The sequence below is a fragment of the Aotus nancymaae genome, unplaced genomic scaffold (genome assembly GCF_030222135.1).
Source record: "Aotus nancymaae isolate 86718 unplaced genomic scaffold, 86718_ANA_hifiasm-v0.15.2.pri h1tg000019l, whole genome shotgun sequence".
Classification (NCBI taxonomy): Eukaryota; Metazoa; Chordata; class Mammalia; order Primates; family Aotidae; genus Aotus; species Aotus nancymaae.
In genome coordinates, this window is record NW_026988431.1 from 57874881 (window position 1) to 58118673 (window position 243793).

The following is a 243793-nucleotide window of genomic DNA, read 5'->3' on the forward strand; positions in this document are numbered from 1 at the left end:
GTTCACTACTTCCTAACATGATGCCTAACAAATAGTAAATACTCAGTAATGACTTTGAGTTGAATAAATACATAAATGTCACAGAAGAGTGAGGTTATCTTTGTTGGCTCTACAAAGAAAGAAGAAGGACAAGGTTATATGAATTAAAACCACAAAATACTACATGGAAAAGTTGGAACACTCAATTTTAAAGGCAGACAGTCTTTGTGTAGGTACAAAAAGGCAAAATCCATTTCAAGGGAAAAGTACTTCAGAATCCTGGGAGATGGAGATCTTGCTTATATCAGTCAATAAAGTTTTACCCCACCCCAAAAAAAGGTGAAGATCCATTGAATATTTTATGAAAAGCAATTATGCATTATAAAGACTAAGAATAGTGACTGATTTAAAAGATTTTGAGCAATGCTTAGCTTATCATGAGAATAAGAATCTTGTTTTTTGGGACTTTATTCTTTTCATAGAGAAAGAAGGAGAGAAGGAAAAGAGGAAGAAAAAGTTATTCTTAAAGTTTATGAAATCTTGTTTCTAGTGATCTTAATCACAAGTGTGGCATCAGAATGGGAAAAGGAAATTATATTTAGAGATGTTTTAGAGCTGTCAAAAAAAGATATAAGCTACATTGTGAAGCAGATGTTATAATTCTGTATTTTATGATGGTGATGAAATCACTCTTTTCCCTTCAAAACAGAACATTTCAAAAAATGTTTACTGGGGGAATTTCTGTGAAGTACTAGCTTGTATAGAAATCAACATAGTTGAGTAGAAGTTTCTGTGCCTACATTCCCTCTACTGACCAGCTGACCCGCAAGCTTCTTTTTTTTTTTCAAATAAACATTGTGCCTATATCTAAGATACAGAATTGTTTCCTCAAGTTTTTTCTAAAATGACCCATATGACATTTTGGTACAAAACGAATGATATAACCCATAGAGAGCCAGTCAGAGCCACAAAGGAGAGTCATGTGTTCTGTTATATGCTCCCTTTTTGGAAGTGGGAAGTATAATTGGCATCATATGCTATGATCCAGATGACACATATTCCTCTAGAGACATGTTCAACAATAGTTAGAAAGTAAATATGTAAAGAAAACTATGCAAAAATGCCTTAATTGGTCCTTTTCTCAATGTAAACACAAAAGTATTGCTGCTAAAAAAGAAGCAATTTTGTGTTCTGTAAAGTTGGTACCATCCGAGAGTAAAATACAGTGTCCATAAAAACTCAGTAATTATCTTTATCTCAATTTCCTCCAGCAGTTGTGAAAAATAATATTGCTTGTGGTACTCCATGTCCCAATCACAGCAGGATATCTAAATGCTCACTTTTCACTGTTTCTGTCATAGCAGATCATTAATAATACAAGATAAATAATTCTTAAATGTTGATACACCTCTAATGTAAGTCAGGTATAGATGAAACTTACTCTCTTCTCATTCACAATGAAAGCACTTTAAATCTCCCATGAAGAAAAAAATTACAGATAATTTATGTAGCTATTTCATCCTTAAGTAGAGGACACAGCTCCCTACTCTAAGTCTGGACTGTGCATAGTGACTTTCATCCAGAAAGGACAGTATTGAGAAGGAAAAAGATGTAGTAACTTTACAGTAGAGAAACTGGCAACTTATATTTGCCAGGTAACTAAAGTTTTAATCAACAGTACCCTAGATATGATGAACTCAGAGTGGTACTTTCCCTCTGTGGTCTTTCTCTCCAAAACATATACTCTATGAGAAAAAACATTAGAAAATTCCCGACTGAGGGACAGTCTACAAAATACCTGACTAGTAACCCTCAAAACTGTCAACATCTTTAAAAACAAAGAACCCCTGGCAAACTGTCACAACCAAAATGAGCCTAAGGGGACATGACTAATGAATGTAATGTGATATCCTGGATTGGATCCTGATATAGAAAAAGGGCATTTGTGAAAAACTTAATAAGTCTTAATATAGTATAGAGTTCAGTTAATAATTTTACATCAATATTTGTTCATTACTTGTGATAGATATACCATAGTACTAAGATATTAATAATAGGGGAAACTGAGTGTGTGGTATATTAGAATTCTCATACTCCCTTCGCAATAATTTTGTATGCCTACCTAAAATTGTTCTAAAATTAAAAGTTTATTTTAAAATTAGGTGTAGTTTATCTTAAGCCCAGACTACTTATGACAAAAGACCTGGAGACAGGCCTATGAGGGATGTGTTCTTAGAATATCCAAAGATTAGGTTACTTGGGAATATATTCTGCTTAAGGAATCATCAGTATGGTCAAATGAAAATTTCAGGGTAAGATTCATATTTTGGGAGTAATAATTAAATCAGAAGTAAAGATTAGAGTTATAGAATTTGAAATAAATTAATAATAGAGAAGAATTAGAGATAAATAAGTTAACAAAGAAGTTCAAGGAGCAGAGAAAAGACAAGGAATGAGTAGCCTGGGAATTGCATTCACTGGGCCAGTGAAAGGAAGAAGAGAGACCGAAGAATTTCAGAAAAGAAGGAAAGAAAAGCATACTAGAATACACAGGCACAGAAGTAAAGAGAGAAAAGTGTTTTAAGGCAAGAAGAATGCTAATCAGGATCATGAGCTGAGAGATAAAGGAGTTATGATAAGGATCATAAAAAGCTGGTAACGTGAAGGTCATTGCTATGTTCAAAACACTGGTAGAGAGGACATTTAATGCAAAGAACTGAAAAGTGAAGAGAAAATGGGAACGATTAGGCAGCGATTTAGTGAAGTGGTGTCATAGTCAGGACCACTATTAAAAAAAAAATGACTAAATCCTGGGGTGGTGGAAGAGGGAAGCAGGCAGGCTTAAACAAGAAACATGTATTTCTTACGGTTCTTGAAGCTAGGAGGTCTAAGTTCAAGGTGCTAGTTGATTCCATGTAAGGTGAAGGCCCTCTTCCTGGTTTATAGGCCCTTTCTTGCTGTATTCTCACACAAAGAAGAAGAGAGATCTATCTCATGTTTCTTTTTCTCTTTATAAAAGCATTAATTCCATCCTGAGGGTCCCACCTTCATAACCTAACCTAACCCTAATTACCCCCAAAGGTCTCACTTCCAAATCCCATTACAGTATAGGGTATTAAATCTTCAAATTTTGAATTTTATAGATATGCATTCAGTCCATAGTACATCGTGAGAGTTTTGTTAATCATAACTTGAATTTTCCTACACGCACTATACCACAAACCAGCTGTATCAACATCACCTGGAAACCTGATAAATATGTGAAAATTCAGACCCATCTTAGACATATGTAGTCAGAATCCGCATTTTAGCAAGATCACCTGCAGATCCAAATGCACTTCAAAGTTTGAGAAACATTGGATTATATTATTATTTCAAGAATTTGGCAATATCAAAATGGGGGAAAAATAATAGTTTAAGAAACACATTTTAAGATTTTTTTTTTTAACTGAAAGAACAAGCACATGGGTATATATGTAGCTGAGAAGAAGGAGAAACAAGTGAGGAAGCAGAGATATAAGAAAGAAATACTGGGCATAAAATAAGGCTCTTGATATTACTCATCATAACTGCCCTTTTCCATCTTTATTCACCATATCATGACTCTTTCTTTCACCTGTGGCTTTGCCGTTTACAGTAACTGAAAGTTGGGGTTCTGAAAGGGGGATTTCCTTGGGGAAGTCTTTTGACATAGGTCATCCAGGATCTGTCAATTTTCTGAAACTTTGATTTCCCCTCCACTTTCCTAAAAATGAGAACACTGAACAAGAATCTGTATAAGGAATTAAAGTTCAATAAAAAAGTTTTCCAACTTTGATGGCCCTTAGTTAGCATTAACTAAAGAAGCATAAAAAAGACAGCTATTCTGTTTGAACTCTCCTTATAGAATGTACTTTATGGACTGACTTTCCCAATTAATTGTAATCTTTTATGAGTCTCCCAAGAGACACACAGAGCTGTCCTAACCTGCTAATTAGGAGGCCAGCAATGTACTGCTAGGCTTCTTGGAGTACCTTCCCTGAGGAAGTGTTAGTACCAAGTGTTTCCCTTGGGATGGTCTGTAAATAATTTTTAATGAACAAGATATTATTCTTAATGATCTTCTGGAGACTTAACAAGAACTAAGATCCTTTAAGAAAAAGTGCATTTCCATCAATAGCCATTGATATGCCACTGGCTTGACTTAGAAAAAGAAACAGGGATCGTTGCATCAAGAATTGAGAAGCCCAAGTCATCAGCTTAATTCTATGGCAGTGGCCTTTTATTTTCTTTAAGATACAATGTTCTCATCTGTAAAATGAGGAAATGGAACTAACATGAACTATCAAATTGGAAACTCTGGAATTAGATGTGACCCACATGGGTATTTGCTATTGTTTGTATGTTTATGTCTAGCATAGTACACAGACCAGTTTATCTGGCCATATAAGATTTGCTTTGTACGCTCTATAGCACTGTTTAAATATAAGGCCTTATTATTAGCACCGTTGCTAATTTGCTCAAAATAAACTAATAAGCATCAGCTCCAGGAAATTTATTCTAGAAGCAAATTCATTGTGTGGAATCAGTAATATTGTCCCTATATTTTCAACAGAATATAAAAAGAAATATTTGAGCCAAAAAAAGAGTCAGAAGCTCCCTCTGTAATATAACTTATAGACACTGTAATTTTGAGTATTTAAAATTGAATATATATATACACATATATATGTATATATGAATAAGGAAATAAGATTAGATAGTGCTAGCCCCAAAGCAATGTTCATCACCAGAATAATGCAAAAGGTAAAATGACCCAAATCTTTAGCATAAGGGAATCAGTTTGGTAAATTATGTCCCTCCTGCAAAATGAACTGTTATATAGCCCTTGAAGTTATATTTACGAAGAAAACTTCATGACATGAGCAAAGAAAAAATAAGATTAAATAAATGTAATTTGTGCTACGTGATTTCAACTTGTTAAAATAATAATTCAGAAGAAGCTGGAACAAAATATAGCAAGCTTTTAAAACCTCTGTACCCTTACCTTTAAAGTGTTATAATAACATATTTCACAGGGCTGCAAGAGAACTGAATGAGCTGGGAAGCCAATACAGCACAGAGGATGTATCCTCAGAGCCCTAACAGGAAACAGATGGCACACTCAAATTAGGCAATCAGAGATAATTTGATAAAGGAACTATTTACCAAAGTATGGCAAGGGTGTAGAAAAACATAAGAGAAAGAGTAGTGCAGGACTAATAAAAATTGGGGTATGATTATCTACCCTGGATATGAAGGGGCAGTTAGCTAATCCCAGAAGCAGAGAGCTCTGTGTGGAAAGGATTGGTACACAGAAAGCTCTGATCTTCTGTCCAGAATGGAAGTCAGGCTATAGCAACCCAGCAGAAAGCCAGTCAGGAGAGTAAAGACCCCCCAAATACTTTTTCCCTTCTTTCTATATAGATCTGCCTTCCAAAGTAGAAAGCAGGATGGAGAAAGGTGGAAAGTGGCCTGGGGGATCAATGAAAGTTATTTTACACAGTTGATCCCCTTTACCCTTTTGCTTCCACTCTTGTCCTTCAACCAGAAAACATGTGTTCCCAACACAGGGATCATACGAAGTTCTATCAGGTCATTTATCTGTGTGAGGTTTTGTTGGTTGAGGCCCAAACTGAAAGTTAAGGCATCTGAAGGCTCATAAATGGTTATATTGGAAAAAAAAGTGTAAGCCAAAAAGGCGATTTTATATTTGAAATATGTGTCCATCACTGGAATAAAAGAATGGTTCCAATATAATCAATGTGCAACCAGTTGTTTTAGGGAGATAAAAAAGCTTAACAAACAAGTGATAATGAGATTTGAGGGAGGGAAAATAGTGAAATACCTTGACTCTCCCAACAGAGTTGGCACGACACGGCTGAGTCCCTTGCTAAGGCCTCAGATTCTGTTAGATAGCTCTATCTACTCGGCATTCCCAGTTTTCATATTCCAATAATCATTCTTTTTTTTCTTATTTCTTCAGCACCAATGATGGCATGAACTATCTCTTGTGAGTTTCCAAATGCCCTGTGCAGATGACATTGAATAGACTTTTTATCAAACTCTCCTCAAATTACCCAATTAGATTTTAATATCTGATTATCCTTTGCAGTGCTAACTGATAGAATAATCGGAACCATCACTGGCCTCAGGAAAGAATGTCAAAATGCAATTCTGGGACTGGGTTGCTTGTATGTTTGAGGAGTGCAGGGATAATCTTTCTGGCAGAAGAAAATGAGGAATGAATAATCCATGGCAGGTGGTAGTATGTCAGTAATTCAAATGACCACTAGTGGTAGCTTTATGTCTCAGTCTGCTTAGGCTGCCATAACAAAATACCATAAGCTGGGAGCTTTAAAAAGCAGAAATTAATTTTCTTGCAGTTCTTGAGGCTTGGAAGTCCAAGACTAAGGTGGCAGCATGGTCAGTTTCTGGTGAAGCTCTCTTCCTGGCTTGCAGATGGCCACCTTCTCACTGTGTGCTCACATGATCTTTTCTTGGTGGTATGCACAGAAAGAGAGAGAACTCTGGTTTCTCTTCCTTTTTTTATAAGGACATTAGATCTATGGATTAGGGCCTTTATAATCTCATTTAACCTTAATCCCTGGCTCACGGGATCTATCTCCAAACACAGTCACAGGTCCTATCCCCAAATACAATTAGGACTTCAATATATGAAACAGGGGTGGTGGGGGAGCACATTCAATCCATAACTTTTAGAATAAAGTGCAGAGTGAATGCAAGAAGTTATGAGATCAAATAGCTGTGGGAGTGAGTTGCTATTGCAACAATAATAACCTAAATACTGATTACAAAAACATCAATGTGAAGTCATGATCTAACTTTTGAAGTCTTGGAAAATGTCTGAGGTAACAGAGAACTTGAGATGTCTGACTGTCCATCAGAGAATGAAAGTGGGCAACTGGAAAGCTTCTTCAGGAGCTTTGAAGAGCCCTTTATTTCCTACAGTTGGGAAGCTGACATGGCTGAAAACCAAGCCCAAGGCCTGATTGTAATGGTTAGAGTTACAATGTCAAATTAAATGTTCAATCCAGCCAGCTAAGGGCACTGGCAGGAAACAAATGAGAGGCTAAGACATGAATACAAACATGTGGGCAGACGTAGATAAGACTGAAAAGTTTGAAATTTTAAATCATCTTGAAGCTCCCTTGTGAACAGAGGTACAACTACCCTCACTTTGTGATGAAGTCAGCATTTTCTGAAATAAGTATCATTCAGTGTTTGCATTTAAGATGATTTACCTGAAGCCTCCAAACCCACAATGGAAATCAGATTCCTAACTAGTCCAGATACAAAAGTACAAAGCTTGACCCAGGAAGAGAAAACCTATGTTAAGAAAAAAATGTGGGACTTCATGAGTCTGTATAGGCAGGAGTGTACAGCTTGTGTGTGTGATTGGATGCTAAAAGCAATTGCTCCCCAAAGCAAGAAAAAACAAAAAGCTTGATAACAGTGGGATTACCTAAGAGTCAGGATTTAATGTGTTAAAAGTCTACAAGGTTAGCTAATTGAAGCCTAGGCTGAACGGTGGCCTATAGTTTGAGATTGAAATGTCAGAACTTTGGTGCATACTATAGTCTTTCAATTTAAAGTTTTGTCCACAGCCAGTAGGATCACCTGAGAGCTTCTTGAAAAGGCAGAATCCTTGGCCCCAAATTCAATCTATTGTCAGAATTGGCATTCAAACACGATCCCCATTTGATTCGTGTGAAACTTTAAATTCAAAAAGCACTGCAGGTAAATAAAATAATCCAAAATTTCTACCTGAGCAAACTGTTCAGCTAACCATGACCCTATTAAGATACCATTTTTCATTTTTCTCTTGCATTTCTGTAGAGAAATGTTTTGTGAGTAGAGGTACTTACTGTCTTTTTTTTCTGGACTATATTTTTACTTTTCCACAAATATTTGTATAGTGAACACCCTCAGAAAATAGACATAGTATTTCCTCTGGAGCAAAAGTCAGAGATACTCACTATCCAGCATAATAATGTTAATGTCTCTTATGGAGCAAAAGGCAGCCAGGTTTGCTGTCGTAAATGATTTTGGTTTCTGAAGTTCAAAGATGATTTGGATTCCCTAAGCTCTTACACCTCAAACCGCAGCATAAGCAGATATCATGTATTCCTCTTAATATCACCAGGGGATTGGAACAAGAAAATGCTGATATGTTGACTATTACTCTTGAGAGAAATAAAGACTTTTGTGTCTGACACAGGTGTTTCATGTTTTCTGCCAGCATCCATGGATAGACTAACGTATCTTGAAAGTACAGTAAAATCTCAGATCCTTTACAGTTCTTGGTAGTTATATTAAAAAGGATGTGAAGCTGACAAAGACATGGCTATCTGGAATAGAAAAAGTAAGGGACTTTCAAGACAATAAACGGGATTTGAGGCAAGCCCATGGGAACTGGTAATGAATATGTTGATCAAACCGTATGACCAACCAGGCCAAATATAATCTTCCAATTTATTTATTGCTAAATAGAAAGAATTGGAGACACAATTGTAGGTCAAGTACAAGTAAATGGGTTCAAAGAAAGATAGCTGCCAAATTGGAGTCCTAAATGTGTTAACTCTCTTTCAAGTGACAGTGCTTCCTCACCAATAGGGTAGTGGGCCTCAAGCTTTGTAACTGCATGGCAGAAGTTCCTAACCCTGGTTAGTTACAGTTACAGAAAAATCACACCTACACTTAGTATGCAAGGAGGCAAACCTATGACTATTATTGGTTGAAACCAGGTGAATTATGAGAACTGTCATTGATTTTCTGGGAAGATGAGAGTGGAGAATGTAATTTCTAAATAAAGAAGACAACAGCTAGGCCATTTTAAGGTTCAGCAGCTCATGCAGTCTATCATGCTAACTTCAATCCATTTGAAGAAGACAGTAAAAGTTTTTGGAGACTTTTGCAAATTGATATTTGCATAATATCAATAACAGGATATTGACAGTTCTAAGGAAGGTTTTGCTCTCAGATTTATTAAGAGAAAAACCCCCACAGTAAACCATAGATTTGGCATTGAATAGTATCTGAGCCTTTACTGCCCTGGATTGGCTTAACTAGGGATGAAAATAAGTCACTAGAGAATGAGAAACCAACTCAAAGAAATCTAGAGAAAAGTTTGCGGTCAGCCCCTCTGACCTGGAAAACTTACCTCGCCCTTATGCTAAGACCAGGATAATCTAAGAGATATTCTCAAAACAACAGAAAAGAAAATTCCCCAGTATAAAGTAGATTGCTTAAAAAAAAACAACAAAAAAACAAAAACAACAACAACCAAAAAAAACACTGTGCAAGTGAAGTCCAAGTCAGCCAAAAGGTTCAAGCCCTGAAGTCCTAGTTATGAAGCAGTGTGGCTCTGGCTGCTGAGTCAAAGGGTCCTCAAAGCTTAGTTAAATGTTTTCCAAAGTTACAGTGACCTTGCTGCATTATATATGGAGGTAAAAATGATAAAAAATATTTGCAGTTTGTTTGGTTGAGACATGAGCAGCCACAACAAAACTTGAATGAAAATGGGCCTTGCTTCCTAGCAAGAGCTCCCCAACCCACTTTCCTGCTCCATCCCAAGCTTAGTTAAGAAGAAAAATGATTAAAAGGGAGAGGCTGAAGTCTTTCTCTCTCAAGAGGAACTAGAGGCTATAAGCACTCATTACTATATGCTTGAAGACTTTGGTAAAGGGAAAAATTCATACTTAGCTTTCTGTCACATTATAGTTTAGAAGTGCCCAGATTTTCATGAAATTTATCATAATCTTGACATTTTGGCTTTGAACTCATTCAGATCTTTAATAAGTTGTTTGACCTTGCATAACATGTTAAACTTTTCTTGTATGTTGAAAACATTAACAGTACGTATTTTATTATATTACTGTGAATATTAAATGTGGTAATATGTGTGAAGATTGTATACTTTGATACAATATACTTTGATATTTCTATTGTTTTAAAAATATATATATATATAACCCATCAAAATTTTTGTAATACAAAGGACAAGCTTTGATCCCTGTTTAATAATAAAAAATGATTCAGAAATATTTAGATTGCAAAATCTTTATTTAATCTTCAAAACACATCATAGCCATTTGGTTGGCTCTTTTCAACAATTTTTCAGAGTTCTGGGTAAATAGAATAATAATATTGACTAACAGAAAGATCTTTCTTCATGAAATATTCTTTAAAGGATGGCTCTGGCTTAGAGTCCCTTATAGTCAATAAAACTAGAATCTATAGATATACAAAGCTTAGCCCCACAGACAATGTTACATAAGCTATGGCATAAAATGGAGATAACTAAAAATCTCCTGCTGTATGAGGGCATAAATAATCTCTCATTTGAAGACACATCAACCCTTAGCCAGGGAGAGAGCATGTCCTCTGCAGGAGGAAGAACTTAGGGAACTGCCTTCAATGTCTCAGAGAACTGCCTATTTTCCTTTAGCCAACTAATTGCCTTTAAGTTTAACAGGGAAGAATTTTGATTCATGTGAGCCAGATTTAAGGATACAATTTTTGTATTAGTTCAAAAACAAAATTACATGCTTCTTAATACATTTCTCCAAATAATAGTTTGATTTTTAAACGCAAAGGGAAATGAATATTTATGTAGAACTTACCACGTGCCAGGTGATATTCCTATGTTATTTCTCTCTATTACTACCATGTGAGGTATATAGAATCATTCTCATCTTCATATAAAATTAATAAGACACAAAGAGTTATTTTTTTTTTTTATGTGCACTTACCCAGCTACTAAGTCAGGGATCTGGCATTTTAACCTAGATCCATCTCCTCATCAACTACTACTACATATGAGGAAGCTAAGTCTTTGAACACTCTTTCCATGGGTTGGGTTCAAGAACCAGTTCTCTACTTTATCACCTGATGTGAAATTCCAGGTGTATTAGAAAGCATTACTTTCTAGGTTTTGCAGCCCGGTACACATCCCCCTCTAAGCCTTATATATCCAACAAATAACTTAATTATCTTTGGTTAGATGTACAGGACTAGGGTCTGAGACTCAGATGAAATGATTCTCCATCTAATAAAAGTTTCTTTGAATGGCACTCAGCACCCACTCTTGAGAAGTCACTTGTAATTACACTTTGACATTTGTTTTGCTTTACACCAAAGAAATAATAAAACAAACCCCATGACTTTTAATAAAGTGGATATGGGTTTTGCCCTGGTAGTAGGTCAAAATTGAAAGAAGTCATCTATAAAGCTTTTGAAAGAGTTTGAATGGAATTACTTCATTTTTTTCATCTAAAAATAAAGTGATACTTCTGTGCTCCATAGGCAAAAATAGTTCTTCTTTTTTGACATATGATCCAGGGATTTTTAATACTTCTGTAGAAAAAATGAATTCTAGAGAGGCTAAGATGATGAATAATTACAAGTAACAGAGTTCTCATCTTTTGATGTTATTCCCATTTCCTTCTAATTTTGAATAAATAAATGCTCTTGAGAGAAAAAAGGGCAGTGAGGAGTAGGTGCAGGTAAGAGTGTGTCATGTTATACAACCCTAGGATTCATTAGCAGGTGGGCATCATCTCATGAAACCAAACTCACTGGTGAGCAGATGGCATCCATCCATAAGCAAGGTCACTTGGGCCACACCTTTATAATTACACTCACCATATATAATTGACATAAGAAAAAAGATAATTCTCTTGTTGCTCCATGATTTTCACTATTTTTCAGCATTCTCAGAGTCCCTTGGTAAAAGTAAAAGAAAAAAATGTCAAAATATCACAGATGACAGATAACAAAAGCAGAGGTGATAAAAATATATAAACTCTAGATAAGCTAGTTAGACTGTTTTACAAGAACTATTTCTATGACGAAAGTAATTGTTTTTGCTGAAGTTGTTGTTTTTACATGAATTAACTGTGTTAATAGTGCCAGTCATTTCATTCAGAACAAGCTAATTTGATTATTGATATGGTTGGTTCTTTTAGTGAAAAGTGGTAAGAGAAAACGTTTCTGGTTTCATAGCTTCCTACCCCAAGGGTATGATGGAATGCATTCACATGCTGTAAATTATTTTAGAAAGATCAAAGTAATTGACTCAATTAGTTATGATAGCATTATGACTTGCTTTTATAAATTGAGGAAGAAAGTGTCTCTGCAGTTCAGAAGCTGAGCAGAGCACTATTGGGGTAGATACACAAGTGTCTTTCCTTTAATAATCTACCTTCTATAGTCTTTTACTTTGTATAGCTCCTTAAAGTGTGGTATTTTCTCCAAATTGTTTTTCTCACAATCCGTTCTAAATTTATGGCAAATTGAAAAATGATGAAGAAATACACATTGCTTGTATTTGTCAAATTAATATAAGTAAAGTTATATAGATGTGAAGTTCTATGTGTGTATGCACACACATATATGCAGAACGAGAGAGAGAAAGAGAATAACTGAATTTTGTTCAGTGCTTCTCTTGGTAAATCAACGAAAATTCAAGCCACAACTAAATGGTGTTTTCTCTGAGGCAATGTGGTCAATCTCTCAACATGTCTTTTTCTGTATTCCCAATTTTCCTGCTGCCACTGTTCCTATTTGGGAATAAAATTAGCTACTATTGAACGTAAATATCAGCAACCAGATAATCAGGTCTTCCTACTGCTTTTCTGAGGACCCATCTCAGACCAGAAACTTTTTGTTCTAAGAAAATACATGATACATATGCTGAAATAAAGTTTCTGTCTGAGTTGTCTGGTTTAAAGAGAGCAAGTGAAGAGACCAGGGAGATTGAGGATAAAGGGAGAAAATAATAGAAGAGTATTTTATTATAAAAAGTCTGAATAATGCTATTTATTTTTTATGATAATAAAACAAGAAGCCTTCGTGTTTGTAATATATTAGTCAAATCAGACTCTCCCCTCTCTTTCAACATCACTCCTTTCTCCCTAAGTACCTTTTGTTGAAATTCAGCTAGTCTAAAACTGATTTATTTTTCTCCCATAGTCTATTTCTTCGTCAGTTATCACAACCCAGTGAAGGATATAACCATTGACTCAGACAACCAAAGGATCTAGAAATTTCTAATCATCCTTTGATTCTTCTTTCTTCCTCACATGTAACATTCAGTCAAGAACTAAGTCTTGTGCTTCTAATTCCTGGATGGCTCTTCATATTTCTCCTTTCAGTCCCCACTGCATTAGCTGTCTTTCAGCCCTTACCACTTCTCACTTGGACTAAAACAAGAGCCCCTGAACGGGTATCTCTGTATCTCTGCAATCTCTCCTTTCCTTGGTTGCAAGAATAATTTTTCTAAAATCACATTCTGTTACTCTTTTTAAAATAATGTTGAAGTATTATAGCACTCTCTCCCTAAAGTACAGATGTCTTACATGGTATGAATTATCTTCTGGACTGGCTATCCTCACAGGCTCCATTGCTTGTGGAAAAATATTACTGTAAATTGGGTTATCTTTATAGCAAACATACACTGTAAAGAAAAGTTGATTCTATATATGTGAATCTTAGCCCTCTTTCATAGGTCATATGAAACAGATTTTGAGACTACAAGATTTTCATACTAGGCACAAGGCATGAAAAAAACAACATATATGAAGGATGAACTTAGCAGAAGGAGAGGTTGAATTATGATGCTGTTGCAATAGAGCCTTGGCCAGTCCTAGAGAGAGTTTTGTCCTTTAAAGATTTCCATAATAAAGGTGAGAGATCAAGTTTAGGTCTCCTATATGCACTGGTAGAGTTATGGCCTGGGTGAAGCAGTTTTCTTCCAACGAAGGCAATTCCTGGAAAATAATTTAACTTTAAGTCATCAGCTGTCAATACTCCCAACAGCTAAAAACAATGAGTGCCTAGGTCCCAAAGGGGCACATGGGTGGGGCATCCCAGTAATTACAACTTTCTACCAGAATGTCTTTATCTCAGCAGTCATTGTGATTTAAACTTATTCCTGACATGACATTAATGAGAGCCAAATTCTAAATTTAAAAAATGATGACACATAATAAAGATGAGTATCCTAAAGCTTTATATAGCTTGGCAATGATTTCCAAAACAAACATTGAGAAAATACAAGTGTAAATTGAAGTAACAATATATTCATGTTCAGCTGTGTTGACCTCTGGTTGTAGCTTGTTAAATACGTAAATTATTTCCTGATTTCCTCTTTTCTTAGGATTTCTATAAATGTAGAATAAAAACTTGGACTCTCAAAAGGCAGTTGAGAAATTGAAACATCTTCATTCTTTGGTTGATCTCATTACTATCACATAACCCTGTTATTGCACTTCATAAGATATTTTCTGAATTAGTTAATGTTATATTTAAATTACAGAAATTAGCCTAGGCAATATAGTGAGACCTCGTCTCTACAAAAAATAAACAAAAATCAGCCGAGTGTCATGACATGCGCCTGTGGTCCTAGCTACTCGGGAATTTGAAGTGGGAGAATCACTTGAACCCAGGGTGTCAAGGATGCAGTAAGCTGTAATTGTGCCACCACACTCCAGCCTGGGCAACAGAGGACTCTATCCAATAATAATAATAATTAAAATAAATAAATTACAGAAATTGATCAATATTTTAAAGGTAGTTTTTATTTTCTACGCTGAAGTATTGGCTGAACATTTACAAATAAGTATGATATATTGGTAGTTATTAACTTATAATAATTAATATTATATTATTATACCCCATCGAACTAAATACAATTATAATTTAGGTAGATGTACTTACCACTCATATAACTTAAGCCAGACAGACTTACAAAGAATGCAGAGAATTTTCCCTAGATGATTGTGCAAAAGACAGTGTGATTGAGGGAAGCCCCCTCACACACACACCACACTCTTTTACAAAGAGAAATTGAATATAGTTCCCAATACTATAAAAGATATAGGAAGTAAAGACTCTGCTTAGAGTCTCTATATAAAGGAAGTTACTAATGAAAATGAGTGCTGTAAAACTGCAGCAAAGGAATTTCAGAAAGCAGAATTTGTACAGCTTTTCTAAAGTTCTGTCATCAGAGCTGACATGATATTCCCTAATTTTTTAATAAGGGCAAAAAAATACCTTCAAAAATTTTACAACCTATTCCAACACTCACAGTCAAACATACATTTTACCACAATATATAACTTGTATCTGTTCATCCCTCGTTAGCCTAGATTTCCATCCTTTTATTCTCTGCTGACTTGTTCCTCACAGTGTATAAATACCGTGAAATCCTTTCCAGATAAAGAAGCCTTCCTTATTCTTGTCTCTATGTGTCCTTCTTAACCAAGGTCTTCAAAAAAGCAGTCCACAATTGATAGACTCACTTGTTTTCTTCCTGTTCACTCATTACATTATTAAAATCAGGATCTCATTCCATGTACTTACTAAAGCCATTCAGACAAAAGTCACCAGTGACAACCTAACTTGTGAATCCAATGAGTTTTTCCACATGTTCATCTTATTTTACCTCTCTATGGAATTCAACACTGTGAATGTATGTATAAACACACTTATTCACATACATGCATGCAAAAATATATATGTTTTGGAAAAATATATATAACAATGAAGCTTTTAAATTCAATTTAATATTTGAGTAATGAGCATGTTTTACTTTTGTAATTAAAAAAAATTTAAAAGCAACCCAAACAGTTTTTAAACCCTGGGGAAAATGTTATAACCTCATGTTCTGCTGTGAGGCCTGAGCTGTTTTATTACTCTATTTAGTTTGAGCTTGACCTCCACATCTTTCACAATCAGATCAAACTTTCAAAGAAGCCCACACCACAGTCAGTGATGAAAAAAGAGAAAGGCACTCGATTTGATGTTCTATACCCAGAACTTCTTATTCACTCTATGGATCACTGACCAAAGGCCACAAAATTTCCAATTTGAAACCATGAATGAGAAGAAAAGTTAGCCGCTGACTGGAGCACCTTCGTCCTGATTCACAGCAGCCCTTGCCTCTCGGGTTTGATGTGCCTCAGCAATGTTATTTTGGGTTAGTTACTAGGCAACTACATCTGTGAGTCATAGGAGAGCACTCGGCAGCACCATCATCTGTGTCATCTTTCAATAGATTTCACACAATAGCTAAACACCAGTCACCTTTTCCTCACAAAGGCCCGTGTCAGAAATCAGGACGGGAACCTGGGCTGCGTAGGATGGTATAAACTGCAGGACTCATAATCAGCTTTCATGTAATTTTGGAAATAAACACCATTACATTTTTTTAAATAAATGGCTTACTAAGAGGGAGTCAACAATGAGGAGTATAAAGTAAAAATAAATAAAATTCTCTAAGGTGGGATGGTCCATAAATAAGGCACCGCTGGAAGATTTATTATCTGCCTCAAGTCTCCAGGTTACAGCTCGAGCAATCCATTCCTGTTTTCAGTGTCCTAAAATAGACAGCTAGATTCTTCTCTTCTCAGTGTTCAGGACAACATACCCTATAATCTGGTGGAGACAAAAGCATTCTCTCTATTACTTTTAAGCAAACTCAATTATTCTTTTGGCTTAAAATTTTGTTCCATCCTAAAATATAAAAGTTACTAGACACTAGGGTGTGTGCCTGAGATGAAGCAGGTGAATAATGCAGGAAATAAATACAGATTCTTCACAGGCAAATATTCAGCCCCGCCACTGAACACTTCTGATCAATATTCCACATATACCTGAATATGAACATTTGAGAGTTTACCTAACTCTGCTCCTCTTTCCAGATCACTTTTTGGTTCACTAAGTGTATCTGCCACCATCTAACCACTCATGCTGAAAATAACCCTCATCTCCTTCCTCTCCCTTCATTAGGGCCAGCTTCATGGGTGTGTAAATTATGCACTCACACAAGACTCCATTCACTGAAGGACCTCATACTTCATTGAGTGCTTAATAATTTACTAACAATGTTCTGTGTTTTCATTTTGCAATGGACCCCAAAATTACGTAGCCTGCTCTGCCTTGCATTTTTCATATCAAATTAGCCACTAATCCTGTCCATTCTACCTATTAACCTAACCTAAAAACCTATCGATACTGTATCTCATTTTCATGGTTTAGGCCTTCAGCCTTCTAATGATGAAACCTGATTTTGGAAAGGATTTTAAGGAACATGTCTCATTGGTAGTAAACAGGATCATGAGTAGGAGTTACTAGAGAAGAGTGGGGAAAGAATATTCCAGGCACCAGGAACAGCGGTGGACCATTCAGATGTGGGAAAGAGGATAGTAGGTGGATAGAGCGGGGTGTGGAAATCCTGGCTGCCTTCCCTTTATTCTTGCTCCTCTCTTCTCAGCCTGCGCCTGCATGTTATCCAGGCCTAGGACTTCTGGTTATTTTTCCTCATTCCTTGCCCCATGCACATTTGGATCTAACATGAGATTTTATTACTGTTGTTTTGAATCTATTGCACTGTCTCTTACAAACAGTTGATCACGTATCCTCAGGATCTCTCTGTCTAAACACTTTACTGTTAGGTCTACCCCTACCCTATCCTCTATAGTAGAGGCAGGAAGATGAACACAGTCTCATTTCTTAGCACTTTTATACACATTCTCTGTAATATGACCCAACCACAACAACTTACGTGTCTCTGTACCTTTGTACAGGGTGCTCTCTTGGCCTGTAACTCCTAACCTACTCAATTATTCAGAAGTATAACCAGCACATTTCCAGCAATCTTTTCAGATAAATTTTATCACTATTTCTTAGAAAGTTTGAAGTTCTGGATAGCATCATCCCCATCTCCTCTTCATGTAGCTGCTTTGTTTCTTTCTACTATAGAACCAACCACATGTGTTGGATGTTTAGGGGGAGGAAAGAAAAGAGAGAAGGATGAAACAAGAGTTCTGGACTCCTCAGGAGAAAATCTGCAAATTAGCAAGTAAAGGCATTTGAAATAACGACACTATAGTCACCAAAGACAGCTCACCTACTTCTTAATTTCTCTACATTTCCCCCCTCTGGAAATCACCAGGGTTTCCCTAAATGGGTTTGTGCCAATCTGAACTGTGCCAGCTTTCTCAAGAGAACGGCCTGAATGCTTTCCTTTCAGCCCTATGAGATGTAATAAACCAGAAGTCAGTGAGCTCAGCCACCCTAGCCTCCTGCATTCCTATCTGCTCTCTGCATGCATAAAGGAAGCCTCAGCATTATCCCTTCCTTTCCCACTGGAAGCAGTGCATTGGCATTTATGCCGGTTCACAGATTCTAAAGGGTCAAGATGAGAAAGCCATGACTTCCTCCAATTACCCAGAATAGCTGAACTCAACAGACACTGGAAGACTCCCTCCCCAAACTCGTTTTCAAGCAGCTGCTGTAATCTAGCCATCTATTTATGTACAAAAGACTAAGTTATTTTCAGAAAAACGAAAACAAAACAGGTTACACATGAAAGATCTCTCTATTCCTTACCCCTTCCAAGTAAAGTAATTCCAACTAAATAAGCTGTTCTGTAATTAAGAATTCAGATGTACGATCAAAGAACATCAAAATAATATATTATAAATTTACTCAATAAAAGTCAATACATGAATACGTTTATTTCTAATCATATTAAAATGCAAACAAAAAATAATTTTACATTATTTTTGTATTTATTTCATAATTTAATATATATGAGAATGTTGATAAAATTCCAAAAAATAATTTTGGAAAGAAAAGACAGGGCAATTACTTCTCTCTACTTAATTTTTACTCTGAATTTATAAATATAAAATGTGAGTACATCTGGCATATTAACATTCAGTGTCAGTAACAACATTATCAGAATTCTGTTATGTTTGTTTTCTTTTAATTTCTACTTCACCTTCAATTAATTTTTATTTTATTATCTCTACTCAGTTTACATTTTTGATTTTCATTTCCTGTCAATTTGTTTCTCTTGCCAAATTTTATTTTTATAAAATTTGTAAACCATGGCATTCTGTGGCAGATAAGTACAGCCAGCAGCCAGTTTTATTTTTCAAAAATGAAGTAATATGCTTACTACAAAAAACAAAAAAAAGACCTTGATCATACTTTCCTTTTTTTCTATGGTCATACCACCTTTGACAATGCAAAGTGTGTTAAAATTCAACTTCACTATGATATACCATTAATGATTTAATATTAGAAATGTATTCAAAAAAAAAAAAAAACAGAAATAACTTCATCAAGTTTAACCACTTTTAAAATTTCCTTGACATTTAACACGTGCTAGTGCTAAATCTTTGGGGTATCACCTTTCTGGCCAGAAACCTCTGGCTGATGGTGCCTTTGCTCAAGTTTTGTTCAGAACCACTGGGCTTATCCTGCCCACCAGGCCTGGCAGGCTCTGCTCAGCTCACCTTACCCGCCTGGATCCCAAGCCTCCAAGAGAGACTTCGAGTCAGGCTTTGAGCGGCAAGGGGTGTGTGAGCGAGCATGGGGTCAGGCCACCCACCGTGCAGTCGGACAAGCTGGCTGCTGCTATGAGGCAGGCAACTCCAGGTGCTAGCATGGGCACTGGCTCTCTGCAAGGCTGCTGCTAGACCAGGTGCCACATAAGCAGCTTCCCTGGCTGGCATCAGGGAATGTGGTGAAACCTGGTAACTTGGAGATGCCAGGGACTGCAGGGACCCAAAGAGGGAGTCACAACCCTAGCTGGTGGAGCTCCCAGGTCCAGGGCTTCCTAAAGGGCCACGGCTCTTCTCTCTGTCTCTTCAACCTGTAACATGGTGAGCCAGGGGCTTGTGTCAGCCCTGTTTGTGTTTCAGCTCTTAGCCTGGTGGCGGGTCTCAAGTTCTTTTCCTGCAACCAGGAAGAATGAGGTACACAGACAAGTGGAGGAAGAGCAAGATGAAGAGGAGCTTTATTGAGTGGTAGAACAGCTCAGAGGAAACCTGCAGGGGGTAGCTCCTTTCTGCAGCCAGGGTGTCCTGGTGTGTGCTCAGCTCCTACCAGAGAGGGTAGCTCCTCTCTGCTAGGCAGATTGTCCTGACAAAAGTTCAGCTATCAGCAGAGGGCGGCTCCTCTCTGCAGCTAACATCTTCAGCTGGCAGCAGAGAAGGCAGCTCCTCTCTATAGCTTGTCATTGGTTGTCTGTTCTGCTCTGGCTGAGCCTGGGACTTTCATGGGTCTCATAAGGGAGGAAGTGCCTGTCGATTGGTCCATGGGTAGCCATGGGTAGTGGAAATGGCACCATGTTTCCACTTGGTCTGTGTGACTGCCAGCACAGAGCCCTGCCTTCAGGCCCTCCCTGGTCTGAAAATGAGGACTCACTAGGGATGGCCCCTTTCCACCCGAGAGCCTGCCATCTTTCATGGCACTCAGGCTGCTTGCATGAAGGGTCATCTGCAGGTCAGCAAGAGCTGCTCTCAAAACCCCCATTGGCTTCCCGCCCCATGCTTATTAGAGCCCAAAGTCCAGAGGGGGCTGAGGTGGCAGGGGGCTGGTGTGTCAGCACTCCTCGGAGTGTGCACACAACCCGCCAGGCTGTATCAGCCCTGGGCACAGCCCTAACCCTGTTCAGAGATTGGAATGGTCATGAGGAGCAGGTAGAGGCCAGGTAATGGGAGCAGACATCCCTGAGCCTGTGGGAGAAGAGGGGACCTTCTCAGGCTCCCAAGAGTAAAGAGTGCAGAGACCTCTGGGAGTCCAGGCTATGCTTCCTCACAGCCTGGGGTGGGGGCTCTGGGGCAGGAGCAAAGTCACTGCAAGCTCCCTCAGTGGCCTCCATGCTCAGGGGCAGCCCAGGGCTCCCCTTTGCCCAGCTCGTGGTCCTGCCAGTAGTGAGGGCACCTCTGGGAGTGGATGGTGAGTCCTGGACCGGCTGTCTGGAGTGTCAGACTCAGCAATCAGCCTGATGCAGTGTGAACCCCAGGTACGTGGTCCTAGGTGCCCTGGGCAGAGCCTCCTCCCAAGGCACAGGAACCCAGTGCCCTTGATGGGGTGAATGCAGTGGCCCCCACCACTGGCCAGGTCCCCCAATGGGCACTACTCCCACTTCCTGCCCTGGGCCCTCAAAGCTTAGACCCAGCTCTGCGCCCTGGGCCTCTCTTTGACCACACTCCCTGGCTGCTGGGCAGCTCTGCCTAGCCCTATGGCAGTGGCCCCCAGGGCGGCGGGCTCCGGGGGGCTCCCGCTTGTGCCTGGCTCCTGCCAGCTCCATGGAGTGCAGCACTGCCCCTGGCTCAGCTGTGCCTCCTCCCCCCACCCTCCCTGTAGCGTTGGTGGGCATAGTGGTGACGTGGTGCCAGGGGTCAGAGCTGCGAAGGCTCCAACCAGCTGCAGGAGGATGGAAGTGACACAGCTGGCCACCTCAGGGATGTGACGCACAGGGGACCCACCACTGCCACTGCCACTCTCACAGCCCCTCCTGCCACCACCGGCCATGCCTCTCCGCCACTGCCATCACTAGTAACATCTGAAGACAATGTGCCTACTGCTTTTAATGGCATCATTTATTCAGGATGATTGAAATAAGCCCCCACCATGCTCAGCATCTAATAGTGTATGACTTGTACTAACTCCTATCCTCATCCATGTAGGGCAGCATAATGTCTATATTATCTAAATTCTCCTGAAATTAATAACTCAGTGAATGATAGCTTAAATTTTTTATAGAAAAGCTAACTCTCATATAGATAATTTGGAAAGTTAGATTTAAAGAACTGAGATGTAAAATATATATTCTTTTTTCTACTTTGTACTTTCATGTAGAAAAGTGACTTCAGTACCACTGTTCTACACTAATTTCATTATTACTAGTGTACTTTAAAGCCCATCCATAGTGCCCAAAACTCCAAAGTATATTCATTTTGTCTTTTTTTTTTTTACAAACAGAATGCTTAACTAAATTCTAAAGTATATAGAAATTAAGTGATGGTAGCACTAAAAAATATAACAATAACAATGTTAATAAGATAGCAACTAATATTTATACAGAATTAACTATGTGCCAGACATTGATCTAATCCTTTTACAGGTATTAATACATTCACTTGGCACAATAGATCCGTATAGAGTTTCCAGTTCAAATTTCACTCTTTGAGAAACAATTAAAAACTCACTACATAAGGTCTGCTATTTCTTCCATAATCTCACTACAAAAATCAATGCCTTCAGTCAAGATTTCAAATGGCTCTGCAGTTCTACAAGTATGGCTTATCACCTTACATCTGTTAAAATGGCCATTCTCAAAAAGCCGAAAGATAACAAGTATTGATGAGGATGAGGAAAAGGGAAACCCTTGCACTGTTATTGGGAATATAAATTAGTACAACCATTATAGAAAGCACTATGGAGGTTTGCAAAAAAATTTAAAGTAGAACTAACATATGACTCAGCAATCCAACTGCTGGTTAGGCATCCAAAGAAATGAAATCAGTATATAGAGAGAGATAGGCACTCCCATGGTCATTGTCACATTATTCACAATAGACAAATATGAAAGCAATCTGAGTGTCTATCAACAGACTAGTGGATAGCAGTGCATATACACACAATGAAATACTGTTCCATCAAAATAAATGAAGAAAATCTTGTCATTTGCGACCACATAAATGAACCTGGAGGACATCATGTTAAGTGAAATAAGCCAGGCACAGAAAGACAAATACCATATGATTTCACTTCTATGTGGAATCTAAAGAAGTTGATCTCTTAGAAGTAAAGAGTAGAATGACAATTATCAAGGGCTGGAAATTGTTGGGAGGGTGGGAGTGTTGGGAAGAAAATTGGTCAAAGAATATAAAATTTCAGTTAGATAGAAGGAATGAGTTCAATACATCTCTTATACAACATAGTGACTCTAGTTAACGATACATTGTATTCTTGAAAAATGCTTAGAGAATAAAGTATTCTCACCACAGAAATGATAAATGTGTGAGGTAATATATATGTTAATTAGCTACATCTTATCATTACAAAATGTGTATATACTTCAAGACATCATACTGTACATGGTAAATACATATAACTTTATCTGTCCATTTTTTAAAATGAAAAGGTATCTCTCTGTCACCAAAAGAGAGCTATTTTCCATTAGATATGGCTAATTCTACTCGGTATTACCCTTACCCCCACTATGCACCACATACCATGCAGACATAGTTTTCCTGAGACCATTTACTTTCACTAGGATGGTTGCCTCTCTCAAGTACCTCTGCCTCTGTGTTGGTACTGCTGGCTCCTAACATTAGCAGTAAAATGTTACATGAGACTACATAAACTGACTGAATTTGTATGTTGAATGTGTGTCAAATTATATCTACACATCTCTAATTCTGGAGATAGGGTTCATTTTACAAAAGTTTAAGAAATATTGCACAGTATAGTGGCAAAATAGGTAAAATTCTCTTCTCCTGTCTTCATTATACTTTCTTAGCAGAAACCCAAAGTGCTGTAGCTCGTGCCCAAATATTTTACAGGATATTGATACAAAAAAAAGCCTTTTATAGTTTCTGCACGTATTTTCCCTCCTTCCTGCAAATCATAAATATTAGCTTAGGCAGCTCTTAGATGGCAGTCAAATCTGAGGAGCAAACCCCTTGCTCTTCTTCTAGAAGCTCTTCCTTCCAAAGTTGAAGATTTTTTTATTTGGCCTGATTTGTGGTTTTATTCTCTCTCTCCCCTTAGGGTAAATTACTTCTCAGAAGTTTCCAGGTCCTTTGGAAAACATGATCCCAGAGGATGTATCTCATCAGTTCAGAGTATATGATCAGCCATCTTCAGCCAAGAGGTAACCATAAATTAAGTCTCAGTTAATTTCATTGTACTCAAATAATTATGACTCATTATTAGAAGAATAGTTTTCTCAAAGCCAGTTAGAATCTATGACTACAAACTAAGGATAATTTGATGTATAACCACTCTCCCTGGATTAAGCTATGGTGCTCACCAAACATGCCTTCTGCTCCCCATTATTTCCCAGTTCTCTTGCATTTAAGCTCAGCCATTCAATTAGTTCTGGGCAATGCCTATGAGTCAAGGCATAGAGGAGTCATGCACAACCTTCTAGATTCTCTTTACCTGCCATTATTGAAGTACCATGGTAGAGGTAAAAGATAGTAGAATTTCCATCAGAATAGAAACCTGATTTGTGGCATTTGCTGATTTCCATGGTGTAAATACTCCCAACATGTACAATGTCAAGCTATTCATGTGGAATTACTAAATGGAGAAGTGGGATGACCCATGCAGAATTGACTCTCATCAACCACTATACACTATCTCTAGCATACCACCATAAGCTCCAAAAGAAGAGGATATACCTATAATTTGCAGACAGAGGCAGAAACTATTTCCCTGTGCAGTTGAAGTACACAATATTCGATATATATACACTTGGTTGAGCTTAGAAATATACATATGTAACACTGTCTGATGAATTAAGATGGTATGAAAATGTGTTGCATTTAGATAGGGAATCTATCAAGGAGAAGTTTCATAAATTCATTTAAGGATGACAGGCAATCCCACATCCTGCCAAAGTAATCAGTATAAACTCAGATTCAGCCAACATTTAACTGAATGAACATTATGTGCCAAGAGAAATGTTAGTTATTTTTACATATGTTGCCCCATTTCACCGCAAACCCCTTTATCTTGGTTCTATTTTGCAGATGAGAAAAATGAAGCATATGCATTTAGTAAGAAATGAAAGGAGGATTTGAATCTAAGCACTCTGACTTCAAGCTCAACATGATGATTCTGGATCACATGGCACAGTCTCCAAGATAAATAAAGGTAACTAGAAGAAATAAAGCTTTATTCTGCTCAAGAATCTCATAATTTTCTGAAGATAAACATGGCCAAAGAGGTGAGGTGAGAAGTGAGAAAAATGTAATTAAATATTTGAGGTATTTCATTTCTTTCTCTAAATTCAGTGAAGTCGGTAAACATTTCAGAAGCTCCTACATGATGCATCAGGGAGTTAACTCTCAAGAACCTATATTCATTATTAATTATAGATATCTCTAGCACGAAGAATGATTTATCCAGTCATTGCAGTTTAATAGAAGCATCTCTTTTAAAAATATCAATTTGTTCCATGTTCATTCTAAAACTCATGAGATGCTAATTATTCTGCCCAACAGAAAGGAAATTTTCTTAGCAAATGTCCAATATAGGTAATCTTGCAAGATGTATGTCCCACAATCTAATAATCTGACAATCTAGTTATACAACATCTTACCTCTTTAAGATGTTTCTGTTATATAAGTAATCCAAAAAGTGATGCTATGTAGAATACTTTAATAAAATAGATTTTCTGATGTTGGAAAATTTTGAAGTCAGTTCCTAGACTTACTGTGTTCCACCAAAGGTCTCTGACTTTCTTCCTGTACATACCATTAGCAGTAACTAAAGTTTAACCATAGTTAACTATAAAGACATGCTAAAAGTTAATTTAAATTTAATTAAGTTAATTTATTTTTAAGTTAAACATAGCCAATTCACAGAATTAAATTGGCAACTTAATTAAATTTTCTGGAAGGATAGTTGATTTCATTCACCCCCAGTATTAGAGACATTTTCACAATGTCTACCAAGAGCATCATTTTACAATTTGCAGAAGTGTCCTGAATTAGTTTCATTTTCAAATGCAAACAGACGAAGTTTTCCTATTCCCCAAACTCTTTTTAACTTCAGCACACCAAATAGAAAATAAGTCTCACCTATAGATAAGAAGACAGAATGAGCAGTGGAAAGTTCATTAAATTGTTCTTTTTGAAGTCCTTCAAGGTAAAGATTATATAAGACTGCCTGAAAATAGGATGACTTGATATTAAGTTGAAACTGAATTTAACAAAAGAGTGTAAAAATCCATTTGCCATCTATTCAGAGTTTCTATCAGATGTTGTGCTTCTGAATTCTCTCTTCTAAAATTTTTCAGCCTTTACACAATCCAGCCTACAATCCCTTTCAAAGGTTACTGTCCTAACCAAATATTTCATTTTTGAATGGTCACTTACTTTCTGTCTATACATTTCTGTTAGGGACTTCCTCAGGTTGATAAACAACTCATCTGATATTCAACCCCTTAGATTCCTGATCAAATACATCTTAACATCTCTCTATCTTGAGCAGAAGGTTTTACTCATTAAATAACTTTTAATAATAGCTAAGGCCATCCAAGCAACAATTCTGCTATTGTCAAGCTACCCTAGGATCGTATATATGAATGAGAACATAATATATTTTCCAAATAGAGTTGAAGCCCTGAGATTATTTTAAAAATATGAGGATTAACAATCAGGAGTTCTTTATTTTTAGTCTCAATTTTGGTATCATTTATTCCCTGAGCTTATGTAATTTATTCATCTCTCTAAGACTCAGTTCCCTGACATGTAAAATAAGAAGGTTGAACTGAAATTCCTTTTATATATGAAATGCTAGTAGTTTAAAAATGATAAAGGGAAACAAATGATCTGTCTAGGAGTAAATTAGACCAAATAATTCCAATCCATTTAATAACTGAGAAAGAATGCCAGCTACCAATCATGCGCTCCTCAACCGTGCACTCTTCATGAACATATTTCATTCACTCTTACCAAACCCATAGTAAGCCTCACATTCAGCAGAAAGGACCAATAGGTGGACAAATCATCACACTGTACAGGAAAATTTCATATATACTAATCAAACTAGTTCAACATAATCATAAATATAATAAAAAATACAGATCACTAGATATTTGAAGAGACTCAGTATCATGTTAGAAAAAGATCTAGATGAGCAAACAAAATTCATGACACTGAAGCAAATAATGCTAATTTAGGAAGCAGAAGGAAATTTTTTATAAATTCTAGTTTAATAATTTTAAAGATGTTAGAGAAAATAGTCTATTCATGAAAGCATAATTTTTCTAAAAAATTATATAACAGAAACAATGAAAACAGAAAGAAAAGTATTTTCTCTTTCTCTTTTACCTCCTTGTCCCACCCAATAATTCCTTTCTTCCTAGATATTTGATAAATGTGTCTTAAATCCCTTACTGGATGGCAATCTCCTGTTGGGATGCTTTGTTAAACATCCTTTTAACTCATCTGTAATCTCCAATTCCAGCAATGGGAAAAAGTTTAATCTATAACAGGAAATACTTATTGAATAATAATTAAATAATTTAAGGAAAAATTTTAGAGCCAAAAAGACACAAGCGTTCAGACTTATTAAGCCTACCCAGTACCAAACATAGTAAGTGAGGGGTTAAAATAAATTACACAAGGAAATATTTTGGTAAAATTTCATAATTTATAGTTCAAAATATAAAAGGTGTTTTAATAATGAACAAATTGTTGGCTATATCGTCAACAACATTCAGAATGATAAATAAAATCAGTTTGTCACTAAGAACTTATTTCAAAAAAATTATCAGGCATATGTGGGGGCATTTTCAGACATGCAAAATAATTATAAAATTTCCTATAAAAATAAATTGCTCAACTATATGTTCTAGAATAAAGAACAAGAAACCTAAATATAGCATGACATGAGATACAATATAAGTGGCAATATGACACCAAAGATATTTATAAAGTTTTATTTCTTTGATACTTTTTCTGATCAGCAGGTTCTGTTGGAACAGTACTTAGACTATTATTTTAAAGAAAAATAATAACACAAGAATATTTAATCCATCTAGGGTCCTACTAGGGTGAATCCTATTTATATAATTATAACATTACAAGTGATATGTTGGAGTTTTGTATTTTCAGAATTTCTTTACACATGAAAGACAGAATAATTCATTCAAATTACAGAACAGAATGTAATATCTACAGCTTTGACCAACTAAAAAATAATAACAAAAATTAGAATAGGAAGCAGAAGAGGTAAAAAGGAGGATAGATGTGTTCATTTCTTTATGTTTCAAAGTAGGAGTTAATAAAGACTATCTAAATTAGACAAATCAAGAAATAAAGATTTAGAAAAGTTTGGGTAAACAACCTCAAAAAAACTAAAACTGAAAATACATGCATTAAGAATCATGTACTCAAGAGGAGTATGGTATGTAATAGAAAGATACCAAATTTATCATATTTCATGCTGAAGAGTCAATAGATTTGATCAAAGTTGATCAATCAAAGTCTATGTATATTATCAAGTTAATGAAAATCACTAGAAGCACTCAGTTCAGAAATTCTTAAAAATAGTTGCCTCTGAAAAGTTGGGAGAGGAAGTATGAGTGGGAAAATGGGGAGTATGACTCTTATTTACCCACTTTTAAACTGTTTGGTATTTCTTTAACATACTTTATTTCATAGTAAATTTTGAGTAAATGAATATCCATGATAGGAGAAGTCTAACATGATTTTAATAATATGAATAGCTTACATTAGCAAATTACTTAGCATTTATAAAAATACTTTCGATGAATTATTTTATTCGTGCATAACAATTTTAAGAAAGTTTTTATTATCCTTACTATGTACAATCGCAGAAGAAATGATTGATTAGAGGGAAAAAATAGACTTGCTCAAAGTCACACAGCTGTTAAGTACCGTGCTGAAACACGAACCCAGGTCTCTCCTATCGTCAACATTTTTTTCCATTTTAGGTTGAATCAGACTAAGCACCGTTTACATGAAATGTTTTGTTTTAGTTGTTTGCTTTTGTTTTCAAATTTACAATGTAATTTATAATAACTTTTTCTTATTTGTTAATAATTTATAATAACTCTTATTTGTCCCAGAATCAAATTCTGAGACAGTGACTCAAGTACAAGTTGTTTCTTAGAAAGGAGATTCCAAAAAGCAGCAGTACTGGTAGGGAACTAAGACAGAGAAGGAAAATAAGAAAATAAAGCATGTGTAATCAAGCAAGTTACTACTATGGAAAACTAGAGAGGATGCCTTGAGAGGCCTGGGAAAGAGTGTGAAACACCCACCTCAGAGTTTCTCCACCTCGGGGGCAAATGAGTTTGGGTATTTCTATACTAACTTTCTTCATTCTTTGGGTTGATGGCCCTAGTGAGGGAGTTTAGGTTGGAGACAGAACTTGGCTATTTTCTTTAGACTCTGCTTGCAGAAGAGGCTTCAGTGACTTTAGGTGGAAGTTGGGGTTGCATGCACAGAAGTGGTAGTGACAAGGACATGTTGGTGGGACATTGACAGGATTGGCTACGATCCTCAACTAAACTGTAACATTCCTTATAAGCAGAATTCATACTGTGTTCTTTATTTTTACCACCTATTATGGAGCTGACATTGAGTAAATACATCAATTTCATTAGGTTTAGAATACCCAAGCATTGTGAACACGATTGGTTTAGCACGCAGTCTCATTTTAGCAAAAGTGAAGTTTTTTACATATTCTGCCACCAAATGAAAAAATTTTTCTTGGCATTGATTCCACAGGTGCTGGTTTACAGACCAGTGCTGACACAGAAAGAATTGTTTACCAATATATGGCAAATAACATGATAAATTTCATAATTCTGTGAGATGTGTAATGTTTGGATTAAAGAACTGTGATTCGAAATCATCTTTAGTCTGTATTTTTATATTAAAATATTATTTTTATATAAGTAATAAATTATAGTGTGAATGAATGATACTCCATTTTCCCTTTTCTATGCCTACATGTCCCTTTTTTTTTTTTTTTGAGACGGAGTTTCGCTCTTGTTACCCAGGCTGGAGTGCAATGGCGCTATCTCAGCTCACCACAACCTCTGCCTCCTGGGTTCAGGCAATTCTCCTGCCTCAGCCTCCTGAGTAGCTGGGATTACAGGCACGCGCCACCGTGCCCAGCTAATTTTTTGTATTTTTAGTAGAGACGGGGTTTCACCATGTTGACCAGGATGGTCTCGATCTCCTGACCTCGTGATCCACCCGCCTCAGCCTCCCAAAGTGCTGGGAGTGTTCCCTTTTTTTTCACTTTATATCCTTGGCAATTTTGTGCCTGTGATCACATGTTGTGATCAATTACTAATTAAAATCACACTACTTTACAATATAAAAAATGTCAAATCACTAATATAAGCTACTTCTTAATAACATTTGGTGGACTCATGAGTGATTTTCCAAACTTAAAATAGCCTTAAAATAATGGATATGATTTAACAAGGCAAATAAGTTTGCCAGCACCTTTAAAAATGATAAATATGATACTTGTTTACTCAAAGAAATGAAAAAAAATGAACATCTGCTTAGCTATTTTAAGATTACATGGTTAACAAAGTAATTCCATTTACTGTGTGATTAATTATCTTTACTTCCATACCATGTAAATAAAATATTTCATTTTAAACATGTTACATATTTATTGAGGGAATGTTTTACAAAATAAGGCATACATTTCTTTGAGGAAAAATGATTTTTATTATGTAGTCTTATTTGAAACATTCATATATTCAATATAAGATTAAAATAGCCTTGGTTTTTTTTTTTTTTTTTCTGAGATAGAGTCTCATCACCCCCTGGGCTGGAGTGCAATGGCCCAATCTCGGCTCACTGTGACCTCCGCCTCCTGGGTTCAAGCAATTCTCCTGCTTCAGCCACCCAAGTAGCTGGGATTACAAGCACCTGCCACCATGCTTGGCTAATTTTTTGTATTTTAGGTAGAGACATATTTCACCATGTTGGCCAGGTTGGTCTCAAACTCCTGACCTCATGATCCACCCACCTCAGCCTCCCGAAGTGCTTTAATTACAGGCATGAGCCACCATACCCAAAATAGCCATATTTTCTAAGAAGACCATTAATGACTGTAGTTTTGTCAACATCTATCAATCTTCCTGTATATAGTTAAATTATTACTTTATTTTCATTAATTAAATGATTAATAATATTTAAATAATTTGGCTGAACAATTTGGAAAAATCATTAGTAACAATTTGTGTAATATTTGGGAAACTGGCAGAGCCACTTCTAGGTAGGTGATGAAGCCAGGACCATTCACAGATATAGGTAGGTCACACTGTGAGGCCTCTGGCCAAACACATGCAGGTAGATTTAGATTAAAGTAATAACAAGAAATTTTGAAAGAAGAAGAAAGTCACTACAGGGTAGTAAGGGGCTGGAAAAAGGAAGCCCAATTTTGTGTTTGTAAAGGGACATGCTTAAACATCTCCTTTTCATTTATGGTTAATATTCTTTATTTACTACTAAATATTCATTCCAGGTTTTGTCATCTTTTAGCAACTGTTTCATAACTTGTCTGATGTGCCTGCATTCCATATTTTCTATGTCTCTATAACTTAACTCAACCACAAGGCAGTGAGCAGAGATTTTTTTCAGGCAGAGTTTTAAGGGCATATGATGATTTGGCATCACCTCTATTTGTCTTTCAAATATCTGACAGATATCCTTCTCTTTATACCTAGTATTTTCTATGAACTCACTGGATAACAGCAATGACTGAGAATAGCCTATCTAATAATGTTAACATATAAATTGATGTGTGGCCTTAATTGTATGGGGGTGTAGAGTCTACTATTATTATTATTCTTACAGTAATTGGCAAAGTCATCTAAAAGATTTAATTATCTTTCTAATACATACTTTATTGCAAAGATTAAAAATTTAGAGCCGATTTAGTTTTAAAATAATGGATTTTTAAACCCACAAAAAAGTACTTGAATAAATAGCATATTTCTTATGAATATTCTAATAAGAAATTATGCTAATAACTATTGCTAAAGCTAAAAATGGTTGAGAAGATTAATTACTTATATGCCATGAGCAACATGAGACAAAAATAGATGATTCTTCAATCTTTAATTGTCAACTATCTTATTGATATATCCTTGATGAGAAAGGAAATAAAGATTAACCTTCTAAAGTTTAGAAAATTGTTTTAAGAAGAAGCAATTAAATAATTTTTAATATGTCCATAAATGTATGGTTTATCTTTAACAAGTGCTATATGATCTATGAGATGCTTTGGTAGAAAATAATGACTTGATTGTAAGCCATTAACATTAAGAAGAAACAGGGGACTTTACTAGATATCAAGATTAATTATAAAGCTAAAGTAATATATAAGATATTGTTGCAAAGATAGATAAATAGACCAATGGAACAGAAAAAATGATCCAGAAACACAATCACACTTGATACTCAGTTGATGATAAAGGCAACACTTGATTGACTAGGCAATAACAAAGAATGGCATTTTCAAAAGATGGCATTGGACCAAATGTATATACATATATAATAAAAAATAAATTTGACTCCTGCTTTTGAACACACATAAAAATTGATTTCAGGTGGATTGCCATTCTAAATGTAATAGCTGAAACATTAAATCTTCCTTAAGGTAGCATATAAAAATATTTTCATGAAATGAACTGGGAGCAGGCATGATTCTCTTTCTTTATTGTCATCATAATGGAAAAAATTGAGATTACATTATATTAAATCAGAACTTTTCATGCAAAAACCCCGTCAAAGAAAATGCAAGCCACTGAGTGGAAGAAAATATTTGCAACACATGAAATCAACAAAGGGCTTGTGTCTAGCACATATATTGAAAAAGAACTTCTGTAAGTCAATTAGAAAAGACAGATAATAAAATGGACAAGAGACTTGAACAGGCATTTTACAAAAGAAGATATTCAAATGACAATCAGCATTTGAAAATCTGACTGACATCACCACTCATCGTGAATATGCAAATTAAAATCACAACTACATATACACCAGACTACATGTACATCAAAATGGCTAAATTTTAAAGCAGACAGTGATATTCAAAGGTTGGTGTTGCTATCCCTGTCATATACTGCTTGTGAGAGGAGGAAGAGAAAAGTGCATTCTTAGAACCACTATATGAAATTGCTTGGTAATATTTACTAAAATTTAACATACACAAACCCAGGGACCAAGAATTCCATTCCAAACTAAATATCCAAAATTGTGTGTGTGTGTGTGTGTGTGTGTGTGTGTGTGTTCATGTGTGTAACAATCCAGGTGTTCTTCAACTGAAAAATAAATTATGCCATATTCATACAGTAAAATACAATAGTGAAAATACATGAACTACTATATATAACTACATGGATAAATATTATAGCCATAATGCTGAATGAAAAATCTAGACATAAGATGCATACCTAAAGATTTTGTTTATATAAAGTTATACGAATTTATAGTATTATAATTGAGAGTATTTTTGGTTTTGCCTCATTTTGCTTTGTTTTGTACAGGGAGGAGGAGAGAAAACGAAAGTTGTTAGGTATCAGTAATGTTCTTTATTTTGACTTGATTAGTGGTTACATGTATGTTATTATATTATAACTCATTGAACTGTACACTTAACATTTTATGTTTTTTTCTGATTGCATTTTGTATTTCAACAGTAAAATTTATTTTAAAAAATAAAGCCCTTGGTTTTTCTGTCTCTGGTCAAAAAAATATGGCAGCAGGGACAGTATTTACCCTTCCATTTGAAATGAATAAAAACAGACGAAGTAAGTGAAACAACAATTTTCAAGGCACCACACATCAGGCAATGAAGTACCATGATCCCTGAAAGAGAGCAAATAAGGTAAGACCTGCAATTGCCACAACTTACTGACTAAACAGAGCTTCCAAAAAGGGAGAATGCAGCAGATGCCCTGAGTTGAAAGTGTGGGGAAACCAGAATGGCTATTACTGGTATCCAGAGTACCAGAGAGGAGAGATCAACAGCAAAACAGAACCACAGATATCTGCAAAGGATTACACTAGAGTATTCAACAGAGCATGGAATAGAACATGTTTGCAAAGAAACTAAGACCAGAAACAGAATCACCTGTAAAGATTGGAGTTTGGCTAGGCATGGTGGTTCATGCCTGTAATACCAGAACTTTGGGAGGCCAAAACAGGAAGATCACTTGAGGTCAGAATTTTGAGACAAGCCTGGCCCACATGGCAAAACCCGACTCTACTAAAATTACAAAAAAATTATCCAGGTGTGGTGACACACACCTGTAATCCCAGCTCCTGAGGAGGCCACAGCAGGAAAATCACTTGAACCCAGGAGGCAGAGCTTGTGGTGAGTGGAGATTCCGCCACTGCAATCCAAAGTTGTGGTGAGCTGAGAGTCTGCCACTGCACTCTAGCCTGGGCAACAAAATGAGACTGTCTCAAAAAAAAAAAAAAAAAAAAAATGAAGAAGAAAAAGAACGAAGATTGGGGTTAACAAGATGCTCAAGAAGCTCCTGGGAATAGTGGCTGTTGTTTCCACCAGTCAGAATTGAAACTCTCATGTTTCATGGGATATTGCAGTGATGTTCAAGAGTCTTGCCTCAGTAGTGGGAATAGCTATCCCTCAAGTTAGTGCAATTTTGGTTCTGCCTAATGAGTATTAAAAGTAAGATTCAAAATGATCAAACTGTTTCTAAGTAACTTAACATAATTCAAGAACAAATCTCAAAAAAATTAGGAATATAATAATACAATACCCAGGAATGAACAAGGTAAAATTTAAAAAGTTTGGCATCCAATTAAAGTTTCCAGGCATGCCAAGAAGTATTAATGCAACCCATAATGGGGAGAACTGAATTTAATCAACTGAAATCATTCAGAACTTATCCACACGTGAGAATTAGCACACAAGGACACTAATTAAAACAGTTATTACCATAAAATATGTTTTAACAGTTGAGTGGAGCTATAAAATATATAGAAAAGACTCAAATTGTACTAAAATAGATGAGAATGACAATATCTAAGATGGAAAATATACTGAGCTGGATGGGATTAAGATATATTAGACATGGGATAAGAAAGTAATAAGGAACTTGAAGACATTGCAATAGAAACTATCCAAAATGAATGGCAAAAATAAAGAGCATCAATGGCCTATAGGAGACAACTTCAAGATTCATAAAATATGTGTAATTGGAGTAGCCAAAAAGGGCAAGAATAGAGAAACAAAATATGAAAAGAAATAAAGACTGACATTTTTCCAACTTTGACAAAACCTATAAACTCACAGATGCAAGAAGCTCAATGATCCCCTAGTGCAAGAAATATGGAGAAAACTGCAAGGCATATTAGACTCAAATTGTTCAAAACCAGTGATAAAAAGAATAGGATCTAAAAAGTGGTCATAAAAATAAGACACATAATTTAGGCATCTTGCTGCTGAGTATTTAGCCAAAAGATTTGAAATCAGTAATGTCAAAGAGATGTCAGCACTCCTATGTTGGCTGTAGTACTGTTCACAATAGCTAAGATGTGGAATCAACCTAAGTATCCATCAAAAGATGAATGAATAAAGAAAATGTGATATATATACACAACAGAACGCTACTCGGCCTTAAAGAAATTTTATCATTTCTGAAAACACAGATGAAATTGGAGAACATTAAAATAAACACTGTTGCATTGGTATCAATATAGATGTTTTACCTCTAATAGATCAAGGAAACAAAATAGAATGTCTAAAAATAGACCCACACAATCAGAACAATTGATTTCTGAAAAAAAAAAGTCAAAAAAATAAAAATTTAGTGGAGAAATAATAGTTTTTTTCAGTAATCATGAATTAGATATACACATGCCAAAAATTAAATTTAATCCATACATTACACCATATAAAAATTAACAAATTGACCAAATCTCTAAACATGAAAATAAAACCATAAAATTCTAAAACAAAAGAAAGAAAATCATGGTGAACTTGGATTAAATATCACAAGCGTAAAATATAAAAGAATAATTGATACATTTTATTTCAACAAAATTAAAACCTGCTCTTCAAAAGATACTTTTAAGAGATGGAAATTACAATCCATAGAGAGAGAAACAATAATTTCAAAACGACTTTTTAAAGGTGTATTAATAACTTTAAAAACTCAAGAAAATACAACCTTTTTTAAAAAAAATAAAAAAATTAAATGAACACCTCAGTAAAGAAGACGTATTATTGGCAAATAAGCATTTGAAAAGATGCTCAAGATCATTAATAGTTTGAGAACTGCAAATTCAAATTATAATGAAATGTCACTACAAATGTATTAACATTAGAAAAACTGGCAAATATATGGAGAAAATGAAATTCTCCTACACTGCTCATGAGAATGCTAGTCACCACACCTGTTTTGGAAAACAGTTTGGCTCTTTCTCAAAAAGTTAAACCTGTACCTACTTCATGAGCCAGCCATTCTTTTTCTTGGCATTTATTTACCCAAGAGAAATAATGTTAGGTGTCTATGAAAACTATACAAAAACATACACAAACGTTCATAGCAGCTTCACTTGTAAAAACTCAAACTTTAAAAAAAAAGTCCATAACAGGTAAAAGGATAAACAAACTCTAGTATATTCACATCATGAAACATAACTCAGTGACGAAAAGTAATGACTACTAATACATATTACAAGATAGAGTTGCTAAGTGGAAAAAATACAAACAGAAATAATGTATACTCTAGTATGCCATTTATGTGATATCCTAGAATATGCAAACATTTATAATAACAGAAAACAGACAAGCAACTGCCTAGTTGGGGAGGGAGGAGAAGAAAGGGATTATAAGGAGCATAATGAAACCTTTAGTGGTGATCAATATGTTTATTCTCTGTTGTAGTGGTGATGGTTTTATGAATGTGTACCTATGTCAGAACATTAAATTGTATAATTTAAACATAAACAGTATAATGTATGTCAATTATGCCTCAATTTTAAAAAGACTCTCTTAGTTATATTTATGTAAATCTGCATCTATGTTCTCTAGCATTGATTTATCTAGGCTTCTTTATATGACCATATGTTCTGAGACTATATAATCATTTGCCAATAATAATGTTCCTATTTGTAGTTGCACTCTTCTTCAACCAGCTACGAGTAGCTTCCTTCCTCAATCAGAGCTACTACTCAATCAAAATATTGTGCTCCTATTCAATATATGTACCTTAAATATTTGAATTGAGAATGTTATTGGACTCTTCATTTTCTTTTCTCAACTTTCATACCATCTACTCTTGCCCATCAATGGGAATAAATTATTCATTCTGAGAGACAGTCTAAGTAACAGAAAGAATATCACGTCAGGCAGCCAAAATTCCGTATTTCCTCAACTCAGTTTATTAAGTGACCATGGACAACCCTTTAACTTTTCTGATATTCAGTTGCCTATTGAAAAAATCTGGACATCAATTCCTGTTAGAACTATTGCAGATGCAGATAATTTGTTAGGAATACTTTCAGTTTAAACAGTCACAACACTGTATATCACCAAAATTTAAAATTGAACTTTTTAATAAGTCAAAATCATACAAACTATTTTAGGAATAACTTAAAATAGATGTCATAATTATGTGAAGGTCGATGAAAAACGCTTTCTATTTAGAAAACTTCTTTCTTTTCTTAAAAGACTTCATAATTTCTCTTAATGCTTATTTTTGTGCTTCTTTCAGTGAAATTATGAAAGAGACATATGCATTTTAATTTTTGTGGAAAATATATGAATTTAAAAAATATTGACTAAGAATTTTTCTTTGGCAACATTTTAAAAATCACTATTCTGCCAAAACACACACACACACACACACACACACACACACACACAGCAAACAATTCCAGTTGATAGCCATAGATTTTACAGCATTTTGGACAGCACAGGACCTTAGAGATCATGCTGTTTTAGCCTTCTCATTTTAATGTAGAGAAAAAGTCTGAATCCCAGAGGGCTTCAATGACAAATCAGAGGCACTCTGCTGTATGACAGAATTTGGTGTGATGTCCTAATCTAGAGAGAATTCATAGAGCAATGAAAACCCCTATTTGTCCTGAAGACGTGTTCAGATAAAGATATTCAATTCTCCTCACCTCTAAAATAAAAAACTGCCTTACAGAAATGATAAAATTAGACTTGTTTCTGTGGCCATATTTGACCATTCAATAGAGATTCACACTAGAAATATATGATTTATTGTTATATCTGACCAAAAAACGTCCTTAAGGCATCTTTTCACTGTTGTCTTTGTAGTTTAAGTCCCATGCATTGGTATCTATGAGAACAGAGAGATATCACCCACATCGATCCAATACAGGCAGATAATCTTTTAAACTAATACCATACCATTGCATCCAATACCTTTTCATGTATTTCCTGGAAGCTATTAGTAATTACAGTATTTAATTCTGTCATATTGAAAAAAAAGCATTTAATACAAACACTAAATGTGTTAATGTGCTGTAAGATACTAGGAATGATAGCTAGTTCGACTTTTCCAAGAATATACTCATATTTCTGATTAATGACTCTAACCTATAGTATTTAGTGTCTTATGGGATGACTTGAGATAAAGTAATCATGTATAACCATTAATTTCTCTGTTGCTTTCAAGAAATAGAAAAAAACCAAGTTACTTGGATCACTGCTTCTCATAAATTTTGTTGAGCCAAAATAATATTGCATAAATTCAGTACCTAATGCATAGTCATTTTTTAAAAACACAAATGGCACTTATTTCTTAATCCCTTAGATATACTTTTATCTGTCAAATATTGGGTAATACAACAGACATTGTGTCTTTTTACTTTTCTGTGCAAATGTAAATGCTACAAAGATCTCAATATTTGCCTGAAAAGCAGAGCCTTGTCTGTTTCTACCAAGTTCAACAACAGAAAATCTTTCGATATAGTGGAAAAGGGGAAATAGTCTCCTCCTAAACTGCTTTCAAGATACCTGCTCTATTATGCCTGATATAATTTGTCATATTCACTGTGAGATCCACTCCAATGAAATAGCAACATTGTCAAATTAGTAAGCAAACATGCCATATGACAACTGTATTCTGAGCCTACAAAAAGCTTGGATTGCAAAATCATCTCAAACTTAAAAATAACTTAATCTTTTCAAAAGAGTAAATAAATTTTATTTGTTTTACTTTATTTTTTAAGTCCTGGGGTCCATATGCAGCTTTGTTACATAGTTAAACTTGCACCATGGGGGCTTGTTGTACATATTTCACGACCCAGATATTAAGCCTAGTATCCATTAGTTATTTTTCCTGATCCTCTCTATCCTCCAACCCTCCTCTGATAGTCCCCAGTATGTGTTGTTTCTTTCTATGTATCAATGTGTTATTATCATTTAGCTCCCCATTTATAAGTGAGAACATGTGGTATTTGGTTTTCCGTTTCTTGTTAGTTTGCTAAGGATAATGCCCTCTAGCTCTATCAAAGTTCTTGCAAAGGACATGATCTCATTCTTTGCAATGACTACAGAGTATTCCGTGGTGTATATGTACTACAATTTTTTTAGACTATCATTGATAAGCATGCAGGTTGATTTCATGTTATTGCTCTTGTGAATAGTGCTGCAATGAACAATACATGCATGTATCTTAATAATAGAATAATGTATATTCCTTTGGGTGTATACCCAGTAATGCAATTGCTGTCAAATGGTGTTTCTGTCTTTAGGTCTTTGAGAAATCACCACATTGTCATCCACAATAGTTGAACTAATTTACACTCCCACCAATAGTGTATAAGTGTTCCTTTCTTTCCACAACCTCGCCAGCACCGTTTTTTTTTTTTTTTTACTTTTTAATGACATTCATTCTTTTTTTTTTTTTTTTTGAGGGAAAAGGAAAAGAAAGAGGGAGAGAGAATGGGAGTATTGCTTTCTTGCCCAGGCTAGAATGCAATTTAGTAATGGGTATTGAAAAGCTCTTTTATACTGATAATTATACTTAATGATGTAGTCAGGAAGGTATAAGGGAAGAAGATAACAAACAAACAGTCAACCAATATTTAATTTAAACCTATGAAATGCTATGCGATTACTGAGGAGTGATTTACTTCCAATTATATAGTCACCTTTGGAATAGGTGTGAGGTGGTAATGTATGTTTTATGTATTTGAAGTGGAGAGTTCTATAAATGTTTATTAAGTTTACTTGTTCCGGGTCTGAGTTCAAGTTCTGAATATCCTTGTTAATTTTCTATCTCGTTGATCTATAGAATCGTTAGCTCTTCTTGTTGCATTGATCCTTTTGCCATTATGTAATGTCATTCCTCGCCTCTTTTGATCTTTGTTGCTTTAAAGTCTAGTTTATCAGAGGCGAGAATTGCATCTCCTGCTTTTTGTTTATTAGTTTATTTTTACTCTCTGTTTGATTGGTAAATCTTCCTCCTTCTCTCTGAGTCTTTGTGTATTGTTGCATGTAAGATGGGCCCGGGTGCAGCATACCAATGGGTTTTGGCTTTTTATCCAATTAAAATATATATAGGTTTAATACCGGCGTTTGATGCTAGCTGGCTGTTTTGCCCATTAGTTGATGTAAATTTTTTATTGTGTTAAAGTTCTTTGCTTTTTGATATATTTTTGGAAAGGCTGATATTGGTTGTTCCTTTATATGTATAGTGCTTCTTTCAGAAGCTCTTGTAAAGCAGGCCTGGTGGTGGTGAACTCTCTAAGTACTTGTTTGTTCGCAAAGGATTTAGTTTTTCCTTCGATTATAAAGCTTAGTTTGGCTGGATAGGAAATTCTGGGTTGAAAGTTCTTTTCTTTAAGGATGTTAAATATTGGTCCCCACTCTTTTCTGGCTTGTAGGGTTTCTGCTGAGAGATCTGCTGTAAGTCTGATAGGTTTCCCTTTATGGGTAACCTGACCTTTCTCTCTGGCTGCCCTTAGTATTTTCTCCTTCATTTCAACCCTAATAAATCTGGCGATTATGTGCCTTGGGGTTGGTCTTCTTGAAGAATATCTTTGTGGTGTTCTCTGTATTACCTGGAGTTGAATATTACCCTGCCTTGCCAGGTTGGGAAAATTTTCCTGAATGATATCCTGAAGAGTATTTTCCAACTTGGATTCATTCTCTTCATCACATTCAGGTACACCTATCAAACGTAAATTAGGTCTTTTCACATAGTCCCATATTTCCTGGAGACTTTGCTCATTCCTTTTCATCCTTTTTTCTGCATTCTTGTCTTCTCGTTTCATTTCACTGAGCTGGTCCTCGACTTCTGATATCCTTCCTTCTGCTTGATCAATTCGACTGTTTAAACTTGTGCATGCTTCGCGAAGTTCTCGTGTTGTGTTTTTCAGCTCCATCAATTCACTTATATTCTTCTCTAAATTGTCCATTCTCGTTAGCATTTTGTCAAACCTTTTTTCAAGGTTCTTAGTTTCTTTGCATTGGGTTAGAACAAGTTCTTTTAATTCACAGAAGTTTCTTATCACCCACGTTTTGAAACCTGCTTCTGTTATTGGAACACACTCGTAATCTATTAAGCCTTGTTCCGTTACTGATGAGGAATTGCAATCCCCTGTAGAGGGAGAGGCATTCTGATTTTGAGTATTCTCTACCTTTTTACGCTGGTTTCTTCCCTTCATTATATATTTGTCCGTCTGTCGTCTTTATAATTACCGGCTTTCTAACTGGGTCTCTGACGACCAACTTGTTGATTCCCTGCGCCGAGATCTGAGCAATCCACTGAGCCGGCCAAAACAGTGGTGTTAAGATTGATGGTGCTTTTCTGCCCGGGAATCTCCGGACTCTGCACCAAGAACTGGCATGCTAAGGCACCAGCAAAACCACCACGCCGGCCACAAGAGTCGCCCTGGCGACCCGTGGGGCTCCTCCACTGGGAATCTACTGGTCTGTGAGCAACTAATATTCGTCTGAAAGTGTGGCGTCCTCTCGTTCTTTGCGCTTTCACTGGGAGGTACGTGCCCGAGCTGCTAATCATCAGCCATCTTGGATCTCTCTCTCCGACATTCATTCTGACTGGTGTGTGATGGTATCACATTTTGGTTTTGATTTGCATTTCTCTAATGATCAGCGATGTCGAGCTTTTTCTCATATGATTGTTGGCCACACATATATCTTCTTCAGAAAGTTTCTTTTTAATGTAAAACTTTTATTGTTTTTTTCCTTGAAATTTGGTTGAGTTCCTTGTAAATGCTGGATATTAGCCCTTTGTCAAATGCATAGTTTGCAAACATTTTCTCCCATTCTATAGTTTGTCTTTACAATATTAAATATATTTTAGATTGACATAGTTTAACCAGTGTACAAAAAAAATTTCTCCTTTTAAAAAGCAATTATACCAATTTCCCAACTCAATTCCCACCCCCAATTCTCTAACATAATATTCTATTTTTCCTCTGCCACAGCAGAAAGACCTTTTTTCATGTCTTTTCTATTTAAAAGCTAAGATCAGTGAACGCAGATATGTCCAGCTTAGTCAATTATGAATAAGCAAGAAGACAAATGAATCCATGGAGCATGGCTAAATTGATGTACTAGTAATGTTCATATTATTACAAAGCTAACCTATACATAAGTGAGTAGGCATGTGTGTGTATTTAATTATAAATCACATGTCCACTTTGTAGATGAGGAAATTAAAGTACAAAAGTTAATTAAAATACAAAAGTTAATTCTAGTTCCTTCTGGTGAATATGGTTGCCTTCTCAGTACTATTTCCATTAAGGATCTATTATGCAATCGCCTCCCTAATCATTACTAAGAACCTCAGAAAGGAATGAACTTGGTTCATTTTGCAGATTCAGAAACAGAGAAAGTAGTAACGTATGAAGGGAACATAATCAATAAACAACAGAGAAATAAAGAACACATTTTACAGTGATCAAATGCTATTCATTCTCCAAACACTAGCATCATTCCTACTAATTCATGGAAACTTTTTGCAAAGGTCCAACACTGCATGAAATCCTATCATATTTGCGTTCTGTAGAACCAATATGACAATCATACACTTTGTGCCATATATTGTTACTTATTTCTTCACAAATAAACTGTAAGCTGCTTCAGGGAGAAGCAATGAATTTTACTTACTGAAATGTTTCTCTCTCTCAACCTACTAGAGTTTAAAACAATGCTAAGTTTGTAGCTAGCTTTGAAGAACCTTTTTTTAATAAATTAATTAATAAATGGATTGCGCTGGGTTGAGCTAGGCCAAAATTAAATATCAAAAAATCAGAACAGATTGAGTGAAAGAAGAGCTATTAAAAATGAGAAAAAGCTATATTTCCTTGCTGTTATTATTCAAACAAACTAAGCTAATTAATTATAATTAGGCAGAAAAGTCTATATCTACTCCAAACTCTATTTTACTTTCTATTTTAATTTTTCTTTATCAATACTATATAAATAAAAGCTCTGCTTCTTGACTGCAGCAAATTTATGGGTATATTAATTTAATCCTCTACATATTTCTAAAATTCACACTAGCACTATTTCCATAGAAAGTACTTTTCTACAAAGTTTCTTAAGAGCCCATTTGGTTTATTTTAAGTTAAATGACAACCCCTAATATTAGACATAAAGTAAACCCCATCTGTGTAAAAGAGCCGGACATGTTGATTTCTGCATTTCTTTGCACAGCAGAGTAATCTTAAATCAAAATATATGCAGGACCAAGGAGAATTTTTTCATTAGCCCCCATAAGTTATTGAATCTTATTGTAAGTCACAGGCCTTGTTTTGTTGTATTCATAAGTCCCTTAAAAAATCTATTGAAAATTAGAGATTTTCTTCATAGCAAAATGTACCTACATACCAAAGTTTTGATACAGTTTAGAAGCACATTCTGATATCTCTGAAGCTCTAGTTAAATTTCTTCCTTACTCCTTTGGAAAGCCATTCATTTGTAATTATTAAATATGTGTGGCTCAACACGTTTCTGTCTGAGGCTGACTTGGTCTTATTTGGAAAATGTTCTTTGTTTTCCTTTCTTGTTCCTGCCTGGAAAGCCTGGTTTTAGCATTGCTTCAAGGCTGTATGTCTCTGTTCTCACTCATCAATATCCTTTCTTCCTTCCATCTTTACTCATGATACCACATGATCCAGGTGCATAACTTTTTATTAATATAACAAATAAATAATTTACCTTTGAAATGTCAATTTCTTATTAACCTTCATATCCAGAACTAAGATTATGTGATAGTTACTGTGAATGGACAAATGCCAACTATCCAAGTTCCTGGATGCAGAGTCCTAACATATCCCATGTAGCATGGCCAGAGTGCATTTCTACTTCATCTGAGGAAATTGTTTTTATTTACCACCCTTAATATTCTGAAAGGAATATATATATTGAATAACAAAGGCCACAACTATAGTAGAAAAAAATAGAAATGGGAGAAAGAATCAGCATTAGATTCTCATTTCAGAACTTTTTTTTCAAAATGGCAAGGTTTCCTTAAAGTCACTAAGAAAAACATTCATGCCTTAAATTACTGCTTTTTCCCTGCCAGAAAAATGAATCATGAAAGAAAATTAATTGCTCACCATCAATGTCTAATCCCATCTGTTTTATTGCACTTATTTTACTATTGGGAAACTCATATTTTAAAGAGCTTATATTAGAACATAATGAAGATCTCCTAGTGTTTAAGTATTCCTGAATTTGCTATCAAATAGTTTGTAGTTACTCTAAGATTAATTTGCTTATTTTACCCAAAACTCTGTCTCTCACATTAAAGAAAAATTATAGATTTAAGCTTTTAAAATATTATATTTCAATTTTCCTCTCTGTTAACTTAATTGATAAATAGACATGGGAATTTTCCTGATGGGAAAAGAATTTTAATTCACTTATACAAAGAAGTGAAACTGGAACTGATTTCAAGCATAGGAAAATTGGCATCATCTATCTCTTTATGTAAACTTCATAGAAAAATACATGTCCATTTTTGTTTGAGGACATTTAACTTCTGTATTGATTAAATAGCAACTGGAAAAAGTACACCTGTTTGGCACGCTAGGGTTCAGCGTCTTCATCTGCATGGTGGAAATATTCTAGGGTCTTTCTACTTAGAGTATTGGGCAGATTAGCACCGTAGGCATACCCTGAGTACAGGGGTTTCAGTCCAGACCCTTCCAAGACTTGCAGATTCAGAACAGACCTTGATACAAGATCCACAGGTAATTTAAATGTACATTCAAGTTTGACAAACACTAGTCAAGATGGTTTCACCAAGACTTAAGGAAATTTATACTGGGAAAAAAAAAGAAAAGAAAACTATTCCTCTTCATTTTTAAATCTCCCACCTAATTTTCTGAAGTAATTACAAACTTTCCAGTCTGCTTACAGGAAAACACATGTGGTCACTCATGAATTCCATTAAAAAATCAAAGACAGTTTTACAAACAACATTTTATGTAAAAAAGTAAAGAGGGAAAAAAGACTAGACTAGCCAAAGTAAGGTTCTTTAAAATTTTGTCCATTTGTTTTTTTGTGACAGGAGAAGATACAAATAGATTGACTTCTCCAGAAAGACAATAGGAAAAATTTGCCTAAGAGCACAATATTGAGAATAAGATACAGAAGCAAGGAAGACCATTGACAAGTAACAAGAACAAGCACAGTATAGGAAGAATGTTGATTGTGATGCCTGGGAATACGCAGCACTGGCGAGAATCTCAAAATTGATTTTCCTTTCTTCGAGGCAATAGTGATTTGAGAAAATAAACAAACAAATAAAAAGGAAGAAAATATCCGCAGTCTAAGTTGGACTAAGTAGCAAAAACAGCAGTACTTGGCAATTGTGTTTCAAGCATAATAATATAGGGACAATGTCCTTTGAATGAAGAAATATTTTCCTTCCACTTGCTGACTCTCTGAAAGGTCTATAGGATTATAAAAGATGTTGATAATAATAGAGTAGGTGCATCATCTGAATTTATCAGAGAAAATGTCCCACTGCATGTAGCTTGGAAAATTACAGCTCTTTTTGTCAAACATTACAAATAGAAAAATGTAGTTGAGTGCTGTGATTTGTTTAGTAATTCTTTAATATACGTACTTTTTTCTTAATTCTTTAGATATGTGCAGCCTATAGGCCTCTAAAAATATTATTTCCAGAAGCAACCAAATAAAGTGAGAGGAAAAAATCATCGTTGCCAAAGCAAAGGAACTGGGTGCTCTCTATAGGCAGTATTAATTTTCTCTGTCAACAAATGTGTTTGTGGTAGATGGATACAAAATACCTTGTCCCAGGATTGCAGGCAGATTTTTGCTTCCTTTGTCTAAGAAGTTTGGTATATGTGTTTGTTTGTTTGTTTCATATCAGCAATCTGAGCAAATAAAAACCCTTGGAGAAAGTTCTGATAAAAGGAAAGTACAAAAGACTAGCTCTGCTACATGTAGGTCAGGCTTTTCCCAAGTAGAGACATAAGCAGCACCTCAAAAATAGCAATGAAAATGTTTAAACTACATAAGAGATGTTTTGGGAATATAGACTGTGATTGTCTAACAAGCCTCTAACATCCCCAGGGCAATTGCTTAAAAAAATCAATGTTTCATTTTCTTATAAGTTCAGTAACTTTTTGGAAGTCTTTTTAAGAACTAGTACAGACCATTTGCATCAGTAGAGGATTCTAAGCATTACATCTAACAGAATGAGCACCAGCGTTCTATAAGGAGGTCATTCTGAAGAGTGTTTAAAGGGCATAATGGTGAAAACTGCATATTATAGCCTCTTGGAAGAATGAAATTGGAACCATTTTACTCAAGTCATTGGTACAGACCCTGGAAACCAATTATTGAAAATATAAACATGAAACAACAATGCTTTCTTGTAAACAGCAAGTCTTCATTAAGTCTTTTGGCATGGATTACATTCACATGATTCATTTTGAACTCTTCTTAGTAATGTGAATTTAATGCATAATTTCTGTGTAATGACTTTTTTTAATTACCACATAATCATGGCTGAAAAAAAGTGTCTTCCATTTGGTCCATTTTATGAGGCTAAGCAAATAAATCTATAAAATAATTTATTCTGCTAGTTGCTTGGAAACTGTATTGTTGATATGACAACCTAGGCATAATAAATCAAATCGCTACTTTCTTTTATTTGCATGTAAAAGTCATATATTTTCAAAAGGAAAGAAGTCTTCTTTCTTTTCCCTATGCTACAGTGACATCTACAGAAAGGAATGAAGAAAAATTGAGGGGAAAAATATTTCTTGCTTTCTTTTTTAAGAATACTCTAAAATAAAATGCACTGCAACTCCTAGCTTTCAGAAAGAGGTTCAATGTTTCCTATATACAATCTTTCATAAATATATTTAAAATCTCAGAAGACCTAATTTATAGAAGCTTATGACTTCTGCTTCCTGGAAATCTAGGTAATAACAACTTTGCAAATACATTTGGTCACAATAATTACAAGAAGAAGTAATTATTGCCTTCATGAAGTTCAGTGAATACTTGCAGTTAGGGGATCAGCACTTGCAGTTATCTGTAAATAATCATTTATCTTTCTAGCTTCTTTTAAAATGCTTCATCATACATTTTGCCATCTACTACTGCATATTACAATAGGTGTTAAATTTTTTTTATTATTATACTTTAAGTCCTGGGGTACATGTGCAGAATATGAAGGTTTGTTACATAGGTATACACTTGCCATGGTAGTTTACTGCATCCTTCCCCCTGTCATCTACATTACGTATTTCTCCTAATGTTAGGCCTCCCCAATCTCCCCACTCCCTGCTATCCCTCCTCTAGCTCCCCTTACCCCCCGATAGTCCCTGGTGTGTGATGTTCCCCTCCCTGTGTCCATGTGTTCTCATTGTTCAACACCCAGTTACGAGTGAGAACATACGGTGGTTGGTTTTCTGTTCTTGTGTCAGTTTCCTGAGGATGATGGTTTCTAGCTTCATCCATGTCCCTGCAAATGACATGAACTCATCCTTTTATATGGCTGCATAGTACTCCATGGTGTGTATGTGACACATTTTCTTTATCCAGTCTATCATCAAGGGGCATTTGGGTTGATTCAAAGTCTTTACTATTGTAAACAGTACCACAATAAACATATGTGTGCATGTGTCTTTATAACTGAATGTTTTATAATCCTTTGGGTATATACCCAGCAATAGGATTGCTGTATCAAATGGTATTTCTATTTCTAGATCCTTGAGGAATTGTCACATTGTCTTCCACAATGGTTGAACTAATTTACACTCCCACCAACAGTGTAAAAGTGTTCCTATTTCTCCACATCTTTTCCAGTATCTGTTGTCTCCTGATTTTTTAACGATCGCCATTCTAACTGGCGTGAGATGGTATCTCAATGTGGTTTTGGTTTGCATTTCTCTGATGACCAGTGATGGTGAGCTCTTTTTCATATATTTGTTGGCTGCAGGCGTTTTAAAATTTTATACCAATAATATAATTTGAACAAGTGAGTCTTTGTTCTTGGAAGTGGAAGATAATATGAGTTCCACACTAAGCAGGCCGATAGTTGCATCAGAAAAATAATAAATGCAACCTTTAATTTCTAATTCACCAAATATCCATCTCTTCTCTGACAACAGATTGATTTGAAAATGAAAAAAAGATCTTAATTCCCATCTTCTAGTGTCCATAAGTTATTCCACCTTCACCTCATTAAAAGAAAAAAAACTAGAATAGAAGGAATCCTCCTTTTTTTGTCACAATCACAATCACAATGGAGACTTTTAAGATAAAATGTCATTTTTAGTAGAAACTATTGACACATCTCCCTTCCCCACAGGGCTTCAACATGTTCGACAATGACAGATCTCAACAGGACTTCTGAAAGGTAAAGTTATGCAAAACAATATGACAGAGTCTTTATATGCATGGAAAGGAATTATTCAAAGACGATGCCAGGGATACTTTCTCATTGACTGTATTTCATTTAAAAACCAGATCAAGGGGCAAGGGGCTGATAACATTATCATCAGCATCATCAGCAGCAGCATCATGTTATATATGGCAGGAAATGTAACTGCACGTATAGTAATGAATATTACTCTAAAAACAGAATAGGTTAGTGAGGAGGCTGGCAACTTTGGGATAATCAATTGAAAAAGAAAAAAATGTAGTTTAAAAAAATTATATTATTTCAACTGACACTTATAAATCAAATACTATGTACTGAACCCTGGGTTCACTGGCAGAGGTACAAAAGAAAAATAAAATGTGACATTAAACATTAAAAGACATGAAAATTATTCTAAGACATGGTGGTGTCCTAGAGGACTCAGTGCAGATTTGTCCTAGGGAGAGAGAGAATATTTTTCCTCCACAATAAAAGCATTTTGTATGTGCTTTGTATTTTGTATTTAGCTTTACAGAAACACGTGTAATTATTAGGAACAGGTATGCTTCATACTGTTTTATTATTTTAAATGCATAGAACTGGTATTTCTTAGAAAGGATATTGCTTCACCAAAGCAACACCCTTGGGTGTCTGCACCTGGCATCATACATTTTAAAAGGGCAAGATTCGATATGTCAGAGGCTTTTTCTCTTGAAGAAAATCCCTTAATTCTGCCTTCATCTCTAAGAGTCAATGTGCTCATTTCAGTAAAGCTTTCTGGAGTATTCTGAACAATATAGAAAGAAGTCCCACTTTGACACGGCCTCACCACTGCACATTTAGCATTGGTCACAGCAAACATCCCAATGTTTGAAAGGCAGTGCTAATGAAACTATAAAGCAAAGCAAGAATGACAGAATGTGGATAAGTATTGAAGCTGAGGATGAATACGTGAGGGATCCATTAAACTATGACATACATCATACACTCAACATTTCTAGAGGAACGTCAACGTCACGAAAACGAAGAAGATTCTGATTCTCTGATAATTGATCTACACTATTCACTACAAAATTTAAAACATGTTTATAATTATAACTCACGCCATTTCTTTTTCTAAGATCACTAGATAATAAGTCCAAACTGTAATTCTATATCCAGTTCGTGCCTGAAAAAAAGGAGCTGGTAAATTGTGTAGAAGTTAGGAAATATCTGTGTGATTGAACTTCTTTTTCAGTTACTATCTAACATACCATAGAAAATGGGCTTTATTACATGGCTGGGAGCATGGGTGTGAGGAAGGTCTAGAACAAGGATAATTTGATAGATATGACCCACAGGAAATAAACAAAATCAAAATTTTAAACTTAAAAATGTTCCAAAACCTGCCTATACCTGTCTTTTCCCTATTGGCCTTATATAGACCCGTTATTTCTTCCCTTCTATCTCTTCTTGACTGACCTGCCAATTTGACACCATGGTTGATCAATTCTCCTGACTATTGAACTTGCTATTCCGTTTCTAGTTTTTTATCTTAACCTGAATCTCTGCTTCATGTTTAGGTTTGCACTTCCATATTGGGAGCCCCTGTGGCCTCCTTCTCTGAACTGCCTCCTCTTTCATTTCTCTGATGTAAGACCCTACATTCTGGACTTGCCCCAGTCCTGGCCAAGAACACAGTGGTAGGGCTCTGACAAGTGGTCTTCCCTTTTCTGAGCACTGCATAAATCAGAAATGTGAACTAATACTGGAGATCTGAGTTGTCTTCCTACCTCTGTCCCTGCACCTTGTTAATTTATCTGGCAAGGTCAACAAACCTCTCTGAATATCAGACCTTCACTTGTAACCCCCCAAAATCAATTTTACTATATTTCATACATATTCTAAGAATAAGAGAAGAGCTTTGAAAAAACACAAAAGTAAATATGAGTTACCAACAATAGACATCACGTAGAAAGCCACTGTGGAACGCCTACAGAGTTCCTATTAGGTTTGTAAAACAGTCACGGCCTTTGACTTCACTTAGCTATTCTTCAGTTAGACATTTAAAATACATAAGTACAATGTGATCAAGTGCAGTTGTAAGAAAACAATAGCATATTAAGGCATTTTGATACCATAGCTTGGATTCTGAAATATATTCATACAGTTATCCAACAGACACTTACTCAGTGCCGATGATCTGCCAGGAACTGTATGCTAGGCATCTGCGATAAGCAGGTGAGCCTGACAGGGTCCCTGCCTTCCTGGAGCTTGCTTTCTCTCACTGAGGAGCAGAAAATTGGCTGTGATAAAATGAACATCAGATGAATAACTTAAAGATATAATCACTATGAAGGAAAATTAGAAGGAGTTATAAGCCTAGAATAAGTGGACCTGAACTTGTCTGAGGTAACCTCAAAAGGCTCTCTAAGACACTTTTGCTAAGATTTGAAAGATGAGCAAGATTTAATTAGGAAGGGAGAATAACTGTGGACAAGTGATTTTCCTGGGAGGGGATATTAGCCCATACAAAGGCGTTGAAGGAACAATAGGCCTTTGAGGAACTTAAGAAGACCTCTGTGGCTCAAACACCAAAGGCAAAGAGCATGTCTCATGGTAACTACGTATTCCCAGTTGAGATGGCTGTAACAATGATTGAGTGATCAAAGAATGACTGTTTGTGTATAACGTGTGATTATCTGTATATAGTTACTAAATGTTTTTCATATCACTCCTATTCTATATATAGGTTAATTTATATCAGCTAAAAACATGTCTATGAGAAAAATATTTTTTTCTCATTGTATTACTGATTTTTAAAATCACCTTGAAGTGATGAAGAATGTTTCACCTTGTTTATTACTTTATAATATGTTACATGTTCTCTAGTTGTCAGTACTCAACACTGTCCACTTATTTCCTACAGCCTTCTTGATTTATTGAAAATACTCACAGCATTTTAATTAGTGAAGTAAAATTCATCATTTTGCAGACAAGTAACCCAATTATAATAGCAATGGTAATTCACTGCTTACTTTGTGTTCAGAACAGTGATAAGTATGTTATCTGAGTACTTTCTCAACCCAAAACTATAATTCATGTTTTCCAAGAGCCTATTTGGTATTCTTACAAACATACCATGCTTCTCTCTCCACCATTAACCATCATGAAATGTTCACTTAGTTATTAGTAGAGATGGTATACATAGGAATTTATTTGGTGCCTACTTGTATGAATTTCAAGTACTAAGTAGAGGCCCACAAGTATGGAGCTTATTCATTAGGGACATTTCTTGGGGCAGGGCAGCTGGCTATTTTGTTCTGCAGTTGCCACCAACAAACAGAGATGTTCTAAGACCAATAAAATGCATCCTCTGAAAAATAAAATTGAACTGCATTATGGCTTTCAGGATCCCAGAAGTCTTTCTAAGAAATATATTCTTATTGCAAATACCAAAAAAAATCATTATCCAGGACTGAATATTTATTCAGCAAATCTAACATTTATGCGTATTTCAGACTAGATTGGCCACAAGAATTTAGGAGGACATAAGTCAAAGTAAATGATTCCTCCAAACAACTCCTCTTTCTCTAAGGAAAACAGAACTCTGGTTACAACTGGTGACCTCATTTTTAATTTTAGTTTTAGTTTTAGCTGACAAGTACTAATTGTATGTAACTGCTATGGTTTGAATGTCCCCTCCAAAACTCATTTTGAAATTTAATTGCCATTGTATTGAAAGGTGAGAACTTTAAGAAGTGATTTAGTCTTGGGGACATTGCCCTCATAAATGGATTAAGCTCATTACCGTGGGAGTGAATTAGGTATTGCAGTTGAGTTAGTTATAAAAAGGATAAGTTTAGTGCAAATTTTGTCTGTGTTTCACACACTCTCACCCTCTCTTCCCCTTCCTCATCATGTGATGTTTTCCATATTGTGATGTTATGGTTGTTATGATGCAGGAAATAAAGACCCTGACCAGATGTACTCCATAGATCTTGAACTTCCCATCCTCCAGAATCATGTGTCAAATAAAACTCTTTGCTTTATAAATTATTCAGTCTGTTGTGTTCTCTTATGACAAAAACCAAGAGAATATTTTTGGGGTATAGTGTGATGTTTTGAAGTGTGTATACATTGTTAAAAGATGAAATCAAGCTAATTAATATATTCATCACCTACCAAATTATCATTTTTTTATAGTGAGATTATTTTCAGATTTTTTTTTGTTTTTCTTTTTTTTTTGTTTTTGTTTTTGTTTTTTTTGAGGCAGAGTCTCACTCTGTCGCCAGGCACCAGGCTGAAGTGCAGGGGCGCAATCTCGGCTCACTGCAACCTCTGCCTCCTGGGTTCAAGCAATTCTTCTACCTCAGCCTCCAGAGTAGCTGGGACTACAGGTGTGCACCACTATGCCCAGCTATTTTTTGTATTTTAGTAGAGACGGGGTTTTACTATGTTGGTCAGGATGGTCTCGATCTCTTGACCTCATGATCTGTCCACCTCAGCCTCCCAAAGTGCTGGGATTGCAGGCCTGAGCCACCGTGCCCGGCAGAGATTATTTTTGTTTTATGATATAAGGCAAAGATAAGAAGAAAATCGCTGCCTCTGGTTTCTGTAAAAAAAGAAAAGAGTATCCCACTTGACCTAGACAGGGAGGGGTGTATTTATTCAAAAAATACTTATCATTGAGAAAAATGTATCTTATACGTATTACACAATGGTATGTCTGAACTGTCATTTGTGCTTTAGATGTAGTCATATAATCAGAAATACAATTTCCACAAGACAGAACAAAAAACATGAGGAATTTTCTGTTTCAACTATATGTCACACTATGGAGAGAAGATGAAAATGGACTGTAAAATTGTCATTACACCTACATGAAGCATTTGAAGAGAGAGAAGGTTTAGGTTTTTTTTTCTTTCTTTCTTAAAACAGGTGAGGTGCCCTACCACTGTATATTTAACTGATAAGTAAGCAGTTTACTTTTGTCTTCTGTGCTATCTAATTATCTACACATCAACTGAAAACTAGTTATTTTTTATTTTTTGACAGAGTTTCGCTCTTGTTACCCAGGCTGGAGTGCAATGGCGCGATCTCGGCTCACCGCAACCTCTGCCTCCTGGGTTCACGCAATTCTCCTGCCTTAGCCTCCTGAGTAGCTGGGATTACAGGCACGCGCCACCATGCCCAGCTAATTTTTTGTATTTTTAATAGAGATGAGGTTTCACCACGTTGACCAGGATGGTCTCAATCTCTTGACCTCATGATACACCCACTTCGGCCTCCCGAAAACTAGTTATTTTAATGAGGTTCTCCCTAAACCTCACGCTTACTGAAACACCTATATAATGATTATTCTATCATCCCATTTGCATTTTTTCAGACATACCATACTACATATAGTTCTATTCATTCATTCATTTTTCAACCAGTCTATTAGGATAGCATTCAGTACGTAGTAGAGACACAGTTCTCATAGAGCTTAGAATCTAGAGGAGGAATCCAAAGAGAATTTAATCTAGAGAATTAAGTAATCATGTAAATGATTTAAGTAATCATGTAAATGAATTAAATAATGAATTAAGTAATCATGTAAATAAATGCCAAATTACATCTATGACAAGCATTTCTGAGCATTAAAATGAAAGATTTTGAAAAAAGAGATTGACTTTCTCAATGAGGCAAGAAGAAGTCTTCAGCTTGTACTATGGCAGAGGATGAAACCTTTCTGGCAAAAGAAAACATCCAGTACAGACACCCTGAGAAAGGAAAGCTAAGGGAAATTATGAAAGATGGAGAAGTCAGAACGGTTAAAAAGGAAAGAGGCTAGGTGGGTCTAGTCACAGATGAGAATGGAGAAGATAGCAGGAGACCAAACAGTTCTGTAAGCCATGTTAACAGAATGAATTTACCCTATGGGAAGCAGGGAAATGATCAGATTTTCACTTTCAAAACTTATCTCCATGTTGACTACAAATTTTATGTAGGACAGAATAGATGCAAGATGAACAGCTGTGGCTTGGCGTAGACTGGTTCTTCCCATGATGGAAAAATGGAAACTTTAATGAAATTATGTTCTACTGACTTAAAAATTTCTGTATCATATTACTCTCAACTACTAAACTGTGAAAGTTTAAGAATTCTTGAAAATCTTCTGAGCTACCACCAGCTTCCCATCTCCATATCTGCATACATTGGAACTCTCAGCTCCAATGGGTGGCTGCTTTGAGCAGAAAATTTTCTCCTGCTGTTCCCTTTAGACAATCTCAGCTAGAATTTGTGTAATTCAAACTGTGGGTTCTATAGCTGTTTTGTCCATTTTGTATTTTTACTGTCAGACCTTTCCCACTAAGTGGTCTTAATTCTTCACATGAACTGAAATTAAATCATTCTTACATTAAAAAGTGTGGAAATGTGCCTTAAACAATCACGAAATCTGCTTATTACTAATTTCCAAATACTGCTATTCATGCTACTATACATAGCATACATTCATTTTAAAGTTCTAAAGAAAGATGAGAAAAATAAGCGTAATAAATAATGTGAAAAAGCAAAGTGATAAAAGTAGCAGTTGGTTTGCTGTGGGACACTTTGAAATATTCTTCTATAGTAAAATAAAACATAGTCAACTCTTTGTCAGTCCCTATTACGGTATTTTAATGTTTTTTTCTAAAGTTTAAATGTCAAAAAGTCCCTGTTCTAGCCCAACTAGTTGTCTCATAAGGTTAATTGGTAGTTTAAAAATGCACAACCTTAAAAATGTGTCTCAACCCAAATTTTCTTCATAAGAAGAAAATATAAAAAAGAAAGAAATAGTTGCATTATTTGTTATATTTACTGGAAAATATAAAAAAGAAAGAAATAGTTGCATTATTTGTTAAAACTAGCAAAACTTCATTTGTAGAGTTTCTTGGCCCTGAAATAACTGCAAGATTCCAAACTTAGTCCTCACTCTGCATCCCTATCTGGTTCTGTGGCCTTAGACAGACAGAGATCCATGGTCTCGCCAGGGGAATGCTGGCCCTTCTGTATCAAAGGAGCATCATACAGAATAAAAGGTCCTTCAATGTGCCACTCAGAAAATTTGCATGTTTGTTGACTCAGACAAAAAACCATCTTGTAATGCATGTGATTTGAATTTCCAGTGTCACCAATTATTTTTCGCTACTTCCATTTACTTGGCATTCCAATGTTTGTGGTATAGGTATGAAAAAAATAAGAATAATTCATTTTTACTGTCTTATACTTATAATAGATGTTTCTACCTGGGAACTGTGTTTGTTCTTCTCATCTGTGTGATATATAAGTGCAAAATTATCTTAAAGGGGTGTCATGGAAAATAATAGGTTACCCTTTTCTATGAGTTTTATTTAATTATTTTCCTTATTAGAAAACATATTTTTAAAATAATTTATAGCACATAATTTATTAAGTATTTAAGTATCATTATATATTTATGTATATATGTATATTTATATTAACATATGCCAGATATACCCACAAAGTCAGATTCTAGCAGTACAAAATCACCCCCATCTTCTCCTCACGAAAAGTGAATGTTAAACAATGTTCGTGTCACTAGGGAGTCCGACAAAAAAAAATTTATATTTCTGAGTTACAATTGTCATTAAGATCAAACCATTAGCATATAGAATTGACAAGCTGTATATGTGTTTATGTGGGACAAAACTGTCTACCAGAACATTTCAAATGCATACACTCTTGAATAATGTTTTGTAATTCATTTACTTAGGAAAGCGCAGCTCAGATGCAGCATCTGGTTTTCAGTGAGTTCTGGCTTTTTCCCCATTTTTCCATCTGGATTGACTGAGGTACAAGTCAATCAAGTGTGGAGCCAAAGGTCTCACAGCAAGATAAAATCTGGTCCAGGAACAAAGTCCAAGTCCTTGCAAGCACTGTAGACATAAGCCTTCTTTTTATAGAAATATTATTTTATTAATTCTATTTTTAAGGCATAGATGACTGCAATCCTGCTACTGTTAAAGTTGTACATTTTACTAAAGATTGCAGTCATAATAGCCATCATTTTAGAGCATCTGTTACACCACACGGCCAAGTTAGCAGTTTTAATATTCAGTGGCATGGCTTTCTTTGGTAAGCATACATACTGTTTGGAAGAACTTGCTATGTAATCTAACACTAAAAAAGAGTGACCAGCAAAATATAGCCTGCGCAAATTAAAAAGCACAGTATTTTGAGAAGGATGGCCTAAATTTAAGACCCAGCTTTGCCACTACCTTGCTCTGTGATCTGAGCAAGATCTTGAACCCCTCCAGGTTTGTTCAACATTGACAAAATCAGTAAAAATAATACTACATAAATTATGTAGTGGAATGGAAGGATAAAATTTAGATGGTAGTGTGTTAATAGGAAAATATTTTAAATATCATATGCAGATAAGGACAGTCATTAGACTGGATTAACTTCATGATGTTACTGAAAATAGAGGAGATAAAACATTACTGGCCAGTGATGGTATCAAGTTGTTACCTGGATGGTTAAATTCAGTTAGTATTAGGCCCAGAATATACTCATTAAAAATTCGGTGTGAATGGTGTTTTTTTTAATGCATCTGTGGCAGAGAAAACACTGCATACCAGACATTTTACAGGCTTTCCTGCATGTCTTAGTCTTCTTGCATTTAGATGGGTATTTGAGACCAGTTCTGCAAAGAGGGCTTTCAGTAGACATAGCCTTTGACATTTCCAGATGGAAGAATTTAAGACGTGGAACTTAATGTTCCAGAAATGTTTCCCCTTTCTATACTGGTTACCTATTGTTACATTAAAAATCACCCAATATTTAGCAACTTAAAACAACAAAGATTATCTCCCAATTTCTGTAGGTCTTTTATCCCCCTGAAACTGGGTCCTCTACTTCAGAGTCTTTCAGAAGGCTGCAATAAAGGTGTCAGATGGGGCTGGCATCTCATCTCTTCAACTGGTAATGGATTTACTTCTTATACACTTGCATGGTTGTTGGCTAGGTTCAGTTTCTTCAGGGTTGTTGCATAGAGAGTCTCAGATCCTTGCTGGCCATTAGATAGAGGCCATCTTTAGTTTCTTGTTGCATCGATCTTTCAATATAGTGGCTTTCTTCATCGAAGCCAGTAAGGGAGGAAGTCAGGCAATAAAACTGAAGCCACAATATTTTGTAAACCCAAGAACAAACATGGCCTTCAATATTTTAGTCTATTGGTTAGAGGCAAGTTAATTGAGGGAAGGGAATTACATAAGGCCAGGAGTACCAGACAAGGAATTTTCTAGTGGACTACCTTAGAACTTGTCTGCAACATCCACCAAAATGTTTGTCTAAAAGATGAAATAACCACTGTCAGCTTGACTCCTGAATGACTATGTCGAGCAGAGCCTCCACTCACCTGTGCTGGATATATAGCACAAAGATGTTGGAGTTATATTGTCATCATGACTAATATAACATGTATTCAATTTGAACCTTACAGCAAGGATCTTTAAATTAGGCAGAAAGCTATTCCAAAATACAGCTAAGAGACTAAATTCATAGAGATGAGATAGTTTATTCCAAGGTAATAAATTAAGTTATAGAAAAATGCATATTCAGGACATGTGAGCTTAAAATTAGTGTCATTTTCCTTTTTACTTTTCTCTAATAATATGTTTATTAGAATTCCTCTCTCCCCACTATACTGTCACTATGGTTATTTTATTTTTCTAATTTTTTTTTTTTTTAATTTTTGAGACAGAGTCTCACTGTCACCCAGGCTGGAGTCAGTGATGCGATCTCAGCTCACTGCAACCTCACCTCCTGGGTTCAAGTGATTCTCCTGCCTCAGCTTCCTGAATTGCCGGAATGACAGACTCTCACCACCATGCCTGGCTAATTTTTGTATTTTTAGTAGAGACAGGGTTTCACCATATTGGCCAGGCTGGTCTCGCACTATTGACCTCATGATCTACCTGCCTCGGGTTCCCAAAATGTTGGGATTACAGGCGTGAGCCATCACACTTGGCCTTAAATATTTTTAAAAAGACATATAGCATTTTTGTTATTGTTCAGAAAACTCCTCTCTTGGCTGTGCTTGCCTAAATAATAAAATGCAAATTTATAGTACAAAGTAATTATTCTAGAATTCTGTTTCTGACTTGCCCAAGAAAAGTTAGTTGGCATATCCTCTCCGTAGGCCAGAAATTCATAGCCCGTACCTCTTAGCATCTAATACACTGAGGTAGATCTTTGTTTATATCTGCCTCTCATCTGGATAGTAAACCCCTCTTAATCAGAGGGCTTAACTTTTCTTTGTATTCCCAGAAAAAAATATAATGCGTAAAATTCTGTTTATCTAATCAATATAATATATGGAATACTACAACTTGAATATTTTGGGAATTACATGTCAACTTCAAACATCAGAATGCACTTTTAACTAAATTTGAAAATAGTAACATGTGTTGTTAGATAAATCCATGGAGAAAGTAAAAGCTACATGAGAAACTAGGAAAGCTCAAAATAATCTTTGTTCACTGAAATTTCCTATCGAAGTGCCCCAGTAGTTAGTAGATTTCATATAAAGTGTTCAGATTTATTTTCCTCTCAGATGAATCCCCCAATGAAATGGTGTTGCTCCTGTAGGATTTAAAAATTTTGTCTCGCTGATAGTAGTAGTGATAATGACATCACAACCTGAAATTTATTTGGCACTTACCGTGTGCCAGGCATTGTTCTAAGACTGTGAAATGTGTTATTTCTTTTAATCCCTACTAAATATATAAAGTAACATTGTTTACTCCCCTTTGTCCCGGGCTTAGAAAAATGAAGAACATCGCTCAAGGTCAGACTGCTGATAAAGACTGAGCAGCACCATGAGCTGCGTGTGTTTGACAGAAAAACCAACGTTCTTAACCCCATTCTGTATGGTCACCACTGCAGCATGCAGACCCAAATATCGCCTCCACCCATGCATGCTCCTTCTTTCTGACCCAACCACTGCATTGAATCAGCAATTCTACTTAACCTAAATACATATTCAAACTTAAATTTAAGCCACATATTCTAAAACAATGTAGTGAAGTATATAAAATTATGATTCTCCAGAATAGTTCAAGATAAAAGTTTTCATGCCTGATCTTTCTCTCAAGCCTCTAACCTAAGCAAGCCCATGTCTCTGTCTGTCTGTGCTACTATAACATCATAAACCACAAATTATATAATTTATAGAGAACAGAAATTTATTTCTCATAGTTCTGAAGGCTGAGAAATCTAAGATCAAGGTTCTGGCATCTGCTGAGGACTGCTCTCTGTTTCCAAGATGGTGCTTTGAAACTCTTTGTCTTCACATGGCAGAAAGTAGAATCTCCCAGAGCCTTGATCTTGGAGTTCCCAGCCTCCAGAGCTGTGAGAAATAAATTTCTGTTATTTATAAGCTACCCAGTTTTTGGTATTTTGTTATAGCAGCCCAAATGAATTAAGACAGCTGTGTTAATAAATACAAATGCATTCCCTTCTTAACAATATGTTTTTTTCTCATGTATTCCGGTTGTGGCTAGGCAGAGTGCTAAATGAGTAAAGCTGACCTTCTGTGGCACTTGACTCACATTATTATTCACCCTCAGTGAGAAAGGAAAATTGTCTTGTAGGGCTAATCTGGTATGTTAGTCTATTTTCAAGCAGAATCAGAGCAGTAAGAATATTAAATGGCCACCAGCTGACATGTAAAAATTTATCCTGTCCTTAAAACTTACAACTAAAGACATCATTTATGTCCTTCAATATCCTTTCAGGTAAAAATACTACTTACATAACTGGCTAAATTTTGAAACCATGACCTCCTTTTCAATGATTAGCATTTTAGCAAAAGTGTAATATTATGCTCACAATCCCAATGTAACATTCTTTTAGAAATGATATAAAAATGTAATAATAAAAGCAATGAGCAATAATAATGGCCAATATTTAATGAGTGTTTATTGTTTGCCAGGAACCATACAAAGGACTTTACATGTACTATGTCATTTAGTCTTCATAGCATATTCTTAAGATAGGCAACCTTACTAGCCCAGTTTTTCAGAGGACTCCAGGCTGAGGGAAGTTAGATAACTTTCCCAAAACAAAACAAATACAGCTCATAACTGGAATTATAATCCAATCACTGGCTTTCGGATTCCAGTCCCTAGAACTAAGTTGCTGTACCTCTTTTCAAATAAAATGTACACTTAAATGTCATGACATTTCCAAAAATATTAGAGCCAGACTAATTTTGTGAACTCAGAGATAACATGTTAGAAACAGAGAACAGAGATCTCCTAATTGACCTTCTTGCCTTCTCTATTGCACATCAATAGTTATTGGCAACCAGCAGCCAGAATGATCTCTTCATACGTAAGCCTGATCATGTCACTCCTTTGGTTCAAATACTCTCGTTTCTTCTTCAGAGTAAAAGCCAAAGTCCTTACAATGTCCTGCAAGCTTTGTACAGGCTGCTCCCCACCTCCTACACTCTTTTTTTATCTCATCTTCAACCTCCTCCCTCCTTCATTCCACAGAGGCATATTGGCCTCTTTGTTGTCCAGAGAACACATTGTCCCTCCTCAGGTTGAATTTGCTGTTCCCTCCTTGTGATCACATGATTTGATATTTCAACTTTTTGAGGCTTTTGCTCAAATATGACTTTCACAATGAGACCTTCTCTGATCCTCTGTTTAAATTATAATCCACGTATGACTTTTTTTGGCACTCACTGTACCCTTTCCAAAGCTCTTAAAATTATCTGACATATAGGATTTCACTTACTCTCTTTTTCTCCATAATGACTAAGATCAATGAGAGAAACGGTTGTGTATTTTGTTTGCTGTTAAATCCCAAGTACCTTGAACAGTGGCACATAGTAGGTGTTACAAAAATACTTGAAAACAGAGGAGAAAAAGTGAGCTACTAGTGCTAATAAGGCTAAAATGCACACCATAATACCACCATTGACCATATTCTATTAGCAAACTGAGAAACAGATATACATTTGAACTACAAATTGGAAATTTGATCTATGCAAATCTATGCAAAAAAAAACAGAGACTAAGTTCAAAGTAATTTTAAATAAAAAGGGCAGGAATATCTCACAAATCCACTTATTTAATTACTAACAGGACAAATTGAAAGTTTACAGAAAAATAAAGATATAAGATGAGCCACGCAGATACCTCAAATATGAAGTGCTGCAAATACAGTAACTAATAAAGTTACTAACACAAAATGTCATGTTCAGAAAAAAATCAAGATTACAATGTCATGGATTCATTGTTCCTGTCAATTGAGAAGTGTAGGAAATGAAGTAAAATGTAACCAGTGACACCAATGAACAGAGTGACAAGAAGACAGAGGAATAATAGCTCCACAGTAATGACTCATGCACGTTTTAATTCATCCTTGCTTTTTACCAGTTTCACATTAAAACCTGAAGGAGAAAGATGAGGCAGTAAAGTGAAGCCACACAAGACCTTTGTGAGCTTTTAACATGAACATCAGAGAAATCAAGTCAGAAAGAAGAGAGTGATCCTTAAAGAATTTTGAACAGTCATTAATTCCTCACAATGCCAGAACTAGAAAAGAAGGCAAACATAAAAAGTGACCTGGGGTTGAGAAAAGATTTTTGAAGAAGCTTCATTTTCCCAAACACTCACAGATTTGCTTTTGAACTATCTTTCCTTGGCATCCAAACTAGCCAAATTTTGTGAACTCAGCTCTCTCACCAGGTGTAGTATTCTCAAGTTCCTCTCTAATACTGTCTTCTCCAAGTGTAGCTGAAAAAGGCAAAAAAAAAAAAAAAAAAAACGCAAAAGCTCGGCAGAGGGAACCGTTCTTTTTATTTTGGCAGTGATATGCAGCTCCTTGGCAGGCGGCACTGTTAGTTAACATTGTTAGCACTTTGGAATTGTCTGACTTTTGTCATGTGTTTAAGCTGATTAGCCCCCTGGGTGACTCTGGCTTCCAAGGCAGCATTTCTTTTGACAGCTTGCTGAGGGTACAGATGTCTGGACAACAGATAAAGTTCTTAACCCTTATTTCTCATTTGGTTTCCGCTCAACTATTTTAATAGTGCCTGCAGACTTACAAACAGAAGGCGATGGTTTATAAGGTTTTAAGATGTTCACTTAGGGGCTAACCACTACTGGCTGTGGCAAATTTGCATCAGGAGCAGCATTTGTGACCCTCTCTTCATTCTAACTCCTTTCACATGTTGAACTTTGTAGATTCTATCTTTGCAATCTTAAATTAGTTCAAGTCACTTCATTTTCATTGCTACTATCCTTTCCCCAGTTCTATTATTAATGTCTGGTATGAAACTAGCTTTCTACCTCATTCCTCATGATAGGATCTCATCTTCAGCTTTGTATTCCATTATTTCCTTCTACATGGCCAGTGTTCCACACAAACTAAAATACTTTTTATTTCCCGGTTATGCCCATGAGTTCCAGGCTCTGTGCCTTTGTTAATGATCTATCCACCTAATATATTTTTACCTGTTGTTCTAAATCTATTGTTCAAAATCAAAGTTCTAGCCACTGCTTTTTTTTTTTGAGAGATCCCAGATAATTTGGGGTTCTAGTACCAGAGCAGCTAGCAATCCAAAATGAAGGGGAGCTGGATGTGGGTGTTTTTGATGTGCCTATCACTGGATACTCCATTCAGTTGGCAGATAGCCTAATGCCTAATTAGTTGTCTTGCCCTTGATCCAGGGCCCCTCACACAGAAAACTTGTTTATGCTGTCAGATGCCCTTGTAGCTCCTATCTGACCTATGTCCAGTTTACACCTGCCTGACCATTGCTCTGGCATTGCAAGCCCCACCTGCTGTTCTCTTTGGCATCCTGAGTGAAAATCTTGGCCTGGGGCAGCCCCTAGTTCCTGAGATGGAAGGCACAGATCCCCCATATTACTGCAATGGTAAACAAGTTCAAAGATTTTTACCTATAGATCTGGGCAGGAAGGGTGAAATGAATGCAGTTCTGCATCCCCAGGTCACGTGAGGTAAGAAGGAATCGTCAGAAGAGAAAGAGAGAAGAGCACGTGGCAACTAGTAGTACAAATAAGGAAATACAGAGTGGGTCGCTTCAAGTTCACAGGCGAATGCCTGAATGGTCCACTGAAAGGAAGCAGTGAGAAGGCCAGAGGCCTAGTCTGCCAGTCGGGAGACATGCGAGAGATGCCCCTGAGGTTTTATCTCTGACCACTCGCATGAGCTATTTGGTTGTGGTATAGAACTAGAAGCCATATCAGGGGTGACTGAGCCTTAGGAGAAAGGTGAACTCATCTTCAAAATGGATGCTGAGGTAACATAAAATGATAAGAATTCACTAAGTACTACTAGCCATTGTGATGTAGCTGGTTAATCCTAATTACTCTACTATTTTTTTTTTTTTTTTTTTTTTTTTTTTTTTTTTTTTTGAGACGGAGTTTCGCTCTTGATACCCAGGCTGGAGCGCAATGGCGCGATCTCGGCTCACCGCAATCTCCGCCTCCTGTGTTCAGGCAATTCTCCTGCCTCAGCCTCCTGAGTAGCTGGGATTACAGGCACGCGCCACCGTGCCCAGCTAATTTTTTGTATTAGTAGAGACGGGGTTTCACCATGTTGACCAGGATGGTCTCGATCTCTTGACCTCGTGATCCACCCGCCTCGGCCTCCCAAAGTGCTGGGATTACAACTCTACTATTTTTAACAAATAACTCCTAGGTGTTTTTTTTCAGACACCTTACATTATTTCCAGTATATAGTCTCCATAAAATCAACCTTATATTCTGCTAACAAAATTCATCTTGAAAGACAAATCCTGATGGTCTATAAAATAATTCACATAGGCTATATTAAACTCCTTATTTCCATAATGCTTGTGGTGGTTTTGTTTTCCTGATTGAGCTACGGCTGATACAGTATGCAAATTTAAAAGCACACCTTTTTTTGTACTTTTCTTCTTGTATTTCTGGTATCTATTATAAACAGTATTAATTCACATGCATGAAGAAAATTAATAGCATTGATCAATGTTTCACTGTAATAGGAAAAACAAGATAACATTTAAATATCCATCAATAATGAGGTAATTAATATGAAACAGTTTTAAGTCATGAAATAATATTCAACAACAAAAGAAGTTATCAGTAATATTGAAAATCTATAGATCTACATCAGTCATTGATATTGAAAGTTTGTCAATATATGATGTAAGTGAGAAATACCAGATTTCCAAAAATACATACAGTGTGTGAAACAACACATGATAGAAACAAATGCATTGAAAATAGTCTAGAAGAATTTTCTACAAATTGTTACGTCTTGAGAAGGATGTGTGTTTGAATGATGGGATGAAATAACTCTTTTGTTTTACTTACTTTACCAATGTATTGTTTGATATTTTTCGGAGAGAATGCATTCACATGCTATGCACTTATTTTAAACAACAACATACAGAATGGCAAATACTGATCTCATAGTGGATTGTATAATGGTGACCTGATGTGTTACAGTTTATGTTTGTTTATCTTTAGCATCAAAACCACATCAGAGCAAACGGCTTGAGGAGTCTGCTTGAATGCTAATGTAATTTTTTTAAAGCACTGTCAAAAATAGATTCCCTCAAGCAGTGCTGGTCAGAGTCCTGGACAGGGTATAATCTTCAATTTAGGGTATCATATTTCATGAGAAAAATTAAAAATGACCGTGGCTCTGAAGTATAATCAGGGTATAGAATCCATGTGATATTAAGCACTTTAAACACTGAGAATATTCACAATGAACCAGAAAAGAATATGTCATTTAGGAAGATGTTAGCTTGAAAACAGCAGGCTGCTTGCTTTCAAAAAAAAAAAAAAAAAACCATCTAATATAACAAGATAGCCCGTGGTAAGCACTTTCAGGGTAACTCAACAAGCTCTCTATAATTATCTTATATTTTCCTCTCATAATTGCAAAACGACCTAGAGAATCATATGCTTTCATGAAAATACTAAAGGCTGAGATGAAGGGTGGCAAAGATCATTTATCCTGCATCACTGGTTAGATGTCATCAAGCATAACTTCCACCTGTCCACTTGTCAGTCACTGTGGAGACAAAATGGCCACACATCAACACCATATGAGCTAATAACCTCTAAAAGCCATCCAAACTCTAAGAGTATCTCCACAAATGAGCCTAATCTATACAAGAAACAACCATCCGGCACTGTTAGAGAAGTAGAGTACAACCAAATTAAAAAAAAAAAAATCAAAGTCCAAAACTTAAAGTCAAGTTATCTACCTGGAAAAAAAAAAGCAGATTGTGTACAGTCATAGAATCAAAATATTACACCCATTTACTAAGCCACCTATAATACCAGTGTTGTTTTATTCAAGGCAGAGAAAACATTAATTGTTCCATATGGTTGTAAACGTCACTTGGAAAAAGAAAATTGCTAAAGACTTTTCTTGTAAATTTTTTCATATGCTAATCTAAAGTACTATTATTATAACCTGAGGTATAAAACATATCCTCTTAGGAAAAAAAATTTGTGTGTGTTATGTAAGAACACTTATCCTAAAAAAAATGTAAATGTATAATGAAGTATTGATAACCTATTGTTACAATGTTGTATAGCAGATTGCCAGAACAAATTCATCTTGCTATTATTTTAAATTCTAATCTTTAACATTCAGTACCATATTCTCAGATTCTGATGTTTCTCTATGTGCTCAGTCAATTCCTTTTGTCATCATTATCTACTAAGCCACCTCACTATATGGAGCACTTCATTATTTTCAATTCATATCCACTGAGAAGAAGGATTTAGGAGCCAGATAGTGATCATACCAGAGTAATTTATAAAAGTCTTCTTAGAATTTGTTCATTTTGCATGTGCTAGTGACCAGCCCACTGATTTTTACGTTACTCACTATTATTAAACCTGCAGAGATGCTTCACAGGGCTTCAGCCTTAATAACAATAAAAAGGCAGATGGAGGCACCTATTTATTACACATCAAAATCTAGTTTATTTACTAAGCAATAAGTATTGGCCATTACATTGATTCACTATCCTTCACTTTACCAGACTCCCAAGACTATCTAATCATTTCTTCATTATTTGCTTATTAATTTTAAATCCAATCATTAGATTTATGCTGCACTATTACCACTTCTTAAATCTAAAATGCTGTGCTTATTTCTTTTCATTCTTTCTATTGACATATGCATTATCTATCACCTGTAAATTGACATGCACTTTCTAAGACATACTTTATGAGGTGACCAGCTTTCTGATTAAAAAAAAAAAAAAAATCTGTTCCTCAGACATTAACAGTCATCAACAGCTAGCCTATGACAATTGGTTTGACTTAAATGAAGTTTCTGAATGATGTATGGAGGAGAATATATTGGGATGAAAACTATTTCTTCTATATCTAAAGCCTGCTAACAAACTATGCTTCATATCATGATTTCAATTTTTTTTAATTAAATGAATTTTATTCAGTTTTATATAGACTTTATCCAAAACTCTATATTGTTGAATATATCTTTATTCTTGAGTTTTCATTATGAAGTGAAGATTGGGTTCATGGCGTGCAGTAATTTCTGATACCAACCACCCAGAATTAGGTCAAACTCTACAGGTTAAGAGCACAATTCTCCACATTGCCCTTACTTCAGACACCAGATGCAAGTTTGAGGGTCTCCAAGCCATTTTCACTTGTAACCTGCCAGCTACAAATTCAGGGGTTTCCACTAACCATTTAGTTTTAATAATTCACTAGAACAACACACAGCACTCAATAAAACACTATACTTAATGATTAAAGTTATGCTATTGCAAAAAGTTAGAAATCAGAGCAAAGGACAGGGAGACATGCCTAGAGTGAGGTCTTAGAGGGTTTTAAACATGAAGCTTTTATTGTCTCCAGAGATGCATTACCCATTTGGCACATGGAAGTGTAACAACATGCAGAGTATTGCCATCCAAGGAAGTTCACCTGAGCTTAGTGTCCAGATTTTTATTGAGATTTTATTATGTAGGCATAATTGATTGAATCATTGGTCACCTGGTTAAACTCAACTCCTACTACCCCTTCTCTCCCCAGATGTTAGGCTGGTAGCATGTGGCTTGAAGTCTCAACTCTAATCATGTGGTTGGGCTTTCTAGTATGGACAGTTCTTATCCAACTTCATCTCAATGGCATAAACTATCTAGGAGTCCACCCTGAATAATCTAATTACCTAAACTATGAGGTGTGGTACAGAAAACACACCATGAATAACAAAGACACTCTTATCACTAAGGAAATTCTAAGAATCTAGAAATTACTACTCAAGAACTGGAAACGAAATTTAGCAAAAAGTTTTTTTTCAAGGGTTTGGAGGTTACTTCTCAGAAACCAGAAACAAAGTCCAGCCAAATTCTTGGTAAGAAAGGTCAGAAAATTAAATACATATATTTGAGATTTTGTTATGCACATATTTCTCTATTTTATATGAAATTCAATATTTCTTAGGCTCATAAAGTGTCCTCCTAGTGCACTAAATGTAGTAAAAGAGACTTGATGTTCAACACTCATGAGTTTTTCTTATATCACCCATTTCCCAATAGTCAATAGCTCAGTTTGAAGTCATCCTCAAGGGGTTAACAAAAATTCTGGACAAAAATATAGTTATACTTAACCATCATCAGGCTGCATTTTAACCCACTTCCTTGTTGCTGAAAGTCACACAAAACCAGATGCTGATCATTTATGTTACCATTGTTCCTATAGATAGTATTTCTGATGTTAGGGTCATAAGAATTTTGTTTAAGAATTGATTTGCATACCCATTGTTCCTATACATAGGTTATCTAACATTTGAATATTAAGACTTTTGTTTAAGAATTGCTTAAGACATTTTTTAGATCCCAAATGTCAGCAAAACAGCTGACACCAGAAGAACCAATTCAGCGTGAGAAAACAGTTTCTTTATTTCCCTGTCTCATGACTTCACTCTGTACTGTTTAGCCAATCAGTAACTTTATACTTTGACCCAATCCAAAACCCTTAAAAACCCTAGCCTCAAAGTCTTCAGGGAGATGGATTTGAAATTTCTTCTTGTCTCTTTGCTCAGCAGCTTTATGATTAAACCTCTTTTTCTGCTGCAACTTTGTGTCTCAGTGTATTGACTTGTTGCACATATCAGGCAACTTATCTATTATGTTTGTAAGTTGGAAGAGGAGGGAAAAATAAGGGAGGCTTGTGTACAACATGCATTCATTAGCTCAAAAAGCAGCCAAGCAGGGCAAACCAAAATATTAGCCCAGCATACATACACCTACAAAGACTTTCCTTCTACTGACTTAGTCAAACTTAGCTCTTCTCAGGACTTATGCTTTGATAAACTATGAAGGTTTTTCTTACTGTAACAATAGACTATGTTTTAATCCTGATTATGGAACAGACTTCTTCCTTTTTTTTCACTCTTGTTTTTTATTCAATGTATTTTCTTCTGGCAACATTTAAGACATGCCTATCCTAGACATAATAGCTCCTTTCTCCTGATAAAATAGTACCCCCAAAATATCATCAAATAACTACAGAAAATTGATCAAATACAAAATATATAGTTTAAATATATATATATATGTAAAAATCTTTATTCAGAAACATTATAGAGCTATGGTTTTGCATGCAATGTATTGTTCCCTAAAAGTACAGCCTATAACTTGGAAAGAGCTGTCAATAATTTTATGATCTATACAATAAAAACCGTGTAGTTTAGCTTATTTAGACAAATGTTCTTGATAGCTTAGTTCGGTGAACTAGCAAGAGTGTTACTCTCTATAATTCCAGAGATAGAAAAAGCAAAGAGCCATCAAATAATTTATTTGCTGTATCATTGAATATTCATACTTTGAAATCAACCAAAGTACTGTAAGGTTTATATAACTCTAATGTGAGACCACCTATAAAAAGTATTGAGTGAAATAAAGTATGTTAAACTGACTTCTTTTTTTTAATTTCATTTATTATACTTTAAGTTATGGGGTATATATGCCGATCGTGCAGGTTTGTTACATAGGTATACATGTGCCCTGGTGGTGGTTTGCTACAACTATCACCCCATCATCTATATTAGATATTTCTCTAATGCTATCCCTCCCCAATCCCCCCACCTGCCAGGCCCCAGTGTGTGATATTCCCCTCCCTGTGATCGTGTGTTCTCATTGTTCAACACCCACTTATGAGTGAGAACATGCGGTGTTTGGTTTTCTGTTCTTGTGTCATAAACTGACTTTTCTATTGAAATATAGTCACTTTAAGAGAAATAACTCACCAATCTGCATAATTTTTCTTGAAAACTGAAACCCAACTTTTGAAAAAGTCAGCAAGATAAAGACTCTTATCAGAGTGACTGTGAGACACAGGCTTGTCACACAGGTGCATGCATGCACACACACACGCACACACACACACCTTTGTCAGGCAAATGGAAATGCATTAATGTAGGTCATTAAGTTATTAATGTAGGTCCCAAGCTGAAGTGATCCTCCATACTCTCCTTTGAGGGTGATTACTTTTATCTACTATAAAGATTTTTTGGTGGCATATAATGAGAATAAGAATATATTAAATTCATTCTTTTTTTTGTGAACTCTCTATTTTAAACTTTTTTTTTTTGCTTTCTCATCTGAAAGTGAATCTTATGACAATTTGTACCTACAAATTAATAGAATTCTGTGATTCCTTAATAAATAACAGAATTTGGGTAAAGGAGGAAAATTATGTATATATGGTCAACATAACTAAAATTATAGAAACAAATATCTTCCAAGAGGGGAAAACCCATCATTCAAAGTACACAGTGGTTATGACTTTCCAAAGAGACACATTTCAGTTAGCATATAAAATTTAAGTTGGTGATTCTTATCTAACACAGGAGAATTTTAATCCAAATTCAAAAATGAATTTCACTTGCAAACACTATTGTATATTCAACTATTGCAAATTATAACTGTCTTTTAACTGGTAAGAAATATACTTCTTAAGAATTACCTTATATAATATACAACAATTACCTTTATATTAGGTTTAATTAGTTTATAGCATTTTCTTCTAAATTATCAGTCCTAAAGAAAAGGCTTCAACAAAGATTAAACCTAAAAATAGTTGCATTCACATTTACTCAGAAATATGGAAAAATAGTTCATTTGTTTTTCATTCATCTATATCCAGATGGTTTTCTTGACTTCATTTCCTATAGTGTCTCTAAAGCAATATATCTGAATATTTATCGATGTTTTACTTAATTTTTACAACACAAAGCTTTCAGTAGTGAACAAAGATAGGTAATTTTCTGAAAGATATCTTTGCATTTGCTTGCCAAAGTCATTTTTCAGAAGTGCTTTGTCGTTACAAATTATAGCCCATTGGAATACTATTTCCTTTTAATTAAAGAGCAGTCTGATTTCTGTGAGACTTCATAATAGGCATAAGTTAAATAAGACCATTATTTCAAAACTTTCACAGCTAAACTGGCAGAAAATATCTAAAATTTTAGAAGTTTAAAAATTGTGCCCAGGGTGAAGGAACCAGTTTTGTGGACCCTAAAATTTATACAATTTGTGGGAGGTGGAGTTCTAAGAAAATACAATATAAGAAATACATAATTAGGCCAAGGAAGGGGTCACTGAGGGTCCCTAAAACTATCTTCTTTAGCTTTTTAGTAAACTTACTCTGGCTACCCATTAAAAACATACCTAAAGTGTTTGTTTTAAAACAGGTAAAATCACCAGATCTATTAATATATTAAATCTTCTATCATATTTCAATAGATAGAAAATTAAAAATTACAACCATTTCTAAGATAAAAAATATGCTATGTGCTGACAGAGGCCATGTTGAAAAATAAAACTTTATTACAAACCAAAAATTTCCAACCATCATCTCCTCCTTTCAAATCCTTAGGTAAGGAAAGACCAAATGGCAGTTTTTCATTTTTGTTGTTGTTTTGTTTTAAATCTAGCCATGCAAATTAAAATCCACTGGTCCTTCCAAGTGTCAGTAAGTCTATAATCATACAGCAAAATCTGAGGCTATACAGATTTTGAAGCTGTAAATGAAAAAAGGGCTTGTCTTGGTTAATTAAACTGAGAGCCAAATTATGATTCTGATTTTTACTACCTCTGTTACCTGGGATATAATTTAATCTTTCTTGAATTGAGTTGTCTCATTTGTAGAGGGTAGAACCATAACCGCTACTTGAAAGTAGTGTTGTAAAAATTATAGATAAGTATGTACAATTCTTGTCATGAGACAGATTATGTCTCATATTAGTTTTGAGTATGATAACTATCTTTTGTAGTATCCTTTAACACTAACTGCCTACAGATAGTTTTACTTTAACCGTATATTTATGCACAAATGATCAAAGCAACTTCAAACACTATATATGACTTGCTCTTATGAGTATTTTAGGAATATGGATAGGTTGTGTGTGGCTATGATTTTGTTCACGATTCAAATCAGTTTGGCTAAATGGGCTAATCCAAAAATCACATTCAAGTGAAAGTTAAAATTGTCCTCACATTTTTTTCATATTCTAGAAGAAACCAGAGAGACTAGTGACTTCTGCTTAAGACGCAGAAGGCTTAAAAACCATTACTTCTACAACAAGAGCAAATTAACCACTTTTCTTGGACCCATCAGAAAGTTCACATCAGGGAAAAAAAAAACTAATCTGAAAATCTAAAGAGACAAATCCAAAGAGAAGAACGATATGAAGAGAATTACCTGAAGCCAAAGAATATGGAGAGAAGAATTCAGTTACAATTAGTAACCTATATCTGAAGTCCAGATATGGGCAGGAATGAGAATATAGAATTTCTGGAAGCTACAGATACTAGATGAATTCACACCGACACAAATACTCTCCTCCAAAGACCTAAATGATGCTCACAAGAAACACTAGGTAGGGATCTCTCATAGTCTGAAAAAACTTCCCCTATAGTGTCAGTGCTAAGAAGGAAAACAGCAAAGTAGAAAAGGTATAAAGTTCTGCCTGAACTCCTGTGGGATACTTAGGGTAAGACAGTGTTTAGTATCTGGGGTTAGGGCAACAAAATCTTGTTGCCTTTAGGGTACTGATGAATAACCACTGAAGATGAGGAGAGGAGAATAAAAAAAATAATTCTCTATTTCTAGGGCTATGTCATTGGGCCATACATCAGATATCTCAATAGGCTTTTTTCTTGTGGAAATTAACAAGATGGTTTTACAATTTATGTTTAAAGACAAATGAACTCAATTAGTCAAAAACAATTTTGAAGAAGGAAAAGTTTGAGGAATCATGAGAACTGATTCTTAGACTTATTTTTAATCTACAGTAAAGACAATTCTGTGTTGTAAAAAGGATACATCTATAGACCAATGAAAATGAATGACCAATTCAGAAATAGACCTACACAAATATGTTTAATTGATTATCAATAAATATGTGAAGAAATTCAGTGGAAAAGAGATTGTCTTTTCAACAAATGGTACTAAAAACAAATTGAATACACATAGGAGAAACATAAATAAATTCCATTTATGTATATGTAAAAAGAAGATAAAGTTTCAGAATTTTCCAAATTTATTATGACAAGTGAAAAAGTTAGGCTTTGAAAACTGATTCACATAACATGGTTGTTTTCCTTTTGTGCATGACTGTCACTTCTTGACCTTTGTGTTGAGATGCTATGCGCTAGCCAGGCTCCCTATTCTTTATTTAAACATAGGCCAAATGATGGAGATAGAGACCCTTGTGATTGTTAACTCTTTACAATAGAAAGTTAAGCAATTCCTTGGTGTGTAAGCAATAGTAGCCAATCAAATCTTATGTATATATGTTAGCCTTTGTATGGGATATGTAATTCTGATTAGCACTTCATTTTTGACCATGCAAATTATCCTCTATTGCCCTCTGGGCACTTTGCTCACTGCAGCCTCCACGTCCCAGGTTCAAGCAATTCTCCTGCCTCAGCCTCCTAAGTAGTTGGAATTATAGGTGGCCACCACCATGCCCAGCTAATTTTTGTATTTTTAGTAGAGACAGGGTTCTAACATGTTTGCAAGGCTGATGTCAAACTCCTAACCTCAAGTGTCCACCCATTTTGTCCTCTAAAAGTGTTGGGATTACAAGCGTGAGCCACCACACCAAGTCTTGCCGTTCTTTATATATGCCTTATTATATAAGCCAGAAATCTTACTCCTTGGTATTTACCCAAGTGAAATGAAACCTATTTTCACATAAAAACCTATATATCATGGATGGGCTGAAGGAATAGTCAACAGAAAACCAGTTATGTCAAGCAGCTAGGTCCAGGAGTCCTCATAATTTTCAAAGGCCTGAGATCCTTCTCTGCTACCCAGAGACACTCAGTGTTCTGGCCTGGGAAGACCCTTCCACCTCCAAAAGCAGTACCAGCAGGAACCAGTGGGATCCACAGTGGCAACACGTAAACCAAGCAGAACAAACTAACAAGGCAAAGGTTCTAAATTTGATAATACAGCCCATAAAAGTAGGCCAGAACATGCATGCTACACCTAAACAGGCTGACTGCCTGCCAAAATAAAGAATTTATATGAGAACCCAAATTATTGCCAATATTGTCAACATTATTGTCAACAATACTGTTTGTGGTATTATACTATAATTTCATAGAATGTTACAATTAGGGGACACTAGATAAATTGTACACATGATCTTTCTGTATTATTTCTTACAAATGCATGTGAATCTAAATTTATCTCAGTTAAAATGCAAAACAAACACCCTGTACATTAATGTATAAATAGTAACTTGGTTTGTAATTGTTCCAAACTGGAACAAACCCAAATTTTTCTCCACTGTAGAATGGATTAAAACAATGTGGTACATCTATACAATGGAAAGCCAATTAGCAATAAAAAGAAAAAAATTACTAATACATGCAACAGCATTTTAAAATCTCACATCTATTATGCTGGGTGAAAGAAGCTATACCCAAGAAGCTATGTATATAAATTCATTTATATAACATCCTTATAAAAGCAAAACTATTGGTCAATAAAAACAAAGGCTGAGGATGGGGGCAGTGGTTGATTATTAGAGGCATGGTAAAATTTGGAGGAATAGGAATGAAACTTTCGTGATATCTTGTTCTATATCTTGATTGTGGTTCCAGTTACATAAATTTATACTTTTCAATACTTTTATAATTAAAAAATTAAAAATGTGGATTTTCCTTTATGTAAATTTTACCTTAAATAAAGTGGAAAAAATAGAAAAGTTATATCAGTTTGCTTGCTGAATACTTAAGTCCCATTATTACCATAAAAAGTAGGTTACTTTTCACCTATTTGATAGCACATAAAAACATTAAACTGCAATTCTAGCATTCTTTAATATCATTCACAACCTTGCCATTCCAGAATGTTACTTTTTTTCATTTTTCCATGTACTGTCTCTATACACTATAATTCTATAACTGAATTCAACTCATACTGTTTTTCCACCTACAAGTAAGTATTTTTAATAGAAACATATTCATAATGACCATTTTCCATCTGTACATTAATCTAGGTAAAGATATAATTGGCTTAACCCTTCCTCATTGGTGGACATTTGGGCTATATTAATCTTGTTACCATTATAAACAAAACTCAGTTGAATATCTTGATACATAGCGAAATTTTCTTTTTCTCCTCTGGGGGGAAATTTCAATATGCGGCATTATAGCAAAGGGGATAAATACTTTATTTCCTTCATAAATACTACTTATGTTTTTCCAGAAAGATTTTTGCTTATGCTCCTGCCCACAATTTAAATTTTAACAATTTTGTAATATCTCATATTTACAGGTATATAAAATGGTATATATAATATTTTAACTTCATCTACAAATAATATTTTGTTTTAATTTCTATTTTCCTTATATATTACTTATTATTTTATTTCAAAAGGGGGTTTACAATTTTATATCCATTTGAAGCATGGTCTATCCATGCCCTTTAACCATAGACAACTAAATAAAATGAAACTCGGGACCATGTGTTGTTCACAAGCAGCTAACATAGTGGCTACCATAGTGCTATATACTCAATTATGGGAAGGAAGGAAGGAGGGAGGGAGGGAGGGAGGGAGGAAGGAAGGAAGGGAGGGAGGGAGGGAGGGAGGGAGGGAGGAAGGAAGGAAGGAAAGGAAGGAAGGAAGGAAGGAAGGAAAGGAGGGAGGGTGGGAGGGAGGGAGAAAAAATCAATTCCTCATGGGAAAAGCAACTTATAAACAAGGAGTAATAATTTTAAGAGGCAGGTCTGAAACAAGTCTTTCTGAGATAATGCTTAACATTTGTTCTCCTTATTTCATTTTGGATCCCGTTGGTTTTACTCTCATAATACTTCTATTAGGTAGCTGCAACTACATTGCTTAATTCCCTTGCTTCAGAAGGACATTACAAAGAGAAGCATAGATTCAAACTAAACTACAGACCTCAGTAAATTTGCATTATAACAGTCAAATATATACATAAAGGGTTTTTGCAACCAACAAAATCAACAAAATGAACAGAGAAGCTTGAGCTGAGGATTCAAAAAGAAGTACTCATGTTCAAATCTGTTGCTGATACAGATAGAGGAATGAAGTCACATTGAATAGGTTGCCATAGTCACAAAGCTTCCTTTAGTTTGTCATATTTTGCTGATTTTTGTTGCAGGGATATTAAAATAGGTGTCATATTTTTCTCATTTAAAATTTTACCTATTCAACTTTAAAATGTACTTTTATTTCCAAGGCGAGGATGAAGTATCACCTGTAACAGGAATACTATATTTTTATACAACAACCAGTGACAACTCTGAAGTATTGGCTTTAGGGTTTTGACGGCTTATTTTGCAGAGTAAAAACTTCTAAAATAGGGGAGATTTGCTACTATAGACCCAAGCTGCTCAGTTTTATTTTGTTTGGTTTTGTTTAATTCCGCCTCTCCTGTCGTTATACTGTATAATATACCAACCACATTCAAATGAAGAATTCTTGTTTGCCAAGTGAAACGGCAAAAGTTACAAGTGCATATCTAGCAGAATAGTGGTAATAATGAGAAATCCATCTTTGACAAGGAGTAGCTAAATCACAGATTGGTGGTTCTATGTGAGAATTTTACTATGCAAAACCTTCTCCCTTCACTCTACCTCAGAAACAGTAGCTCATGGGATATTGGTGGCCCATCTGGAGTGCTCAGAGCCAATTCTGCTAATGCCAGATAATAGCGTGTGCATCAGAGCAAAGCTGGAATAATCCTGGCAAGTAGAGAAGTGGTAATTGGTGACTGACATTGAAGGTTCTCAGAGAAGCTGGAATCAAACAACATATTTCTTTTTACTAGGAGTGACAGCACCTTCCATTGTCACACTAAATTCCCTTGTGTTGTAGCTTAGTAAAATGAAAGCAAACATTATTTGGAACATTAGCCATAAGCCATGCAAAATTCCGCATCTCCAATTAGCATTTGAATAATAAATTGAAATGAGCCCAACAAATAACATGTCTGAAGCAGACTACTCATAGAAAATACACACTTAAGTATATTACTATCCAAGGTGGCAAGGGATACAAAATGAATGTTGAAATTGAACTTAAAACTGCCCACTGTTTGATTAATCAATATTTATGAAAAATTACAAATGATTTATAATTTTCATTTCCTGAATTGAATCACACAACAGGAATTTACCAGAGAAAACAATTAATATTTACAATGCATCCTATTGTTATAATAATTGGTAGAATGGCTTGAAATAGCAAACTCTGGAATCCTAAAGATTTCCAGAATGACATATTTTCCAAAGTCTACATTAAAGACAAACAGGATAATTTGGTATTGTAACAAAAAAATCAAATAGAGAAAAATCTTACTCAGATTAAAGGCAATGTAATTCAACTCTATGGGGTCAATAGAAATAACATAAAAGCAATTATTTGGTAGGAAAACATATGGAAAGAAACCAAGTAAGTTTTGGGCATAGTATGGGGTGTTCGGGGAAGATAGAGTTTTCTCATTCATTTGTAGTTTCAATTATCAAAACATTCTTTGAGTATCAACTGCTACTAACCCTTTAGTAAAATCTTCAGATAAAAAGATAAATATAAAATATGCATTTTTAAAGAATCTCACCAACAGTGGGAGAAGATGACATTTAGATAGATTGTGTAAAACAATGTGTAAGTCCTGCAATGGAATTATATACAAGGGAAACATTTAGAATACTTTAAGAGGGACACTAAAATTTTCTGGTAAGCTATGATGTCTAAAATAAATCTTAAAGGATAAATAAATATTATAAATGTGATCAGTTTGTGATCAGCATAAGAAAAAATCTACAATGTAATTTAAGGTATTTATCATCATGATACTGAGAGTAAAACACTCATCTAATATTTCTGAAAAGAAGTGTTAAGAACACAAACACACTTATTTCCTTTTCTTATCTTTTTCCTATTCTTTTTCCTACCAATCATTTGTCTGCATAATAACTTTCCTTTGTTCATTTACTGCAGTTGTTTTAGTTAAAATACTTGAATAAACAAGTCTGATTCTTGACCTTGTCCTAGGTGAGAGTGCCCCAGGTAAACAAAGCTGTGGTGGAAAAGGTTAAGGGTGTAGGTTTCTTTTGATCTGGCAAATTACAACAAAGCTGAGGGGAGGGTTGGCAAAAAGCCTTAGAAGAAGTTATCGAGGAACCCCTGAGATTTTGAAAGACCTTTGTAGGGACATGGATGAACCTGGAAACCATTATTCTCAGCAAACTGACACAAGAACACAAAATCAAACATCGCATGTTCTCACTCATAGACGGGTGTTGAACAATGGGAACACATGGACACAGGGAGGGGAGCACTATACACTGGGGTCTGTTGGGGGGAGTGGGGGGGACAGTGGGGGGTGGGGAGTTGGGGAGAGAGAGCATGGGGAGAAATGCCACATATAGGTGAATGGGAGGAAGGCAGCAAATCACACTGCCACATATGCACCTATGCAACAATCTTGCATGTTTTTCACATGTACCCCAAAACCTAAAATGCAATAAAGAAAGAAAGAAAGAAAGAAAGAAAGAAAGAAAGAAAGAAAGAAAGACAGACAGACAATAAGAATCTTCTGGACCAAAGCTACAGGTGATTTTCATACTTTCTCAATCTTCTGAAGGTGAATTGTTGCATTTCGGGATTAAGAGTTATATATACATGGGAGTGAACTTGAAAAATCCCTACAATTTTGAAGATCATATTTGAGAATGCCTCTTTCTCAGAATTAAGTTTGGTGTAGATTATCATCTGAAATGCAAATTATGTTACATTGCCAAAAATTTAACATAACAGGGCAAAGTCCCTTTCCTCTATATCCCTCAGATTACATGACTCTAGAAGGCTGAAAGTCATATAAAACTTTCAGATATTGAAGGAGAAAACAGATTCCTGTTATCTGAACACAATATAAAATTTCTATTCATATTGGCATCTAGACACTCTTTCTTATACTTGCCCCAGTTAATATGAAAATATGTGCCTTCCAAACTGTGAAGGATGTCAGCAAGCCCAGGGCAAGTGCGTGATGCTTCTCAGAAGTTTCAAAAATAATTTTGAAGTATGCTTAAGTGAATGCTAAAGACACACACATTCATGTGTGCACAAACACACACACACACATACACCATATTCGCATGAATTCCACATCTCAGAGTAATAACAATTGTTTTTTTCAGAATATTGTCTACTTCATACAGACATATACATTTTTTAAATAGACTTTGTACTTTAGAACAGATTTATGTTCACAGCCAAATTAAGAAGAACATACAGACTTTCCATATAACCCCATCCCAAGGGAATAGCTTATGCCACAATCAACATCCCACACGAGAGTGATATATTTAAAATGAGCCCCAAAACTGCACTGATATATTATAATAACCCCAAAATCTATGGTTTATATTATGTTCACTCTTAATACTCTACATTCAATGGATTTTTGGATAAATATATAACTACATATCCACCATTACAGCAAATAAACAATTTTAACAGGGTTTTATATTTTACATAGTTATTTGAAACTTCCTTTTTCACTAAATACCTTTCTGTTAGCGTCCAGATAGATGTACCTTACTTTTTGGTAATGTCATAGAATCACATGGATAGAAGTATTTTATTTAGAAATATGTTATTGGTAGACATTTAGTTTTCTATTTTTCTTTTTGTCACAAACAAAGCTAAAATTACATCTTTTTCATAAATATTGTCATATGTACATGCATATGTTCTGGATATTATATGCATAATGTCTAGATAGTACAGAGGAAAGATCATGGTCTTGGAATCATAAAAAAAAGTTTCATTCAACTACAGTTACATAATTTGCAATTTTGAAAACTTTGACAAAGTGAAACCATAATTTCATCATCAATAAAATAATCTCTTCATGGAATTGTGAAGATTAAATAAGACAAAATACATAACATTTCTCTTAAGAATTAAAACTTACATACATGTTTTTATTGCTAGAGGTTTTGCGTGGTCATGAGATTATCAACTCGGTCAGCTGGTATCAGTCTTCTGATGCAGGGCCATTCACTAAAATTCACACTAAAAAGAGTTGTGGTGGAGGCACAGAGTTCTGCCAGGAGGATGCCAGTGAGCTGAGCAGCCTTTGAAGTGAACTTAGAAACATCTTGGTGCAAAAAGGCTGTTGGGACTCCTAAAGCAGGTACAGGAATTAGGGTCCATGCTTCTCTTCATTAAGGCATGGCTCTGTCCTGGCCAGAAAGCTTCAGACAGCTCTCAGCATTGTCCTGGAAGCAGTGACCACCAAGCGGAATATAGACCCTGCTGGTTCCATCATGAAAGGGCAAGACTTGCAGAGACCTACCAACCTTTTTCTATTTCAACCAAGTTACTAAAGTAGAAAGCCCATTCTAGAGATCTAGGAGCATCCATCCTAAAGGTTAAGAATTGGGGAAATCCCAAACAGGTTTTGTCACATCAAGACTCTGAAGATTCAAAAGAAACAGGCTGTCTCTACAGGCAATGTGTGTGGCTAACTGTGGAGGCAACAGCAAATTTATAAATTAAGAGCTTCCATGAGCTTTGCCATTCTGAATAGTATCATCTTTCTTCATTGCCACATTTCTGCATCTTCCACCATCTCAGGAATTGATATGATTTTTCTGTGTCCCCACCCAAATCTCATCTTGAACTGTAACTCCCACAGTTTCCACATGTCCTGGAAGGAACCCAGTGGGAGGTGATTGAATTATGGGGGTGGGTCTTTCCAGTGCTGTTCTCCTGAGAGTGAAAGAATCTCATGAGATCTGATGGTTTTATTTTTATTTTTATTTTTATTTTTTAATTATACATTAAGTTCTACGGTACATGTGCATATCATACGGGATTGTTACATAGGGTATACACATGCCATGGTGGTTTGCTGCATCTATCCCCCTGTCATCTACACTAGGTGTTTCTCCTAATGTTATCCCTCCCCAATTCCCCCACCCTCTGCTATTCCTCCCTAGCTCTCCACCCCCAACAAACCCCAGTATGTAATATTCCCCTCTCTATGTTCATGTGTCCTCATTGTTCAACACCCATTTATGAGTGAGAACATGTGGTGTTTGGTTTTCTGTTCTTGTGTCTGTTTGCTGAGGATGATTTTTTCCAGATTTATCAATGTCCCTGCAAAGGACATGAACTCATCCTTTTTTATGGCTGCATAGTATTCCATGGTATATATGTGCCACATTTTCTTTATCCAGTCTGTCACTGATGGGCATTTGGGTTGGTTCCAAGTCTTTGCTATTGTAAACAGTGCCACAATGAACATACGTGTGCATGTGTCTTTATAATAGAATGATTTATAATCCTTTGGGTATGTACCCGGTAATAGGATTGCTGGGTCAAATGATATTTCTGGTTCTAGATCCTTGAGGAATCACCACACTGTCTTCCACAACAGTTGAATTAATTTACACTCCCCCCAACAGTGTAAAAGAATTCCTATTTCTCCACATCCTCTCAAGTGTCTGTTGTCTCCAGATTTTTGAATGATCACCATTCTTACTGGCTTGAAATAGTATCTCAGTGTGGTTTTGATTTTCATTTCTGTAATGACCAGTGATGATGAGCTTTTATTCATATGTTTGCTGGCAGCATAACTGTCTACTTTTGAAAACTGTCTGTTCATATCCTTCACCCACTTTTTAATGGGGTTGTTTGTTTTTTATTTTGTAAATTTGTTTAAGTTTCTTATAGATTCTGGATATTAGCCCTTTATCGATGGGAAGCTTGTAAAAGATTTTTCCCATTCTGTTGGTTGCTGGTTCACTCTAATGATTGTTTCCTTTGCTTTGCAGAATCTCTTATGTTTAATTAGATCCCACCTGTCTATTTTGGTTCTTGCTGCCATTGCTTTTGGTGTTTTAGTCATAAAGTCCTTGCCTATGCCCATGACCTGAATGGTATTCCTAGGATTTTTCTAGGGTTTCTATGGTGTTAGGTCTTATGTTTAAATCTTTAATCCATCTGGAGTTAATTTTTTTATAAGGTATAAGGAAGGGGTCCAATTTCAGCTTTCTGCATATGGCTAGCCAGTTCTCCCAACACCATTTATTAAATAGTAGGGAATCTTTTCCCCAATGCTTGTTTTTCTCAGATTTGTCAAAGATCAGATGGTTGTAGTTGTGTGGCATTACTTCTGAGGCCTCTGTTCTGTTCCATTGATCTATATATCTGTTTTGGTATTGGTACCATGCTGTTTTGATTACTGTAGCCTTGTAGTATAGATTGAAGTCTGGTAGGATGATGCCTCCAACTTTTTTTTTACTTAGGATTGTCTTGGCTATGCAGGCTCTTTTTTGGTTGCATATGAAGTTTAAGGTGGTTTTTTTCCAGGTCTGTGAAGAAGCTCAATGGTAGCTTGATAGGGATAGCATTAAGTCTATAAATTACTTTGGGCAGTATGGTCATTTTCACGATATTGATTCTTCCTAACCATGAGCATGGAATGTTTTTCCATCTGTTTGTGTCCTCTCTTATTTCATTGAGCAGTGGTTTGTAGTTCTCCTTGAAGAGGTCCCTCATATCCCTTGTTAGTTGTATACCTAGGTATTTTATTCTCTTTGTAGCAATTGTGAATGGGAGTTCGCTCATGATTTGGCTCTCTGTTTATCTGTTATTGGTGTATAGGAATGCTTGTGATTTCTGCACATTGATTTTGTATCCTGAGACTTTGCTGAAGTTGCTTATCAAGAACTTCATGATGCATACTCAAGTTTCAATAGCCAAATCAATCAAGCAGAAGAAAGGATATCAGAGATTAAAGATCAACTGAATGAAATAAAATGAGAAGGCAAATTTAGAGAAATAAGAGTGAAAAGAAATAAACAAAGCCTACAAGAAATATGGGATTATGTGAAAAGACCAAATCTAGGTTTGATTGGTGTACCTGAATGTGACGAGGAGAATAAAACCAAGTAGGAAAACACTCTTCAGGATATTTTTCAGGAGAACTTTCCCAACCTAGAAAGGCAGGCCAACATTCAAATTCAGGAAATAGAGAGACCACCATAAAGATATTCCTCAAGAAGAGCAACTCCAAGGCACATAATCGTCAGATTCTCCAGGGTTAAAATGAAGGAAAAAATGGTAATGGTAGCCAGAGAGAAAGGTTGGGCCACCCACAAAGGAAAGCCCATCAGACTCACAGTGGATCCCTCAGCAGAAACCCTACAAGCTAGAAGAGAGTGGGGCCAATAGTCAACATCCTTAAAGAAAAGAAGTTTCAACACAGAATTTCATATCCGCCAAACTAAGCTTCATAAGTGAAGGAGAAATAAAATCCTTTACGGACAAGCAATTACTGAGAGAGTTCATTGCTACAAGACATCCTTGCCTTCCACCATGATTGTGAGGCCTCCCCAGCTGTGTGGAACTGTGAATCCAATTAAACCTCTTCTTTTGAAAATTGCCCAGTCTCTGGTATGTCTTTATCAGCAGTGTGAAAACAGACTAGTACAGGAGTATTAGTAAGAGATCTTGTGATCTTGTTGTGAAGGCCCTTTTTTCTCTCCTCAAGAGTGATTTTCTCTAGAAGTATGCTTTTCTTTATTCATTTTCATTTTAGTGAATGTATTACTGGTTTTTTGCATTATGGTTATCACAACACTTACAAAAAAAACATTTATTTAACAAGTTATTTTAAATAGATGTCAGCTTATCTTAGATTAAAAAAGAAAAAATAAAAACAAAAAAATAAAAATCTATTTTATCTTGATCTCCCCGTAGTTTGGTTTTATCTTTTATCAACTTACATATTTTTATATTGCTTATCTCTTGACTGGTTAATGTAGGTATTATTGTTTTTGATAGTTTTCTCTTTTGGCCTTTATACTTTTAGTTATGAGCATATTGCACATATTTACAGTACTAGAATATTCTGAGTTTGTGTAACTTAATTTTCCCAATGGGTTTTATATTTTCAAATATCTTATTTTCACATTGTTATTTACTTCTTTCAGATTGAAGAGCCCCGTTAGCATTTCTTGTAAGACATGTCTGGTGGCAGTAAATTCTCTCAACATTTGTTTGTCGGGGAAAGACTTTCTCTTTTTCATGTTTCAATGCGATTTTTGCCGGGTATAGTATTCTTGAATAAAATAATTTTTCTCTTTCACAACTTTGAAAATATCCTTCTAATCCCCCCTGGCCTATATAGTTTCTGTTGAAAATTCTGTATGAATTTGAGCTCCTTTATATGTTGTTTGCTTGTTTTCTCTTGTTCCTTTTTGGATGTTATCTTAGATCTTATCCCTTTTGTGCAGCTCCTTCTTGAACACCAATAATTCTTAAATTTGGACTCTTGAGTCTATTTTCTATATCTTGTAGGTAATATACATTCCTTTTTAATTCTTTTTTCCTTTTTTCTCTGACTACACATTTTCAAATAGCCTGTTTTCAAGCTCACTGATTTTTTTCTCTGCCTGATCTGTTCTGCTTTTAAGAGCCTCTAACAAATTTTTAGTTCAGCAAATGTATTTCTCAGTTTTAAGACTTCTCCTTAATTTTTAAAATTATTTTAATCTCTTTGTTACATTTCATTGGAAAATGTCTGAATTACTTTTCTGTGTCATCTCAGAAATCACAGAGTTTCCATTAAACTGCTTTTTTGGATTCTCGGAAAGAGAATTCACATCACCATTTCTTTAGAGTCGTTTTCTAGTTCCTTGCTCTAACCCTTTAAGGAAGCCATGATTTCCTGTTTGCTGGTTTTTTGTTTTTTGTGGATGTACACTTATACCTTTGCATTGAAGTATTTATTATCTATTCCAGTCTTCTCTGCCTCGCTTGTGTTGGTTTTTATTGGCTAGATTTGCTCAGAGATTCTCTGTAATTTACCTGTTGGTTGTCTTTCTTTTTTCCTCACTAGATTATTGTCTACGTTTTGGCATTAGATGGCATTTTAAACCCAGATTTGCCGCAGTTCTAGCAAGCAATCAATGTATCACAAGTCCTGAATGGGGGATGGTTCCAAAGGGCCTAACTTGGTAGTGTGGGAAGGCCGTCTAGTAGTTCGTGCCCGGTAAATCTGTGAAACAAACATTTCTCCACATTGTGTTGCCGAACAACCACTCTGATTTTTCATTTTTTTGAGAGTTACAGAGCAGAGATTTCAGGCTTGGGGATGATCATCCTGCCGCTTTGTCTCTGGATATTCTCAATGATATTTCTCCATCTATGTACTCTTACTGCTTCTATCAAGATTGAGACAGGAACAATTGTAGTTTCCTACAGTCTTGGGTTCCCTGCAATGCAGGTTTGTTTTTGGTTTTCTGTGGTGAGGAATAGTCAGCTTGCTTCTCCACTGCCATTTTGGTGGCTCTCCCATATTCTCCCATGGGAGAACTCCAAAGTTCTCTCATGTTTATTGCAGCACTATTCACAATAGTCAAAATATGAAATTAACCTAAGTGTTCATCAACAAATGAGTGGATAAAGAAAATGTGACCTATATACTCTGTGGAAAACTATTCAGCCATAAAAATTAACAAAATCCTGTCATTTGCAGCAACATGGGTGACACTGCAGGTTATTATGTTAAATGAAATAAGCCAGACACAGAAACACAAATATTGCATTTTCTCACTCATGTGTGAGAGATAAAATGGTTGATCGCATGTCAATAGAGAGTAGAATAATGGTTACCAGAAGCTAGAAAGCCTGGGGTAAGATGAGAGGTTGGTAATGGATACAAACATAAAGTTAGTTAGGAAAAATAAGTTATAGTATTCAATAACATACATGTTCAATAGGGTAACTATATTTTGTAATAATTTACTGTATATTTCAAAATAGCTACATGAGAAGATTTGAAATGTTCACAACACAAAGAAATGGTGAATGCTTGAGATAATGCCTATCCTGAATACCTAAATTTAATCATTACTATGTTTCAAAATATCATGTCCCATAAATATGTACTCTATGTGTGTATCTATTTTTTTAAACCGATGCATAGAGCACCAAACTGTAAAAGTTCAGTTTACTTGTATCTCCCCTTGTAATTTGGTCCTCCACACTAGAAGTAGCCTATGACAGGTTAGGAGGGAAGATCTGCATTATCTAGCATCTCTGTTTTATGACTAGGTGAATGAGTGAACTCATGGCAGAGGAAGCAGGATGTATTTCAATTTCAAGTCCAAGGTTGATTCCCCCAAACTATTTCACAGAGTAAAAGTGGCATTTTAATCTTGGATTCCTGTGTGTATTTCAGAATTTGGTAGTGAGGACTATATAAAACTGAATAAATATTTTAAAATATGGCAATGATAAGCCAGAGAGCTGTCAATGACAAAATTCTGAGGGCTAACACAGAAAAAAAACAATGACTTTTTTATTAGACTTGTTTGGTTTCCACTGTCACCACTAGTCCTCATTTTCCTCAAGTGAACGCTTTTTACTATCCCAACTGCCAGCTTGGGCTCCTTAGAGCCACCAGGATTTATTCTTATCTTAGGTAGAAAGAATTTAAGGAACCATATTTTGATCTACACAATTAGAGGCTGGTTCACCAGGAAGCTAATGAAGCTCAGGTTTCAGGCCCTTCCCTTGTATAGGAACTTCCCAAGTCTCTTTCTGGAGCACCACGAGGAAGGGATGATCCTTGATGAGCACCAGAAGCATTGAGTTCTCCTGCCTTCCTGGAAATTAGCCTTTCAGGTTTCAGGCCATGAGAAAGCTAAGCAAGCTTCCAGCACTATCTTCTACAGAGTCCCCAGAAACAACCAGTATCATATCTCTCTGAGCAACCAGATTCCATGTTTGACCCCTAGAAGAAAAATTTGTATTAGATGCAACTTTCTCCCTAAAGAATGGTCAAAGGTGGGGAGAAGGTAGTCTTGGGAGGATAATCAGTGACAGCAAAGACCTGGCTGAGATGGAGCAGATGTTGCATCAAAGGTCATCCCAAGGAAGACTAAAGGCCTACAATGCCCTGAGGGCTTTTTTTCTCAGAGTTAATTTATCACTAACTCAGCTTCATCATTCAAATTTACTCTTATCCTGGCAATAAGAAATTAATGTAACTTTTGAGTAACCATAAACAAGAAGGCTTTCTTCCTATCTAGAGTGAAATAACATAAAGAATCCCCAAAATCAACATGAAACATACTTCAAAACCTGGAAACAAAACATATGCCAAACTAACCCTTTTCCAAACTATCTTTTACATAGAAATTCAAGAGGTGTGGCTGTGTTGAGCATACATTTAACCAGCATCAGTCCTTATCAGACTGAAATTAAAGGAAATCATTTTTCTTCCTGGTAGGCACAATAATTCTTATATTGCAGAGTCACACCATCTGCTCCAACATTAACATTTTGGGGATTTCTTTGAGAACAAACATATTTATAAAATCATTGTATATGCTGTTAAAATTGAAGCCAACTGTAGCCTTTGAATGCATCAAATCTGATGTTTATAATGGCCTAAAGAAAGCCCCAAGCCATCTCTACCTGCCAGAATCTATAGCCATGGATACTTGTATAAACTAATCAAAAACTGTCACAAGAGATTACACAGCCTGGCATCAGATAAACCTAAGTCTTCTCTTAACATTGAAGTTTAGCAATTTTAGCTTCTCTGTATTAAGTCATTTTGGGATTTCACAGTGAATCTACTAGTAAAACAATACATACACACAGAAATATTTGGGGTATATATGAAATTAGTGAAGTTATTCCCAGATATCTTCTTACCCCATTAATTATTAAAATTATTATAGCCACTACACATTTTCTGCATGACATTTATCACATAACGATATCACTGACAACTCTAAAGATGAGTTTTGCCTCCCCACAGCCCATTTCATTAGCTATTACAAAGGCCCCTTTGATACTGAATTATCAGTGTCTGTGGAATGATCAAGAGAACAGCCCTTTAGAACAAACTGAGGACTGGTTCACTAAGGGTCTGGATAAGAATACGTATACTAGCACGGGAAAATAATTCTGTTTCATCAAGGTTCAGAAATCACACTGATTGTGAAAGAAATGAATGCAATTTATATAGCAAGAGGAACATTTAACATAAATCTAATCACCTTACAAAAAGTTTTTTACTACTTAAATAGTAAAATATACCAATTACTTTATTGGCATTAGAAACACTGCTTAGACAAGAGTCCATCCTGGCTATATTTAAAAGCATCTATAAAACATTCAATAAAATTAATATGTGGGATTTATATCTCATATGGTTCTTATTTAAGCAGATAATGTTAAAGTAAATACATAACTTAAGTGGATCTTTATCTGTAGCCCAGATTTATCAACAGTTGATAATTACTAAGGTAGAAATATCATGGATGGTAAAATGACTCTCGTTTTTTCAGAAATACTTCAATTTTAGCATCATTCATTTGCTAATACTATTGACAATAGAAGCTCCTAGGTTATTAGGATTTCAGGTATTTGCTAAAATACTTTAATCACTGGCTTAATAAAGGGCAAACTTTTTTTTTTTTTTAATGGACTTCCACCCTTGTTGCCCAGGCTGGAGTGCAATGGCACAATCTCGGCTCACTGCAACCTCTGCCTCCTGGGTTCAAACAATTCTCCCGCCTCAGCCTTCGTAGTAGCTAGGATGACAGCTCCCGCCACCACAGCCAGCTAATTTTTTGTATTTTTAGTAGAGACCAGGTTTCACTATGTTGGCCAGGCTGATCTCAAACTCCTGACCTCAGGTGATCCACCTGCCTCCACCTCCCAAAGTGCTGGGATTACAGGTGTAAGCAACCACGCCCAGCTCTGCAAACTTTTTAAAAACTCATTTAAAGCATAAAGAAGTTGTGTTTGGGTACCTAAGTTTAAAAAAATGTATCACTTTCTTATGATAACACATAGATATTATCAAATTCACGCCACAAAAAAAACTCGAGTGAAATAATACCAAAATGAGAGTTGCCACTCTAAGCATCTTAAAGGTTATACAATTTCTACCATAATTTTCTTTCTTTGAAGACAATAACAGCAAAGGGAGAAAATGCCAAAACATCAAGCAGATACTGACATACAGTATATGAGCAGAAACTGCTGGTGTGTAGAAATGAATGCACTGCACTATTTCTTACCAGTGATGCTTTCCATTTGGTGAAAAGAGGCATTCAACCAAAAGTTGTTCAATGGTGGCACCAGTTGCAAACCACTCAAAAAATGATAATATTCACAGAATAGAACTATACAAAAATCTACTAGAGCTCTTCTCATTAAGGAGTTAAGAATTTAAAATGTAAGTTGTCACTTCAGCATGTTAAATTACATAATTAGCTGCATGAAACTCTAGATTGACAGATTATCTTTGAGAGTATATACAACAAGAAAAATTCCAGTAACTACTGTGCTATTGACATGCTGTAAGAATGATCATATTCCAAAAGTTGATTGTTTTATTTAAAAAATTAAGTTGTTATTAAGTCATTAAATCTTGCCACTTCGTATGCTGTATATAAAATTATATTACTTTCTAATGTTGTTTGCACAAAAACTCGATGAAATAATATTGACATATAAGAACAATAACATGTGTCCAGATATTTGATCCAACAAGTTATATAGTCCCTATCTTAACATAGGAAATAGATAAGAAGGCTTGGTCTTTTTACCCATTTCCTTTGGTAATTTAGGAAGTCCATTATCAAATAAATTTTCTGAGTTTTGTAAATATTCTATAGTTGCATACATGCCACTATTTATAGCATTGTTTTTACTACATTTAAAATAAAGATATTTTTAACATAAGAAATCTCACCTGGCTATTACCATTAAGCCTTATTTGCCAAAGGCAATCTACAAAGGCAAGGCACATTTTGGGGGATAAAATAAGTAATCCAGAATTATCAATTTCTTTTATCTCAACGTGTCCTTATTTGTTTGAGCACTTCAATCAGTCCTACTGAATTAGTAATGAAGTGATTCCTCAGTATTTGTCTCAATAATCTTTACTCAGACTGAGCTGGCTTTGGAAGATATATATTAGATGCTTTTGTCTTTACTTCCTTTTCATAATCATTTTTACCACACAAGTTCATCTTTTCTAGCTCTCTAGGACTATTAGGGCTGAACCAAGGTAAGAATCTGTATCCATGATACAGTTCTTGCTGTCTGAGCTGTAAGTACCCTATAAGTACCACCGTGCTTAAGGGCTATTTTACAAAAATCTATTGATCAACAATGAAAGAATTACTTCCAGAATTCATTTCTTAATAAAAATCAGGTTATTGGTAAGATCTCTTAGAAGATTGACATTGATTTTTTATAGTATAATTTAAGAATTAGCAAGTGTCCAAAACAGACAGAACCATAATAACCCTCCTCCAAGCATCTCCATTATTTGAAGAGGTATGTTCTGACAGTGTTGTATCTAGCATGACAGAAACAGCTTCTCAGAATCATACCTGTGCTTTGCTTTTTGGTTTACAATATTTTTATACACTTAAGTGAGTTTGAGTAGAGTTGTTATACGGCCTTTATTAAACCTAAGGAGGCCTCCTTTTCCTTGACTGTTTTATTGTCACAGACACATGGCTATCCTAATATGATAATGTAAAAATATTTGTAAAATTCTTGAAACAGAGTGTGGCAGAGACAAGAAAATCAACAGTACTTTCACTTATTAGATTTCTGGATGGTACATCTCTTTTAAAAGTCAATAGAAATGTACTAATATAGATACTGTGACTCTTTCAAATAGAAAAAAAAAGTTAAATTTAAGCCATATAATAGTGATTATGAAAGAATCTTGTCTAAACGTTCCCATTTAAAATTGTGCCAGATTTCCAGTCAAAGAAAAGAGAAGAAAATACTTATCAGATATAAATGGAAACAGGAAGCTTTAAAACCACTGAGTAAAAACATAACTGTTTTATGAGTTAGGAATTTTGAGCAACTCATTAGAAGTAAAGCCACTGGATTTGTTAATAACAAATGTATCTTCAAAAGTGCTTTGTAACTACCAGGGATCCAAGGGTTATCTTTGTCACACAGGATTCAGAAGTTAGGATAGGTCTTTAATTCAGCTTGAAATTAAAGGACATTTGGTAAGACTGTATGTGGATTTAATCTTTCTGGAAAGCAATTCAATGACATTTATTTTAAAATATAAAGTTTTAAAAAGTACATTCACTTGGTTTTTGTTTGTGTTCTCCCAAAAGCAACAGGAAATAAAAAAACAAATCACTGACATAAAGTTTTAGACAAAGTTAGGTAGGTGATTTCAGGAAACACATAGGGAATGGGGAAGTGAAATACAGAAGCAGGGGAAGGCGTTAAAGGGTGAGTTGATGAACAAGTCACCTTTGTGGGCAACTGGGACTCAATCCTGTTGGGGACATCTGAGTGGTTGTGAAATATGCCTCATAATTGAATTGTAGCACTGAGAGCTGATGAATCCACTAGGTTGGTTGACGGTCACTGCAAAGGCATGAACTTTCCAGTTCATCTGGCCCTATTTTGACAAGCATATCAGTTGCAGCATCTGGAGAATACTTTAGGCAGAGAGACTCTCAGGCAGGGAATCATCAAGCCATATGGGAATTGTGGGCAGATGACCTCCCTCCTGGGAATTATATGCAGGTCCATAGAAATTCACATACATATGTGGAATTGTATGCACGTGACTCAGGAAATCACACATGAAAACCTATTCTTCCATCATGATTCTCACAGTAAGTAGAGAAATACTAGCAGTGAAATTTTTAAAAGGTCTTGTTACATACACATGGTAATGCAAGAGACCGGTGGATTTTTGTTTAATGTTGAATTCTTGCGAAAACCCATCTCCTCCCACAATCAATTCAAATATCTATTGAGATTATGGTCACAATACATTCTATGACCATTAGATGTCTAGTAATATGGCTAAATAAGTATTTTTAGGAAACTGAAGAGGTCCTCGATAGGGTTTACAGATTTGGCAAATAAAAATATAGGACACCCAACACGTACATTTTCAAGGGTTATCATTAAAAACTACCACAAACTGGGTGCTTAAAATAAGAGAAATTTATTTTCTTATAGTTCTGGAGATGTAAAATTTGAAATCTATATGTCAAGAAGGCTGTAGTCTCTCCGGAATTTCTACAGAAGGATCCCTTTCTTGTTTTACTAGCTTCTAGTGGTTGCAAGCAATCCTTAGTCTACCTTGGTTTACGGATACATCACTTTAATCTCTTAGTGTACATTAGTTTACAGATACATCACTTTAATCTCAGTTCTCTGCTCCTGTACATTATTTAATAAAACATTTATTAAATAAAACTAAATGTTTTATTACATAATGTACAAGAGCAGAGTACTGAGCCATTGTTCTCTTTGCCCCTCTTTGTGTGTCTGTCTGTGTCTCTTCTTCTAAGGACATCAGTTATGAAATGTAAGGCTACTCTTACCCAGCATGACCTCATTTTAACATGATTGCATCTGCAAAGATCCTATTTCCAAATAAGGGTTACATTTTCAGGTTCTGAGTGGCATAAATTTGGCAGAAGAGAGAGAAGCATGATTCAACCTAGTACACCTAGTTAAATTTGAATATCAGATAAAAAATGAATATTGCCCCAAATGTTGCATGAGACATAATTATACTAAATATTTTTATCTGAAATTAAAATTTAACTAGGTGTCAAGTACTTTTATCTGTAAAGCTTACTGCTAGAGGGAATTTAGTCTTCAGCATCATCTCATTTATACTTACCTTTTGAAGAGGCTCAGGTTTTGATACTGGAGCCTGAAATTGAAGAATAGTGTCAGAGACTCCCAGAGTGTCCTGAGGCTTGAATTCTGATCTACTTTCTCTAAGTAATTGCATAAGCACCTAGATCAACCTTCTTTCTTCTTTATCACATTTCCATGTGGAGTCTGAAGTCATTATTTGAATTCCATTTGATAAATATTTATTGAGTTATTCACAATGTATGAGAATATGTGTGAATAACGAGTATAGGCACTTAGGTGGTAAAGAAAGAGAAGTAAATGTGCTCCCTTTCCTCAAAGAGCCTACAGGTTAGTTCTAGTAATGAGGATGACATCTCCCAAATAATTACTGTGAGGTAGACAAAGTATATGCCAGCAACGTGTGCCACAAAAGTGGAAGGAATCTCAACTAATTGATATCCCACCCATTTGGAAGGTTCAGGTCAGATTTCATGGAGAGGTAGCTTTGGAATTGGGCCTTAGAAGATGGATACGATGGAAATATTTTGAGGGTAGAGAATATTCTAAGTAGAGAGACTAACTTGACCAAAGATACACATCATGAGCCTGGATGAATAAATCATCTAATTCAGATGTTCTCCAACTTCTTTATGCTTCAAAACCCCCTCTTTCTTGAATTTCTATAGTTCATCCCAAAGAGTGCTGATTCAATAGGACCAAGATAGTTAATGTTTTGAAAAAGTTTCCCAGGTATTACAAAGTAAAATATAGATCCAAACGTACAGTAGCTCAAACACAGTGAATGTTTGTATTTTGTTCATAAAGCAGTCCAAAGTTAATGTGTTTGACTAGGGAAGGGTTAGGTAGGAGTAGACTGAGAACAGAAATCTTCCTGGTATTTCCACAACATACACTATTTTAAATCTATTCAGTGATCTGAAAATTTTATAGCCAAGAAGTTTTTTTTCCTATTAACATAAGGCCCTTCTATCTTTCTTTCCACAATACTACAATGTTTTTCCTTTTACTTATTCCTCATTAAACAGTTAAAAAGTCAAAGACTAATTCGCTTGTTCAAACTAATAGGTAAATGCCCTATTATGGATGGTTTCCATTAGTCACCTAAAATGAACAAGACTGAACTAATTGGTTACTTATTTTAGGTTATACTGATATAAACAAATCAGAAACCCATGAGGTAAATTGCACTAAAATAGAACTAGCTAACTTTTCATGTAAATCACCAATTTCAAGAAATAACAGTTCAAATAACTAAAAATAACAGGGTGAGTCAAACCCCAGGAAATGCAGATTGCTTCTTGTTATGTCTCTGTATTTTAAATAATCTTAAAAAAAAAAAAAAGCTATTCCTGAAAACAGTGAAAATAGAAATAGAGATACATTGCCTGGCAGGATGGAAAATGATTAAGTTCTTTAAGAAATTTCTTGTTCTCTTTATTTTAGAAAAACCTCACAACACTTTCATGCCATACACCATCTTCATCTAAACAGACCCTCAATGTATGCATTATCTGTTTTAAATGGTCAACATATGTCTCACCTACCCGCTAAGTAGTAATAATTTCTATCACTTTTAGTTTATAAAGTGCATGTGCCTGCTCTGTTTCATTTGGTCCCTAAGAGTTGTGGATGGGTAGAGTAGGGGCCACAGGTAGCATTACATTTACCATGTCAGTAGCCAATCTGAGGCATAATAATGTTACTGGAGCTATCCAAGGTCACACAGACTCTTGGTGAGAGAAGGGCTTGAACCTGAGGTTCTTGATTAAATATCCAGTGGTCTTCATATGATGCCATGAAGTTCCATTGTTTCAGGAAACACTTAGTTTTATTAAATAATGTACAAGAGCAAGTACTGAGCCATTGTTCTCTTTGCCTCATATTTGTGAGAAGCATTATCAGAATGTGTGTTAAATTGCTGAGAAACTGCTATTGTAGATATGCAAACTTTATTAGAGTTTAATATCTCTGTGGTTTGGTTTAAAACAATTTAGTAAACTGAACTAATCAATATGATCAAGTAATGGTCTATGAAATTCTATTTTAGAGCAAAGCTATTAGATTTAAAGAATCTAAAGACAATATCTGAAACTAGTAAGTTCCTGCTAGTAATCTCCTATATTGTTTGAACGAAATGCAAACCCAGTCACAAGCTCAGAAATAAAAGGTTTAAAAAGGAAAACTTGAAAATTGATTCTGCAGTTTTGTTTCAAATCAAGTCTTTATAGCTGTCTTTTAAAACCCTGAAAATGGAAGTTCATAATGGACCTGCCATCATAGCAGTAATGAGGCTCCATGGCAATGAGCAGCATGCTTCAGTGGAAAAGGTGAAACCTGTTTTACCACTCTTGGTGGAAAGAAACTGTCAGCACAATTACACCCCCAGATAATCAGCCCAATAGCTTCCTATTCAGACCATCTGAGGGACCTAATATTTCATTAATTCTCAACTTTGAAGGTTCTTTTGGCAAACAGGAACAAAAGCTGAGTATCTTAAAGTAGGGAATAGTTCATTAAACTATGATGCTTCCTCATAGTGTCATATTATTTCATGAAGAATTATTGACATGGCAAAATGATCATAATCTAACATAAAATGTGGGAAAACCATGATACCAGTTATATTAGTTTACTAGAACTATCATAGCAAAACACCACAAACTAGGTGACTTAACAAAAATTTCTTCTAATTTTGGAGGCCAGAAGTTCAAGATGAAAGGGTTGGCAGGCCTAACTTCTGAGGCCTTTGTCTTTGGTTTGCATGTGGCCACCTTCTCAATGTATTCTTCCATGACCTGTCCTCTGCGTGCATTCACCTTTAGTGTCTCTTCTTTTTATAGCAACACCAGTCATATTAAATTAAGGCCCCATCCTAACATATGCATTTTAATTTTATCACCCTTTTAAAGACTTTATCCTCAAATACACTTACATTTCGAGGTACTGGAGGTTGAGATTTCAACATATGAATTTTGAGGAGACATAACGTAGCCCATAACACCAATTATATGCAGAAAAAAAACATTCTCTGGCTGTATGTGTATATATGTTAAGACAAACTTAAAAGGATATATATGGGAAAGTTAACAAACAAATAAGTAGGTTAAGTGAATTTTTTTTATCCTTATATTCTTCTTAATTTTAAGATAATATATGTTTATTTAAAATTACTAGCCATAAAATATCAGGGCTGCTTAAGGAAGCATATGATGGTGAGCTAAAGAAATTCTACAATAACCTATCTTTATAAACAATTATCTTCCTGTTTTATTTATTTTGTTTCTTTTTTCTTTTATTTTGTTAAAACTAGAAACTATTTCTTTAATAAAAATCTTAGACCATAGCTCAACTGTAATATTGGCAAGAGCAGAACTACTCTAGTTGATGCAAGGTTATTTTCCTTGTAACCCGTAAAGAATTCAGTTGCCCACAATAAATTTCTAAGTAGTCTGAGAACACAGACTAAGTCTTATCATCTTTGAAACCTTTAATCTCTAGCATAATGCTGTCAACTGAACACATAATGAATATGTCAAAAGATAAGACACTAAAATATCTCATAGCTGTTCCTTAAATAAGAAGACAACAGACAATGTACTGAATTTAGTTCAGGCAATACAGTTTAAGTCCTTTTTCTGTTGAATATCACATGAAAAACTTCCAGCCACCACAGAAGTTCTCTTAAGTGCCGTGGTTTACTTGTGAGTTGATAATGCAGAAAGAAAAATCAATTTTCTAAACAGCTGATCCTGATTCAGGGAGAGAATGTCTTTGTTTAGAAAAGGTCTGTGATAAGTACTTGAGATAGAAGATTAGATATTAAGTACAGGAGCTCAGACCAAAGAAAAAGGAAGCCTTAGTTTTCATGCATGAGAAAATGAGATAAATTTGGTTCTTACTATTGATGGAGAGGATAAGAAGAGAAGGGAAAAATAATGAAGAAATAGGAGGAGGCAGAGAGAGAAGACAGCAACATGGTGACAGTATGAGGGCACAACATGAGATAACCCAGGCCTTAGAAATTTATGTGGCAGGGCAGGAGAAAGATCTAAAATACAATTTTAAGTTGTTATGTAGGGTGCAATTTAACCCCTCATCAAAACCTTCAAGTTCTCCATAGAAGTTCTTTTACATTGAAGAGCTTTATAATGATGGTTGATGGTAAATAGTGGGGGATGGAGAGGGAGAAGGGATGACGCTACGAAGAGGGAGAAGGAATTACTCAATGGGAAAGAGCAAGTTCTCAGGAGTGGAGTGAAGTAACTGAGGCCACCATGAGAATATAAACTATGAAGAATTTGGAAAGAAAGAAAAAAAACCTTAAGAAGGGCTTTAGCCTTCCATAATCATCATTTATATGATTGATCATTTATATGATCAATCATATAAAGATCTTAAGTGGTTTTGTGATCTCAAGTGATATCTGGGTCATGTGTTAAATGGGATAATTATGTACTGCTGCTGACTTTATAGAATTACTGAATCAATCAAATGAGATAATAACAGCTAACATTTATGCAGGACTCACTATATGCCAAGCTCTTTTGGAAGCACTTTAGATATTTTTACTCTTTCAGCCCTCACAAGAATGTCATTATGTTTCCATTGCATATTTTGTCTGCATTTTACAGGAGAAGAAATGAAGGCACAGAGAAATAACTTGCCCTTTTTCACAAATCTAATAAGTAATTGGTGGAGCCAGGATTCAAAACCTGTAACAACTACACTATTACATATCAGAATAAAATAGTAATTTCTGTATATTAAACTGTATTGTAAGCATATGTGAAGTATCACTTTCTGGAAGTTAGACAGATTGAGCAGTTAGAGTTAGAAAAAAATGTATAGTAATTGTTCCACCTCCCTCTCTCTTTCTTTTTTTCTATATATATAGCAAAATGAATACTTAACCTATCAATCATCTATATCTTTGTGCTTGTGTGTGTTTTTTAAGAACACCTAAAATCTGCTCTCTTAGGAAATGTCCAGTATATATAGTACAATATTACTAATTCTAGTCCTTATTCTGTTTATCAGATTTTAGATATATTCACCCTGTTTAACTGCAAGTTTGTTCTCGTTAACCTACTTCTCCCCATTTCTTTCCTTTCCCTGCCCCAGTGACCACCAGCTTATTATCCGTTCCTATGTATATGACTTTTTTAGATTTTATATATAAGTTAGATCACGTAGTATTTTTCTTTCTGTGTCTGGATTGTATCACTTAGCAAAATGTCCTCCAGTTTCATCCATATTATCACAAATGGCAGTATCTCCTTTTTAAAGACTGAATGATATGATATATATACACACACATACATACTATGATTTCTTTATTCATTCATCTGTTGATAAATGCTGAGTTTGTTTTCATATTGTGGTTCTCGTGAATAATGCTACAATGAGCATGGATGAACAGATGATATCTCTACAAAATGCTGATTTTATTTCCTAAGAAAATTGAAGAAGACAAAAGTAAACGGGAAGAAATCTGATAATTTGTATTGAAAGAATTAATATTGTTAAAATGTCCACATTACACAAAGCAATATATAGATTAAATGTAATCCTTATCAACATTTTAATGTCATTTTTCACAGAGTTAAAAAAAAAAAAATCTAAAATTTGCATTGAATCGTAAAAGACCCCAAATAGCAAAAACAGTCCAGAGGAAAAAAAATGTTGGAGGCATCATATTTTCTGATTTAATATTATGTCACAATGCTATAGTAAAATAAATGGTACCAGCATAAAATCAAACGCATAGAAAAATGGTACAGAATAGAGAGCTCATAAATAAATCCAAACATATATAGTTAACTAATTTTCAACAAGGTCACCAAGAAGACACAATGGGAAAAGGACAGTCTTTTCAACAAACAGTTTTGAGAAAACCAGACATTCACATACAAAAGAGTGAAATGGACCCATCCTATGCCACATAGAAAAAATGAACTTAAAATGGATTAAAGGCCTAAACATAACACTTAAACCAATAATACTTATAGAAGAAAAATAGGAAAAAAAGCTTCCTGATATTGCATTGGCAGTAATTTTTTGGATATCACACTAAAAGTTAATGCAACAAAAATAGATATAAAGTAGGACTATATCAAAAAGTCTGCATAGCAAAGGAAACAATCACTAAAATGAAAATACAGCCTATGAGCTGAGAAAAAATATTTGCAAATCACATGTCTGATAAGGATCTAATATCCAAAATATGTGAGAAATTTACACACCTCAATAGCAAAGAAACAAATAACCTGATTTAAAAATGTTTCAAGAACCTGAACAGACATTTTCTAACATATACAAATTCATCAATGTGATACATTATATTAACAGAATGAAGGACCAAAATCATATGATCCCTTCAACTGATGCTGTATAAGCATTGGATAAAATTCAACGTATCTTTATAATAAAAACATCGCTCAAAAAGCTGGGCATAGAGGGAACATACCTCAACACAATAAAAGCCATCTATGACAGTCTCACAGCTGGTATCTGTACTGAATGAGGAAAACCTTTTCTGTAAGATTGGGAACATAACAAAGATGCCCACTTTCAGCACTGATAGTAAACATAGTACTAGAAGTCCTAGCTAGAGCAATTAGAAAAAAGAAAGAAAGAAAGGGCATTCAAATTGCAAAGGAAGAATTCAGATTGCCCTTGTTTACATATATCTTACATTTGGAAAAACCTAACGACTACCAAAAAACTATTAGAACTGATAAACACATTTAGAATACAAAGTCAACACACAAAAATCAGTAGCATTTCTGTATGCCAACAATGAACAACCTAAAAAGGAAATCAAGAAAGTAATCCTATTTACAATAGCTACAAATAAAATACCTAGAAATTAATTTAATCAAAAAAGTGAAAGATTTCCACAATCAAAACTATAAATATTGATGAAAGAAATGGAAGAGAACACAAAAAAATGGAAAGATATTCCATGTCCATGTATTAAAATAATCAATATTGTTAATATGTTCATACTACATAAAGCAATCTATAGATTAAATACAATTACTATCAAAATACCAATAACATTCTTCACAGAAATAGAAAAATAATTCTAAAATTGTTAAAAGAACAGAACTGGAGAAATCAGATTACCTGATTTCAAATTACACTACGGAGCTATAGTAACCAAAAACAGCATGATACTGGCATAGAAACAGACACATAGACCAATGGAATGGAAAAGAGAACTCAGAAACAAATCCACACATCTAGTGAACTCATTTTTGGCAAAGGCATCAAGAACATACATTGGAGAAAGGACAGTCTCTTCAATAAATTGTGCTGGGCAAATTGAGTATCCACATGCAGAAGAATGAAATTAGACCCCTATCTCTTGTCAGTTATGAAAATTAAACCAAAATAAATTAAAGACTTAAATCTAAGACCTCAAACTATGAAACTGCCACAATTAGACATTAGGAAAACTCTCTAGGACATTGGAATGGCAAAGATTTCTTGAGTAACACCCCATAAGCACCGGCAATGTAAGGAAAAAAGGACAAATGGGATCACATCAAATTAAAAAGCTTCTGCACAGAAGAGGAAACAATCAATAAAGTAAAAAGACAACCCACAGAATGGGAGAAAATATTTGCAAACTATCCATCTGACAAAGGATTCATAACAAGAATGCACAAGGAAATCGAATGACTTTATGGGAAAAATATCTAATAATCCAAACTAAAAATAAGCAAACGATCTCAATAAACATTTTTCAAAAGAAGACATACCTATGGCCAAAAGGTATATAAAAAGATGTTCAAAATTTCTGATTATCAGAGAAATGCAAATCAAAACTACAGTGAGATAACAACTCACCCCAATTAAAATGATCTTTATCCAAAAGAGAGGCAATAACAAAGGCTGGCAGGGATGTGGAGAAAAGGGAACCTTCATACACTGTTGGTGAGAATGCAAATTAGTACAACCGCTATGGAGAACAGTTTGGAGGTTCCTCAAAAAACTAAAAACAAAGCAACCATATGATTCAGCAATTCCACTGCTAGGTATATAACCTAAAAGAAAGGAAATCCATATAACAAAGAGATAGCTGCACTCCTATGTTAATTACATCACTATTCACAATAGGCAAGACTTGAAAGCAGTCTAAGTGTCCATCAACAGATGAACGGATAAAGAAAATGTGGCACATACACATAATGGAGTATTATTCAGCCAAAAAAAGAAATGAGATTCTGTCATTTACAACAATATCATTGGAACTGGAGGTCATTATGTTAAGTGGAATAAGTCAGGCACAGAAAGGCAAACTTCCTATGTTCACATTTATTTGTGAGATCTAAAAATTAAGAAAATTGAACAGAAGGAGACAGAGGTAGAATGATGGTTATCAGAGGCCAGGAAGGGTAGTGGAGGGGGTTGGGTGGGGGAAGATGGTTAACATGGACAAAAAAATGGTTAGGCACAATATGATGAATAAGATGTAGTATTTGATAGTACAACAGGGTGACTTTGTCAACAATAATTTATTGTACATTTTAAAATACTAAAAGCATATACACATTCTATGTCACAAAATATCATATGTACCCAATAAGTATGTGCAAATATTTGTATCATCAATTAAAAAATCTCATAGCTCAGCTGTAGGTCCTGATTTCTATCTTCCTGACCTGATAGTCACCTACTTATTATTAGAGACTTTGCCCAACTTTCCTGCCCACCCAGCAATCTGGCCTTCCCCTCGGGGTCCTCACCCCATACCAATTTCTGGCCTTTAGCTTGAGTTAATCATTATATTACTAAACCATCTTTTATCTAAGCCCCTTGAAGTGAAGGGCTTACTTCTGCTTATGTCTAAAATTCTCTGTATAGTGCTGCAAATACAGTAGGTCTTCAAGAAAAATGTTTTTGTTTCTTTCAATAAAGGAATAATAAGCCAAACAGACTTTTCTTGGGATCGATATTCTAGAAACTATAAGCCGAACATCCTGGGAAGGAATTTGTGTCAGAGTCTTAAGGGTTGAAATTTAGTTTTAGCTCTGCCTCTAGTTCTGTGACTTTGGGGAAATCACTTAACCCTCCTGGACCTCAAGTTTCCTTTATAAAATCATTGAGTTGGGTTAAATTTATCTTTCAGGTCAATTCTAGCTTTTAACTTTCTATTAACACTCTTTTTCTGCTGTCAGAAGTATGATTCATGAACATGAACCCCTTATAAACGATTAATCAACTTGGAAATTCAGGCGAAATTTCTGTCTTAAAACCATTATTTTATGTTTTTCTTGGTCCAGGTTCAAATTTTTAGTTCTTAAGAATTCTTAACTTATTCGTTGTGCTCTTGCTAAGGGTGTTCTTAGTGAACCCCAAGATTCAATCTTTATGTCCTTATTGCTCCACACATAAACTCTGTGGCATTAAAAGAGAATGATTCATCTATGATAGTTAATTGTTCCAACTTTTCTTTTAGAAGTGTTGAAAATAAATTAGCAGTAGATGAGAGTGAAATGACTGGAGATTTTAATGCCTGAAGCACTTTAACCTTATCCAACAGCTCAGGTCTATCTGCTTAGCAGACATGCCAACAGGAGGGGACATAGCAGGTGGGAAACAAGATATTAACAAGCTCAAATGCATGCCAATTAGCAGTCCATTATTCCCATATCAGGGCTAGATTGGTTTCCCATAAGCCTCTGAATTAATCAGCCATCACATCCTCATACATATCAGTTAAAGACATTTTTCTGTATTATTTCCAGACCTCTCATAAATAAATTTATACTTGCTTGATTTCGTGTATTTTTGATAAACTGGCATACTAAAGGCTTTAATTTTCTATAAATATGATATATATCGTTTCAGAGATGCTGATCAAGGGATACAAAATTGCAGTTAGATAAGAGGAATAAGTTTAGGAAATCTCTTGTTCAACAATGATATATTCTTGAAAAATGCTAAGAAAATGGATGTTAAGTGTTCTCACAACAATATGATAACTATGTGAGGTCATACACAGGTTAATTAGTCAAATTTTGTCATTCTACAAGGTATATTCAATACATTTTATGGTAGATAATAAATACATACAATTTTACCTGTTAATAAATAAGTAAATACATTTGAAAAAAATGCCATAGTTAATAGTAAAATAAGTTAACATCATTATTAAAATGGTGAGAGTGGGTAGTTCTAACTCTGGTAAAAATATATTTGGGAAATAGTATGGCATAAATTAAATATATAAATATGTAATATTTGTTTTGAAGTTTGTCCCTTGTTATAAAAAATTCTTGCAAATGGCAGCACTATCTCCCAATATAACTTAAAACTTGAGTGCCATTTTCCACTGTTCTCTCATCCAGCATATTCAAGCTCTTCCCTGTCCAACCTAACATCTCCTCCTTTTTACCACCAGGGATAATGATGTCCTCCACAACACTCACATTTTACCACCTTCCCACAAAAATAACTTCAACAAAATGGCAGCCCTCATGATGTTTCTTGTTGCAGGAGGACTCACTGTGGTTCTTCCGCAATTGCAACTTAGGAGGAACTGAAGCAGTGTGTGTTAATATGGAATAGACACAAAGAAAGGACAAAGGCAGTAAATTTCAGCAAGTTACATAAACTATGGGATCTCATAAAGGTGAGATTGGAGTTTAAGCCAAGTTTAGCCAAGTATCAGAAAGAAAGAAGGCCCCAGCTCAAAACTGAGTTATGTAATTACTGCTATTGCCATGAGTTCTTCTTTCCCTCTGCACTGCTGTTACCTTACTGCCTAACTTTTTTAATGCCAGCTATGTATTGAGCACTTTGCAAAACACTAAGGAAAGAGTATCTCTTGTCTTCACCATCATCACGAATGGCTGGAATAACAACTAGGTTCCTAAATTACACATAGAATAAATAGTTTAACAGAGAGACGGCTCTAACACATTCCTTACTTCCAGCTCATACCCAGACCCTGAAGCCCCTTTCTTATGGGCTCTCACTTGTTTTTCAATCATTGAAAACACAGTGACTAAGCCCTCATTATGTGCTAAATAGATACAAGAGTAATTTGACTTGGATCATAATCATACCACTAGTCACCAAGAATGATTTGACTATCAGGGGCTCAGATTGTCTTTTTTTTCTCTGTATACTATGCATCTTACTCAAACTACAGCCTCAGTCACGACAATGTTACCAGGGAAGAGGGTACCTGCAAGTCTTAAACACATGCAAATTGAGTCATTTTCTATGCTACCATAGTACTTCATCACCTGGGATCTTCTTCTGATGGTTGAGGATCCAGAGAACACATTGGAGATTTCACGGGACAATAGAGTTTTTCATGTGCTTTATTACTAAATCAGCTGTTCTTTCTATTTCCTGAATTCAGGTGCACAGGGTTCCAGTTATCCACAGGGTACCTTCCCAATATAAAAGGCTATTCAGGTGGATATAGAGCCCTCATGAGGGCATGTAGCTTGTCAGAGTACAGGATGGATTTTAGCCCATACTCATTCTCTCAGTCCAGTACAAACTGCACAACTATAAATAGTAGCCCTGCCAGTGAATGTGATAAAAAACAGCTCAAAGAAGCCAAGCCTTGTTACATAATAATGATAAAAATAATAACATCAACAAAAATAATGAAAGAGTTAGGGCCAGATTTTCAGAATTCCTGAATTTCCAATGTGTGATTCCTTTCTACAAGGCCAGTATGACCGGGCATGTTTGATCTAGACATATAGCTAACAAATATTTATAGGTCTTTTGTGACCCCCATATAAGTACCATCTTATCATATGGGCAAATAAAATGCCATTGTAGCATTTTTCTCGACTCTTGGAAACAAAGGAGCCATGAAATAATGTCCCTTTTCTTATTATTAAGCAAAGAGTAGTTAATCTGCAGAGTTGTGAGAAAGTTCATCTTCAGAGACCCATATAACCCAAGGAAACCTGGAATGGAACATTGTTAAAATTTCTGGTGAAGAATATTGTGGCAGAACTAGCATTTACCACACACATTTTCTATCCAATTATTAGAAAATCCACTGGGAACAGATGTTAGGTGACATCAATCTTCTTATATTCCTAGAAAATTCCAAGCTCAATCTTGGCCATGAATGTTGTTCTCTCTGACTAGATGTGTTTTTATTCACATAGTCTTTTCTCATGCTTCAGATCTCAACTCAAATGCCACATCTTTACAGAAAACTTTCTTTACTCCCTAATGACTACTTTAGTAGCTCCCCAACCATCATTTATCTTTATTTAAGCAAAGAAATATGAATGGAAGTGACATGCAACTTCCTGTCAGAAGTTTAGAGAGAGTGTGTATTTGCCTTATTCTGTTCCCCTGTGCATAATGATCAATAATGTTACAGGTGGAAGAGACTTCATTAGCCTGTATCTTTGTGTGATGCCGACATGGAAGCCCCAGCCAGGTGACAATGAATATATCATATGAGTTGTACCAGTCCACACATTTTAGGGAGTGTCTGCAATTTTAACATAACCCAGTATGTCCTAACTAATGCAATCTCAGAACCAGTTTCTTTCTTTAATATCTCTAACTGCAACCTATAAATACTTATTATCTTCTTTAGAGTCAGAATGTTTTACTAGAATGTATGTTTCATGAGAGCTAGAAACTGCCATATTCCTATACAGAGTCTAGTATATTGTATGTGCTAAACAAGCATTTGGTGACTATAGGAATGGATCCAAGTCCTAGACTATTATAGATGGTGTTTAGTGGAAAGAAAGCATGCAGATTCCCCACTAGTAAGCCTTGGAGTAAAACTTTTTATAAATTTCCCTAATTCTGACTAAGAAGAGAAGGCTTTAGGAAGGACAAGGCATTACATTTTACCCAATTTCCTCTACCTCTTCCCAAAGCAGAAGCTAGCTAACCCTACTGGTAGGCTGACTCCTGCATACATTCTGGGTCACTTTTATCCTTCCTTGGGAATCAAGTCTTCTAATCAGATATCTTAACATCAAGTCCATCTTGGTCTTACTCAACTCTAACCTTTAGTTTCATATGAAAATTTTGAAACATTTTCACACGTGGTCACCTCTAAAACTTTGAAGAAAGGTATGACCTCTTTCCATAGTAAAAATTATGCAAGTTTACAATTTTACAGGATTCATAAACTCCCTGAAATTTATCCAGGAACCCCTTTTCCCATATTCCAAAGACCTTAACCTAAGAAATGGACTTCTACATAATTCTCTGACCAAGCCTACATGTGTCTCATTATTTCTGAGCTCTTTTTTGATGATGAAATACTCCTGATCTTATCTTGCTGTGGTCCTGCCTGGATCTTACTTTATTCACTGTCCTGAATATTAGGAACATAGCAGAGCTCAGCTAACTGCTCCTCAGCATCATTTTCAGTGTGTTGCCTGTAGGGCTAGAACAATTTCCTTGTCTATAGCTGGATAATGGCCCCTTCCCTGAGCCCCAGTGCCAGTCCCACTCAAGGGAATATGTCTTAGGTCTACATTCTGGGCCCTCTTGATCTTTACAGTTTCACCCCAAAAATATCTTCAAACACATTCTCTAAAACTAGAAAGAATCCTCTGATACTGAGTATTTTTAAAAGAAAATGCTTTAAAAGAATTCTTTTATTTGTTCCGCTTCCTATAACTATGAGTGGATAAAAGGAGGTTGTAGAGTCACTTCATATATTAAAGTGTTTCCTCTTAAACTTCTTTTCAGCAGAGGCCAAAGAGTTAAAGTGCTTCTTAAATTGATAAAAGTGCATCATCGGAACAATGACTCAGCTTCTGAGTCAAGCTGAGTTTTTCTACCATAAAGTGCTCTGCAGTCCATTTTCTGCATTTGTGCATTATACTGCACTAAGCATGTGCATGGTACTATTCCACTCAATTAAAATAGCAGTCTCAAGAAAGACTCATTTCTCCTTATACTGGACTTAGAATTAGAACAGTGCTATTTAAACATTTCAGATGAAATATCTTTGGTGGACAAAAACCTTACACAAAAGAATGACAGGGAAAGACATAGGAGTAGTTTCTGTGACCAAAACTTGAATAGTTTTGGTCCCACAATGCGTTCCCTGATGCCCTCCACTCTTAGGGGGCTTCTTGGAACCACTAATTCTTTGTGCGGTTTGAAAAGCATTGACATAAAATATTTCTCTGTGTTGAATTCTAAGCTGCATGTGACAATACAGTAGTTTAATATTTCTGAAAAAGTTTAGATAATCCGTCCTATCTTCCACAAAATCAAAAAGAAAGGCAGCCCGTGACCCCATCATTCATTTTGCTGTGAGCTCCTGGTGATTGTTTTTCCAGGAATTTGAGAGGTGAAGTTCATTGTTTTGCTGAATAAAATACCCCTGATATGTGGGCTGGCTTCAACTTGCTCCCGTCAATCAGTGGAACTCTCTCTTGCTCTTTTTTCCACCTTGTTACCACTGTCTAATGTATGACTTGAAAAACAGACTATGTTGCTTCCTGCTTCTATAGAACAGAATGGCAAATCCCTAGAGATTAGCAGGATCTACTAATCCTTAATGGCAAATCTTAAACTTAGCAGGTGGCATTGTGCATGAATTAAGTATCTTCCATCTTCAGTTTACAGATTGTCTAATTATAAAACTAAATGATCATTAATGAACATTAATGAACTTATTAAAGAGAAGCCCCCAAAGACAATTGATGTCCTTTTCATGTGAGCTATTTTGCTCCATAAGTTTTGTCAGGGGTGATTTTCATTCCCCACTCATCTATCCCAATTGAGATGACAAAATTTAACTCATTTTTAAGCCCCAAATTAAACATCACTTCTGTGAAGCTTTCCTTAATACAAATCTCACAGAGATGAGGTCAATCTGCATTTATTAGTGCAGTTATTTTTGTCTGTATTGTCTCTATCAGACCATAAATTCCTTGAGGCAAGATTCATATTTTATTCATTTATGCCCCAAAGCCTGCTTCAAAGCCTAACACATAATGAATTGTCGAAAATGTTCATTAGGTGAATTACACTGACTATTGATATAAATAAAGTACCTCATAGAATTATTTTGTGGGTTGGCATACTTTGGAAATATGATGACCCAAGTACTACCTGAGCCTACAGTCAAGGAAAGAAAGGCCACATGCTGGCTTTCGCTTTCTCACCGCCACCTCCTATCCATCAACAAAATTACATCTTCTACCTCTGGAAGAAAAATGACCACCATAATAATAAGAGTATAAAAATTACCACATGCTTAGATTTTGCTTTTGATATTTTATTCAACCAAGATGTATTGAATATCTACTAGGTTGGGTGACAATGGAGGAGATGCATTTTAAAAAGTGTTTTTCAAGAAAACATTTTAAAGAATTAAACCATGACTCACCTGTAATAAGGCCATATTCAGAAATTTTACTAAGAAAACCCTAAGTTCAATTCAAGCACTTAAAGTTTATGTCTGTTCTATAAATCAATAGTAAGCTATTTTTTAAACATTCATTGAAGTGAATTATTGTTTATGTTCACAAGTATAGAATCTGGAATTGGAATGCCAATATTTGTAATGCAGAATCTCTAGTTACTGCTTACTAACCTCAGGCACATTGTTTAAGCATTTGGTGCCTCAGTTTTCTCATACGTAAAATGGATACTAATAACAGTATCTACCATATGGAATTATTGTGAGGCACATGAGGAATGCTTACAACATATTGTAGGTGCTCAACATATGAAATGAAGTTACTATAGAAAACCTTTTCTAGCAACTGCCCTCTCTAAATCTTTACAAAGAAAAAAACATTTCTTTATTCAATTGATATTCACTAAATAACTTATCTGTGCCAAACACTTACTAGTAACGTAGTTATGAATGAGACAGCATACGCCATCAGGAAATATATTCTGAGAATGAAAGGCACTAGTAAAAAGGTGAACAAAACTTTCTGTAGTAATACTGTAAAAAACATGTAAGAGGAGAGAGTGAAACAGTGAATGTCTCCTTTATATACACTGGCCAGTAAAGACATCTTTGAGAAATATTTAAGATGAGATAAGAATAATATAAAGGAAAAGTCATGCAAGAATCTAGGGGAAAAGTGCTAAAGAAGGGAGTCAGTATAAAGATCCTGAAACTAGAACCACCTGGAATTTAAACAACAGCAAGCAGGCCGTTGTGCTCAGAGCAGGGTGAGCTCAGGAAAGAGGAGCAGGTTACAAGGCCCTGGAGTTAGGCAGTGACCTGAACAAATGAGCTTTGGTGGTGATTGGGAAAAAGTATGTCTTAGTTTTATAATTCAAGGCCAGTGGAGGAGTTTGCACCAGGGTGGAATATGATCTTATCTTCATTTTTTAAAGATAACCCTGACTGTTTTATGAAGTGGAGATTTTGGATCAGTGTGAGTAGAATGAATCAGGTCAGGTGGGAGTTATAAGAGCCAATATTACACATATATTTTAAAATAGAGTTAACAAGACTAACTGCAAAATGTATATGGGCCTGTGAAGCAAAAGAGGATTCAAAAGGAAACCCCTAGAGTCTTTGGCCTGAGCAATTAGGTAAATAGTGTTGTCGATTATAATATGGAGAAGACCAAAGGAAAAGTCAGTTTGCCAATGAAAATTCATGGTTCTCTTTTGGTGTGTCAGTACCCTAATCTGGAGTTAAGCATTAAGCAGTGATGTTTAAGGCGAAATTATACATTAGGCATTGGACAGGATCACCTAGAGAGATTGTCAGTCTCTAAGAGGACAAAGACTGTGCCCTGAGCATAGCAATAGTCAGAGACTGTGAAAAGGAGAAGAAATTTCAGAAACACTGTAAAGGAGCAGTCAGTGATATAAAAAGGAAATCATGAGAGTGTAGTGTCCTTAAGAGTATGTGAAGCACAATATTAGAGATAAGAGACTGGTCAACCACTTTAAGTAATGCTGAAACCCTGACAAAGATGACCTCTGAGAAATATAAAGGTCGTTGTTGACAAGATCATCACAGTCAAACAGTGGGAATAAGAGCCTAATTTGAATGGGTCAAATAGAACACAACCGGTGCAAAAGAATAAAAGCGTGTATAGACTTTCTTTTGAGAAATTTTACTAATAAGGGGAGGAAAAATAATTGTTAGAGGAAAAGCTAAAAATATGATTCAAAGAAATCTATTTTGCAATGGAAGCCATGACAGCATGCAGTCTCCTCACTAAGAGGGACTTTTTGAATTAAGCAAGTTATAAATAAGTTTTCCCAAATCTGTGATGGATATTTTAAAGGGTATTCTTTCCAAGAAATTAGATGTTTAATCTGAATTTAAACTTTGTACAGTTGGGATTACATAAAGAAAATAGGAATATACTTTCATTCTTCTGAGGTAGCATTTATATTGACTGGTATAGAATGAAGTAGAATAATTTCACTAACTATAATCAGAAACTGAAACATTTTTATTTCTATATTCCAGAGAAGAAAATATGATACAATGAAAAATTGGCCATTTGATATGATTGTAGTCTATCATTCTTGTTTGTAGAGAAAGAAAATAAAATTCCATTTACTCAAAGAAGTCTCAGTGAATAAGATATTTTAATTCATGGAAAGATGGTACATACTTTTTAGAAATATGAAAAATTAAATTGAGACTGCTTTTTTATTAACTTTCTGTCAAAACTGTCTTTTACATAACAGTGCAATGAACTGTGTTTCACTAATACCAAGTAAATGTGTTTTTAATGACATTATAATAAACCTAAAATCTTAAGAGGAGAGCAATGCTGTCAAAGAATAATTGTTTCCAACTTGGAAAATAAACCATTTACTCCCAGTGCAATGTTTATTCGCAGATAAATGGCTCGTTTTCACCTTGGCATGTATCTGATTGCAGGAAGAGGCACATCCTTGGTAAAAGTTCTATTATCATTATCTCTTATTTTAATCACAAGCATCTGTTGGATTTAGTTCCTCCTCCATAAAGAAGAAAATGGGTCCATTTCAAGAGCCAATAAAGGGGAATTTGTATGAGACAGACTTGAGCTCCCATCAGAATCATCTGGCCCTGGATGTCAGACAAGCCGAGAAAAAGCACCTGCCACATCTGTAATGCCACTTTTGGAAGTCTCTTGGGACTCTCATAGAATGCTTTGCTTAGAGGGGAATTAGGTGTAAAATTTCACTTCAGAGCCTGTCAAATAGACAAGTCCTGGGAAATTAAGAAGTGTCTTTGATGACAGCTTAGAGAACAAAGTCAGAATAAAGCTCCAGGCTACTCATGTCCACCAACAGCTCTTTGAGGACAAAATGAGAATTACACCCAAATTACATGTAAAAGAATGACCTTGAAGAGGTCTAGTAAGAACACTACCTATTAAGTTGATGCTGGCTTGGGACTAGAGGTATTACCTGAATGGTTACCATATACCCAGAGTGATCCTGAATTGTCACCTTTTCCCTTTAATAAAATGAAAACCTTTAATACTTTTTTTTCCTTAAGGTACCTTTTCTCACATTCACCCTAACACTTAGAACTAGGCCCTGTAAACCTCCCTTTGAGTCCCTTCTCTGAGAATCTTTCAGAGGAAGCTATGGCATACCAGACCCACTGCACTTTCAAAAAACTGCCTTAAGTCATAACCCTGGGCTTGCTGAGGCCATGTTTTAATAACATAAATTACCCATCCTTCTCTCTTCCCTTCTTTCACCACGGCCTGGCAACAATTATTTGGACTGAACCAACTCTGGGCCCTCCTTAGACTACCATGTTGCCTGTCTCAAAAACATGAACTAGAACAATCCAGCTTCTAGAGTTACAGAATTAAAAAACAAATTCAGGAGACTTAAACATCTGTCAGAGTAAAGCTGAGAAAAAGGCTATGAGTTAGAGTGAGACAACTGAAGGTTCAAATCCAGATGAGTGGCTCAGGAATGAGCAAAAGGTAGAAATGAGCATAAAAAGCCAGGCAGAGAGCCAGTGAGCTAAGAAAAGCACCCATGATCTTCAATGGCCATCCTTGAGGAGAGCTGCCCCAGGTCCCAGAAACCCTTATTTCCCCTCGAGGCCAGCTCTTCCATGGGTCCTCTTCTGAGATTTCTATACAATTTTACTTCTCACTACAATAACCCCCTTTTAAGTATCTTGAGTGGGTATCTGTACTTGAAGAAACAAATATCTAAATAGAAGTCACTTAGAAATATAGGCAGCTGTCTAAATTTGGGTTATTTCTTGGAAAGGTTTCAATGAATTGTGAAGAGGTTATCTTCTCTGTATGACTCTCTGGAGTCTGGTTTTGTAGCAAAAGATGTCGTGTCGTTCATAGGGACATGGATGAATGTGGAAACCATCATTCTCAGCAAACTCACACAAGAATAGAAAATCAAACACTGCATGGTATCACTCATAGGCGGGTGTTGAACAATTAGAACACGTGGACACAGAGAGGGGAGCATCACACTCTGCAGTCAGTTGGGGGCCACTAGGGGAGGGACAGCGGGTGGTGCGGGGGGAGGGATAACATGTAGAGAAATACAGATATAGGTGATGGGGAGAGGAAGGCAGCAAACCACCTTGCCATGTATGTACCTATCCAACAATCCTGCATAATCTGCACATGTACCCCAGAACCTAAAGTACAATAAAAAAAAAAGGATGTATATCCAATCATATATCTCAACAATTCTGTGACAACATAAATTCCAGAATATCAGCCTCAGAATGGGGCCCAGAGACTTTCTAGGGCTTTAGGCCACAAATCTCAAGCTGTTATGGTAGTATTCTTTCTTCTGTCCTACGAAGAATCCCTTTATATAAAATATATCCAAGCATTCATGCTTTTGTTCAGCAATTCAGTCTTCCTTCACACTCCTTTCCCTAATCAGGAAAGCCTAAGTGTCACTAGAATTCAGTTGGAAAGCAATTAATCTCTCAAATTACACATGGAGTTTAAAAGATTTAAATGCTGCTTTATGGGAACAAAATAGTGAGGCTTTATCTCTGAAACCATCTGCAATTCCTGGCTCTACTGTACTCATATTTAACATATTTGAGTTAAAATATAAACTCATACTATAAAAATGTATCATTTTATATTTGTTCTCTATATATTCTTGTGAAAATTTCCATCACAGGTTTCAAAATATCCTAATATTGGAACACTCAATCAAAACAAACATGTTGTATCATAGCATTTTTTTACACATGCATTGAAAGTCTTTGCAAAAGCAGATTGGATTTGGGCATTAGCCCAAAGACTGAACTTTAAAGAGATGTAAAATGTGTTTCAAGAAGTCCTAAGGTGAAAACTTGAAGCTGAATAATGATGAGGTCTCTGTTTGTAAAACTGAAGGATGCCTTTGTAAAGACATAAAAAGACTAAAAAAGAGGAATTGATTATATAAGAAACAGTGATTTAAGCATAATAGTGTCTCTTAAATGTGAATAATTTAAATATCAGAAGAATTGGTTTTACCACGTCTCAAACCACATTAACTGTAAAATTCATGTATACTGGAAACAAGTAGCTATTGATCAGTAAGAAGGATAACAGTAGAGACTGTGACACAAATACCAGTTGCCTTCAGTATCCACCTTCCTCATCTTTTCTAGGACTACAACCCCAAATTTATTCTGAGAACCAATGTGCCCACTTAATCAACCACATTGTCAAATTCCCTTGCATCTTGACATGGCTAAATTCTAGCCAATAAGATGTAAGAAGTGTTGTTTAAAGAAAGCTACCTCATCTAGGAGATACCCATTTTACTTTTCCCACTTCCTCCTTGATGCCTGGAACTCATTGTGATGGCTAAAAAATTACAAACAAATTTACAATTAGTGATCTTGAAGATTGAAATGTAGTTGCCTTAGTAGTCTGTGACTGTCTACTAGTAGACTTAATTTCCTTACCAAACAAATATACATTTTAAATTTCACTGCTATTTATCGTTTCTTGGAATATAAAATTAAAACGTATCCTAACTTATCCAATAGCATAACCTATAAGGTATTCTTATAGGCTGTGACATAGAAGGTCAGAGGATAAAGTAAATGTGATAAATATTTTAAAAATAAAATGTGCATCTGCTCATTTCCTGCCTGCACCTCTAGAAGCTGCTTAAGAACACTCATCATTAGAATGAACAACAGCAAAATGTTATCCTATTAAAATTTGACTGTGTAAAAAAAGTGTGAAATTATATAACAGTTTACCCTAAAAGACTTCTTTCATACTTACATTGAGTATATAAGGTTTAATTAATTATAAAATATGGATGAAGTCTATTTTCCTCTTAGAAATCTTTAAAATCATTTATATCTAGAAAATGTATATCCGTATTTTTTTCTGGATAAAAATATGAATATATATGTATATATTCTTCTGGATAAAAAGCAATACACATATTTATTCCTTCTGGCAGAGATAAGAGCATATAGTCTTTTCAGAACTATTTCCATAACTGTTACTATATACTCCATCAATCAACTAATTCTTTTCATTTTAAACATAACTGTCACCTTATGGAGAACATTAAAAATATCATCTCCTTTTGCTTAACTATAGTAGACATTTGCATTAAAATAGGAGGATCTTTATTTCCTTCTAGTTCATCTATGCCTGCTGGTTATTCCCCAGCTAAAGTCATAATCCTGTTTGCAACATCATAATCATTTACCCAACAAATAATCATTGTGTCACTAACAAAGAATTATGACTTTAGGTAGGGGATAAACTACAGGCACAGATGAACTCTGAGGAAATAAACATTGTTTTCATGCAAATGTGGCTAGTAATAAATAACCAGGGGAGAAAATTATAATGAAACAGAATATCCTATAAAAACATATTTGAGGAGGCATAAATAGCATGTTTTTAAAATCTCTCCTCTCTGAAAGTATGATGCACAAGGTGTTCATAAAATGCTGGTAAATTGTTAATATTTAAAAGAACTTTGCATTTACACAGAATAGAAGAAAGCTGTAAACATATGGGACAATATTTCAGAAAGATTTTTAATAAATTAATTTATATATCTAGCTTTAATGTAAACACCACTTTTTACATCATTCAATCTAATTATCCATCTCACTGCAAGCATTCTCTACTTTTGATACCGAATGATTTTTGTGGATCCCCTATGTCAAACTGCCCCTAAATTCATTTATTTCTCCAACATTAGTTTGTGTGTATATTCAAAGATTATAGCATAAACTCATAAAAAGTGATGATAATAAGCATAGCAAAGCACTTTCCATTTGCAAAAGTGTTTTTGCATTCATTATTTCATTTGATTTTCACAACGTTCCCTTGAGCTAAGGAAAGTCAGTATCTTTTTCTTCATTTTATAAGTAAGAAATACATTCAAATTAGTCATTTGCCAGTTAGTAAGTAGTATAATCTGATAACTTGAATATATACCCTCTGTTGTTCTCATTACATATATCATCCTCCTTTGGGAAAATGTAGGGACTGACAGGGCTTCTAAATGGGATCCTGCACATTCAGTTATTTATTCATTCACCTACTAATGACCTCCCATTCTGAGCAAGGCATCTGCTGGAGGCTAAGTGTTTGGTGGCAAACAAAATGAACATGATCTATACTCTGTTGAAATGTATAGTCTAGTTGAGAGACATACCATCAAAAATCACATTTATATATTAATAATTATAAGTTTTATGAAGCAAAAAATCAGGATGCCATGAAAAAGAATAAAGAAAAAGGGACAAAAGGAATTCATTTGAATACAGATTAGATAAATCCTCTTTGAGAAGATACATTTTGAGACTTAAGGGATGTGAAATAGCATGTGCCAAAACTAGGATAAGATGAGCATTGCTCAAGATCTTTTCAAAAACTGAATAAAGGGACAGAGAGAACTGCTTTTTTTCTGAATCAAGGTATTATTTTAAATAGCTGAAAAGCTATTTCATAACATTTATTTTTTTTCAAGAAATATTTTCTGTGCACCTCACAAATAACACCCAGCATTAAATGATCTTAAAGGTAACAGACACCAATGGCCTGTGTTGTGTGACATACTCAGCGTGCACTAGATACAAATTAGTTCAATGGATATCAAACAAATTAAAACTATTAAATAAAATTTAACGTCAATTTGTCTCAAGCATGTGCATGTCTAGAGCTGTAAAATTATAGAATTTCATATGGCTGTTGCAGCACTAGATAAGTATGTGTGTAAACTACAAATTTCAACAAGCATGTAAAATGATGTGGTCATTATCCAACAGTTGTTAAAGGCACATTATTGGTAATATGGTTGAGGTTCTTGTGGAATATCTGCAACTCTCTCAGTTCCATAGTTAGAACCAGGCCTGTAGCAGCAATTTTAAGTGTGAGCTTTAAAATGAGAGAACACATTGAAGCTGCTTCAGGCAAAGGCTCTAATTTTATTTAGTTTTTATTTCCTCATTAGACTAATGGCAATGGAATTGAACAACTTTCTAAATGTGTGGTTATTGGAAGCAAATAAAGACAGAAGGAGGTCTGGTCCATGCTGCCACAAAGGACCCTCATGTTTCATTTCAATGTCATGTTGGAAGTCAAATAACTATGCTTTGTATCTCAAACTTGGCTAGAGATGTACTGATGACAATTAATTATCAGCTTATTATTTCAAGATTCTTATATTGCAAAAGGTAATGGCATCACATAAAATGATCTTCTGGGTTAGTTCACAAAAGACTCAAGCTATGCCTGAAGACACAAGAGGGAATTGCAGTGGTCCAATCTTTCCCTAACAAGAATAGGACAACACCACTTTCCCCTTTATCTTAGAGAAGCACTGGTACAAATCACAGCCAAAGAAACAATTTGTTTCTTCATCTTCATCTTTTCACTTCTGATGTAGAAACATTTGTTAGAGCATGTCTTAGAGCAAAGGAAGGTAGAAAGTCATGAAACATTAAACCTGAGTAGATATGCTAATATATATATTTTTTCTTTGTTAAAAGATGAACAGTAATCCTCATTTAACTATAGATACTAAAATTCAGAAAGCCAGCAGTGTCAGTACAAGATGCCAAAAAAAGCTTTGGACACAAATGATGAAGATTCATTGGTGACTCACTGTTTTCTGTCTATGCTGTTGTGACAGACGATATGCTAAGAGGGCAGTAAAAATTGCGGAGGAGTCACACTCTTTTAAAAGATATTTCTTTGGCAACATTTTATTCTGATAATATTACTTGTTTTCTTGATTGCCTATTGTCCACTTTTGTTCATCAATTTAAATAGAAGGCATTTTATATTAAAAGATAAGGAAATGGCTATAGGTCTCTTCCTCATAATTTTCCATCCTATCCGTAGATGATGTGTGCAAATTCAGTATAGTTTATTAATGCTATAGAAAAAGTATCAAAGATAAATTCACACTAAACAATTATCAGTCTTGTATAAGAAGTTACTACTCAGAATCACAGAGAAGACAAAAGAATTTGAGTCTCAAGTCATGGCTACATTGTTGTCAGAGCATGACCAACTTTCAGGGATATTTTTCTGATAAGTCAACAAACTCCATAAGGGTAACTGTCCTAAAATGTCACAAAGTGAGGACCACAAAATTATCATCCCATATTTTCTCCTGTTTCTTAAGCCTTGAGTTATAAGATTATAAAATAACCCTGGACTCCCACCAATCCCAAAATCTACAACTACTCAATACTAGCAAAATACTTACCCTTGTCTTCTTTCTTTTGACTATCACAACAATCCTTCAGACTGGTTGTATTAGGATTCTCCAGGAAACAGAACAAATAAGACGTGTGTCTACACATATCTAAATCTATATCTATATCTATATCTATCTGTGTATCTATCTACCTGTCTATCAGTTGATCTGTCTATAGAAAAAGAGAGATTTTCAAGAATTGTTTCATGCAGTTGTGGAACTAGCAAGTCCAAAACTCACAGGGCTGGCCTGCAGGCTGGAGACTCAGGAAAGATATGAAACTGCAGCTCAAGCCTGAAGTCAGTCTGAAGAAAGAATTCCCTCTACCTCAGAGGACTTCAGCTATTTTCTTTTTCTATCTTTTTTTTTTTTCCTTTTACTTTAGGTTCTGGGGTACATGTGCAGGTCATGCAGGGTTATTGCATAGGTGCGTACTATATCCAGTATTTCTCCCCATGTTATCCCTCGCCACCCTTCCCAACTCCCGCTGTCCCTCCCTTACCATCCCCCAACTGCCCCCAGTGTGTGATGCTCCTCTCCCTGAGTCCACATGTTCTCATTGTTCAACACCCACCTGTGAGTGAGAACATGCAGTGTTTGGTTTTCTGTTCTTGTGTCAGTTTGCTGAGAATGATGATTTCCAGATTCATCCAAGTCCCTATAAAGGACACAAACTCATCGTTTTTTATGGCTGCATAGTATTCCACGGTGTATATGTGACACATTTTCTTTGTCCAGTCTATCATTGATGAGCATTTGGGTTGGTTTCAGGTCTTTGCTATTTTATTTTTCTTAAGGCCTTTAAACTGATTGGATAAGGCCCACCTATGTTATGTAAACTAATCTGCTTTACTCAATGTCTACTGATTTAAATGTTAATCTAATCTAAAAAAAGCTTTCATAGAAACATCTAGAATATAATTGACCCTTGAACAACAGGTTTGAACTGTGAGGGCCCACTTCTACGTGGATTTTCTTCTGCCTCTGTCACTTCAAGACACAAAGCTCATATCCTCTTTTTTCTCCCCCTTCTCAGCCTGCTCAATATGAAGACAAGGGTGAAGATTTTATAATGATCTATTTCTACTTAATGAATATTAAATATGTTTTCTCTTCCTTATGATTTTTTTAGTAACATTTTCTTTAACTTTATTGTAAGAATGCAGTATATAATACATATAACATACAAAATATGTGTTAATTGACTATTTATATTGTAGGTAAGGCTTCCAGTCAACCATAGGCTATTAGTTACATTTTGGGGGAGTAAAAAGTAATACACAGATTTTTGACTGGGCAGAGGCATGGTGCCTTCATTATTCATGGATCAATTATCAGGTTTGACAAAGTATCTGGAGTCTTAGTCTGTTCTCATGCTGCTAATAAAGACATATTCAAGACTGGGTAATTTATAAAGGAAAGAGGTTTAATTGACTCATAGTTCAGTATGGCTGGGGAGGAATCAGGAAATCATGGTAGAAGGGGAAGCAAACACATTCTTCTTCACATGGCAGCAGCAAAGAGAAATGCAGAGCAAAAGCAGGGAAAGCCCTTTATAAAACCGTCAGGTCACATGAGAACTCACTATCACCAGAAAAGCAGCATGGGGGTAACTGCCCCTATGATTCAATCACTATCTCCTACTAGGTCCCTGCCAGGACACCTAGAGATTATGGGAGCTACAATTCAAGATGAAATTTGGGTGGGGACACAACCAACCTGTATCATTTGGGTAACTGTAGGCCAGTCATGTTTTCACATAACACTAATCACTACATTGACCTTTTTAAAAAAGATGCTTGGGGGTCTTTACTGTGCTTTGCTAAAGCAGAGTATGAAAGGTTTTACATCCATTTGATTTTTGGTCCTCTTTTTTTCTTCCATTGCAAACTTTTGAAGATGCCAGAACTTCTATAAATATCAAAAACCAGAAAATAAACAGGGTAATTATTGGTTCAGTTGATATTGATTTATGTGACTTGGCTGTCAAATGCAGCAACTCTTGTTGATGACATAACTATCTAAAATATAATTGAACAATGAAATATTACTTTAAGTATAATCCCGTTTTGTCCTATAGTAGGTTTTATAGATAGTTATAACAGTTCTTTCTTCAAATTCACCATATTTCACTAATATAATCTGCAATATAGATTAGTGTTTGACATACAATATATCATTGAGAAAAGCCCTTAAACTTATAATTTTACTTTTATTAGTTTGCAGCCTTGAAACATCAAAGACATTAATAATCAAAATCTCCAGCATTTGGACAGGTAATCACTTGGTTACTTTTCTCAGTTGTTTGCTTCACTGTGGGTACAAAATGGAAAAAGTAATGAACAAATAATCCTTAAGTACTCTTTGACGATGGTAGTGTGATGACATGTTGTTTGTTGAGAAAATCTTCCTCCTCCTCATCTGTACTGCTTTCAGAAAGTGATAGCAAAGACTGAATTTTGGTATCTCTTCCAGAAGAGCTGAAAATACATAACAAGATCAATACACAATATACAGAACCAGGTTTCAACTCTTCGTTTATCTTCTGATCAATACTACATACTTTAGAGTTGCTGGAGGCAGGCAGATGTGAGGGGGCTGTATCAGACTGGGGCCATAATTTTCAGTGTGCCCAATATACCAAGCCTCCTTTTAATGAGAAATTCTCATCATTCTCCCTCTCCCAAGAAATAAAGCCACAGTGGAACCAAGGAGACACTTTATGGTCTCTGATTGTGTCTTTCATTGATGATTCAGAGGCACTTTAGAAACTTGCAGAGCCTCAGGGTCATCATTAAGAACATTCATCATCACACTGGCTGTTTAATAGAATCCCAGTGAATAGACTGCCAGATAAATCACCTCTTCTGTGTACTGTAAATTAGGACTATGTAGATAGCCAGTCAAGATGTGCCAAAGTAAAAATTAATGACAGCATTTATTTGTTATTTTATTTTGTTGCATTTTATTGGTGGCAGTAGGGGCACTGATGGAAGCTCTAACACCTGAGTGTCTAAGGTTTGGGAACAAAGGCAGGATGGGGAGCAGATAAAAGCCTACATAATTCAGGTTTTTTTTTGTCTTAAATAATCTAGAGTCTCAGTCTATATATTCTGCTAAATAATATAAAATACTTTGCTCTGTGATGTATATAGCTGTTCATTGGATTATTATTATTATTATTTTGAGACAGAGTCTTGCTCTGTCATCCAGGCTGGAGTGCAGGGGCGCGATCTCGGCTCACTGCAACCTCTGCCTCCTGTGTTCAAGCGATTCTCGGGCTTATCCGCCCGAGTAGCTGGGACTACAGGCACCCCGCCACCACGCCTGGCTAATTTTTTGTATTTTTAGTAGAGACGGCTTTTTGCCATGTTGCCCAGGCTGGTTTTGAACTACTGAGCTCAGGCAATTGGCCCGCATTGGCCTCCCAAAGTGCTGGCCTTACAGGCGTGAGCCACCTCACCTGGTCTTCTTGGATTTTTTTTTCATGCTTAACACAGGCTAAATGAGCAGCTCATAAACTATGGTCTGTGGAACAATAAAAATCTCATTGTGATTATAATTTTCAATGGTCCAAGAAAAGAAGAGCTAGCGACTGTGTCTTGAGATTTATACTTTTAAAGAAATGTGCTTTATTTTGTTAGTAAGGTCCCCTTATATTTTTAGTATTGAATGTCATTTGTCTTATGAATGATGAGAATATTTGTAGGTTTAGTTTGTTTTAATGATTTTTCTAAGGGAAAATATGTCAATCTTATATAGATACTTTAAAAAAAAAAGTTAAGTGATAATAGAAATTCAAAAATCTAGGCTGAGTGCAGTGGCCTGAGTAGTCCCAGCTACTTAAGTGGCTGAAGCAGGAGGATGACTTGAGCCCAGGAGTCTGACATCTGCCTAAGCAACATGTGGAGACCCTGTCTTAAAATGTTTTTAAAGAAGAGAAAGAAATGCAAAAACCAAGAACAATAGCTCAATGCTTTACTCCTCCAGAAAGAATAAGAAACTCTTGATTCCCTTTTGACTGCAATATTAGATTTCAATTAAATTTCAATCAAAGAAATTTATAATACCAATAACTTATTTTATGCTTATTTTAGTCTTTCTAGAAGGAATCCTGCTCCTTCAAGGAACTGCAGTGTGTCAATAATAAACTGACACAATAGACTACTTTTTTTGAAACTTTTACTAGTATAACCTACATTCTTTATAAACTGATTTAAACATCCCCAAATATATTTTATGCGAGGAAAGAATAATGTGATACAAATTAAAATATGTTATTGTTAATTATCTAGACTTGATTTCAAGAAAGAAACTATTTCAGCCTAAAAACCTTATTCACATTGGGTAGGATTCTATTAATACAAAGTATTGAAATTTATTAGGTTAATTAATTTAAGTAAGGCAATTGTTTTTCAATATAATAAAAAATGCTGAAGGATTATTGCATTCCAAATATCTTTTCATTTTTATAATACATATTGTGCAGTACAGAATGATCTCACATTAAAGTAACAACTTTATAACCCTTTTACTAAATCTTGATAATAGATCAGCAAAGGACCCAAACATTTTATAAAGAATGGTCATATAAAGTACACACATGAGGACAATCTTTCTATATATAATAAAGATAACTAGTTGGAGCTTGTCAAAATTTTACTGCATACTATATTAATATATAAACCACAGGCTTAACTTACCTTAATTCCTCAACTCCACAGGGACCCCTCACATGTGAGGTCTTAAGGAAATCTGTGGAAGTCTGACTTATATTCAATGATTGGCTGCTGAAGGCTGGTAACTCTTCTGAGGGTAAGCTGTAAAGCTTTTCTGAAGTATCTGAAATATTTTATTTCATGCATTGTGAAAACGTCAATTCAAGAAACAAATATACAGCATATGGTGCTGAATGTTTACCCAGAGTAAACTACAGTCAGTACAAAAGGGTTAGCACAGATTTTTAATTATTTCTGAACTTTCTAATGTTTGTTGGGTAAGTTTGATTTGAGATTCCAAATTGGTGCATGAATACCAAGTCATTTTTATCATGATTGTTAGATATACATTATAATATACTTTATATTAAATATACATTATATTTACATGTCAAATGTCCTGAGACCTCATAAAATTATGAAAAAAAAAATCAAGTGACCCCCTTTAAAGCTAGAATAATTTCCAGCTTCTGAACCTGTTGGATACTTTATTATCTTTTTTCTTATAAGAAATAAAAGCTTTACTCCCACACAGTCTAAGGGAAAGGTTAGCTTTGGCAAAGGTGCTCTTTCTTTTTTGACTTCCTTCATTTGTTTGAATAGATAATAACTGTTCATATTTGAAAGCAGAGAAGCCTTAAATTTTTCTTTTCATGAAGCTGGCTTGTGATTTAGCCTAGCTAAGGATAAATAGTGCAAGTTAAATAAAATCTTTAGGCAAATATATCTTCATATAAACTACCAAAAACTCAAGTATGTAATTAAATATCATCATATGTTAGAAAGGCTATAATGCCTTCTTTTTTCATTTATGAAGTTGTAATGGGCCATCTAACTTATACATAAAGTTATACTATGATGACTTTTAAAACTGTCAAAATTACCAGTTGCTATTCTTCCCTTTACTTTTATGAAAGGACCAAATAAACATCCTCCTGGTCAGAAAAACCAAACATCAACATACACATGTTCTACAGTGGACTTTTTTTTTTCCTTTGGTGGTTAGTATCAGCTTGATATATTTCAGCAAATAGAGATTTCCCTACTGAGAGTAAATCAGATTATTTTCACTGAAAGATATAACTCAATAAATTTACACGTGGAAGTGTCCCTAAAATTGTTTAGCCCAGTGACTTTGAAATCATGATGCATGGGTACATTCACTAAGCTTAGGATTTGGTTTCTGCTCCCACCATATCCTCAGCAATCAGCACATTACCTAATCTAGTTTAAATTTAGGGGTTTTATACAAGATTAATTTTGAAAAAGACAAAAGATTTTTGAGTTAAAATTTTTTAAACCTTCGAATTACTTCCATCTTCACTTAGAGATCAGGGAATTGGGGGCCCATGGAGAATAATAACTTGTTGTAAGTCACATGGCCATATAGTGGAAGAGCTGGAACTAAAACTGGTATCTGTTAGCTTACCAACATTGTAAATCACTCTGTTCCAGAATCTAATTCTTTAGCTTTAAGCTATTATCTCCTCTCCTATTTCTCCATAAGGTAAAAGAAGACCCAAGGTGCATTTACACCCCCTAATGAAATGGAATACTCCCACAAGAAAGCAGTAAATTCAGGATTTTGCATTGGTAGAATTATAGTACTAAAACCCAACAGTAATGCTTTGATCTAAAGAATACCACCAGGCGAGGTATCCAAACTCTATTACTCAGTTGAGCTAATTGAATGAGCATAAAGCTAATTCAAATTGTGCAAATAGAATGAGACTATTTTTATAAAACTATTTATTCTCAAAATTATATTTCAGAATACATAAGTTAACAGGAACAAAGGTAATATCACTTGATATGAGGTAGCAGAAAAATCAAGGTGGAGAAAAATAAAACTGCTTATACCAATCTTATTGCAGGTTAGTATTAAACTCAAAAGGTGAACTGTACAAAAATCTGCTCCTGATTTTTCTAATACAGGAACAGGTAATACAGGATTAACATTTATATTAGAAAATTTACAACTGGCAAGTCAGTTATGTGTTGAGAAATGAATAATAATTAAACCTTTTCTATCCCTGGAATAAGAGTATCTTCTCTGATCATTGAGGAATCTCTTAAAAACAATAATAAACAATTAGACTAAAAAGAAAAATAAAATATAGAGTTCTGAAGTACATTTCTAAAACTGAAGTCATTTAAAACACATAATAAAACTATATTCCATAGAGAAATAAGCACTTGTTTAAATAAATGAAAGGAAACATGAAAGAAATATAAAAACTTCAAAGAATGAAAACCAATCGAAGAGGTTATTTCCCAATAAGGAACAACAACAACTCCGAAAGAACTATTTAGAATAGCTACATATCTACATCCTAATATGAAAGACAGTGTGACATCCAAGATACTCACTATGTAACCTGTGAGCCCCACTGCTAACACTTCAGCTTCCTTGTTTTTTATTCTTTCCATCTCCTCTCCCTTCTGTGCTATGTCTTATTTCTTTCTCCTTTTCCCATTCTCTCCTTGTTGTATCCTTTTACCTTCACTCTGCCCACACCCTCCCCTTCTTAAGTGGTGATATGGTTTGGATTTGTGTCCCCACCTAAATCTCATGCCGAATTGTAATCCCCAAGGTTGGAGGAGGAGTCTGATGAAAAGTGACATGATCAAGGGAGCAGATTTCCCCCTTGCAGTTCTCGTGATAGAGAGTTCTCATGATATCTGGCTGCTTAAAAGTGTGTAGCACCTCCCACCCACCACTTCCTCCTCCTCTGGTCATGTGTAGTGTGCCTGCTTCCCCTTCTGCCATGATTATAAGTTTCCTGACGCCTCCCCAGCCATGCTTCCTGTACAGCCTGCAGAACTGAGCCAATTAAATCTCTTTTCTTTATAAATTACCCAATCTCAGGTATTTCTTATAACAGTATGAGAACTAATACAAGTGGTCACAAAATTGATTTGAAGTAAAGGTTTCAAATTATGTATGTGGCATTGTTATGCAGTGGCAAGATAAAGGGGTAGCTTTGCCTGGGGTTGTGCCTTGCCTCTGCTATATACCCAGGGAAGACCATGGGCAGTTACTGCATTGCCCAGAGCCTCAGTTATTGAATATGAAAAAAAGGAAATTAAAAGTACCACCTGCCCCATCTACTTCACCAAATAGCTGTGAAGATCAAATGGAGCAACATCACATATAAAAGCAACCAGTAATTATTATTACTCATTAAATGATGTCATATTCCTTTTATTAACTTTTAAATATCTTTTCACTTATATGTGCACCCAATTTGTTTTCTGCAATTTGAAGACATGCTAAAGCAAAAGATTGTCATTCTATCTCTTTGCAATTTGGCTGCCTTTTCAAGGGTTATCTAGTTAATTTTTGAAATTTAAATTCTGATTAGATTAGCATTTTTCCAGTTTAACACATTACTTAATGGGCAACCTATGAACTGAGGCTCCAGTTACTCAGAAAGCACTGCCTCGCTGTTTTATTTTACTGACAGTGGGGCCTATTGGCTAGTATCTGTTTTATTTTCATTATTTCTTAGATTAAAAGAAAATGCTTACATCTCTTTAATTATTTGGCTGTTCATTACCTGTGAAGTCATACAAACAAAAGATTGTTGTGGGAACTCAAGGACTACAAAGATTCTTAAACTACAAATCAGATTGAGTTTGAAACAAACAAATCATTTTTAACTATTGAAGAAGTAAATGCTTTAAAGTGCATTATTACTAATACTTTTTCATAATGCGTATGTCCCAAATTTCTTCAGGCTATAGCAACATCCAAAAACTGACAAAGTGGCTTTATAAGTAAGTTATACCAATATATTAAGCTCATTAAGGAAGTGGTTATAATGTTATTTATAAAGCTATTTGTGGAAGGAATAATAAATGGCATGAACTATAGCTAACTATAATCTTCAAAGCAGTACAGAAGACAACATAGTTTTAGAATGGAAACAGTTTTTAGAGTTTATTAAAAATGGGGCTTACCGAGAACATCTTACCTTACTGTATATAGGAAGTGATACAAAAAGGGGGCAGGGAAGTGCTGGGTAGAAAAAGGCAGGTCCCTGTCTAGGGCTCCACACCACAGACCTAGGTGAGGACAGGCACTCCTGCTTTTACACACAAATGCTGCATTTTCCAAGACCTCCCTGGCCCACCACACCCCCATCCTGGGCCTATAAAAACCTAAGACACTAGCGGGCAGACACACAGGTGGCCAGATGTCAAGAGGAAACATCAGCAGAAGAAGACACAAGTGGCTGGATGGCAAGAATCGTGCTGGCAGAAGAGCACACTGACAGACATGGGCACCCCAGCAGGCCAACAACCAGTGGGACGAGACAGTTTGGCTGGGACAGTTGGAAGAAACCTGGGGACGCTGAGTGGCCCAACTCTCAACAATTGATTTGAAGTAAAGGTTTCAAATTATGTATGTGACGTTGGAAATTATGTATGTGACAATAGGAAAACCATCTCCCTTCTGGCTCCCCCATCAGCAGAGAGGTACTTCCACTCAACACAACTTTGCACTCATTCTCCAAGACCATGTGTTACCCAATTCTTCTGGTACACCAAAGCAAGAACCTGGGATACAGAAAGTCCTCTGTCCTTGTTGCATTTTCCATTTTCATTCTGGCTCACTGCGCCCCATTCTGGGCCTACAAAAACCCAAGGCCCTAGTGGGCAGACACACAGGCAGCCAGATGTCGAGAGGAGTGCATCGGCAGGAAAAGACACAAGTGGCTGGATGGTGAGAGGACGCTGAGGGAAGCGCACACCAGCAGGCCACTGCCCAGCAGGATTGGGTAGTTTGGCCAGAGCAGTGGAGGAGAGCTGGGGCTGCTGGGCCGCCCAACTCCAGAGGAATACCATCCCTTCTGGCTCCCCCTAGGGCAGAGAGCTACCTCCACTCAACAAAACTTTGCACTTATTCTCCAAGACCTCGTGTGATCCATTTCTTCAGGTACACCAAGGCAAGAACCTGGGATACAGAAAGCCCTCTGTTTTGGGGACAAGGTAGAGGGTCTAATTGAACTGATTAACATAAGCCACCTGGAGATAGCAAACTAAAAGAGCACCCTGTGACACACACCCACGGGGGCCTCAGCGACTTTAAACATTCACCCCTAGACACTGCATTGGAGTCAGAGCCCCACAGCCTACCCATCTGTATGCTCCCTAGCAGTTTGAGCAGTGGGACACTGAAGACATGAGCCACACCCCCATCACATGCCCTGTGAGGGGGACAAGGGGACCTTTCCAGTTTCAGAAGCACTACCTATTGTTTTCTTATATAACTTAACAGTTTTTTGAGGACTTACTATGTGCTAGGCACTGTTGTATGTGTGGAGATAGAGATAAATTTTCATAAATATAATACCTCATCTATATAATTTTAATTAATGATCAAATAATATTATTAGACAGCTTCTATTATTATACCCATCTTTCATATATAGAATCTGATGCAATGAGAGATTATGGAAGTAATTTGCCCAATATTATGAAGCTAGTAAGTGGTGGTATTGTTTCAAAACACATGCCCTGGCAAGGGAACCCGGTTATCAACCACCCTGCTTTCTGTCTGTTGTCTCTTGGTTCATCATGATCTTCTGCCTGCAACCAAAACACACACACACACACACACACACACACACACACACACACACACACACACACACCCCTCTGTCCGTCCTAGGTTCTTCTAGAATGGCACTCTGATATCAGCCACAGCAATCGGAATCCAAGGAGAAACTGTTTGCTTAAACACCTCTGCCCTCCTCAGGTGCTTCTTGCGTGGCAGTCTGATATCAGCCACAGCAATTTGAATCAAAGGAGAAACTGTTTACTTAATGTAATTATTTTCTGTCTTATTCTCCCAGCTTCTTCACATAGTTGTTTTTCATAGAACTTAGGAAGAATAAGTGGATACTTCCTAGAAACAGCAGAAAACAAGTCAGAGAGCTTGCTCTTCACAATAATGCAGCTTTCACAGAGATTTAAATGTATTTACATTTGTATAAGCATCCAGCAGTGTGGAGGTGTATGTCTGAGAGCAAACTTCATGAAGTTTTTCCAGACTGCACCATGAGTAGTGAAATATGAATGGAATTTTTCTGCCCACTGATGCAAAAAACAGGGTACAAAGGCCTTGTGCAGAATCAGTGAATTTTCTATGATGAGGCCTTATGTCACTGTCGCATTTGTCATCTCAGTAACTGTTGGATTGATTTGGCTGATGTGTCATCCCCTTCCTTTCTCAGACTGAGCCTCTTCGTAAGCTGTGCACTCATTCAAAGCCAATCTTCCCAAGAGGAAAAAAAAAAAAAAGCCATGTCTGGGTTAAGTGTGATAGTGGTTCTGCTGCTGGACCATCAGCAAAGCCCTGGCAGTTCCCAGGCTACACAGTGTGTGCTTGCTTTTGTGTGTGAAAAGTTATGTGCTTCAGTGAAAATACTGGTGTTAGCGTGCAAGGAAATAAGTGACCAGGAAAAAACCAAAGCATGTAGGAACAAAAACAATTCTTAAAAATGGAAAAGCTGGAATGGTTGAAGAAAAGACCAGTGTTTGTACACTATTGTATTTCATTTGTAAATAATAAAATGTATCCATTTTTAAAATTACAAAGCTCTTTTTAAATTAAAACTGTATGGTTACCTTTTTAGATCCAGTTTAGACCTCACATACTTTATTTCAGAATTGGCCTATAATGTAAGAATTATCTCTAGGAAGATTTATGTTTGATTTTTAGTAATTCAAGTAAGGTAAATGAATGATGTGTAAATATGGATTATTGACTTTTCTTCCCTAACCCCTATTAAATAAAGAGAAAAAGCAGAATAATAAAATAAAACCATAAAAGGAACTAAACAAAGGGATATAATTGACATAATAACTTTGAGAAGAGTCAACGAAAGAAATAAAACTCACTGAGATGTGGCTGGGTGCTATTCCAATACACAGTGTATGCCCAACACACACAAACAAAAGAACAGACAAGTCTCACCAATGTCATGCTAATAGGGAGAAAAGTAGGTGAAAAGACATAATGAGAAGACATTTGAAACACTTTTTAAAGCCCCTAATCACCTACATCAAAATCTTAGCAGAGACAAGAAAATTGCAATTCTGAAGGATTCCCCACAGAGACAGAACACAGGAAACCATGTAGATAGAAGTTTGGCATTTAGTAAAATCCAAAAAAAAAAAAAAAAAACCAAGCCCAGATCTTAAAACATAGAAAGCTGAGCTCCCTAGTCCTACCCTCCTCCCAACGTAAAAAAAAAATAAGTTTCTCACCAAGAGAAAGCCAAATGGAACAAAAGAACAATTCAAAGACACAAAAACAGAAAATTTCTTTGAAAATAAGGAGTAACATGTTCTACGGAGAAAGAACCCACATTTTAAAAAAATGCTGAATTATTGACACTGAAACAAAATCCTAGACCAGTTACTGACTTTCAAAGATAAAGAGAAATTTCTCCAAACATGTGTCAGAAAGAGAGAGAGAAAGAGAGAAAATCTAGGAGGCTTCAGATTACTTTACAGCAGTCGGAGTCAGAAAATGGCAAATCATTATATTCAAGGTTTAAGACAAAGGTGACCTGACCAAATGATAGTATCCTCAGCCAATCTGCCATTTAAATATAAATGTAGCACACATTCTCAAATATATTTAAAAAAAAAAAAAAACCTCAGGTAATAAAACTACTATAAATTCTACCTGCAGGAAAAAATTATTTGACAATTAAACTGAACTAAACAAAAGTTTAATGAAGAAAACTGTGATAAAGGGCTAACTAGCACCATGTTCAGGGTCAGAAGACAATGGAAAAATATCTACTACAAGCAGAAGAAAGGAAATTGTGACGCACTAAATACATCTAATGTTCCAATCGGCAATAAGACAAATGACAGACATTATCAAGCATGCTATAATAAAACCTTCAAGAAATGAATTAAGATAAAAGGCTAAGGATTTGGAAGTCATAGGAAAAAATACTGGTACTAAACATTTAATCCATATTGATTTTCACTAAGAAAAATATAAAAGGAAAACTTTCAAAGTAAGAAAGTGTAACTATAACAAGGGATGTATTCAATACTATCTAGATTAGCATGTGGTTTTAAAAAATAAACAAATGAGCCCTCATTTTTAATTGTTACTAACTGAAACTAAAGCATATAGATATAAATGGCCTCCATTGCTTACTCTTTCTTTTTACCTTTTCTCTCAATTTTTAAATTTACTTTTAATTTTTGTGGATAGAAAGTAGGTATATATAATTATGGGGTACATGAGATATTTTGGGGCAGGCATGCAACGTGTGATAACTACATCATGAAAAATTGGGAATACATCTCCCAGGTATTACTCCTTTGTGTTCAAACATTCCAGTTGTATTATTGAGTTATTTTTAAATGTACAATTAAATTATAATTGACTATAGTCTCTGGGTTTTTTTTTTTTTTTTTTTTTTTTTTTTTTGAGACGGAGTTTCGCTCGTTACCCAGGCTGGAGTGCAATGGCGCGATCTCGGCTCACCGCAACCTCCGCCTCCTGGGTTCAGGCAATTCTCCTGCCTCAGCCTCCTGAGTAGCTGGGATTACAGGCACGCGCCACCATGCCCAGCTATCTGGGTTGTTTTATCCAATACTAGGTCTCATTCATTCTTTCTATTTTTATACTGATTAACCAATCCCACCACTTCACCCAAACTCCCCACTACACTTCCCAGCCTCTATTAACAATCCTTCTATTTTCTATCTCTGTGAGTTCAATAATATTTTGAGTTTTAAATCCCACAAACAAGTGAGAACATGCGAAGTTCATCTTGCTGTGCCTGGCTTATTTCACTCAACAAAACAATCTCCAGTTCCATCCATGTTGTTGTCAATGACAGAATCTCATTCTTTTTTCTGGCTAAAGAGCACTTCATTGTGTGTATGTACCACATGGTCTTCGTTAATCTGTTAATGAATACTTAGATTACATCCAAATCTTGGCTATTGTGAACAGTGCTGTAACAAACATAAGAGGGCAGGTATCTCTTGCATATACTGATTTCTTTTTTTTTTTTTTTAATGTTTGTGATTATATAGTAGGCGTATATATTTATGGGGTACACGAGATGTTTTGATATAGACATGCAATGTGAAATAAGCACATCATGGAAAATGGAGTAGCCATCTCTTCAAGCATTTATCCTTTGAGTTATAAATAATACAATAACACTCTTATTTTAAGATGTACAATTAAAGTGATTATTGACTGTGGTATCACTGTTGTGCTAGCAAATAGTAGGTCTTATTTATTATTTCTAACTATTTTTTGGACTCATTAACCATCCCACCTCCATCCCACCCCACCCCACTACAATTTCCACCCTCCAGTAATTATCCTTTTATTCTCTATCTCAGTGAGTTCAATCGTTTTGATTTTTAGATACCACAAATAAGCAAGAACATACTATAATTGTCTTTCTGTCCCTGGCTTATTTAACATACTGTAATGATCTCCAGCTCCATCCAAGTTGCCACCAATGACTGGATCTCATTCTCTTTTATGGCTGAATGATACTCCATTGTGTATATGCAGCACATTTCCTTTTTCATTCTTCTGTTGATGGACCCTTAGGTTGCTTCTCAATCTTAGCTATTGTAAATAGACTGCAACAAACATACAAGTGCAGATATCTCTTCAATACACTGACTTCCTTTCTTTTGGGTGTATACCCAGAAGTGGGATAGCTGAGTTGTATTGTAGCTGTATTTTTAGTTTTTTGAGGAACCCCCAAACTGTTCTCCATAGTGGTTGAACTAACTTACATTCCCGCCAACAGTGTGCAAGGGTTCTCTTTTCTCCACATCCTTGCCAGCATGCTTTGCTGCCTGTCTTTTGCAAAAAAGTTTCATTTGTGGCTACGATAAATGAAATTAGTTTTTCATTTCTTTTTCAGATGATTCACTGTTGGCATACAGTAATGTTAGTGATTTTCATATGTTGATTTTGTATCCTGCAACTTTACTGAATTTGTTTATCAGTTCCAATAGTATTTTGGTGGTCTTTAGATTTTCTAAATTTAACATCATATTATCTGCAAAGAAGGATAATTTATTTCTTTCCAATTTGGATGCCTTTTACTTCTTTAGCTGTTCTAATTGCTCTAAGACATACAGTCCTATGTTGATTAACAGTGGTGAAAGCGGGCATCCTTGTCATGTTCCAGATTTAAGAGGACCAGCTTTTAGGTTTTCCCCATTCAGTTCAGTACTAGCTGTGGGTCTGTCATAGACAGCTTTTATTATGTTAAGGCCTTCTACTCCCAGTTTTTTGAAGGTTTTTATCATGAAGGAATGTTTATCAAATGCTTTTCAGCATCAATTGAAATGATTATATGGTTGTTGTCCTTCATTCTGTTGATATGATGTATCACATTGATTGATTTACATATGTTGAATCATCCTTGCATCCATGGGATAAATCCCACTTGATCATGATAAATAATCTTTTTTTTTTTTTCTGAGACAGATTCTCGCTCTGTCACCCAGGCTGGAGTGCAACAGTACAATCCCAGCTCACTGAAACCTCCGCCTCCCGGGACCAAGCGATTCTCCTGCCTCAGCATCCCAAGTAGCTGGGACTACAAGCATGCATCACCATGCCCAGCTAATTTTTGTATTTATACTAGAGACAGGATTTCACCATGTTGACCAAGCTGGTCTTGAAATTCTGACCTCAGGTGATCCACCTGGCTTGGCCTCCCAAAGTGCTGAAATTACAGGCATCAGCTGCCATGCGTGGTCTCTAGTTCTTCAAGATACAGGTTTTATTTATTTGAAGTTTTCTGTTTTTCTTCTGTTTTTTTCATTGTTGTTGTTTCTGTTTTTGATGTAGGTGCTTATTCCCACAACTCTCCTCTTACTGCTTTCACTGTATCCTATAGGTTTCAGTATATGGTGTCTCCATTATCATTTGTTTCAAGAAATTTTCAATTTCCTTCTTAATTTCTGCATTGATACACTGGTCACTTAGGAGCATATAGTTTAATTTACATGTGTTTTCCAAAATTTCTCTTGTTACTGATTTATAGTTTTATTTCTCTGTGATCAGAGAAGAGTCTTGATATTATTTCCAATTTTTTGATGTTTAATGACTTGTTTTGAACCCAACTTCATATGGTCTCTCTTTAAAAATGATCCATGTGCTCAGAAAAAGAATGTGTATTCTGTAGCTATTGGATGAAATGTTCTGTAAATATCTATTAGGTCCAGTTGTTCTGCAGTGCAGATTAAGTCTGATGTTTCTTTGTTGATTTTCAGTCTTGGAGGTCTGTCCAATGCTGAAAGTGGTGTGTTGAAGTCTCCAGCTATTATTGCATCAAGGTCTCTCTCTCTCTTTAGTCCTAATAATATTTGCTTTATATATCTGGTTACTCCAGTGTTGGTATATATATATTTATCACCAGGATATCCACTTGCTGAATTGACCCCTTTATCATTATATAATGACCTTCTTCTTATAGTTTTTGTCTTGAAATGTTGTTAGATATTGTGGTGGGTTTTTATTTCTTTTTTTGTATTATTTTTATTTCTTTAATTTTTCAAAACAAAGATGTATCATTTATAGAAAAATAGCAATGTCAATATTCTAAGGTCAATAAAGGAGGATACCACTAATAGGAAAAACAAGGGAAGGGAAAGTGTGGAATATGTGGTACCAAAGAATTTTCTAGCCTGTCTCCTAGATCTGCAGCTGGCTTCTTTCAAACTGTGTGAATGACTTTATGATGCAAATAAAAGGATTAATTCCCCTGATGTTTTGCTACTGAGCCAGACCTTTGCATGTTCAAGAATATGGTCACTATATTGCTAGACTATGTCCACTGAAGTTGGAAATAAAATGTACAAGTATAATTTCTCAAGATACGGTCTGCCAACTAGCAGCACTGACCTCACCTGGGTACTTGTTAGATATGCAGAATCTCACCTTACCTGACTTAATTTAAAAAATTGCATTGTAACAAGATTCCCTGAAACATCTGTATATACATTTAAGTTTGAAAAGCACTCCTTTAAAGATCTAATGGCTCCATTTTCCAATAAGGATATTGAACAGTGGCTTTCATAAAGCTATAGAGATTAATCCTATTGTGGATTTGCAGAAAGGAGAAAAAAGATTTTTTTCTGTGCACACGAAATCCTTCATTTTAGAATCTAGCTGTGTATTATAGCCTAAGGGGGCCATCCTTGGTGTGGCTGGTCATCCACACATTTTTAAACATATTCAGAGTGACATCAGGGGATTTCCAGGAAAACAGACACAATGGCTGATGGTTAAAGAAGGAAAGGGAAAGCTTTATCATTTGCTTGCTTGTTTTGTTAGAGGAAGATATGAAGAATCAGGCTGAGGGCAGAGTTAATTAGCATTATCTAAAGTGAAAAATACAGCATTACCTGCAAGAGATCTCAGCACTTGTAATTCTTTTTCCAAACTGTCTAAGGTATGTTGATCAGCAATGTCAACTAAGGAAAGCTCCTTCTGGTCAGTAATATCAATACGTTCAATTTCTGAAATTTCAGAAGCAGCTCTAGATAAAGATTGAGCAGCTGCACTTGTGGCTCGAGGATGAGAGGATAAAAGGCAGCTGGAGCTTTCTTTAACAGAGTTAGAAAGTGGAAACTTTGCTGTTGAAGGTCTCCATGATTTCTTACCTAAAATTAAAAGTAAAAACGTTTAAAATCAAATTTTAAAAACTTGAATGAGTACTTAAAGATACAAAATGCCAGGCCCCTGCTCACAGAGAAGTTAAGTTCATGTAACAGTTTATGAAAAATTAACTTTGACTATCACCCTTTCCAGCTAACCAAATTTTATTAATCTCAAATCACTTTTCCAATGTCATAAAGAACACTTCTGCGTTTTTTTTCCTACATTCAGAGAAAAATAATTTTAATATTCACGAAAGAAAATATCTATAAACTAAGTCAACTTCAAACAGAAACAACACACAATTTTATAATGTATTCCTTTTTTTTTTTTTTTTTTTTTTTTTTGAGACAGAGTTTTGCTCTTGTTATCCAGGCTGGAGTGCAATGGCGTGATCTCGGCCCACTGCAACCTCCGCCTCCTGGGTTCAGGCAATTCTCCTGCCTCAGGCTCCTGAGTAGCTGGGATTACAGGCACGCGCCACAATGCCCAGCTAATTTTTTTTGTATTTTTAGTAGAGACGGGGTTTCACCTTGTTGACCAGGATGGTCTCGATCTGTTGACCTTGTGATCCACCCGCCTCGGCCTCCCAAAGTGCTGGGATTACAGGCGTGAGCCACTGCGCCCGGCTAATGTATTCCAAAGCCAAGCACCAAGACATGTGTCTTAAATTCCAAGACAATACCACACTATACTATGTAAGAAAAAAAAAAAACTTAGAATAAACGTGGTGCCACTTCCTAGTGAACCAGTTTTACTTAATGATGTGTAATATATTCTTACATTTAAAAATATGGCAAAAAAGAAACTAATTTACAAAATCTATATGAATTTTTAGAAAAGCGCAAGCTTTAAAGAAATTGAGATCACATCTCTGATTTTGCTAAGGATGAGCTCACTATCTTCTGGAAAAGTTCCAGAAGCACCGATCTAAGTCAGGTTATTACATTGTTCCACTAGGACAGTCGCTACTTTGTTTTGATCTATTTTGAAAGTCAATTTAGTTGGTTTCTTCAACATGTTTGTTTCTTTCAAAGTAAGAAAAAAAAATCTCTTCAAATTTTACAATAACACGGCATAACTAATTTATAATTTGGTATTTCTCACAAAATATTACTTAATAAGGCCAAGAGAATTTTCAAGGTATATATTTAAAAATTCTTAGGGCAGGTGAATGCTTTAATGTACTAAATCATTGTTCTGATTTAGATAAATATATTTATAGTAAACATAAGATAAATTTGCACTTCCTCACCACAAACTGGCTTTGTATAAAACCATTAGGTGAGTCAATGTGCAATTGTCATTATTATTAAAATCCTGATTTGATGGAACCTATGCCATATAACATTATTCTCACTCTAGTGAGTCAATGAAAAATATAAAATTCAAAAAAGTAACTACAGGCGGTCATGATGTTTTAAACATTTAATGACTACTGAGTTTGTCTTTTTTAACTTAAAAAAATCTACTTCAAATGTGTCTAATACCCCAAGAAAACTCTAAATACATTATGTAATTATTTAAGCAATTAAAACTGACCAAGGTAAGTCTCAAAGGGTACCAACTTGAATTAAAATTTCAGAAATCAATTTTTCAAATAATTTTTCTTGAAATAAAATTATTAGTAAGTTAAAGTAACACTGATTTTTGTGTCCATTTGTGCTCAAAGAAAAACAACAGGCTAAAATATTCCTATGTATTAAGAATATATACATATCCCTGAGAATTATTTTGATGACTAGAAGTTAGACATGATTTCCTCTTGTACCTATAATATGTAAATAATCATATTTATAGCAATCAAGAACCACACTTGCCATGTCTACATAAGGAAGCAAGAGCAGGGGTAGTAACAGTAGCTGCACAAGTCAGTGGCTGTAACAATAATTCACAATATAAACCAAAAGTTCTACCCTATGTGGTAAACCACACTTTAGTATCTGTATTATGATATGTCTCGGTCAAGGTAAAATTCAAAGAAATTTAGAACTCTTACTTTCAAAAACAAACCAAAGGAAAATGCTATGAATAAGGACTGGACTTCTGCCAATTCACAGAAATGAAGAAAAAATAATAATATAATGTAGATGCCCTTCAGAAAATCTAGAAGAGTACAAACACTTATAAGAACATTTGATTGCCACAGTATTTAAAGGTAATTGATCCCAATTGAGAAAAAGTACACAAAGGACAGGTCGGTCTTATGCTTAACACACAGCAAAGGAACAGACCATCTTTCTTGCTCAAAGTGTAATTTAAAGTAACCAAAACACAGAAATAGAACAGGCCCCAATTTGGTTCTTGATTTTGTTTATTGTTCTTTTAAGTCAATATATCATTCTTTCTAATGTTTAATGTATAAAGATATTAATGTTACTATTCAGTTTAAGATATAACACAACATTAAGACTGCCCCTAATTAAAAATGCTACAATTGAGAGCATCATTCTACAATTTTTAAAAAAATCCAAGTTTGTAGATTAAAAACATAAGTTACTTTTGGAGTAACATGTGCCATCACTGTCAATGTAATCATAAGAAATTATTGATTAGCACTGATCAGTTATATTCTAAATGTAATAAAATTAATTTTCCTTGGTGGTAACTAAAGAATATATGCCCTATGATTAGTAATAAAACTAAGCCAACTATTGGGAAGGTAAAATTCAATGGTGCTTTAAATTATGTTAATGGGTGCAATAATACTGGTGAGGATATAAAAAATAGGAGTCGCTCACTAAATAATATTTAATATAATAAAATCATTATTGCCAAATATAACATAAGAATTAGATGACATGCAACTGTAGCAACATGATTTTAGGTAGTGTTTTAATAACAGATAATATTCCTATCAAAGAACTCAGTATTTTGATCTTAAATAAAGTTTGCAAAACACTCCTGTCCATTGACGTTGTTGCACTGTTTCAGCTGCTGAGAATTTATACAAACAAAGAATTATTAGAAAAGTATTCTAAGTATTATAAGTTCTGTGTAAAATCAGAAGATTTTATAGAAAGCTGCACAGAACATTCTTCTAAGTTATCATAATTCTGTACAAAAAACTTGTACAGAAATTTTATTTAGTAGCTTGGTTAAGTGGAAAGAATACTAAACTAGGTAGCTAAGAATGTTATTGTGTTATCTCATAGAATTGGAAATCAACTTATGACCTATGAAATATAAAATTCAGGAATTGGAAAGTATAATATCTTAAATTCCTTCCAACTTTGATAACTTGTGAATTAATAATCAAATTCAATTATAAAATTATATATTAACTCCTAAAACTGCCAGGCATTGTGTCAGGATCAGAGTATTCAAAAGTGAATAAGACATTGCCTCTAACCTCACCTTGTGCTCCAAACTAATATATAGTTTTACTAGCCTACTCTACTCATTGGAAAACACTTACTGAGCACTTACAATAGGCCAGGTCCTGTTCTATTACTGAAGATACACCAGTGCACAGGACAAGCTAGTCCTTGATTTCTTTCCAACCAAGGGTGAGAGAGAGCAGGAAAAAAGCTAATAAGATGATGTTAAATAGTGATAGCTTCTACAAGAAAGATAAAAGAAGGTAAATGTGATAGAGGGACTCAAGAGACCAGCACTAGATAGGGTGATGTCAGACGGCCTCTCTAAGGAGGTAGCATCTGGCATGAGACTGAAAAATGAAAAAGAACCAATTATATGAAGAGTGTGAGAATGGAGAGGGAAATTTCAGAGCACCCTGGATAAGAGGTAAGATCTAATTCTAAGGCTAAGAAGTGAGTAAGAGAGTGGCCTAAGAACAGAAAGAAAGCAATTGTGGCTGAAGTGTAGAAGAAGATGCAGTTAGGAGAGATGAATAGCCAACCAAGGTGTTGCTGTGAGATACATGGTAAGGCATACCTTTTTCTATTTTCTATAGGAATCTATGGAATGCTTCAGGCAATAGAATGGCATGATACAATATACGGTTTACATTTATGGAAAGTATGATTCACTCCCTAGAAACTATAAATGTCAATACTGTTAGGAGTATAAACAATTCACTCACTTATTATAAATAGTAGAATATAATGGAAATTAATTATAGCAACATGGTTTGGGGATAGGTAAAAGTGAAAATTGGAGACAAATGAGAGATGACAGACAAATGGCTTAGGATAATCTTGAAGAGGAAGGTAAAAGTGATTAGAGTTGGGCTCTATTTTAGAGCTGAAATCAGCAGAATCTAAAGATAATTAGGATGCACTGAGTGACAGGCAAGATGACTCCCAAATTTCAGACTTAATCAATGTTTGGATAGAGTTGCCATATACAGAAAGAGGAGGATGGCACGGGGAGGATTAAATTATGGCAAGGATGGAAAGAATGAATGAACTTGCTGCTAAACACATATAGCTACAATGTTTTTACCTTCACGACTTTTAAAATTTTATGGAAACAAATTCCTTTATATACTGGCATCAGTGCAGAATACAAGATTTCTATAACTTGTGACAGAGCCAGAAAATTTTTAGTTTATTTTAGGCCACTATCCCTGTTCATAAAGCCATTTCCTAACTTCTGTGGCTGGTAAACATTAAAACTGTTTAAAGACTCAACTGAATGTTACCTAGTTTCTAATATCTTGCCAATCTACACTTTTCAATAGCAAAGTCATTATTTTATCATCCCTATTTCTTAAAAGACTCCGCTTATATATATAATTATTATAGCTAATAGGACATATTATCATTAATTACCTATTGATGTCCAAAAGTAAATTACTCATAGGCTTTTTCATAAAACTTATATGTGGTATAATTTACATATTCACACCTACATTTTATATACATATATATATATATACATATATATATATATATACACACACATATATATATACACACACACACACATTTATAGCACTTTTCTTAAAATATGGTATTTGGACTATCTATATTAGCATAACAGGAAGTTGTTGTTGAAAAAAAAAATGCAATTTCCTAGGCATTACCTCAGCCTTAATTAACCAGAATCCCTAAGAGTTAGATCCAGAAATCTGCATTCCAAGAGATTTCCCAGGTGATTATGCCAACATTGACTTTTAAGAAACTTTACACTGGACTCTAAGCTCTTAAGCAATAGAGAATAAAAGTAAAAATTTAAAAAAATTTTTATATCTGACAGATTCTCAACATAAATGCATATGAAAAGGATCTAAGCTAACCAGAGAGTTTTAATCACAGATTTTAGGGCAAGAGAGACTTGTGTCTTAAATATAGAGACAAAACATATGCAATTAAATTTCTGCCTTGAAGATAGCCTTTAAACCATGGCAAATAGTCCACTTTCTCAAGGATTCTTCCTAAACTGTGAGCTCACTAAGATCAGGGAATATTACTTCTGTATCTCTTTTATCCTCAGAGCCAAGCAAAGTGCTAATATCCTCAAAATATATGCTGAATTACCTGAATTCATTAGTTATCTACTGCAACTTCCTACTTTGGCATAAAGAGAAACCCACTATAGATGGTATAATGGGATAACAGTAATGTCCTAATAATACTAGTGATTTTAATAATGTCATATACTGTGTATACACTCATTAGGAAAATATTACATATTGAAAAATAGATATTCAATATGTCAAAAGAATTATTCTATAGAAAATCTTATAATTACTTTGTTTAGAGGATAGAGCTAATAAACTGAATCAAGATCCCAGGGTCAATACATAAGAATTATATTTAGTGTGTGATGTTCCCCTCCCTGTGTCCATGTGTTCTCATTGTTCAACACCCACTTATGAGTGAGAACATGCAGTGTTTGGTTTTCTGTTCTTGTGTCAGTTTGCTGAGAATGATGGTTTCCAGCCTCATCCATGTCTATGCTATGTAATAATCCTGCATGATCTGCACATGTACCCCAGAAATTAAAGTATAATAATAAAAAAAATCTGATAAATTCAATAAAGTTTCAGGATACAAAATAAAAAAATCAAAATAAATATAAATTAAATAAAAAACAGAATTATATTTAGAACTAAGCTTTCTCAATCCCAGCAATAAGCAGCAATCTTAACCTAAGTCAAACATTTCACATATGGCTCTGTCTGATCATAATATACACCAAGTGAAAGAGTATGCAAAATCTGGTATAAATATACTGCTTCCCAAGTGAGTAATAAAACTGAGTATGTATTTTATAAGGATTGTTTAAAATATGCCATATCCTTAACTACATTTTGCAAATATTATTCTTGAATACATTGTTATGGAAAATATAAGACTATAATCCATGCCTTTGGAAAAATGAGTACATTTGTTTTTGTGCTTGGGTTTTAGAAGAAAAGTCAAGGTCATTTAGTTAAAATGAATGAATTTAAATTACAGAACTTCAAAAACTAAATTTCAGGTGCCTACTAAACTGCTAAAAAAGCAAACTGCTAAAGGTAGTAAGCTGCCAACATGGCACTGCTGCCTTTGAGTCAATGTTACCCGTCTTTGGCTGTTTTCTACTTGATGATGGATTCTGAGCACCCTGTAGAACACCCAAGACAATTGCATTACCAGCATGTTCACTTAAGCTATGGTCTGGAATCCATTCTCTGTCTTCTGAAATTGAAAAATTATAATATAAAGTTTAAAAAGAAGAAAATTCATTTTATTAGTTTTATATTTATGTCTTAATAGACAATATTTAACAGAATAAAGAATATTTATAACAATGATATATATTAGGAAATACAAAATCTTATTACAAAATAAAAATCTATAAATTAATATATTTTAATTTAAAAATTTTAAAAAGCATATAGCCATACAACATAAAGTATAATTGTTTCTATGTGAATAAACACATTTATATACATAGGATGATTAAAAATCTAGATGACACCAAGATCTAGCTTTCAAAATGGAAACCAGAAAATCAGGAAGAAACAAAAAAATTGGAATATATATATATTTCTAGTAAGGAGACTAAATCTGTAATCAAAAATTTTCCAATAAAAAGAAGTCCTTGGCCTAATTGCATCACTGGTGAGTTCTATCACACATTTGAAGAAATAACACCAGTCCTCAAACTTTTCCAAAAAGTTAAAGAGGAGGTACATCAACTCAATCTGTGAATCTACACCTACACTGATACTAAAGCCAAATAAAGACACTACAATTAAAGAAAACAACAGAACAATATCATCTATAACCAGTGATGTAAAAATCTTCAAAGTACTAGCAAACCACATTCTCCAGCATATTAAAAAGGATTATATATCATAATCAAATAAAATTTATTTCTGAAATATAATGGTTCAGCATATGAAAATCCATCAGTGTAATACACCACATTTACAGAATGAAAGAAAAAAAATGATCATCTCAATTTATGCAGAAAAATCATTTGACAAAATTCAACACACTATTATGATAAGAACACCCAATAAACTAGGAATAAAAGGAAAATGCCTCTACATAATAAAAGTAATATATTAATAAACCACAGCAAACATCAAGCTCAATGGTAAAAAACAGAACAATTTCTAAAATCTAGAGCAAAGCAAGGATGTCTGCTTTTGCTACTTCTATTCTATATAAGTAGCCAGAACAGACAAGAAAAAGAAACAAAGTACATTTGAATTACAAAAGAAGAAGTAAAATTATCTTTGTTCACAGATGTTATAATCTTATGTGTAGAAAACACTAAAGATTCCACACAAAAAAATCTGTTAGAATAAATGACATCAGTGAAGTAGCAGGATACAAAGTCAATAGGCAAATAGCAATTGTATTTCTATATACTAACAATGAACAGTCTGAAAAAGGAAATAAAGGTAACAATTCCATTCACAATAGCATCAAAAAGAAACAAATACTTAGAAATCAACATAACCAAGGAGGTGAAACACTTGTGCAATGAAAACTATAAAACATTGCTGAAAGAAACTAATGAAGACATATATAAACAGAAACATATCTCATATTCATGAACTGGGAGAGTCAATAGTGCTAAGATACCAGTGTTACCCAAAGTGATCTACAGGTTCAATATAATCTCTATCAAAAGCTCAATTACATTTTTTTGTAGAAATTTAAAAAAAACATTCTAAAATTTGCATGCAATCACAAGGGACCCTGAATAGCCAAAACAATATTGAAAACAAGAGCAAAGCAGGAAGACTCATACTTTCTGATTTCAAAACTTATAACAAAGATACTGTAATTAAAACAGTGTGATACTGGTACAAAGACAGACATATAGACCAATGAAATGGGATAAACAACCCAGAAATAAATCCTCACATATATGGTCAAATTATAATTATTTGAAAAAAAGTATATATACTTATGGTATAAAACATAATTTGAAATATGCATCTATTGTAGAATGGCTTAATCAAGTTAATTAACATATGTCTTACCAATCATTTGTGTGTGTGTGTGTGTGTGTGTGTGTGTGTGTGTGTGTGGTGAGAACACTTAAAATCTCCTCTCTTTAGCCAAATAATTTTTGACAACGGTGCCTAGACCATTCAATGGGTAAAAGAATGGTCTTTTCAACAAATGGTGCTGGAAAACTTGATATCCATATGCAAAATAATGAATCTGGACCTTTAATACCATGTACAAAAATAAACTCAAAATTGATGAAAGACCTAAATGTAAAACCTAAAACTACAAATACCTTAGAAGAAAGTATAGGGCCATGACTTTGGCTTTGGAAATGAATTCTAAAAATGACACTGAAGGCACAGGAAACAGCAACCACAAAAATAGACAAATTGGACTTCATGAAACTTTGAAAAAATTGGATCAGCAACAGAGTAAAAAGGCAGTCCACAGAATGGGAGTAAATAATTGCAAATAATATATCTTATGAAGAAGTAGTATCCAGAATATAATAAGGAACTTCTACAACTCAATGACAAAAAGACAAATAAACCAATTAAAATATGAGCTAAGGAATTGAATAGACATTTCTCCGAAGAGTATATACAAATGACATAAGCATATAAAAATGCTCAACATTATTAAGAATTATGAAAATATAAGCTACAATAATATACCACCTCTGAACCATGAGGATGACTATTGTCCCTCCCTTCAAAAAAAGAAAAGAACAAGTATTGTCAAGAATGTGTAATAATCGGAACTTTTGTGCCCTATTGACAGTAATGTAAAGCGCCAAGTAGACGCTGGCACCATACTTCTTATACAGCTTGCAGAACTCTGAGTCAAATAAACCTCTGTTATTTATAAATTATCTAGCCTTGGTTATTCCTTTATAGCAACACTAAAAGGTCTAAAACAACCACACTTCTAAATTCTAAAAATAATCTTTCCTAGTTTCATTATAAGTCGTATTTTCTCACATTCTGACAGCAATCTTAAATGTAAATATATGGCAACTCATACAAGGTTAATAATGTTTGAATGGCAAGAAGAAAATTATTTTATCCATTGAACAGAATTGCCCAGTATTTCCTAAGATGAGGACAGACTGTTTTAGAAAAATGAGTTAGAAATTTACCTGCAAGTGTAATCCTAGTACTGGAATAGTCGCATTCTAAATGATGAGAAGGAAGTAAGTTGAGTCTTTCATTTGTATCAGAAATAAAGAATCTCTCAAGTCCTTGGTATTGCGTTGTTACAGGTTTACTTCTACAGGCTATTTCTTGTAACAACTAAGAAAAAAATATTCAACAGTATTAAGTTTATTTTCTACCTCATTAACACAAAAAAGCATATTCATTTATCAGACACCTACTATATACTTGGCACAAATTCTTCCCTTATTAACTTTAGTTTCTAACAGTGGAGACAAATAATAATATAACATTTATATATAGTAAGTTCTAACTACAATTATAATAATTCTCTGAAAGTTGATATTAATCCAAGGAGGACAGAAGTTCATGAAATAATTTTTTTTCTCTTTCTTCCTTTATTTTCATTCCTCAGTCTCGTTGCACATAAATTATCCTGGAATGCAGACTTACTTTCAAGTGCTGTGACTTTTAGTGTCTTTGTCTATATATAAAATAATTTCAAAGTTGAAAGTAAAATACCAATGGGAAATATCTGACCTGACAATGGTCATAGAAAAAGATCTTAGTTAACAAAATATTCATCATGAGGCAAATATACAAGTAGGAAACTGAGGTGAGAGGAAGATAACTACTTTATAAAGTTTATATAGCTAGAAACTAGCAGACCTAGGCTTTGAATATAGGTCCGCCTGATTTGAAACCTAGATTTATCCTGCCACCTTATTAATTCTATTAATTCATTTTTACATGTTCTTATTCTAGGATTGACTATAACTGGGATTTTTAAAAATGTGAATCTAGTAGAAACAGATTAGGAATTCATAAGTAAGAGCTCTAGATGAGGTTATAGTATAATCAGAGCAGCTATCAGTTTTTAACAATTCCCTAATGAATTTAATTAATGTCCAAATCTGGTCTGTTCCAATAAATCAGTGTAAAGCAAATTGCTTTAATTTTATATAAATTTATAAATGATATAAATGAGAGCATATTAAAGAACAAAGCTAGTGACCAATAAAGCATGTCATTCAAAGACAAATCTATATCCAAAATTTCCAGCACATATTCCCTCCCAGACACTGATAAACAATAACAGAATTATTTCCACTCTAGTGAAGCTTATATTTGAATTATGCAATTGCAAATCTGGAAGAGTTTTGAATGTCTTGGTTTACAGATAAAAATCCTAAAATAGTTTTGTTTTGTCTACTTTTAGTACAAATTTACAAAGTTAACTATTGATGGTTTTAGACCAGAACAAAGGACCCCTGATTAGTCCCTTGTTTTCCTAACTACTGCCCTACACATTAGTACTTAATTCCATAGGAAGTTCCACCTTATACAGAAATCAATTTCTGAAAACTGAAGTACAAAATGAAGAATTTTATACTCTATTTGGATGGAGCACAATAGATTTCTAAGTAGTTTCTTCTAATATAATGGCTTCTACTAGGACAGAAAAAGAGCAAAAATAGGTTCGGGTACAGTTCTCAGGAATGAAAAAAAAGTAGATTCAACTACTGTACTCAAAAGCAGGAACTCAGTCTACAAACTGTGAAGTACCAATTCTGATGGTCACTTTGCAAAGTTCTATTTTATAGGTCCCCTCCACCTGCTTTCACCTTTTGTTTTGCAACTCTTCAAATTATCTTGTGACCCAGCAACTTAATTCTTTACAGAGATTAGCCATCTCCTGTAATAAGACGCTGGGGGAGAATCTTTGACACTCAGCTTAAGTCCTAATTTACCAGCGGTGGACAATTTGTTAAACTATTTACACTTTTTTATTCCTCAGATATAATAACCTAGAAATGGACTAAAACAGTCTTTATTTATAAAAGGGGCAGTCCTTGAGTTAGAAACCCATTAGTTTGTTGAGAATTCTTTTTAAATTCTGTGACACTCTTCCTGAAAAAATTTCAAATCTCTCAATCCAGTATCCCCCATGAGGAAACAGCAGGCTTCACATACCACTATTTTATTACTGTCCAGGGCTACACTTAATCTCACCTAATTGAAAAAAAACAATAACCATGTAAGCCATTTTACAACAGTCACTGGCCTTTGATTATGTCAGCAGGTTGGAGCTGCTGAGAACATTATGGCTCCTATGGACTTAAATACTCATTCAGATTGTTTCCTGAACTAGCTCTATCAGGACATATTTTATACTGAGCTATATTTTATACTGAGCTATATTTTATACTAAGCAAATTGATAGTCTTAAATTCAATAAACAAGAATGTATCCCAGCCACATACACATACCTTTTTTTTTTTAAGTTCAGAGGTACATGTACAAGTCTGTTACATAGGTAAATTTGTGTCGTGGAGATTTGTTGCACAGATTATTTCATCACCCAGGTATTAAGCCTAGTACCCACTATTTATTTTTTCTAATCCCCTCTCTCTTCCGACTCACCACCTTCTGATGAGCCCCAGAGTATGCTGTTCCCCTCTCTATGTTCATGTCACAAACCTTCCTTTTAATAAAAATCTAAATTTAGTGACACTTGTTACATTAATTGAATAGGATAGTATGGATTACCACATAAAAGAAGGAACCCTGCTATAAATTATTGGTGCTATTTAAGTCACAGCTATCTTAACAAACTCTTATCAGTTCATAGTAGACCAGGAAGTCGGATGGGGTGCAAATCATCAGACTATCTACCTAAATGAAAAGTTCCCTGAGAAAATGGATTGGATGAATCCATTGGATAAATCTTCAGGCAAGGCCTGAGGGCAATACATGTTTCCTTATCCTCTCCTACTCAATTGAAGAGAATGGCAGGAAAGAGTTTTCCCAGTGAATTCCTTTGAGTTTATTATTGCTTTACTATTTTTGGGTCAGATTCATAGTTCATTAATTTTTACTTTTTTCTTGCATTTGGGATTATAAATTTCCTAGTAAGTAGTATTTAAGTTTCATCCTATACATTATTTATCTGTGATGGTTTTGCTTACAATTTTAAATATTTCTACCTTTTATTCTGAGTTTTTCTTTAGCCTAGACATATTTGAATTGTATTTAATTTTGTTAGCATTTTGCTATCAATTTTAAATTTATTATATTATGGTTGGAAAACAGTGTATAATATGATTAGCACTTTTTGAAAACTCCTTTGTGGACTTATTTTTGTAATGCGTTGTAACATGTATTTTGTAAAAGTTCCATGTGTTCTTGCAAAAAACACACATTCTCTAATTATTGACTATGTGATTCAAAATATGTTCTTTAAGCTTATTTGTAGTGATCAAATCTTCTCTATCTTTACTAATAGAAAATCTTATTGGGTTGATGGCTCTGTCAATAATACCATGTAGTTTTGTCCATTTTTGCTACAGTATATCTGAGGCTATATTGATAGGTACATACAAATTCAGATTTTGTTTTACTCTTCCTATAAAATAGTTGATTTCACTGACTATATAATGGCCCCCTTTGTCCTGAAGATGTTTTATTACCTTAAAGTTTTATTTTTTTTAATTAGTGCTTGCCTTTATGCTGAAATTCCTCCCCCTAACCTATGTTTTAAGTAGGTTTCTGGTAAAATAACTATACACACACACACTGTCCACATTTATTCTAATTACTTATATGATTGGATTTACTCCTGTCAGCTTTACTCTTTCTACTTGCTGACAAGAACTGTGAAACATCTGAGATTTTACCCTACTTGAAAGCCTGTTATAGTTTCATGGATGCTGGAAGAAGACACAAGACTCCTTGGTTCAGAGACAAAGGACTTTATCACTCACAACAATAGCAGTTGCCAGAGTATCATCATTTGTACCAATTCCCAGAATCCAATTTTCACAGGACATCATGAAGAAAGCCACATGACATCTGCACATACACTGAGCTGTGTTACAGGAGAGAAATCCTGACCTTAGGAAATGCAATGCTTTAATACTGGGTAATAAGCCTGCCTGACCTTTGCCATAGAGGAAAACATTATTTTTATTACACCAGACAGTAAACAAACCTACTTTTTCTCCGAAGATGTTCACAATCTCTATCTTTCAAGGCTGTTTTCTATACAAGAACCCTTGAAAATATACTTTGGAACAAATACAGTCAGTGCTTTTGCTCAAAGGATGTGCAAGAAAACATGAGACCCAAGAGGAATTGTACACCCAACACTAACCATACAATTTTTCCTTTGATGCATTTATTTCCTGACCATTTCAGTTAATTGGGTTTTCTATAATCCCCTTTTCCTTTAGTGTTTTGGATGATATACATTGTATCCATAATATTTTAACTGTTACTCAAAGTATTTAACGTGTGTAATTGACTAAAACACCATACTTAGTCAATTATCCCTATAATGATAACTACCTTCCTTTACAATACAGAATCTTAGTACTTTTAATTCTAATCATACATACCTAACAGTCTTACAAGTTATGGTACATGTGATTCCCATTCAAATTCCTTCTTTTATAATTCTCAGATTTGGCATTATAATAATTATTCTGTAATACATCTAATATATCTGTCATTTTTCCCTCACACCATTATTTTTTGCATCCTACTTCTTCTGGGTTTGATTTCTTTCTTTTTGAAGTATATCATTCAGATGTTCTTTTAAGAGAGGAAATAAGTAAATTATCTGAACTTTTGTCTAAACTTGACATTATTTTATTCTTGGTCTTGAATGACTTAGTTCTATTAGAACTTTAAAGCTAATGTTCCACTGTGTTACACTGTTGAGGCTAGCTGCTGATGTTCATGAGAATTTTACTGTCAATCTAGTAACTGTTCTTTGGAGATAATTTTCTATTGTCTTTTATTTCTTTTAAGATTATCTAAAAAATAAGTCATAGTATGGATTTGTTTTTATTTATATTGCTCAGGAATTGTACTTTGTTACTTCACAATCTGGCATATTACCAACTCTTCATATATCTTTGCTGCAATACAAGCAATTTTTAAAACTTTTCTTCTAGGGTAATAATTCTCTCCTTATTTGTATTTAACATTCTATTTAGTATCCATTTAATTATAATTTTAATACATATATTTTGAATGTTAGAACTTTTTATTGGCCTTCATAAGTGGAGCAGTTCATACTATCTTATTATTAAGTTCTTATTATTTCTTCCTTTCTATTTTTGAACATTTTAATCTCACAGGATAGCAATTGAGTCTCTCTCTAGAGCAAAGAGCAACTTTGTTTACTGTCCAGTGTAATAAAGATAATCTTCTTCTAGGACAAAAGTCTGGCAGGCTGACCGCCCAGTGTAAAAAATCAAGTTTCTTAAGATCAGGATTCCTCACTTATTACACAGCTCACTGCATATATAGATGTCACCTAGTACTCTCCATGTTGCCCTGTGGAAATCTGGAAATTGAAGTTCTTGTTTGTTTTCTCTGCTGAAATTCATGCTATGATCAATTGTTTTCTTCACTGGGGGAATAAGAAGATAAGCCCATCTGAAGTAGAGCTGTATGTTATGGAATCTGTTGAGGTATAAGTTGTAAGGATGTCCTTTTATAAAGTATTAGGATTCACTTCTGTCAGCTACATCAGGGTATTAATAGGCATGGATTTAACAATAATGATATTGTCTTGGCTTGAAGTTTCCAAGCAAGAAATATACATGCAAATATATATGCAAATATATATTTGGGTAGGTATATCCAAATCTATGCTAAATGAAAGCCCAAGATACCTATTTTTCAGGTGAGATGTTTTATTGGCCTAGCCCAGATCACTTGCAGAGATCAGTTTCCTTTCTTGTTTTTGGCACCCACGGGTATTTTCCTAGTGCATTCCTTAAGTGACTGATCAGACATTTAAAGGTCTAAGTTTTTGCAGAGGCGTCAGTTTCCATTTCTTATCTCACAAAGGCACAACATCTGTCATAAAGTAGGCATAGAAAGCCAATCCTCCCAGCAGAAGTATTAGCAGCTCAAGTATTCATCCTTTTGCTTTTCTGCTTCCCTCTTCAGTTCAGGAACCATGAGAATTCATTTTAAATGACTTTTGAGGGTTCTTAAAAATGTTTGCCTCACTTAATTTTCAAAGAATGGATTATTAATAATTTAATAAGATTTCTAGTATATAGAATGGAATTCAAATATAGTTTTAAAATTTGATAACAATGCAATGATGAGCTACTTAACCTTTCCTATGAGAACAAACAAAAACTATACCTCTATTTCTTTATTAGCCATCATCCTGAAAGAATTACCTTCTTCATCTTATACTTATATTAAACCATAGTAACTGGTTCTGTCTAGATATCTGCATTTATTTCATTTTGACCATTGACTATACTATCGTAAAAAGCTAGAAAGGATTTATTATACAGTATTATTCATAATGAATTTCATTTGGAAAAGTAACAGTGCTCTTACTGTGGTGCATAAGGTGGGCCTTAAAGTGTTATTTATCACAGAAAGTCATTTATTAAAATGGCATTTCTCATATTAGAATTTGTCCTAGAAGTCATTAATGTTCTCTCTCATATGAGTCACTCTTCAACTACATCATAGTAATATAAAGTAGCACATTTTAACTTTAATAGGAAGTAACTTGAGAATGTGTGTCACTAAGACATTTTCTTACGAGGTTTCTTATAAAATTTTAATATAATAAACATAATAGAGATTTACCAGTAATGACTTTGTGGTTTTAGAATCTTCAAAGCTTGGACTCTTAGGCAGATTGCTGAATTCCAAGGATTCTTTGATGTCTTGAGATAATTTCTCCTCAATGGGAAGTTTTTCTAAACCTATACTTGGCAAAGTATCCTTGCTCTCATGTGACATGCAGGATTCATCAGACTTTTGATTACTTTCTAAACTTATACTTTTCTCTTTTAAAATCCTTTCAAAGAAGGTGCTTTCCTCAATTTTTTCAATGTCAGGAGAATACGCATCAGGATCCACAATGTTGTCAAAATCTGTGTTTGAGGTTTCTGCTGTTAAAAGCACACATTTACAAAAGGTACATAAATAAATTTAAACAATTAAGCTGTTAATAAACCAAAAGTTCTGTGGTAGAAAACTTTATCAGCAAACATTATTTCACAAATTCCTTTATGGATGTTTCAGTGTTAAAATACTTTTACCGTGCTTACATTCATAAATGGTAATCATAATTCATTTATACAGCAAAATTAAGGAGCTAGACTAGTAAAAGAAGGTGATATTTTATTTTGCAATGAAATCTTAAAATTGATGCAAATTTTTATTTCAGTCTGTGGTTCAATTCTCACTTTTCCACCTCCTCGTCTCACTCAAATTTTATGAGAAGTAACACAGAGGGAACGTTTCTTCATTGTGCCATTTTTCCCTAGCATGCCTAGCAATCAAGAGAGGGCACAGGGAAATGTTCCAGATGAAAGAAGAGCAGCAGTTGTGGGCACAGAAAATGTGTAGCAGGGACACCTACCTCTAGAATGCTACAAAATGAACAAGATTATATTAGTCACCCACCTCGTTATGTCTGCTTTTAATAGATCATTTGGTTTACTTCATTGGTTTTTAACCTGGCTGCACAGTAGAATCATCTGAAGGAACTCTGTAAAATTGTCTGTGTATTGGCCTGACCCCAAACCAATTAAATCAGACCCTGAGAGTGAGACTCAGGCACTAGTCTTTTAAACTTCCCCTTGCTAAGTTCTCCAGGTGATTATAGTGTGTAGGATGTAAGCAAAACATTGGTCTAGACTTTCTGAAAAATAAAAACTCTTTGAATGTTTACACCATACTGCTTTCATTTTAAATAAATGTACCCCATTAACCACATTGAATATAGCTTCCTCTAGTTATCCCTTATTCTGCTCCAAAAACAAATATCTCTAGAAGTAGACTATGTAAAACAGTAGAAACTTTGAATAAAACTGTCTCCAGTGATGTAAACGCTTTACAGCCTTACAAAGGACTTACTTGTTGCAATCAAATGTTTATATATAGCTCAACAATTACACAGAGTATTTAGAACTTTTTTCAAATATAGCTACTTCTTAGATAGCATAAATATTGGGAGAAACACTTTTAGAAGAAAACCTTTATTTGATACAATAAAGGTTATTTGATACAATAAAACTTCCACAATAATGTACTTCCCTCTTAAATCTGAATGGAAATTATTCAATTTCAGGGGAGAAAAAAAATGCTATTTCCTAAGTTAAAGTGTCTACAACTTAAATAGAAGGCAGGACTTGACTCCAGAAGCAGAGCCTGGACTCCAAACCAAATTGAAGAATAGTGGAAACAGGGAAGAGTCAAAAGTACCTCTCTCCATAATACATGCCCACATACGTGCAGAAAAGGCTTTCAACAAAATTCAACATGGATTCATGTTAAAATCTCTCAATAAACTAAGTATTGAAGAAACATACCTCGAAATAATAAGAAACACATACAACAAACCCACAGCCAACATCATACTGAAAGGGCAAAAGCATTCCCCCTTGAAAACTGGCACATGACAAGGATGCCCTCTCTCACCACTCCATTCAACATAATATTGGGAGTTCTAGCCAGGGCAGTCAGGCAAGAAAAATAAATAAAGGGCATCCAAATAGTAGGAGAGGAAGTCAAACTATATCTGTTTGTAGACTACGTGATCCTAAATCCAGAAAACCCCATAGTTTGAGCCCAGAAGCTTCTTAAACTGATAACTTCAGCAAAGTCTCAGAATACAAAATCAATGTGCAAAAATCACTAGCATTCCTGTACACCAACAACAGTCAAACCGAGAGCCAAAAGAGCTCCAATAGCTAAGGCGATCCTAAGCAAAAAGAGCGAAACCAGAGGTATCATGCTACCCAACTTCAAACGATACTGAAGAGTTGCAGTAACCAGAATAGCATGATACTGGTACAAAAAGAGACACACAGACCAATGGAACAGAACAGAGAACCCAGAAAATAGACCACACACCAACAGCCATCTGATCTTCAACAAACCTGACAAAAAAAAAGCAATGGGGAAAGAATTCCCTATTCAGAAAATGATGGTAGGATAATTGGCTAGCCATACGCTGAAGATTGAAGCTGAACTCCTTCCTTACACCATATACCAAAATTAACTCAAGATAGATTAAAGACTTAAATGTAAATCTAAAAACTATGAAAACCCTGGAAGACAACCTATTCAGTACATAGGCACAGGCAAAGATTTCATGACAAAGATGCCAAAAGCAATAGCAGCGAAGTAAAAAATTGACAAATGGGGTCCAATTAAACAGTGAAAGAAATTATCAACAGAGTAAACAGACCACCTACACAAGGGGGAAAAATTTTGCAAACTATGAATTCAACAGAGGTCTAATAACCAGCTGCTATAAGGAACTTAACAAATTTACGAGAAAAAACCTCAATAAAAAGTGGACAAAGACATGAAGACATAAGCAGACACTTTTTTAAAAGGGAAATACATGTGGCCAACAATCCTATGAGAAAAAGCTCAACATCACTGATCCTTAGAGAAATGCAAATCGAAACCACAATGAGATACCATGTTACAGCAGTCAGAATGGCTATTATTAAAATGTCAAATACATAACAAATGCTGGTGAAGTTGGGGAGAAAAAGAAACACTTATATATTGTTGGTAGGAGTGTAAATTAGTTCAATCATTGTGGAGGACAGTGTGGCGATTTCTCAAAGATAAAAAAACAGAAATACCATTCAACCCAGCAATCCCATTTCTGGGTATATGCCCAGAGGAGTATAAATAATTCTGTTATAAAGATAATATACATGTATGTGCATTGCAGCACTGTTCACAATAGCAAAGACATAGAATCAACCCAAATGCCCATTAATGACAGACTGGATAAAGAAAATGTGGTACATATACACCATGGAATACTATGCAGAAGAACGAGGTCATGTACTTTGCATGGACATGGATGGAGCTGGAGGCCATTATCCTTAGCAAACTAACAAAAGAACATAAAACTAAGCACTGCATGTTCTCATTTATAAGAGGGAGCAAAATGATGAGAACACATGGGCACATAGAAGGGAACAACACACAATGGGGCCTGTTGAAGGGTGGAGGGTTGTAGGCACGACAGGAGAAGGAAAAATCGCTAATGGATACAAGGCTTAATACCTGGATGATGAAATAATATGTACAACAAACCCCCATGACACAAGTTTACCTATGTAGCAAACCTATACATGTACCCTTGAACTAAAAGTTAAAAAAAAAAAGGGCATGCATACCTGTGACATGTCAGTTTACCATTGCTATGGCAACATCTGGAAGCTACCACCTGTTTCCCCAGCAACAACCTGATGACCTGAAGTTGTCACCCCTTTTCTAGAAATTTCTGAATAACTCATCTTTTAATTTGCATGTAATTAAAAGTGGCTAAAAACATGACTGTAGAACCACCTCCGAGATGCTACTCTGGGTACACTGCTTTTGGGGTAACCCTGCTCTGAAAGGAACACTGCTTTTGTTGCTGCTGAACACTTCTACTTCAATAAAACTTGCTGTCTAACACCACTGGCTTGCCTGGTGCAAGCTGTCGGTGGATCTACCGTTCTGTAGTCTGGAGGACGGTAGCCCTCTTCTCACAGCTGCAACAGGCAGTTCCCCAGTGTTACTCTGGGTGGGGTTCCAACCACACACTTCCCCTTTGCATGGCCCTAGTAGACGTTCTTCATGAGGGCTCTACCCCTGCAACAGACTTCTACCTGGAAATTTAGGCATTTCTTTACATCCTCTGATATCTAGATGGAGGTTTTCAAACCTCAAGTCTTATCTTCTATGACTTGCAGGCCCAAAATCATGTGAAAGCCACCAAGGTTTGGGGCTTGCACGCTCTGAAGCCATGGCCCAAACTGTATCTTGGCCCCTTTTAACCCTGGTTGGACCTGGAGCCAATGGGACAGAGTACCATATTCACATGTGAAACAATACATACAGACACAGACCTTACACCCCACAAAATCCAGCTCAGTAGATCACACACCTGAATATAAAATGCAAAACTATGAATCTCTTGAAAGAAACATAGGATAAAACCTAGATGACATTGGGTATGACAATAACTTTCTAGATACAACATCAAAGAAAAAACTGATGTGCTAAACTTTATTAAAATAAAAACTTATAATCTGGAAAATAGTCCAGAGAATAAAGAGGCAATCCATACACTGAAAGAAAATATTTGGAAAAGATATTTGATAAAAGAGTGTGATTCAAAATATACGAAAGAATCTAAAACCTCAACAATAACAAAACAAACAACCCAATCAAAACATTAGCTAAAAACCTGAACAGATATTTTAATAAAGATACACAGATGGCAAATAAGCATATTAAAAGATTCTCGATATCAAATGTCAATAAAAAGTGGACAAAGACATGAAGACATGAGCAGACACTTTTTTAAAAGGGAAATACGTGTGCAATTTTTAAAAAAATAAAATATCACTACACAATTACTAGGATGGAAAAAATCTGAAACACAACAGATGATGGTGAGGATATGAATCAACAGGAACTTTCATTAATTGCTGGCAGGAATATAAAATGGTATAGCCACTTTGTTAAGACAGTTTGGCAATTATTAAAAAAAAACTAAACATACCTGTACCATATGATCCAATAGTCGTGCTCCTTGGTATTTACCCAAATGAGTTGAAAACTTAAGTTCAAATAAAAACCTACACAAGAGTATTTATAGTAGTTTTGTTCATAATTGCCAAAGCTTGGAAACAACCAAAATGTCTTTCAATAGGGCAGTGGATAAACTATTATACATCCATACAATTGAATATTATTTAGCACTAAAAAAGAATGAGAAGTCAAGCCATAAAAAGACATGGAGAAACCTCAAATGCATATTACTAAGAATCATTAAAGGCTATGTACTGTATTATTCTAACATATGACATTCTGGAAAGGCAAAACTAACAGAACATTAAAAAAAAAAAAATCAGTGGTTGCCAGGGGTTGGTCAGAGGGAGGGATAAACAGGTGGAACACAGAATTTTTAGGGCAGAGAAGGTATTCTGTATGATACTACAAGTGGTGAATACATGTCACATTATACATTTGTCAAAACTGATAGCACGCATGACACCAGGAGTAAACTCTAATATAAACTATGGACATTGAGTTACATTGATGTATTAAAGTAAATTCATCTATTGTAGCAAATGTACCAGGCTGGTGCCAGATGTTGATAATGGGGGAGGCTATGTATATGTATGGGGCAAAGGGTATATAGGAACTCTCTGTACTTTCTGCTTAATTTTGTTGTGAACCTAAAACTGCTCAAAAAAGTAAACATTTCAAAAATGTGTCTTGAAAGTAACAATTACATGAGCATTTATGTGCACCATTTTCTTAGAGGCAACAGGAACACCATGCTCTAGCTTGATCAAACTATACTCATCTTCAGGACAAGACTGGAGTACTGTAAAGTCCTAAATTCCCATGTGGCTATAGTTCATATTTGGCCTAATAATTTAGTGGTTTAGTATTTGAAAATGTCAAGACCAGCAGGATTACCACACGTCTACCACTGCTTTCTACCTTCTGCTGCCTAATCAGAAAGTAATCATCAGTTTTACAACTATTTATTTCAAACATGCCCTCCTATATCTCTCAAAAATCTTATCTTCACATAAGATATATTTATTAATTTTTCTTAAAATTCTAGGTAGATCAAATCTAGTAGTTAAAAGGAGGCTTGAAAATTATCCAGTTGCTACATTTTTGCTAAGGAAAATGAAGTCTAAGCAAGTAAGACATGTTCAAGGTCACACAATGATTTAAAGGCACAAATGGAAACAAAATCTGACTTCTAGGTCAGGATACTTTGCTGTGACTCTCTTTAAATGATCTCACAATCTGGAAATTGAAACCAGACATATGCACGCAGCATTTTAATCTACAGATCCCTAGGGAACTACTAGTAATAGCAACACAGATATATAAACAAGGTGATTTGGTTTATTTCGTTTTTTTGTTTCTTGTTTTTTGGGTTTTTTTTTTTTTTTTTGAGACAGTGTTTTGGTCTTGTTGCCCAGGCTGGGTGCAGTGGCACAATCTCAGCTCACTGCAACATCCACCTCCCAGGTTCAAGCAATACTCCTGCCTCAGCCTCCTGAATAGCTGAGATTACAAGCATCCAGCACCACACCAGGCTAATTTTTTTTATTTTTAGTAGAGATGAGGTTTTGTCATGTTGGGCAGGCTGGTCTCAAATCCCTGACCTCAGGTGATCCGCCCACCTCAGCCTCCCAAAATGCTGAGATTACAGGCATGAGCCACCATGCCTGGCCAGTGATTTATTTAGGTTTATCCCTCATGTGAAACTTCATAACGGATTTGAATATTTTTGTAAAATATTTAGTGCAAGTGATGGCAAGAGGGTGCCAGTCAGACTTTTGTCACTGAAAGGCTTCCCATGCAATCTTTTAAATGCTAGCTTAGTCTATAACAATTTTCAGAGTACCCTATATTGGCTGATTTTTCTTACACATACAAACACTGTTGTGCATGGACTTCCATTTACTAAGTTGCACATTTACTAGAAAATTGTCTATTTTCAATCAATTTTCATCTTTATACTGAGCTTTTTTCGGTTTTAAAATGAGCAGCATAACAAAGCTTTTATCGACAGCAATAGCTATTGGTTTTATTAAATTAACAATACGCACCATTAATAATATCCAGCCACAAGAAAAATGTTACCTTTTGAATTATCTTTGTAATAAGTAGAGCTGTTTCTCAGACAAAGACTTAAGAAGTCTCTCTTCCCCTTATTGAAAACATGATGTTGATGGATGTCATTTTCATATGGAAAGCTATTCTTCTGATAATCATGAAAAGCACAACTTTCACATGTAGGGACAAACAAAATATAATATAGGTGAAAAAATGATATAAAAAAGAAAAATTTAGAAGTCCTAGGTCATTAAAACAAATGTAGTAAAACCTTAATAGAAAAGGGTTATTTACCTTAATTTAATATTTATTTTAACCTTACTGTGAATACATTCTCAACTGTAAGTAACTAATAACATTAAGGATTTAACAGGAATAGGTAACTGGACCAAATCCAAGTTAACTGCAAAATTTCAGCTGAAAGTTTCTTTTCCAAAATATCTTGAGTTAATTTCTTACATTTTCTTCTAAAGAGGGAGTGTTATCTTTCAAGCTCATTAAAATTTGATGAAATCAAGGATTTACTAGTAGATAAACATATTATTTGTTCATCAATGAGATATGAGAGTTTAAAAGCAGTATGTGATATTTAGGTTTCACTTTTTAATAATGATTATCTATATGCATAGTTACAATTTAAATAACATTCTTTATGAACTGAATAATATATATAATAATACATGATACTTATATAAGCTCTACAGAATGCCATCATAAAACTTATGGATTATATTCAACCAAAAAGTCCTCTCGTGTCATTCATGATCCGTAGGAGAGAGAGAAATTTAATGTAGTTCTATGGGCACCTCGAACCAAAGCTGTAAAACTACTGTCAAATCACGATCAGTAACTTTCTCTGCCTTCTCTAACACCTTACACGGAGGTCAAAGCAAAGACATATGATAAGATATACAGAAGAATCAAATTAGAGAACAGAAACGCCATTCGTTTCCTTAGAGATACAGTGGTGGATATAAACCTCTTATCTGCTGAACAGAAAGTCGTCTCCCGCTGAAACCCCACTTCCAAAAGCACATTTGCTGCTAGATAGCTGATTCTTTGTGTCTAAACATGGGCTTTTTCTGTCCAGGGGAATCACTCAGGCCCATAGCTATTGCAAAATGCTGACAGGGACCTGAGCTGATCTGAATAAAGAATTGGTAGAGGAGACACTTGACAGGAATTTCATTCCACTGTTTACAAATCCTAAAGTTTCAACAGCAAAAAGGACTTTTTTTTTTACATTACTAACAGATACAGTTAGATATGATTTTTTATTTGGAAAAAAACAAAATTCTACAACACAATTACAAAGTGAATCATTATATTTCATTTATTTACTTTATTACACATTGAAATCTACCTACAAAGTAATCTATAGTACAGGAGCTTTTTTAGTCTCTCAGCCTAATCATTTACACAACTTTTTATTTAGAGTTCATAGAAAACTGAAGAAAATCCAGGGTATCTTTGGAGAAAAGAAGAATGCTTATATAAAATATATCAAAGTTGATCAAGCATTTCAGATGATAACAATCCCTAAGTTCAGAAGAATTTATTCAATAATCCAAATATTAGATAAGAGTACAAACCTATCACTATAGACAATTTTCTAATTGCTGAATGTTGTTAAATATTAGCAATAATATATAGAAATTTAACATGGCTTAAGTAAAATATAACATTAATGTCACATTTTTTTTGACACCACAAATTTCACATTAAAAAGATAGTTGATTGTGTGTGTGTGTGTCAGGCAGTGACTCAATATGCAAACAATGTTAATTAGAAAGACTTTACCGTTGTTGACTGTCTGCATCAGCTAATTCAACTTTGTAAGGCACACTATTTTCTGGTTCTTCACATTCCTCTTCATAAGTCTTCTGAAATTAATGTTATATAATATTAGTAAGTTCACAAAAATTTATTATACGTTAACCAACTTACTTGTGGATTATATTTCGAGTACAGTTTTCCTACAAATGATGTCATGAGAGCTCTAATTGTATTTTATAACACATAAGTTCTAGGAAAACTAAAATTCAACTGACATTTGTTAAAGGCATTTCATATGTCAATTACTTTATCACTATTATAATACCCCAAACCAACAATAATAACTTATATTTAAATATGTAACTACTAACTGCCAAGTAGATTAGTGACTAGGTCTTCAGTTCTCCGACTGGCTCATCATAAATTTACTCTGTGTATCAACAGTATAATGAATGGTATGCCCACACATATGTAGTGTGTGTGTTTTTGTCCAGCATCTCACATTTATCAAGGAGAAATAAAAGTGTTGCTAGCCAAAAAACACACAAAAACAAAAATAGCGGAAGCATTCATCCTAAAGAAGAACAGAAGAAATCAGTATTTAAAAGAGGCAAGTTTTCCATTCTAGTCGTTTTCTTTAACAATCACAATAAGAGAAATATCTAAGACAAGTGACACATTCAGCTACTAGATTACTAGAAAGTCAGAAATGCACTGAGTATATCACATCCTAAACCTTCAGTCCAGAGCTCTAGCTCTGACTGGCTCTGTTCATTCTATTGGTTCATTCTATTGGTTCATTCTATTGGTGTCTTCTATATATGTTCAAAGTTATATTCAAGTTATTTACTGAACTTCTTAAGTCTTAAATATTATTTCTACCTTTAAACAGAAAATAATGTTAAATGACATTCAAGAAACTAGATTTACACTTAAATTTTATTAAATAGATACCATGTAATGAGACTCATATTTGTTTTAAAACCTGATAACATAAAGGACTAAACTAACAAAATATCAAACTACATTACTATAAGTTAAAATAATGAAATGTCTTCTCACTTTCCAGACTACACATTCATCCAAAAAAAAATGACAATACCCGTTCAGCTCACAAATGTGTTCTTTACACTCAGAATAATATTGCTTTATTCTTATAAGCATATTTAAATGCAAACACTTGTAAATTTCCTGTTAAACTCTTAGTTATTTAAGAAATCTTACTGAAAATAATATGCAGATGTAACTATACATTGTGAATTTCCTGTTAAAAAGTGTGAATGTCATTATGCACTTATACACTTACACCATCCAGTTCAACTATCTTTAGAGATGGTTCCAGTCTCTCTATGTTTAATGTTTCTACTGGCAGTAAAAGAGCTGAGTGTTGTACTTTGGTCTCCTCACCTAGAAAATAAGATTCACAAATAATATCATCAAAGAATATATCCTACTTCATAATTTCTTCAAATAAGATAGCCACCAAAAAAAGAAGAGTGTTTTCATGTGTATCTACACAAAAATGCAAATACTGTCAATTTTCCCAGTTCAGTGAAATACACATTTATTAGCATTCAATTTTTAAATGCAACTATCTAAATCAAGGCAAAGTAAATCCAGGGAAAGGGAAAGAAGTCAGTGCACATTACTTTAATCTGAAGATAAAGGACTAGAGAGTACAACTGAGACTAATATATTAAAGAAAACCAAAAGCAGATTCCGATTAAAGCTTAGTTTATATAACCTGAAATAATAAAATTTTAAAATATCTAATCAAGTATGAACTAACCGTCACTATCTTCACTGTTTTCATTTTGAGAACACTGTACATCACCAGTGGTTTCACATGGTTGTAGGAATGTATCTGGTAGCATGTTAAAAAGTTGTTTTTGTGGAGTTCTACAAAATAAAAAAGAAGCAATTAAGAGACTGAAATATATTACCTGAAACTTTCCCAGACAAGCTCTTGATTTATTTATCAAATGAGTGAGTATACAAAATTAATGGTGAAACCATAACTGTAACTTTAATTTAAAGATAAGTACAATTATATAATAGAATCTTAATGTACTAAGAAAAACTGTGTAAGTCAACTTGACACCACAGAAGATTTTTAAATTGCATATCCTACTGAGTTTTGTTTAAGATGAAAATCAAAGTTTGCTACAAGTCAGTGTTCCCTCAAAAGCCACATGGAGTCCATTAAAATACCATGCTACTTAAAAAGCTAATTTATGAATGTGAGTTTTAATTCACAGTCTTGACATTGTATTAATGAGTTTTAAGGAAACCTGAGGGCATTTGTCTAAACTTCCATCATACCAGCAGGGTGATGACATAGGCTCCTACAATAAAAATGTAAGGTGTTTGGACTAGGGTATCTATTCCTTAACTAACAATGAAGACTGATGCAGCCCATTTCACATGGAAGGCAGTGAAGCCCAGGAATTCTCAGAGGTCAAAAGTGTGAATTTTGTATCATAGTATGTAACCAAATCATTGGAGCGAAGGGTCACTTTTTAGCCAAGAATGTGAGTAGCTGCACTATCCTTCCAGACCATGGAAGCTCATGAAGTCCCCATGTAAAAGGCAGAACCTTCTTAATGATATTTGTAGCTAATATGGATACGAAATGTAAAATATACCAGGCTCTGTTCTAACTAATTTTGGTACGTTAAATTTTATTAGATATTTAATAGGCACTAGTATGATCTTAACTTTACAGAGGATGAAACTGAGACACAAAGTTGTGTACCAACTGGATGAGTCATTCAGGTGGTAAATGCAGAGGAGGAATTTGAACTTAAGCAGTCTGCCTCTCCAAGACTATGTTCTTAACCATGCACTTCCTTTATAATGCCTCTTCTACAACTTTCAAAGGCACTAAAATGCTGATAATCTTCTGGCAGTCTATGGTTATCTGTGTTTTCCCAATATATGTAATGTATATATAAGATGACTATATAACATTTATGTATTATTTAACTTTATGTCCTAACAAATTTGATGAGTGTGGCATTCTACATCCATAATTTAATTCAGGGACAGATGAAAATAGTGAGTTATGGTCAAAGACAAACTAGCAGCTGGCTACAAGAAACCTCTTTCCAGTTTGACATGTATCTACCAAACTGAAATTCATCATACATACACATAAATATACTGTTATTCAGACATTCTTTCTTAGGGAAGCAAAAACCTGTCTAATTTTATAAGTAAAATCCGTGAACCAACTACTTATAGAGTCTAGATAATGAATTATTGAAGCTTACAGAGTCATATAAATTGTTTTTTTCTAAACTCAATATTTTGCAAATAAGAAAACTTGGGCCACAAGAATTGAAGTGATTTTCCTATAAATAAACAACTAGTTAGTGAACTAATTCTGGATTCTGGATATTCAAACCCTGGCAACACTGCTTTTTTTAAAAAATGATTATGTCACCAAAAAAAAGGATGAAATATATTTCGATAGCATTTACCTCACCATATTTTCCACTTTTAAAATTTAGAAAATATTTATTGAGCATTGACCCATTCAGTTGGTTAAATGTGTGATGAATCTATTATGTCAATCAGTGTTAGGCTGTTTGCATCCAAATGGCCAAGGAATAGTTTTTTAAAATGCTAAGTCTCACATCTATTTTTGAAGACACTAATTTTTAGATCATTCTGGGGTCCAGGAATCACTTGCCCCAGGTGCTTCTGATGATTAGCTAGACTTGCGAAGTACACACAATGAAAAGAGTAAGGGAACTGGAATCAGAGTATCAGCTAGTTGTTAACATCTGCCTTTAAAATACTCTCAATCCAAAACTTCTGCACTCTATCATTAAGCTTTCCCATATGTAAAAGATCCACTCTAGGTGTTGCTACTAAGATGCAGCAACACTTTCATGTTGTAGGATTTTTCTTCTTTTTAAGGTCCAATAATATTCCATTATACATATATGATATTTTTATCCATTCATTCCTTGACAAATATTTAGGTTGTTTCCATATCTTAGAGAACATTATGCTATGTAAAACAGGTTAGACACAGAAAGACAAATAGTGTATGATCTCACTGATATAAAAGTCAAACTCAAAAGTAGAGAGTGGAATGGTAGTTGCCAGAGGTTAGGAGTTGGGAGAAATTGAAAGATGTTGGGCAAAGGTTATAAAGTTCCAGTTATGCAAAATAAATAAATTCTGGATATCTAATGTACAGCATAATAACTATAGCTAATAGAAGATCTTAAGTGTCACACACAAAAAAACTGTGAAATTATGGATATATTAATTAGCTTGAGGTAATTATTGTGCAATGTGTACATTTATAAAAATATCACATTTTAAACCTTAAATATATACAATTTTTATTTGTTATTCATACCTCAGTAAAGCTAGGGGGAAAAAAGGTCTATCAACACATCTCTATTGATTCCAGGTAAAATTTTAAAAGACTTTTACTGTCCAAATCAGTAAAATATATTCAAAAAGCCACAGAACATATATTTATAAGCCTACTGTGAAACACAAAAATAGGCAAAAGTAAAGTCAAAATCATAATCATGGTTATTACCATGAGAAACTTTTCTGCAGCACAGCATCAGAAATGCATCAGAAAGCTGTGAATTGCAAATAGATTGCCCTACATTGACATCTATAATCAAGATATAAAAGTATTAGCTCAAAAAAAGATTACCATTAAAAATAACTATGTAAATAAGACCCTAGTGAACATAAACATAGTAGCCAAGTTTTCTTTTCTGCTAAAGAAACTGGCCAACATGCAGCTTTTAGCATAGCTCAGGACCTTGATGTGCCTGTGATGAAAATGTCTTGTATGTGTTCAGGCTCAAGTGTTGTTGTCATTTAACAACAAAATTGTGTTTCCTTTATCATATAAGCAACTCAATATGACCCAACATTGAAACGTAGCCACCAAAAATGATAAGTGACTTTGGAATTACATTTATATGCTACTTGTTAAATTAGAAAAAGGCAATTGACAGATACACACTCCTGTTATGCATATCCTCATTGACTTTTAAAATTTGAATAAACTTGTGGTGTATAGTTCTGTGGGTTTTTAGCAATGCATAAAGTCATGTGTCTACCACAGTACCAAAAAAAAAAAAAAAAAAAAACCTCCTGAAGAGCTATTTATGGGCATCATACTTTAAAAATATATATACAGCCTGGACATTAGTTATAAATGAATTATCTTGAACCTCTGCCATATAAGCTACCACAATGAGATAAAACTATATACTTTATTAAAATGTCAACCAAAAGAAATAAAAAACTGAAAATACCAAGTGTTGACAAGCATTTGAAGCAACTGGAACTCTCATACCTTGCTGGAGCAAATGCAAAATGGTACAGTCGATTTAGAAAACAGTTTGGCAGTTTCTTATAAAAATAAACACGCACTTGCCATAGAACCTGGCTGCCACTGTCCCAGGTGTTTAGCCAGGGAATTAAAAACCTATATTCAAAAAAAACCTGTTATGAAAATATTTTTAAAGAACCTAGTGATGATTGCCAGAAACTGGAAACCAGCCAGAACAAATATTGATTCATAGAAGAACATGGATGAATCTTAAATACATTTTGCTAAGTGAAGGACATGAAAGGACAGATACTGTATGATTTCATTTATATAACCTTCAGAAGAAGGCACATTTATAAGGATAGGAAACAGATGAATGGTTGTTATGGATTGAGAAAGGGAAGAGGAGAAAGAGGAAGCTCAAGGGAATTTTTGTGGTTGTGAAACTGCTTTTTTGGGGGACTACGGGTACTCTGGTAGACACATGATTTTATGCATTGGTGAAAACCCATAGAACTGTACACCACAAGTTTATTCAAATTTTAAAAATCAACGAGGATATGGGGAGAACCCAATGAAAGTCATAGCTATCTTAAAGGAGATGAGAAAGAAATGAGCACTATGGCCAAAGTGGTGTTGTAAAACATCATTCAGCCTTGATACTCTAGGCTACAGACAAAAAGCATGACACATAAAGACTGTACTCTAAGTGGAAAATTTCTTTTGCTGATATTATTCATAGTAATTTTGAAACTAATTGTCCCTTGTTTCTCTCAGTGATATTAGGCATTCTGAAACTACTGTATGTATACATACATATATATTTTAGGGTTAATTAATAAATTTATAGATAACGAAAGCCAAGTTTCTCACTGTAGGTGAAAGAAGCTTATCAAATAAGCAAAGGGAGAATGGAAATGAACCATGTGATGCTGGTTTGGATTCAGAAGGCCTGAGTGTGAACTCATGTTACTTTAATAGATATCCAGATGGATAGAAACAGAAATAAATTTAGGGGTGTGTGTGTGTGTGTGTGTGTGTATTTCCTGGTTTCTTCCTCTGAGAAGGCCTAGAACTATGGTACCTGAACAGTAATGAGCACTCCTAGAGTCCAGATCTTGGTTTCTGAGCACCATTCTCCAATAAATGGAATCATTATTTTCTGGAGAACAAATTCCTGCGCTGGGGCAGGGAAAATGCATTTTGAGTTCTAGAAAAATAGAGATGTTCAAAGCAAGCTAACAACAACAAAAAAATAATGACAAGTAAAGAGGATGGAAGAGTCAACCTGAGAGAGCCCAGAATGGTCAAAGCAGAAATAATTTGAGTCGCAAAATAAATAACCGTAATATTAGATATCAATCCCCAAAATAAAATAAATATTCATGAGTTCACATTAAAAAAAGAAAGAAAGAAAAGTGGGTGAAGGAACACTTCTTTGAAAAAGAATTCTAATTAATAAATTTAGAATGAACAAAGGAAACAGAATATCAGCAATCGAGCAAGAGAGTACTAACTGCTGCAGGCAAAATTCACTCACAAATTCTAAAATTAGGAGTGAAAGTTTAAGGGAAAACAGAGTTGTTACATCAACTAAATGTGTCTCCTCTAATATATTTATTAATTATAAAGGGAAAGTAGTGATTTTTACAGTGGAAAAACTTAGCACCACCTTAACTATGTGACCAAGGTTAACATCACCTGTAATAAGATATATTGACATCATGATCCCAGAATGTCAGGCACGAGAAGGACACATTCTCCCTGTGGTATTTTTCCTCATACTGTATAACCTCAATCTAATTATGAAAAAGCATCAGACAGGCCCAAATTGAGTACATTCTATGAAACATCTGGCAAGTACTCTTCTAAAGTGTTAAGGTCATGAAAGGCAGGGAAAGACTGAAAAACTGGAATGGATAAGGAGATATGACAAAAAATACAATGTGTAATCCTGGATTGGATCTTGGATCAGGGTAACGATAATAGTGAAAACACAGATAAAATTCAAATAAAATTTATTGTTGTCAATAATATTGTCCCTATGTCAATTTCCTGGTTTTGATATGCATTCTGTTTATGTAAGATGTTACCATTAGGGAAAGATGAGTGAATGTTATTTGGGAATTCTTTGTATTATTTTGCAACCCATCTGTATATCTTCTTTTCAAAATAATCCAAAAGAAAAAAAACTAGGACATTAAGAACAGTTGAAGATGAGTGGTGGTACAGGCATTAACCTATCAAACAGAAGCTTCCCGGGAAACATGAGGGCTGATTTCAAACATCTGAAGAGATGCTATGGGGAAGAGAAATTAGATGTTATCTGTATGAACTCAATAAGTAGAATTAGAACCCATTTTAGAAATGAGCTGGAAACAGATTACAGTTTAATGAATAACTGTTCCACAGACAGAATGGGCCACCTTAGGAGATGGTTTTGCGTAACAGAAGGTGAAGCAAGGGTGTGATGACCACTTCTCAGGTAAACTCTAGAGAGCTCCTCCACCACCTTGCACCTCAAAAAAGACTGGAGACCAGCCTCATCCAACCATTACCACCTGGGAACTATTAGAAATTCAGAAATACAGAATCTCAGGCCTCATTTCAGAGCTACAAAAAATGAATATGCATTTTGCCACAGTCTCTAGCTGATTGTATCTAGTGATATTTCTTTGAATAAAGTATATTTCATTACTATTAATAAAATTGTAAAAAGGTTTAACTTAAAAGTAAATTCTGAAAATTATAGTCTCAAATGTTAACGCTAATATAAAAAACTAGTGTCTTCTCAAAGTAATCTTTCATTTATCACATTATTTTTGTTGTTATTCTTAAATTCTTTTCTTCATTTGTGTCTTTTCCTTATATACACATTTCCATTTCTCAAGGCAAACTCTAAATTAATGATGCATCATATACAAAAATAAAATTAAAATTCTTATTGGAACAGCAGCTTCACAGAGATTTAATATTGCTTTAAAATTATGTATGCAAATATGCAATACACATACAAAATTGCTATAGGAAGGCATTTCATACAAGAAACATAAATAACTTTCATATTTCCTAATAATATTACAATTTCAGAAAATACCTCCTGTGTTTTTTAAGCCATAATTTTTCCATATAGGATAGAATGTCTTCTTTAAGTTCAACATTAAGTGGTTCTCTCCAAATTTTCAGATTAGTTTGTACTTCACATTCTTCCGATGAGTCTGTAAAAATAAACACAATGTGCATAGTTAATATAAGCAAGTTTATAAATTACCATATCTTCTCTCAAGATGTAGATCTCATCATTTTCAAGGCATATATGCTTTAATATTTACCTATATAATCAATAGGTTAAGTATTAAATATTGGTAATTTATTAAGTGACTGGATAGACAGTTTTCTTCAACAATCTCTTGAAATGAAGGGATCTTATGATTCAGAAGGTTTGTTAAAGCAACTCATTCTTTTAAATGGAAATTATAAATACAAACATTCATTGTACATTGTATAAACACATAATATAAAGATATAATACACATAACATATAATAGCTACTGACAATAATATTTATACATTCTGAGAAACAGGAAATACGTAATTCAGAATGACATCTGGAGGAGATAATTGTCTTCATGAATTTATGTCTACATGGTAATTTACTTCCAGATGTTTAAGATATTTCTGAAGCACTACTAAATTAAAATCACTATTCAGAAATATTTAAAACTGATGAAGATAGCTGGGAAAGAGAGCAGTGTAAATCCAGGATGACTAGTCTCTCCACCCTCCCACATATCACCCGTCTCCAAGCTGAACATCACAAGGGGAAAGAAATGTAGGAGAATCAAGGGAAATAGTAAAGATGGGAAAAACATTTTTTATAAACTCTAAAACTAGAGGGTATTCCAGCCTCATACTGTAGACTTTAATAACTAACTTCCAGAAACAGCCACAGGCCAGCAATGGAAACAAATTAAAGCAAAAATAAAGTAAGAAATCCCACTTGTATTCTTTCCAAAGAGTAGAGCAGTGTTGAAGAAAGCAATTGGACAAAGTTTGGAAAAACACCAATCAGAAGCCCTTGAACTGAAAGAGCAGAGTTAAGGACATGAGCAAGTCATGAGAGAAAAGGAATGCCTCCACTATAGTCTCCCTTTTCATTTTGAAACAAGATTTCTTGACAGGAGAGCTAAAAGAAAAAAAAAAGAAAGAAAAAAGAACTCTTTTCTTATTCTGTTTAGGTGTTAGAGAAGAGCCACTGTGCTCCAAACATAGAAGGGGGATGGAGGAGAAAGAAGATCAAGGAGCTGGCCTGTGATCCACTTTTCTCCCTTACCAATAACACATTCCCAAGAAACAAAAATGGGAGGTGACCTGGATTAATTTATTTGTGACTATGTTGATAACTAGACCTAGGGGCAAATAAATTAATAATATTTGCTGGGAGGAGACTCTTTAGCTATATGGGTATTTAAAATGCTGGCCCTTGTTTAGAATTGCTTGTCATAAACAAACCTACCGATTTATGTCATAAACATACCTACGGAGGATGGCTCGCTGGGAAATGCCAAATAAGATATGTAACTTATGTTTTTATTTGCTCCCTTCTTTCATGGTTCACTGGCTACATTTTGAGAATGCGCATAAGAGTCTCCATCCTCAAAATGATGGGATCATAGGTATTTTCCTTAATAGATAATGGGAAAGTCCTAAGGTGAATGTATGCCTGAGGCATTTGAAGACTGGCCAGAAGTCTAGGGTGGCTGAAACTAAACAAGCCATGCCAACAAGAGAGTAACAGGAGATGATATCTCTGAGATAACAGACTTCAGGATCACACAGAACTTTCTAGCCCATTGAAAGTACCTGCCTTTCACATAGAAGGAAATTAGACTTTGGAATACTAAAATAAAATCGAGTTAAAAATAAATAACAGCAATAACTAGAAAACTAGAAATTTAAAGCATACTACTATGCTGAATGGTCAAGAAATGTGTGAAAGATGTTTCATGTCATTTGTAATAAGAGGCACACAAAATCATCTATCTCAGACAAGCAGATAAGCAAAAAGTTTTAAATCTTACAATATTAAATGTTAGTGGCAATGGAAATCAACCAAAATTCTTTTTTTTTTTTCTTTGTAATAGGATCTCAAATTGTTACCCAGGGCAGAGTGCAGTGGCATGATCATAGCTCACTGTAACTTCGAACTTCTGAGCTCAAGTGATTGTCCACCCTCAGCCTCCCATGTAGCTAGCTAGGATTACAGGTGCACATTATCATGTATGACTTTTCTTTAATCTTTTTGTAGAGATGAGGTCTCACTATGTTGCCCAGGTTGGTCTTGACATTCTGGCCTTCTAGCAGACCTAGTCTCTTCCTCAATTAAGAAATTCCAGAGCTGTGAACTGGCTTGGGTCTGGAGACTTCAAAAAAATTGAAACCCTAAAAATATATCAAAAAGCAAAGAACATTAACATAATGAAAAATTTACATCAACTAATGGGCAAAACAGCCAGCTGGCATCAAATGCCAGTATTAAACTTATATATATTTTAATTGGATAAAAAGCCAAAACCCATCGGTATGCTGCATCCAGACCCATCTTACATGCAACAATACACAAAGACTCAGAGACAGGGAGGAAGATTTACCAACCAAACAGAGAGTAAAAATAAACTAATAAACAAAAAGCAGGAGATGCAATTCTCGCCTGTGATAAAGTAGACTTTGAAGCAACGAGGATCAAAAGAGGCAAAGAGGGATATTGCATAATGGTGAGGGGATCAATGTAGCAAGAAGAGCTAACGATTCTATAGATTAACGAGATAGAAAATTGACAGGGACATCCAGGACTTGAACTCAGACCCAGAACAGGTGGACTTGATGAACATTTGTGGAACTCTCCACTTCAAATACACAAAACATACATTACCACCTCACACCTATTAGAAGGGTGACTATATAATTGGAAGTGAATCACTCCTCAGTAATCGCATAGCATTTCATAGGTTTGGGTGAAATATTGGTTGGCTGTTTGTTTGTTATCTTCTTCCCTTATTCCTTCCTGATTACATCATTAGGTATAATTATCATTATAAGGGAGGTTTTTAATAACCATTGCTAGATTGCGTTCTAGCCTGGGCAAGAAAGCAATACTCCCATTCTCTCTCCCACTTTCTTTTCCTTTTTCCTCCTCCCCATTCTCTCTCTCTCTTTCTCTTCCTTTTTCCACCTCCCCATTCTCTCTCTCTTTCTCTTTTTTCCTCCTCCTTTTCAAAAAGAAAAAAAAAAAAAAAGAAAAAAAAAGAAAGAAACCCTAATATGGCAGCCCAAGTGAGGTCTCTGCCCATTAAACAGAAATTTTCCACTACAGGTAAAACAGTAGGCTGCATGACTTTTTCATTCCTAGGTACATCAATTAACATCAGAAATCTCTGTGAATTGAAACACTTACTACTCTTCCTTAAACCTAACTTTGGTAATTTTTCCACCATAATTCTGAAGATTGTGTGCCAACATCTGGCCTCTGTCATTTCCATTCTTTGAAATCAGGATATTTGGTTCCATTGAAGCATCCCCCTCCACAATCATCTTCAGCCTGCGGAGGAAGGCCACAACAAACCCATTTAAGTATTCTGGTGCTTAATGCCCTGGTAATGACAGCTAAGTGGGTTGCACATTATCAGTTCCAAAATTCCTATTTCCCAAAGCCTTCCAACTTCTTCCTGCACAAAATGTCAGGAAAATTACAACATCTCAATCTCATTAACTGTAAAATCAAGTCCAGTTTTCAATTAACCAAACTGGCCAATTGTAAATGTCATTCCAGAAGTGTTTGAGACAAAACGCTAAGATCCAAATCCTGGGCGAGTACATCTATACACACATACACAATCTCATCTAATCTGATTTTTTTTATTTCTTAATCTAACACCTTTAAATGTGTTCTTCTACTTGCTTTCCAAACTCATGTGATACAGTTGAAAGGAGGCTGCAACTTCTTCAGTGCATGCTATTTTCACTTGGTATATTAATCTGTTCTCATGCTGCTAATAAAGACATACCTGAGACTGGGTAATTTATAAAGGAAAGAGGTTTAATTGATTCACAGTTCCACGTGGCTGGGGAGGCCTCATAATCATGGCAGAAGAGGAAGGAAGAGCAAAGGGACTTCTTACACGGCGGTGGTCAAGAGAGAGCTTCTGCAGGGGAACTCTCATTTATAAAACCATCATATCTTATGGGACAAATTTACTTTCATAAGAACGGCACAGGAACGACCCGCTCCCATGATTCAATTACCTAGGACTGGGTCCCTCCCATAAATTATGGAAATTATGGGAGCTACAATTCAAGATAAAATTTCAGTGGGGACACAGCCAAATCATATCACCCGGTATGGACACTGGCATTGCACCTCTTCATCCAAATTATGCTAATCATTTGATTGACTTTTTCTAACCTCCACTTAGACTGTAAGTTCCAGATGAGGTTGCTACTGCTTTTGTATATCATTTGCCCCCGCCCCCACCACATAGTATGTACTCAATATTTGCTGACAAAATTATTATTGAGAGTAATGTTGTATACCTCTAATATGTAAAACATTACTTGTGCCCAAATAGTGGCAAATAATAAAAACAAAACGTAATGACAAAAAAAATAGCCAATATTGTTTATTTCGCAAGTGACAGTGAAAAAGCCAGTTATAATGATAATAATTTATTGTCAACAAAACTGGCTAAAGTTAAGGAACTAGAAAATATGGGAAAATAGTCATGTCACACTCTACCAGTGAGAGTATAAGCAATGCAGTAATCTTTAGAGGACAGTTTGACAATATTCATTAAAATTTTATAAAACAAATCACCATTGAGACAACATTTATATATTTAGACTTTTATTTTAAGGTAACAATGTAAATGCACGAATAGCTGAGATGCCTATCATAATATCTTTTATAATACTGGGAATTAGAAATAAAATATTCATTAATAAATGTCTGATTAAATCATGCCATATAGAACACAAGAGTTAAAAATGATTGTGTATACCTCTATTTAGATGGCCAGTTGCCCATTATGGAATCTCAGTGTAAATGCAAGTTAACTAATAGTATTTACAGTGATACCTCATTTTGTGTGTGTGCGTGTGTGTGTACGTAATTATGTTTATTGAAAAACATGTACAAAATGTTATTATGGATTTTCTCTATATGGTGAGATTAAGCTATTTTCATTTTCTTCTTGGTAACTTTTTGTTATAAGTAAGTCTTTTAAAATAAGCATTCATTATTTTTATCATATGGTTATTTCTATTATGGAAAACAAATTTTAAAAGAGTTGGACTTCTGATCTTGTGACTTTTCAACTCAATACAGTATTATATTAAATACTATGGCTTTCAAAGTAGACAAAGAAGGATTTCTATAGAATACTTAGTACTTTTTAGGGTTGAAAAGTAGAAACAAAATGCATGAAGTAGCAATTATAAAGCACAAAAAATAACACAGCCAATGAGAAATGAGGTGTATATTAAGATATGAACTACTAAGAAGAGAGCATACAAATAATGTCCTGAAAATGTCAACTGATGTGTAATAAATAAATGCAGAAAAATACTGGAAGAAAATTTATTTAAAAATTCAATTAGAAGATGGTATGTGATACTTTGAGATTAGAAATTACACTGTGTAATAAAAGAGTAATAATCAGGAGAGTTTCTCCACTGGAAAAGAATGAAATAAAAAGAGTAAAATTGGCAAATAAGATAAATGACTGAAATTTAGCTAACATTTTATATTTAATGAAAAGCAATTGGAAGACACTACAAGATTCCGAGTAATAAAATTAATAAATTGAATACTTTAAAAACTTATAGTTTTCCTCAAGATATACTGAAAAACTTAAAGATACTGTTAAGTCATCTAGACAATCAATGTCTATAGACTGCAGAAGTGAAAATCATAAAAAAATAAAGAACAAAAGCAGTTCACAAAGAAACAAAACCAATGAGAACCCAAATCAATTCTCCCCCTGAAGTTCACAGTGGTCCTTAAAATCATATTTTTAGGTCAAATATTTTAAAAAAACATTTCTTCTCTATCTCACAGACTCTCCCATTTTATGTGTTACAATTACCATTCAAAAAAACAACAGTTGTCCTGGAAAAAATATTCTACTAGAAGAAGAACTTAAAGAATCCAATTATCCATTCATTTGACAGTCTGAATTTACATAGAAAGCAAATGCAAATGCCTCTAGTGCCCAATTGAGTGCCTATCAATATTAAACCACTCACCAATGATCACACAGTGCAAACTGCTTTGACGAGTTATAGCAAACTGCTATCCTAGTGTTTACAGAGTTTTTGAACATCACATTTATATTCACAGAGAATGGAGGCAAATAAACTAAAGTCAGCCTCATTTTAAAACGTTCACATTATAAAAATAACCATACTGGCTGGGCATGGTAATCCCAGCACTTTGGGAGGCCAAGGCACGTGGATCACCTGAGGTTAGGAGTTCAAGACCAGCCTGGCCAACATTGCAAAACCCTATCTCTACTAAAAATACAAAAATTAGCTGGGTGTGGTGGCAGACACCTGTAATCCCAGATACTTAGGAGGCAGGAGAATCACTTGAACTTGGGAGGCAAAGGTTGCAGTGAGCCAAGATCATGCTACTGCACTCCAAAAAAAAAAAAAAAAAAAGAAAGCCATACCTTTTTCTGCATGTAAATTCTGTTTCTGGTCATCGTGATTTCCAGTTCTCCATTGACTTAACGCTTCCTGAAAGGACTGTGCAGAAGCTTCTTCATCGAATGACCCTTCACATGACAGACTGTCTCTTGGTTTTGTACATTCTGCTTTTTTTGTTGTTGTAATTTCTACCTAATTAAAAGGATATAAAGGCAAGCATCATTAAATTTTCTGTATCTACTCACAAAAATTATTTTAATAAAAAAAATTCTGTGTTTTAAAATACAGGTAGAACTAATTATTAGTCATTACAAATCAGACTTTTTAAAATTAGAATGTTTTTAAGTTGTACTTATTTATATGCTTTGCTCTGTTATTTAAAACTCTATTGGCAATTATAAGAAGTCTCTTCAGAAATTACTAAGGTGAGAGCCTACAGAACCGATGACTTATCATTATACTGTTCACCAGTGTTCTCTCTGTAAAGGCGCAATTGCCTTGTATCCATTCTCCCTATGCTCCCAATATCCTACTCCCTGCAACCTTCTCATATCAAAAACAGCAGAGTTTTTTTTAATGTAAATCTGATCAGAGATTGCCCTGCTCAAAACTCTTTGTTGACTCTCTATGAAACCCCAAATTCCTACCAGGACCTACACTACCCTATGCAATCTTGTACTTTCTTGTCTGTAATTTTACCTCCTTCCATTCGTCTTTCATTCACCCTGCTCCAGCTAGTCTCAAATTCTTGTAGTTCTGAGAACCCATCAAGCACATTTCCTCTTCAGAGCCTTGTACTATCTATACCAAATGCCTGGAATGAGCCTTCTCCATATTTTTACATAGCCATTCCCTCATTTCACTGACACAATGAAATGCTCAAATATCACCTACTCAGAAAGTTCTTCCCTACCAATTCTAAAACTAATAGGCCCACTTGCCCCCATTTAATAATCCCTTATCTGTTTTATTTTTCTTCCCATTACTTACTCCCATGTGACTTTATTCTATATGTTTATTTATTGCCTGTCTTTCCCCATTAATATATAATGAGATTGGGGATTTTGTCTTTTTCCTTAGTGCCAAGAGCAGTGTCTAGCACAAAGTAGGTCCTCATTATAAGTTAGTGGAATGAATGAAAAAGTTTATCAATGCATGTGATACATCAATGCATGTAATACATTGCATGCTCCTCAGATAAATGATGACTGTAGAGAGATGAATTCAGTACAAAATATAAATCTAGTCTGAACACACAAGAAAATGAAGGTAGGATGTGGAAACTATGCAGTGAATCAGACAGAACAGTCACATTAAGAAACTCAAGCAAAATAAAACCCACACTAGTGGCTGAACTATCAAATGTAGATTACCTACACTGGTCAGATATCTAAATATCCATGTGTATCTTCTAAGACATAAGAATAGAAATCTCTACGTTCAGCCCGCAATTGAAAAATAAACAGGCAGTTTGTTGGAGTATAATTCAGAGTACATTGTTAAAGATGTATATAAAAATTTTTAAATATGAGCAAAAAGTATCTGAGGATCTGTCAGACACTAGACACTATGCTGACTGTTGCCCACAGAAACATAGGTTAACAAGTCCACAACATAAATAGGCTCAAGGAGCAGGTAAAACTCAGGGGAAATGATGACTGAATTGGATTTTGAAAGATAAAATAAGAATTACATAAGCAAAAAGTACCAAGGGCAGCATTCCAGAGAAATGAAATGATATGTATGCTCAGACATGGAGTCAAAGAGCATTGTGGCACAGAACTATAAGCAGTTTGCATTGAAGTAGCAAAAAGTAAAGAATGAGAAAATATAAAGGGTAGAAAGACAAGCAGGGGAAGATTATAAAGGGCTCTGCCTGCTGCACGGAGGAGCTTAAACCCAATGGAAATACAAAACCATTGAAAAGTCTCATACACCAGTGTGGCAAAGAGAGGGAAATTGGGAAGTAGTGTGTTTTGCTGCAAGGAAACCAATTAAAGTGTTACAGATATTTGGCCACATTGACTAACAATACAAATGCATAATCCTTTCAGCTAGGAATTTCAGGATTTTATCATACTGATATACTTTTATCTGTGCAAAACCATACTTCTCAAAATTATACTTTATATTTCAGCATATACCGCCAAAAGATTGAAACAGCATAAATGCTGATCAGTGGAAGATAGATTTTAAAAAGTCTTTTTACATCCAAAAAATGTAGTATTTTACAGCCGCTACATAGAATGAGAAGGTTTTAAAATGTACTTATATGGATATAAAAACTACATTGTTAAGTGAAAAAATTCATGTTTGCAGAGGAAACATTTTTGTAGAACAAACAGATTAATATTTGTGTAAAAAAGTGCATACATACAAAACCAGAAGAGTTGCCTGACTCCTAGAGGGGAAGAGAATGAAATGCACATTCCATTTCTAAACCTGTTTTTTAAGAAAAAACTAATTGCAGTATCTGAAAGAGCAATGAGGATAGAATAAATGAACAAACATTCAAGATTTTTTCGCTTGCAGGCTGTGTGGGATATGGTAACTATTATGGACTGAATTGCATCTCCCTCTGCAAATTCATATGTTGAAACCCTAACCTCCAGTGTGACTACATTTGGAGATAGGGCCTATAAGGAGGTAACTGAGCTTAAATTAGATCATGAAGTTGAGGCCTTAATCTAACAGGACTGATAACCCATTAAGAAGAGGGAGAAAGAGGGGCAGCACCAAGATGGCCCAGAGAAGGCAACACCAGAATGTCACTCCCAGCAAATGAGATGCAGAGGGCTGGAGGACTTCACGATTCCAAACATGGTGCCAGGTTCATTTCGGTGGGACTGATAGGGCACTGAAAATAGCCCAAAGAAGGAGCTGCAGGGGGAGAGCCACCCAGGAGGGGCGAACCAAGACAGGGTGGGGAGCGTCCCCACCTGGAACATGCAGCCGGCTCGAAGGGTCAGGGGACTTAACCCCCTCAGTGCTCTGATTTGGATCCTGTGCTAACCTCATCCCTTCTGCAACCCCTGGTCCACAAGAGCCCTATCAGACTGTGGGGTGCCTCGTGGGTTGTTGATGCAAATCTGAGCTACAGCTCCCACCAGGAGCAGCAAGTTGTCTCATGGACCTGGGCAAAAGTTTGGACTAAGGCAAGTGAGACTGACTGTCCCACAGAAAAAGGCAGAGTTGAAAGCAGGGAAACAGGCCCCACCCCACAGAACTCAAACTGAAGCCCTCCCTAGAGAGTTTGGCAGCAAATACACTAGTTTGACCCCAACCAGGCAGATCGAGCTCCAGGAAAGAGAGACGCCATTGGGAAGGCAGGTCCAATCTCACCTGCAAACAAATTCCAGGGAAGGACCACCCACCCAGCAACCTGACTGAATCTGAGAGAGCCCAGCAACACTCTGTACAGGCCAAAAAAGATATAGCTCCAACCTCAACAGAAAGGACATCCACTCAGAGACTCTTCCGGAAATCACTGGCTTCAAAGATCAAAGGGAGATAAATCCACAAAGATGGGAACAAAAAACAGCACAAAAAGGATGAAACCATCAAAGACCAGAACACCTCTTGTCCTCCCAGGGATCACAACTCCTCACCATTAAGGAAACAAAAAAAGACAGAGAATGAATCTGACGAATTGACAGAAGCAGGCTTCAGAAGGTGGGTAATAACAAACTTCTCTGAGTTAAAAGACCATGTTATAACCCAACGCAAAGCAACTAAGAACCTTGAAAAAAAGGCTAGATGAAATGCTAACTAGAATAACCAGCTTAGAGAAGCACATAAACGACTTGATGGAGCTGAAAAACAAAGCACGAGAACTTCACGAGGCATACACAAGTTTCAACAGTCAAATTGATCAAGCAGAAGAAAGGATATCAGAAATAGAAGACCAAATCAATGAAATAAAACAAGACGGCAAGATTAGAGAAAAAAGAGTGAAAGAAAATGAAAAAAGCCTCCAAGAACTATGGGAGTATGTGAAAAGACCTAATCTACACTTGATTGGCATACCTGAATGTGACAGGGAGAACAAATCCGAGTTGGAAAACACTCTTTGAGATATTATGCAAGAGAACTTCTCCAACCTAACAAGGCAAGCCAACATTCAAATCCAGGAAATACAGAGAATACCACAAAGATATTCCTCAAGAAGAGCAACCCCAAGGCACATGCTTGTCAGATTCTCCAGGGTTGAACTGAAGGAAAAAATCCTAAGGTCAGCCAGAGAGAAAGGTCGAGTCACCCACAAAGGAAAGACCATCAGACTCACAGCAGATCTCTAGGCAGAAACCCTGCAAGCTAGAAGAGGGTGAGGGTCAATATTCAGCATCCTTAAAGAAAAGAACTTTCAACCCAGAATTTCATATTCAGCCAAACTAAGCTTCTTAAGTGTAGGAGAAATAAAATCCTTTACAGACAAGCAATTGCTGAGAGAGTTCATCGCTAAAAGACCAGCCTTACAAGAGCTACTGAAGGAAGTAATAAACATGGAAAGGAACAACGAGTACCAGCCACTGCAAAAATGTACCAAATGGTAATGAACAACAACGCAATGAAGAAACTGCATCAACTATCAGGCAAAACACCCAGCCAGTAACAAAATGGGAGAACCAAATTCAAACACAACAATATTAACATTGACTATAAATGGTCTAAATGCCCCAATCAAAAGACACAGACTGGCAAACTGGTAAAAATTCAAGACCCATCAGTGTGCTGTATTCAGGAGACACATCTCACATGCAAAGACTCACACAGACTCAAAATAAAGGGATCGAAGAAGATTTACCAAGCAAATAGAGAGCAAAAAAAAGCAGGGGTAGTAATCCTAGTCTCTGATAAAACAGACTTTAAACCAACAAAGGTCAAAAGAGACAAAGAAGGGCATTATATAATGGTAAAAGGATCAAGGCAACAAGAAGAGCTAACTATCCTAAATATATATGCACCCAATACAGGAGCACCCAGATACATAAAGCCAGTTCTTAACAACCTACAAAGCAACTTAGACTCCTACACAATAATAGTGGGAGACTTTAACACGCCACTGACAATATTGGACAGATCAATGAGACAGAAAGTCAACAAGGATGTTCAGGACTTGAATGCAGATCTGGACCAAGCAGACCTAATAGACAGTTACAGGACACTCCACCCCAGATCCATAGAATACACATTCTTCTCAGCACCACATTGCACTTACTCCAAAGTTGACCACATAATTGGAAGTAAATCACTCCTCAGCAAATGCAAAAGAATGGAAATCATAACAAACAGTCTCTCAGACCACAGTGCAATCAAATTAGAACTCAGGATTAAGAAAAGAACTAAAAATTGCACAATCACATGGAAATTGAACAACTGGCTCCTGAATGTCAATTGGATAAACAATGAAATGAAGGCAGAAATAAAGATGTTCTCGAAACCAATGAGAATGAAGACAAAACATACGAGATCCTATGGGACACATTTAAAGCAGTGTCTAGAGGAAAATTTATAGCAATAAATGCCCACATGAGAAACAAGGAAAGATCTAAAATTGACACCCTATTGTCAAAATTGAAAGAGCTAGAGGAGCAAGATAAAATAAACTCAAAAGCAAGCAGAAGACAAGAAATAACTAAGATCAGAGCAGAACTAAAGGAGATAAAGACACAAGAAACCCTTCAAAAAATCAGTAAATCCAGGAGCTGGTTTTTTGAAAAGATCAACAAAATAGACCGCTACCTAGACTAATAAAAAAGAAAAGAGACAAGAATCAAATAGATGCAATGAAAAATGATAAAGGGGAGATCACTACATTCCTCGGAAATACAAACTACCATTAGAGATTACTACAAACAACTCTATGCGCATAAACCAGTAAATCTGAAGAAATGGATACATTCCCGGACACTTGCACACTCCCAAGACTAAGCCAAGAAGAAGTTGAAACCCTGAAAGGACCAATAACAAGATCTGAAGTCGAGGCAGAAATTAATAGCCTACCAACCAAAAAAAGTCCATGACCAGACGGGTTCACAGCTGAATTTTACCACACATACAAAGAGGAGCTGGTACCATTCCTGTTGAAACTATTCCAAACAATACAAAAAGAGGAAATCCTACCTAACTCATTTTATGAGGCCAACATCATCCTGATACCAAAACCTGGCAGAGACACAACTAAAAAAGAAAACTATAGGCCAATATCCATGATGAACATCGATGCAAAAATCTTCAATAAAATACTGGTAAACCGATTCCAACAGCACATCAAAAAGCTTATCCACCACGATCAAGTAGGCTTCATCCCAGGGATGCAAAGCTGGTTCAACATATGTAAATCTATAAACATAATCCACCACACAAACAGAACCAAAGACAAAAACCACGATTATCTCAATAGATGCAGAGAAGGCCTTCAACAAAATTCAACAGCCCTTTATGCTAAAAACTCTCAATAAACTAGGCATTGATGGAATGTATTTCAAAATAATAAAAGCTATTTATGACAAACCCACAGCCAATATCATACTGAATGGGCAAAAACTAGAAGCATTCCCTTTAAAAACTGGCACTAGACAAGGATGCCCTCTCTCACCACTCCTATTCAATATAGTATTGGAAGTTCTAGCCAGAGCAATTAGGCAAGAAAAAGAAATAAAGGTCATTCAATTAGGAAAAGAAGAAGTCAAACTGTCCCTATTTGCAGACAACATGATTGTATATTCAGAAGACCCCATTGTATCAGCCCAAAACCTCCTTAAGCTGATAAGCAACTTCAGCAAAGTCTCAGGATACAAAATCAATGTGCAGAAATCACAGGTATTCCTATACACCAATAACAGACAAACAGAGAACCAAATCATGAAAGAACTCCCATTTACAATTGCTACAAAAAGAATACAATACCTAGGAATACAACTAACAAAGGATGTAAAAGATCTCTTCAAGGAGAACTACAAACCACTGATCAAGGAAATGAGAGGACACAAACACATGGAAAAACATTCCATGATCATAGTTTGGAAGAATCAATATTGTGAAAATGGCTGCCCAAAGTAATTTATAGATTCAATGCTATCCCCATCAAGCTACCATTGACCTTCTTCACAGAACTGGAGAAAACCACTTTAAACTTCATATGGAACCAAAAGAGAGCCCATATAGCCAGGACAATCCTAAGCAAAAAGAACAAAGCTGGAGGCATCTTGCTACCTGACTACAAACAATATGACAAGGCTACAATAATAAAAACAGCATGGTACTGGTACCAAAACAGAGATATAGACCAATGGAACAGAACAGAGACTGCAGATGCAACGCCACACATCTACAACCATCTGAACTTTGACAAACTGGACCAAAACAAGCAATGGGGAAAGGATTCCCTGTTTAATAAATGGTGTTGGGAAAACTGGCTAGCCATGTGCAGAAAGCAGAAGCTGGATCCCTTCCTTACACCTTATACAAAAATTAACTCCAGATGGATTAAAGATTTAAACATAAGACCTAACACCATAAAAAAAACTAGAAGAAAACCTACACAACACCTTTCAGGACATAGGCACAGGCAAGGACTTCATGACTAAAACACCAAAAGCAATGGCAACAAAAGCCAAAATAGACAAATGGGATCTAATTAACTTAAAAGCTTCTGGACAGCAAAACAAACAATCATTAGAGTAAACTAGTAACCAATAGAATGGGAAAAAATTTTTGCTATCTACCCATCTGACAAAGGGCTAATATCTACAATCTACAAAGAACTAAAGCAGATTTACAAGAAACAAACAAACCTATTCAAAAGTGGGCGAAGGATATAAACAGATACTTTTCAAAAGAAGACAAATATGCAGCCAACAAGCATATGAAAAAATGCTCTCACGCCTGTAATCCCAGCACTTTGGGAGGCCGAGGCGGGTGGATCACGAGGTCAAGAGATTGAGACCATCCTGGTCAACATGGTGAAACCCCGTCTCTACTAAAAATACTAAAAATTAGCTGGGCACGGTGGTGCGTGCCTGTAATCCCAGCTACTCAGGAGGCTGAAGCAGGAGAATTGCCTGAACCTGGGAGACGGAGGTTGCAGTGAGCCGAGATTGCGCCATTGCAGTCCAGCCTGGGTAACAAGAGCGAAACTCCGTCTCAAAAAAAAATGCTCATCATCATTGGCCATTAGAGAAATGCAAATCAAAACCACATTGGGATGCCATCTCACGCCAGTCAGAATGGTGATCATTAAAAAATCTGGAGACAACAGATGCTGGAGAGGATATGGAGAAATAGGAACACTTTTACACTGTTGGTGGGAGTGTAAATTAGTTCAACCATTATGGAAGACAGTGTGGCAATACCTCAAGTATCTAGAAATAGAAATTCCATTTGACCCAGCAATCCAAATACTGGGTATATACCCAAAAGATTATAAATCGTTCTATTATAAAGACACATGCACACATATGTTCATTATGGCACTGTTTACAATAGCAAAGACCTGGAACCAACCCAAATCCCCATCAATGATAGACTGGACAAAGAAAATGTGGGACATATACACCATCGCACTGTGCAGCCATAAAAAACAATGAGTTTGTGTCCTTTGTAGAGACATGGATGAATGCAGAAACCATCATTCTCAGCAAACTGACACAAGAACAGAAAACCAAACACCACATGTTTTCACTCATAGGCGGGTGATGAACAATGAGAACACTTGGGCAGAGAGAAGGGAACAACACTCACAGGGCTAGGTGGGGGGTGAAAGGAGGGGAGGGGAGGGAGAGAAGGGGGGTGGAGAGGATGGGGAGGGATAACACTGGGAGAAATGCCTGATGTAAGCGATGGGAGGTGGGGGGGATGGAGACAGCAAATCACCATGGCACATAGGTACCTATGCAACAATCCTGCAGGATGCAGGATATGCAAATGTACCCCAGAGCCAAATACAATAGAAAAAAATAAGAAGAGGGAGAGAGCTGGATGTGGTGGTGCGCAATGTGGTCCCAGCTACACGGGAGGCTGAGGTGGGACTAATGTTTGAGCATGGGAGGAGGAGGTTGCAATGAGCTGAGTTCCCACCACTGCAATCTAGCCTGGGCAACGGAGCAACACCGTCCCAAATAAATAAAGAACAAGAAGAGGAAGAGCCATCATATATCTCTTCTCTTCTCTTCTCTTCTCTTCTCTTCTCTTCTCTTCTCTTCTCGTCTCCTCTTCCCTCCCCTCTCCTCCCCTCCCCTCTCTCTCTCTCTCTCTCTCTCTCTCCGCCCTCCCCCCACATGTGCATACAGAAGAAAGGCTATATAAGAACACAGCAAGAAGGCAGCCATTTGCAAGCCAGGAAGTAAAGCCTCACCAGAAACTAATATTGCCAGCACCTTGATCTGGGACTTCTAGACTACAGAATTGTGGAAATAAATTTCTGCTGTTTATACCACTCAGTTGGTGGTATTTTGTTATGGCAGCCTGAGAAGACTAATACAGTAACCGATTGGATATGCAGAGGAAGAAGTGAAAACCCTACAAAAAATAACTACCTTTATTGGCTTGGAAAGCTAGGTAGGGTGCTGCCAACAATAACATCTATAGGTTTTGGAAGAGAGAGGATAAATTTACTTTGGAGATAGAGTCTTAGGAGTATTTGTGAGAAGGCACTTATTGGTATCCAGTAAGCAATATGTCAGTGTGTCTATGTATATATGCTGCACTAATGAACAACCACAAAAAATTCTGTGGCTTAATACAAAATGGTTTCAATATGCAGTAATTTCAGCAGCTCTCCAGGGAAGCTTCCTTCCAAGCAATGAATCAGAGATGTCAGATATTTGCATCTTGGAGTTATGCCATTGGAATACCTGGCTTCCCCATAGCTGTGGCAGGGTAGAAAAAGCTGGAGGGTTGTACATTAGATCTTAAACATTTCAGCTCAAAACCATCATATATCACTTCCACTCAGAGCCCAACATGACCTTGCCAAATTCTAAAAGAAATTCGAAGGCACACGTAGAAATTCAATGTTGTACATTCATTACAATCTAAGCACGTGATATCCCTGTAAGATGATGTGCTTTGATATTTCCACTTTCCGAAGGAGAAAACGGAAGATCGAAAAAGCTAAGTACCTTGCCCAATGTTACAATGCTATAAGAAAAACAGCATCATTATTTCAAACCCAGGCTTCAGCTTCTAAAATGTAAGCTCTTTCATGAACTGTATCTCTTTTCAAGGATATGCCATTGGCTTTGATCCATTAAAAAGGCCATAAGAGAGGCATCAGGCATTGGTACCATTTGGTTCTTCTAGCCATTAAATTAAAAATTAGACTCCTGAGCCCCGACTCAGATCTAAATGTAAAAAAAAAAAAAAAAAAATCCAAATTTGGTGACAGACACAGGAATGCACATTTTTAACAATTTACAGTTCTTACAATGCTTATTACAATTTGGGAAACACTGCTCTTCAGCACAGAGGAATACTAAGTCTATGAAGGCGTTATCTCTTTATTGTGTATGCTGTCATCTATAGCAGTGACTCCCAAACAAGAACACTCACCAGAATCACTAAGGAGTTGTCACACACACACACACACACACACACACACACCCCCCACACCCACGTCTGAACCCCACCCATGGAGATACTGAATTTGATCATGCGTATTTCTTTAATGTTTCTACAGTTGATTTTAATATACACTCCTAGATGAAATCATTGGATTAATGGTTTTTAAGTTAAGACAACAAGGCAGACGTATATAGCATACATAGTTACCTATGAAGACAAGAAGAAACATCTACTGTAAGGATTAATGGCACAGAGGAGGCTACTCTATCACTTTCCTTTTTTATTATTATTATACTTTATGTTCTGGGGTACATGTGCAGATCTTGCAGGATTGTTACATAGGTATACACATGCCATGGTGGTTTGCTGCCTCCATCACCCCAACACCTACTTTAGGTATTTCTCCCAATGTTATCCCTCCCCTAACTCCCCACCCCCCAACAGACCCCAGTGTGTGATGTTCCCCTCCCTGTGTCCATGTGTTTTCATTGTTCAATACCCACCTATGAGTGAGAACATGTGGTGTCTGGTTTTCTGTTCTTGTGTCAGTTTGTTGAGAATGATGGTTTCCAGATTCATCCATGTCCCTGTAAAGGATATGAACTCATCCTTTTTTATGGCTGCCTAGTATTCCATGGTGTGTAGGTGCCATATTTTCTTTATCCCGTCTATCATTGATAGGCATTTGGGTTGGGTCCAAGTCTTTACTATTGTAAACAGTGCCAAAATGAACATATGTGTGCATGTGTCTTTATAATAGAACAATTTATAATCCTTTGGGTATATACCCAGTAATGGGATTGCTGGGTCAAATAGTATTCCTATTTCTAGATCTTTGAGGAATCTCCACACTGTCTTCCACAGTGGTTGAACTAATTTACACTCCCACCAACAATGTAAAAGTGTTTCTATTTTTCTGCATCCTCTCCAGCATCTGTTGTCTCCAGATTTTTTAATGATCACCATTCTAACTGGCATGAGATGGTATCTCAATGTGGTTTTAATTTGCATTGTTCTAATGACCAGTGATGATGAGCATTTTTTCATAAGTTTGTTGGCCGCATAAATGTCTTCTTTTGAAAAGTATCTGTTCATATCCTTTGCCCACTTTTTGATGGGGTTGTTAGTTTTTTTCTTGTAAATTTGTTTTTGGGGAAAGGATTCCCTGTTTAATAAATGGTGTTGGGAAAACTGGCTAGCCATATGCAGAAAGCTGAAACTGGATCACTTCCTTACACCTTATACAAAAATTAACTCCAGATGGATTAAAGATTTAAACATGAGACCTAACACCATAACAACCCTAGAAGAGAACCTAGGCAATACCATTCAGGACATAGACACGGGCAAGGACTTCATGACTAAAACACCAAAAGCAATGGCAACAAAAGCCAGAATAGGCAAATGGGATCTGATTAAATTAAAGAGCTTCTGCACAGCAAAAGAAGCACTAGGGTAAACTGGAACCAACAGAATGGGAAAAAAATTTGCAAGCTACCCATCTGACAAAGTGCTAATATCCAGAATCTACAAAGTACTCTATCACTTTCTAGTAAGGTTAGTTACTTAACCCCTCATCATCTTTTTCATCTGTTAAATTGGGGTAATAATAGCACAAACCTTATATGGTTATTGTGATTATTGGATAAGGCAAGTAAAACGTTAAGCACTATGCCTAGCTTAGGTATTCAATAAAAGTTAGCTGCTGATTTATTTTCGATAGGATAAATTAGATGAAAAGGCAGGCATGAAGAAGAAACTTTTAAAGCCACAGTCTCTGCCTAATGATTAAAAGCAGGAAATTTGGAGTCAGAAGGTCTGAGCTGATATCTAAGTTCCATTATCAATTTTACCTTTGGCAATTTATAAAAACTATTCTTTGCCACTACTCTCTCATTTGAAAAAGAGGAATAATGAAGAAAAGACAAAAGGAGATAATGTGTAAAATATTTAGGGGAGGTCTGCTCTTCAATACATTATTATTATAATTAGGAGGCAGTGATTCTTCACAAAACATCCTTGACAGGTCTATTAGAAAGTAAAACCCACACAAATATGCTGACACTCCTGAAAAATTCAAGCACACTTCCTCTGCTGAAAATAGGTCCTACTACCATAGAGCACATTTTCTTTTATGTCTATGAGTGTGGGTTTGGAACACAACAGATTTAACTTCAACCCAGATTTGGTCAACACATAACAAGCTGTGTGACTTCAGCTAAGTTACAGTTTTTGAACTGCAGGGAAGAGGTGACTGGCATCTAAAAGAATGAAGATTATAACATAGATCAAAATTTGAAGTTCATTTCTTGCTAAAGAATCAATATGTCTATTATAAATAAATAGACATGACTTGATAAAAGCGCATCTAGCACATTGTCAGATCAGTAGTCAATCCAAATAGCTGCCAGAATTTGGTATAAAATCTGGTTTTAAATAACTATGAAATTGCCTGTCACCTAAAACTCTTGGCAAGGTTTTGCATTTTTAGCTTCTCTGAATGAAGTCTTGACTAACATAAAATTGTGAGATTGCATTGTGTTTTTTAAAAAATGTTTTCCCCAAATACTCATTCGATTCCTGACATGTGTGAAAATGTCCAGAATGACATATGGTCAAAAGATCATTCATCAAAGAGTAGCGTTCAGTGGAATCAAAGCAATCTTCTTGAAAACATTTTTACAGTCAAGATGTATTTGGTTAATAAAAAACAAATCCATATGAAATAATAATGTGATAAAATTACTGGCCAACCCTATAGCTCAAGTTAAGTACCTGAATGGCACTTGCCATGGCTATGTATGTCAGAAAATGTCTACCAAATTTTCCTCAGTTTACCTCAGGGCTGCTCCTCTGCGGAAGTAGAGATTTGGGTTTATGCTGACTTTTACTGGTCTTCTTTGCAGAATTATTCTCCTCTTTGGGTTCTTCTGGATTACCGTGCTTTATAAACTGATGGGCAGCATCTAATACACTGAATAATATTTGAGATTTTGCCTATTAAAAAAGTAACAAAATATAATTTAAAAGCCTCATATGTTAACCTAAATAATTGATATACATTAGGTCATATTTGTGTTATTCTATAACTCCCAGAATTAAATAAATAAATTCAATTTAATATTTAAAAAGACAAACTGACATTTGTATCAACCAGTATAATAGTGACAGCTGCCATCTACTGAGAGAACTAGTTTGGACTCATACAATTCCAACCATCTTAAAAATAATGTATCACTTAATCACCAAGGCAATTCTAAAACATACCTATTTTTATCTGTTTTAGGAATTAAGAAACTAAAGCTCAGGATGGGCATGATGGCTTGTGCCTGTAGTCCTAGCACTTTGGGAGGCTGAGGTGGGCAGACGACTTGAGGTCAGGAGTTACAGGACAGTTTACAGGACAGCCTGGCCAACATGGTGAAACCACATCTCTACTAAAAATACAATAATTAGTCGGGCATGGCGGTGTGTGCCTGTAGTACCAGCTACTCAGGAGGCTGAGACAGGAGAATCACTTGAACCTGGAGGCGGAGGTTGTAGTGAGCCGAGATTGCATACCACTGCACTCCAGCCTGGGCAACAGAGTGAGACTTCATCTCAAAAAAAAAGAAAAACAGAAGAAGAAACTAAAGCCCAGAGAGTTTAAATAACTTGCCCTTGGTAACAGTAGAGAGTGGGTGGCCTCAGGTGTGTATAAGTCTAATGACTCATAAACTTTCCACTATGCACACCCCAAATAGATAGATGTAATATTTTGTGTACATCATAACTAAAGAAATAAATAGAGCTAATCTAGTAGGAGACCGAATAAGCAGTAATGAGTATTCCTTGGTGATAAAACATCTTTAGAAAGCATTCACTATCCAAAAGGGCACATCAGGAAACGCTTCTCTCTGTAGCTCCTTAATACACTCCAAGTCATTTCTCATTTTGTGCCTTGCTCATGAGGTTCACTTACCAGGAAGACCTTCTCTCCTCTACCATCATCTCTGCTTAGCAGGCTTTTGCTTTTCCTTCTGAATTCACGCCATTACTCCCGCAGGTCTAGGAACCCTTACTCGCACACTGCCATCCCCCAACTGTACACGGCATTTACCCTCTTAATACCTTGTGTAGATCTCTACCAGCCCTAACTATATTGATTTCACATCTCATCATACCACATAAGCTCAGAAAAGGGAAAAAAAAAACATATATTTTAATGATTTTATGTCTACTACAGTTCCTGGAAAATAGCATATTGTAAAAATAAGGTATCAGGGAGGGAGAAGAGCTACAGAATTAAAATAAATAATATAGAAAACTGATTTAAAGAGAGATCTGGAACCAATCCAAATGCCCATTGATGATATACTGGACAGGGAAAATGTGGCACATATACACCATGGAATATTATGCCGCCATCAAAAATGATGAGTTTGTGTCCTTTGTAGGGACATGGATGAACCTGGAAACCATCATTCTCAGCAAACTGACACAAGAACAGAAAATCAAACACCGCATGTTCTCACTCATAGGTGGGTGTTGAACAATGAGAATACACAGACACAGGGAGGGGAGCACTACACACTGGGGTCTGTTGGGGGGAAATGGGGAGGGACAGCGGGGGTTGGGGAGGAGGGGAGAGATAGCATGGGGAGAAATGCCAGATATAGGTGAAGGGGAGGAAGGTAGCAAATCACACTGCCATGTGTGTACCTATGTAACAATTTTGCATGTTCTTCACATGTACCCCAAAACCTAAAATACAATAAAAAAAAAAAAAAGAAAAAGAAAAACTTTCCACATGCTGTCAGAGTGACTGACCAAGAACTGGCAAATCTGGGGAAGGCCCCATTCTCTAAAGAGTTTTCTATCAGAAACTACCAGAGTCTGCCTAGGGACTGCAGGATTTAGGATCACATCTGAGTCTGAATTAAACTCCACGGAGAAAATTCAGGGTCATTAGACGCTCTATGAGAACCTGGCATACGGGAGACAGAAAGTAGCTCTTATTTCTTAGCAAATATCCTCCAAACAAGAAAAATTTAGCAGGGATCAGATATAATTATTTTGTACTCTGCCATGAAAATGCTCATCTTTTTAAATTTTCATCTAGTTGCCAATTTAAATAGCTAACATTACACTGGAACTTTTCAGTTATGACCTTTTGTAAATCTATTAAGATTCATTGCAGTCTGATTCTGGAATATATCAGTGAACACCAAATTAACTAGTGTTATTTCATACTGAATTAATAAAATACCTATGAAAAATGACAAACATGACCTATGCACATATATTGCTGTCTGTACGCAAATCCATGGAATTTGCTCCAAATTTTCCCAATGATTCTCAGAAAACCTCTATAGGCCTATGTAGTCCTTCTATTTTAAAAAGAAATTCAAGCCAATGGTAGTACCTCACTCTTCCAGAAACATCTGTAGTTTTACCACTAACATTTTAAAAACAGAGTAATCTAGCCTAAGCCTGATTTAAAATGTCCTAGAATAAAGGTCTACAGATTTCAGAGGCAGTTATGTGTTGGTTTTCATTTTATGTTTTTAAACTATCAAAAGCTATAGGATTAATTTTATATAGAATTATCATTCATATATATGTTCATTTAAATGGCACAAAACAAAGATTATTTATGTCCTAAAATGAATCCTGCTATCAACGGTACAATAATTGTTATAACATTTTTAGGTAGCATATTAAGAGAATCAGAAATAGTGAAAAACCCACATTTGTTATGCTAAAAAATAAACATCATAGGTAACTGATAAAATAGAATTCTATATTTGAATATCTTAAAGTTCTACTAATTTAGCACATAACTAAAATCAATAAAATGCAAGTAAATGGAAATGTTCTTTTCTAGAACATCAGACATTACTTTTCTCCATTGTAAGCCTGTGTACACACACCTTCTTTTTCTTAATTTTAGTACTATCATACAAAGAAGGAGAGCAGATATTATGATCCCCACCACATAGACAAGGAATAAAAAGTTCAGAAAGCTTAGGCCAAAGTCAAATGGCTACAAAATGTCGGGACTTGAAATATAATCAAATTCTCTATGCTAGTTTCATCCCTTTTCCCTACTAGATTTATGTCAGGTCTTTGTGATACGTGTCTTACCTTTGATTTCTTGAAACCGCAAATATTAAATTTTGTCTCTAACAGATTTGAATATTGTTCCTTCCTTTAAAAAACTCACAAAACTGTAATTCTGTGTTCGATTGCATATGCAAGGATTGAGGGGGTTAGTTTAGTTTGTTGCTTTGTTTTTAACTTATTTTTACATGTTTATTTTTACATTTGACCAAGTATGCAGAAATAAATAATAGTCACACCATATAAAAAAATTAAGAAATGGAGGTTCCTCCTATTTTCAAGCATACTTCCTCTGCTGAAAATAGGTCCTACTAGCATAGAGTACATTTTATTTCATATCTATGAGCATGGGTTTGGAACTCAACAGACTTAACTTCAACCCAGACGTGGTCACCACATAACAAGCTGTTTGACTTTGGCTAAGTTATAGTTTTTGAACTGCAGGGAAAAGATAACATAACAATGATCATTTTGAGTAACAACCAATGAATAAGAATATGAAGTTTATTTTTATAAAATATTTAAAATAGATACATATTAAATATCATAACACTGTACTGTATATTTATGGTATCTAAAAGAATAAGGATTATAATATAGATTAAAATTTGAAGTTCATTTATTGCTAAAGAATCAATATAACTATAATTTAATTATATCAACAGGAGTTGATAAAAGCTTATCTAGGCCGGGTGTGGTGCTCATGCCTGTAATCCCAACACTTTGGGAGGCTGAGGCAGGAGGATCACTTGAGATTAGGAGTTCAAGATGACCCTGGCCAACCTGGTGAAACCCTGTCTCTACTGAAAATACAAAAAAATAGCTGAACATGGTGGTGCGTGCCTGTACTCTCAGATATTTGGCAGGCTGAGGCAGGAGAATCACTTGAACCAGGGAGGTGGAGGTTGCAGGGAGCTGAGACTGCGCCACTGTACTCCAGCCTAGGTGACGGAGTGAGACTCCATCTCAGAAAAAAACAAAAAAGTTTAGGACATACCTGCCAGAATTTGGTATAAATCTGGTTTATAGTAAAGTAGTACTCCCCAGAGTAACTCCTGTTAACAGTTTTTATCCTATAACCTTTGTCTTTACTTAAATGGACATACCCTATAAACTTTGTCTTTTCTTAAAAGGACATATCTAGATTTAGAACAGAAAACACACTATCTTTCACTTAATATAATGATTATAACAATAATCACTTTGAGTAACAACCAATGAATAAGAATATGAAGGTTATTTTTATAAAATATTTAAAATAGATAACTATACATATCAAGTATCATAACACTGTACTGCATATTAATAAAATAATTTCAAATTTAAAAAATCAACCTAAAAATATTTTTTTCCATTTTCTAAGTATGAAAATTTAAATGTAACAGTACTGATAGGTAACAATAGGAGGAGAAGGAGACTGAAAATATATAAAATTACCTCTACAACTGATCTACATGCTAAAAATGTTTTAAAATCAAACCAAAACAGCCTTCAAGGCACATAGTAAATCATATATCTCACTGTAGGACAGAAGCTAAACTAGAGCCAAAAGATGTGATTTACTGACAGTATTTCCAGATTCCCCCACATCCTTCACTACACTGTATGATGGTAGGATTTCATCTGGTAACTGTTCTAAATTCTCACCTGAACTTTTTTTCCGCCTGGAATGATATTATCTTTCAAATTACACTCTAGAAGAATTCATCACTCTGACAATGTATCATTAATCAAAGTAAAGAGGGTTGATATTTTACAGCATTTTGGAATGGATGGCACCTTGTAGAAGTTAAAGCCCAAGAATAAAAGTTTTAGTTTAGTTAGAAAAATGATATACTTTATGGTAGTGTCAGTGCTTCAAAAGTCTAACTACCATCATCATCCAAAACTCTAGCTATCCAGCAATAAATATTAATAATCATGTTGACATAGCCATATCTCCTTAAGTGATCCAGAGTTCCAGATCAAAACAAAAAGTTTACATAGTTTAGACCTCTATTACTTTGCAAGTTTGGAAGAAAAAGAGTGAGAATGTCTCCTTTCACAGTGTTAACTTGCATTGATTTTCCAGTCACAGAATTTTAGAAGAGATTTATTGTAACCACAGCCTTGCATTAAAAACTGAAACCCTAAACTCTGCAGAAGAGTTCTGTTATTCCATTTGAATTTGTCAGACAAAGTTATATAGAGGTACAGAGAGAGATGCACATATATACACACACACAGGAAAAACTGTGTTACAGCAGAACTCAAGTAACATAAACTCATTGGTTGCAGTGATTGTTGAATATGATTGGAACTTGGAAGGCTTTATTTACAAAATCATTTCACAACAATCAAGTTATGGACTAATGGGAATTTTAAAATTCTTATATATATTATATAAATATTTTTTTGGCCTGGCTTTTGAGAAAACACTTTCCTCTCATACTAAGAATATTTTCCCAAGTACAATTTGTTCCGATTTCTTTGATGTGAATTACCTCATATGCAGTTGGTAAACAGGGCAATGATGTCAGTATAACTCCAGAGTGTTATTGATTCTTAAGGATTTTTTCCCAACATGTTATTGTTTTGAAGCAACCAGGGGCAAGCTTTCTTGCAACTAAAGCCAAAATCTTAACAACATATGAAAACTGTAAGGAAAAAAACTTGAAAAATATATAAAAATGCCTCCCCTTGATATAAGTTCTGATTGTTTTAAGGACTTCAACAACCACACATTTCACTAAGTTAAGCCATGTATGAGCAGAAAGAAGCTGCAAAGAGACCCCCTGTGACTTTAAAGTAATAGATAAATAAAGGAGGCTATAACTTGATTCAGATTTTTCATTTTGGTAAAAAGATCTCTCTTAGAAGTAAATTACTCCTACGAACTACATCACCAAGAAGGAAGAACAAGTCCTCGAGATGTATGCATTAGTGTTTTAACTAGGATTTGTTAACTGGTTTTGTTAGGGTTTTGGTTACAAAGCACCATAGGATTTGAGTGGCCTTCTCCTAGCCCAAATCTTCCCTCAAGCCCTGTTAATTAGGTGGGTGGTTTTCTAAATGGGAAGTTTTGTTTTGTTTTGTATTTTAAGTTACAGGATACATGTGCAGAATGTGCAGGTTTCTTATGTAGGTATACGTGTCCCATGGTGGTTTGCTGCACCTATCAACCCATCATAGGTATTTGTCCTAACGCTCTCCCTCCCCTTGCCTCTCACCCACCGACAGGCCCCAGTGTGTGTTGTTTCCCTCCCTGTGTCCATGTGTTCTCATTGTTCAACTCTCACTTATGAGTGAAAGTTGATTGGTTTCCTGTTCCTGTGTTAGTGTGCTGAGAGTAATGGTTTCCAGCTTCATCCATCAGGAATCATATATCGTGTTGTGGCCACAACACATGTATACTGAAGATTATGCTTTAATTTACAGTAAAATAAACTATTTTATTAGAAGTCATCAAAACATTTGCCAAGATCAATTTATCCAAAGAAACCTGTACAGATTATTTTGCCAAGATATTTCTATTTATACATTGCTTGGAATACATTGCATTATGAGTATAAGGATCCTATTATCTAAAATCAGCAATAACAAATTAGACTAAATCTCTCTAAGTTGGGAGCTATAAGGAAATTACTACAGCAAGTGGGTAAATTACTCATATTATCATAGACTTAACTACACCAAACAGGTACTAACTACACCAAGCAAATAAATTCCTCCAAGTATCATGGACCTATGACAGGATGCAATATACCCATTAAGTTTCCACTTAGTAAAACTCTTTTCAAAGTAAAAGTAATTTTTTACACAAATACATAATTTTTAACATCTTAATCCATTAAACAAGTATGAAAAAGATGAGCATTATCTCCCAATTTTTTGTATTATAAAAATGTTTTCTATTCTTTTTTTTTTTTTTTTTTTTTGAGACGGAGTTTCGCTCTCGTTACCCAGGCTGGAGTGCAATGGCGCGATCTCGGCTCACCGCAACCTCCGCCTCCTGGGTTCAGGCAATTCTCCTGCCTCAGCTTCCTGAGTAGCTGGGATTACAGGCACGCGCCACCATGCCCAGCTAATTTTTTTGTATTAGTAGAGACGGGGTTTCACCATGTTGACCAGGATGGTCTCGATCTCTTGACCTCGTGATCCACCCGCCTCGGCCTCCCAAAGTGCTGGGATTACAGGCTTGAGCCACCGCGCCCGGCCGTAAAATGTTTTCTATTCTTAAAGCAAACTATTATTTTCCTTTTCTTATGGGTCCATCTTTACAGGTAGTCTTAGATGAAATTTCTTCCCTAAAAATAGGCTTTATAACAGTCAACTCTGAATTCTCTCTGAAAATTGAAGGAAGCTATCCATAAATGATTGGATCGAAGTTTTCATCTACTGTTAGAACCGTAAGAAAGGGTTTGGGGGATGGGGGAGTAAACTTAAGGCAACTGGAAAAGGCTGAGAAGCAAAAGGAGGAAATTTCTATATAGAAGACAACTGGAAAAGAAAAACAGAATTTGAGGAAAAGCTTCCATCTAAATACATAGAGAAACAAGAGAAAAATAAATATTTACTAGATGAAATAAAATTGCAATGGGGGAACTCACAGCAGAATCATGTTCTTAAATCCAGTTCTACTCATCATATTTCTAAAAACAGATATGGTATTTGCATGAGCAGTAGTACAGAAATATCAAGGGTATAAAAAAACTACTTATTGCAAGCTAGATAGAAATTAATCCTGCAAATGTGAAATTCACATAGCTGAAATTTATTGCTTATTCCAACATCATATAAGTATTACTTTAAGTAGTACTTAAAAGACTTTTAGATTAACTTTTCCTCTAAAGGTCTGATTTCTATCTGGTTTTATTAATTAAAGATGTATGTATTATTATTCTTCCTTGACCCATAGAGTGGATAAAAAAGCAAGGACCTGGACACATGTTCCTGCTTATGAATTCATCATATTATTGAATAGATAGATTAAATACAACTAATATGGATTCAATATTTGGTACTTTATAAAATAACATGAAAACAATGTAATAAAACATATCTAATCCATTTAAAATATTTTAAAATAAGACAATATATAAATGTAATAGCTCAAAAAGTAACATATTGTCAAAAAAATTTAAAGCACCTGGTCTCAGGAAACATAACATCATTGGATTTTGGTTTAAATAACTGTGCCTTTCAATTTTTATTACATTACAAAATTCTACTTAGAAAGCAATCTCAAAAGTGAGAATAGCAACAAGAAAATAACATAGGAAACTCACACCTGCAATTTTGCTTTCTATTTGCAGTTTTGATGCCATATAATTATGCACTATATTAATTATTTTAGCATGTACTTGAAATTGTTTTCAACTAATATTACAAGTATATTATATCTGGATGAGTTAACTTATTTTAGCAATTATTCATATTTGAGCTACATAAGGAAGAAATTGTGCATCCAATGAAATGAATAACATTTGTAGGCATAACACATAAACTTACTAACAAATAGCAATCAATAATCTGTCATATTTGGTTTTTAAATACAGTATTGCTGTTATATGACAATCAGATAATTGGTATCCCATAATGAACACAACATATAGTAAACAAAACTACTATAAAAAAATTGTAAGTTTCCATGAAAAAAATATTGAGATAACATAGATAGCACCTGCAAATTGTAAAGCCCCCTCAAATATTCTGCATCAACGTGACTGACTAAAGTTTCAGACAGTGGGTTAGACTAATGATCTTTATGGTTCCCTCCAAAACTGAGGTTCTATTATCCTCTACGTGTGAATAAATTGGAAGACTGTATTTTTATATATACTCTGACAAATAGAGCTCTAAAACTTTTACTACATGGGTTTTTTTAAAATACAAAAGCCTTCCAAAATACTTATAACTATAATGCTTTTAAAAACACCCCACATCCATACGTCTGTATTATTAACTATAGGTACTACATTATACAACAAGTACCTAGAACTCATTTATATTGTTAACTTTAACTTTGCACCCATTGAAAAATAGCTCCCTATTTTCCCTAACCACTAACTATCACTATTCTAATTTCTGCTTCTATAAACTTGACGGTTTAAAATACCTCACATAAGCAGAGTTATGTAGTATTTGTCCTGTAACTTACTTATTCAATTATCATAATATCTTCCTGGTCCAGGGTAAGTGTTTTTACCACAAATAACAACAACAAGGGACACAGGAAACTTTTAGAGGTGATGGATTGATAGATTACCATTATTCTGTTGATGATTATATATTCTAGGTATATGCACATAACCAAATCCATCAAATTGTCTGCATTAAAGATGTGCAGTTTTTTTGTCTATCAATTATACCTCAATAGAGCTGTAGTAAAAGAGAAAACAGCCCTAAACGCAAAATTAATCTTTTTGTTAATCCTTTGGACTCATCATTAATATTACATGATTTTCTTGGCTTTAAATGTAGATAGTATAGAAATGGGGTTGAATTTATACTAATATTGTATCCTGACTGATAAAATCTAATGTATGGAGCATCGTCTATAAGCAGAATACTTTTATAATTGTTGGCACTTAATCTGATTTTCACAATAGCCCTGTAAGCTTCTAAGCTTGCATATACAAATATGATCTTTCAAAATGTCCTCAGCATAAACATCACAGAAACACCCACCTCTCCCTTTAAGGTTGATTCATGCCATCTCTGGGTTAAGCCCCTGTACTGCTGCTACACTCTCTACTGTGTCAGTTGCTCTGTCATTTGCTGCTGTAGTATGCTCACTAAAGCACTTACATTCTCCCAATGCTTCATTCTCCCTCCTCTCCCTTCTTTCTCCCTACACCTTTCAATTGTCTTTATTTCCCCTTCCCTAGCTTTTCTTAGAAGTTGTATCTAAAAAGTCATTACTACAGATATAACTTCACTAAAGTGCAGGCTATTGAACTGTCTCACATCTAGATCTTCTAAAAATTCTAGTCAAAATTTCTCCCAGGAAGATACACAAATGGCCACAAAGTACATGAAAAGATGTTCAACATCATTAGTCATCAAAATGCAAACCAAACAACAATGAGCTACTGCTTCATATTACTAGGATGCTAGATCAAAAAGTCAGATAATAACAAGTAGTGGCTAGGTGACAGAGAAATCAGAACTCTTGAACAGGTCTGATTGGAATGCAATAAGCTCCAGCCACTTTGAGAAATGGTCTGGCAGTTCCTCAAACAATTAAAAATGGAGTTACTATATGACCCAGTAATTTCACCACTAGGTATCTAGCCAAGAGAAATAAAAACATATGTCCACACAAAAACTTGTACACAAATGTTCATAGCAGCATTATTTATAATAGCCAAAAGGTGGAAACAACCCACATATCCATCAAATGATAAACGGATAAACAAAATGTGCTATATCGACACAATGAAATGTTATTCAGCCATAAAAATAAATGAAATACTAATAGATGACACAACATGGATGAACATTGAAAACATTATGCAAGTAAAAGAAGCCAGTCATAAAAGGCCACATATGACATGATTCCATTTATATGAAACGTCCAGAATAGGCTGATCTAGAGAGAGAGAAAGTAGGACTGGTTTCCGGAATATAGGGAGATACAGACCCCAGTGTGTGATGCTCCCCTCCCTGTGTCCATATGTTCTCATTGTTCAACACCCACCTATGAGTGAGAACATGTGGTGTTTGATTTTCTGTTCTTCTGTCAGTTTGCTGAAAATGATGGTTTCCAGATTCACCCATGTCCCTCTAAAGGACATAAGCTCATCCTTTTTTATGGCTGCATAGTATTCCATGGTGTATGTGTGCCACATTTTCCCTGTCCAGTCTACCACTGATGGGCATTTGGGTTGGTTCCAGGTCTTTGCTATTGTAAACTGTGCTGCAATGAACATTCGTGTGCATGTGTCCTTATAATAGAACGATTTATAATCCTTTGGATATATACCCAGTAATGGGATTGCTGAGTCAAATGGAATTTCTATTTCTAGGTCCTTGAGGAATCACCACACTGTCTTCCACAATGGCTGAACTAATTTACACTCCCACCAACAGTGTAAAACTGTTCCTATTTCTCCACATCCTCTCCAGCATCTGTTGTCTACAGATATTTTAATGATCGCCATTCTAACTGGTGTGAGATGGTATCTCAATGTAGTTTTGATTTGCATTTCTCTAATGACCAGTGATTCAGGACCTATGCATAGGCAAGGACTTCATGACTAAAACACCAAAAGCATTGACAACAAAATCCAAAATAGACAAATGGGACCTAATTAAACTCCAGAGCTTCTGCACAGAAAAAGAAACAATCATTAGAGTGAATCGGCAAACAACAGAATGGGAAAAAATTTTTGCAATCTACCCATCTGACAAAGGGATAATAGCCAGAATCTACAAAGAACTAAAACAGATTTACAAGAAAAAAACAAAGAAGCCCATTCAAAAGTGGGCAAAGGATATGAACAGACACTTTACAAAAGAAGACATATATGAAGCCAACAAACATATTAAATACAGTTTTAAGTTATTTCAGGAGCTTAATCAAACCACTAAGGGCTCATTCACATTCCTATTCATTAAAAAAATTGATTTATACAGGACAGGTACAATGTAAAGCACTGAGAATACAGTGATGAACAAAACACAGAAAAGTCCTCACAGGCTATCAGAAGATATGATACTCAATAGCAACATAGTTTTTAAAATCTTTTGGTAGAAGAAATGCCAGGTGATAACTATCATTGAAGGGCAATGAACACACACTTGTAGTATAAGGAATATGCACTATTCATATTTAGGAAATAGGTTTAAAATATGACAATACTCAATTGTTCATATAAATTTAAAATATTTTATTTTTCTTAAGTATAACATTAACTAATATTTACAAATATAAAATTCATACTTTTTTTTTCTAAATATTTACATACCTGGACTCTAAAATCATGTGACTTTATGATAATTCCTTTTTGAGGGAATATTTACTTGTCATCCACATATTTCAATCTTATTGGTAACTTTGAAAGAATGAACTGTGGTGCTCATCTCTGCCCCTTCTGTGGTCTCCCATCAAGCTACCACTGATTTTCTTCACAGAACTAGAAAAAACTACTTTAAATTTCATATGGAACCAAAAAAGAAACTGTATAGCCAAGACAATCTTAAGCAAAAAGAACAAAGCTGAAGGCATCATGCTACCTGACTTCAAACTATACTACAAGGCTACAGTAACCAAAACAGCATAGAAATTCTACCTCGGTTATCTTTTCTTTCATTAACACCACCTGCCTTCCCAAGGTTTCTCCTTTTCAGTTAAGAAAATTTTTATTCAAATGAAGAAAACGTATTTACCATAATCTGTTAATGATGTATTTAATCTAACCTCCCTTGTGCATGTCATACTTCACAAATTGAATGCCTTTTGTTTTTCCCTTATCTTCTATTCTCTCTGATTAACCTTTACTCTTCTATCTGATCTTACATTGTTAAAAGGAAATAGGAATGTCTGATGTATTAAGACCTCATTTCTCATCTGAAAATAACTTTTTTTTCAACCCTTAGTGTTGACAATCTTTCTACATGTAGAAGCAAAATTTTCATTCTTAGTAATTGCCTTTCATGCATTTATAATTTATTTTTCAGTTAATTATTTAACACAGGTTGGAAAAGGCAAAGAAACCTGAAGTGTTTTGAATCACTGCCAAGTATAAATTAATCATAAATCAAAAGAAAGGCCCTTTGAAATTACAATGTTAGTCAACATGTAAATATTTACCTTCAATTTTTCAGGGATTTATCTCTTAAGTAAAACAAGATATGCTGGTACAAAATGATCCCTACTGACTGAACTCACAGGACCTACTGGACTGCTGGATAAAGGCTGAAATAGTTTACAACTATCAAATTTGGCTACACTTTATATTAACCACAAATGACAGTGTAGGTTAAAGAACATAAAGTGGAATCACCGTTAGCCTAGAATACTTGCTTTTTATATAGCAATGCTTAATATTTATCTATCAGATGTATTCCCTAACTTCGTAAATTAGGAATAAATTCAGCAGTCAACAAAGTCTCATGACTGTAACAGTTAACAAAATAATAAAAAACTAAAAGCACTACGATTGGTTAACAAGAGCTAAACAGAAAGAGATATCTGCTCATTACCGACCAAATGACCATTAAAGCCAAAGCACGAAAAAAAAAAAAAAGAAAAGAAAACTTAATCCATAGGCAAATGATAAAAGCAAAAAGAGAAAAGAGCAAACTGACTGAAAAAAAGAAGCAGAAGGTTAAACAGAGAATAGAGACAGAAAGAAAACGGCAGATAGCTACAGGGCAATTGATTAAAGTCAGTAAGTGACGACAGAGAATGGACAAGACCAGAATAAGGAGAAAAATGAAGTACTAATCAGAAGAGTGAATCTCTGAGGCGGAATATATCATCATAAACACCTATCAGCTACTTGAGTCCTCTTTCTTATTAAGTGTTATAATAAAGGTGGTCATTATAATGGGCATGTGTCACTCACACAGAGTGAAACTGCTCACTGTGCTTTATTTACGGGAGGGAGTATATAGTACAATTTCAGATCATTTCTTTCAAAAACCATCTATCTAATTTATTTATTATTGTGTACATTTAAAGTATACAAAAATGTAAAACATGATGTTCTGATATGCATGTACATGCACATGACATACATATGCACGTAAAATGATAACGATCATTGAGTATAGTAACGTAGCCATCATCTCACACAGTTGCCTTTTTTAGTACTAAAAGCACCTATATTAAATAGGTGTACTAAAAGCATCTATATTAAATACTTAAAGCACCTATACTAAACAATGGAATATTATTCAGCCTTTAAAAAGAAAATATTGCTATGTTTGACAACATGGATAAACCTGGAGGATATTACAATAAGTGAAATAAGCCAGACACAGAAAGAAAAATACTACATGAGCTCACTTACATGCAGAATCTAAATTTAAAAAAAACTTGCAATTTAAAATTTTTGTGTTATGAATAAATGGACAAATTTACTGTAAGAATTACCTGGAAAAAAAAAAAAGCTGTCTCCTTCAAAGTATTTTATTCCTTAGCAATTCCGTTAAGTGAAATAATGTTATACAAAAAAGACAATAACAGCAATGTAGGTTTAGCTCCTAGCACAGGAGGTCTGTGTATGCTCTTTGCTAAGTGCCAACCTCACAATTCCACTTCCCTAGTAGACGATACACTTCCCAGGACTCTTCCCAGCAAGAGCATCAAGTAGTAACTTTGGTCTCCACAGACAATGGAGCAGCATAGAGGAGTAACATGAACATGGACGAGACATGGTTCTTTATCGTATTTAACTTTAAATTTATATACATAAAAGAACCCCATATTTGAAGAACGCTTTCAAGGATTAATCATCCCTTGCTAAGCTCTTTGATTTGTAAACATATTATGGAATCCATGTATGCTAACTTTTAGAAATAAATATATATTTTATAATTTAAGATTAGACACTTAAATACCATTTTGCTATTTGTAGCTTACCAACCTTCCCCTCCTCAGCAATCAAAACCAGAAAATGTGATGCTGGCAGTATCATAAGTGTTCTTACCAGGAAAGAAGAAAGAGAGAAAGTTAAAAAGAAGGAAGGAAGGAAGGGAGGGAGGGAGGGAGGGATGGAGAGAGGGAGGAAGGGAGGGGAGAGGGGGAGGGGGAGAGAGAGAGAGAGAGGGAGGGAGAGAGAGAGAGAAAGAGAGAAAGAAAGAGAGGAGAGAGAAAGAGAGAGAAGAGAGAAAGAAAGAAAGGAAGGAAGGAGAGAGGGGAAGGGGGAGAGAAAGAAAGAGAGAGAAAAAGAAAGAAAAGGAAAGAAAAAAAGGAAAGAAAGTAGGGAGAGAGAGAGGGAGAGAGGGAAGGAGGAAGGGAGGAAGGAAGGACAATGGTGATGTAATGTGAAGTGATAGAAATATTCATTATCTTGATTTTGGAAATTATTTCATAATGTATATATATATGTCAAAACATGAAATTATATACCTTAATTGTATACATTTTTTACTTGTCAATTATAGCTCAACAAAAATGGGAAGGGAGTGAAGGGTGTCTGTAGATTGTCCAACATGTTCTGTGCAAAAGAACTATGTAACCTCAATGAAGTTGTGCAAAAGTAACAATAAACACACTCCCTCCCATAAATAGAGCACAGTGAACAGTCTGACTATGTGTGAATGATACATGCCCATTATAATGACCACCTTTATTACATCACTTAATAAGAAAGAGGCCTCAAGTAGCTGATATGGTGTTTATGATCATACACACACACACACACACACACACACACACACACATACATATATGTATATGTATATGAAAAAATGTATATAAAAAATGAAGTGTATATTTGGTAGATATTTTCGTATCTACAATAATTACTTTATTCTGTAAACATACAGGATACATACGCTTTAATAATATTAACATAAAACAAAATAATTCTCAATGTTTAGAAAGCATATTCTATGTCATGCTACTTTTAGTAAGTATGATTTGACCAGTGTCATATCTGTGTCTGGATCACCATAAGCCATGTCATGGCAAAGTTTGTCTTTTGAAATTATGTGGGGAGAGGGAGAGGAGAAAAAAGGGAAGGAGAGAGAGAGAGAAGAAGAAAATCAAACTTGGATAAATCTTGAAGCTCAGATACTGAAGAAAAGGAGCCAAGTCTCATTCTTCTTTTTATCTTCTATATCAGCTAGCACAATGCTTAAATTCACTGACTGATAACTCAGAAAATGTGCTGAATAAATTGGCGAATGAAAAATTCCAAATATGAACTCGTCTACAGTAATCGTATTACAGTATTTATCTTCAAAGTAGAAGGCCTTTAGTTAAATTCTGTATTATTGATATATTAACAATTAGACTCACTTCTATATAAATTAATTTTCATTTCTTATAACTATCTGATTGTAATACCATGAGAGAGGGAAGTAGCAAGTTAGATTTTGTTTCAGTTTTTTTCCTCGCTTCATCCTTTCTGTCCAGAGGCTCTAAACCTTGAGTGGTCACTCAAAAGTCACCAAAGTCAAAGTGACTCTGATATCCACAAAAGGTTAAATATACCTAACTAATATTCACCAAACTTTTGTGGATATCATCATTTGGGTCATCAGTACCCTTGATGGCTACTGATACTAATATGTTGGTGTATTTTACTTTTTTATCATTATTTGGGTCATCAGCACCCTTGATGGCTACTGATATATATATATATATGTTGAGGTAACAAACATATAAAGATTGAAATCTACCAGTAATCTTTCTAAATACAGATCTGACTATCTCCATTCCTTCCATTCCTTTGCCTACTGATAACATTAAAACTCTTTCTTTTTCTTTTCTTTCTTTTTTTTCTTTTTTTTGAGACAAACTCTCACTCTGTTGCCCAAGCTGGAGTACAGTAGTGCAATCTGTGCTCACTGCAACCTTCACCTCCCGGGTTCAAGCAATTCTTCCTGTCTCAGCCTCCCCAGTAGCTAGGACTACAGGCATCCACCACCACACCCAGGTAATTTTTATATTTCTTAGTAGAGTTGGGGTTTCACTATGTTGGCCAGGCTGGTCTTGAACTCCTGACCTCATGATTCGCCCACCTCGGCCTCCCTAAGTGCTAGGATTACAGGGATGAGGTACTGTGCCAGGTCTAATATTAAAACTCTTAACTCATTACACAGTATTCCCACTTTTCTCTCCAGGTTCCTAGGAGTAGAATCCTACTATTATTCATCTGTATAAGGTCACTCACTGCATAGCATACACCTTGCCTTCTAGAAGATACTCAATAAACATTTGTTGAATGAATTACTGTAAAATGAAGAAAATCTATGACAAATCAATGCATCATTAACTGTAACTAGTGTAATGCCATGTCTATATCTAACCCTATTTTTAGTTTAAGCATTAGAATCTTAAAGCCACTTGACAGGCTTTGAGTTTAGGCATTTCCAAAATCAATGAATAAAGATAAATAAAAGGTCCTTATCACATGCTCAGAAGGAAAAGTAGAAACCTAAGAGATAAGCTTACCTAAATCATAAAGGAAAAGATGAATAAAGAACTAATTTATAAATAAACTTGAAAACATAAGAGATTTTTATCTAAAAACCATAGAAATATTTTAAATAACCTATGCGTTCATTTGAAACCACAATAGATAAAAACATTGTCTAATTTTTATGTGTCAAGTTCACAGTCAGAATGCATAATCTGAGGACTCTAATTAAGCTGTTTCTGCAACTATATTGAAACAGTTTCAATAGTAAAATAGAATCTAGATTAGTGTTCAATAAAATAATTTTAAGATATATATCAGGATTGTCTGTATATAATATAATTTTAGAAATTGATGTAAATCATCCTGAGTTCTAGATTATTAAACACATTTTAAATGTCTTTATGTGGAAACATTTTATAAACAAACTACAAGTAAATCATTTTAGAAAGTCATACCTGCAAAAGAGTTGTTCTGTGGAGCTTTAGTGCCCCTTTCTGGTGAATTTTAGCAAAGCATCCTGAACAATACTCTTCTCCACATTCAAGGCATACCTAAAAAGATATTTTAAAAAATATTATATAATCTTATAAAAAAGTATGCTTTTTAGAAAGTGTTGCATAAAGATATCATGTTTTTAATTTTTATTTCTCTAATTAAATACCTGTATCATTAGAATTGAGCAGCCTGTCCCCCCAAAAGATAGGACAACTAGTTGTCCCAGTTAAGTCTTAACTCTCTGAGGAAAACTAATTTGTTAATACTAATTATTCTCATATCAAAATTAATGTAGTAGTTTTAACGTAGGTTTTAGGTGTTTATTTTAGATCCATGGATGTATGCATAGTTTTTGAATAAATCATAAAACAACCAATAGCCTCAGGTTAAACTTCTTGACCTGGTAAAAACTAAACAGCATTATATCTCTGGGTGAATACTCCTTCATTTTTATGACTTATTTTATCTTTCTGTATGAATTTACATGACATAATTAGTTTCAAATGATATGCATACTATTTGTCTTCCAAAATCCCTGTACACTTTCCTGAAAGGTACTCCTTTACTGGTGGTTCTCAAAATGTGGTTTAAAAATTTTTCTTACAAGCATCTCCAAAGTAAAAAAAATATATATATATAAGAGAAAAATACTGGCTGGAACTACATTACCATGTCAGTGATGTTAATAACTGATAAAACGATTATGGTCAAGTTTATATTTAACTTCCAAATTACGATGTTAAAATGTAATTTTAAAATTGATGGGCAAGTTAAATAATGTAAAATACTTGTACCTATGATGGTGCCAAGCAAAAGTGAAAGTAAAAAGAAAAGGAAATGGAAATTGGATGTCAGGTTCAAGATGGTGGATTACATGCAGCTGGAGTTTGCCTTTCTATACACAGGAGCCAAAGTATCAAGTAGATATTCACATTTCAAATAGATTGCCTGAGAGAGAACACTGGAATTCTGCAAAGAGATGATAGGAGACACCGAGGGTGAAAAAATGAGAAATAGGGCTTCCTGCATGGGATCACTGGGACCTGGACCCAGGGAAGGAGTAAGTGAAGAACTTCCCATGCTCCACCTTCCTACCATGGACCTCTGTAATCTTAACTATGGAGAGATCTGGGAGCCCCATAGGCCTCCGGACTAGCCTAGGGAGGTGCTGGATATCACACAGAGGAATTGCTAGAAGTTATGTGAAGTCCCATAGGCTTCTGAGTGCTGAGCAGCTGCACCAAGGTGCCATTCTTGGAGCCCATCCCCCAAGTGTCTGAGTCCTGCCCAGAGGCCACTCTGCCACTCTTCCTGCCTGCGGGCCAGGGAGCAAGAGGGGAGTCTGGGTGTTCCCATGCTCTGCCACTACTGCTGCATGACCCAGGCGCATTCAGATTATGCACCCCATGCCTGTCAGTGTTTCCCAAAACTCTCTGCTGGCCTTTCCATTAGAGGACATTCTGCCCTTCCTGGTGACTGGCCCACACACAACCATCCCTGACCCACAAGTGTTCAGCTGGTGACCTGGAATTAGTCCACCCCTCCTTATCACAGCCAGCTAGGGGGAACTATATAGCATCAAATGCCTGCATCAAAAAGATAGAAAGATCTCAAGTTAACAACCTAACATTACATTCCAAGGAACTAGAAAAACGAGAACAAACCAAACCCAAAGCTAGCAGAAAAAGAGAAATAACAAAGATCAGAGAATAAATAAATGAAATTGAGACAGAAAAAAATGTTTAAAAATCAACAAAATGAAAAATTGGGCTTTCAAAAAAAATAAATGAAATTGATTGACCACTAGCTAGATTAAGAAAAATGAGAGAGGATTCAAATATGCACTATCAGACATGATAAAGGTGACATTACAAGTGATACCACAGAAATACAAAAGATCATCAGAGACCACTATGAGCATCTCCACACATAACCTAGAAAACATATAGAAAATGGATAAATTCCTGGAAACGCACAGCCTCTCAAGATAGAAATCCTAACAGACCAATATGAGTAGTAAAGTTGTATCAGTAATAAAAATTCTCCCAAGAACAACAACAATGAAAAGAAGCCCAAGATCAACCAGATTCACAGCAAATTCTACCAGTCATATAAAGAAAAATTGATACCAATACTACTAAAACTATTTCAGAAAAATCAAGGAGGAAATACTCCCTAGTATTCTGAGAAGGCAGTGTAACTCTGATACCAAAGCCAGGCAAGGACACAACACAACTAGAGGCCAATACCACTAGTAAACATAGATACAAAAATTCTCAATAAAAATACTAATGAATCCAACGATACATCAAAGAGATCTACTCTATAATCAAGTGGGTTTCATCCAGGGGATGGAGAATGTTTCAGCATATGCAAACCAATAAATGTGATTTATCACATAAACAGAATTGAAAACAAAATTATATGATATCTCATTAGATGCAGAAAAAGCATCTGATAACATTCAGCATCACTCCATGATAAAAACTCTCAACAAAGTAGGCACAGAAGAAACACTCCACAAAATAATAAAAGTCACAGACAACAAACCCCAGGCAACATTTACTAAACTGGGAAATGTCTAAAACATTCCCCCTAACAAGTAGAAAAAGACAAGGATGCCTGCTTTTACTACTACTATTCAACGTAGTACTGGAATTCCTAGCCAGAACAATCAGGCAAAAGAAAGAAATAAAAGGCATCCAAATTGGAAAAGAGGAAGTCAAATTATTTCTGTTTGCTAATGATTTATCTTATACCTAGAAAACCCTAAAAACTTCTCTGAAAGATTCATCAATGACTAGCTAAAGAAAATACAAAATATGTAGCACGGAATACTACTCCACTGTGTAAAAGAATGATATCATGTCTTTTACAGCAACGTGAATGTAACTGGATGGAGGCCATTATCCTAAGTGAAATAACTCATAAACAGGAAGTCAAATACTGCGTGTTCTTACTTGTAACTGGGAGAGCTAAACAATTGGTGTTAGCTAAACACCCAGCTAAACAGACATTGTAGAAAAATAGACATTGGAGACGCCATACAATGGAAGGGTGGGAAGCGGGTAAGGACTGAAAAATTACATAGTGGTTACAGTGTTCCTATTCAGATGATGGGCACTAAAAGCGCAGACTTCATCACTACACGATATAACCATGTAACGCAACTTCACTTCTACCAACCAAATCTATAATAATAATAATAAATTCTAATGGAACAATGAGATGATATGTTTTATCTCATTTAATCCTCACAACAACCCTATAAGTTTAGACTCATCATTGTATCTCCATAACGAAGGAGAGATAACAACAGAATATGAATGATGAAGAATTTGTCCAGAGACATACAAGCTAATAGTAGTGGGGACAGGAACTCAATCCTACCATGTGGCTCAAAGCTTAAGCTCTTAACCACAGCACACATTACTAATCATTAAATTAATCATTTACAATCAACTACAATAGTAATCAGTTACAGATACTCCTCAACTTACAATGTGGTTACTGCCCAATAAACCCATCATAAATTGAAAACACTGTAAGTTGAAAAGGTATTTAGTACGACTAACCTACTGAGCATCATAACTTAGCCAAGCCTACCTTAAATGTGCTCAAAACACTTACATTAGCCTGTATTTGGGCAAAATCATCTAACACAAAATGTATTTTATAGTAAATTGTTGAGTATCTTGTGTTTCTTTAAGCTTCTTGATCACATGGCTGACTATGAGCTTCCTAGCATCGTATATTACCACATATCAATAGCCTGTGACAATATCAAAATTCAAATTCTGAAGTATGGTTTCTACTGAATATATATTGCTTTCACACATCATAAAGTCAAAAAATTGTTAGTCAAAAATGGTAAGTCAGGGACCATTTGTATTGAAAAACCTTGATAAAATCCACAATAAAATAAAATTCAGTATTTAAAATGAGTACATGATCTGGTATGTGTCAAAATCCAAATATATATTTTTCACATGTGATTAGCTATAACAGGATGGACTTTTTACTTAATCTGAAGAAAAACACTATCCCTAGCATAAAAACTAGTCCTCTCTTTTCATTCTTGTTTTATGAGTTTCATTCTTCTAGAGAAATGATAAAAACATTATCCTAAATCCATAATTTAAGTGTAATATAAACTTTAAAACTATAATTTTACAAATACACATGGTTATATCATTATATTAATATGGATTTTAAAACATATTCTGCATAATTTTTATTTAATATAGCTTGCTAATTTTAAGTGACTTTCTCATAAACATTTGGTACTGTTTTTACACTATAATGCAGAAAACTGAAAATGAGTTTCAGCATATAATTCTAAGCCAAGTATCTGTTAACAGCATACTTTTACTAAAAGTAGCCAAATGAATATTTGTAGACTGGAAGATCAATGCTGGACTTGCAGTATAAGCTTATATGTTTTGTTATGCAAAGATAATATTTGGATTAAAATTGGGTTAAAATGACCTCCAACTGAAAAATCTTTTTAGGCAGTTTGTACAAGTGGCAGAAACATGGTAAAAACGTAAATAAGGACTCCATTCCACCACACATGCTTCTTCAATGATGGAATTCCCAAGTGCAGTTTTAATAAATATCTTGTTAACTTGATGAATGCCAGAGCAGTTGTGCTAAGCTTCAGAATCCATTTGATTTTAATTAAATTATTCACATTTGCCAAATTAATATATAGGAAATGTGGAATTTTTGGGCTTCGTCTTTGCCATCAATATATGTAAATGGATCAGGTCATAAAAAAATGTGCCAACAGCAAAAGCACACCGTTTATTGTCTTCAGTCTGTGTGCTGGACACAATGCTAAATATTTTACATGTATTAACTCATATGTGTGATAACTTTGAGGTACAGATTACTGTTATCCCTAGTAACCTATTTCACAAATGAGGAAACATAAATAGAGAGGGATTAAGTCATTTGCTGAAGGTCACATAACTAATAACAGGTAAACTTGAGTTTCAAACTCCCAAAATACAAGCTCTTAACTCCCATCTTCCATACACAATTTTCCCTGGTGAAGGCCAAGGAAATATATATATATATATATGTCCACATATACACATATGTGGCCTTCAAATATATATATTCACTCTAATTAACCAGTCAGCATAACCATATGCAATGACAGATGCTAAGAACACAAGATAACATCAGAGTTTAACAATATCACGGTCTACTTCATTATATCTGCCTAACTTGAATTTTTAAATAGCTTATTATTATGTTTTGACAACTAACACGGGATATTATTTGTATTTCAAATAAAATATTCTTTCTTAAAATCTTTTTAAAGAATGTTTAGGGCCTAAATTCTGACTCGTCTACACAAGGCTTTTCAGGTAAATCAGCTATTTAATCACTGCATACAATGTCACTCTCATGTGCTTTCTAGCCAAGGCACATGCTGCTTATCCTGTCTACAGTATCCTCCTTACTTTTCCTTCTTTCTTGAAAAACATATCCTTTAATTTCAGGTCAAGCTCTATCTGCTTGTGTCATACTGTTCAAGTTCCATGGCTCAAGTGTTTAACACAGAGTAGGAGTCACAAAAAATATTGACTCCTACCTCCTATATAATTCCTTTTCAGATCCTGAGCAGCAGACCCCAACAATTTAATTCAACCTGTAAGCCCCTTTTAGCTTTCATACTTTTAACTTATGAAATATTAGCATTTTTTTAACAATTTTTACAAATTTCTGCACAGTAATAATTTTTTGAGATTCCTTATTGTCCAACATCATATCAAATAAGAAAACATTGTGATGTAATAAGTATTCTACTACCAAGACCTAGGGTTTTACATTTAATATTGCTATTAGCTCTTTATTAGATGTCCAGCATTCTAAATTGGAGTTCAGTTAAAATTGCCATTAAATAAACCTAATAGTATAGATTTAAGTCAGAAATGATTATGGATAAGTTCTCTAAAACTGTAACATAATATACAAATATTAGTTTACATAATCATTAAATTCTTTGAAGAGGAAACTGCTTTTTACCTATGTGTTATATTTAAAATTGCAAATGACACTGCAGCATCTTCAATGCTAACTGAAAGGAAAATATGTCTAAATTAAGAGAATGTCTATATTATGAAATAGTTTCAAAGAAATAATTCATTACTTAAATATTTGTTGAGTGCCTACCACACTGCAGGCATAATTCTAGGTGGTAGGCACACAGCAGTGAAAAAAACTAAACTCCTACCTTCATGAAGTTTATATTGTAGATAAGTAGAAAATAAACAAATATTATATAGTAAATGATGATCAATATTGCATAGACGAATGAAGTAGGCTACACAAAACTGGACAGTGCAACTCAGCTTTTACCATTTTATAAAGGGCTATCAATGTAGGCAATATTTGAGTTGACATTTATTGATATGAGGAAACTGTGAGAGAACACTATTGGAAAAAATTAATGGCTCAATTTTGAACATGTTAAAATAGTGGTGCCTATTAGACATCCAATAAAGGTGTTAAGTAGGTGGATCAATCCAAAAAATCAGGGGAGAGGTATAAGGTGATGTGTATGTTAGGGAACCATCAATATGGATATGGTCTTTAAAGCCAAGAGAGTGATTGATATTACTGAAGAGTAAGTATAGATGGACAAGATTAGAGGCCAAAGGACTGAGCCTTGTGGCATTCCAACATTAAGAGTTCAATACAGAAAACCAGCAAAGAAGACAGAGAAGAAACAGGTATCAATGTCAAATGCAATCAAGAGATCATGGTGTCCCAGAAGCAACCAACTGAAGAAAGTCATAGATGAGGAGAGGGATACTGTACTGTACTATAAAATACTCCTAATATGTTAAGAACTGAGAATTGACCATTGTGTATGAAAATGTGGAAGTAACTGGTTGACCATGACAAAAACAGTTCCCGGATAGTGGTGGACACCCAAGACTGAATGGAGAGAATTCAAGAGAGAATGGGAATGCAGTAATTCCAATTCTGGGTATATACCAGAAAGAATTGAAAACAGGGTCTTAAAGAGGTCCATAGCAGCATTACTCACAATAGCCAAAAGGGGGAAGCAACTCAAGTGTCCACCAACGGATGAACAGATAAACAAAATGTGGCACATACATACAGAAGAATATTATCCATAAAGAATATTAAGAATAAAGAAATCCTGTCATTCCAAATATGGATAAGCCTTGAGGATATTATGCTAAGTGAAATAAGCCACTAACTAAAAGGCGAATAGTGTATAATCTTACTTATATGAGGTAGAGTAGCCAAATTATCAGAGACAGAAAGTAAAACACTATTTGCTAGGGGTTTGGGGGGAAGCTGGAATGGGGAAATGATTGTTTAATGGGAACAGTGCTTCAGTTTTGCAAGATGAAAACAGTTCTGTGAATGAATGCTGGCGATGGTAGCATAACAATGTTAACCTACTGAATGCTACTAAAGTGTACATTTAAAACGGCTAAGTTGATACATTTTATGTTATGTGTATTTCACCATAATTTTTTAAATGTTCATGAAATTGCTACTAATGAGAAGTGAAAGAGTAGTCATAATTTTCTGTAACTTTTTTATTTCACTTCACAGCTTGTAAGAGAGGAATGTATGTCATTTGTGAGAAAAGAAAAAAGACATACACAAAGTCCATAGCAGCCTTAAACATGATAGCAAAAATACTGACACAACCCAAATGTCATTCGATGTATGCATGGATAAACGATTTGTGTAAAATGGAATACTATTCTGTAATACAAATGAACATATTACTGATAAATTTAATATGGCCGAATCACCATGTAGATCAAAAGAAGTCAAAAATATATACTATATCATTCCATTTACATAAAGTTCAAGATATTACTAAATCTACAGTGTTAAAAATCAGGACAGTAGTTGCCTTGGTGTTGGGGACTGATGGGGAAAATGCATGTGGGGATTTTCTGGGGTACAGGTAATGTTCTAGGTCTTGATAGAGGGGGACACATTAATCAAAAGGCATCTGATTATACATTTAAATCCATCCATTTCATTGTAAATTATTCCTCAGTTTTTAAAAAATAGACAATGGGAAGACAGAATATGATGGCAGCAAGTATAAACAGCTCTTCAGAAGAGTTTTCCAATAATGGGGTGCAGACTTGGAAGTTTTCCAATAATGGGGTGCAGACTTGGAAGTCGAATTTTTGTTGTGGTTTTGGATGGAAGACACTGCAGCATGTTTGTGTGCTAATAAGTATGATTCAAAGGAGAGGTGACAAGGTCTAAGGTGATGTCATTCAACAAGAATGAGAGGATGAGATCCAGAGAAAAAGAACAGGTGTTAGCTGTTCGCAGCAGCATGACCACTCAACCCACAGTAACAGTAATGAAGAAGTATATGGCTACCAAGCAAGTTAAGTTGGGAGAGGTGTATGCGGCCATGTGAAAGATCTATTCTAACTGCTTAATTGTACCTACTATACAGTATATGTATATATACACTATATAATGTACATACTAGTAAAGCAGCTTTGTTCTCACACTGCCCACAAATTTTCCCTTTTATCTTGGGTTTTTCACATTCAGAAGAATTTGCCATTTTATAATTAACTCTTGGTTTCACTGGCTCTGCAAGAAAAAAAAAATGTTAGTCCAGTCATTTAAAAATATAATGTTTAGTTTTCCAATCAATAAATTAATGAAACTATCCACATTTCCCATCTCTGGATCAAACTGAAGCCCACATAGAACAAATTCTAAACATTTATAATTTTATATATTCATAATGCATATATATATGTAAATATATATATTTCTAAATTTTTTCTATCAAATTATATTAATCATGAAACATTAAATGTGTTTATTATCCTCCAGAAAAACACCTTATTTCTTTAGGAATTATTATAAATTCAAATTATGTTTTTGGTTCTGCTATTATTTACTTATTTAAATATAAAGCAATTTTTTATTTTTAAAATTTTTCTATAGTGAAATTTTAATTCGTAATTTTACACTGCTAAATTATCTTCCTTATTAAAACATTACATTAATAAAATTTAAAGAACAGCGCTGTAAAGTCTTACTTTTGCAAACTGCTATTATTATAATCATGTACTAAGTTTACATTTTTTGACACAAAAGCCCCCCAAAATACCCAAATAAAATTTATGTTGAAAATCAATGTGCCATGATTTGGGGGTTTAGAATCTTTATACTGTATGAACAATTCTAAAACTTTAACTTTACATGTAACTAAAATGGAAAAGAAAGGGAATTATGTCTTTATCATTTAATAACATGGTGATAAACTATTTACCTTGAATATGTTCCTTCAGTAATTTTAATTTCACTTTTCCAGCAGAAAACTGTATTAATAAAATAGATACTATTTGTCAGGTACACATTATCTTATTCAAAGAAAGTTTAAGTTACTAACAAAAATATTAGAAAGCTGTAGCCTTTGGTGCACTTTGAACAAAAATTTATTTTTAAAGAATAATATAAAATTAGTAGGAGATCATCATTAAAGCATAAATGTACTGTTTAATTAATCTAATAGAAATTCATAAAAAAGAAAATAAATTTTGAAAATAATATGTAAACCAGTTTTTGAAAACATAAAATTGGCTTTTAAACAAAAACCATTATATGTCATCATGAAATGACTTTAGGAAATTGCTAGTATTCAAATATGGGAAAGGTTTAATAAATCTTTTCTGTTTCTGCTTTTTCTGAGACACACAATCTTAATATTTGTGTAGACTGAATCTAAACTGAATTGTGACTAAGTTATTCTGCTTACATTGCTATAGAAACCCATATTATTATCTTATTTGCCCAATTTAGAGAACTACATGTTTAAGCATCACAGGCTTATCCTTCAAATATATTATTTATAATCTCTGACTGTCCTAAATATTAGCCCAAATAATGAATAAGTAAGATTCACTGCTAGATATTTCAAATTAAACAACACAATATTTGGGGATTTTTATCATTTTAGGAAATAAAATAGACTTGCCAATTGAACATGCTTGCCTTGATCTTATTAAAACCAACACTTAAAGTACCCAAACGAGAATGAAGGATGGTGTGCATTTATATAGACACTGTCAATTCAGACCTAGTTTTCAATTTGCAATTTGCATGCTCAATTGCTCAATTTGTACATGAGAATATGAGAACAATGGCTGCCTGTATATCTATGGCTGTAGCAACTGCAGTCATCTGCAAATGTAGGCCTAATTATTCTCAGTGAATCTAGTGGTTTTGCTTCAAAGGGGCAGTAATTTTTCACATTCTTCAAAGTAACTGCTTAGATGCCATATGCCAAACATAGCAGAAAAGAAAATAAGATTGAAATCATCAATTTTTCTATGAACCACACGTTTATTTTTAAACTGCTAATGTTCTACAAGTTACAGATAATCTAATCCCATCTTTCACAACCAAATTATCCAGTATGATTACCTTAATGATACATCTGAATTGAAACATGATCAGTGTGGTTATAGGCTATCCTGGATGGAATGGATAGACATGCCCAAGCAAAAAGAAACCTATTATTAGGAAAATTGTATAATTTGTTTTTATTATTAATAATATTGTTCTGCTCTATGAATACAGCCATGTTTATTTCAAGTAATTCAAATTGCATAAAAATATTTCAGCGAACAAACTGCTAGTTGCTATTTTTAGACAAATATAAGTTCTTCATAGGTCTGATTTTTATCTGTTTGGCAAAGGGTTGGAGGTGGAATAGGGTTAAACCAAAGATACACATGCTTGCACAAGCACATACATACACATATACACATGTACATATACATATATACATACATGCATATGTATATATACACGTATATAGAAAGATGGATATCTGTATATGTTTGCATATACAAATGTCAGGAACTTACTATACTAAAGCCTATGCCTTATTAACCTACTGACTCCTCCAGCAGTAGGTATTGAAGGGGTGCTATCAGGGGCCAGGAAAGCTTAGTGGATTTACCACACAGGTATATTATCTAAGTCACTGGGGTCAGACTATGCTGTCATCATCAGCCTCCCTGGCATTCACAAATACCTTCAAGCTCCCACCAATGCCTTCATCTGCCACACTGAGCCCAAACTTCTCCCACAAGCAGCCTTTCAAACATTCTCACTGTCAACCCAATTAGCTACTGAAACTTTGCAGTTCTGTACTACTTGTCCTCCCTTCCAAGCTCTCCTGCTATTCCACGGAGTGTCTATTAAACAGTCATTTGTGTATCATGCTTTAAACCTTTCCCAAAAATGTTTCATTCAAAATTTACATCAACTGAAACTCACCTTTACTTAGACACAATCTTCACCAAAGCACTTCCCTCAGGACTTAGCTCCAGAAACTCCCTTTTACACACCAGGAGAGATAAAAATTTTCAATTTGTTCTTTAGTGCTGCTTCCAGAATATTGTTCTGCTATCATTCAGCAAAGTTGCCTCTACTGTAGGTCCCCACCATCCCACTTGCTGCCTGTGTCACTATCTAGGATCTCTTCCACCTGAGCTTCAGCAACCTGCTCAGTATTTCTCTCCATCACATTTCTCCTTGTCAATCTTAGAGACTTCAATGTACATGTTCACCTGACATCCTGGTTTGAAGACCCTCCACATACTGGCTACTGTGAAAATCTAAATGCCTCTTCAGCCATCTCACCATTATGACCGAATCCGGCATATAAGCAGTATTCTGAATAGCCACACCTTCAAAATCTGACTCAAAAAAGTTTTTCAGTGCCAACTTCAGTCAACTTATATCTCCCCTCTGATAACTCCCATATCTATGTACCATTGCGATAAAAATAGCACCGTGGAGTCTCCTCCAAATCTATGCTGAACAACCTCAGTAGGCTCTGTGGCTCTTTGGCAATTCATTTACTCATTCGCTGCTAAACCCCAACCACAGTTCCCACAGTGGCTACTCCAAACCTCTTCATTCCCAAGAACTCAACTTTGTCCAATTTCCCTTCATTCACCTGAGCAAATGATACTGTCTTCAACTGTACTAAGAAAGTTGAGAGCTTCCCATCAAAATGTTTCAGTGTCCTACCTTACCACTAGTCAAAAATAATCTCTAAAATTTATTTTCATTGCCACCTATTTTTTCTTACACCTTTCTTGTCACACACACACACACACACACACACACAAAATGTGTCCTCCTTTCCTTAGTGAACGCCTCTTTAATGAACCACCTCTTCAAAGACCACACCCCCAGCAATGACACCTCTTTCATCTACATTTTTACTCTTTCCTCTACTAGGATGTACGTCTTTCATTGTACAAACTGGCTCACATCATCTTCCCAATTCTAGAAAAGAATATAATAAAGTCTTTCCTTGATTCTGTTAAACCCTCGGCTTTCGTGCTGGCTCCAACAATAGCCTTTACTCACTGCTTCCCACCCTTTTCTTTTCAACCAATTGAAATCTACTCTCCTATTTAATATTGACACAATTATAAAATTTAGGGCTTTTGAATATTTTCATTATCCAGAAATAGACATTTTAATGTGTGTTGTTTAGGTACCACTACAAAGTGGTTTCACATATTTCAAAGAGTTTTTGACATTGCTCAAAAGCTCTTTGAAGTGCTTAGTAGGTATTATTATGCATGTTTGCAAATGTAATAGAGGCTCAAAAAGGTTAAGTGAATGTTAATCTTTATAATCTAATACAGACACTGACATTTGGGGCCAAATAATTCTTTGTTGTGGGGGTTGTCAAGTGCATTGCAGGACGTTAAGCAGCACCCCTGGGCCATACTCACTATACATCTTTAGCAAAAATACACACACACAAACAACAACAACAATATTCCTCTCAATGTTAACAACTGAAAATGTCTACAGACATTGTCAAATGTCTCCTGGGAAGCAATTGCCCCCTTGAGAAACACTGGTCTAAAAAGAGACTCAAAATGTTTTTCACTACACAATATACTGGACAATATTGACTTTATATTTTCTAAAAATGCTGTCCTTTACTTTCGTCCCTATAACATTAAACTACTTCAATTTTACTTCTGCTATTCTTTTTCTTCTCAATCTCTCTTCACTAGAGAGCTGGCAAATTATCTTAGACAAGCCTGAGAGCTTGCATGTCAAATCTTGGCCCTGACTTTAGACCTTGAGTGAGTTATTTGATGTTTTGATATTAAGTTATTTCATCTGTGAAACTGGAATAATAACAGCTTCTTAGGAGTGATATAAGCACTTAATGAGATAAAAAAGGAAAAGAAGCTAAACTGTTGACTGGCGTTAAAACTTACTGAATTTACCGAGTTAATATTAAAGTTCTCTTTGCCAATAAATTCTACACAGTGGCTTTCTTTAAGCTTTATTCTTTATACCCCTCTACTTTTTACACATCTTTTAGGGAGCACATTTATTCTCTTAAATTAAACTTCACATGAAAATTCAAACAAAACTCTAAATCCATATCCTGTACTTTTGTAAGTCCCTTCTTTATGCTATCTCTCTCTTAGTCAATCCAGCCTGTATATCAGTTATATGTTTGACTCCCTCCTCTCCTTTGTTAACTGTTTATTTGGTCCCATATTTTTCTTTATATCTATTTTTCTACCCTTTTAATTTAGCCTCCTTTCATCTTACCTCTAGATTCTTTTAGTAGTCTTACAAATAGCCTGTTTCTAGTGAGATAAGTTTGTTTTAATTTTCAGGTAAGAACTTTTATAATTCATTTTTCCTTAAGATAGGGAATGACACTAGAGAATAAAACTCTTTCTCAAAGCCAAAAACTTTAGACGTGCCAAGTAAGACGTTTGTAGATTCCAACTGATCCAATGAAATTTTAATGATTGGTACGTAAAAAACTAAAGCTGTGTAAGTTAATACTTACAAAGTTACAAATCTTGTACTAAAGAATCCAGAAATAAAACGGTTTTCTTTATGTAAAGATACTTACCAGATTTTCATCTTAAATATAATGTAATATTTTATAGTGCACAGTAAAGGAACAACAATTCTATAGCTGGGAAACTGAAAAGTATTTTTTTCCTTGGGTGTCTTCACACATAGACTCAACAGTATATGAATAATAAATTATTACTCACGCAGAATATAAAATATTAAAAAAATGTGATATAAAAGTAGGAATAAAGTCTCTCATTTGCTATATTAAACCTTTCACCTTAGTTTAGAAGTATCTAGTTGTATTTTACATAATTTTAAACCAGATCCACACTGAATGGAAAACTTCAGTTTGGAATACGGAAAAATTCACAGCAAGTTAAAATTCTGAAATCAACTTGTAACTGAAAAACAAAAACATAACCGAATAATGAAAGTTGCATATAAGCCTACAAAATGTATCAAAAATTGAATATGCAAAGTTGTTAAAATAAGAAGAATAAATTCCTGAGTATAGAAGAAAATGCAAGACCTAAAAAAATTATATCTTCTTGCTTAGCAAATTCAATGAGAATCAGATAGTATCTTCTTACCTTAATAACATTTCCTTTATTTCGTGGCATCATGTATGATTGATTACCCAATTTGCCCACTTTTCCAGATTTCCAGCAATATCCACTTGACCTTTAATATATATAAACAAGACAAAATGTAATTACTAAATACATTTCTGCCTTTAATGAAAAGAAATATAGTTTTCCTGTCTCAGGAAATGGAAATTCAGTTGTTAACATGTAACAAACAAGTAAAAAAATGAAAATGAAATACCAATAATGTCAGAATATCCTCAGTAATTTTAAAATATAGCTTTATCATATTCGTGATATAGGGATTATGTGGGGAAATGAATAAAAGTGAAACGTCCAAACATAAATGAAGAATTCTATTTTCTTGATATTCACAATAACTAAAGATAGCTTTATTGAGTCATAGGAAATTTTACAGGTCTTTATGCAGTTTTAGAAGCTAAGTGTCCACAAATGCAAAGAGGAAAAGCAAACAAACCAATACCCCAAAATATTAAGTAGCTCTAGTAAGCGATGAATTCCTTATTAAAACCTCAAGTGATCTCCCACATTGACACATAACAAAGAAAGTAAACTTTAGCTGTACAGTTTTTAAAACATATTTACTTGAGCCTAGCAAAACGTTTCTGTAATTATCAAGGGGCAGAGTCCAATTATCATAAAAAAAAGACAAAAAGTTTCCCAACATCACACAGAATAAATAATTAAGATTAGAGCACTAGACTTCTATCTTCCTGGCTGGTGAGTAGCAGGTTCTCATTCTGGCTATGACATTTAATATCTGTGTGACCTCAGAAAACAATGTAACTACTCTAAAAACTCAGTCAAGCTTTAAAATGTTAAGAATCATCTAGAAAGTCTTCCATAGCTTAGAAAAACTCACTCTTGAGTGCTGATTCCAGCAACTCTGATTCTCAGATGAGTACCATGATCCATTTAGAAGTCCAAACTAAGTCCAAATTAGTGAAGGTAAAAGAATTGACCACTGGGTTATTAAAAGCAGCAAGACACATAATAAACTTTGTCATCCTGGATAATATACAACATGAGATGCTCTGATTAAACCAATTCTCTGATTATCAGAGGGGGTATGTATATAAGTTATGCACATTTTTCAAAAAATTGGACTCTAAAAATAAAGACTACTGAAAGTATAACGAACACATTTGAACTATTAAAGGTTCAGAAAGTACTTCTAGGTATTTGATGGTCATCACTTTGAGGACTAAACAAAAGTTAATTTAATATACAAACAGTTTGGTGACATTTAGTATCAGCAAAGGGACATGAAACATGCACTCTCATATATTGTAGGAAAAGATTATAAACTTTTGACACCTATTTAAAAGACAATTTCTCAATGTCTATCACAATGTAAAATGCACATAACACATTGACCTAAAATTACAGATGTAGGAATTTATGCCACAAACAACTTTGCATATGTAAGCAAAAATACATGTAGAAGTGTGTCCATGGCAGCATTTATAATCATAACATACTAAAAACATAATAAAGATCTAAAAAAAAGCTATTATATCCACACAAAAAATACTACATAGCCACTAAGAAAATTATGTAGATCAATGCAGTCTGATATAAGAGCACTATGATATATTATGTAAAATAGTAGAATATTAATTAATCCCCATATTTTTTATATGAACTCATTTTAAAAAAAAGGAAAAGACACAATATACACAACAAATATACACACTCAAAACAAACATTCATACACATGTATAAACGTAGATTTGTACAAAGACAAGACATTTGTAAGGAACATTTTTAGCATTAAAAGGAGTGCTAGAAAATGGGCTGGGAGTTATACTAGAGCTAAGAAGAAAGAATTACATATATATATACACACACACACACACATATATACATACACATATATATATATAACAGCATTTATTTTTCAGATCTTCGTTATGTGTGTATATATATATGTGAATTCTTGCCCCCAGAAGTCTTTGAATAAATAAAAATGTCTCCAAACATAAACCGGTGTTTATTTGCTGTTGATGGCAACTATCTGAGAGCAAAAGGTAAAGTGTGCACTGCTGTCATAAACATTCTAGACCATAAATCAATGAGAAGCATAAAGTTAAAAAGAAAAGGAAATAAGAAAGAATAAGACCAAATAAAGTTCAGAAGAAACAAAAGTAATGGTAATTTTAAAAAACAACATGCCTCATCTAAGCGACACAAAAACAAAAAATAGAAGGCCTTTGTTATTGCATGTTCATCAGGAAAAGTCAAAAATTATCCACCCATTAAACACTTTTATTGGAATGACAACAGTATATAAAATAGTTCTTTATATAATTTGGTTAGATTCTTCTAAAATTCTCTAAGAGTTTCACCCACTCTCTTTGTTCCTTTTCTCTGCTTCCTGTGGGTCGGAATTCTTGCAGTTTCTTCTCCATCTCTTGGTTCTCCAACTCTAACTGTACTTTCTCCATTCGCAGTTGGTGAGCATTTCTGAAGACACAGATTTAAATACAGAAAGTTTGGAGTAAGCAAAGAAAACAAGCAAAGGTAAAATAATTTTATATAATATTTTGCTGTTAAATTAGAATCATGAATAATGAATGAAATATTTTACCTATTTCTTTTGTACTTCTCTGAAATCTGGTTTTTAAAGTTAGCATTTGCCTCCCATCAAAATCCTGAAGCAAGTTATCTCTTCAAATCTTAGACTTTTGTTTCAAGCATTACATTGCTAAAGGTTCAAAATTATAATTAACTTCATATATAAGGCATGTTATTATATATGCACAAATACCTATGACATACAAATAGAAAACAAAGAAAAATATTTTCTAATTTTCATATTGTTTTGCCTCCTATGTAGTCAAGTAGTCTGAAGCACAGTATTTAAAAAAATAGACAAAATATTCATTTTGCTGAACTGGTCATCTTGGAAATTTTAAATAAATCTCTACCTTTGTGTCATATATATATATAATGCAGGGGAAAAGGGAGTACCTGTTTGAGACCTATTAAGAAGAAAGCCCCTGTTAATGGTTTTGGTACAGGAGATTCCTGTACAAGTGATTTTTATAATATCTGAAACTCACCAAATTTTGACAAAAGACGTTTTCTTCGTTTTACAAAGTCTGGTTATCAGCATTAGCCACTGACTCTTTCTTTCATAGATCTAACCAAAACTAATTGCCTAGCTTTTGCTATTACAAGTGCAAATCTCTTCCTTCAGCATTACATTAGTGTTTTACTACAACCAAGCAGTGTAGGCACCCATGCATGCCATGGTGTGGAACAAAATCAAGGCATGATGAAGATCAGAAAGGAGAAATCTTTCTAGAGGTAGCGAGCAATTACCAAAAAGCAAGTGGGCCAAGGATATGTCTCAAGAGGACACAATCCAGGAAGATATATAGAACGTGATAGGAAGGGCTGTCCAGAGGGTTCAGAGAAGCTGGCTAAGATATAGAAAGAGGGCATCTATTTTCACTGTATTTATTCCACAATGAGTAATATAGCTCCTACCTCAAACAAACACTGCTAGGTGATAAGATATGAAATACAATGGAGCTTCCAGTATTGAGAGGAATAGATAAGCATGAAGGTAATTGAAATACAATGCAATAGTGCTCTCATTGGAGAAGTACAGGGGGCTACCTGGGCACAAAGAAAGAGCACATACCCCAGCCTTGTGAATGCAGGAACAGTTCCTGGAGAAGGTGAAGTCTGAGCTGAGATCTAAAGGATGAAAGGACTTAGCCAGTCAAAGGGAGGTGGTGAGGGCAGTGTTCCAGAAAGAAAGGAGTGTGGACACAGGTAGGAAAGAGCAATGACTGGGTCAAGGACCTCGAAGTTCTCTGTGAACAGACATTAAGTGCAGAATAGGAAAAGCAGCAGAAAATCAAACTGCTGAAGTGGACAGGATCATGAAGAGCCTTGCAAGCCATGATGAGAAATGGGGATTTACAGTTTATGAACAACGAGGATCATTAAAGGGTTTTAAGAGAATTGATCAGACTTGCATTTAGAAAGATCATTCAGACTGTATGAAAGGAAATCAATTAGAGGGTGCAAGGATAGAAGCAAGACAGCTAATTAGTAGACTATTCCAGTAATCCAGATAATAGAGAATTTGGGTTAGTCTAACTGAGCAGGGGCAATGGAGAGAAAAATGGGAGCTTTTGAGAAATGTAAGAAAATAGAACTAACAACTGGAAACTGACCAGAAGTCGTGACTGACCAGAGAGGGAACAAGGAAGAAATCTAAAATAATCGCATGTTTCTTACTTGGGCAGACAGGAGGGCATGGTGTTATTTCCTGAAACAGACCATTCTGGGATGGGCCGTAGGTACAATTTAGGATGAGTCCTGCAGTTGGTCCCCCTGCCTAAAGTCTTGACAGCCTACCACACTTCACAAACTGCTTACAGAGGAAGAGTTAAAAGCACAAATACGATTGCATCACTTACTTGCTTAGAAGACTTTAGATGTTTTTGAGGTCCCACTGTGGTAGAGGAAAAGGTTAAGGCTGAAGAAAAAGACTGGCCCACCGACCAAGTGGTCGAGTTTATGTAAGGTTGGATGCTACGGGTCTCACACAAAACAAAGGATTCCTCCTGAAGACAACATTATACAAAAAGCCATAAAGAGAAAGCATGGCCTCTGAGGAAAGCTAAGGTTGATCCTTAGCTTTATTTAATTTATTGTTTAAGAGATTTTTTAAGAGCTCCAAAATGATCACTTCAGCAAAAATATGTATGTTGCCTATATAGAAAAAAAAATTGTTGCTTCAAATATTATGCATTAAACTATTTAAATATATTAGAGTCAATACAGACAGTATGAAAATTAGGGAAAAAAATCTAATCAACAGAACAAATCCAAGGGCTAGAAATAAGACTTTTTTTTAATTTGTTTTAGTTACTACATTGCTAGAGGTTCAAAACTGTAGTTTCTTCTCCATCTCTTGGTACTCCAACTCTAAACATACTTTCTTCATTCGCAGTTCTTAAGCATTTCTGAAGACACAGATTTAAATATAGAAAGTAGATTTAAATAAGACTACTTCTTACTTCTAGCCCTTGGAAAAGGCTAGAAAGAGGAAAAGAGGGAAAGAGGTCAAGAGGACTAGGAGAACACCAGAATATCAGACACTGCAAAGACAATGTCAAATTAACAGGCTGGGAACAAGGAAAAAGTGAGAAAGGAAACTCCATGGTAATTACCGTGAGTGAGTATTCCTGTCCTGGTTTTTAATGGTTTGTGGATCAGGGAGACATATAGGCCAGGGAATACTGATTCCCCCTTATTTCCCAACTCTTTAGCATGATATACAAGTTAGTTATTATCGAGACCCTGCCTTTTTCTCCACCTTTCTTCTTAGACAATTGGATGTGTCTGAGAAGTCTCCAAATCATGTGATCTCTGTGCCTTTGCATGAGTTTCACCCAGTAACTACCCACCTAACTATATCTCTCACTCAAAGCGTGGGTACCTCCTCACTCCTGCTCTGGCAGTTTGAGCCATGTTCTCTCCTAGTCCCTTGCCTGTACACATCACACCACGCTTCATATTATATTGTCAATGTGACTGTACTCATTCATATCCTCTACAAGCTTTCTGAGTGCCAGGACTATGACCGCCTACTTTTGTAGCCATCATTCCCTAACACAGTACATAGAAAATGCACATAATGTTTGTTGGCTGAATGTTTATCGGCATAGACACATGACCTTGAAATAGATCACTAAAATCAAATAATGCATGTCCCTTTTTGTTTTTCTATTAACAAAATTGGTAGTCTTAGCTATTAGGTAGCTCCACTCCCCATCAAAAACATGGTATGCCTAATAATGATAATGCCATATATTTGCATAACATTTTCCAATTTATACAATCCTTTTATACTCAGTATTTCAAAGGTAAAGAGAGCATTAGAATAGCTTTGAAGATACTGAATAACAACAAAACTATTGATCTGGATTAAAAAACTCAGAAACTCAAATTAAAATTGATAGCCTGGGCCGGGTACAGTGGCTCACACTTGTCACCCCAGCACTTTTGGGGATAGAGGCGATAGGATCACTTGAGGCTGGGAGTTTGAAACCAGCCTGGCCAACATGGCCAAGCATCATCTCTATTAAAAATACAAAAATTAGCCAGGTGTGGTGGCGTGCACCCAGCTACTCGGGCAGATGAGGCAGGAGAATTGCCTGAGCCCAAGAGGCAGAGGTTGCAGTGAGTTGAGATCATGTCAGTGCACTCCAGTGTGAACAACAGAGCAAGACTTGATACTTGATCTTAAAAAAAAAAAAAAGTCTGTCCTCATCCCATGCTAGCTGGCTCTTACTGATATTTGAGAGGAAAGCCCTAAGTATTTCCAGTGACTCTAGGTGATGTCAAAGAGAAACAGGGAGCTATACTCTCCCATACCCTTAAAAGGTCATAAAGTTCCCAGGATGTCAGTACTTGTTTGGCTCTGGGTGAATGCATCTCCCAGTCATCTAGGACAGATGTCTCCTAGAAAGGGTAAATTCAACATAATGTCCTTCATGCAAAAGGCCAAAGAATGTAGTGCTCTTTATTTCCTGGGTTAGGAGTATCTCACCCTAATAATCTTCCTAAATTTCAGGATAATCCTTACTAAACTTTGAATGGGAGTCAGGAAAAATATGTTTAACTTTCTGTTGTATTAATTTAATAGGTAATCAGACTATTAAAACCTTTATAACCTGTCACTTTGGTTCTTTCAGAATAAATATTTTTAATCCACATTTTTAAACCCTATAGATTTATAATATTTCAAAGTTATATTCTTATAGATAGAAATACAAGAATGTGAAAAAAAATGGAGATAAGAATTCACAAAACTTGAATTCAATTTTAAACAGCTTCATGGAAAAATATAGTCTAAATTACAATATACAGAAGCTTGGCAACTATTCCTACTAAGAAATATATATGTATATAAACTCACCTATATTTTAGCTTTACAGAATTTCCAGGTTTTCCCCATGGAAGAACTACAAAATCTTTTGTGTTCATGATTAACACCTTAATATCGTCTAAAAGTTATTCTGATTTGTGAACACTTCTGTAAAAAAAACAAAGACAAAAGAATTATGGCAGAGGTAAAGCAGTGTAAGTTACAAATTCAAAAATCCATGTAATTCAGGAAAGTTTTTAAAACTTTATGAGAAAAAAGGATGAATCAAAGTTCAAACAGCAAAAACTATGAGACACTGCCAGCCCTTGTCCCCTGCAACCACATATCAACCAGAGAATCAAAAATATTTGAACAGAAAATAATACCAAATATACAGTACAACACGTATTTACAGCATTTACATTGTATTAAGTATTAAAGTAAGCAAGAGCTAATTTAAAGTATACAGTGGCTATTTGTAGGCTACATGCATATACTATGCCATTTTATATAAGGAACCTGAGCATCTTTTGATTTTGGTGTCTGCATGGTGTGAGGGAGTTACTGGAAGCAATCTCCTGTGGATACCTAGAGATGACCGGATTTTAAATATAAATTATGTAAGTATTTATGTACTAATAAAGTTAGAAATGTAACATGTCTGATGGAACTAAAATTCACTAGTATTTATGGACAGTTGAGCCTTGAACGACATGGGTGTTAGGAGGACGACTCCCACACAAAGTCAAAAATCTGTGTATAACTTCTAATTTCCCCAAAATTTTACTAATAGCCTATTGTTCATCAGAAGCCTTACTGATAACATAATCAGTTAATAATATGTATGTTATATGCATGTATATACGATATTCTTTTAAAAAGTAAGCTAGATAACAGAAAACGTTATTGAGAAAATCATAAAGAGAAAATATATCTACTATTTATTAAGTGAAAGTGAATCATGATAAAGGGCCTTCATCCTTATTGTCTTCACATTGAGTAGGCTAAGGAGGATGAAGGAGAAGAGGAGTTGGTCTTGTCTCAGGAGTGGCAGAGGTGGAAGGGTAGAGGACATGGAAGGAGAAGCAAGAGAGACAGGCACACAAGTGTAACTATCATTAAAATATGTATATTTATAAGTGGATCCATGCAGTTCAAACTTATGTTGTTCAGGGTCAACTGTATAGCAAAAGACTAGGGGAATATTCAACTAAAAGTGAAGGATGCGCTCATTAACACACACTAAAGCACATATTCTGTCTCTTTCTATGGCTAAGGCTATAAAAGTATAAGTATTTGTTCTATCTAAAAATAATACACAAGGCCGTACAGAGAGAAATTTAAAGAATCTTTGAGACACAATCTAAACCCGATAACCATTTTTTTTACATATATGGCAATATAAAATGAAAATTAAGGTATGTAATAATTACCCAAAGGCATTCTAATATCCTCATTTATCAAGGAAAATTTTAATGATGCTCTTTGGCTAAGATCAGAAATTAGCATATTTGAGAAAGAATGTTTCAACAAGAAATGAAACAAAAAGGATTTTCTGCTTAACTCTGAGTTAACCAGAAAATTATTCAGAACGCCCTGTTTCCCAAGTATCCCAATTATTCATGGTTCTATAATAATTTACACTGTAATGCTGAATTACTAAATCACAAGAACAACTATTAGATTCTTATAGGAATAAAAATTTCCAAGTTCTAAGAGCTTTTAAAGAAATATGAGTCAATATATAGTGACCATAGACTTAAATACCCACACTGTTTGATGTTGTCATTTATATTTGTGTTCCAATGTGTGTGCTCATAACCACAATAAACATTTATTAAGGTACTGCTATATCCAAGGCAGCGTGCTAAGAGGCATGAAGAGGAGTCAAGGCCCAAGGAGATTTGTTTTCTGAGCTCAAATGGTTTGGAGTCAAATAGGGCACATAAGACCCTAAATATAAAAGCCATAAAACAACATAAAAATTATAAGCACTATAAAATTTATACATGTGATAACATAGGAGGTGAAGGAAAAGACAGAATTCAGCTGGCTAGCATTTAACTAAAACTTTTAAGGAGAAAGGAGGCTTACAGATAAAGATACGGATTAGATGAACATTCCATACTGTTGGAAAGAACAGCTCTTGAATGGGGGACTAATGAATAGTTTCACTTGCTTGGTGTGCAGGTTACATGGAAGAAAAATAAATAAACATGAATTTAGATATAGTGGCTGAGGCCCAATAATGAATGGCTTTAAATGCCAAGTTATGGCATTTGGAATTTATTCTGTAGCTAATAAGAGTCTAATAGGGATTTAGCAGGGAAAACATAAGTCTAGAAGCTTTGTTCTAAGACCCAAGGAAGGACAGCACCAAAATTGGAGTTGCCTAATAAAAGACTACTGAGACATGAAAGTCTACATAACCAAATAAGTGGTTCTTCATTGTTGTTCCTTTGGGAGACTATCTTCTATTTCAATGATGCAACCACTGATAAAAACATTTTTGGAATGCCTCTTTTGAAACTGTCTGCAGAATCCATTTTAAGACTGGGTGTGGTGGTTTATGCCTGTAATCCCAGCACTTTGGAAAGCCCAGGTGGGCAGATGATTTGAAGTCAGAAGTTCAAGACCAGCCTGGCCAACATGGCGAAACTCTGTCTCTACTAAAAATACAAAAATTAACCGGGCGTGGTGGCATACACTTATAATCCCAGCAACTTGAGAGGCTGAGGCAAGAGAATCGCTTGAACCCAGGGGGTGGAGGTTGCAGTGAGCTGAGATCATGCCACTGCACTCAGCCTGGGTAACAGAGTGAGACTCCATCTGAAAAAAAACAAGGAATCCATTATACACCAACAAACACACAAATCCATTTTGTTGTGCCTCATTTAAAATTAAAAATGATTGTGCAATAGGAGTAACTGTTTTTTTCACTCAAATCTACCTCCAAATTACTTGGACTGCCTCCAAAACTTAAATCTAACCTGAAAGGGTAGATCTTTACCATTTTGGAGGAGATTCTCTAGAAATTTATTCTCTGAAGATGATTACAAAATGGAATTACACAAAATAATCACTACATTTTAAATAAGTTAGTGGTTGCATAATGGGACCAGTTATATTTGTACCTTCAATCCACAAACTTGTATTTAACTGTTCTTTTGTGATCCCTATTATGGGTACTGAAGTCACAATGGAAATAAGCCACAGTGTCTTCCCTTGAGGCCCTCACAATCAAGAGAAAATCCACACAAGCAATCACAGTATCATGGGGCATTTTGATGGAAGAATCTACTGGAAGCGTCTCACTCAGACTCAGTTTTCAGTCACCAACTCCTGTTTCTCAAAGCTAAATGAGTGTCAACGAGAATAAACATACCACAGCAATAGAAAACTAGGATTTGGTTTGCTTTTTACTCCCTCATTTTTGTAGGTGTATGTTTGTCCCATTTTTATCAAACAGAAGCTACCAAAGGCACCTTTAAAAAACCTCCAAGAATAATCCTGCTACATAACATGGAGTTTGTATTGCCTTTTTTTTTTTTTTTTTTTTTTGTTGAGATAGAGCCTTGCTCTGTCACCCAGGCTGGAGAGCAGTGAGTGGCACAGTGTTGGGTCACTGCAACCTCTGCCTTCAGGGTTCAAGCAATTTTCCTGCCTCAGTCTCCCAAGTAGCTGGGATTACAGGCATCCGCCACCATGTCCAGCTAATTTTGTTCGTATTTTCAGTAGAGACGGGGTTTCACCATATTGGCCAGGCTGGTCTTGAACTCCTAACCTTATGACCCACCTGCCTCAACCTCCCAAAGTGCTGGGATTACAGGTGTGAGCCACTGAGCCTGGCCTGCTTTCTGATCATATTCATGGAATCCAACTACTGGACTTTTGTCTACTCTTGATAACTTTGTCACAAAAACTTCCATGTTGTTATTATCATTAAAGAGATAAAACAAGAATCCCCAAAGTTAATCTGTCTGATTAATCAAAATAATCTAAATTGCTATAATTTTGTTTACACATTGATACAGTATAATTTTATGTGTATGTACATACATATAAAGCTAAACTGATATATGATGATTGATTTTGCCTATACAAAGAATGAATGAAAATCTGTAAATCTTATTAAAATGAGATGACTTAGATTTATACCTCTACTGATAATGTGATTTAACCAATAAATAGTCTTATTCAAGGGGGATTTCACTTCACTGAATGCAATTAGTAAGACTTCTTCTCAATTACATATTTTATCAAGTCACCTACATAAGCCAATTTACTTGTATGAAGAAAAAGGGGAGATTATAATTCTGAGTCACGCTATTTGCCTGTTTCCTTTTGTAAAGCCAACAGAGAATTTAGTCACCTTTCTTGGGATAGCAAGGATATAACAATGTCAGCAACAAGAATAGCAAAGCACAAAATTTTAGGCACTTAATAAAACCCGAGGAATACAGATAAACTCCCTATTATGCAAACCTTATAGTTCCTTGCGTCTTTTGGTCATTCAATTTTTTTAAAACTAAATACCAAAAATTTGGATAAGTGATTTGGAAAAGTTTCTAGTTACCTGATTTATTAGACTAAATCATTTTTCTGTCTACAACCCCATTTCTCCCCATACATAACACCCAATATAACCCAGAATTGTCCATGATGGTTTGGTGATCCTTCTACACATGTTCCTACTTTGAGAAAGCAACCCACATATCAAAACCTACTGCCACAGAATGGAAACAAGGAACTTACAATGCCCTACACGGCTAGAAACTCAGAGCATTAACAGGTGCGAGAGAACGCCATTGGCAGAATGGGAGGTTTGGGAAACCACTGTTTTCAAGATGGGCCACGTTTTGTAATTGAAAACTTATCTAAGTTTTCTAAAACTTATTCTACTCATGACTCAGATCATGTTAGGCACAAAACTTAAGAACCATAAATAGGAATTTTTCCTTACTGTAGCAATGTTTTGAAAAGGTCTAATCAGCAAGCAACTTTGGATGAATTAACATGTTTAGGTATTTAGTACCATAGCACTTAGAAATCAGAGACCCAAGAAAGAAATGTTAAATAAGAATTTAAAATAGTTGTTTTTAATAATTAAAAAAATTTAATTTTAACATTTCCTGTATCTGCAATTATTACATATATATACATATATATACATATATATATACACATATATATACATATCTTTAAATCTGTCATACATATATAAATCTTTAAAAAAATTCTATGGCAAGAACTAATAATACATAATTCCTAGAATAGAATCTTGTGCTGGAGTGTTCTACTAAATAAATGTATGTATGCCACATTCTCATAGCAAAAGCTCTAAAATAAAGCAGATATTGATATGGTTTGGCTATGTCCCCACAGGAATCTCATCTTGAGTTGTAATTCCCATAATTCCCACATGTGGTGGGAGGGTCCCCGTGGGAGATAACTGAATCATGGGGGTAGTTACCCCCGCCCCACTAATTTCATATTAGTAAGTTCTCACGAGATCTGATGGTTTTATAAGGGGTATCCCCCTTTGCTTGGCTGTCATCCTTCTCTTTCCTGCCCCCATGTGAAGAAAGATGTGTTTGCTTTCCTTTCTGCCATGATTTTAAGTTTCCTGAGGCCTCCTCAGCCCTGCAGAACTGTGAGTCAATTAAACCTCTTTCCTTTATAAATTACCTAGTCTCGGGTATTTCTTCATAGTATCATGAGAACAGACTAATACAGGTATTAACTTCAGGTTGCATTCAATCTTTCAGCCAAACAAGATATCTGATAATAAAATACTGCTTCAAGGCACTAATTAGTACCCAAGTCACCCATTTTTTTTCTTACCCTCTATAGGGGGGTTCTTTTGAGAACAACTGAGAAACTTTGCCTTTAGATATCAAGGGACATCGTACTGTTTTAAAGTACTTTCAATTTAAAAAATAATAAGCAATATTAAAAGGTATTGATTTTAAGGTGAGAAGACCTAGGCATCCTAAATTCACTGGATTTAAGGTCAGACGACCTTTGTCTGATAGCAATCTCTGAACTTCAGTTTATCCATGTAGAAAATGGTACGGATCCTCTCCCCGCTCTAATTTGCAGGATATTAAACAAACAGTGTCTGATCTGTGACCTGTAAAGCTGTAGGCTCCTATAACGCCTCCAGAGAGCTCATGGTTCAGGGAAAGGGGCAGCCTTAGAAACTACCTAGAGAAGAATAGGAGCATCAAGTTTCCTTATCTCTAGCATCTCTGTTTTCATCTTTTTTACATAATGAGCTTTAGTGTTTACTTCTCTGCTCACCAAGTTGTATTCTATTCAATGCCCAGTTTGAAGCCTGCCTCTAATCATGAAGATTCCCTCCACCAAAACCAAGCTTCTCATATAGAAAAACCATGTTTATTAAACTCATCTGCTATTGTATGCTACTTTGTGTTTCTTCGTTTTTGCATCTTTGTTTATACAGATTTTGTTTCCCTAAGTAGCCCAAATATTTGAGGGTAGTCCTACTATTGACTTTTGAATCTCCAGCAATTAGTACGGTGCCTACACGTAATGTGCTACGTATGAAATTTTTTTCTACTGCTTTTAGTTTTTTGCACAACCTACCCTATGGAAAAAAATTAAACACATCCTCTTTCCCACTTCAACTAAACTTTTCTTTTTTCCGTGTTCTCTACCGACCATGATAAGCAAACAACAAATATACATTGAACACTCTCTCCCTGCCAAGAGTCAGGGTAAGCACTGAGGAACAAGGTCAGCCAGACAGGTATAATATCAGTCTTCACTGAACTTACACTCCAGTGAAGGAAGTAGCTAAAAATGAAAAAACAAATAAAATAATTGCAACAATTATTAAGTGTCTTGAAAGACATAAAGGAACTCCTTTCAGACAATTCATTTGTAATACAATTGGTAAAATCATGGCAGGTCAGGGCAACCCTCTGGGTAGACTACAAGATAAGCTAAATTGGAGAAAGGTGGAGGGAGTTATTTTTGCATAACCATACAGTTTGTATAATTTTAATCCTGTGTAGCTTCAACTTTACTAGATTTTTTTAAATGAGCCTTCCTAACTTTAGATTTGAAGTCAATCTGTAAAATATATATAACTGAACCTTATATACCTGAGTCCCTCTACTGCTGATTTTGGGAAGAAAAAAATAAACTTCCATATCTTCAGATTTCTCAGGAATCAGGCACCCCGCACCCATAGCCTTTACTTGGGAGGAGTAGACTTCAACAACGAAGCGGGTGCATGTGAAACGCGCAGGCAGATTAAAGGCTGCAAAAGGGGATGAAATATAGTTTCTCAGGGCGCCAATTTTTTCATAAGGTGTTAATGACTTCAAAGTATAAAACAGGCTAGTATTTGAAAGGGTCGGGCTGCAGAAGGGGTAGGACTGATGAAGTCACCAATTTCACTGTCTGGGGTTCACTCTTGATTGATTTATCCATTAGTACCTTGGGCTGGGAAGTCTTTTGTTTATACAAAAGACTTTCGACTCCCGAAGCCAGGGCCTGTCCTGCTGCCTGCGGGCCTGGCACTGTCTCATCAATGGCAGGGGCTCAGCAAACACCTGCTGGGCCTGTGCCTCCAGCTGCACCCGAACTGAGTCTCCTCTCCAGCCGCGCTGCCCACTCCGCTCCCCGCACCAGCTAGCGCCAGCTTGCTGCCGCGGACTCAGAGACCCTCCTCCCACCATATCCACCCGCAGTCAGACAACCCACCTGGAGACCCCGGCCTCGCGTCACCACCGCCGGCTGGCCGCGGAGAGCTGCCGGGAGTTTCCGTCTTGGTCTCCTTGGTTACCGCGTTACCTCGGTACCCATAGCAACCAGAAAGCTGGGTTCTGCCACTGTCCCCCGGCAGAGGGTGCAAGAGAGCCAGCGAAATGAGAGAGGAAGGGGTGATACAGGACGGAAAGGGCAGAGAAACTCAGGCTCTGGAAGCTTTCTGCCAGAGGGGATCTTGGAGATTAGTTATATGCTAACCCTGAGCACGTGTCATACTCCAAGCACGAGTGAGAGACTTATATGTAATATTTGATTCTTCCTCATAGCAAGCCAGCTTAAATCTAAGAAAATTAAGGCACAAAAAAATTGACTATCTTAATCCAAAATTACAAAGCTAGCAAATGGCAGACCCAAAAACTGATTCAAGGAGTTCAGTCTCAGAACTCCCACATATATGCTATATTTAAATGATTTATCAAAGGCTACCATAGCCAAAGTCAATAGAGAATCCAGATCTCCTCGAAAGTCCAGAACTCTCTTTTTTTTTGGTATGGAATACATGACCTGTGAAGTCTAACATATATAAAACAAAAAGCAAAAGCAAATATATGCACACACACACATACACATAATTAACCCACACTTATCAACTCTTCTGTTCTGAACAAAGCTGCACCTGTAATGAATTTATCTTTGGCTTCCTATATATGCTGTTTTTTTATCTCCCTTTTTATATACTGCAAGTAGGATGTGTGGTTGGTACTGCACTGTACAGGTTTCTGTGCTTAACCACATTGTATCTATCTCGGTACCAGACTAACGATCCTAACCATTACAGTTAATATACTAATCTTTGCACCATTACTTTGACGGTGCTATGCCTGCCAATACCCATTTTAAAAAATTAATAATTTCACTTAGCAGATTCAATTATATAAGATTATAACCACTATGGATAAGAGAAGACAATGGCAGTATTCTGGTTATGATTCCTGGATTTTGGAGTCAGGCAGACTCGAGTTTGAGTTCCGGTACTGCCGTAACTGACCTGCTCTGTGACTGTGAGCAAGTGACCAAGTGACAAAGCTGAGTCCAACTGCTTAAATGAGACAACAGTACACTTAGTCCATGCGTGGTGTAGTACAGAAGAGTAAATGAAACAATAAATATTAAGTATACAGCTCTAAGCCAGGCCCACAGTAAGTGCTTAATAAACGGTAAGAATCAGTGGCAGTGGTGTGGCTATGATGGTTGCTATTATGGTGTTCACGGTCTAACTTTACCAAGTCCTTCCTTTAACTCTAATACAAGAACAAGTTTCAAGTGGATGTGCACTAGTTCTGATTTTCTTGTGCAGACTAGTTCCCATATAGAGGTGTGCTCTTCAAATTACCAAAGACTTCTTCAGCTTTCTTCCATTCATGATCTATTCATTTATTTATTCCACAAGTATTTATTGAAAGTCTATTTCCTAAATCCCAAAAATACTGCAGTGAAGAAATCTGCAGAAGTCCCTTCTGTTTTCAAATTTATTTTAACAGGAGCAGAAAGGCAATAAACAAGTATAAATACACGTCAGCTGCTATGAAGAAAACTAAAACAGAATAAATAAAGAAATAGAAAATAAATGACTTCTATTTTAATTTAGATGGCCAAAGAAGTATCTGAATGCAAGGAAAGAGAAAGACATGGTTAATTAGAGCAAGGAACATTCCAGAGAGAACAGTAAACACATGTCAATTATGTCCCAATAAAGAGAAGTATTTTGCAAAAAACCTCTCATCACTTCTGCAAAGGACTTTTACTTCAAAACAGAATTCTTACATGCATTGACTTGCACAATAGTAAAATTAAACTCATAAAAATGAGTTCAATTTTTTGGCACTTTTTGAAAGCATTAAAAGGACATTGTCTTATATTTAGAAAAATTGCTTATGCACAGTTATGAAAAGGCAAAGCAGAGACAAAAATAAGCCTATGTCAAGTCACACAGTAAAATAAAAATTATGAAGTGCTTGTCTTCCAGAACAATGATTAGTGGCAAAATGAAATGAAACATATCAAAACAATTACAGCTCTAGAGAGATGATATTCTCTCCACTGAAGCAAGCTGTATTTATCTGGCACACCAGCAATTCTGCACACAGTTTCCCACAACTATACCAAGAGCACAGTATTCCTGAGGGTTTTTCCAAACTCAAGCTTCATTGTGCCACTGCAAAGACAAGATTTGAATACAAGTTTTCTGAACTGGAGATCTGCAATTTAAAGAGATAAAAATTACCTGCAATGCAGAAATTAAGAGCATAAATTTACATGACTTATTTTATTAGGCTTGAAATCAGGGTCAGAGACTGTAAACAAGTATTATCCAAAACTTAGAAATAAAGTAAACAAAAACGGCATGTCTTTTCAATGCCATACTAGAATACTGTTGAAGATAAACTGAGGATTACATGATTTTCTAAAAAAGTGTTTCTTTGCTTATCATTAACTATTATAAAGTCTCTGTGTAATGTTACATGTTTATTTGAAGATTTTTTCACCTGAATCTTTCCTATCATTTGTATCTAGATATGTAAATAACATCTGTCCTTTAAATAAAATAATTTCAGAGCTAATGGTTCTACTGCACTATACAACTTCAACTAGTTTTGTATCTAACCTAGAAATCTCATACTAATCCTTTCTCTCAATGCCTGTATACGGTCAGTCTATCAAATTTTCTTTGAACCAGCTTTACCATTCTAATAATTCCTTCCTTAATGAATTAAACTGTCATATATACATTCTCTATTTATAGAATATCTTGTTTTTAAGCATTGCAATTATATTTTGCTAATACTAAACTTTTGGAAGAAAATGTGATGTATAGCATATCTGCAGCTTTCCAAAAGTAGTCTCTCAATTTCCATTCATTCCTTTGCCCTTCAAATTATTTTGTAGGCAAAAGTTTGTGGGCATTTCAGGGTAGCAAAACAAAATTCTTACCATCTCCTTTTTTACGAGTCCTGAAATGTGGTCTTACTTTTACATGAAGCATCTACTTTCTTTATGCCTTGGTAGATGCTAAATATAACATCCTATTACATATGTATGGGGTTTTTCAACTTGTCAAGAAAAACTGAGCTTTAGAGGCAACATAAAATTACAAAAAGACTTCTGCAAAATCCTAAATTAGTATGATATAAATATATTTAAATGCATCCAAATGGCTAAACTTAAAGAAAAAAAAAAGAGTTAAGAAGTGACATTGCCCTTTTATAATTTTTCTCTGCTTTGCAATTTCTGCCTATCATCCATGACACAGAATTTCTCAGCAAATAAATTTTCATAACACAAGGCAATTATTACTGATGTTTCACAAGTGGAGGAGAGTCATCAGGGCATATGCTAAATTTTTAATTCCTGCAATCTGCAGTGTCTTCCAAATTGAAAAATAAATGTATAGGCTTGTTAAATGAGCATAGTTAAATTTAATCAACATTTATTCAACACCTGTTTCATTCCAGGCATCGCCCTAAGATATGTACAAAGGTGAACAAAGACACCACCTCTGTCCTCGAGTAATTCAAGTGACAGTTTTCAAATAATTAATATGTAACATATTAAGTACTATGTTTAAAAGGAATGCAAGCATTACATGTTTGTGGCATGGCCAGAATTTCTGGTTGCCACATATGGCAAAGAGATAAGAATGAAAAGTTGTGCTAGGAGTGCATTAAAAAGCACTTCAAATGGTACCCTATTTATAATGAAAACTGTGAATTTTTTTTCTTCTCTCCTCTTGATACGCACAGATAATTTTTAAAACCAATTTTTAAGCACCTCAGTATGTGTATAGCAGTGTCTTTCAAGGGTAATTCTGGTGGCAATGTAAAAATAGAGCAAATAAGGAAGAGGAAGGCAAGAGACAGGATTAAAATACGGTTATATTAGTCCAAGATAGAAATTAGAAATAATAAGTCTTGAATAAATCAATGCAGAGAGCATAGGCCAAGTGAAACAGATTCAAAGGATTTTGTAAACTCCCAATAGGGCTTGGAGACCAAGGATATGTGGTTAGTCAGGAATATGGAACAGAGCTGCTGATCCCTACATTTGATAGCTTGGTTAACTAAGTAGATGATACTGATAACCAGCGCTGGAACAACAAGAGAATAAATAAGCTCACAGAGAGTAGGGTCAAGGAGGCAGGGCAGATTGAGTTTTTACTCTTGTGATACCAGTAGGGAGGAATACAAAAAATACAACAACAGAGCTCTAGTTATTTAGGAGATAACCATATAATTGGTTATATTGAGCTCTAAAGCTCAATTTAGCATATAATCAGATAGTAGCCAGAGCTAAAGGAAAAGTTTAAATTGTCCAAGGAGTCCTCAGAGAAACTACAGAAGATGGTATTGAAAGAGGTATTCATTCAGCATTTCTGAAATAGACCAATATAAAAACCATACATGACCTTCTTTATCCAGCAGTGTTCACTGCCAGGTCCTCACGGATGAGGTTGGCAACCTGAATGAATGCATTACTGTAATCATCAATTCTTCTCGGTGTTCGTCATGCATTTACTGCAGACGAGCATGCACTATACCAACTGATAAAAAAAGAAGAACTGGCACAGGTCATTGAAGCTTGTATTGCCAATATCAACATTCCTATTACAAAACTTTTTAAATCATTTATGTATATATGGGTCCAGAGAAGGTGAAGATATAATTCACATGATGGGGTCTTTAGCAAGTCAAGTTTAAAAAAACAGAACACTTTATTTGAACATAAATAACATTGTTTTCACTATAACCTCAAGTTGATACAATCACATGTCTCTTAATGATGGGGATATATTTTAAGAAATGCGTGATTAGGTGATTTCATCATTGTGCAAACATCAAAGAGTGAACTGACAAGCAAGGCTATTTGGTATAGCCTATTGCTTCTACAATACAAGCCCCTACAGCACACCACTGTATTGGACACTAGACACAATTATAACACATTGTTCAGTATTTGTGTATTTAAACATATCTAAACACAGTAAAAGTACTGTGAAAATGCAGTATAAAAAACAAAAAATGGAATACCTATATAGGGCATTTACCATGAATGAAGCTGGCAGAACTGGAAGTTGCTTTGGATGAATGAGTAGGTACTATAAACTTTATAAACAGACTATACTCAATTAAAAAAATTTTTTAAATATAAATTAGCCTGACCTTCCTGTAAAAAGCTTTAACTCTTGTATGTTAAAGCCTGACTTTTTGACCCTTTTGTAAAAACAACACAAAACACAAACACATTGTACAGCTGTACACAAATATTTTTCCTTATATCCTTATCTATAAGCCTTTTTCTATTTATTTCTTTTAATTTTAAAACTTCTTTTTATTAAAAACTAAGACCCAAACCCACAAATTACCCAAGGCCTACACAGAGTCAGGAACATCGAGACATGCACAGACAATAAGGAATTTTTCAGCTCCATTATCATTGTTTGGGGCCACGATTAAATATGTTGTCATTGACTGAAACTTATGTGGTGCATAACTGTATACGGTTAGTGTTTCTTAGTTCCACCCAAGCATTGATAAGCAGCTATGACGGACAACAATAATCTGCCACTCTTCCTCCCACCTTTCTCTGGCAACAATCTTTCAGTCTTGGCAGCTGTGTTTCACTGTGGGACCCAGACCACCCTTATAATGGCTTATTGGACAGGAGTCCAAACTGAACCAGTCAGATACCCTCTTGTGAGAATATGAGATTGAGACTGAAAAAGAAATCATGGGGCAGCAATATTCTGCCATTTGGACAGCAGGGAAAAAAAGGACAGAAAGGACAGAAGGTAGAAAAAAGGAGGGAAGGAGAGGCAGGGAGAGAAGGAAGCAAAGATGAGAGACAGATTTTCTGGAAATTTTCCCCTTCCTGAAGACTAGCTACATCCAAAATGATACACCCCTGCATCTTTAAAATAAAATTCCCTTAATTACTTACACTAGGATGGATTGTTTTGATGGTGCAGAACAGAGAACCCTGACTTAAATGACTACCAGAAGAATCATAAACTAAAACTACAGTAACATTTTTTTATAACTCTAAAGTATAGATTCCCAGAGAATTATTTTAAACAACAGTGGAACATTAATCGGTGACTCTCATCATTTTAAATTAATATTCTTACATAGGCATATATAGGAAAGTTGTTCTAGCATGCTTTTGACATCATCTCCTCAAACAAAGCTAAAATCTTTTATTTTTTAATCAGTTTATTTGCTTTAAGTTTATCTGTGCCAGTTTTGCTAGCAAATAATTATTTATAATTGATATAGCTTTAGGGAAAAGCTAATCTTGAAAAGAAAAAGGCTGGCATTTCAGAGAAAAAGTCATTTATTTCTGGTCCTTGCCAAGTTTCAATAAGTGTATCATACTGTCTTCTTGAGATTTATGCACTGTTTGCTGTGCTTCATTTGGAAAATTTGCATTTTTCTCTTATGCACTCAAGCTGGGAGGCACAAAATAAGAGTTACAAGGTTTGTTTGACATGAGATGTCTAACAGTAATTTTTTTCATCAGCTTTATTTTCTTACAGTTCCAATCCTCAAGGGCAGATTTTTCATTAGATTTTGTGAAATATTTTATAATAACTGCCTTACCTTTGCAAAAGTTACTCCCACAATATTTCAAAAGATTTGTCACAACTTTCTCCATAAGAAAGGTACCATTCTTATGCACATTGTGAGTCAATATTACCCATGTACCCATTTTCACATTAATTCAGGAAATTATAATGCACCTAACATGGCTAGCTTTGGTGAGGGTGACACTCATTCAGACATTCACCACTTATCGACGACCTACTATGCTTTATGTATTCTTACAGATAATGGGTATAACGATGAACAAGAAAGATTTGTATTCTGTACTTGTGAAAAATATAGGCTAGATGAGGAATACAGACAAGAATTCAGGATAATAACTGCTAAAACTGAGAATATGATCAGAGAAAGGATACTTGGTCAATAGTTGGGGCTTAAGAAAGACTTCTTAGCATAATCTGTGACCATGTTCACTGGAGCATAATGTTGTTCTATCACAGTGATATTCAATGTTGGTCTAGTCTGTTGAGTAGAACACCATACTGCTTTGGAGTGTGGGTGAAATTAGTGTTCTGGATAGAAAAAAAAAAGCATATTCAAACTTCCCTACAGTGAGTTAGAACATAAGCATAGAGAATCTAAAAGTTTCTAGCATTACTGAAATATACAAGGGACTCAGGAGAAGTGAAGAAAGAGAGAAGAGGTGGAAGGAAGTCATGCAATGCTGCAAAGGGGAGATTAATTAAGAGGTCATAGCTATTGTGTAGGAGATACTAATGGACTAGGCCAAGGCAGAAAAAGCAAAGCTGAAGGAAAGTGAAAGAAGCTATTAGTTATCAAAAATTATCAATGGACTTGGCATTAACTAGACGAGAGGCTGAGGAGTGAAGGATGACCCACTGGTATTTACATTTTTCAGCCTCCCTTGCAGCAAGGTCAAATATGAATAAATTCTTACCAATGAAATTTGAGTGACTTAGTCTTCCTGCCAGTCTGGATGCTCATCTCCAGACAAAGCCCATAGAAAAGGAAAAAATAACTTCTATGTTATTTAAGCCACCACATTTAGATTTTATCAGCTTAAGCCCTTTTTAGCATCTTAACCAATACATGAGGCATATCAAATAATTTCTTATGCTCAAGTAACAAATTTCCATTGCTACTTTTTAATTGATTTTATCACAATCTTATTTATTTTTTTAGCCAAAATTGCTTATTTGGGTTTATTTTTCAAAGAGTGTTTAGTTGCTAGTATTTATAAGCTGCTCCAAGAAATAAAGTAATAATATTATCTTGCATAATGATAATAAATATTTTCTTCATGTACTTGTGATTCTTTTCAGTCATTGCCTCAATTAGTTCTTCATGCTCAAGTGAAAATAAAAGTTAATGTAGTTGTTCGCATTTCACTGAAGAGGAAACTGAAGTAGAGACATTAACTTATTTGCCTGTAATAGCAAACCAAGTTAATGGAAAAGGTGGAAGTGCAATGCAATTATCTGACTTCTGTTTTTATTTAACCATTAGATTACAAGTCACAACTAATTAACACCACCATACAAGAGTTAAAGCTGCATAACATTTTTATGGTATAGATAGCCTAAAATTTGCCTTTCCACATTTTTTGCATTTTACATCCACAAAATGCTTCTTGTAAAATGGTGTGTATTGAACTTTTTCACTAAGTTTATATAGATGTAAAATAGTTATAAATAGGTATGAAAATGTAGAAAGCATTTTAAAAGTAGAATATATATTTTATCCAGATTTCCACACACATCAAAATCTGTTTATATCTGGATATATTATCTTCCAGCCCTTTCTTTATTTATATAACTAATCCCTTACTTTTTCCATAATTATAATCAATTAAGTATAAATTCAGATGGCATTTAGTGTATACAATGTTTCTCAGCACAAGTGAAATTCAGCAGAAATCCATTGGGTGGAGTTGTACTATAACTTAGCATTTGAAAGGGGTTTTCAATGTCCTGTTTATTTATTTTTTTCTCAATCTTTACATAGCTAATGGCTAAGCAACACTTGCTATTTGAAGAC

The 243793-nt window shown here is 35.1% G+C and overlaps 1 protein-coding gene across 3 annotated transcripts; it reads right to left on the minus strand.

Annotated features, from left to right (window-relative positions):
- Nucleotides 1-119550: 119550 nt before the first annotated feature.
- On the minus strand, nucleotides 119551-235200 carry ZBBX (zinc finger B-box domain containing). 3 transcript variants are annotated; one of them, XM_021669517.2, is made up of 20 exons: nucleotides 235134-235200; nucleotides 227451-227567; nucleotides 222857-222970; nucleotides 220490-220580; nucleotides 215302-215350; nucleotides 214501-214610; nucleotides 205943-206038; nucleotides 188143-188301; nucleotides 174765-174933; nucleotides 168137-168257; nucleotides 161512-161621; nucleotides 161029-161129; nucleotides 159747-159826; nucleotides 157974-158116; nucleotides 150915-151222; nucleotides 144269-144422; nucleotides 141238-141354; nucleotides 134512-134769; nucleotides 122062-122200; nucleotides 119551-119838 (listed from the first exon to the last, which is right to left on the minus strand). In XM_021669517.2, the coding sequence occupies exons 2-20, from the start codon at nucleotides 227516-227518 to the stop codon at nucleotides 119712-119714; spliced, it is 2514 nt and encodes an 837-aa protein (XP_021525192.2). In that variant the 5' UTR covers nucleotides 227519-227567; nucleotides 235134-235200; the 3' UTR covers nucleotides 119551-119711. The 3 variants fall into 3 exon arrangements, with proteins under 3 accessions (XP_021525192.2, XP_064234962.1, XP_064234963.1); XM_064378892.1 differs by having other exon boundaries at nucleotides 159747-159829; XM_064378893.1 differs by lacking the exons at nucleotides 215302-215350; nucleotides 222857-222970; nucleotides 227451-227567; nucleotides 235134-235200 and having other exon boundaries at nucleotides 159747-159829.
- Between the last annotated feature and the right edge of the window lie 8593 nt (nucleotides 235201-243793).

What these genes read in the sequence shown, in the direction of transcription:
- ZBBX (XM_064378892.1), bottom strand. Translation starts at nt 227,518, where the DNA reads ATGAACACAAAAGATTTTGTAGTTCTTCCATGGGGAAAACCTGGAAAT. An exon ending in TCTGTAAAGCTAAAATATAG is followed by an intron (nt 222,971 to 227,450) that starts GTGAGTTTATAT and finishes CTGTGTCTTCAG; the next exon opens with AAATGCTCACCAACTGCGAA. An exon ending in AAACAGTGAAGATAGTGACG is followed by an intron (nt 161,130 to 161,511) that starts GTTAGTTCATAC and finishes CTTATTTTCTAG; the next exon opens with GTGAGGAGACCAAAGTACAA.